Genomic DNA, 264,349 nt, shown 5'->3' with positions numbered 1-264,349 from the left:
AAGCCACACAGCACCAGGGATTCTGTTGCTTACCTTGTTTTTGTTCTACCCTTTGTACTATTCTTAAACCAATCTGCGTGTCTGGAACTGGGCTACAGTTAGACGGCTCCTTGGCTCCTTTTGCTTCTTCCCATAGCTTAAATGCTTCATATTTGGCTTTTCATCTTTTTCTTCGCTCTGCTTCTTTCTTCCTGCCCCTTCTTCACTAAGTAGATAATTGGCTCTGCAGTATATGACTGATGTACAGTTTGATGAGTGTAAAGTCATCGCGTTGTTAAGGCCATTTGGTAGATGTGTAGGTTTCTCTGGTGTTCTCTCTTTTGGCTGTTCTGCACCACTTGTGCTCTGGACCCAGAGCTATACTGGCCTTTTTTTACACTGGGTTGTATTTATTATCTTCATACAGAAATTACTGTAAATAACTCTTGCCTTCAGTTTTAGCAACCAACTAAAGGGAAAGTCTACTCTGCAAACAGTGCTGTGATGATGATTTCTTTCTTGAAGCCCAATTTGGAGACTGCAAGATTAGTGAATGTGAGATGTACCTTATATGCTTCAACTCGTAATCTGGGTTGGAAGTGGCCTCTGCACAGCAGCCCCAGCTCTCCCTATCTGGCACATTATTTTCCTGAATCTCAGTCTCATTTTGGAAAAAGTAGGACACTGGCTCTTAGGGTTGCAAATAAGCCTCTGAAACATCAACAAAATGTAGCTGTTGCAGAGATGTTTGTATTGGTGTGAGAGAAAGAGGCCATATTTCAGGGACATGGAGTTTTCGTGGGTTTTTTGAGTGGTAAACTAAGATGTGCAGTGATGATAATGTCAACTTTGCTCCTGTCTCTTTCTTCAGGAAATTTTACACAGTGGATAAAATGGTTCTTAGAGCTGTTGGTTTATCCTTTCAGCAGCTGCCTTGTCTTTGCCTTGGCACCTTAGGCACCCGTGAGTGGTGTATGTAGTGCAGCTGGCTCCCTGTCTCCCCATCTCCCCATGCCTGAGGCTTGTGACATGCTTGAGCAGACCCCTGGCAGCGGATCCCAAGGATGGGCACCATGGCCAGAGAGCACACAGGGAGATGTTTCCAGGTTTGGCTCCATGAACCCAGAAGTGAGAGGGCCAGGAGACGAAACCAAGAGAGTGCATACATGTCAGAGACTGAAAGGATTTACCTCCCTGCATTTCCAATTGCTTGTTTTCTATCTGGGGAAAATCCCTTTTGACAGCCCAGGCAGTGAGCTTCTAATTCCTGTCTCCGGCTCATTTTTCACTTCAATCCCTCAGCGAACGGATTTTAATGCTTGATGGATTCAAACAAAATTATTTCTGTTCCTGTGGCTTTGCAAAAGCCTCTAGGGTGTATGTGTGTGCATGCAGGGGAGGAGGATGGGGCTTGTTTTCCTTACACTCCAGTAAGCCTCCTCTCCAAGGGAAACGTATTTCATTTCTTCATTTAGGGCTTCCTTGCTGATGATTCCTCCCATGCTGTCCTCCTGCTCTTGGGTCACAGGAGAACCCGTAAAAGATTTGCTGTTCCAAGGGGTACAGGATGCAATGTTGCAGATCAGTGTTTCTGCTGCATGTGGGGATTCAAATAATAGGACCAGACTGTGCTTCCAGGAATAGCACTGGACTGGGGGGGGAATAACTGTGGGAAAACTTTCCTATTCTCCAGCTCTAGCTGGGAGTGAGACAACACTGCAGGCTGAGAGATGGGCGTAGTGACTGAAGTGTTGTCTGGGTAATCAGCAGTCTTTAACACTGACATCTTGTTTGAACATGTGTACAATTCACCATACTGTTATTGTAGTGGACAAGTATTGCTTTATATTACAATTTCGAGCCTCTGCTGCCAGCAGAAATCACTGTAGGGAACTGTGCAAGGGCTCTGCTTGCATAACATTCAGTAAGCAGTCAGGATTTCAGCTGCTCAGCCACCATGTGTTTCTGCTGGGCTTCTTCTACAGCGTTCCTGTGTCTGGGAGGCTGAACTATTTAAATGCTCAATACTTCACCCTTCTATCCAAGCCAAATCATCAGCAGCAGAAAACTGAACAAAGCAATCCTTCTATCATACATGGTTCTAATAACCAGCATGCTAAAGATCCTCCTTATTCTCTGAAGGATTTGGTGTAGCATGGAGTCGATGATGTCTCTCAATATATAAACCCACTGTTGTTAGGTGTGCTAAGCCCACTTGGTGATACTGTATCTAGATTAAGTTGTTTCAACTTATAACTGCTATCAAGCTGTCACTTGCTAAGGCAAGGAAAAAATATTGTTCCTGGAGCTGGAAATGTGTGTTCCCCTTCAGCACATGCCTGTCTTTTAGGACAACCTCCCATCCACAGCCTCCTGTGGATACTTGTGTAGAGCTATTGATTTTCATCATAAATGCCTCTAGTGTCATGCTTAGAAAGCTGGTGGATCCAGGGACTACAGGGTGTAGCTTGTGAGTTTGTTGTGTTTTGTCTCTCTCTTCACATTATTTCAACCCCCAGTTCCTCTGACTTCAGCTTTTAGTCAGTAAAAGTATTCTAATTCTCATTTTTTGTTTTGTTCCATACATTGTCTACAGGTGAGAAGCCCTATTTTATTAGTGTGGATTTCTAACGTGTTGCGTAAGACACTATTGGCTTACAGTATAAATACTCAAAATTATATATAAAGCATCCATGGAAATTTTAGTTGTAAATATAGTGATAGCATCTCAGGAATTAGTTACTTTATCTAGTTAATGTATTCTTGCTTGTAATTGTATCTTTATTTCAACCTTGTCAATAATCTCCAGGCTTTTGGGCCAGGGACAGTAAATTGAGGTGTTAATGAACTTTGGAACTTCATTAATAAAATCATGTATGTCTGTTAGGTAGAAGAGAACACTAATTTATGAACTATAGGTAGTAGATACAAGCCTGAAAGCTTCAGCTGATTGTTACAGCAATGGTGTCGACAAGTCTCCTTTTACATATCTTTAGATTGTAAAAAGTAAATAAATCTAATTGACATTTTCCAAAGAATCAATAAGAAATTGAATTACATGTGAGTAAAAAGGGCCTTTCTGCCAGAGAATATGGAGGTTTTACTGCAGAAGTAACTGATTCGTTAACCTTGTGCTTTGTCGCCACAGAAAGGAAGTAGTCGAATATGTGGGAAATGTGGTTTTTAAATACTCTCTTGTTTCAGCCAATGCTCTGGGTTGCTTGTGTGGCAGTAATAATGTTTAGTAATATTTTGGTTGAGCATTTTCCTAAGTCACCAGTGTTCCTTCTGCCAAAAGCACGAGTTGTGAATCCAGCTGGATACCCATTGGATTTACCTGCTGCAGATCTATCTATCTAATGTTAAGTGAATATTAGCATCTGACTGCACTGCTTTGATCAACAGCTTTTGCCAATAACTGATAACTTATTTACATACTGGTTTCCACCACTCACTGGAGTGAGGTTAATGGAGATTAGAACTTAATCTCTAGTGACAGAAGACAGTGCCAGTACCACTAAGAAAGCATCGTGTTGGGTTTTTTCTTTCACTTGTTGTCTCTTTTACTTAGTTGGCAGCTCTGAGACCAGGGAGGCTTTTCTGCACTGGAAAGTCTCAGAGATATGGCTGGTGTCTTTCAGCTGGAAAATCACTATCAAACTGTTCTTCGCATTCAGTTTTGTACCAGTATTGTACCGTGTGCTGCCATTTGCTCAAGCCTAGGGCTTGCTGTGCCTTTGGCACAGTAAGCAGTACTCTTAGCCACTACCCTTAAATGTGTTTCAGCCTCCTATTTACTCATATATCTAATCTCTATAATCCTTTAATGGTGACAGGCTTTTCAGTGTAATCTCTGAATTTTACCTTGACATCCCTTGCTCACTCTGTTGTTTTTTTATTGCACATAAGACAGCTTCTAGCATCATACTCACTTGTGTGCCATTGTCCAATTTAATAAATGTTTTATTTCCTTTCAAGCTGATAGCATATTCATTTATCACTGCAACACTGAGCTTCCCTCCGATGAACAGTTTCCCTGAGGTAGCAATGCAATGATCTTGTCCATGTTGTGCAAGCTCTGCTGCTGCTTGCAAAATCTGTGAAGCTGATCTATGACATTTCTTGTGTATTCTCCCATATGCCAGATAATTTCTCCGTCCATCCCAGTTGTCATAGTTCATGTGTGGTTCTACATGATTTTATCTTCGAGCTTAATATGCTTTTCTCTCTCAGATCTCTTGCATGGTGTATTTCATTGTGTTTCGATCTGACTTGCACTTAATTCTGGACTGGATGATTGCCATAGGTTGGTTCTTTGACCTTCTATCAGGCTTTCTGGTAGAAGTCTATCAGGCTTTCTGAAATTGTCGAGGGAAACCAAATTCCCTAGTAAGAGAACAGACCATAATTTGAAATTTCAGAATAAATCTCAGGAGAGACACCCCCAAGCGCTCTTTGAAAAGGTAAGAACCAGGCAGGCACATGCATTCCTTCAGTTCTACCTGCCTTTGTGATATTTGCCTAAACCAAACATCTTTACATATACTGAAATGCAGGATATGTGAGTTTAGGGGTTTTCACTGCCAGAATTGACTGGAACCTCTTAAACATTTCAAATGCATCAAAATTGAGTATTAAGAAAAATAAAACTTCTGATTGCTTCCTCTTTACTGGCATACATGGCTTTTAGATAAACATGGATTTCTAACACATATACATGCAATTTAATATTTTCCCAATTGCCTTCTGTATTTCCAGACTTTCGGCTCTTCTGGGCATCTTGGTAGCTTCTTCTTTTCCATTCAAGTTACACTCCTTGGCATCTTATTACTCCTCATACCATATGGCATTACTTAATCCCTCTGCACCCAAACTACTTTAAAAGTTATTCCTTATTAATGACACATTTCCAGCTGTCTCTACTTACAAAATGAAGGCTCTTGCCATGTCCCTGTTCCTGGGCAACTGAACTATTTCCAGTTTAGAGTTGCCAGGGCTATGGCTTGGACACTCCAGGCATGGTCCCTGAAGTAGAAGGCATGGTGTGGGAATGGGACAGTGGCAGAGGGGGTCAGTCCCCAGCTTTTTCCAAAGGAGGCTACCTCATAAGTAAGAAGTGTATTTAAAATGCAGTCAATACTTTTTGCCTGTTTACAGTGTTATTACAAAATGATAGTCTGTAGAACAGAATGATTCTATCAGTGTAATTGTTCCCATGAGAATCCCAGGGAAATGGTCTGGGCTCTTTAAAGGAAATACCCTTTAGGGCACTCCTTGAAGAGACTGGGTTTGAAAAACCAAAATCAATCTCCAGAAAATAAAGGTAATAAACCCCAGTTTGTTTATGTAGCATTGAGCCCTGTGAGCTTTGTGCTGTTTCCTCTTGGCCAGTGTACAGGTGTGAGGCACTGACATTGCCACTGAATGACATTGAGTGTGAATTCTGTTCCCAGGAAAGCCGGTACAGCCACAGGGGTGTAAATGGGCTGATGCTTGTGCCCTCTTGTAGGCATATCTGCTGTCAGAGGGCACATTGCTGAGTGAGAGAAGCTCCAGGCTGCACCCCTCATTTCTTGTCTTTTGCTGCTGTGGATTGCAGTCTCTGCACGAGTTGTTGCTGCTATTATTATCATTATCATTTATTATTATACGAGACTGCAGATCTATTCCCTTCCCTCCAAGATGGTGTTTCTGCCAGAGCCTTTTCTGCCTTTGATCACAGCCAAGAAGATGGCTTTGACATTGTATGTATTCCCTTAGCCCACTGCAAAATCTTAATCCTTCTAATAGCTGGAGGTTTTCAGTTTAAGTCTTTTATTAATATTCCATCTTAACTGTAAAGCACTTCAGTGATATCCAAAAGCCTGTCTTACATAACAGCCTTATCCACACTTGAGTCCTTCTGAGCTGGAGTGTCAGGAAAAACCTCTATTTGATCTGCCTCGTCTGTCATTAGTCCTCATGCTTTAATGGACAAACCCATTAGAAATTAACCATGTTTCAAATGTCTAAGCCCAGTCAATGTATGTTTTTAAATATTTGATATTATGAGAAAGAGTATGGCTTGCTGTTGTGTACAGATTTATGAGATGTAGTTAGCACAGCCTCTATAAATTCTTCTAGGAGCCTTGTTTGCAGCAATAAATCACCTGGAGAGTGAAAGAAGCTGTAGGAAATGGAGATAATTGAGACATTTCATGAAGTGCCAGTGTTGCAAAGATTCTACTACACATGAGGTTTTTCTCAGCTGGGTCAATAGGTGAGAGCACCTGGAAGCTGGGAACCACTTGTTTCCTTGCTGTGGATATCCAGAAAATCACTGAGCAGGAAGAAAGGAGATTTTTGCTAATTAACAACAAGCCTTTTTGAAGTATAGTCTTAAGATCTTAATTCATTGCAGATGATCATCCCCTTTCCTCTTACACTGCTTCAGCTATTTCAGGCAATTGCCAGCTTTCCCCAGTGTTTATATATTTTAGTAAAGATTAGAAGTGAGCCTTAAAACTAACAAACTGGCATGTTTGGAATATGAACCTTCATGTTTACTTGTCTTAAGAAGATTTTCTTCAGGAGCTTGATTCAACTCTGACAGATATTGTTCAGTCTGAATAAAGCCCAAAGAGTAAACAGTCTTCCTAGTAAACTAAAGCAGGAAACAAACAGTTTTAGTAGAGTTTGGTGTTATTAATAAACAGGTAAAGGAGAGATGTAAACATGAGCTTCAGACAGCAAATATGAACCTCTCCCTAACTCCCATTTTAAAAGAAAAAGAACATACCAGCATGTGTGTGCAATCTGCATTTTGAAATCACATCCAGCAGCAGCAGATTTCTGTTTTCTCCAGCTTACGTGCATGCTGCATTAAATGATTTTTAGAAGCCTGCAACACTTTCTACTTCTTATCTGAACAGAAATTCTTAAATCCAAAGACCTGCGAATACCTTTGGAAAACAGTTACTGTCTGTGCTTCACATGGAAAGAAACTGAGGCATAGTGCGATAAAGCTGAAGTTGCTGTAGGTACTCGGAGTGGGGGAGGAAGATGTCACGATTTAGCATTAAGGTAGTCTGAGTGGTCGTTAGCTCTCATTTTGACACCCAGCTCCCTGCTCATACACTAGTGTACACTGCCTGGCTGAAACCTGCAAAGCCACTGCACAAGATAAAACTACTTATTCTGTATGAGTTAATTTGATTCTTTAATAACTATGACATAGAAATGCTTCTGTAGATGTTTAACATGATTTGTTGGAAATTACAAAAAATCCCTACATTATTTAATATAGCTCAAATACTTGAATATAACTATATTAATGATACGTTGTTAGATCAACTACCAAAATGTATCAATCTTTGAAATGAGACAGGGAAAGCATTTTGCACCTAACTTATTTGTAAAGTTGACAAATGACTTCATCTGAAGTTGTAGGGTAATTTAGGCAGAATGTAACTCCCTGAGCTGTAATTTGTTCAGGACATCGAGTCTTTCATTAAATTCTTGGAAAAAAGATAAAATAGATCCCCAAGATTAAGAATCCTTAGTGCCTTTGTTTAGTTTCTTGTGCCAGTGACACTGGTAGCAGCATCTTGCCCCCTATCTCTCCCTCTCCAGCCTCCTGACTCAGCAGGGAGGTGAGCATGCTTGCAAAGGAGTTTTCAGCAGCTCTACTACTAAAACAAGGTGTCCTCCTTCTGCTGGCCACATGTTCCTGACCCTCTTCTCTTGTGCCAATACTAGGACTAGAATTTTTCATCTGGAACGGGCTACTGGCTGCTAATAGAAATCGGACCATATTTTGCACTCATACAGCTTCCTTTCTGGTTACAAGCCAGATGTGCCAAACCCTGTCTCTCCCTGGAGCTATCTTCTACCAGAACCGAGCTGGTTACGTACCAGTATCAGTGTTCATTAAATAAACTATTTGAGAGACAGCAGCTCTATGGAGAGAGAAGAGCTGCCCTGGAGATAATGAGTGATTCACTCCAGCTGATCCCAAATGAATTTCAGCTCACTGTAGTTATTTCATACTCTTGCCTATTTGTTGTATAATTGAGTTTATGTTGTATAACTGAATTACTCCATGGCGGTAGTTAGTATTTTACTTGGTGGTAGTGAAAGGGTCAAAGGATAAAAAGCAGCAGCTACATTTATTCTGATTTCCCAGGTGGCAGAATAAAATATGAGGACTGATGTATCACAATCTTGATACACCTTAATACCCTTCCCATTGGAAAGTAACCCTCTCCCAAAATAAACACAAGAGCTTTTCTTTGCCAAGAGACTGGCCAGAGATCAGGCTGCCAGGCAATGAGCAAGCAATAGCAATTTATTCAGCTTTGTCCCCAGCCTACTTTCAACCCAGAGCAGACTGCAAATATCTGGCTTTCAGTGCTGCTCTTTCCCTCCTGTTCCCTGAACTAATTCTTTAGGCAGTTGATAAATAACCTCCCCCCCTTTTTTTTTCCTTTGTTTTAAACTGGCAAAGATTAAATGTTCCTAAAAAAACCCCCCAAACCCAAAAGCAGGCTTTTTACCTTTTTAATGCAGCTGAAGAACCCACCTGTCTCTGAAAAGCAGCCATAATCCTGTGGTCCAGATCATAGTTCAGAGAGTACTCCATCATGTGTGTAGTTTATTGGGACTGTAAAACATCTGCACGGGCTCATAAAAAGCTCTGCTCTTATCTAGGAGAGCTCAGGTCATCTGAAAGTGGAAAATTATGAAGCGATTTGATTTTTTTCTTCCTATATTAATTGCTGCTCCCAATGTAAGCTGAAGATAAGCCAACCAATTGAGCAGTTCTTTCCTATTTACTATTTGGCACATTATTTTATGCCTTTAGACTGTGTCAAATAGAGAGGGACCACTGGCACTGTTAGAACCACAGCAGTTTTGCTTGAAGTGATTTTCAGAGGGTTTCTTTTTTTCCTGGAACCTGTGCTTCCTGCCTGCCCTGTGGTTCACTCACACAGCAGTGCCTTCTACATAGATGTGACTCTGAAGTTGGTTGTAGTTTGGCAGCAGAGATGTCCGATACTAAAGAGGTGACATGTGCCAGCCATGGGCACTAAAACTGCAAAGCTGAGCCAGCTATAGCAGCTTAATGAATTGCATTCCTAGCTGTGTGAACTGGAAGATTGAGTCTCAAAAAGGGCATGTGGGAAGGAGGGAGGGTGAGGAATAATTCCAGGAAACAAACTTCCTTTTGTTGCATGTCTGGAGTAGGGAAGGTTTGGTCTCTTCTCAGGTGTCTGCCTAAAGCTGGGCCACGCATGCTAGCTCAGGGATTTCAGCTGTATCTGTCCTGTTGAGCAGCAGAGTTTCTGTTGTATGTTATTTCCTGTTATTTGGTTTAACAAGCTAAGAAAGGGTTGGGGGATCATCTCTGTGTCAGGTGTGGTCTCCTGCTCAGGTTGGCCTCTCATGTGCCAACAACATGGAGCTTTAGAGTCAAGCCAAGATCTGTGCCCTCAGAAAACATTGGGGTGGAAATGTTTGTTGCTTCCTTTTGGAAACACTTCCTCTCTTCCCCACTAATGATGGCTCTTACCTGTTTTTCCCACTGCCAGCTCTGTGGGCACAGCCTGTGTATTTACATTATAATGTACAGGGAGCTTCACATGTGTCCCTAAGCATTTCTTCTGCCCCTTATCTCTCTGTCATCTTGCTTTCCTCCAACTGTGTTTTTCCTGTAGTTCATCCATTCCTCTTGTGGACGGTTATTTTTATTCCATTGCCCTTCATCCTACTTTCCCATTTCTGTAGGCTTATTACAGGATCACACTGCAGCCTTTCCCCCGCTTTGATGCTATTTGACTATAGAAAACAGTGACTTCCAATCTATCTGCCAGTCTCATCCTGACAAATGCAAAGGGAAGGTCTCCATTTGCAATCAGGATGCAAGGAACCAGGGTGGATTTGAGCACAGGGATTACAGCCGGAACAATAATGCCTTTGTAATGCTGTCGGGATTATTCCTCTCCTGTGGAGTAAAACTTGAAGAGCAATACCAAGTCTTCAAGCAAACAGAATCTCCAGCTGTCAGTGCTTTTGCTTCCTCTGGAGGCAGACACATGCCTGTCCAAATACAATATGCCAGAAGACTGATACTTGGCATCTTTGTGACTACTGAAACATGACATGTTTCTGAAAGCGTTTAAAAGCGATGAAGAGATAGTAAAGGGAAAGGAAAGGCCATAAATGAGGGCTAGAGAGTTCACCTTCTGTTACAGGACAGATTCCTCATCAATATCCTGATTCTCAGCCCAGTCCAGCTTAGATTTTACTGTGCTTTGGCAAATTGTGTGATATCATACTTACGCTAGATGATTATATTCTTGCAAATGCAGGTGAGAGAAATAATAAAGACTAAGAAACTAGTACCCAGAGAACTGCTGCAAAATATCACAAACATTTTGAGCTTTCTCATCACCAGCTTGCTGGAGACTTTTTTCCATGGGCAGTGCTCACTTATTTCACTCTCAAACTCTTTTTCTAGTCTGTGGTCTTTAACTGAAATTGCACTACACTCTCCTGAGTTCAGTATTCTGAGTGAAATAGAGAACAGTATTCTCTATTGTATCAAAAATTTTCTCTACACAAGTGAAGCCAAAAAGAATTGATCAAGCTCTTCCCCCCAAAACGCTCATGCATTTGCTCACGTGCATGCTTTTTGATAACACTTTTGAGGAAAGACAGGATTTTACACTTGCAGGTGGTGCTTCCCCCCCAACCCCAGGCTACTCACTGGCTCCAGAATGCCCCTAGTTTGGGAGGGAAGCGCAGCACCGCTCTGCCTTGGCCTCTGATTGACTCACACAGGGAGTTCTGACTTAGCTCCATCTCTGGAAGCAGTGAGCGTGCACATTACATAATATAATCTTCGTGTCTTGAGGATTCAGGCCTGTCCTCTTTTGTGCTGCCAGATGGAAGAGGAGCCACGCGCTCTCTGGAGAAGTGTCCCTGCGCATCTCGCCACTCAGCCATGCTGGAATTACGTGCTTTTCCCTGCAGCGGGCACCGATTCTCCCTGGCACTTGGCTCCAGAATAGCTAACTCTTTAGTATGCAGTGGATGCTATGCAGCCACTGTGATCCCAAGATTAATTTGTCTAGAAAAGGAGATACATGAAGAACCTCTAAAATGAGTTTGTGAGGAGGATGTACTACAGATTCTCTGAACAGCCAGGGTCTGTTCCCGGCTGAAACCCAAATGTAAGTGTTGTGGACAGCCAGGTATCTGGTCTGTGCTCTCCCTCTGGCCCATTTCATAGCTTTTCCAGGAGCTAGTGCTATTTTGTTGCTTGGTTCTGTAACATGGCCCCTGCCTGCATTGTTATTGCCTCTGTTAGTCAAGCAGTTTCATGCCCTGATCCCTGAAGCACTCTCCACTGTGATGAATCACACCTGCACTAGTGAGTCCCTTCTCACTAATGAGGCATCTGCTCCTAGTTCTGCAGTGCTCACTTGATTGGGGCAAGGAGCTGCAACCCACCTGTAGACAGAAGTGTCACTGCAGTCCTCGGGAATAGCTCAAAAGACTCCAAGGAGAGTGAGGGCAGTGTTAGGCTAGACGGGAATCTTTATCTGTGTGCGCTTCCTTACATCAATATCTCTTCACCACCAGCTGCAACTCCAGAAATGGCAGCTTCTCGAAAAGCAGTGTCACATCCTGATGGAATTAACTTTCCTGGGACAGAGAGGTATTGAGAAGTGTTTTGTTTCAGCCTCCTTCTACCTCCGAGCTTCCTGGCAGAAGGACCCCTGAAAGCAGCCACGGCTCCAATAATGCAGCTGCTGTAGGGAAAGCCAATGCTCATGTTCATCCAGCCATGAGCAGTGGTTCTGCCCTGCTGGTATCAAACAGGAGCAGCATATTCCGAAATAAAACCCCCAAAAAAATCAAACCAAAACACCACAAAACAAACAAACAAACAAACAAACAAAAAACCAAAACAAAAACACCAAAAACCCCCCCCAAACCAACAAACCCCAACACCAAAATCCAAAAAGGTACCTTGGCTATAATTAGGAGCTGAAATGGCAATTCAGGTTTGAATGGTAAATTGCTGCTTGACAAACGTCCCCACCACAAACCCCTTTGACAGCCCATTTAGCCACCGAGAGCTGCTGTCAGGCATCCAGAGCAGGATGGGGCAGAAGGATCAGTCTCTTCTCTCTGCTCTCCTGGGGATGAATGGAGGGCACCTTGTGCGGGAGTTGCTCATGGCTGCTGCACATCTGGTGCTGACAGCACAGCTGAGAGAATACATCACACTGAGCCAGGGCCACAGTGTAATTCTCCTTCCGTGGCAGCTTTGCCCTGACCAGCTTATCTGTTGAGGTGGGGGCACAGCAGAACAGGCCACAATGGGACCCCAGGCTGCAGAGAGAAGTTGCACTTGGGCTGTTGCAGAGAGTTCTGTGTCATCACATAGTAACTGCTGTGCATGTGCCAGCAAGAGCAGAGCTAGCATGAGTAAGCTTATTATTCGATAATCACACTTTCATCTTTCTGGATACATAAACTGCTGAGGTATCCAAGTCTTGCAGTGAGGCACAATCACTGTCTGAAGATGAGCAAGAAGGAACTGGGTCCTTTCCTCATTGGGAACATATGTCTGATTTGACACCATTATCTTTTACTATTTTTAAACAGTATATCATTATTGAAGCACCTGTTGCCACTTAATTACCTGTGTTTGATTACAAAGATGCTAAGTAATGTGCTTTTTAGGTACAAACTTCTTCATTTTTATATCCTTTTATGATGAGCCGTATCAAAGCCTCTGTGTCCATTTCCAAGGCTGGATCAAAACCTCGCGTGTGGGTCAGTGGCTGAGCACCCAGCCTTTTCTCCTGAACTTTGGGAAATCTGGAGTTCTAATCAACACCTTAAGTCCCCTCAGTTAGAACGATATGACCTAGAGGTGCTGACCTATGCAGCCGGTATCCACCGCGGTCCCGTTTCGGCAGGCTGAGGACCCAGGTGGGGGCCTCTGGTGGGCCCCGGCCCCCGGAAGGGGCTCCCATTGCCGGGCTGGCTCCCGGTGCTGAGGCAGAGGTGCTGGCCGAGGGGCACGCGTGCGGGCAGCCTGCAGGGCAGGGGCACCGAGCTCTTTCCTTCCCCGGGAGATGCGTCGGGGGTCAGTCCCCCGTCCCCCCCTCGCTGCCCCCGCTCTCCCCGCCGCCGGGAGCGATGCTCCCGAGGCTCCGGGCCGCCGCCGCCGCGCCGGGAGCGGGAGGGGGGGGCTGCGGCCCTGCGGTCCCCCCTCCCCGCTGTGCCCGGGGCCGCCGGGCCCTGCCCGCCCGCCGCGCTGCGGGAGCGCCGCCCGCCGCCGCCCGCACCCCTTCGGCGGCGCCGCTTCGCCTGGCTGCACGGCCCGGCCTGAGCCGGCCCCCGGCGGGGGGAGGCCCTGGCTCACCTGGACGAGCGGCGCGGGGGGGAGCCCCGGCGCGGGGAACGGTGCCCGCCAACCCCCACCGGAGCGCTCCTTCCGCGGCCTTTGTTTGCGCTGTCACATGGGCCGCGGTGCGGGATTTAAGCGGGTCTCCGCAGGACATGCCGTGAGCGGCGCGCCGCAGCCCTGCCCGCAGCGGCAGCGCTCCGCCCGGCCGGGGATGCGGCTCTAGCGGCCCCGCGATGAGCGGCTCCTCCATGGCGAAGAGCGAGTCCCGCACTTCGCTGCTGAAGGCGGCGGGGAGCCGGAGGGCGGCGGGCGCCCAGCCCCAGCCCCGCGGCAGCCGCGCCTGGGACGGCAGAGGACAAGGCGGGCAGGCGGGGAGAGAGCTGAGCCAGGAGCCGCTCCCCGGGGAGCCCAGTGCCCGCAGGCCGCTCTGCCACCCGGGCGCCCGGGAGGATGGAGCGAGGGGCGCGGGGAAGCTGTCACATGGACGGGGGGAGAGCCAGCCGGAGACGGCGGAAGGAGGTCCAAGGAGAGGCAGTGGCAAGGAACCGGTGCGGACATCCAGGCACCACCACCACCTCCCGCCGCACGCCAGCCACGGGCACCCCCAGGACCAGCATCAGCTCTCAGACAGGGATGGGGAGGAGGCAGAGGAGGACTTTTTCTTCAGTCACAGGCAGCGGTCCAGCAGAGAGTCCCTAAAGCTCTCGGAAGGCGCTTCACCTCTGTCCAAATCCAGCAGCAAGTACTCCACCAAGTCCAGCGGCAGCGACCGGTCGGTGGAAGCGGACCCCCTCTTCCAGCAGCTGCACCCCATGCTCAGCTCGGTCTTTGGCCAGGTAAGGGGCAGAGCGCCTCTCGCCCCCTCCTTCCTTCCCTGCCTGCCCCCCCCCGCGCCCCTTCCTCCCGCCCGCTTACGGACCTTAGGCTCCTCGTTCCGGAGCCCCCCGCGGCCCGGGGCGCAGCCCGCAGCGGTAAATGCACTGCTTCCTGGCCGCCCTGCCGAACTTCTCCCGGTGCTGCGGCACCGCCGGGGCGCTGCGGGGCCGGCACCGGGGAGGGGGCGCGGGTCGGAGCCGCCCGCAGCCCCCGGCCGCCTGCCCGCCCGCCCCGCCGGGCGCTGCGGAGGGCGCTCTCGGTGGTGCTGGCGGGGGAAGTGCCGGTGCTTTCCCTGCCGCCGGGGGAAGTTGTGGCTCTGCCTGCTGAGGGTGAGAGTCAGAGAAGCGGATATTTAAAATGTATTTACTTATTAGAATCTATCTCTCTGGCTCCCCGCCTTGCTTTGCTGATTTGTTTACATCCCCTTATGGTACATTTCTGTACAATCAGCAGATGAATCATTTCTGATGGCAGAAGCTGTCAGGAGAAGGTAGTGGGGAGAACGACAAAAAAAAAAAAAAGAAAAAAATCCTGACCCAATTCCAAAGCCTTCCCAGTCACTATGTTAGGATGAAACAGATGCTTTCGGTGTTTGCAAGCTCTTTTGGTACAAAGCTGTTGCTTTTAGCTGCTTCTGATAGTGAAATTACCCAACAGGGCTACCCTTTAAAAATGAAAAGGCAGAGGGAGACTGGTCTGAAATTTTCTTTTAGAGCCATTTAAAGGATGTTACTGGGAGATGTAATCTCCAGGAAGATTAATGGAACTGCAATCTCCCAGAAGCACAGTTTTAGGTATAAGCCAGCAGCCTGGGCGGCTAAATTCCAGCCCTGGAAGTGATCAATTAAACTGGAGTTATGATTGTGGGGTTTGTTGTCCTTGGGTTGGGTTTTTTTTAAGGGGGTTGGGAGGGGGCTTTGCAGGGTTCAAATTAAGATTATGGAGAGAAGGAGAAGAATTTTTGTAATGGGGTGGAAGGAGGTAATACACCTGTATCTGTTTAATCTGATGTCAGAAAGTGCGTTCTACTTCTGTTCATCTTGAGTTCTCCAGAGAAAAATCAAAGCACATCTGTTCCCCGAACAATTTGTCATCCTCCCTGACAGTCTGCTATTGATGAATGTTCTGGTTGTGTTTAACTCGGACTGAGTGCCACCCTCTGTGTACCAGAAGTCTAGGTTAACATTGTAGTGGCAATAAGGAAGGGCCTGGTGAGCGGCTTGGTGCTCAACCGGGTTACAGAAAGCCATATTCCTTCCAGCACCAGGCTTTGGAACCCATGGGCTCAGCTCTGGCTTTGTACTTGTAGTTCTGAGGAAAGTAAAGATGTGCCTGAGAGGAGATTGTAAGTCAGTGGAGCTGTATGTCCCCAAAGTGTCAGAAATAATACAAACTAACCCATGTCAGGGCTCCCAGCCACAGAAATCTCTCTGGTGTTGAACTCAGTCCTTACCTGCACAGCATCTTTGTTTTCCCTGGTCTGCTGTTTGCATCCCAGTGTCATGAGACAGTTCTTAAAGCCTCAAACTTAGGAAAATGTAATTGCAGTGCTAAGCAATGACCCTTAAGAAAAGAGGCAGATACAATTCTAGTTTTCATCTTTTCACTGGGTGCATTGCACCAGTGCTTATAAACAAACACCAACGTCTTTCCTTTAGAGCATAATATTATTTATTCCCATTTCTCTCTGTATTCATCTCTCACTTGCTTTGTTTGAAGTAACTACAAGAGAACAACCATCCAGTGGGGATTTAGGACTGGCTGTTAGGAGTGGGCTGTATTAGGGGTGTACAGCGGATTTGTGGATGCAAGAAGGGGAACTATGATGTAGGATACACAAATTGCTGCTTACAGGAAAAGAGAGATGTGAAGATTTTTGTAGTGATATCAAAATCCTAGGATGAATAAAGGCTCAAAGATAAGAACTGTGGGAATTCTGTCGTGGAACGGGATGATGGAAGCTTTATTTCTGTGAGTTAAGAAACAAATGCTAAGCATTGTGTCAAAATATGAGTTATGTTTTGTGATGGGCAAGGACTTCAGCCTTCAAGGAGCCCAAGTTGCAGCCTGGGCTGAGGCAGGGTCATAGATGCAGAAGTGTCCAGGATTGCAGTGTAAGGCTGCAGATGCTGTAGCACCAGTCTGCTCCACACTGCAATTAGAAGAGCACAAGAGCTCAACAGACAATTTATTTAATACAAGAACTTCTCTCCAGCCCACACAGCCCACTGTGAAACAGTTAAAACAGTAATTTTGCAGCACATAGCAGGAGAGGAGCACAGTGATGCATATCTGCAGCAGCAGAGCACTCTGGTCCAGCAGCACCAGTATATCTTGTCCCAGCTGAACAGCTGTGGAACATCCTCACCCTGTTGTTCCATGGTGGTGCAGTGATGTGGTCGCAGATGCAGACACTACAGTGGTACAATCAGAAACGCAGAAAAGATTGCAGGGATGACTTCACGGAGGATGTCATTATTGCAGTAACAGCAAAAAGGAGCAGCCCAGGACTACAGGGTTGTGTCTGAGGGAGACAGATTTGTAGCTGTGCAGAAAAAAAGACAGAGTGAAGGCAGAAGTGCCGTGTTTATATAACCAACACAGCAATATAGTGCACTGTGGGTATGCGCTCCAGGAGAATGCTAAGATACTGCCAGGATACGGGATGCAGGGATATTTTATTAATTAAGCTTATGCTATATTGGTGCAGTGATGTTCGAATATAATACAATAAAACAATAATATTCTTTTAGGGCATTTTACCATTCTGTAATTAAGCGGTACATGAATTAACAAACGTAGGGTAGTCAAACGATGTATTAGTATAAGCCAGGATGTCATCTTAGCCTAATGACATGTTTGCACACTGGATCGGTGAGACAGTTGCAGAGAGGCACTCTGCTGTGGAGTTTATACTGGGTTAGCACACAGTGCTGGAGAGCACAGCACTGACAATGCGGTGGTGTGGTAACGCAATCCTGTGGCAGAGCAGAGATGTGATACTGGTGCCATGCGGTAGGAGTTTGGCAGTGCATGGGTGTGATAATTGTGTAGTGTTGTAGCCTGACAGAAGAGTTTAGCAGTCTAATGATGTAGTAATACAATATTCCAGACGGGAGCTATTCTATGCAGCAGTGATTACTTCTGGTGTGATATTAGCAAAAGGCTGTGCTGATCTGACAGCACCATCCCGTTGTACCAGAAGGCAGCGAGTGAAGTGTTACCACCATGCTGCAGTTTTGGAAGCACGGCTGTGAGTTAGCACGAGGGCAACGCCACAGACCGACTTGGTGACAGAAGTGCCGTGTGAGTATGGGCTGGTTATCGGATGCATGCGGTAGTGGGACAGCAGTGCTTTGAAGTGGCCCTGCAGCGGTGGTGGCTCAGTGCAGTGTGAGAGCAGTGCAGTGACTCACGGGTGGTTGGCAAGGGATGTGCGTATGATAATGCAGCAAAGTGGGAAAGTGGCAAGAAAAGGGAGCGTGGGGAGAATGTTTCATATAATTTTGGCCTGCTAGCAGGATAGTGTTGGAATGGCCAAGTGGTAAAGGAGTGTCGTGGAGCAAAAAGGAGCATTCTATCACCCCTGCAGAGCAGAATAGCAGGACAGTCCTACAGTGCTTGCAGCGTGGCTACAGAACATTGCGGTATTGAGCAGTTGCATGTCCATGACAGCAGAAGAGCAGTGATCCCCCGCAGCTGGGATGGTGGTGAGGTGGCAGCCTGAGAGCAGGGCACAGTTTATTAGTGTGACAACAGCAGCACAGCGACTGGGACAGCAGTGTGGGGTAGCAGTTTTGTGGCAGCAGGATTCCCGGGGCAGCGGCGATGCAGCAGCAGCACCCACGGTGTGGCAGCAGCTTGGCACCGGACTCACAGCGCTGTACGGGCACTGCAGCACAGAAACCCACCAGTTCTTATCACTTCATTCCTCCTGTGCCGCAGCGCTGGCCTAGCCGGAACCTTTAAGAAGACCTTTTTCCGGGCCTTTGCTATGCAATATTAATTTGCAAGTGATCCTGCCATGTGAGACCTGACCACTTTCAGAGCCGTTTAGCTTTCACACCCTGCCTGACTCTTAAATTTTTCAGTGGAGTGATTCCCCAACAGTTTTCTGTCAATTGCCTCTGGTAGCATGGGGACCAGCAGGGTCAAACAATGGTGTAGGCAATCATTAAATATTTACAGGCTTCTGCTGTTAGCACTGTGGCCAAAGGGGCTTTTGTATTTCTATTTGTACAGGGAGTTAAAAGCCTCTCCTATCTGCACCCGTCTCTCATTCCTGCTTTAATGTCAGTGTTCACATTACCATTAAAATAGGGAAAGAATCTTTCTGCATTTCCTGTATAATTTTCCTTTTCTTGTCCTGCTCCATTTTCCTTTTCCCATGGGCTTAAGTTCTTCATAACATGTCTTAACAGGACCTTACAATAAATCAGGATGGCAGAAGTGGTCCCTGTTTTGGGGCAGGATGTGTCCCTGCTCTGCTTGTGTAGCAAGCGTCACGAACATTCTCCTCTAAACCAGCTGGGAGCGGGTAAGGAAAAAGTGCCTTGTCCAGCTTCTCACCCTTCTTGTCTCCTCATCTGCAGGGTGACATTGTTCCCTCCAGTGGCTTCGGCTGCAGCTGATTCTAACTCCAAGCTGATTCTTGGGAGTTTTGCCCAAGAGCAGTGCCTGCGTTAGGACACACTTGGAGCTCCACCTGCAGAGAGCCGGAGAGCTCTGGCCAAGGGTTCAGTAGTGGAAGTGATGAATGGCTCAGAAATGGGAGCTCTCAGCTGCCCCGTGTATTAGCAGGAGAGGCTGCGGTGCATTGGGCTGCACTGGAGCAGTAACACCAGCGATGGAAAATTTCGGGTGTTGCGCTGTGGGATGGCGAAGGTGAAGGGTCTGAGTTTGCAGGTGCTGCGTGTCGTGTTGTACCATGGTGTAAGGCAGATGAAGCAGCAGCATGTCAGGCCTTGTGGCAAAGCAGCTCCTCATTTACAGTGTTACATCGGCACAGTAATTGGGGGTGAGCAGACGACTTCTGGCTGACAGTGACCAACTGCTGTAGAGATGCTGATCCCATTGCGCAGTCCTGGTGCTGGTGCGGGCCATGGGTGCCCGGGTTAGGAGGCAGAAACACCAGAAGTGCCCCGACCTTTCCTCCTCTTTGAAGGCACCTCTGAAGGTTTAGTCCGGCCCCTATGGGTCCTCAGAGGGTGTGGAGGAAGAAAGGTGTCCTCAGGGGCCACCCTCCACCGCGGGGTGCCGGGACAGCGGGAGGCCCCTGCCCCGGCCGGCGGGACTGCATTAGCACGCACCCGGGCCGCCCCGGGCCCGCCGGGGCTTGGCCTCTGCCCGGTCAGTGTGTCAGACTGGGGAAAGCCCTGTGCTTGCCGTGATGTGGGCGAGCGCTGGTCCCGCTCATTGCCAAGCGTGTATTCACAGGGGTCCGGGTACCTGCATGGGGCTTGTACAGCCTCGGTGCTTCCATCCCTGTCTGTGTTGCCACAGCCATGCCCATGCATGTAGCCTGACACAAAGAGCGTCTGTATATGTGTCTTGTCTGTATGCACACAGCCTGTGTGCCTGCAGCCTCTGCTAAAGCTGCTGGGGGGCTGCGCACCCTCCTCTGTACATGTGTATATACTCACTCCTGTGCTTACAACGATCGTGCGTGTACATCCCTGCCTGCTGGCACCCACCATGCCTTCCAAGGTACGTCTTGTGTTTCCTATATGTAATGGACAGAAAAACATTGTTCCACTTGAGCACATCCACTCAGCTACTACCCCTTTGCTCAGCCTGGAGAAAAATGTATCACATTTATTGCTTATAAAGAGCTTGAGGGATGTGAGCCAGCCGTACAGAACCACTGAGGGGCAATGGATAAGCTTCCTGCTTGCACTGGCTCTGCCAGCAAACATTAATCTTTGCCAGTGATTTACTTTTTAAACAAATCTGTTTTAAAAGGACAGAGAAAGATATTAAAATAAAACTAAGCTAAAAGAACATTCATTAAATATTCCGTTCATGAAATATACAGCAGCATGATCTAATGCACTGAAATACGCAAACCACCTGGGTAGAGTCAGCTTATCTTCTGAGAGAAGAAAATATTTCAATAATAAATTAATCATCATTTAAATTACGCTATGCACTACATCTATATTCCATCCTAAACCACCTTGGTTTTTGTTTCATGCATATTGGGTTTGAACAAAGTGTCAGGGAAGACTTTTGCTTTAGAGACAGCGGCTGGGCTGCAGATTTGTCAGCTGAATTAGCTGTGGTTCTTTGTAGCATCCCAGCTTCAGTAACTGTTTTTCCCTGATGAGTCCATGAGTGGTATTGATTTCCAATAACAAGCAGCTATATGGTGTGCATCCAGTAAAAGATGCCTAGCTAACTTTGGGCTCCCTTTCAATAATCCCCTGACATTCCTGTGACCTTAGAGAGCAACAGCAGTGCCCATGAACTTGAGTAATCCTCCAATTTCAATCAAATGCCCTGCTTAGAAACAAAGACAAACAGCCGTTGTAGCTTGTATGGTCATATCCAGTTTTTCAGTAGCTTTCTGCACCAGCAGAAGAGCACGAATTCAATGCTATCTATGAATGAAGTCATTAGCAATATTCTAATATTTCTTCCACCCATTCCTCCCTGGAGTACCTTGCACCTTGCAAGCATCTTTGGAAAGAATATACAGCATTGCTTCATCCCACACAGACAAAATGCATTCTCTGCTCTTGGAAGAGAAGAGGCAACTGTGTGATGTTGTGAAGCATCATGTCACAATGGTTGAAGGCAGGAAGTAGAAAACTGCCAGCAACACCCCTATGTTCTGCTGAAATAATGCCAAAAGGGGTTAGGTAGTTTGTGACCAGCTGTGTTGAGATATAGCCAGAGATCTCGTACTGGGATACAGAGTTTGATCCTTCTAAAGGTGCAGGGTTGGTTTGGGGTATTTGTAGTATTAGTATTAGTATTGGTTCCCAAGCCTTTGCTCATTCATGCTTTCAGTAGCACCTCAGTGTGCCAGCCAAGTACCGACCCCTTTTGTTTGGGAAGAGGTGAGGGAGCCAGGGCACACTTGGCTGCTCTTGCAGTAGTCCCACATGGACAGAGAGTGATTCACAATTCTCATATTCCTGAGCAAAAAGAAGGGACCTTGTAAGGTTTGTTTTAAACAATCTTTGTACTGCGTGTACATGGCAAACTGTCACAGCAGTTCTGGGCTGTCAAGCTTGTACTTGTCTTTTTGTAGCCCATTGATGATCTTGAAAGCAGAAAATATCCATAGCACATTGCGCTCTGGCCAACACATTTCCTGCGCAGGGACTTGGAAGTCGGGCTAGTGCAAAATGCGTGGACCACATCTACATGGAAGGTGTCAGATGGCACATTCCCATCTCTTTTCATCTAACACAGAATAAAACTAGCTAATTACAGGCAAAGCTGTTCTAAACAGAAGTTAACAGTCCAGGCTGTGTTACCTTGAGAGGGATGGAAAATATCCTTGGTCTTTTTAATAACCTTTCTGTTTGTGATTGAATATGATCCAATTGCTCTAATGGAGGAGAATATTATGCACAGCATGAGTCAGCAACACTTTCTTCCTGGAACAGCTGACAGCAAAGAAAGTTCCCAAACTCTCTGCAGAAATATTCCTCCCCCCTAGACGAGGATCTGGACTGCATCTGCCAGTACCTGCTGGTGCCTCCCTATGAAACGGACCTGTACCTGTCTGACTGGAATATGGAACCATCCAAGGTTCATTCAAGGTTAGAAGACACAACTCGATGTACAGCAGCAGTAGGGGAAGCCAGTTGTAGAAGTTCTAAGTGCCAGTGCATGTTCCAGCAGTGGGGAGCTTGGAAATGAGGCCCTAGACAGCAGTGGCAATGGGAGGATGATAACTATTCCAAATGCTTAGGCTCAGCTGAGGTCATCCAGGAAACAAGACTAGGTTGTTTCTTGCAAAATACCAATCTATAGCCACCAGCTAAATGGTGGTTGGGAGCAGATTTGAAAGCTACTGATCAATAAATGCACTCTCCATTCTCTGATAGGAAAAAAATAGACCAAAAATTCTTGTCCTCTTAGGATAATTTAAATAAGGTGATGTATTTTCAAATACTAGATCTTTGAAGCATGCAATGGGCTCGTAGGTAAAAGGTCTTTTCCAGCCTAGTTGATTCTATGATGGACTTCAGCGCAAAGATGCTAGGAATGGGTTTTCCCTGCTTTAGGACATACTCCCCTCAGAGATTAACCCTCCTACCAAGTTTGCCCTGCTGCAGTTTGTGTTGGGTTGAGAACAACCATCTGATGCAATGTTCCAGCAAGTGAAAGACTGTGCACAGAAACAGGCCTGGCATGGCAACAGTCCCCCTGTACAAATCTGTGCTTCCACTGGAAAAATGTTTGCCAAGCAAAGCTACACTCTGATAAGCAATCCCAAGTTTTGGATTGACTTTTGTTCTTTCTGTTGTGGCTGTCGGATATTTGCTGCCATTGGATAAAGTTTCTGGCAGCTACCAAGTGATTAGCTATGGTGGGATCCAACATTTTCTTATGAAATGAGCATTTCTGCCAAAGGTGCCAGCCCAAAGCACAGCATTGCTGCTTTTTAAAGAATCCAGACATATTAAACCACCTAACTCACTCCTTGTTCAATGCCAAGTCACCCAGCCTCCGCCCTGCTCTATGCTCAGGTCAGTCCATGTGCCAAATGCTTCTTGCCTGTGAGCTGGGACCTCACTCTGTGCCGTACCACATCCACTGAGGTCTCTGCTCTCCACCTGGCACCTCAGGGGAGAGGAAGAGATGCGGGCGCATAGGCAAGAATTGCATTTCACAAAGTTCCTGCCAGTTCTTAGAAAGTTTACAAGAGAGCCCCAGACCTTAAAAGAACAGTGTGATTGCCACAAAGAACAGTGTGGGAAAACCAGTATACATGCATGTGCAGCCCTCCCACACACATACTGACTACCCCAGATATAGGCATGCCCACAGATCAGCACCTACACACAAATGTTTTTGACACACTTATTCTCAGCATCCTGTTCTCTCACAGCAGCCTCAGTTGGAGGGAGGGAGAAAATATGTTCTTTCTAACCTAATGTTCTAATGACCCTTCTGCCAACTCCACTTTCCTGCCTATCTCTAAGCTGCCTGTGGTGGTGATGGGAGCAAGATTCCAATGCAGACAGTGATTTTCCTTCTCAGAGGTCAGCAGGGTCTGTCTGCTGGATTGTGATGTGCTGCCCAATTGATCCAGGGTAAATAAGGAGGTAAGAAAATTGTTTACAGTCACATCCTTTGGGCCCCTTGCAGCCCTGCCAGAGTTCTTGTAGAGCTGAAGGACTGTGACTGTGCTGCAAACGTGACGCAAGCAGGCTTCCATCACCTCTTCCCTTCCTGGACTGCAAACTCCCTGCCAAGCCTGGCAGCAGGTCTCAGCCCTTTCACTCTGCCCTGCGCATTTTATACAGCTGCCTGCAACTGCGGGGAAGAAAAGCAGGAGAGCAGGCAAACACAGCAGCATGCCATGGTGGCTGGCTCTGAATGCTCTGGTGTGAGTAGTATTTAGAGGATGCCCATCTCAACTTTTGTTGAGAGGCTTTTAGAGCTTCTGTAAGACACGCTCAGTGGCCGTCTTCCAAAGCTGTCCCATGGCAGTCTGGGGGCTGTGATGGATTATCCCTGGCAGGAGACGCCTGATTCCCTTGCTCCTCTCCCTCTCTCCGGGAGGATGCAGGAGATGGGCACTTCTCAATTGCAGGGCATTCCTGTCTGTCAGGAATCTGACATCTCCACGCTGCCTGTCAGGGGGAGATTCATTAGCAGCAGGGAGGCGATTCTCTCTCCTCTCTGCTCTGGAATTGAGTCGTTTGTCTCAGGAAGGAGCCCAGGTGCCTCATTCTCTGTGTGGCAGCTTCTGCTCAATGGAGACAAGCACTTCGTCAATAAACAAGGAGCCTGGGGCATGGCTCCAGCTGACAGAGGACATTATTAACGACCAGCTCTTTGGCCAAGGGTAGATCAGCCTCCCACTAGCTGCTTTGAGAGGGGAAGGAGAAATAAAGCTAAAGATGGCAGTCTTGAGAAGAGCTGGGAGTTTCAGCATCCTCCTGCAATGTCCCCTGCTGAGAGGCCCAGGGCTGGCACAGCCCCCAGGGAGTGACTGTACATTTCCCCAGCGTCAGGGATCTTCAAACTATGACAGCAGGAGACAGGCCCAGCTCAGGAACAGCTTTGCTTTCCAGCCCACCATGGGTGGGCTCTGCTATAGAGGTCTTCCAGACCAGAGCTTCCCCATCCCTCTGTCCTGTTCTCAGTCTGCTGTGGTGCAAAGGGTGTCTTCCAGTATCTGCTACTTCAGCTTCTTTCTTTGGAGGGCCTGTGGATCTTTGTACAGGTCCTTTCCAGGCCATCCAGTGAAGAAGGCATTGAGGGGATCTGGCGGGAAGCTCTTCCACTGCCTTCACTCTTGGGAAGTGATTAGTACAAGGAAGAGCAAGAAACACCATCCTGCATGGCTGCGACTGGAGCTGGATAATTTGTTGACTCTTGTCATGGTTGGACTCCTAAACTCATCTCTTCAGGTGGAAGAAGCCTCTAAGCTCTAAAGAAACTGTTGATTCACCTTATGATCGTGCTTAATTTGCCACAGCACCATGAGGATGGAAGCAGAGAAATCCCTGCTTTGTTGTGACATTGACAGTTCATCCTTCTCTGTCCTACAGCTGCCAGGAGAGCGAGTCCTTGGCTCCTGCGCAAAAAAAGCCTGTGGTGCAAGTACTCAGTCCGTGGGTTAGGTCTTTGTAGAGCCTTTTGTTTGGAACCACACTCGCAAATAAAATTGTCAAGTCTTTCAGCTGAACGCCTGAGTCCAACCAGCCTGCTGCATAGACATGGTGTAGGATCAGTGTCACTTTGGTCTTCACAGTTCTTGCAGGAGGTAGCTCTTCATGCCATGGCTTCTTTTCACGCTGTAGCTGTAGCTGTTGTGGTTTCATAGCTAAGGGTGCATTCACCATCCTGTTCAAATCCTGTTGCCTGGGTGTGATGGTGAGTTTTTAGTACAATTTAAATCTCTTTTCAGACTGAATGCTTTTATGTTCAGCCTGAGATCAGAGGAAAATGTACTGGGGATTCATCCCTTTTCTTTCAGAGTTTATTCTATTACCACAGCAGGTCTAAATCCAGAGTTCGGAGCTGGCTCTAGCTTAAGGGGGCCTCTTAGCCTTGGTGTGCCTCCAGGACTTGGGTGCTTGGCAATGGAACAGATGGATATAACATCAAATTCTTTGCTTCACATTATCCAGCCTAAGGCTGCTCAGAATAGGATTCAGGTGTGAGCCCCTCATTGGCAGATTAGCGCAGGTAAACCACCAGCTGACTTGTACTTGCAGAGAGCTGGAAAAACTTTACCGCAAGACTGGCTCAAGGTCTCTCCCTTGTGGTTAAACGCTACTAGCCTGGGGCTGAGAGTGTTGTAGGGCCCCTGGACTGCTGCCGCCAGGCTCGCTTTCTCCGTGGCCGGAAAAGAATGAGAGACTTCTGCTATTTATAAGCTGAAACAGGTCCCACCCAGATAATGGTCCATTTCTGCTCCCAAACCAGCTCTGGACTCTGTTCCAAGCCCCTAAGTGGATTGCCTTCTGGCCAGCCACGCTCTCTAGTGATTGAAAAGCTGAGAGGAGTTAGAAGGGGGGTGGGTAGGGATGCGATGTTCAGAGGCTGTGTGCACCCAAACTAGCTGGATTCACTGAACTCATCACTGAAATCATTTCTTGCTGTGCGTCTCTCTTTTAATTCTCCCTGAATCAGCCCTCTCCCATGAGCGAAACAATCTTGCCTGCAGATTGAGGGGGGTGGGAGGGATTTGAACATTAATCTGATGTAGATTATACACCCGCCTCCCTCTCTCTCCCCTTCTCACTCTCTCTCTCTCCCTCTCTTTCTGTCTGTTTCTCTCCCCTCCCTCTCCTTCCTGCTTCATCTCTTCAAGAAAGTGAACATAAAGTAAAAACACAGAGAGAGGCAGAGAGAGAAAAAGCTCCCTGAAGAGGGAAGCCCCAGCAGCCAGTAGCTGTTTGGATTTGCCTGGCACTGCCTTTCTTGCTTTGCTCCCAAGGAATACCTTTAATGGGATCAATTGCTTCAGTTCCTTTATAACCAAGTCCACCGGAAAGGCAGACTCAACATATTATGGGCAACTGTGTGAAGTCTCCACTGAGAAACCTCTCTAAAAAGGTATGTTCCCTGAATCAAAGTGCGTTATGCGTTTCCAGCCCTGCTTCTTGGGACGGGTGATGTTGCGGGCAGAAGGGGATGGGAGGTGGGAGAAACACAGAGGTGTGTGTGAAGGGTTCAGCTCTTTTCACCAGACTTTTTTCGTAAGAGCTGCTCACGCAAGTGCAGCCATTAAATCCATAACATGTGTAAATCCATAAAGCCATAAATGTGTGTAAATCCATTAAAGCCATAAATGTGTGTTATGCATGCACAGGAGTAGGCTTGTCTCCTGCTGTGTGTGTGTACATAGCAGTCCTCTGGGTACGTGCAAGCTTGTGCTTGTCGATGTGCATAGTATGCCGGCACACATCTTCTGTATGTGTGTATGTGTGAGTTTGCGTGCATGTGCTTCAGTTGGGAGGTGTTTGCATGAGTCTAGTCACGTGTCGTTCCTGTAGGGACATCTCTTCATGTACATGGGTGTGTGTACGTATTCTGTTGGTGTGTAAGAATACACACACCTAGTGAGCCCACCTGAAGTACATGTGTGTCCTTAGTACTCTGTGTGTCTCTATGTACGCATCCTGAGATGCGTGAGCAGGCGCGCAGTGTTTGTTGTGAGTGTATAGGGTCATACACGGATCCCTGTTGTATGGCCCTCTGTGAGTGTGTACCTGCTGGTGGACATCCTTACCAAGGTCTCTGTGTAGACATGCATGTGTTTTATGTATAACCCATCCTTGCATACGCACACATCTGGTTTTGTTGGTATGTGTTTAGGTACAGAAGCATGTTTTTCTCTGTGATCTGTTTGTCCATGCCTCTGTTTGTGAGTGGGTACACTGGGCCCTGGCTGCGTGTTTGTGCATCATGTTGCACATCAGCACAGCCCATGTGTCCACATGCTTGGGCCCAGCTGGACTTCATCTGCGAGCTGCTATGTGTATCTGTTAGATTTCAACCCATGGTCTGGTCTGTGCTGAGGTTTTGCAGTGATCCCAGGACAAATTAGATTCAGGAACGATTCTGCTGTTAGGGAGTAGATTGAAATGGGAATGACGTGTCCCGGAAAAATTTCTTGTTTGACTGAGAAAGGTCTTGAAGCACTGTGTACCTGTCAGCCACGCTGTTCTCACTTAGTGTTGCTGCAAATCTAACAACTCAGCAAGAAGCTCTGCAATTCACTCCTTGTAAATGAAAAAGTTATGTTAAGCATCTTAAGTATTGCAATGAAGAGCACTGAAGAGGACTCTTGAGACCTTACTGACAATGAAGTGCCACTGCCATCAGGGAGACCTTGCCACCTGGGAAGGCCCCTCTGGGGGGGAACTCTTGGGTGGAGAACCTCCCTAGTAGAGAGTTTCTTTTGGTCAGAGATTTGCCTCTTCTGTGTAGAAACACAGTTTGCTTTTACCTTAGTTGCTGTGAACAAAACCTGTAATGGCACAGTGCTGCTGTGGGGGAGCTGGGACACATGGGATGGGGATTCATCACCAAGCAGTGAGGCAGTGCTGACACCATTCCCTAGGTCAGGGTGACCTTCAGGGAGAGGCAGAAGTAGCTGAGATTCACCCAAATGTTGCACATATGAAAAACCAATTTGGTTGCTTGTAGGATGCCTCCAACTCGCAATAAAAGGCGTTGGCTGCAGCTGTGCTCAACATGATTGAGGCGATTGCAATTAAAGTCTGACGTGTGGCCAGGCTGCTTGAATCTAAATGGATTCAAGAACGTATGAGCTCTGTGTCGTCAGTCTTTTAGGTAATTTATGCTTTCATTCCTAAAAGCTGCTTCGAATAACGCACTTTGTGCCTCATTAGAAGGCCTGGGATGGCAGGACTACAGAGAGAAAGTTGCAGAGCTGAATGAGAGTATTTCTCAGACATTGCTCCAGCTAGCCATGTATTAAGGCCTCAGGCACTCATCCCAACAGGTCCTGGGTCTCTGCCGTTCTTCTGATCACAACACACATGATTATAGTGGAGACTTTGCAGATCTGTCTTAACATTGCACAACTTCACTTGGCTGTTTTGTAATCCTGGTCTTTTTTCTCAGATTTTACCTTGGGCAAAATCATTTTGCTGAAATGGTAAAGAGGAGGGACTGTAGACACGTTTGTGAAAGCTGCTCTTGGGTTACAGACTCATCTCTTGAATACATGGTTTCAGCCCGAAGTATGGGAGTCACTTCCTGGCACTGGCTGGCTTGGTCTGGGACTGGCTGACATGGGGGTACCATGCTGGTTTGGGTGGCAGTGCTCAGTATCAGTGTCCCTGCAGTGATGCCAGCAGCCAGCCTGGCTGCCCTTCCCTCTGAGAGGCACTGCTGTCCCAATGGAGCCCCTCTGGGCTTGCTGCTCTGTGAAGTCCTTCTGACACACAGGCAGGAAAATGAAGAGAATCTTGTTGTGCAGAAAGGAAAAGCTTTGGCATCCAGGTCCCTCGCTTTGCCACCCTTCACCGCCACTGCAGCCATCTCTAAATCAGCCTGTTCTCTTCCCTCTCCGTAGTATGCTGGTCTGGCACAGCCAAGGGCTGGACTCTGCTAGGAAGGGTAGTGGCCCTTTGCTCAGGGAAAGGACAGGGAAAGCCTGAGCTTCCCAGTCCTGTCCTTGCATTTTCCTCGTCATGCATGCTGCTGCTTCCCCTGTAATAGGTGGCTGTTGTTGCTTTGCCCCGTGCCCATATTACAGCTCCCTTCCTGGCTCTGCCGGGATGTAGGAGGAACATGGTGGAGGGAACTTGTGGGGATACTTGCAGGAGAAACCAGGGGGTGCTGCTGGCAGAGGGAACATCAAATGCCATGAATTCTGCCTACAGCAGCTCCTACTGGTGTCTCGCTGAGCCGTACACTTGTCCTAGCGCTGCAGTGGGTTGTCTGGTCAGGATCCTTGGTGGCTTTTGGCAACTGCTTCATCAACTGGCAAACTCTTTCCACACAGGAAAATAATGGGATGACTGTTATGTGGTGCCGCTCTGTGGCTTGGTAAGAAACTCCATTGACTGAAAGGGTCAGCAAGCATCAGGGACTGTGGGGCCTTCGGTCTTTCGTGTGGCTTCACTGGAATTAAACGCAGAATCGATGTGGACTATTTTAAGTGATTCATATTATTTGGTGTATTAAAGTGAAAAATGTGCCAGGAAATAAAACTGATAATTTTGAAAATACATTGCACTGATAGCACAAAGCTGTGCAGTTCAACACAGATGTCTTGACATTTAGCTGAGCTGGTAACATGCCATTTGCGGACGGACGCTCATCTTTCAGGTTTTTAAGGACAAGTGTCCTATGTGTCAGGTTTAATCAGAGGCACGTTCCTTCCTCATCTGTGGCTGCAATGAAACTGCTCTCCTGCTTCATCGTTTTCTTTCTCCATGGCTTGCTTTTTGAGTTGTTTTTGTTTTGATGCTTGATATTCACATGACATTATACATGAGCAGATTGGTGTAAGATTGTACAAAAAGGCAAACTCCAAACCATGTGTGCAATGTAATAGCACATGGCAGATGCAGCAAGCAGATACAATAGACTCGGACAAGTGTGAATGGGGCATGTGTGTGTATCTGGTCTTTTAGCCTGAAAAGGCACCTCAGGCTCTAAGGAAAGGGTTAATAGAGACAATGACAATTGACAGAGCTTCTCTGATCACCCCTGGGAGCACCATCTGTAAAAGTAGAATCATTCCTGAAGAGGAATCTGATGTATGATTAATGTTTATTCTATAAAACCAAGGGTCCTGTGGGTTGTGCTGGCTTTTTATAGCTGCATGGGAATATCAGGATAAGAGTTTTCTTGCAGAGCCAGGGAAATGCATTTCTATAAAAGGAAAGCAGTGCCTCCTTATAAAATCCAGTGCTGTTCTGGAGCCCTAGCTTAGCAGGACGTGTGCAGATGCAAACAGACAAAAATGTGGTGCCCGTGCCTGGTCTCCACTTTGGGACTGTCAGTGATTAGAAGAGGCCAGTGCAGTAACTGCCTGAGACCCTGAGGATGTAACTAATTAGAAGTGACCCTGCAGTTGGCAGAGCCACCTGGTGCTGTAAATGGCCTTCTAATAACATTCTTCTAATAACAAAGTGTGTGACGCTGTGTGGCTGGAATGTGACGTGGAGCCTCATGCAGTGTCTTTGTGCAGGCTCTGCCTGGTCTCCTGGGGATGCCCTTGCTGACGTGGCTCTGCCAGCAGCTTCGCCCTAGGCACAGGCTGGCACACGTACTGTTAGGTTGGGCTGTGCTCGTCCTTTGCAGCTCATTCAAGGGATTGTTAACTCTGGGACTGATGGTGGGAGCACAGCTCTTTTGGCTGTGGCTGGGTAGATGTGAGCAGTGCTGAGAGTTTGATGTCATTTCAAAGCGAAATTCTCCTGGTTGCTTGTACTTCTATCAGCTTTTGAACGTGAACTCCTGGACTTACTGCTTCTGTACAAATCCTCATAGAGCGGTGGGGGGGACGCAGTGTGGACCATATGAAGGAAATTTAGCAATAATGTCTCTGCGAGGCGGTTCAGTAGAACTTCAGAGGAACGGCTGGGCGAGATGGGGAGGTAACATCCTCTGTTGTGTTGTTTGCTTGCTGCTGGTTGGCTGGGAAGATCCGCCATGAGGAGAAGACGTGCTATAAAGCTGTCCAGACGAGTGAAGAGGGGCCGTCGGCTTGCGAGTACCAGGGTCCGCTCATGGTGCTGGCCCAGAACTGCGCCGTCATGCACAACCTGCTGGGGCCGGCATGCATCTTCCTGAGGAAGGGCTTCGCAGAAAACAGGCAGCCTGTACGTAAGTTACACCTAGCCGGGCGAGACATGCACAAAGCCATGTGGATGTGAGCGGGGAATGCGGAGCTGCCCACATGCTCCATCTGTGTGGAGCTCTGTAACCCCCAGCCCTGGGTCTTGAGCATCCCGGCTCCAGCTCCAAGTGCAAATACAATCACAGGCAAATGTCTAAGTTGACGGATGTGCAGAGATACCCCCCGTGCCTAAACACCAAGGAAGGATTCTAAAAATGCAGCTATGGAAGTTAGATCCAAGCCTACACTCAAGTAGGCATAATCATATGGACTCAGGAGAAGGACTTAGGACTTCAGGACTTACGTAATCATATGGACTCAGGAGGAGTCCAGTGTTCAAAGCTGCTATTCCAGCAAGACATCCACATTTCATTCCAAGAGGCTCAGATTGGCATTTAAGGCCTAAATAGCCACTTAAATGCAAATCAGGGCATCCGTATTGGGAACAAGCTGTCCATATTTGATACTGTTCCTGCCAGCTCACAGTGAGCACACCAGTACCAGCAGGAATAAGCATGCATCTGCCTCCTCACAAATACCCAAATGCTTATCTCTTATACACTATCATATCCAGCCTGACACTGGAGCAACCCCAGCCAGATAAACCAAAGAACATCAGTCTGTCCTCATAGTTGCAGATAGTGCTAGACTAACAGGAGCTATTACCCTTATACACACACAGATAGCAAAACCACATCTGTCCATTCAGTCACACCTATTTGTAACTATGCGTTCATATGCAGCTAATGTATGCATTTATATCCAGACAATATAAGTATGTGTTTGTATGTAAATTCAGCTATATACACTTGGACATGTTGAATATACATAGATATGCACCCCAGTACTACATCTTTACAAGAAGTAAAACATATTTTTTACATAAACATTTGATTCCTACATTAGCATGAGTTTAAAGACATAGACAAACATATGATTAGCACAGTTTTTATGGATATGTGTGAATGAATATGTGCATTGTCAGACATTCACCTGGTGCATTACATGTTCTTATGGTGAAACAAAGCTCGCTCCAGTTCCCTGAGTGTCAGAGCTTTCTTGCCTCTGTAAAACATCTCTGTCTTACTTTTGCATTGATATGGTTATCTAGAGCTTTATAAGACATCTAGGGCTTTATTTCTGAAACACCTTCTTCAACCAGCAACACAAAAAATAGTCATTATTTGTCATTATTGAACGGCTTTCGTTCTTCCTAACCTTCAGCCACTGAGTGATCACATACTCCTTGTGCCACTTCACTAGAACACAAAACATAGCATTCTCACACAAGCACATCTGCTGACATGCACAGAGCTACTTGTCACAGGAGGTAGGTCCAGCTCTCTAGTGGGAGGCTCACAGCTGGACAGGTATCCATCCTGCTTAGGCTGTGGAAACTCACAGTGCCATGAGAAGCCTCCAAAATAGGATTAGTGATGTCTGTAACTACCCTGATGTAGAATAAGTGCATCTGATAAACAGCTTTACTTTTACTGACTCTCTAGACCAACAGGATTTATTGTGCATAGAAAAGAAATAAATGAAGGTAAAACCATTATGTATAATGGACTCTCTGAGGGTCACCTCTGCTCATATCTAGGATCTAAACTCTGAACAGTTTTATTCCTCTTTCCATATGTTCTCCAAAAGCTGTAGAGTGATTCAGCCCATTTCTTCCCAAGCAATTTTCCTCCTTTATCATTTTAGGGGCTCTTCTTTCAAATTTAAAACAGAAAATCTCTTCATGACGTTAGTTATCGCTTGAGTCAGATTTTTGGAGGGACGTAAGCCCTCCCCCTCCTTTTGCATTTGCAGTCTGTGGCTCTCTGATGCTACAATCTGCATGTGCAAAGATATGCTGAGAGCCCTGCAAACACGAATGCCTTGATGTGCAGAATTAGAGCTGGTGCTGAAGCCCCCACTTCCGGCATGTGTCAGTTGTGTCGGTTTCAGTGTGGTCTTCAGCGAGTGAGGAGGAGGAGGATGGTTTTGTGATGACTGTGCTAGCGGAAGGCCTGGGTCCTACCCCAGCCGCTCCCACAAGACCACAGGCCCTGCCGGTGCATCAGAGCGCCCTTTGCACTGTTGCAGTCATACCCTGCATCTGCTGCTGCACTGAGCTGTTGGCACACAGCAGGATCCCCAGGGATTAACGTCCACACGCTCTGGAATGAGGTGCACAAGGTGTTGGTACTGATCGTACGTGGTTTTCATCTGCTGTTTTATCTAAGGCAGGGGGGCAATAACGCGTCCTGCATCCGGTCTGAGGAGTTTGAATTGTTTTATTACTTGCTGTTGATGAAAGCAGAACAAATGGGATGACATGTTTGAAAATACCAGTTCTGTGAAGGATGAAATGGCAGAGCCAGCGCGCTCCGACAGTTCCATCCAGCACAGAGATGCCTCTGGGAAGGTTATGAGTGGCAAGCTGGTCGTTTCTCTGGCACAGCCCACTTCTGCACAGACGTAAACCAGTGTGTGTCCTAGTTTGCTATGCACTCTGAGCAGCTGCCATTAGAGTTTCCAGAGGAGCCTGTGGTTAAATAGCAAAGGATCACCCTCAAACTGATCAAAGGCACTGTTTCCAGGGACATGTGGTGAGGCTGGAGGACACCTGGAAGGCAAGGAGAAACTCCGAATGGTTAAGGGGAAAAGCCAAGAGTGAGACGACAAAAGAGAACGTATTTCTGTGTTTCCAAATTCTCAATTGTTTTGGATTTGCCTGGGAGCCATGAAAGGAATTAGAAACGGCATTTAAACCAGAAAGCAGTGCATTTCCATGCTCATCTCTTCTTCCTGGTGCAGTGTTGGAATTCTCCTATACTCTTTTATACCCTTCCCCTTCTTCCAAGAAATTCAAATTGGATGTTTGAAGTTGCAGTGTTTCCTGAACATGGTGAATCCTTGTCCTGTTTTGTTTGTAGATGACCTTGGTGATGTGTATGTCGTGTGTCTGCCTTCGTGCGCTTGTATATGGAGTTGAGGCTGGGGGGAAGGGAGAAGTTCCTACCTTTTTGTGGGGACTGACTGTAGGCAATGGCACTGGGACGTGGGCTGAAGAGAGCTTGTGGCTATTGCTGTCATGCCAGAAGGACAGGTATCAAGCAGTGATCCAAGCAGATGATTGTAGAGACCTGCTGGTTACAGGGACTGCTTCCAGCTGTTTTGATCTGGCTCTGTGAGCAGGAGCTGCAGTAAGAGATACAATCAGAGCTCTAGAAGAGATCATAACTGCTGCAGGGACAGTCTCTGCTCCAGGACTTGGTGCTGGGGAATGACGTAGGAGCTTCGTGAAGGTGCTCATAGTACCATCAGGTAGGGAGGCCACACGTATTCCTGTGCTGGCCCAGGTCTCTTCTGTTTTGGGGGAGCATCTGACATCCCCCTGTCAGCAGATGAGAGGGAGAGGGGCTTCCACAGGAAAGTGTGCAGGATAACGCCTCTACCTTTGGGGAGGAGAGCTGGGGAGCCTTGACGAGTAGATGGTATTAAACATGTCATCACCTTCTTGTTTCTTCTCTCACTTTCTGGCTTGTCCCAGAACTGTTTGCACCAATAAGTGCTGTTCTTAAACTATGTTTTTGGCAAGCAAACAGCTTTAACATAATATTTTCTTGTCTTGCAGGATAGAGAACTGCGTCCGGAAGAAATCGAAGGTAAAATTTGTCACTTCTTCTTTGTCACCTTTCTCCCTGCCCAGTGAAAACCTGCTCCTACTGGCAGGCCCTTCCAGCTTGGCCCCCATGGGTAAAATAATCTGGGGCAAATTGAGGGAGATGATTACTGGAATAATTCCTGGACACCCCAGCAAAAGAAAACTGTGAGAGTGCTGACTGTGGAGGAATTTGCATCCATTCCAGCCTCTTCAGGGTGGGAGGATAAGTAAAGTAGTGGGATATTGGCTGTCAGAGAACTGCTGACCACCCCAGCTCCCACAGAAAGTGTTGTAGAGTGTAATACAATAGTATATGACTCCAGGGAAGCTATTTTACCTACTAATCCCTAGAGTGAGGGCTATATAATATAGTGCAGGGGTAAAAGTTGGGAAAACTTACTAGTTTCAGTTTCTTTAGGGAGTGAAGTTTGGTAGTGATCAGTTTGTGACACTTGTAGTACAAGCAAGCTTTCCTGTAAGGAATGTGTCAGCAGTGCTGCTGATACAGGAGTTTAACATTGCTCCTGTCATTGGTCTTTACAGGGAGATCTGCAAAGGGACTTTATGGACTATCTGAGGGAGTCTGGCCTCATAAAGTGCTCTTGATTCTGGGGAGGTTTCTTGGAAAAGGTATTTCAGGCTGCCACTGACAATATTGTTCTTTCTGGATCTACTCCCACAGAATTAAGAGAAGCCTTTAAGGAGTTTGATAAAGACAAGGATGGGTTTATTAACTGCAGAGACCTGGGGAACTGCATGCGAACCATGGGCTACATGCCTACTGAAATGGAGCTAATAGAGCTCTCCCAGCAGATCAACATGAACTGTGAGTAGCATCCACCTAGCTGTGGCTCCCTGTCGCTGCTATGCCCTGCATCATTGCCTCAGGCTTTCTCAATCTCCTGCTCTCTTTTCCTTTGGGTTCCCTCCCTCAGACTCCCTCTTCTTTTGGTTCTCATTTTCACTCCCTTTCATCTCTCCTGTTTGTTTGTGGTCCTAGGAATTCATGTCTTTGTTTCTTGCTTAACAAAGGGACTGTGTGGACTGTGCTGTATGGGAACAGTGAATGGAAAGGTTGTCCTTCATGCTTGTGCTGTCAGGTATAAAACTGCTCTTGATGTGGACAGTTAGACATCAGTGCTCTGGCTGTGGGTGTTGTCATATTGAAGCTGTTGTCAGCTGATGTCAGACTGAAGAAGGAGCCTGGGAAGATGGAGAAGCTTTGGTCAGATGGGTGATGGATGGGCTGTTCACTCTGTGGTGGTTGTTTGTGGACCAGCTGCGTGCCTGGGGATGGGCTGTGAGCAAGCTGTGCTGGCAGTGTCAGATGGGGGCAGCTGCTGGAGTCGTGGAAGTATGTGACAGATGTGTCATAGTCACTGTGTTTGTGCTCCTTGTCTTTCCCCATCATCTTTTGTTGCCTCATGGCTGTGGCAGTGCAGGGTATTACTCTCAGCCAGGTGGGGAAAAGGGTGTTTAGTGCATGTCGTTTCTGACGCATGATGATGTAAAAAGGACAAATTACTTGGTCAGGGGAAGGAAAACTGTTGTTACATACGCAACCAGGCACACACAAAAGCTGCTGATAACCCTGGCACACAAGTGCTTAGGAATTTGAGAGTGTTACTGCCAGCTTTTAAATAGGGACAAACAAGAAAAAGGACTGATGCTATGAATGAGCAGTTGGACATACATTAGCACTGCTAATGGAGCAAGACTCCACCACTGCTGCAGGGCACTGCCCAGGCCATGCAGGAACATCATGCTGTGCCCATGCCATATCCTTTGGCTCAGGCGCAGCAGAGGGTTGCTGTAAGCACTAGAAATGATCAAGCCTCTAAATCCTAGGATGTGATGCCATAAGGATGTGACAGTCCATGGCAGCCTAGGATGGAATAGCTTGGGCTCATTCCACCTAGCCCACAATCCAGAAAATACAAAGACAGTGTAAAACTACCTCTGCTTTCCCTTCCACTGTCCTGCATCTTCTGTGCTTTGCTTCCTGGAGAACCAATGGGGCTCACAGAAGTGCAAAGTGAGTGCTAGGCTTGGCTAACATATGGAGTTCTTACGTACAATGTTTTGTCTTATCCCAAGTGGGTGGCCATGTGGATTTTGAAGATTTTGTTGAGCTGATGGGACCAAAGCTGCTAGCAGAAACTGCAGACATGATTGGCGTAAAAGAGCTCCGTGATGCCTTCAGAGAGGTAAGTGTTCCTTACTGTGTGCCTCCAGAGAGGTGAGCAACAGGAGGCAGGAAGGAGAGAAGACCCACTGGGGAAGAGAAGAGGAGGAGAAAGCAGCACAGTGCAAGACAGAGAAAGAGCCAAGCCAGGCATGAAACAAGGGAGGAGCAGAGAAAGTCACTAAGATAAGGGAACCCTTGAGGCAAGGAAGAGGAAAGCTGGTGCAGACACAGCAGTTACGAGGGGTTTCTGAGGAAAAAACAGACTGGATCCAAAAGACATGCAAAGGAGGAAAAGGAGGGACACAAAAGAAATGCAGGAAAACCAGGGCACTTGGGAGCAGGACAGTACAAAATCCAGCCCAGAGCAGGATCCATTTCCATTAACTGTATTTCCCCTGATGGTATGTTTCATGTACTCACAGTTTGACACCAATGGTGATGGGGAGATCAGCACCAGTGAGCTGCGAGAAGCCATGAAGAAGCTTCTAGGGCAGCAGGTGGGCCATCGGGATATTGAAGAGATCATCCGGGATGTGGATCTGAATGGAGATGGACGTGTTGATTTTGAAGGTGAGAAGGGATGAACACTCCCTGTCCACCTGCTCTGGTGTGAGTCAGAGTTTCAGCTCAGAGGCAGAAGCAGAAGGAAAGATTTGCATGCTCAGGGCCCAGGTATCTGAAGTATGGAAAAAAACCCCAAGACTTGTTTTTCCTAGTCATCTGAGGAAAATGGAGAACATTGGCCCCCACAGGAAATTCCTCAGCTGAAGTGTTCATTTGTGTATCATCTCTTGCTGCATCTCAGTTTCAATTTGGTCTTCATAATTCTAGCATGGTAAGAGAGATGCCCTGTCAGAGAGAAGGAGACTTGGGTGCACACATGCTATGCCAGCCTTCTTTTTATGGGACAATAAATCTATTGCAAAAGCTGTGAGGAGGCTGGATTGGTTTGGAGAATGCATTGCACCCTCCATTTCCTCTCACTCACCTTGTTATCTGGTTTTATAGAGAATTTGTTTCTGTGCCTTGGTGCCAGATATGCTCACTAGGACTGCAGATATCTGATCTGGAGGTGTCTTGTTAAATCCTAGAGATAACTCATTTCTTCTCCCACTTTTCATGCCAGAAGGACTTGGGAAAAACAGAGTGTTATTAGCCATGGCAGGAGCAGTATTAATAGAGCTCAGTGTTTCTGGCAAGGGAAGCAGTTGATACCAGGCAGCTAAGCGGATATAAGAGCTGGAAGGTGTGAGAGCGTGGCAGGCTGCTGTTTTCCTAGTGCAAATCCAGACATCCCTTTGCAGTAAGAGTGAAGAACTACAGAATTAAAATTAAATAGACTTTTTTTGTTTTTTTTTTTTTTTGGCTCAGAGCATTCCTGTGTCTCCCACATAACAAAGAGTCTCTGTCCTCAGGATTACTGAAGCTTCTGAGGGCTTCAAAAACTAGAAGTGTCTCCCTGGAAAGTATCTGGTAGCTGCAGTTGTTCTAATGCGCTGGCTGATTACATGACAGTAGCTCTCCTTGTTTCCCACAGCTAAATTATGTCAGACAGCTAAAATACATGGAATGCTATCCCAGTATCATTTTCTGTGTGAGTTACTGCTTTAGTTGTCAAAGGACAGCTCCATCAATGGAAAAGGAGAAGTCAAGGGTGTAATTTCCACTGCCCTCTTCTTTGCAGAGTTATTAGTTCCTTGGCAATTCAAGTGCAAAATGAAAACACATTTATCTCTGATGGCATTTACACTCAATTTGAACAATTGTAATTAACTTCACAGACTGCAGGGTGGTGAAGAAGTAGATCCAGGGTAGCGTTACAGTTAGCCTGTATCTTTAAAAACACGAAGCCCATCAAAGTAAACTTTTCTCTATAAAAATGCTGGTACCTACCAAAACACTAGTGCTTTCCCACGATGGTGTCTCTGTGAAGTGGCAAGCTTACTAAGAAACCATACTGTGTTCCCAAGACTATAAATCAAGGACCCCTGAAGTTACAGAGGAGACAACACTTGCCCTAGTGTCTCACAAGGAGTTGCTTGTGCATACAAGACTGTACACTAGCTGGGAAGGAGTCCAAGGCAATGAATTGACCTGCTAGTGAGATCCTATCACTATATGTAATGCAAGGATTCTGTGGGAGCTCTCCAGGGCCAGTCACGGAGCAGCACAGACCTGCTGGCAGTGTGTGGACTCTGGGTTTCTGCCTGGCGGCATGCTGTCTCCAGGGAATGAGAGCTGGGTTGGGGGCCATGGGTGCTGTCTGCTTCAGGGCTGTCTCTCTTTACTGGTTGCAGAGTTTGTTCGCATGATGTCCCGTTGAAGATTATTCTCAGCTAAAGAAGAATCAGCACCTTAGAGAGGGCAGAAGAGGACCTAGATGGAGCATCTAGCCCCGATGTTCCCACATGAAGGTTTATCGGCTGGCTGCAATTGGGACATTGCAAGATGACCTGCTGCTCCTCCCTCATGGTGGTCCCCATGCCCCTCCACCCTTTCACACTGTGAAAGACTTGCAACTTCCTACAACTGGAACCATTCCTTGGAAATGATTGCAGGAAACTGCAGAGCCAGGACTTGCCATGATGCTTTCATGGGATATTTGCAACTTTAGACTCCTCCTCCCCAGCTTTGTTCTCCCACCAGCTGCTGCAAAGCAAGAGCAGGAGAAATCCTCTTGGCTTGGTGGACGAGAGCAAAGCCATTGGGACTGGTGGCAGCCTCAGGGCGTGCTCTGCACTTCTTGGTTTCCCTTGGTGAACCGTGTCTGTGTTTGCTGTCTATGTGTGTGTGTCTATCTGTGTGGAGTTATTTATGCTTCCCCGGCACATATTTCGCATCTCCTGTGGTTATGTTTACCAAGAGTACCTTCAAATACATGTCTTGCGGGGAGAAAGCGATAAATATGCACGCTGAAATGATGTCTGGATGTCCCTGAGAGGTGGTGGCTGGGCTGGGGGAGAAGGGCTTCAGCACATGCACACCTCATCCGCACCAGCATCCAGAAGCGAGTCCTTGCCACAGGAAGGGGAGTCACTGCCAGCCACTAAGCCTGCAGCTGTGGGCCTTGAGATGCCTCGTGGTGAGGGCAGTGTGAGGGTCCCCAACCCCTGCACCCCCCTGCTTGCAAGGGGGCAGGTGGAAGCCCCCATGGTGCCATGGCAAGGAGCAATGGGAGAAAGGACACAGAGGGGAGCTGGGTGGGGTGGGGATAGGCAGCAGTAGCCACCATCACCCCTTTTCAGATGATTTCAAACACAACCGTGAATGAATGCACGCTGGCGGCTGTGCTGCGGGAGCTGAGCTGTTGCTGCCAGTGTTTGGCCTTGATCCTCCTTGTCTGGCAGTGCCCTGCTCTCCAGCTTGTTCACACTCCAGAACGCTGCACGTCTGCAGCAGTGACCATGACAGCAGCCTCCAGGCCCTATCAGGTGATCATCCCTCTTCTCCTTACCCCAAGATGCTTCCAACCTCCTGCTCCTTTCCCCTACCCTGCCTGACCCACGGTTGTCCTCTTTCTCTATGCAGAGGCTCAGTTATAAGTTGCCAGGACTAATTTCTGCTTGGCTTCAAAGGGCATCATCATTACTGTGCATTTCTCAGTGGGAATGGGAGCTGTTTTCCTCTCAGTTTTCCCTTTTCTCCAACTGGGAGGTTAAGGACCTATATCCTCCTGCTTCCTCCATCTCAAATCTTTCACTTCTCAGGTTTTCTTTCAAATTCTCAAGGTCCACAAATCCATGTCCCAAAGGAGGATTTCCTCTTATGCTTTCCTGTTGCTGTGCCAACCAGCATAACTGCAGCAATGGCTCACATCCCAGCAATGGAAAAGCTGTTTCTCCTTATATTTTGTGTGTGTGTGTACTCGTGTTTGTACAGGCTTGTGCACCGCGAAAGGATTGTGTGTGTGTGCACTGAAGCAGGGAATGCAGATAAGTACATGGGAGTGCAGCAGCAGAAGAGTTTGTTTGCAAGTGGGTGTATGCAAACTATATGTGTGTATCTATGGAGCTGGTCCGGTCTTGGAAATGTGGGTGTGAGCCAAGAAATGGGAAAATGGATATTTACAGATCTCCATATTTATTGGTACAGCAGTTGTATTGTGCTTAGGAGATGAGGGTGATAAACTGAACAGAGTCCAGAGTCCTGCTAAGTTATATATGTACTTAGGAAAATATTCACAGGGGGAGAGACCTGGGCAGGCTTGTGTGTGCCGTAGGGAGTGTTGGTACACAAATGTGCTTCACTTACGATGGAGCTCACTGAGGAAGATGCGTGTTCATGTGTGCAGAGCAAGAGGACAGCAGCACTGCGTGCCTGCGTGCAGCAGGGTGACAGTGCCTGCCTGTGGGGACCAGTGACACTCAGTGTCCCTTGGTGCCCCTGCATTTGTACCATGGCAGAGCTGTGTTTGTCTTCCCAAGAAACACAGGGACACCAGTGCCAGGGTAAGGGTGGTTGCAGGACACCTTTGTGTCATTGCAGAGGCAGTCCTGGAGCCACAGCTACTTCCAAGGAAAGCTGGAAGCTCTTCCAAATAATGTCAGATCTCACCATGATGCAGTGAAGGGGTCAGATAAGGCAGGTCTCCAGAGCATTCATTTTTTTCTCCGTCCAGCAGAAGCTCTTGCTGCAAGTGTGGTTTTAGTTGTACAACAAGCCCCAAATAATCCCAAGGAGTTTTACTATTTTCTTGCGCAGACAGGATCAGAGATTAAAGCTCCAATCTAAACCATCTAATTCCAGAGATAATCTTTTTGCTTTCATCTCCAATCTTGGGACAAGGGAGGCTTCCAAATAGCTCCACATGGCAGGGCAGGGCCGGTCCTCTCTGGGAACCTGGGCCCTCCAGCCCCATATTGTTCAGGAGCATGTGCTTCTGACCCATGCATCTCCGCTGCTCCTGTGGGACATCCCAAATCCCAATCCCTTTTTCCTGCAGGAAATGGCTAATACCCAAAACACATGCCCTGCACCGCTTGTGAAGGATCAAGGCTGTAGGTGGACCAGGCGGGGCTGCTTCAAGACTCAGTTATTTTGGCACAGACGGCAGGGAGAGATAAAGGACTGAGGAGACAACCCTGAGCCCTTCACTTGTAGGTTCCTGGTGTAAATGCAGAAACTCAGTGAATTAGTAACAGGATACAGAGCCTTTGACATCCCAGGCACAAGCTGGCATCAGGTTGCTGGTGATCACAAGTAACGATTCAGGGGCAGCAGTGTAGGACATCGCGGGCGCAGCCACTGGCATGTCCACCATCCTCTGCCAGCAGCCGCGGCCAGACATGAGCCAGAGCGAGTGCTCCTCCTGCGCCTGTGAGCGCAGCCACTATCCCTCCCCACATGCTGCTGCACAGTTAATCCCTCTTGCTTCATGATGGGCTGCTGATTCCTGGGAAATAAGCATCCTGCCTTGTTAGTAGAAGATGCTGTGACTGGGGAGGCAGAAGAGGTATTGCAACACTTGGTGACTTGCCCTCTAAAAAGGCAGAGTCCTCAGACAGAGGGGGAAGAGAGCAGGTTTCCATTCTGTTCAAGGAGGGGAACTCTTCCTTTTCGAGGAAATTCTTCTCTTTTCAAGGGAGTGTTGCTGATATTTTGCTATGAGATGTCCTCAACAGGGTCCCCAGGCTTGGCACAGCCACAGAAGCGCCAAGGCAGGGATGAGCTGGGTTAGCTCCCAGCAGCCCTTGTACACATCAGGAGCCAAAGAGGGTCCTTCAGCTGAGGGGTCATTGGTCACACCTAAATGTTAGCTAGTCAGTCCCTTCATGTCCAAATTCCTGCTCATGGGGATATTTGGACTTCACTGAGCAGTTTGATGCTGGGTTTGTAATGAAGCCCCTGTCACTGCCTGGATGGCCCTTGTGCCCACCAAGGCAGTTAAGGTCCCAGCATGAGCCTCCTGCTGCCCAGCTCACCGAGAGGCTCAGCCAGGCTCTGCCTAGACAACGCTTGAGCCCCCACTGCCATTCCATGTGTGTGTGTGTGCAACTCATGGCAGTAGCATGGTGACACACAAAGTGTTTACATGCTTTGAAGTTGTGCTCCTGACCCAAGCACATCGCAGTTTAAATTGAGAAATGTTGAGATTAAGGAGGATCATCTGTGATCAGTACAAATGAGCTCTAACAAGGCCTCCTTCAGCCTCACCAACTGGACAGCGTTGTTCTGGCCATGGCTGCTTGCACTCCTTTGCTAACTGAACTTGAGGGACCCCCAACAGATCACAAACACAGCAGGGATACAGGAGATTAGTCTGGATTTGATCAGATGCTGCCAGGGCTGAGGTCTGTAACACAGATGATTTGCCAGGAACCAGTGTGAGGTGGCTTTAATCTGGAGAGGTGCTGAGTGTGTCCATTTTACACTGCTTTACTGGATGTGGTTTCCTAAGGCAGGAACTGCAATGCTGGCGTGGGAGCACAGCAGTGCCCTGGCCCAGTTATACCACAAGCCCAAGAGCTGATGTGACAGCAGCAGGAACACGCTCTGGGGCTCACTCCAGCCTGGGTAGAGCAGGTTGGGGTACAGGGGGTGAGTGGTTATCCCATAACTGAGTTCACTTCTCCAAGGCTGTGTCCTGTTAAGAGACCTCGTAAGTGTGTTACAAAATCAACAATCCCTTTAACTCTCAACCTGCAGCGCTAAGTCTTTATTTCTAAAAGCAAAGCATTGCGGAAGACCCAAATTAATGTAATGTAATTGGGAATTAGCAGCTGCTGTTAACATGTTGGCGACTGGAGTGCAGACATTGGGTCTGGCTGGTGCCTGAGGCTTTGAGGAACACCAGGATCAGACAGAAGGGCAGACTCGGAGGCAAACATTCAGTTATTTGCTCCCCCACCACGAAGCGAGTTTCACCCATGTGTGGTGTCTCACTCCAGCCCTCCCCAATGCCCTCCAGAAAAAACCCCCACTGAATCTTACGTTCTCCTGTATAACGAATCACAGGGCAGCGGTGAGCTCCCCGCCTTCCTCCTTCACAGATGTTTCCCTTCCCAGGCAGACCATAGCAGTCCGAGTTGGCCTCCGTGCTTACGGCCTGGGCCGGTAGCTGCCTTTTCCCACGCTCCATGGCAGAGGCGGAGAGTATCGAGGCAGAGAACCGATGCTGGGAGCTGCTGCTCAGCGTGCAGCGGGCTCTAATGGGGAGCTCCCAGACCCGCAGCTCCGCTCCCAGCCGCTTCCCCAGGCGCCGCGGCCATGCCCGACCCCGAGGGCAGCTCCGCCCGACCCCGCGGGGACGCGCCGGTGCCGGGCCCGCTCCGCCGCGTCCCGCGGCAGCGCCGCCCGTTGCCTCGGCAACCCACCGGCTCCCCGCTTCCCGCCGCCGTCCCACAGCGCATTGCGCTCCGGCCGCGCTGGAGCTCTCTGATTGGAGGGGGCGGAGCTCCTCCCTCAGGCGTCCGGCGCTGAGCGGAGTTTGCCGGGCTCCGGAGGCACCGCTGGGAAGCGTTACCCCTCCCTGTCGCCCCCTCCTGAGGAGCCGGTTCTACCCTCGCTCCACTCCCCGAGCGGGCGGTACCGGCCCTGGGCACTACCGGCTCGCAGGGACCGGCTCCCCGCTCTGCTCCCGCCGCCGCAGCGCGCCGCCGTCCCCTCGCCTCTCAACCAAGCCTGCTCACCCGCTCCCGCCGCCCATTGGCCCGGCGGGTTATGAATATGCAAATGAAGGCCCTCAGCCATCCAATCGCAAACGGGCAGGAAATTAATATTCGCGTTGCGGCTCGTGGATTGGCTATTGCGCGCTCCGCCCCGGCAGCGGGTTAGGCTGCCCCCTGGTGGCGGCAGGAAGGGGCGGGCGCGGCGCCGGGAGCCCGAGATGGTGGGCGCCGGGGCGCGCGGGGCGCCGCTGCTGCCGCCCTTGCTGCTACTGCTGCTGCCGCCGGTGCTGCGGGGCGCGGCGGGCGGCCTCGCCGACAGCGTCGTCTGGGCCGTCAATGCGGGCGGCGATGCCCATGTGGACGTGAACGGCATCCACTTCCGCAAGGACCCGCTCGAGGGCCGCGTGGGCCGAGGTGAGGGCGGAGGGGGGGACGCCGGTGCTGCGCGGGCGGCCCTTGGCGGGGCTGTCGGTGCGGCCGCTCTCCGCGCCCGCTCAGCTCCACTCCGCTTGCCCCGGCGGGGGTCTGGGACCCCCGTCCCGCCGGCGCCGTCCCGCCTGCCCCGGCCCCGCCGCGGAGGGTCGGTGGGTCTCCACGCAAGGCTGTGGGATGGACCGCGGTCGGGGTCTCCCTCCGCCGCCCGGGCCCGACGTGTCGAAGGGGCTGCCGGGCGACAGCGAGGCCGAGACCCCCTGGCACGGCACTTGTCACCCGCCGGGACCGCGGCCACCCCGTCCCCTCGCCGGGCCCGGCTAGAGCGGGCCCAGGGCTGCGGTGGCGGCGGGATGGCCCCTACGGGCTTTGGGCTGGTTTTCCCGGCCTCGGGCTGCGAGTTGTGTAATGCCGGTGGGGAAGTGGCTCCTCGCGGGCTGGAGTGGAATTTCGGCTGGAAAAGGCGACGGGAGCGCTCAGGCTGCCAAACCGGCCGCGTGCAGCCGCTTGGCTCCTTTTTTTCTTCCCATTTTCCGCTGAAAGACCCCAGTTTCCACTGCAGGATCCGCAGCGCTCGGTAAAGTGCGAACACGCTTTGCCCGTTCTCCGCAGCCTGGCTCACGGTGCGGTTGATGCCCGCCACCAGCAGCCCGGTGCCAGCCGTGGGGAGCACGGCGCGGGCTGCTCCATGCAGCCCCGGTGCTGGGGCCGGGCAGGAAGATGGTGCAGCTGGTCGTGCTCCGGTCCTCGCAAGTGTTCAGGAACAGGGCAGGGACAGAAGGAGAAGTAGAGGCAGATGGGGTATGATCAGCTGCTCTAGCTACTGAATCAGTAAAATCTGATATCTACCAGTAAGGACAGGATGGAGAACTAATATTGCACTTGGGTTGCATTCTACTTCCCCGAAACTGCTCCGGTTGGATGAATTTTGTGTGTTTCTGATAAGTGGTGCATTGAAACTTAGTTGATTAACAAATTAATTGTAAAGTGAAGCTGTGCTGAGTGGCTCCTGCTTCCAGTTGTAGGTGGGTGGTGGAGTGCCGGGGATGTGAGCTGTTGACTTTTAAGTCTGACCTTCTCTGTTTCTGTGTGGGATGGTGAGATTGTGCTATACAGCTGGGACTGCCATTGATCACCCTGCAGGAGTGCCATCCTGAAAGGAGAGCTGTTTGGGCACAGTGGATACAGGGAAGGTCACATTTAAATATGAACACGGTTTGCACGGAGTTCTTTTACCCCCATGGAAGCAGGCGCCCCAGTCACACAAGGTACTCTGGTCCCTGTAGGTCAGCTTCCCTTTACAGACCTCTCACATGTGTGACTTGAATGTCATTGTGGACTTGAACAATTCAGGTTTTAGCTGAGGAGAAAAAAAGAGTCATCTTTTCAAGCACGCTGACATGCCCTTCCTCTGGGGACAGCCAGGCTGTTACAGGAATCCTGCTCCAGCCAGTGGTGCCAGGCACAGCAGAGGAGACTTTACCCCTTTGAGCTCTCAGCTGCTTTTCCCTCAATAGCTTTTTATTGCACCATTGTTCACATTACTCCAGGCTCCTCTCTGTATTGATAGGCATGTAATGGCTACAGCAGAAATACTGGCTGGGAGGAAGCGAGACCAGGGGATAGTGTTTCTGGGCAAATTAAACCCTGGGTTTCTTTTCAAGCCTCAGTTCAGATTCTGTGCCCTAGAGGACAAAATGTGCTGATGGCAATTACAGAACAGCCAGGTGCCAAACATAGTTGAGTCGCAGCTTAATGCTGAGCTACCTCAGCACATCCAGCACTGTAAAATCAAGCTCACTTCCACAGCTATGTCAACAGACCTGTGACGTGCAGGTGACAGGTCTTTCTCTCTAGTTACCTTCTAGTTACTTTCTTCCTATGCAGGCTTTCCTCAAATAGGAGCTGACTGCTGTGCACTCCTTGGTTTGCTATCACTGTAATCTGTAGCTGGCCGGAAATACCTGTGTAGGAGGATAGGTTAAACTTTTCACCTCTGTATTCCTGGTGATTAGAGTCTTCAGTCCTTGCGCCTGGCTTCAAGCGGTAAAGAGAAGCAGGAGATTGCCTGAGTGAAACAGGAGACCGAGAACTGGCATTAATTTCGTCTCATTTGCATTGGCTCCATCGTTGGCAACGTAGGCTGGGTTTGTAGTTCTTGCTTTGTCTTGGCCGATGCACTGTCTGTTCCCATGGAAATGGGGTGGAAGTGGCAAGTGTCAGCGGAGAACTTGGTGTGGATCAACTTTCCCTGCTTGAAGTGCCAGTGGGCTCATGGTGGCCGCAGTCTTCCCTCCTGCCCCTGCTTTGCTGAGGAATTACTTGATTTGGAGCTCTTGAGGCTTGCATCAGTTTGTACAGTAACTCTGACACAATAAAATGGCAAGTTGGCTTAAGGCCTTTTGAGGGCTGCTCTAGAGGTAGTGAAATAATGACTTGAGAAGAGCCAAATTTTATTATTTCTGTTATTTTCTCAGTTATTGTCCCATTTGGGAGTGTTGTTTTAACCCTTCTAAGGGGGCTGTGCAGATGCCTGCAGACAGTGCCCATTTGAGTTGATGGAGCTGCTGGTACGCTTGAAACCTTTGGTTATCTTTCTTGCTTCCTTCCTCTCTTCAAGCTGGCAGTTATTGCATAGATGTGGTGAGAAGAAGGGGTTTTGTAAGATGTCTAATGCTTTTCTTCCATGCATGGCAGAAAATTCCATTTCTTCTGCCATTCCCCAGGTTTTCGCACATCTAAAACCTGATGCCATCGACTTCTAACTTCAAATCTGTTGGATGAATGAGCCAAGTCAGTCCTACACTGGCTGTTTTGGTTTTGTACCCAGCTTGTGATTTGAAAATCTCGTAAAAATATTCTAGGTGGTTTTCCTCTTTGAAGCAGGAGTCAATGGCCAAGTCCTTTGGCTTGGTGCCTGTTTGTGAAACAGGCTCTTCTTTCTGAAACTGTGCAAGTACGTTTGCTGTGTCTTAGACTGCAGCAGGTCCAGACCTGTTTTTCTGCAGGACCTGGGTTCTGGGACTTTCGCTGCCTCTGCTTCTGCTCCAGTAGTGCCTCCTCCTGGTCAGAGCAAGGAGGGGAGACAGGTCTGATAGGGCCTAAGTGAGGACTGAGCACTTCAAGGGTGTCTACATAAAGTGTGTCTTCCATTTGCCTCAAATTAACCCTTCCTCTCACTGTTTTGTGCTTGAAACCCAGCTTCTGACTATGGTATGAAGCTGCCAATCTTGAGGTCCAATGCAGAAGATCAGATTCTGTACCAGACTGAGCGTTACAACGAGGAAACCTTTGGCTACGAAGTCCCCATCAAAGAAGAGGGTGACTATGTGCTGGTGTTGAAGTTTGCAGAGGTCTATTTTGCACAGTCTCAACAGAAGGTAAGCAATAGCTCCTTGCTTGTCTCTTTGATGTGAGTTCCTGGCTAAGGTCGTGCGTGCCCAGGTTGCCTCTGCTGCTTTGCATGCTGGAAAAAGGAGTGAAGGAAGGCACTACGGCACTAATGGTTAACTTACCTCCTCGAGCTTTCACGGGCTCTGAAACTTCGAGCTGTCTTCCACATTCCACGTGTACAGTTGGCCTGGAAAATGGCATTACAAAGCATTCAAATGTGGTCAACTAAACTAGCACTAGAGCTTTATGATCTGTTTAGGCTGTGGAGGCTTTGAGAAGAAGTGATTTTCCTTTTCCTGAGCACTTGTTCCCGACCTAAGAACAGGCTTGTGCTGGAGAGAGCATTGCACAGATTAAATCAGGGAAGTGATCTGGGTTAAATAACCTACTCAAAAGAGATTTTACAATTGTTGTAAGACTTGATACTGGTTCAAACTGATCCTGAAAACACAAGAGTTAAATTCAACCCTCTTTATTGCTCTTTAGAGAAGAATAATCCTTGTCACTTCTGAAATCCCTCATGTACAGATGTGGAAGCAGAAGCAGAAAGACCTCAAAGCCCTGTGATGAATTGGGAGAGAAGTGGTGTGTGTTTTAGTCTGGCTTTCCCCTGACTCCATCAGCTTCTTTAGAGCCCTGCTCCTTAAGCACTGTGCTGTCTTCCTGCCAGAGAAGTATTTCAGGGAGCAGAACTGGTGGGGCTGGCTTACAGAATGGATGCAAAAAGCAGCCTCACATTAAACTGAAGGGCTGAGGCATCTTTGATTCCTCTTCCTTCATGTGGCTGTGCTGGGATTCCCCAGGTGCTGCGTGAAGTTTGAGTCATCACAGCCCTGAGGAGGACTTTCACTCTGAATTCATAGATGTGGTTAGCAGTTCAGCATTTTACCTCCTTCAAACCATTTCCTTCACCAGCTTGTTTCCTCTTCTCTGCTCTGCTGCAGGCTGTTAGTTAGAAATGGCTTCACTCCCTAGGGTGTGGTGTGCCCCAGCACCCTGGGGTGGTAGGAGCAGGTCCTCAGCCAGTAGGTGGAAAGTAAGTTGTGAAAGAAAAATATGAACAAACGAGAAGAAAATCTTGCTGTCCTCCATTCTGAACAGCAGGTGTAGGGTTTATTTTAAAAGAAGGAGGCAGATTTCAGGGTATTTGAAAGCAATGTTAATGCTTCAGTGTCTTTACCTGGCTGCTTTTGGGCTCTGAATCCTTCTCAAGGAGTGGAGCATGTGTGGTGGGACAGTGCATGCTGCAATGCTTTCTGGTCCTGAGTGCATAACAAGCGAGACCTTTCCTGTTCCCATTTCAACTATCACGCCTGAATCCATCCTGACACTGTCATTTCTTCCACCCTGAAGGTATTTGATGTTCGCTTGAATGGCCACGTGGTGGTGAAGGACTTGGACATTTTTGACAGAGTTGGACACAGCACAGCTCACGATGAGATCATTCCCATGAGTATTAAAAAGGGGAAACTGAGTGTCCAGGGAGAGGTTTCCACATTCACAGGGAAGCTCCACATTGAGTTTGTAAAGGTAACAAGCTTTTTCTGTGCAGAGCTCTGGGCTTCCTTTTCCTCTTCTTCCCCAGCCATGTGATGCAGGCTGTGTGCTAAAGGAGGAGAGGTGATGGTAAAGGGGGAGAATATTTCTTGTCTCAAAGCTGCAGCAGTGACTTCCTTCTTTGCTTTATCTAGGGCTACTATGACAATCCAAAAATCTGTGCCCTATACATCCTGCAAGGAACAGTGGAAGGTAAGCACAGTTTCTGAGCCAGAAGGCTCTTTCCCCTTGGAGAGTCGCCTGTTGCTTCTCAGACCATGAGATCATAGCTCTTGCTAACCCACCTCTGCCAAAAATGTTTCCTCTCTCAGCAAGTTCCCACAGAGTGCAGTTCCAGAGTGAAATAGGTGCGTAGGGTCCTCCTACTCCTCCAAGTGCACAAAGCTGTGTCATTTTCGGGTTAAGAAACAATCAATTTAGTTTGAGACTCCCTGCGTATAGGGTAGAGAAGAAGGGAATGCTTCTGGTCAGTCTTAGCTTGTAGCTACAGATAAATTCCCTCTGGCCTTGGATGTCTGCAGCAGCCCTGCAGACAAGCAATTTACAGAGATCTTTTAGCTAGTAGTTAAGTGTTTCTTACCTGGATCTTTGTTTTGTCTCGTCAGCTCGAGGACAAGGCAGTGGTTTTTTTTTTCCCCACATATCAGTTCCTCTGAATAGCAGTGGGGAGTGCTAATAAAGTCCTTGCTCTTCCATCACCCTCTTTGTAAGCCTGTGTTGGAGCTCCTCTAGCTCTTAAACAGAGAAGGTTTAGGACCCTGCTCTGACCAAAGCATCAGTTTGCTTTACAATTGGTCAGGAGTTGCCAAGTGCTGCTGAAGATGTGGTGCATAACCTTGCAGCCAGGAGGAACCTTGCTGTGTGGGGACCTGCAGTTCAGGCTCCAGGCTCAGAGGGCTGGGTTTGAGTGGGGTTGCGCCGTGGTGCTGTGATAGGGCTGTGGTTTGGGGCATGCAGTGATGTGAGGTAGGACCATTTGTGAAAAGGGTTGTTCCCATTCCTGTTTGCACTTCCATCTGCTGGCACTGCAGGTAGCAAGTGCTTGTTCTTGACTAGATCTCACTGAGCAGCTGTGCTACCTGACTGTGTACGCTCCACGTGTGCTTTCATGCCATAACTTCTCCTATGTAACATATAGATGGGGTGGAGTGTTGTCGTTTTCTTTGCAGATTGGGTCTTTAGATGCTCTTGTGTCATGGAGGAAAGAAATAGTGATGTGAGCCTCTGTGAGGGGGGATGCTCTGGCTGTGGTGTTGATGTGGTGTCAGGTGCCCTGTTCTTGTTCATGTTGGGTCAGGGATGGGGGAAGGGAGTGACTCGAGTGACTTCCCATGTTCCATCCTGCCTTCTTGCAACCTTTTGTCTTGTCCAACAGATGTTCCAAAGCTGCAGCCGCACCCAGGTCTGGAGAAAAAAGAGGAAGATGATGATGAAGATGAATATGATGATGGCTCAAGTGTTAAAAAACAGGCAAATAAGAACCGGGTTCAGTCAGGCCCACGCACACCAAACCCCTATGCCTCGGACAACAGCAGCCTCATGTTTCCTATATTGATGGCCTTTGGTGTCTTCATTCCTACCCTCTTCTGCCTCTGCCGATTGTGAGAGCAAGCCCCACAGAGCATCAGCCAAGGGGCTGGGAGGGAAGGAGTTGGACCAAACACGGTTGCTTTCAATTTCTCCATATTGTTCATAATTTAAGGAAAAAAGAAAAAAAAAAAAAAGATTCATTTGGAATGAATAGCAGGTCCAGGTAAGAGGTTGCTTACCTTCCCCCTGCCAGCAAGCAGCGAGGCCCTCGCCTTCCCCTTCGCGCCACGTGCAGCCTCCAATCCTCCCTGGGACATCCAAGAGTAAACTGAGTCCTGGCCATCTGTACTGGGCTGTTGCAAGCTGATGCTACCAGTCCTGGGCCATGTCCCAGACTGAGAGAAAGCCATGTGCTGAAAGACCTCTGCCTTTGCTGGGTGGAATACGGTTCCTTAACCAGGCCTGAGTACGCGTTTTGTTCAGGAGCGTGGAAGTGGTGTGGTGCTGTGGGGTGACTAACAACTGTGGAGGACAGAGCCTGGCTCAACATCTCCCTGAATGTGTGCAACACGATGTATGGTACTCGCCTGCAGAAAGATGCCAAGACTCCGGCTAGCGGCTCAGCCTCTGTGGAGATGTTTCCCTCCTAAGACTGCAAGCTATGCCAGGAGCAGAGGGATTTATCTGGCCTGATTTGCTGCACCAGTTGGGAAAGACTTTCCTAGTTTGGCAATTGTAATGTTAGATCCATCGCAGAGGGATTCTGCTGTAGCCTGTGAGAGGCTGACGTTGTTAGCGTCTGATCAGATGCACTTGTATTGATTATGGCTTTTGTTTTCTTTATTATCCTTTTCAAAGGTTTCATTTTAAGCCCAGTTCCTTGTTTTGCCCTTTCTATCAAGTGACCTCTCCTTTGGAAGAAGCTGAGAAAGAGATGACCTAGAGAGGAGATTCTGGACTTGTTCCTTGACCTTCCTAACAGTTAGCTCCCTGCCCTGTAACTGTGAAGAACCTGTGCTGTAGGACAGAGTGGAGCAACCTCATGGCTGCTCCCTGTGAGCTCTCATTCCCTTGTAGGGACCAGGCCTAGCTGCAGTGGTGAGAAGAGCAGTGAGTTGGTTAGTGTCTTCCGATAGCTCAGCCTTTTGCCTATCATTGTGGTGAAGAGGCAGATGTCCAACATTTCAGTACTGTAGAGCAAGGTGGTTTGATGCCCTCCAGAGATCTGGAAGTGAGCAGAACATTGGAGACAAGATCACCGGCTTCCCCCAGGGATATTTCTGCAAGAGGCTTCTGTTTCCACATGCAGAGCCTGTGCCTGCCTGACAGAGGCTGAGCAGAGTGAAAGCCCTTCCTGTGCCTGCTGATCCAGAGGTCCAGGCCCCAAGGAGCTGCCTTCCCATGCTCTTGGCCTCTGATATGTTGTGCACTTCTGGCTGGCAGGAGGTACACATTCTGTGTGCTGGATCAGGATCTGTTCCAGGTGGGGTTGGATCTTTGCAGGTCAGCTTCGATGCTGGAGAGCTCTGGGCTCACAGAACACTTTGTGCTATCTCTTGTTCTCTGCTTTACCCAGAGGAGTTGCACTGAATGGTGTCCTCATTGCTGCTGCTCTTACCTGAGCCTGAGTTTTCCTTGCAGTTGTTGCCAGGTTTGACCCCTGCAGTGGCTCAGCCCTTTGAGCTGAGAAGGGTCAGCAGAATTTCCTAGTTTGCAGAAAGGAAACTGGAGGAGCAGCCTTCCTGCTCTGCTGGGCCCAAGCAGCTGAAGCCTTCGCTTCCTCCTAACCCTCAAGCTGTGACATAAGCTGTCAGCTCTTGGGCTCCAGAACAGGAGGTGTCTGAGCACTGCTCTCTGCAGCAGTGGCACTGAACCTTGCCTTTCTGATTCATACATCGCTGCCGTAGACTTGACCCTAATTCTGTGTCTCTGAGCTAAAAGGCAGGTGGTAGGACCTAAATTACCTTTCTCCAGTCGCACAAGTGGCAACAGCCAGTTTGGGAGAAGCAAGAGGGTTCCTGTCACAGTTGAAGGAGAAGACAGGCTTTAGAGAGAGCAGATCTTAAGAACAAACCTTAGGATGAAAAGGTGGTAAGCTTGAAGTTGCCTGCTTCATCTTCTAGCTGCTGTTAAAATCCTAGTACTTATAAAACTCTTACAAAATAGGAGCTTTGTTTTGTTTGGTGACAGTGCCTGCAGTGATTCTCCAGCGTTTTTGGGATTGCTGTAGCTGGAGCACAAGAGACATTTAGACCATTATCAATTTTGAGAAGCATGAACTGTGCTCATTTGTTAAGCAAAAAAACTGGGCTTGAAAGCAAGCTTCTCTGTAAGGAGCTGTTATCCTCCAGGCCTTTTAGGTTGCATCTTATTTGAGCATCTTTGAAGCAAAGTATCACCCAGCTTCTTGTGGCTCACCCCGTAATCTCTGCACCTTTCCTGGCGTGAGAAAAGGGGCATGCATTTAGGAGTGCAAAAGTCAGACACAAGTCTTCTAGGATAGTTTATCCCTGCCTCTCCTGGCAGCCAAGGCACCCATTTGGTGCCATCAGCTTCCCTAAAGCAAAGCTGTGCAGAGTGTGATCTGTTGTGTTCCAGTTGCTCAGTTCAAATGAATTTGTCTTATTTAAATAAGAATAGGGAGGAGGAAGAGTTCATCCTTCATGGCTTAAATGTAGTTGTTTTGGCTCTGGTTTTATGCATCTTTGTCACTACAAAGTTGGTGTCTGGGTGGTTGCAGGGTTCCTGACCCTATTATGGTGCTACGAGCTGTTTTCCTTGTTGGTCTATCCCCTCCCAATACATTTGCCTCAGAAGGAGCCCTCAAACAAAGCATGTGAAACGTGGGGGGATGGTAGGGGATAACTGGTCAGCACCTTGCTGGGAATGGCGTACTCTGGCTGGCTCCCCTTGCAATCTCTGTCTAGCATCTGCAAGCCAGGCAGATGGGTATAATGAGGTACCTGGTCCTGGTAAAGGAAAGAAAAGTTTTGGGTTGGACGTAGTTTTCCAGTACTTTGAGGGGATATCCAAGGGATGGTTTAACTGAGCCTGGGTAGAGACAAGCCTGTCTGTGCTTTGTTGCCTCCTGCCAGCAGCGAGAGGTAAAAGTGCGTGTCCCTGTGCAGCAGTGGGGAGCTGGGTCAGGACAGACCCTGGCTGGGTTCATGGAGCAGTTGTGTAGAGAGGGGCAGATAAGGCAATTTTAACCATCATGTTTTGGGCCTGGATACAGCTTCAGTGTAGTGGTTCCAAAGCCTGTTTTCATTACCCCCCATCAGCCCCTCCTTTTGTACCTTTAAGCCAGGCCATTTTCCCCTTCTGTGTGTGTGTGTGACTAAAACAAGATCTGTGACCCTTCTGAGTATCCCAGGTGGCAGTGAGCAAAAAGCCAAATGAATTCCCTTCTCTTTTTGGTGCCTTTTGTCTCAGGCTTTGAATAAAAGTCTGTTTGGAGAAGCTTCTTTTTTTTTTTTTTTTTTTTCTAAGGAGCTTCTGAGTTGTTTTTATTTTCTCCCTCAAGGGACAGGCATTCCCTGCCCTTGTGATCATCTGGGGACTGTCCCACTGTCCCTGGATGCCAGCTCTGGAGGTCACAGCTCAAGCAGAGAATGGTGAGTGAGTATCTTTGGTTCCAGCCTCTGAGATCAATGGGAAAAAAAACCTAGCAGGGAATGGAAGAACTGGAAGAGCTCCTTCAGGTCTGGTCTCCCCCAGAAATCTCCTGGAGGCAGGATGGAGAGCTCCCAGGCAGTCTGGTGCCTGCGTGTCTGTGCAGTTCAGAGCTGAGTGAGTCACGGCTAGGTCCTCGTATGGTGCTTACAGCTTCTGGCTGTAGAGTGTGGCCTGGGGGGTCCTGCCCCTCAAACTTGCTTGTTGAGGCCTTGCTCTGCACTACTTGGGTCTGAGCAAGGAGCAGAGATTCGTGCTTTGTCCCTTGGTCTTACTTTAAATTGAAATAGGACAGCAACAGGCAGGGAAATGTCTTGGTATTGGAAGTCTGGGCTGAACAGGCCTGTCTTTGATAGAAAACAGCAGGAAGAGGGAGAGGACCAGCAGAGCAGCTTCAGCCCTTGATGCGAGACAGATTCTGAGCAGCTGCGAGGTACCAAGTGTTTCAGGCTCTGTTTGGTGCTCAAATGTGGGAGAGATCCGTCTGCTTCTTGCACTTACATGCTGGGGAGGGAAATATCCTTGCTGAGAATCCAAGGGAAGTGGGAGCTGGGCCAGCACTGAGCTAATTTACCTACTGGCGCTTCTGCATCTCCACAACAAATGCCAAAGTCTAATACAATTCAAGGATGCTTTTTTTAACGTCAGCCTGGTTGCACCAGTCTGTCTTCACTGGCTAGTCCCAAGTAGGCTCAGACAAGTATTCTCAACACACACACCACCAGGCTGGAACTGTGAAGGCTCAGAAACATGATTACACAAATAGGCCTCTTGTGCTGCACCCAGCGGGTCTGGGGCACGTGTGTATCGCCTTGGATCTGAATGGATTTGTCCCAGGAGTTATAGTAGCAACCACATTGAAATGGTGCTGGGCTGGATGGGAGAGGTGAAAGCAGGTCCATGTCTTCCGGGACTCTGGCTTGCTCAGAGTTTATTGCTGTATATTAAATACTATTTTTGGAGATTGGGGGGAAGATATGGGAGGGGGAGGGATGTGACGGTGCTGTCCCCAGTCTGATCAGTGGGATGCTCCTGCAAGTTACTGATAGGTTTTGATTTTTCTTTCCCAAAAAGTGCTTTATTTAAAAAATTATAAAAATAAAAAGGGGGGGGGAATAATCAACGAAACAGAAGTGCTTTCCTCCCTCCTGAAACAGTGCTGGCTGATTAGAAAATGTGAATAATCTTTTGCAAACATCAAAGGTCTCTTCTGAAGAGTTTATGTGATGGAGATTTCAAGGGAAGGGGCAAAGTACAGCTTGAACCAGTTTAACTGAGGAGAGTGTGAATCTAGGAAACGCAGGAGCTCTGCCCTGGAGTTGCTCCCAGTCACACGTGGTGGGGATGTGGTTGCTTATGCCACCACAGCAGCTCTGTCACACTGTTCCAGAGCTAGGGCGCTGGAGTGAAGCCGTGCCTGGAACTTGCTGGCAAGTGGGGGCTTGAATTTCTCCTGGTTTCTGTGGGGGCTTTGTGTGTTCAGGGCTTTCCCGCTCGAGCCAGGTTGGTAAAACAGCCCCAGAGTCCATGGGAGCAGAAGCAGGTTTGTGCCTCATGCCAGGAGGCAGCACCGGGACTGTGCGATGCTGGGCAGGTGACAGGGATGTTTGGGTCCCATTGTCGTGGCAGCTTTTGGTGTTGGCAGATGGTCCCACCACTCCATGGTGCCCGACTGTAGGCTGGGACGCGTGGAACTGACCTGTGCTATTGGCATTAAGGACACACCACAAACTACTTGAAGCTGCAGGTCTGAGTTGCCTGTAAAGGCTAAAGCACTGTGGAGAGAGATCTCTGTCTGTACTGGTCACCAGTACAAAGGGGTTTTAAGGAGGATTTTTAATTTTACTGTCCATTGCTTTGTGTTCTCACAACTTGCAGTGACATTTTCTTTGTTTGCAGCAAGCTTGGGCCCTGGGTGAAAAGCACAGACGTCTATTTCTGATTGCATTGCCTATGCAGGGACTAGTTTGGGGGAAAAGGCAGGTGTGGGGGTGGGTTATTTTATTTTTGGTACATGGTAACAGTTTTATTTTTTTTAATTTCCCCAGGATGTTTGGTTGAGGGAATGTTCTGAAATCTACTGCCTGGCAGTTGGACCAGCAGTGCGGTAAAGGAAAATAAACAGAATTATATTGTCACTTGGATGAGATGGTTCCTCTTTTCCAGTGCTGGGGGCAGTGGGAGGCTGGTTGCACTGCAAAGTGAGATGCAGTTTAACATCCCATTGCTGCTGCCGCCCAGAGCCGCTGCCGGTGGTTTTGGGTGATTAAGTGCAAGCTGAGTGGTACAACATCCTCTTAAGAGCATCGATGTGGACCTTGTGCTTCCTGCGTAGGTCAGGAGATGTACCAGAGATGTAATCTACTTTCTGGGTTTTCTGCAAGATGCCCCAATTTCAGCTTGAAACTGCGTCAGGGGCAGTTAGAGGGGGCTGGAGCAGTTAGAATGCAGCACTTTCTTCCTCTAGGTGCCTGATCTCAGGGGACAAGGGACCCTGGCCCTCTGCAGAGCAGCTGCTCTGGGTCTGTGTCCTTCCTAGGGCACAGGATGGAGGCACAAAACCTGGTGCAGCGAGGAGGATTTGGGAACAGGCTTGTTTGAAATAGCATTTGGTTGGCAGTAGCAGGCAGGCGCTGCTTACAAGCAGCAGCAGCAAACGTCACTAACCACTGCTCTAAATCTGTTTCTAGTCATCTTGAGCGTGTCGGCTGGAGTCTGAAAAGAGGATGCAGATGTTTCTTGTTCTTGCCCCAGTTCCCTGAAGGGATGGAGATGACTCTTTGCAGCTCTTAAGCGCCTAGGGCAGCCTGGCTTCTCCTTTTTGGGGAAGAAAGGCATCCTTTCCTCAGTGTGATGCTCCTGTGAGTCATTCCAGGTGGGACATCCCCAGTCCCTCTGGTCGGGCATAGGAGACTCCTCCAACACCTTCCACTGTTCCTCAACATCTGCCACTGTCCCCTTAGGGGGTGCACAAGGTCGGGGTGGCAGTGGCACGGCTTGGGGCTGGCTGACCCAGGGAGGGCCTGGCGGGACACTGGCACTCCCTGGGTGACCTTCTTTGGGGCACACGGTCCTGTCCCTTCCCGGGTCTGGGTCCCAGCTCCCTGGGGACAGGCATTGGGGTGTCCCCAGGCCAGCAGTGGTGTGTGTGCTCCAGGACATCCCCTTGCTGCCACCGGTGCTTGTCGAAAAGTGCTTCCCACCGTTCCCTGGTAAGACCGGGGCTCTCTGGAGAATGCCCGCTCTCTGTAATTACCCGCTGCGGCATCCAGGCCGTGATTTAATTAACAGGGGAGCCGTGGTGGGGCTGTGCGGGGTCACCTCCCGGCTCCACGGCTGGCAAGCGGGATGGGCGCTGCTCGCCTCGGGGGGGTGTTTTTGGTTGTGTTTCCTTGGGTAACTCGCAGCTTCTCCACCCGGCCTGTCCCGCTGCCATCCCCTCGGCGGGAGCTGCCCTCGGGGCCGGGGCTCTGCGGGCAGCGGGTCGCGACGCGGCCCCTGGGTCCCCGCCTCGGGCCGCGCACCCGGCGGGCCCTGCTTAGCTTCGGGGGCCCGCTCTCGTTGCTAGGCAGCGCCCGTGCTCTCTGACCCGCCGCGGGCACGCCCCTCGCTCCCATAGCTACCGAGGGAGGCGGCGGCCATCTTGGCGGCGGCGGCGGCGCGATGAGCGGCTCGAAGGCGAGGGCGGCGGCGGCGGCGGCGGCGGCGGCGGCGGCGGCGGCGGGGCCGGAAAAGAAGCCGCCGCCGGGGTCCGCGGGTCCGCTCAGCCGCCTGCGGGGAAGGCGCGGCTCGGGAGACGTGGCGCCGCGGCCGCCGTGGACCGAGTCCGAGCTGCTGGCGCTGGAGACCGTCCGGCCCGAGCACGTCCTGGGGCTGTGCCGGGTGACGGAGAGTGAGTGCGGGGCCGGGCCCAGGGAGGGGGAGCTCGGGCCGGCAGCGCTCGGCCGGGCCCCGGCTGGCCCCGCGGTCCCGGGCGGACACCGCCCCGTCAGCCCCGCCTCGGCCGCGGCGGAGGGTGTCGCGGAGCCGGGCTGGGCCCCTGTGGCAGGGGAAAGGGGCCCGGGAGCGGCGGGGCTCGGCCGGCCCGGGGCGGTGCTGCCGGCCCGTGTGCTGGCGCGGGGAGCGGCGGGTGCTGCAGCAGCGCGGTGCGCTCCTGCCTCGGCTTTGTTGCAACTCCCAGAAAGTTCGGGGGTTGAGTTAGGGTTTTGGTTGGGGGGGGTTGGGGATGTTGTTTTCACTCTGGGCTGCTGATCTCTGCTTTTCCATCCGGATCCCTTCCCTTTTGCACTCCGCTACCTGGCACCTAACGTCCTTTCTTCTTGCCTCAATTTTGTCCCGCTTTCATGAAGCTTCTGCAAAACAACTTGCTGTACATATTTTAACAGGCTCGGCTAACAAATCCTTTTGGTAATTGCTCAGAGATCTTTTGAAATGTTACGACACGTTTTCTTTTTTTTCTAGATTATTTATGCAAACCTGAAGACAACATTTACAACATTGACTTCACCAGGTTTAAGATCCGGGACCTTGAAACTGGAACAGTGTTGTTTGAAATTGCAAAGCCATCTGCTTCAGGTATGTCATGCTACCACTGCAGGGAGGCTAGAGAGACTTGGAGAGCTGAGAGGTTGCAAGGCAGGACCCATGCAAACAAAGCAGAAAGTCCTTCAATATGTCCTGATGACTAAATTTCTTTTCTTTAAGCATAGCACTGAGTTTGCTACTCAGAGCATAGCAACTGAGTTTCCTTCTGCTTTAAGCGTGGCACTGAGTTTACTTCTGCAGCGTGAAGCATTTACGGTGAGATGGGGCAGTACTATCAACTGTAGATCTTCCCTTGTTGGCTGGTTATGGTACAGAGTTTATTTGATGTGCTTTCTCAGTTGCGAGGAGGGATATCCTGTGAGACGAAGGGTGGTTTCAGCTCCAAAGCCACCAAGGCTGCACCAGCTGTCACAGCAGAACTTTTCTTTATTACTTAGTGCCAGTATGAGTCTCACACCAGTTATTAAACGTGTCTACATTCAATGCCTCAGTAATAGCCAGCTTGCCCTGGTACACCCGCTAGTCAGTATCACCTCATGTGTCTGGTATTAGCGGAATAACTCTGAGCTGGTGCGTTTTCCAGAGCAAGATGAGGAGGATGAAGATGATGGCAGTGAACTGGACGCCAGCGCAGGCCGCTTTGTTCGCTACCAGTTCACCCCAGCGTTTCTTCGCCTTCGGACCGTTGGTGCAACGTGAGTATGAGTTCATAGTAAGAAGGGAGAATCGGGTGTTTACAGAGTGTCACTTGACAGTTTATAACAAAACTGAGTCAAAGGCTAGAGAGCACCCATCTAATACTACAAATGTCAAAGTCTCTCTGGAATGATCTGTTGGATCATTGTGTTGCCTTGGTCCAAGGCTCTGTTCTTCCCAATAGGAAGAGAAGTAAGTCATCTTGGCTGGTTTTTTCCTACTTTTTGTATACAGAGTGGAATTCACAGTGGGAGAAAAGCCAGTGTCAAACTTTCGAATGATTGAGAGACATTACTTCCGAGATCGCTTGCTGAAGAACTTTGACTTTGATTTTGGCTTCTGCATCCCCAGTAGCAGGAACACATGTGAACACATTTATGAATTCCCTCAGCTCTCAGAAGACCTTAGTAAGTATCTCCCACCCCCAGTTGTGTTTTGTGTGTGCATGCATATGCTTATTTTCTCCCTCTCTCTGTTTGTGAAAGAAATGACTGGGATGTGGGGGACAGGAATAGATACAGGTTCCTGGTTTAAGCTGTGCGTAAACTTGACTGGATTACAGATTTGTGCTGCAAAGTCTCCTTCTTTGAAAATGTAAGCCTAAGACAACGTCAGGTCACAGGCCACAAGAACTGATCAGAGTCAGAGGGTTGATGTGCCTGATGCATAACTGTAACCCAGAAGGTAAAACAATGAAAAAGGGTTGTCTTGGTAGCCACGCATCTGTTTTCAGTGCTTGAGTCTTCTGCTTTGGAACAGAGCTGGCTTTTCAGAGAGATGTGTTTTTGAGCCTACCAAGATCTCTGCAAATATACACTGTGCAGGGTATATTTGGCCTCGGGGGGGTGAATAGAGCAGGAGCGCGTGGGGCCTTGTGCGGCTGCCTCAGAGCACGAGGAGGCGCAGGGTTTGTACCTGCCTGTGTACACGTGGGGAGTGCCACCGCTCTTGTTGTGATTGCTACATCTGCTTTTCTGCTCTGCTCCACTGGTGGCACTGACAGTTTCTATAAGGTCGTCTTGTGTGACATTACTTGATCCCACTTTGTTTGCCTTTGACAGCACTTGTCCTGTGAATAGAAGAATAGAAAGGGGCAGACCAGAGCTTTTGAAGCGTGCTCAGCAGAGCAGTTTGCTTCTCTTATTTGGGTAGGGCAGAGCATCAGCCTGGTAAAGCCAGCAGAGTGGCAAGAGTCCTTTTTACTCTGGCTTTGTGCTGTCTGGTGGAGCGTGGCAGGCGTTTGAATGTAATGGAGCTTTCTCTTTCACAGTCCGGCTGATGGTTGAAAACCCGTACGAGACCCGCTCAGACAGCTTTTACTTTGTGGACAACAAGTTGATTATGCACAACAAGGCTGACTATGCTTACAATGGAGGACAGTAATTGTTCCATGTCCACAGGATGCTGTGATGCTGTTACCCGTTCCAGATGTCCAGGAGTGGACTGGAGTTGCTGTCTAGTGCAACAAGGCTTCTTGCCAAACCTTTTCTCCTTGCGTGAGGCTGAAAACATGAAACGAAGACAACAGCTCATGAAAGTAAAAGAAACCTCCCTGCAACATGTCTATATATCCGGCACTCAATGTATCCTGCCTCTCGATCTCTCTTTCTGGTTACCTTCTGGTACTTTGGTTAGGTAATGGATCAGAGGCACTGTTACAAAATTCTTGTTACAGTCTTTATAGTTAGGTTGCACTGTTAGTGCTTCTGATGTTTCACATGTTGGATGATTACCCTCTTTCAAGAGGTCAGATTGATTGGGTAAGCTATTTCTTAGGAGGAAAATTTTGCCCCTTCAAGTAGCCAGTGATGCCTGAAGAGCAGATCTTTTCTTCAGTTGGATAGATCATCTCCTTAGTGCACAATGGTTTAGTTTGTAGCATGGCTGACATTGCTTTTAAGTTGCATCCCAATTTCCAGTGGGAAAGATAAAATAAGAGACTAACTCAGCTTCTAAACAGTGCAGGAATCTTCCTTCTGCCTCCAGGGGCCTGAGCTGCTCATGAGAACGGATTAATCTGTGTCTTGCCAGAGATTTCACTAGAGATACGAAATAGGAGGGGAAAAGGGGACTCTATCCAGGTTGGTCAAGTCAGTCTAATAGCATTTCTGTCTGAACCCTTGTGTGCAAATTGTTGTGTTTTGGAGCTCAGGGATCAACCTTAGAGCTGAAGTTAATCTCACTATATTTACCAGTTCTCCTGCTTACCTTTGTGTAGGAATTTTGGCTCTTGCTACAGAACGTATTGCTTTTTAGATTGATGGCACGCTGTCAGTCTAGCTGAGGTGGAGGGGAGGTGTCAGTCCAGGGGGCTTAGAGGAAAAAGGGAGAATGTGGAAAATCACTTGAAAAATATGTAGGAAGCAGTGTTTCCTGAGCTTCAATCTCTATACTTTTAAACCTGAATGATCAGTCAGAGGTTGCTGGAAGGAGAGATGGTGGCATTACCAGCTCATTTGATTTGTTTTGATTGAGGTATTAGTAGCTAAAAGTTGCTTGGGTCAGATCTCTCAGTGTTGTGGAGTGGGATTCTTACCAAGTGAGAATTGACATGGTTCTCTTTTTAATTGTTTGAATTCCCATCGCTGCTTTGCCTACTTAGCTGCTGATTTGTGGTTTAGGAAGTTCTTCTGTCAAGGTAGTTACTGCCAGAGCAGAGGGTGTATTTCACAGCTGTGTTTGGGATCTGGCGATAGGGAGTAGCAGTGGGAAGAGGAGACCTGTGTCTTCCCAGCACCCATGCTGGGGCCCAACTCCTGACCATGCAAAATCTCAGCTAACAAGACCCTCTGCCTATTTTGCTGCTCTCTAGACTGGCGTTTTTCCTGTCCCCTCGCTGGGCTGGTCAGTTGTGTCTCTTGTACACGGGCGTTTGGTTTTGTCTAGACTAGAGGCATTTGCTAGTACTAGTTCCATTTGTTCCTTCAGAGAGTTGAAACCTAACTCCTGGGTGGATACAGTTGGTTACCTGTTGTGTTAAGTAAGATTCGGTGTAGTTTATGTTTTAGCAGGATTAAGTGGGGTGGACATCACAGCCTGGAGCCTGTTAGTGCATAGAAAGCAATAAGAAACTACTGCCTTTACCTTGCAGATGAATGATACTAACTTTGGTGTAGAAGATCAGCTGGCATCAGGGTAAGCAGTGAGAGTGTGTGGGGTGGCAGCCAGGAAAGAATCTCCAGCTCTTGGGAAGATACTTAATTATGATTAACCACAACAAATGACCTGTACTGGGTGGAGCACTAATCCTGAGCAACCACAACAAATGTCTTGGGAATGCAGAGGGACAAGGTCGGCATGGTGGAAAGATGAACAATTCTGCTACCATCAATCCCCTCCAGTATTTCCAAAGCCACTTAGGCAATCTCATTTAGTTATTCCGGAATTGGTTAAAGTTGCTTGTAAAGTGGAGCTTGAGATGCCTCTTACAGTGGTTGTCTTCAGAAGGCCTTGTGCTAGTGAGGTAGGGAATGTTTGCTGGAAGCTATTTGTGACAAGGCAGAACTGCCTGGAAGTGTGTTTTCCATCCTGAAGTGTTCTGAGATGCTCAGGATAGTGTCTGACGAGCCTGTGCTAGTTAGTCCCTGGGATATTTTATCACGTTGAGCTGAATTTGGATGTAGTATAAATCCAGGTGCCTTTAAATGTTACTTTTATCACACTTTCTGGATGAAGCAACCTCTTGCTTTTCTTGTGTGATGATTCCCATCTGTTTTCTGTGTCACTGCGTGAAGGTTCTTAAAAGGAAGATGACGGTTGCCAGAGTGAGCAGCAGAAGTTACTGTGCGGGCGAATCCCAACTTGTGTGAGCTGCCCACAGTGGTCGGGGCGCAGCGCCGCAGGGGCCCGGTGTTGGTCGGGCTGTGGGTGCCATCTAGCTGCTGCTAACAGAACGCCACTGGCAGCAGGAGAGCGCTCTGCCAAGTGTTTGATGCTTTTAGGAACGTGGATTCCTGTCTTTAGTCATTACCTCCCAGCAGTGAGGAGGAAAAAGCCTTGAAGCAGTTGCTTTTCCGTTGGTGAATGTATCAGCTATTCAGCAATAAGATAAGGAAAACTGGAGGAAAATGGGAAGATGTGCAGGCAGCAGTAGCACCCCTTAGTTTATAGCTGAATTTGCTTGCCAAATTAGAAGGTCTTTGCCCCAAAAGCATGCTGCAGAAAATAAAACGTCCCTACAAGAGGGTAACCCAGTACTGGAAAAGTTGATTGTAATCAAAAAAAGTCAGGGATTTCTAAATTCTTGTCCCTACTTTGGCCACTTCCCTAAGGTAACTTTTCTCTTGGATGCTTTCTATAAAGTGTCTTCTCTTTGTGGCAGGGATTGATGTCTTTGGAAAGCCCATTTAATGGAGCATCTTCCTTCTGGATTGTGTGCTCTGATGCCTTAATGGTGGGTCAAAGCTACTTACGTCAGTGAGCTAGGAAGAAATTCCAAAGGGATTTCATCCTTGTCATGTGGATGGTCTAGCCAGGTTCTGTAGGCAAAGGAGATGTTTTCAGTGTCAGTTGAAGTCTGAGCAAGGGAAAAGGTATCTGTGCAGACAGCTTCTCTCAGGTTGTGTGCCGAGTTGGAAAGAGAAGAGCTTTGGGATCATACTGTGTTCTGTAAGGGACCAAACCCACAAACTCATGCTAAATCTTTGCAGTATTTGTCCTTTTAGTATTGGACCTCTTTTTCGCATTTTTGAGGCGAGTGCTTTGGATCCATGCAAGCAAACTTCCTGGACAGCTATTTTCATGGTTGACTGAGGGGTACATACTGCACCTTGTGAAGGAAGGTCATCTCTGGTATGGACTGGATACTGCTGTCCTTGTCCTCTGTTTTTGGTAGGAAAAGTCTTCCTTTGTGTGTTCCTTGGGATTTTCAACGTCTCTTGCTGCAGAGAAGCAGCAGCCTCCTCTGTGGTGCTTGAGGATGTTTATTCTACTTCTCTGAGGGCTCAGGAAGAATAAACCAAGTGTTTAGAAGTCAGAGATGAATGAGGAAGATGGTAGTGGTGAGTTACCGTGTTTGGACCATTCTTCTACTTTTCAGCTCTGTGTTTCATTACATCCTCTCCTAGTGTTTGTCTTCAGCCCTGCTGTCCTCTCACATTGTGCTACCAAGCCTTGTGCTATCCCTCGGACTCAAACACTGCCATCTCCCTCTTGGCTTGATGTCAAGGACAAAGCCAAGGGATGCGCTGCCTGCTGGAACCATCACCTCTTCCTCTGCAGCAAAGGACGAAACGAACACCAGCAAACGCCGTCTCTGTCTGCCTGGATCTCAGTGCTGTTACAGGACACGTATTTGTATCTCACAGCGTGGCCTTTGGGCTGCTGGCACGTCGACCTCCTCCGTGCTGTCCCCCTCCTGTGGCCCTTCCTGGGCGGAGGCCGCGGTGTCGGGGCCGTGCTGGCCGTGCCCCTCAGGGTGACGATGTATTTGTATAAAGGTTATTTTGTCACGGTAATAAACAAACCTCCGTTTTCGCACCAAAGTGTCCGGCCTTGGCGGGGGGGGGGCGGAGCTGTAGGTGCTGCGCCGCCAGGGGGCGCTGCCCGGGGGGGGCTGGCGCGTGCGCGCTGCTCGCGCTGCCTCAGGCGAGGGGAGGCGGGCATGGCGGTGGCGGCGGCGGTGCTGGCCCGCGGTGGCGGCGCGCCCCGGGGTGAGGCCGCTGGGACCGGCATCGGGATCGGCATCGGCCCCGCTCCGCCGTGGCTGCTCGGGGAGCGGCGGGACACGCCACCGCGGTGGGGAGGGGGGCGCGGCCTGCGGGGGAGGAGACTCCCCGATGCCCTTCAGGGCCTGAGGCGGGTTCCCTCAGCCGCCCTTCAGCGGAGGCCCCCGGCCCGCTGTGCGCCGGCTGCGGGCCCGGATCGTGAGGCCCCGGTGCTGGCGGGGGGGGGGGAAGCGTCGCTCCGGGGAGGCCCCCGGCCACGTTGCGCGAGTCCCGCCTGGGGCCGGGCCCTTCTGGGTCGTGTTCATCCCCCTGCCCCGGGCGTGAGGGGAAACAACGGCCTCTAATGCCTCTCGTTCCTTCCAGCGCTGGCCTTGGGGTGCCTCCGCCGGCTGCACACGGTGTACCAGACAGTGGAGCTGCCGGAGACCCACCAGATGCTGCGTCAGACATGCCGGGACTTCGCAGAGAAGGAGCTGATGCCGGTCGCAGCACAGCTGGACAAAGAGCACCGCTTCCCGGCCGAGCAGGTGGGTGCCGGGATTAGGGCATGGGGAAGGCGGGCGGGCGCGGCCAGAGCCGGGCTTCCTCCGGCTGCTGGGGCAGCGCCGTCTGGGCCCCAAGCAAAGTGTACATCAGACTCTGCCTTAGTAGAAGTTTGAAGTTTAGACCAACCTGTGGGAGAATCTTTGAGTGTGGAGGTTGTAATGGCCACCGCTGAGCGTTTTGAGCTCTTCACCTTCACTCGTGTTTCTCTCTATCCAGCTCTAGTACCACTGAATTTTCAGTTCTCTTCCTGACTTACCCTTGGGCTGTAATACAACTGACTTTTATAAAATCAAATACCTTTACAGACTACACATAACCGTAGAAATGGTTCATAATGAGGAAGTGTAGAGGACTTGAGTGCATTTCAGATCGTGAAAAGAGGTGAGCAGGGGATAGTAGGCGCATGTTGGTCATGCTCTGGGGCTGTGAAGAAGTTGAGAGTCCAATCAAACCTGTGATTTCTTTTGTGAAAGCAGTACAGACAGAGCAGCATGTTCTGTGCCGTGTTGAGCAGATTGTCTCACCTGTTTTGTTGCAATGAAATACTAAGCTTCAGAAAAATAGCTACTTTAGCAAAAGGCTCCAAGCAAGCAGAGTCAGGCACGTGGAGTTTTGTCACACACCCCTCTTGCTGTTAAGGAATAAGGAGGGTAGCCAGCGAAGGCAAACTCACTCTAAAGGAGAAAATACTTTCCTCTTCGCTGTTCTTACCTGAGAATTTTGCATTAGATATTAAGTCATCCTTGAATGTGCAGTGGAGAATTCTAAATGTAAACAGTGTTTATTAAAATAAAGCAACATTCTAGTCCTCGTTGCTGTCTTTTGTTCATTCTCTGGATTTGGTGTGAGGGACTAGTGTTTTGGGTACCCATACAGGAGGGAAAATACTTGTTTAAAAATTCCCCTTGGTTCCTCTTCAAGCAAGCAAGCAAGGCTGGTAACACACACATTGCTGCGACACTAAAAGCTTGATATCAAACCAGAAGAATTATAAGAGGACATCTTATCAAGCATAAAAACAGAGGAAAGCTTGGGGTTTTTTTTTCTCTCGTGTGCTGCCAAATATTAACAAGAGACCTAGAGTGAGACAGTCAGTGCTCAGAAGAGCTTACAGTTGGGAAGTCAGGGGTCCAACTGAGGAACTTGAGGTGGAATAACTTGGAATGTAACCAACTACTCTCTGGGAAGCCAGCCCTGACTTTAATGGGAATGAAAAAATCACCTTCTTGCAAAATGTTCTGTGGGTCACTCATTCTGTAAAATTCTTTCCTTGTGCAGCCCTAGGCTGAAGCTCAGCAGAGTCACAGGTAAAGTTCTAATGATTTTTGTCAATCAGCTACATTTCCTATTGAGAGCTTCCCACTGACAGGACAGCATGCAAGGGGAAAAGTTTTGGTGGGATGCTGAGGAATACTCGTGGGGTTATATATCCTTTTTTCACCTTCAGAAGGCCCCCCCTTCCCAGTACTGAAGAGGGCTCTTCATATAAGCAAGAGCCTCATCGTAGGCCGCAGTGACTGTGTTATAGCTCGTTGAAATCACCAGGACGTGGGGACACTTACCAGTTTGTACAGTCAGATTCCCATTTCACCAGTTGTGTGCATCTTTTCCTCTGTGTGTAGCCCTGCTATGGCCTGTCTTTACCTCCATGTGTCTGTGTGTATTTGCTGGGACACTGGTGGTGCAGAGGATCTTACTTCTCCGTTCCTATGTGCAGGTGAAGAAGATGGGTGGCTTAGGGCTGCTGGCTATGGACGTGCCAGAGGAGTACAAAGGAGCAGGCCTCGACTACCTGGCCTATTCCATTGCCGTGGAGGAGATCAGCAGGGGCTGTGCCTCCACCGGTGTCATTGTCAGCGTCAATAATGTGAGTGTCTCGGGTTGTGTGTGAGGGACGGGTGAGGAACTGGGGGCTGGTGGCAGTGGTTTCTGGAGAGGGCTGTATAGGAGAAACGGGGTTAGTTCCTGTGGTTGGGGAGCACATGGACATTAGGGAGTTACTGGATTGTTTCTTTACCTTCTGGAGGCACTAACTCAACTCTCAATGCTTGAAGTCCCTATATTTAGGGCCGATACTCAAGTTTGGCACTGAAGAACAGAAGCACAAGTGGATTGCTCCCTTCACTGGAGGAGAGAAAATCGGATGTTTTGCCCTTAGTGAACCAGGTGATATGGTTGTTACTGTTCCTTTTGCAGAGAACATAAGGTAGCTGCTTTTCTCAGTCAGGTTTAGGATGGACTTTAGGTGTGTGAAATTGGAACAGTTTGCAGAAGGGTGGTTTATAGCAATTCTCTGTAAAGGAACTCTCGCTGCCCAGGGTATTAACTGCCATCCCCATGGTCCGTGCTGAAAATTTTCATCCCCTCTGTGTGAGCAGAGCTTTGGAGATGGACACATCTTAGGCATGTGGGCCTTTCCCCTTCTGGTGTGGGTCCTGGGGCGAGACAGTGGTGACACCACCAGTTACAAGAGGTGCTGTGAGCTGACAGGGTGCAGGCGGGGGGGTGAGTTTGCACCCCAGGGTGCCACTGATGGCCTCATTTGCTGGTGCCTTCCTCAGGGAACGGCAGCGATGCGGGTGCGGCATCCACGGTGGCGCATCTGGATGGGGACGAGTGGGTTCTGAATGGCACCAAGGCCTGGATCACCAACGCCTGGGATGCCTCGGCCACCGTGGTGTTTGCTACTACAGATAAATCCCTGAAGCACAAGGTGCGTGCATTTGGGTCAGCCAGGAAAAAGGGGTGGGAGGAAAGGAGTGGTATAGGAAAGGCACTTTGAAAAGGTTATGGGGACTCTATTCAGAGCTGTGCAGGCACTGGGCAGAGGAGGGGCTGACAGAGGGACTGACAGAACTGGCTTCGTTCTGTCTTAAGTCTCCCTCTCTTCTGGTTACTCAGATGTGGCTTCTATCAAAAATGTTTGGAGGAAGCCTGTTGACAGGTAAAGGGGAACTTGGCACCATTCCTAAGAGTTTGTGTCTTGTTTCAGGGCATTAGCGCGTTCCTGGTTCCCATGCCAACTGCTGGGCTGTCACTGGGGAAGAAAGAAGACAAGCTGGGAATCCGCGCCTCTTCCACTGCCAACCTGATCTTTGAAGACTGTCGGATACCCAAGGCCAACCTACTAGGACAGCTGGGAATGGGCTTCAAAATTGCCATGGTAAGAGATGGATCGGGGTCAGCTGTGGTTGTGCACAGCCGTAGTTCTAAAGCTTATAATTTTTAAAACCATTTTCAGGCTTAAGATGGCTTTGATGGGCACCACTGGCGTAAGCTGTTCTGTGTAACATTGAGCAGTTGACCCCTCTTGCCAACATGGGAGATCATTCACGGGGCTTGGTGAATTGTCAGTTTGCCATAGATCCTCGACATCACTTTTATTGTAGACTCAACGTGGCAGTTCTCAGATGAAGAAATGCTCGTACTGCTGAGCTGAGGCTCGTGTCAGCGGTGGTGATGTGTTTTAATTTTTCTCCTTTCCCACCCCCTCTGTTCCTCCAGTTTCTACCTGTAGGTAGAGGGAAAACATGGCATTTTCCCTAAATGCTGTGACAGAGGAAAAGCTGTCCTGGAGGGCCAGGACAAGCTCTGGATAGTGTGTAACAGTTGATGACGTGTGAGTTACAACGTGTGCTACTTCTGAGGAGTCAGGGCGCTGCAGGACAGGGTGTTCCCTACAGTGCTGCACTACCCCACAGAGGTGTGTGTTGCTTCTGTAGGGGAAAAACGCTGTTGGTTGGTCTAGCTTTTGCAAGAGCTGAGCTCCCTGGAGCACAGCCCGTTCATTCCCTTATGTCCAGACTAAGATTCCTGTGCAGGGAAGCAGTTAAAGTCTAGTGGGCCAGGTGTTTGAGACAAGTCATGTTATTTAAGCAGTGCTTCAGTGTGTGCACTAATGAGAAGAGCAGGTTTTTTTGATTTTTTAGTTATTGTGCCATCAGGTGTGCAGTGAGCCAGGGTCGGGCTGAAGGGCTCCTTAAAGCACATGTTCCTTGTTGTGCTCTCTTCCTTTTTTTTTACTCCCCCTTTCTCCCCACCCCCAGCTAATAAGAAGTAATACCTCTCCTTTGTGCTTTCTTTCCTGTACCGCTGGCTTCTCTCTGCAGTGCCCAGCATGTTTTATAGCTCTCTATTCCTGCACAACCAGGAATATTCTGCATCAAGGAGGTTTCTGACCGAAGGATACTAAAGCTTCCCAGCAAGATCAGAAATGCAAGTGTACTGGGTTTCGTAAAAGTATGACTTGACTTAACACATATATTTTGTGTCTTTCTCAGCAAACTCTGGATGGAGGAAGGATTGGGATCGCCTCACAGGCTCTTGGAATAGCACAGGCAGCTCTGGACTGTGCTGTGGATTATGCTGAAAAGAGAATGGCCTTTGGGTCGCCCATCACAAAGCTGCAGGCAGTGCAGGTATGAGCCAGGCAGACGGGGCAGTGCCAGACATTGCTGGTGCTGCTGCAAAGTTCATGTGGGCTCTCGAGTGTGGTTTCAGGCCTGCAGTACATTTTGCACTGTGGGGGATAAACAGGGCAGTAATTTTCTGTTTCAAACACCATTAAAACATGGTTGGGATGGAGGGGCTCCTGTTTGAGCAATACTGGCCTTGGTGGGGAGGGGGGAGACTTCTGCTGTGTGTCCTTGTGCAGGCAAAGGCTGCCCTCTGAGCACAGGCAGTGTTTGTCATTGCAGTTCAAGCTCGCAGATATGGCTATGGCGTTGGAGGGTGCGCGCTTGCTGACCTGGAGAGCCGCGATGCTGAAGGACAATGGGAAGCCCTTCACAAAGGTATTTTCAGCCTGGCATTTGTCTCACAGTGACATGGCAAGAAAGCCACCCTGTGCCCAGCACTGCTGTCAGGGTTTAACCCATCATCCTCTGCTGGCTGTCCCCTGGCAGCCTGCTGAGCACAGCCTGGTTTTAGCCAAGGGGAGAGGGGTCAGCACTGGTGCCAATGATCAGGCCTGGCTCTGTGCGGCGGGTCTGTGAGTGTGCAAGTGAGATGTTCCTCTCTGTGCTAGCTGTACCCTCAGTGATGTTTTCCTTCCCCCAAGGAAGCGGCGATGGCCAAACTGGCTGCATCAGAAGCTGCAACGGCCATCGCTCATCAGGTAACTACTTCAGTTGACATCTCTGATCTACAGCATGCTTAAAGGGAGTTTGTGTTATCACACAGCAGGTGTCTGAGGAAAATAGGATGGAATTTACGAATTTACTTAAAAAAAGCCACCAACCAACCAACCAAACCAACTGCTATGGCTGAAGCACAGCCATCTTCCTGGATTGGGGGGGGGAGGGAGTGATGGGGGGGTGGGCAGGGATTTATACTGGCCTGTGGCAGCTATATTACTGAAGTGTTCTTATACCTGCTGCTGTCCAGGGCAGTGTTAAAAGTTTGAGCACGATCAGCAATGTGGCAGAGCGTGGGTGCACCAGTCAGGACTACACTAGTATGTTTGCAACATAGCAAATGGAGTGGGACCTCTGGAGTCTGCATTTATTTAACCTTAACAAAAGTGCCTTAGGTGAACAAGGGTCACTAACAGATACCTCTGAAGCAATTAATTCTCTGCCTGGGACATCAGCACTGCTCTTACCCAGCTCAAATTCTGTTTATTCCTCCAACTGCACATGGGCTGCAGTCAACCCCATGTGTTCTCCCTCCTCCCCCCAGTTATGCTTGCAATGAGCTTAGCTGCTTTTGAGGTGTCTGTGTTGTGCAGCAAACAAATTCCGTGACTCTGCTTCTTTTCTAACCTGCTGCCTTTGTTTCAGGCCATCCAGATCTTGGGCGGGATGGGCTACGTGACAGAGATGCCAGCAGAACGTCATTACCGTGACGCTCGCATCACCGAGATCTACGAGGGGACCAGTGAGATCCAAAGGCTGGTGATAGCAGGTCAATTGCTGAAGGCCTACCGTGGCTGAAGAAGCCAACTAAAACAAGACACTTCCCCAGAGTGCCTCATCAAATAGTGCACAACAGTGATTGAGTTTTGACCCTCTTGACTGAGGCTCAGGATGGAAGTTCTCCTCACCAATGAGTAACTGACCCTCTTGTTAAAAATGTGCTGATTCTTTGGACAACGTGTGGTGCATGGAAGGCCGTATGTAGGCTTGTAAGTGATGGCTGTGAGTGCAGGAGAGAGGAGGCAGCCTGGCCCTGTAGGGGAGCGTAGGTCTTTTCCTAAACTGGAGCGTTGTTTTGGCTTGGTAGCGGCAAAACAACTTTACTGTTCAGTAAAGTCAGCAGCTCTCCTTGTGTGCTGCCCAGCTGTGGCCTGGGAAGCAAATTGGCAAAACCTGGTCATTATGTGGTAGTGGGTAACCAGTGCCAAAGTTAGAGGAAGTGAGAGACATGACCCTTGTGCCTGTTCCGGGCTGTGGGCCACACTGATCAGGCTTTGATGAGTATCATGTGTGAGGGGGGTTGTGCTGAGATAATGGTGGTGGCAGTGCTTTTCCCCACTTGCAGCAGGAGAGGAGCCAGACGGGAGGGCACAGGTCCTACCTCCCTCCAGGCTGTGGTTGCTGCCTGTGTATGTAAAACCAGACCAGTAAACCCCCTCCGTCTCAGCCAGCGGAGCTCAGCAGCCTGGTCCCTCAGCCGCTTACAGCTGGAGGTATAAAAGCTAAGGATAGAAAAGCTGCAATGGCCAGGACTGATTAAAAAAACATCAAACAGTAAAACGCCTCTGTTCCCAAAGCTGCTTCTACTATAACAGCAACTCCCAACAGGAAAGAAAGAGTGTGAAGTACAGTAACAGCTTTTAATCTCTACATGTGTTGGGCCATGAGGAGGAAATGAACAGATGACACACAAAACCTTACCAGGAAGCTTTAGCAGTAGCACATATCCTCAATCAGCTATCTTTGGCAAGAAATTAACTTTTAGAAGATTCAGCAGCCAAAAGAAAAGCTCTAAACTCAGGAAAAGATGGAAAGGATTAAGACAACAGCCTGTCCAGTCTGCCTCCTTGTCCAGACAACGAGCACAGGAGAGGTAAATGGTTATTTTCCTATGGTGCCTTTATTTAGATTTGTGTGGACAGAAAACCAGCAGGATTCTATTGCACATAAGAGAACAGAGAAGACGAATAAAACCCGTTTTTAAAGGACCACCAGTCCCCACCCTCTCTTTTCTTAATGCTAATGTGAATTCATTGATAGTATTTTCTTCCAGTCACAAGACGCAGGAGCATAAACCACCAGGACCTTCACGCACCAGCTCGATGATGCTTTGGGTGCAGCGGGTGTTTACGAGGGCAGACGTCCCAGCCACACAAATAATACCTTTGTGGGTCGCTAGAGGGCAACTGCATGTTAGGGCAGTCTTCAGGTCTTGCATTTCCCTTTGCTGCTCTCACAAACCTAAGGAGGAACAGGAACAGAGCCAGGCAGTGCATTCAACAGGAGTATTTCTGCTGGAAAACCATTCTAATGTCTCTGAATGTATGGGAAATCATGGTGGGCTTCTAGGAGTGAGATGTTTGCTATCCTGTTTCCAGCCCCTATCACCACTTTGATGATTGCCGACAGCTTGTTTCTGTGATTGTGTAGGAGGAAGTGATGTTGTTTTACCTCTCCTTGCAGCCACTCGGCAGGAACAGGAGCTGTAGGGGCTGCTTGCTGCAAGGAAGGGAGGACTTGAGGAACACAGAGTTACTGTTCAGTGCTTACCTGCAATGACCCCACATGCCGAGGTCCAGCTCCAATCCCCAGCAACCCAGTGCAGCGTCACACTTGGGCCCTGCCTGCTGCACTGCTTCCCCTCGCCTCATCTAGCTGCTTCCCTGAGCTCTGCTTTACCGCACCACCTCCACTCCGACTGCTCCCTCTCAATGTCACACCTTGAAATGATTGCAGCTTCTCTTCTCCAGAGCAGAGTGAAACTGCCCCTGTGCATGCACCGTGGTTGACCCGAGGGGAAGAATAGCACTGAGCACCTCAGCTGACAGAGGACACACCTGAAGAGCCTACGGCCTAGATTCACCAAATCCCTTGTGGACCTTCTGCAGGGAATATAGGGAACAGCACCATGTAATTGAGTGTTCCTCGGAGAGCCCTGCTGCTGCTGCTGTGAATGCTGGCTGTGATGCATGTGCTCCTCAGGGCTGCTCCAGAAGAGAACTGCTGAAAGTGCAAAACACAAACAAGTTTTGCAGCATTAAACAGGGAGCTCTTGCTGCGAGTCACCCCCAGACAGCACTAACCTGGTGGGGTGTGGGGAGGGTCGGGCTTCTCTCGGAGGAAAGGCTCTGGTTACAGGTGAAGCCAACACTGCAGAGCTGGGGCACCGAGATGGGAGGATCAGCTCATGTCTAAATGAGAAAGAGGAGGGGGAGGAGGTGAGTCACAGCCACCCTTTTCAAGGCCATTGTGGGGTTTGCCCCACAGCGCTCCACGTATACATGAAGCTGGTTACGAGGCAGACTCCTGGGAAGGAAGCAGGGGGATCCCTAACTGGAATTCTTTCTTAGGAAACACACAGCAGTGAGGAGTTACTCCTCTCACCTGCCTTAGATTTCATGTATTTTATATCACATATAAAGCTCACAGTCTCTTCATGCGAGTTCCCAACAGACTAAAGGAATAGAGCAGCTGTTCTGGGCTGTCACAATTAAATACACACAGGTGAGAAATGCAATACATGATTAAATACACACTCTTCCTGGGCAGCACAGATGTGAACCACATCCTTGGTCTGTCCCCCCACCAGGAACAAGGAGCTGCCTGGAGTCTGGATCCCCTTCTGAATCATCTACCTTCCTCAGAGACGGCAGGACAGGGCTCACGTCGCTATTTCAGGTAATTGGGGGCGAGGGAGGGAGGAAGAGAGGAGGAACCAAACAGAAGCACCGTCTCAGCCTTCCAAGTTTAAGCAGGGTACAAAATACAGATACAATGAGCAGCTTGAATTTCCAATACCCTTCACCCATACTGGTTGGCCAGACAACCCCGGGTCATATTTGCAAGATTGAACGTGACCTTAGGGAAATTTCAACATACAAACAGTAAAATTTCTAAGCTATTCCCAGAGATGTAGCAGAAAACCAGCTCCAGAACTGTAACAGGTTTGTACATTCCAGTTCTAGTCTGTGTCCTGGCACCTTCGCTATGAACACGCTGTAGTCTGTCACCTTCTTGCCAGTGTCCTTTTCCCTTCCTACAGGGCAGCTTACGTTAAATTAAACAATTATTAAACTATTTTCTCTGATAACTTTCCAGAGAAGGGCAGGTGCAGGCTCACTGCAGGACTGGGGCCAAGTAGTTTGTTACAGAGTTCAAAAGAATGTTAGACCAAGACAGCATGAACAACTGTACCCGAGCTGACAGGGAGCCCGTGGTCCCACGTGGCCTCCACAATCCAAAGGACCCAAAGCAGCCTCTGCAGTTCCATCCTCAAGCTGGGGACATGCAGCTTTGGCCAGGCTGGAGACACAAGGACAAAGGTGCACCTGTGCAGAGAGGTAGGAATCTCTGTGATTCTGAGGTGGTTCTAGACAAGAGAGCTGTGGGACAAAGCTCTGACTGAATGCTTTTCCCCGTGCAGATGTGTTTGTATTTAGAATAGTTACGCTTTGGTTAACCTCTGCAAAGCACCTCAGTTTCTTACCTTGGTGCATGTCGGAAGGTCACAGTGTGCAGGAGGACAATACAGCCTAAAAAGAAAGGCCAAGATTTTTCTGGTTAATTCTCATTAATTAATTTTTATTAAATATTTGTCAATTAGCACTTCCAGAACTTTTTCCAGAATGGTTTTTAAGTGCAGAAAATCTTTCATGGGCGTGTTTTCCTGGCAGGGACTAAAAAATGCCACTGCAGAATAGAGCAAGATCCTTTATGTTCATTCCAAAGGCAGGAGGGAACTGCCTTGAAGCTAAAAGCACCTGAGCTGTGCAGTACTATGGGATGGGTGGAAGGGCTGGGAAGATAAAGCAGTAGCAAACTGGATCTAAAGGTGTTACTCCACTGCTTGGAACCTTAGGGGAGGGTGAGGAGGGAAATCCAGAGAAGTGTTTTATTTATTTCTCTGAATATCCTCCTCAACATTTTATTCCCCTTAAAAGTTTGAGGTGTGTAGCTGAGAACTGATGCCTTTCTTTTCTCCCAGGCTGGCTGCAGGTCTGGTCCTAACACTTGCTATGAGCAGAAAAAGCAGATTTTTAATTAAAAGCTATTTGCTTCATTAAAAAGTGACAGTGACCTGACGATGAGCACTGCGGGCATGTGCTACAGGCCGTGCTTTCAGCTCAGTGAAAGGTATGAATTGGGGAAACACCGTCACTATAAATGAAGTCACCCCATCCTCCCTGCCCCCCCGTGTCTCCACCCTCTGCTACACCTCAGAGTCCCCCCAAAGAGCTGTGCTGCTGCTTTCTGTTCCTTTAGATGTTTCACCTGTCTCAGAGGTCCCTTCCGCCAGCTCCAAGCCCGTCGGCCCGTGCCTGAGAACAGAGGAACGTGTCCATTAACAGCAGTTCACACACATGGCTGGACACGGGTTTCTACTGTGCTGAACGTGCTCTTCGCACACCAGCTGGCAGAGCAGAAAGGAGCACGCGTCTCACTGAAGCTTCCTTACCTGAGGTAACAAAACCAGACCCCAGCTCACTGTTGGGTCACATTCACACTTAAACACTCCTGGTTTCCTTCCAGTCAACTCATGGTTACCAGCATCTATCAAACTAACAAGAGCTCTGAGCTTTCGGGAGAGCTCCCTAAATCCAAACTGGCAGAGTATTGTAAAGGAAAAAGGTTGTAGTTACCTGAGGGAAGGCCTTCAGTCTGAAACAGCAGAGCTGGAACGCCTGGTTAAAAAACATAATGAAAACCTCCACATTTGACCAGGCTACAGGTACAAAGCAGCCACCACACAAACTCCAACAGGCACAACAGTAAAGCACAGTTTGCTTTTTCTTTTTTTCCTTTTTTTTTGTTTGTTTCAGGGGCAGGGCAGGTACAGCACTACTGAAACAAAATGCAAAATACAAAAAAATAGAAAATAGAAAAAAATGTATTTACAAGTGATACATTACTATGATCAGAAAGCACAAAGACAATTGCTGCTATAATACATGCACTGGGTCAGGAGGGAACTACTAAAAACCTGCACGGGGGCTGGTGGTAGAAAAAGAAAATGAAAAAATAAAAGGAGAAAAGACCCCCCCCACCCCTTCCCCCCCCCCCCCAACAGGGCTGGGTTTGAAATTTTTGCTTCCCTAGTTTGCTACATTGATCAAAATCAAATATCCCCTAAAGTCCATGAGTACAACCAGTACAAATACTACACTTGGTTTTAAACTGCAGGTTCAGTTGGGGGGGGGGGGAGGGGGGGGGAGAGAACAGCAGCTCATTGTAGATCCATAGACAAGAAAGCCAGAGTAAACTGCTCTACATGCTAAAAATTACAGCAAGCCCCTGTCTGCTACATAGCATGATCTTAGCAGGTTTTCCTTTTTATTTATTCATATATATATCTATATGTGTGTATATATATATGTATAAAAATCGTGCCCTTTTTCACTGCAAACATGACATCTGGGTGGAAATGTAACTTGTTACAACAAATTTTTATATGTATACTGCAAGAAGTCACTCAATGTCTGTGGATTTAATAAGTAACCTCACACCACAGGAAATATTTAATAGATCAAAAAAACCCAATATGGTGACAGAAGAGCTTCTGTCTCAGTTCTTTTCAAACCCGAAGTCCAGCAGGAAACTGGTCCCAATGTCCACGAGGGGTTCTCTGAAGAAGCTTCAGTTGCTTAACCATGGTTTCTTTTAGTGTTCACAAGTTTTTGAACGACTTCAAGCCGTTTTCAGTTTCAAGTCTGTCTCTTCCTCTCTCACACAGGTAATAGTCTGGTACTAATCCATCCGAGTGAGGAAAAGAGGAAAGTGGCTGCAGTTGCACAAAGGGTCCCCAGTTCCACATCTGCAGGGAGACACGGAGCCACACAGAGCTCCAGGATCTTTGCTTTTTCCTTTTCCTCCTTTTAATACAAAGTCCTTTCATACAAGTCCCATAAGTGGTACCTTCCCACGCACCAGCCAGTCCAGCCTTAGGAGACTACAAAGCCACGAGTTAAAGTGAAAAGGACCAAGGCAGAAGTTCAGGTCACTTCCTATCTGTTCCATCATACTTCCAGGAAACGGGAGCTGCTGGACTTGGAGTGGAAAGGCTCAGACCACATGCGACGTAGATCGCCCTGGGCAGGAAAAGAGCAGGAAGACCATGCCCTCAGAAACACTGACATCCACTTAGAATTCGCATTTTAAAATGCGTATATAATTGCAGGCATGTCTTAAAGCAAATCTATTCTTCACCTGGTTTGCAAGTTACAACAAAGGCAGTAAAAAATCAACCCCCTTCCCTGTCAGGCCCAATTGTCTTTATTTTGGTGGCAGGTCTACCCAAAACGGGTTTCTGATGGGAAGGAAATATTTATGCAGCTGGAAAATTCTGCCCGCCCTTGTGCTCTGCAGAGCATTAGCTGTGTTTCAACAACTGCCCTGGGACAGGAAAGGCTACATCTTAAAATTCCAGTTCTGAACAAGCAACTGGAAAGAGGTAAACGAGGATCTGCCTCTGGTCTCTGCTGGACCTTTGTGCGTGTGTTCTTTCATGACAAGCCAGGCAAGGACAAATTCACTTATTTAAAACAGCATTTACTCCTTCAGAATACAGTCTATAATTACTGTTACTTTATCTACATAAATCATCTTCTAGTTCAGGAACTTGTCTCTCAGTTCCTCAGTCCTCCAAAACGAAGATTCACCCCAGCAGCAGTGGTACCTGAGGTCTGGGCCTGGGCTGTTAAGGACACGCATCATCCTCATGAGAGCTGCTGCCCCGTGCAAGAGCATGGAACCAGTTTCCAGCTGCCCCCAGAGCTTCCTGCTGCAAGTGCATAATCCTGTCTTACCTTTAAATAGGCCATGGTGAGGAGCGGCAATAAAGTGAAAGGTACCAAATAGAGGAGGGCAGGCTGGGCTGCCCGGTGAATACGAGAAGCTACTGTTGCCGTTAATAGACCTGTAAAAGAAAAAAGGGGCTGTGTTTTTACAGGTTGTATATGGATGTTCTCACCAGTTCATCCACACGTGGCTCCCTTCCTGCTATTTCCACAGAGAGCCTGTGGAAAAGTTGCTTCCCTGTGCTTCGTCTTCCCTAAATACAATTGAAACAAACCAGTCAGGTTACTCTGTTTTACTATTAGATTGTGTTGAGCCACTTGCTCCAGTTCTGAATTTCAAAGATTAAGCTAAGAATAACTTGAGCAAAATGCAACAAAAGGCAAAGGGGAGGAAGGTGACGGCACCACGCTACCTATGCTGGCACTTCTTGAGACTGTCAGTCTGAGGCCCCTAGCCTGAAAGGAAGGGCTGGATACACCAGGAATTATTTTCCTGGATACTCGCCAAAACGCAGAGAGAAAGATGAGGTGGGGGAGGAGGAAGGCTATTGGTAGGAAATAATCTTTCCTTTTCATCCTTGGAAGGACTGCAGGAGATCAGGATATGCACACACATGTCCTGACCATAGGGAAAAACCCACTTTATGTTAGGGAGGAGAGAGGTGGCTACAGCAAATTATAAACAGAATTCCAGTTGTGATTATTTACAGTTTTCTGTATGTACTAAACCATCACAGGATCACAAGCATTAGCACTAGAACACAAAAATGCAGGAATTACCTAGGTGAATTACCCAGATGTACTCTTGCACAGCATAATCCATCTAGAAACTCCTATATTGTTCCCATAGCCCAGGTATATGAGCTATGGCACCTTCTATGCTAGTAAAGCAAAGTATAAAAAGTTGCTATCAAAAATACGCTGATAATCTCTTTCACTCTCTAAATAAAATACAACAAACCCCTTAAGACTGTAGAAGGGTTTTTCTCCCTAGAGCATGCCAATCAAACACAAAGAGAGGAGGATTAGAAAAGAACACAGCCAAGTGTTCTCTCAAAGCCTCTTTACACTTGCTTTCATCACCTTTTAAACCTACTACGATAACCCTACTTCCTGCTCACTAAGCAGCTACCCATATTAAACCAAGTACTCACCTACAAAATAGCCAATAAGTGTGCAGTGGAAGTAAGAGACCTTCTGCATACGGCCAGAGATGTTCCCTGGTCCTGGGGCACCACAGGAATCACTGTTGGCTTGCTTTTTGTAGTTATCATAACGCAGGACAAAGCAGAGCAGAAGACCTGGCATCACAATATCTCCGATCCCCAGCATGGAGAAGTGGCTACCTGTGGAACTAGACAGCAACTGAAATTGGGTTCATGCCCAGAACACGAGGGGACAAGCTGTAGATGACTCCACTTTGGTTCGGAGCTTCATTTTGCACATCCCTTCTTTCTACTGGCAAACTTCTACATAGTAGAAGCTAAATGCTGGCTACTGAAGATCTTCTCCTTGGTGATGGTGCCACCACTTAAGCTCCTTTTTAATCATGCTCATTCTGACAGTAATGACGTGTTGCTCCAAACCAGTTTATTTCTACCAGTAATGCTTAAGCTGCTCTTAACTCCCTCAATGAAACAGATCCATCAAGTCAGTATTTCATTCATCTCCCAAGCGTTCCTGCCCATTTTATCACACTGTTTAATACCAACACACGCTGCACCTTCATTCCCGTGCACACAGATCACCTCTAATACAAGGCAATAAGTCAATTTATGGACTTCTCAGATCTTCAGCCTCATTCAGATAAAACACACAGAAGACTACAGTCTCACGAGATTCCCAGAAAAGGGCCAATTGTTAAGTAGATTAACAACTAAAATTGCCCATTTTTCATGAAAATGAAGTCAGATTAAGTTACCACAGAGTTGACAAAAAGAATAATTTTGGTTTTCTCATTGCAGAGAATCAACAACTGATGTCTGTAATTTCAGCACCCCAACATCTAAACGAACAGGAGTAAATTCACCAACGTAACCTATGTGTAACTGCTGGTGCATTGGAGCTTGCTTACTGCCCAGCGGGCCCAGACACGTCTGATTAAAAACCCCAGACAGCACAGAACCCCTGTGGAAGAGAGATGGGGAATGATCTCCCTCCAACACACACCTACCCTGTAAAGCTGTCTCTGCTTAGAACAGTTTCTAACTCCCTTCCTAATCACTTGCAGTTATGCAGTGATCAAGACCGTTCTGATATTGTAACAAACCTTGGGTCTGCAGAACTCACACATACATCAAAAGGTGTATCTTGTTCTGAACAGGCCACTTTCTAACTTAATTAGGATCATGTCTGCCTGCTGTGAGTCAGCACATGAAGGTGTCCAGTCCTCACTATTCATTCTATACCTTTTTATCATGAAAAGGGAGTGACTAAACAGGGAACTAAGCTGGTATTTTCCAATAGAGTCAGCACTAGTACAAAATACAGGGAGGGAAAAATTTTCTTACATAATATAGTAAAAGAACTGCTGATTTTACCTTGGAAATACAAGTTTACCAGGCAGGGACAGACGGGGAACATCTCTACCCACATTTGGTCCCAGGTGAAGTTTCCGGGATAAAACATCCAGGGGATTATCAGCTGGTTGTGTGGCCACTTTCACCATCACGTTGCTGTTAAAGATGTAGGCAGAAAAAAAGACCTATGGAGCAAGGAAATGGTTAGAAATTACACAGCACAATCACAGAGCAACTCAAAGCTGCATGTCTTTTTGCTTTGCTTATTCAAGAAAGACAGGATATTGTCCAGATTTTCAATATACATACACTGTATATTTGACGATAAAAGGCAAAATGTATTTAAAAAGCTCATAAAGGGGAGATTTTTTTACACCATTAATCCTCAACAATAACTGGAATATACTATCTGATATCAAGATACTGGTTAATATCTTGAGATCCTTTGGCAAAGGATCTATCCAGACTACGAGCAGGTAGTCCAGGACTACCAAGGCAGCAGGATACTGAAAATACAAGAAAGCTTGAAAGCAGAGAAGAGGTAAGTGCAGTCGGTGCTCCCTCAGACACAGAATGATGCAACACTTGTTTCAGACAGGCCCTTACTCCACAGCTCATCACACTGGGAAACTGACTGGCTACACACAAGCACTTCCCTGGGTCAGTGCTCGGTCTTAGGCAAAGGTAACACAAAATCCTTTCAGTATTACAAAATCTGTTCTGTCAGGTTTCTTGAAGAAGTGCAGTAGGATTTTCAGCCAACCTCCCCGGGTATGAATCAGCTGCATTCCTGTTCTGTGGATTTCCCTGCTGATCAGGAGTTGGCACGTTCACACTGTGCAAGTGTGGATAAGGCTTTGTGTTCACTTGGAAAGGCCCGTGCTGATCTTCAGCCAGGCTTTCATGACTTGAGGTCCAATTTATCTTTTTAAATCATAAACTGAATTGCCGAAGTTGAAATCTTCTAATCATGTTTCTGCTTCTGTCAATAATTAGTGAGGAAATGATTCTGCATCCTGCTGCAGGCTTGAACGTCTCAGAACGGAGCAAAGAAGCTGATCTTCTGGCTTTGCCAGATTTCATCAACTTCATACTAGTACAATTCATGTACAAGCGGCCCACAGCCAACTACAAATCCAAAGGATAAAAACAGTTTTAGCAAAACCAAACAAAACACTTACCCAAAAGACATCATAAATTAGTAACCCAGAGAGTAGCAAGCAGGAAACCTTCAGGCTGGGCAGCCGAACAAAGGCTATCATTGCAACACACAGGCCCATAGCCAGAGCTACAAATGCAAGCACAGAATTAGTTCATTAAAAATAGCAAAACAAACAAACAACATCCCCAAGCCAACACCTCCCTCACAAAAAATCCCCCAAAGCAGCCTCTGTTGCACCTGTGCAGCTCTGCATGCACAAGAGGACTGCCTACTACTTCCAAATAGTGAAATTCAGTTAGCAACAGTCAAAATACACTCCGTAGCCAACTGTGAGCCTGCCCCCATGGAAGCAGGAGTCCCTCTGCAGGCACAGCTGCCCACTCCACTCACCTTCTGCTACCCACCATTAAGAAACATTCTCATGCCTTGTGTCCTAGAGACTCCATCACTGGCTACCCCGTTAAAAACAGAAGCAACAAAGCAAGTTTTTGTTTTGGGTTTGATGTTTATGTGCCCCACACATAAACATCTACTTTTATGCTATTTGGAGGTTTTCTAGCAGATGCATACAATAAATAAAAGCCTTGATAAATAAAATCTTAATTCAGAAACAGCCCGGGTACATGATGTTAGAACATGGTGTGACAAAAGCCCACTCAAGCCAATCATAATCATAGAATTGTCAGTTGGGGTGGGAAGAACCTTAAAGATCACCACCCTCACAGGGAAGAACTTTGTCCTAATATCTAACCTAAATCTCCCTCTTTCATTTTTAAGCCACTCTCCCCTTGTCCTATCACTACATGCCCTTGTAAGAAGTCCCTCTCCAGCTTTCTTGTTGGCCCCTTTAGGCACTGGAAGCTGCTTGAAAGTCTCCCCAGTCTTCTCCAGGCTGAACCAGCCCAGCTCTCAGCCTGTCTCTCAGCTGCTCCAGCCCTCGCAGCATCTCTGTGGCCTCCTCTGCTTGTGCAAGATTGTGGGTGGCTGCCCAACACCAACTGTGAAATATTGTTGTTTGGATAGGCAGGGGTTTCCCAGTAACAAAAATCCATGTGGAAGCCTGCCTACCAATGGGGAAAAAATATGGGCAAGTCTTTTCCTAACCCCTCTCCCAAGGGTGAGTTTTCAGCCGGATCAACAAGCTGAACAGCATGCCGCAGCTCATGTTAGTTCTGTTCCAAGAGGAATTTTGTCAAGGGCAGAAAACTGACATTACACTAAAAAAAAAAGATAATCCCAGTCTTCACATTTGTGTGATTTTCTGCTGCTTTAGGCCTAGCCTTACACCTGCGCTGGGGCAATCCCAGGCACTGCTACAGGCTGGGCAGAGAAGAGATTCAGAGCAGCCCTGCAGAGAAGGACTTGGGGGTGTTGATTGACGAGAAGCTGAACATGAGCCGGCTGCAGTGTGCGCTTGCAGCCCAGAAAGCCAACCGTATCCTGGGCTGCATCAAAAGAAGCGTGACCAGCAGGTCGAAGGAGGTGATCCTGCCCCTCTACTCTGCTCTCGTGAGACCTCACTTGGAGTGTTGTGTACAGTTCTGGTTCCTCAACATAAAAAGGACATGGAGCTGTTGGAGCAAGTCCAGAGGAGGGCCACGAGGATGATAAGGGGGCTGGAGTACCTCCCGTATGAAGACAGGCTGAGAAAGCTGGGGCTGTTCAGCCTGGAGAAGAGAAGGCTGCGTGGAGACCTCAGAGCAGCTTCCAGTATCTGAAGGGGGCCTATGAGGATGCTGGGGAGGGACTCTTCCTTAGGGACTGTAGTGGTAGGACAAGGGGTGATGAGTTCAAGATTAAACAGGGGAAGTTTAGGTTAGATACAAGGAGAAGTTCTTTACAGTGAGGGTGGTGAGGCACTGGAATGGGTTGCCCAAGGAAGCTGTCAATGCTCCATCCCTGGTGGTGTCAAGGCCAGGCTGGACAGAGCCTTGGGCGACATGGTTTAGCATGAGGTGTCCCTGCCCATTGCAGGGGGGTTGGAACTAGATGATCTTAAGGTTCTTTCCAACCCTAACTGTTCTATGTATGATTGTATATGACATTCAAATGTATTTCAACTGGTTACAAGTGAATCCCTAAAGAGATATGTAAAAAGAAGTAAATCAGTCTACAGTATCAGGACATTTACAAGGAATAATGGAGCCCTGTTGGGACCAGAGTACACTTAAGTATGCGGACATTTGTAAACAGATGTGTTTGTCTAACATCACACAGGATTATAAACAGTCACAAACCTATTCCGATCAACTGAAACCAGTGAATCCAGGGAAAATAGATCATTCCATATGCGCCCACCAGCACGACAACGTGACCAGGCCAAGATGTACAAGTTAACCTTCGGACTCTCATGCTGTAATGATGCAGCTGTGAAACTACCTTACGCCTGCATTTCACCTGCAAGGCGTGCAGCTTTTCCACCAAAACACTAAGGAAACACATCCCTGTGGATTCAAGTGCCACCACAGGCCTGCCAGCGTGGCTGCTCGCAGTGCCCAGGGGCTGCAGCCCAGCACTGGCTCTGCCAAACCTGCCTCATCTTCTGGGAGATGACAAGCTCAGCACAACACCGAGCATCAAAGCTGCCAGTTCGAACACAGTAATGGGATTACTCTGATAAAAATGTACCTTAAATCATGCTGCACAACTGCAACTTGCTATAAAATGTAAGCAAATTATTGAGGTTTAAAGAATTTGACACAGCAAAGCAGCGAGAAAAAGAACTGCATTCAGTCATTCAATATAGCCTTCAGTTACTGACTTCCTCTGGCAGAAGAGCACATACAAGGGAACAGTCTGTCTTAAATCAAAGAAGTTTCTCTAAAGCCAATGTTAACAACAGCCCAAACAAGCCTATATTTAGGAGAGGATTTCCAGGTTATAATTAACTAGAAGTGGAAATATTTTAACCAGCATGAAGTTTTATCTGTTGGTCACACGATTGATTTCTCCATTACTGACAGGAACACAGGCACAAAAGCAAGGCACTTTCATCAAACCAAGCACAGACTGGGCAGAAACGGAGATGGAAAAAAGTCCTTTAGATGACAGTGAAATACACATGCTAATAATTATGCAATTTTGCAACTGCCTTAAGAAATATTGGTAAATTTAAAGAACAGAAGGGAAGCAAGGATGCCTTAGAGCAAGTACGAGTAAATCAGTCCGAAGCGCAGTCAAACCACTGAGAGGCTTCTCAAATGGAAGCCAGCTTACTTCTGCAATGAGAAACTCCAGAAATCACATGGAAACAAAGTCATCTGTACCCAAGCTCATGGATGGTGTTGACACACTGTATAAGGCAGATCTGCATTGAAATACGTTATGCAAATCATTAAAAATGAAAAAGAGAAAGAAAGAGAAGGGGAGGGAAGAGAAAGGAAAAGAGAGATGAGGAGAGAAAAGGGAGAAAGAAAGACCGAAGGTGGGGAGAGAGGGAGAAGGAGAGAAAAAGGGAGAGGGGAGAAATAAAGGAAGCAGGGGGAAGAGTGTGTGTGTAGTGAGGGGGTGTAAAATGGCCACACAAATGGCTCTGGGTAGAAAGTGCTGGGCAATGAAGCTGGATAATGAAGCTGAGCAACAAAGAACTAACTGAAAGAGTCAACCTTCAACTAACAGAAGAAATGAACTTCGGGGTCCCTGCAAGCACGCTCCTTGCAGAATAAGGATATTGTGAGGATTAAGAATATCCTCGCATACGTGCTCAGACTCTCTGGATACAGTCTATTTTTCAGCTTAACTGCACTACAGAACAGATGAAACCACCAGGATGCTTGTGCTGTGGTGCTGGTTTACAAAGCATTGTGCAAGCTGCCAAGGTTTAAACTTCCCCCACAGGCCACCAGATGACCTTTGATAGGAAGAGGTAGTGAAGTTCTGATCTAACCATGCTCCTCTAAAACTCTCAAAGTGTATTTTAAAGAGTGGGAATAAGAACACGTCAAGAAGCAGCCTCTGCCCAATGGCTGCAGCAGTGAAGGCCTGCAGCAGTTCCCAGGGTCTCCATGACTGTTCAGTTCACTTTGTAGCTATAGACAGACACTGTGCACATCTGCAGCATTCCCACTGTACATCTCTAGCTGTGCCCTCTGTTCAGGAAACCTGTTAACCAGCAGACAGTGACCATCCTTGATGACTGTCATCAATCTGCTCTGAGACATCAGCATTTCAAGACCTATAAATGTGCATCATCACATGCCAGAACAACCCCCTGGAGACAGTATCTGTTCATTCTGTCCTGTACAACGCCCCTGGCTTTAGAAACAGTTCAACCAACTACTGCACAGCCAGGGGAACTGTAGTATTTGAGCAGTGAAGGCAGTTCTGGCAGTAACTGCCATACCTCAATTTTGTAAGAACTAGAAATTACCATTAAGTACTTCCCCTCCTTTTTACTCAGCTCTAAAGTAGAAATATTCTCATAGAGAGAGAATGAGCTGCACACCAGCAAACCAGACACACAAAACTTGAGGTGCACTGTTAAGAGGAGATGCCTGCCCTGCTTCTCCCTCCCACCACTGGTCCAGGAGACATGAAGCCTGTTCACAACATCTGGTTCATTCTGAGACAGCCGATCATCCCCACGCAGCTCTGACTGCAGCACACCCTGCACTGGCCCGCATGGGCTGAGGGGCTCCCCTCGCATACGGTGTCGAGCAGCACTTACTGCCCGTGTTGCCCTCCAAACAAGATGAACTAGGGCCTCAAAGATGCAGTTACAGAGAAGCAAAGGGTAAAGGCAGAGATGACGTGGTCCCATTTGCAGCAGTATAGTATCAGGAGTAAAACTGCAGTCTGTTTCCTTGGTGAAGGCAAATAAATGCTGTTCCCTGTTCAGTGTCATTGACAAACATTGATTTAGCTGGATTTGAACAAATGACACGAGCCTTACCTATAGAGTTTAAACTCCCTTCATATAAGCTACGTAAAATGCACCGAAGCCAGACAGAATCACCACAGTTCAGTAAACTCTAAACAACCACCAAGAGGAGTAAAGCCCAGAAACCATTCAGCACCAGCAGCTCAGTGCTGTGCAGATTAACTACCGCCAAGCCCACTATTTCAGACTGAAGCACTTAAAAATAGCTATTTTTAAGGAAACACTTCTGTTAGTATCTCAGTGTAGACAAGTCTTTTCAGATTTTGCCAAAATCCATGCCTGACATTCCATTTAGCTTTGTAGCTCCTGCAGATCAAAAATCACTCTTGATTTCATGGTGGCCTACTCCGCTTCACACAAACCAAACTTGACCTGCATTTTTTCATTTAGTATCTGTGTCCTGTACAATGCATTCCCTCGAGCACAACAGGTGGAACTTTTAGAGCAGCAAAAAGCACAAATGAAACATAACACTTGTATACAAAAGAAATATTCAGGGTGCCATGGAAGGTTTCAGTGCTAAGGACTTGCTGGTGCTGCTGTCTCATTTAGGAGGAGCTGGAGAGCAGATGTGATGCATGTTTTCTATTGCAACAAACAATTTCAAGGGCAGGTAATGTTGTCCCAGCTATTTTTCCTCAAGCAATCACAACCTCAGGGTGCCATTTCACGAGATGTCCTCTGCCAATTTGGCTGCCTGACACTGCTGAGAAGCAGAGGTCCTGCTCCTGGCTTCCCCATCATCCCTTTGCAATCATATCCACTTCATCTTCTCAGATCCTATCACGCTGCCACTTACCTTTAGCCAAATTTAGCACATACCTGACTGCACAATAATCCAATTCATCTTACTGCAGCAGCAGCAAAATAGCCTGGCAAAAAAAGAGTACGCTGCCATTCTAGTGAGCTGAATCAGTTTACCATGTGATTAAGTGAGTGCCAGAGCTAGCACAAGAGCTCCGGGAGGCAGGAGGGGAGGAGGAAAGCTCCTTTTTGGCACAGTAAGCTGTGAATTCAGTTCAACCAGCATGACAAAAAAGAAATCACACCTCCAAGCCAACTGGACACCTGCCAGCTTCACCCACCTCCCCATCCATGGCAAGCATCAAAGAGATCAAAGACAACCAGCTACTGTGAACTGTCTCACAACAAATTATTTGATCATCTGAACCAACGAACAAGAAGATGCACAGCAAAAATTAACCAGATTGTAAAGATCAAGTTGTGACTCACAAACACCACTGCCTCCACACATCTTTAACTAAAACTGGCGATTCACCCTCGCCACACAGTGCGGAATATCTTTCATGAGTGTCCTGGCACCTCCTTGGAAGCTTTCACAAACCAGAAAAACAGGCGTCCCAAACACCACCCTGGCATGTTCCTGACAGTGGCTACTTCCAGGGACTCTACCACACCACAGTACAGCTCGGCAAGCCGGTATTACGTGCACATTTCAGCAGCCTTCACCAGGGGATGGGATGTATCAGAACAGGCACAAGCCAGCCCTAAAATCCCCTGATTCACATACTCACCATCCATAAGGAGCCAGTGGCCAGTCAGGACCCAGATAAGGACAAGCATCACAGACAGAGAAAATGAGAGCAGCTCAGCAGCAGTGAAACGCCCGCAGCAGCCAAAGGAAATCCTAGGAACAACATATAAACATTAGCTAGAAGATTTTATGTTTCCATTTAAAGAACAGAAAATGGACCCTGCTGGAACAAGGCTCAACTGCTGATGAAAGATGCCAAGAACAACTGAAGGGAAGTTCCTTTGCCACAAATAGGTACCAAAACAGCAACGAAATAAAAGCTTTCCTTACATTCAACTACTGCATGTAAAGCCTGAACTACAGAGATGGAAAACCCCCCTGTAAATCTTGGCACCTCTCTTGAAATTGTTACCATGAATGCTATTTCCTAGCACCATCTAAGATAGTGCTTTTTGCAACATGAACTCCAGCCACAAGGTTAAAAAAAGAAATCAGTTGCAAAACATGACATTAACAGCTGCAATTTTCACTGGTGTAACTCCAGTCTCTGAAAGACCAAGCATTAAAATCCATGGCCCAATGTTAATAAACATTAAAATCCAATACCAAATCCCAAACTCTGAAATCTCAGCCAAAATAAGCCAAACTTCTTAAAACCCACTGTTGGGAAATCTAGTCCCCTGCAATGGTAGCGCATTCCCCAGGCTGGCAAGCATGTGTGACTTGCAGAAATTGTGCTTCCGAGTTTCAAAGTGGAAACACGGTGTTCACACAAAAAATATGCACAAACATCAGCCCTGAAGCCCTGAGGTCAATGCTCAGAACCAAAGACTCCGCTCAAGAACTCTCATTAAAAGAAATAAATACAACATACAAGAAGAGGAGCAAAAGATTGTTCAAGTCCTTACTTGTTTTGAGGTGAACAAGGCCGTGTTAAGTACTGGCACATCGGGAGCAGAAGGAAAGCAAAAGCTATCGTTGCAAGGACTAGAAAAAGAAGAAAAGGTAATATTAGTACATTCAGACCTAACTTCTACAGTACACAAACAAGCTTCTCCAATCTGAAAAAGCTCTTGCAACAACGTCCTATTATCATATGCTGCAGTATCATTAAAGCAAGAGCAGCTAAAGGCTCCAAGGTTTTCTCCAGAGTTTCTGTTGTTAGTAGGCTTTCAAACTTCAGTCAAAATAAAAGCTCTCAAAGGAATGCAATGGCCAATCCCCAAGCCTTAAAAAAATAAAATATTCTTGAAGCTATTCATGATCAGCTCAGCAAGAAAAACAGTTCTCAAATATTCTGAGAGTTAAAAAGAAAAAGAACTTACTACAAACTGGTTGTGAGGTTCTTTTAAAATTCTTCAAGATATCATACAGACTAAGTCTGCAGAACTTATGGGGGTTTTCCACTTTTTAACTCATTTTCCCCCCCCATCTCACTCTAACCCCTTTATTCATTACCGAAACATGTAGAACTTCAAATAAATTACAGCCAGTAGCTGGACACTTCACTTTTTTAAAATACAAAATGCTTTAAGTTTTTGAAAGCAGGATGATACAAACCCATACGTATCCAAATAGACTATTCCCATAAACGTTTTCTTTTTAAGAAGCATACTTATCCCACCCACGCCTTTGTGAAAACCTTTAGTAACTGCTGGTATTTACAATCGTTTTTCCTTCCAGTTCTTTTAAATATCTTAGCACTGAATTTGCACTAAGGACTGCTTAAAAGGCTGCAGAGTGAGGGCCAGGAGACACATACAAGGCAGCAGGACATGTCCAAAACTGCTGTAGCAAGAACAGATGGAAATGACAGTGGAAGAGTTGCTCAACACGTTCTGCATGCTGCAAATAAAATCTTCGTGCTGCCCTCTACTCACTCCTTAAACTGGGGTGGCTGCTGTTGGGTTTTTAAAGGGATTTTTTGTTTTCCTCTTGTCAAACGAAGAGGATGGGAAGGAATCAAACACCCTCTTTAGTACACAGGCTAAGCTAATGGGAGAAAAGAAACTGGGTGTGGTCAAACCACGTTTCCACCCCTCAATCCTGCCCCTTCTGGTGGGAGAGAGAGAAAAAGAAATAAATACATAAATAAATAAATTTAAATGAATAAATAAATAAATAGATTCATTTTAAAAGAAAGTTTTTTAAAATGCCTGTAGGCAAAGAGCACTGTGCAAACTCCCAGTTCTCTCAGTATTTCAGAGAGGAGGGAAAAAAGCAGAACGGGTGGGAAAAGAACGAACAGTGTGAGCGAGGCGACTCTGCACATGCTGAACTAGGACCCTTTCCAGAGGCACCTGGCAAAGATCACTGGTGCCCTGCTGCCCAGGTCCTTGTGCCTTGCTACCCTGCTCCCTGTGCCACCACAGCCAGAATGACTCTTCCTCAGCCCAGACCAACCCTCTTTGCCCTTGGAATCTCTCCTTTCCCTCCCCTCCAGCTGCCCTCAGCAGGGAACCCTTCATCTCCTGTCCTGCTATCCTCAAATGCTGCCACTCCCAAGCTGGGCTCATTCGGAGCGTAAGAACTAAAATGTAATCACAGTAATACAAAGAGCCTGTGAGCACCCACTCTCAGCCTCATTCCTGACTGTCCAGGCTTCCAGTCATAAGTTTCTCTTCTCTCCGGTCTCAACACCTATTATTCAACGGGCAATCCTTTGGCTTAGCTCCTGCCTGCAGGCAACGCGCCAACTCTTCAGCTCTGCCCCCTGCTCAGCAGCTGGTCCTGGCCCTGGGCTGTCTGCTGTGCCTGCCCTTGCTCCTGGCTCTTCCCAAGAGACAAATCCTTGTCGGAGGAAGGGTTAAGAACCTGCCATCAGCTATAATGCAGAATTTCCCCACGTCATCCTCTATAATCTACAAAAAGAGGATGTAAAATAGCACTACTTCAGCTTCAGGGGACAGAGGGATTGAGTCCCACAGCTCCCACATTCCCAGCTCCAGCAGGGTATGCATCCTGCCGTTGTATTTCAGAGAGTCTGAGGCCTAAGTCTCCTGAGCTTAATGACACCCTCTGATGCAATGTCATGGAAAAGCACAAAAGTATTGTAAAACCAGGTTAAAGACTAAAGATATCCAAGTGCGCTGGTCCAAACAGACTCTACCCTCTTAAAGCTGCAACAAGCCCCAACTGACAGAAGATCATCTGATTACGCACCACAAATGCCACAAATAAAGTTATAAATGTCAAGGTCATTCTGGAAATAAACGGACCAATAAACGTGACAAATCGAAACTGGTCTTTTGTCATAAATCTTCCCTTATAACATCTTATGTATTTGTGTGTGTATATATTCCCCTAATATCTAGCATATAGTAGACTTTATCTGAAGTAATTATTTAATTTTAACAGGAAAGAATGTGCATGTCATAGGTCAAAGTTATAAAAGCACTATTCAGCAGACCTGTACAGCACTGTGCTTCCAGAACTGGACAGGAGCCTCCAGACTCACGTCAAGAGCAAGGATTTAGATTTCAGCCACCAACATCGGCCAGATCAAGAGGCTGAAGAGGATGCATAGCTGGGGAGTTAAACCACGAGGGCAAAGCCTGCACTGCATGTACATGAAGCAGGGGAGGATGAGAGGTATTAGGGGGTTAAGGATCTTAACAGACTCAGTATGAGGGCTGAGGAGTACAACTTTTAAAAGTTGCTGCATATCTGGAGCAGTGGGAAGAATCTTGCTGCCCTGAGCAGCAGCTTTAGGAACTGCAAAAAGATTAAAAGACAAATTTTACTTTTTTTTAAAATCTAAGTTCTGGTATTGACTTAAATGACAAAATGTAAATAATAATAAACAGGATCAGTGGGTCTGTAATTTATTTGCAGACAATAGTTTCATTTTTGTTCTAAATTCAAGCGGTGCAGAATTATAATTCTCAAAATACTAGTGAGACCAGAAGTACAAAGAAAAACTGTATCAAAGCAAACCCCAAAATTAAACTAGGAAAAGAAGTCTCTGGATGGGATCTCCAGAGTTATGCTGTGATCATGTAAAGTACCTGAATTATAAAATAACATGTACAGTTCTGAGCACTGATTTCTAAACAAGTGAACTTTACATAAAATAACACATCCAGCATCTTTCAGAACTCTGGCAATTTATAGTTCAGTAGGCTTAGCAAACCTCCAAGTGGAAAATACTTCTCAAATACTACTTGTCAGTTTATTAATAGCCTCAGAGACACGAAACTACAACTGTGAAACCCAATTTTTTTTTTTAATGTCCTATGTCATGTATTATAACCCTTATCAACAATATTTAACTAAATCAGTGCTTTCTGTTCTATTCTAATTCTTATAAAGAGAAGAAAACTTAGTCACCTGCTGTGCATATTGTAAAGACAACTTGAACTGAATCAAAGAAGAAGAACATAACTAGGAGAGACACAGACGCTCCGATGGGCAGGAACAATGCCTGGGTAGAATCAATGGTTTGAATACCTGCAGAAGAAAAGAGAGTGACATTTAACTTGGCTGTTCCTTAACCACACACACACTGACAGCCTGCCCTCACCACCACACCTGGGGACCCTGACAGTATATTCCATTTCAGCACTGGTGCAATAGAGATGTTCACTCTGAGATCCTTGCGCACTGTCGCAACTGAACCCAGCAGCCTGTGCAGAAACACTCCAGCTACCCCACATGGTCGCAGGGGCTGGGTGCACAGCAAAAGCTCTGCTCGGCAGGACTCAAAAACTAGAAGCTGAAAGAAAATGTATGAATTTTTTCTTGTTATTCATTCTATCTATGGTGCAAGTTACAAAAATTAACAGCATTTAGGGATTAGGAATAATATAGCAATTATATGCTTGCATCATTTTACACTGAGCAATATAAACATGTTGAACATGGCATATGAAAGTTTTGCTTAACCTCTCAGAACAAGGTAAAGAGCCTGACCCACAGCAGAGCTGCAGACAGCGTAAGGCTGACCCAGCTCATGCAAAGAGTGCCACAGCTTCAAATTCCTCTTGGGTGAAGGCCACCATGCACTTAAATTGCATCACTGATTGCAATCACTAGATAACATCAACCCTAACAATGAAGGGCAGTTTTCAAAGAATACCCAAGTCATTTCCCTGTTTTGGAAGCTACCAGCTCAGTTCACCATGTGCTGCCATCGCCTTGTATGCCATAACACGTGAGCATGATTTTTTGTTGGTTTATAGCTGGAAGCAATTTTAAACAGTGCAGAGATACTGAAGTGTTTTATTCTGATTACTTCCCCCACCTCACCCATGCAGTGTGACTACAAGGGAGATTAATTAGGGCACAGGAAATTTTTTACAATATTTTACCATGAGTTTTTAGAATTACTAACAAAACTGAGAAGATCAGTCTTTGAAAAGCCCACCCATCCCTGCAAATTCTCATAGTTAACCAGTCCCTGTAGCTGTATTTACCTTTGACCACGAAAGGGGGGAAGAAGCCATAAGTAGTAACGCAGTTAAAAATAAGGCATACTTGCAGAGCGTTAAAATAACAGGTTACATCTGAAGTAGACACTTGATGAGAAGCATCCGAAATGTCTCTAATGAAAAATTAATGCAAGACTCAGACCTACACGAGGTCTAAACCCCGCTGAACATCACCAGGTTATTCTAAAATAATTAAGACACTGCTGTATGAAGCAGAGTTTTACCAGTCCCAGGATTTTAAGGACAAACTTTTAGGTTATCAAGCAGAATATCTGCACATGTGTTATGTACACACATACACAGAGACATGCACATACAAGTAAATATGCACACATATTGTTTCTGTGTGTCAGAATGTGTCTAGTTTGGTTTTTCTGTGGAAGAGTGGCAAGTTGTCTAAATAATGGGTTGCCTACACAATTCGTACTTGCCAACCTATGTATGTCCAAAAATCTCAAACACGTGAAATACACTCACTACAACTTATTATCTGTCCTAAGTATTTAACCATTTTCATAAAGGAAAACCTAAACAATGAGCTCAGAGTTATGACACGTGCACTCCTACTCTTATACATAACTAGCACAATAAATTTGAAAAATAAAAAGCAGAACTCAGTCACTTGGGGTTTTAATGTTACTGAGGTCTGGTAGAAAAGGGTAAATAAAGTACAATATAGATAGTCCAGTGATGACAGTGCAAAATTCCTGTGTTCTAATCTGTGATGCAGATCTAGTTCCTCCTGCTTTAAGAACATCCTTTATTCTCATGCCCTTCAACTTCCCAAGGGAAAAAAACAAACAAAACAAAACCCCAGAAGTGACACACTACAAACCACCTTGGCATATGGGAATTAGTGCCTGCAGTGTTAAATGTCAAAGTGCTTCGTTTCATTTCTGATCATTTTGACAGCTAATCCCCTTAATGTGCTTATTCCCCAGCTCCAGCCTGTCTTCTCTTACTTCCCAGATGCCAAAAGCCTCAACAGCTCATTGCTAAATCATCAAGCACAGCAACCTATTTGCTCTGTGTTGCCAAGAAAAGCTGTGCTCCAGCAACTATATAAATTCCAAGAGCCTACATTAAAGAAAAAAGACCCCCCCCCCCCAAAAAAAAAGCGCAACATGTTATTTAATTTATACTCTTAAAGGTATATTTCTTTCTTTAAACAAAGTAACCTTAGCATTCAGGGTTTGATGCACAGGGCTGCCTACATATCTCACTCCTGCCTTCTAAACTTGCAGAAACCTTTTTAGAGCCTAAATTTATATGGCCAAGATATGGCCACGTAAGTTGCTCTAAGTTAAACTCATGTGTGAATTTACAGCCCATTGTGTACAATGCATTCCACTCTAACTGTTCACATACATATTTTTACCTGCAAAACAGTGCATCTCAAATGGCCAAGCTGCCTGGAATCTATTTATAGATTACAGAGGGGACAATCATCACATAGCAGTGGACATATTAAACCTCATTCTGAATAGACTGGGTTGTTGTCCATTATAAATGAGTTGCCAAAAGCCATGTGAACTCTATACTTTAATTTCTCTATTGACAAAGATGAATCATCTTTATGGACTTGTTAGCATAGGATGAAATCTCTCATTGCATATGGAGTGGCTAATACGTCATCATGAGAAACTCCAGACAAAAGGAAATTACATTCCCTTCTCATAACTGTGTAGTAGAGTTTTTTTGAAGTAAAGCCATTTCCATTTCCAGCAAAACCTGACCAATTGCGCAGCATGCAATTTTTATGCATTATGGACATGTTACATTGATGTTCTAAATTCATGGGCATGAACTAGACAGCAGTACTAGTGCATGGCAAGATGGCAAGTGCCCAGACAAAACAGCTCCATTCCATCAGGTGAATCTACAATGCACACAGGTGAAACACATGGACAGATGAAGCAGAAGAAGATGCAACACACTGAAGTGCAGAAGAAAGAGAAGGAGTAAAGCTAACCCTTACTGTTATTGGTGCTGTTGCCATTAAAAGACCCAGCTGTGCTGCTATTGTCCTTCTCTTTGTCTTGATTTTCAAAGTCCATGTTAAGAGACCTGCAGGAAACAAAGCAAAACTTAACAGACAAGTTTTGAACTCATCAGCTACCATCTCCTTACCATTCTACCACACCACTCTGAAAAAGCCCTTTAATGCTGGTTACTAGAAAAAACACCACATATAGCAGAGAATTAAAAAAATAAAAATAAAATAAATGAAATAAATGCTTACAGTTACAGATAAGGCACCAAGTTACACAGGTTCTAGCAGTGAGACCAGTCACCACAGGGTCTGAGCTGGTAAGTGTTAACAACAAACCGTAACGAAGATACTGATCTGTGTTACTGGGAAGTGTTGAACGTGATAGATATGCAATAAATGGTTCAATTCTCTGATGAATTTGAACTCTTTCCAAGTTCTTATTTTGATTCTTTTCATTCAAATTCAACTATCAGGTTTCATTTTTAAAATAAGATTATTTCCTTCCTCTAAATCTCGCTATAAATGATGACCAAAACTAGCTTATAAGTAATTGTCTGCCGAATAAAAGGCCTTACTTCATTGAATAAGTTTCAACAAAGGCTAGGAAGTAACTAGACACACATTTTACATACACATACAACAGATGACTAGAGGGAACTCTGAGTAAATAATACAAATTAATACAGTTTAATTAATCCACAGGAACTGAGGACATTCCCCTATGTACCCAGCTCAGCTGTAATTGATTCCTCTTCTCATTTTGATACACGCACTTAAAAAGTTCCAAAGTAGCACCGTATTCTACCCCCTTTGCCACAGTCCTTCATTTATATGCCAAAATTTGTTAGAATATAATTTAGAAGTTGCATCACTTTCTGAAATGGGGAAATTTCACTTAAGGTCTGTTTTGGCCAACAATTATTTCTATCATTACATTCTACGTTGTTTTCAGTAAAATACTAGCAATCAAATTTACCATGATAGTCCCTCATTCTGATACATGCATGTTATCCATGATTTAGCTGCATATTTATGCATTACAATAATCTATACAGAACCACCAGAAGCACTGTATGGTTCCCACCACACAGCTCCTGTCTTAAGTCTGCAGCAGCATACAAGTATTTCAGAATAACTTCAAGGTCAACAGGCATTAAACTCCGTTTCAAATTTAGCTGTGAGTAATTGCACTATGCAAAGTAACCAAATTCTATTTAATTTATCAGACAAGTAAAAAATACACCACAATCTTCTCTACAATTCTACAGGTATGAAAGTTATTTCATTTTAGTGTATATGTTAACTATGCAATGCACAGATGAGCAATTCTGTGCTGTAGTCATACAAGCTGAAATCAAGCACTCATAGGTCTATAGTAGCATGACCATTGTGGGATATTAAAGAAAGAGGGGTTCAGCAGTTTCACTGTATGAAACAAAAAATGAGAAAAAGGCTCTTCCAGTATAAACCTGGTTCATTTCTTCTGTTTCTGTTATGCAAGCGGTATGAAATTAAAGCAGCTTTTTGGCTCAGGCAAAATATGAGGAAGCTTCAACCTCAGACATACAGTACACAGATTATGGATCATCAGCTAAAAAGTTACCAAAAATGCAAAGAGGAAATGGAGAACACTAAAATTCTAACACATTAACCTGTTTTCTTAGCTTATTCTTCTAAAGATCTCTCTGCTCTGCATTTTGTTTGGGGTGCCTTTATCCTTCATTCACATTTCCTTTTTCCCCGTTAATGCATTGTAGCCTCATAACTTTCCTCTCAAGCTATATAAAAATCCGGGAGGAGGCTGACGACCCTCCAGGACTTGATCCAAGATTCAGCCAAACAAGACAATTCTTTTCTCAGTGCAGCATTTCATTCCTCCCTGAGTTAGTGCAGTTTAGCAAGAACTTCACACCATCCTTCTCTCCATGGCACTGGGCAACTCACAATTTAAGGGACTGCTATCAGCAAAGAAAACTGGAAATAAACTATTAGATCTACCGCTTGTGAACAGCTTCAGCCCCTCTGCTTTCATTGCAATAGTATCAGCAATTATTACCTACAAACATCCCTACGTCAAAAGTACACATAAATTAGGGAATTATTTTAATTTAGCAACACAGCTGCTGATCCAAGACTTCGGAATAATCTCCAACTGGTTTATGATGCGGCTCTTCCCTCTGCTACAAGTTATCACTAACACAACAAAAAAGTTGAGAAGTGATCACTAAAACATCTTCCAAGAAAATATCCTCCAAGAAAGTTAAAAATGATATTGTAGAACAAGATCTACTCAAAACTACTGGGCTGTAAAGAAATTGCAAGCGGAGAAACACTTGCTGTTTTGTTCCAGTTTCGGCTGGGCTTCCAAAGGCAGCATTCAGCCAGCACCTCCCATCAGGCAATAAACTACACAGTTGTTTCTCCTATGGGCCCTCACAGCTCAACTTGGTAGGATTTCTAGCACAATGTTTCAAAGCAAGCACAGCTCAGCCTCCCACAGGGAACCACTAAGTAGGGTTATACTACGGCCAAAGGAATGAGTAAGCTGCTGGCACATTACTACCATGAAAGTTCAGATTCAGCTATGGATCACTACCACTGCGGTAATGCTTCAGGGAAAACCTGCAGGAGAATATTCTTATGAAACAATGGAGGAAATATGAAAGCAAATATGTATCTATAGGGGTGCTTGCAGATGCAATATACTGAGAAGTTCCTTTTTGCTCTACTTCGGGAGGACAGTCACTAACCTTAACAACTCTGGGACTAAGAGAATTGTGGGTTGTCACAGAATTGCCAGATTTTGATTGCTCTAAGTAAAAAGTTACAATCAGAATCAGTCATTGACCTGAGACAAGTTAATTCAACCAACTCTTAATGCGTATTACAGAGAGCGAGCCTGAAATGTGTTGTGTGCTCTAACATGGCTAAAGTAATTTGTAAAATGGTCCTGTGAGATTAAAGGACAAGTTCCAATACCAGATCTGGAGTGGGAATAAGAATAGGGGAAACAACAGCAGAAAGCGCACATAAAAATGTCTTCGCTGCCTATATGAAGTAAGAGTGCCCGAGTCCCATGCCTCTGGTAAGAATATCTCACCTTCCACGGGTATTTTATGTGCACCCACTCATGCATGCACATGCAGACAACCGTTGTTGTACCATCTGGTGAGAAGGACTATCCAAACCCTGGTTCCAGCCTGCCAGCACTGTGGCTGTAGATGTTTATGAACTCCAAGCACAGCCTTTCTATTCTTTACTGTGAAATATGTATCCTGATTTCCATAAATGTCAAGTCATAAACCCAACCATAAGGACACCTTTTGAGCTACTTCCTATTTATGCATGTACTTTAGGTACCCAATGCCTAGAGACAGAAGACACCAGTTTCATTCCATGCTGCTTGGTTTGGTTTAAAAGCACATACTTGAACAGGTTAATTCTGGGTTAAATCTGGCTTTACATAAGCTGAGAGACCATGTCTGGGTATGTAACAAGATAAGAAGATGATTTAGCTGTTACCTGCCTGCAAAGTACCCCCAACATTTAAATGACAGTGAAGCACATGGATGAGAATAGGTGACTGTCTTGCAAGAACCCATAGGAAACAACCTGTTTCAAGCTGAGCTCACTTCTTTAAAACCCCGTAACTAACACATATACTTGCATGCTCCAGTTTACAGCTTGTAATGGTTTAAAGGCTTATACTTGCTCCTTTGGCAGTCGATAATAAAATACATCAGGAACTGAGAAACGATCGGAAGGGCTTGAAGCTGAAACTCCTGACCTAGTGGAAATGTAGGAAGGAAATGCTCACTCATTGACAACAAGAGAAACAGGAACTCATTTAAACTGTTCTGCATTCTGGATGTGGACTTTCCCCATGATCTATAAGGCATTCTTTTTAATATCTTGAGGGTTTAGGGGGTTTTTTGGTGTGTTTTGGTTTTGGACAAATGCTGCTTGTATGAATAAGGACAGTGGATCAAGCATTTCCTCTGTTCCCCTGAAACCTCTTGCATTAGATTAGATCCACCATGCACGTGGATTTTATCCTAATGACTCACCCACCCAATTCTTTCTTATCCTATTACTGCACTTGAGTTTAAGTCACTTGCCACAGCAATACCGCAATAATTCTATTTGCTGCTTTTCCAACTGAAAATCAGAAACCAAACCCACTTTCTGCAACATGAAAGTTAACTAAGAAGTGCTATTGTCCTTTTGTCTTATGACAGCTCCATTTGAGATGAAACACTCAAATCTGGATGAGGACACCACTGCTGTCATTTGAGAATGAGCACCTTAAGCCGTAACATTCCTCTTTCTGGCAAGTCACTTTTCTAAGAAAATTAAGAAAATCCACCCACTTTGCCAGAAGTTTTTATTTTACTACTTTAGGAATTTCCAAGACAAATGTAATTTTGCCATTTACTACCACACTTGATTTCTTAACACCACTGCACAATTTTCTGTAAAAAACTGCTTTTGTCCTCACTTGCTCACCAAACAGAACAGGAATTTGTCCAAGCCACCACCACCAGCTGCAGGTTTCAGCTCAGACATCTGCTAAGGAAACTACTTATAGGAAATTAAATGTAAAAGTATGGGACCCTATCTTGGTCTGTAAGAGTTTGCATCTTGGGGTCTTGAGGATATGTACAAAGGAAGTGGACTAGAACAGGGCATTTCCTCCACGGGTTTGTATCCATCGCCATTCCACTACTTCATCCAGTAAGTTAGACTGCTCTGAACTTTGCAGTCCTTGTTGCATGAGCAATTTTAAATGTAAAACATCGGACAAGATGGTAAAAGAGCATGTGTATATAAGAATAGGATGGCAAATAGCAGGGGGAGATTTTTAAGAGCAAGGAGCTCTGAGAAGGGCAGGCAGTTTAAGCTCAAGCACTCCTGCTAGTTTATATTGCATTATGTTTTCACAACTGAATTTTAATAAATGCTATGGCTTCTTGCTATGTTCTTTTTACAAAACTGCATAAATTCAAATAGTTGCAAACTGAATTAGTCCCTCAACTGACCCAAAACTTGACGAAAAATACCAAGCAAATACAATCTTTTATTTCTTTTTTATTTTCATCATCTCTAGATTTTGTTTTCCTATTCTATTTCCATCAGCAGTGCTGTTACCTCATACTTGTTAAGATAGCTCTTACCAAAAATTGGCTCTTTCATTATATGATCTTATTAACTTATGATGGCAATTTAAAACCTCTCATCTTAACAGCTGCAGCTTACATCATATGTATGACCATGGCTATCATCTATTTCAGGAACAGTCGTAGCAGTTCAGAGACTTCACAGTGAATGTATGGCCTTTTATCTTAGACTTGTTAAATGAAGGAATGCTCTTCAAGAAACAGAAAGAAAAACATGCTGTACTTTGAAAAAAATAATGCTTTCATGCTGTGATTAATTTTCGTTTTAATATGTCAGTACGAACTTCATTCCTTAGGGGCCACTACATTAAAACAAACTCTAATACAAAATGCGAGTCTAAAGGGACAACTGTGTTTTCTCTAAACTATAGTTAAGTCTCTTAAAATGGGGCAAATCTGATTTTTGAAGATTCAACTTCATCCTGCAGCAGTTCTCAGACACTTTGCTGGAATGCAACACTGATGGTGTTTTGGGAAATACCTGTATTTGGGAAACACCTTCTGTATTAAGGTGTTACACTCAGGTAAATAGCACTGGGACTTGGGAATCTTGTTTTACGAGACTTGTTTTACAAGCAATCATAAGGACCTGCTGAATCAACTAACACTGAAATATTACATATACCAATGACATTGCATCCTATCTCTTGACAAGCCTTTCAAACCCTCCAAAATCCAATTTTACAAAGCTGTCCTCAAGGACTAACTTCTAAGTTATCTTATATGTTCTTGTAACTTGACATACAATTATGTCTTTCAGAAATCTCAACTAGATATTTTTTTATTCCTTTTCCATTTCCTTTTCAGAAGCAAGAAATATTCGCCATCAGTCTGACAGAGATACAATGAAACAAAAGGCATAAATTCTATTCAGTCACTCATCGTATTTTTATTACAAAAAGAAAAATTCTTGAGAACCTTAAAGAAAAATCTTACCTGAAACTGCCGTAGACTATGAGGAGAATAGAAATCAGGAAGGTAGACACTTGACTGGAATCCACAAGGGAATATGCCCTGGAATTAGGAAAAAGAAGGCGTCACAAGTGTCCATTTCTCCAGTACCATTTACAATTCTTTTTCTTACTATAATACAAATAGAGGATGGATGACAAATCTTTATGGCAGCTCTCTCCAAGGTTCCCATATCATCTAGGAATGTAAAACCTGTAGCTTGTAAATTAACTTTTTATATTCAAGACCACAGCATGCAAAATCTGTGCAACAATCAAAGAACAATTTAAAAGCCTTGTGGTAATTTATTCTGAACCCATCACACTTGTTTGTCTCCTCAAACAAGTTAACATTTCTTCAATTGCAGCTACGGCAACCTTGCATGGAAATGACACTAACTTGGTTTCTGTAAGACTTCTTATGTCTTAACTGATGTAGTTAAGCTGCAATGTGGCAGTCAAGGTTCACTTAGTTCAGAAAAAAACCCAATAAAACCAGCAAAAACCCCCAAACCCCACCACACCCTGCAATAAGCATTTATTAAACCAAACACAATGACTTCCCTATTACATCTTGCAGACCACTCGATAAAGGACTACCAACAGACATTTCAGCAGGAGCTTAAAAACCAGCTTTTAGATAGATTTCCTGATACAACCTACCTGTATTTCAAAGCACAGAAATACAAATATTAATATTTGCTGATTTTTCCCCTATCCTTGACAGACCAAACCCTACTCTGTAGCTTACACTGACACTTCTTTTGACGCACACACAGGAACAGAAGGCAACCTCAACAAGTCCCCAGCTGACAGTCAGCTGGGGAGAGTGGGGCTGATATCCTAGAGGACAGAAAATACTCTAAGGGGGACTGTGAGGAATGGACCAACATGATGACAAGAGCTTGCAACCCAAGAGAAATTATCTCTCTGCTTGGCACTTGTGAAGCTGTATTTCTAGTGCTGCCTGCAGTTTTGGGAGGCCTAACAGAGAAAACCACTGGCACACTGGAGTAAGCCAAGCAGAGGGCCACCACACTGGCAGGGATATGATAGACATGGGGAAGCTCTGGATGTCACACTACAACTCCCAACAGTTTTTCCACAACTTGCACTGAACTAATGGAAAGGGAAGAGAATAATGCCCAATGTTAACTGCATTAGTTGTATCCTGCAAAAATGAGAACTAAACATTTCTGAAAACCAAACAAAAAGCCTAATTTCAGCAAGACTATGGATATGGAACAGAGATAATTGAATTACATGATAGTTCCAAATTAAATATCACTAAGCAAATAAAAACTAAAGATACAAGACAGTTAAAGAATCATTCGTCCCACTCCCAATTCAAAAGCAATTTAGAGAAAATTACCAAACAACCAGACACACACTTTAAAATACTTTCTTTAATACGCAAACACAACTGTGAACCTTCTACTATAGAAATTCAATATTAAAGATCACTGAAAAACAGACCGCCTCTTTTAGATGAAATTACGGACTTGTGGAACAAGCTTTTTCAGAAATGAGAAACTACGTAGGTTAATCACATAAATAACTTCAAAATAACCCTGCACTGAAAGTAAAATACAGATGTCTTATTCGCTCATGAAGTTGGCCAACACATAAAGATGATCTGAAGTTTTGGAGTTCAGTCATGTTTGACCTTTAGTTTCCAGGCTGGCGAACAGAGATCTTAAAAGCATCCATTAAGATCAATATATTGAACTGCAAATACATGCAATATGTAACTAAACACTTAGTATATACATAAATGCTGATTATAGACAATATAGTTCATGGCACGTTATTTTTAGCCAATGATTACAGCTAAGCACACACCAAGAAGAAACAGCTTAAGGATGAGCATCCTAGTTTTATGTCCTGTTACTAGCTTCAGAGAGAAGCATTCCTTCCCCAACCTTGAACAAAGGGAAAGGGAAACTTTGTATGCTGTGTAGATTTGGGAATCAATAGTGGAATTCATCTATTACAAGAACATTCAGGAACTCCAAATTTATAAGAAAAGCAAAATGATTAAATGGAATTTCAACTGGGATTAGATGCATGTAGGGTTACGCACTAAACTTTATTAACTGATGTTCATAAAATTCTATCTTCATAAATTGGCAAATACTTTTGAGATGAACAATGTTTTCTATATAATTCATCATTCAGTGGCAACTTTGGAAGCTACGATAATTAAAATGCCATTTCATCATAATTACTAAACATTAGTCAAAACAAGGCTGTAAATGTTAGAAAGATTTATAAAACAGATAAAATAAGGATGATACACAGATCATGGATCAGCCCTGAGCATAATCCATTAAGTTTGTATTAAAAACTGAAGGCCCTTTGGTACAATGAAAGAAATTGAATACATGTAAACCCATTCTAAACAATGATCTCATAGACCATAACCCTACTGATAGACTGCAGTGATGATGAGGACAGGTATCTGCTGATTCTGCGCAAGGGGGAAACGTGAATTAAAGTCTTCCCATCCTGCACAAGAACAGTGCAATAGTGTAATTATAAACTCATCACAGACCAGTGATGCTTCCTGATCCCTCCACACAGATCTTATAGCAGGGCATCCTAAAAACTCAATGCTGGTATCAGGAAAAATTCATGTTCCCTCATACTCCAGCAAACAGGGCCAGGAAGATACAGTCACACTTTCCTTCTTCCTGAGGCAGTTGGAAAAAGAGCAACACAAAACAGACACAGCACGACAGGTCTGAGAGTAATTGCACAGCAGGAATCAAGCAAGCAGCTCAGGCAGGTCCAGATTTCATTCAAAGTTTCCAACACAAGTAGCCCACAAGCAAACCTCAAGAATAATTTTACAATGCTGAAGGGAATCTCATCATAATAAACCCCTACATTTTTTAACATTCTATAAGGTACAGCACAAAACCTGAAAACAGAACTGTTTCCTAAAATCCTAATCACTGGAAAGTTCATTAAGAACCCTTAACCCCAAATAAACACTTTCTAATGCATTAATCTAGACTAGAGATAATAAGCAGATGACAGCATCGCATGAAAGAATCGAGAAGTAAGGCTGCTTCAAAGGTTTGAATGTTATTCAAAATGCCAGTGATCTGCAAATCCACTTGTATTTTTAACTGAAATTTAAATGACCTTCTATAAGTTCAACAGAGTCCACCTGCATATAACCGGGTTCTCCTATAAGCATATTACAAGTACGCAAGTTCACATACTCCCGCAGCCAAACACAGCATCACTGCTACGTTCTTCTCCAATGGGATCAGCCAAAACCAAATGAAAAACCTACACTAATGGCATTTTTCAGAAGCTGCAGTAGACTTTCTGCAGTCACATTTTACCAGCCTTCCACTGCACATATAAAACTGAAACCATCTTCCTTCTACAAGGTACTTGTGTAAAATTAAGTGTTTAACCTCAGAATAAGTAGCAGAAAACGTACAGAAAAATACCCGTAACAAACCCATGCATTGTTGCCCTTTGACTTTAAAACTGATTTCAGAAGCAATTCTTAGTACTTACTACATTACAATCCATGAAGACAAGATCGTTATTCCTCACTTTCATTCTGAAAGTTAATGCTGGATACGGCCATGCTAAAGACTGCTGTCTTGTGGGGGACTTACTTCAGTGCAGTTCGCCTGTGTGCTATGTTACAACTACCTACCAACCCATTTCTGTACTCTGGTATAGATGCAGAACACTGCTAAAAATACAGAAGACAACCAGTGGTTTTCCAAGGGAAATACCTCTTTTAGGATTCTTATGCTACAACACCTGAAATTCAACATCCTTATAAGGAAGCCTGATTAAATAACTTACTTCTAAACCAACTATCAGATTCTCACTCAGCCAAGTAATAAATAACTAAAACTAATTATTAGACCAAAGTATTTTATAAAATCAAACACGCTGACGGCTCACTTTTCTCTGCATGCTCCTTTTCTCAGCCAGCTAGTGAGAGATGACTTCCCAAATGCCTTCTCTACAACTCAAGATCTCACTCTCAACCTGTATCTTTACATGGCTGAGCTCAATTTTAGCAAATTCTCTGCCATTAGGCATCTATTTCTGGCAGCTTCATGTGCAAGTGCTTACAACAGAGCCTGCTAATGCATGCCAAGACAGAGACACAGCAAGCACTGTTCTATAACATATTCTGTGTGTCAGCCCTTCAGCTATACAGTGAAAGTATTGTCCAGACAACAATCCAAGCAGCGAGCTCTCCAGCCTGGCACAGACTGCTCCATGGACCTTTACCTACAGAACAATTCCAGGGATGCCCAGCCACTGTGACACACCACCACTTCCATGCATCCCAGAGAGTAACCACGCAAAATACACCACACCAGTTACAGCTGGCGTTCCAAGCAGCACTCTCCCTTCTTCTGGAAAAAAAAAAATGAATAACTTCTGTATTCCCAAGGGAACAGAGACCTGCTTCATTCCCAGCTAGAGAAGATGGTACCCAACTAATAAAAGTTGCAACAACAACAGTAATAGCATTAGAGACACACACTCTCTTTTCTGTGTGTCAGTAGCTGCAGGTCAAGCCCTCTTTTCCCCCCACTACCACAGGTCCAAACTTACCTGTCTTTGTGAACAATTCACCCTACAGGGTCTCTGCCATCTGCTTGCCTCGGAATTTCCTGTAAAATCCTCTCTTTTAGTCCTACTGTTTTCCTATTATGTACTTAATTTCTCTGTTCTCATTATTTCCTTTGCTCTTCCATGTTTTCATATGTCAGCTCTTCCTCACCATCAAGAGAAAAGCAGTTTCTTGCCAAGAGTCTCAGCAGACTTTCCAAACCAGCAGCAGGATTCCCTTAGGCAAAGCCTGGTATTTCTTTTTGCCCCCCGCATTGATCAAGAAGTATCTGCAACTTGCTTTGTTCAATGAAGACCCAGAGAAAAAACTAGAAACCAAACTTGTCTCCTGGTGACAGTGCAGTGTGTTACCCTCTACATAACCTACTTGTCATGGGCCAGTTTGAAATGATCACAGTCCAACGCTGCTGTTACAAAAGCTACTTCTCTCCTTTTGCCAGTCACCATTTCCCTTTCTTCATCCCATGCCAGCACAACTGTTTGCAAAACCACATGGAAAACTACATCAGGGGACCTGTCTCCTTGAATAATAACGAAGAATGAATGGGAAGGTTTCTCAAGTGATTCATATTCCTGATATGGCTTGTTTCGGGACATAAAATCAAAGAGGGAAGACTTTTCAATGGCATCATTGGCTTAAGTACCCCAAAACTATTGCCTAAGACACCAGAGAAGTTTTATGTGATTGAAATTACACACATACCCCTTTCTGCTTGCACAACATGCCTACCAAATGTTTGATAAAAGAAATCCAGCCCCTTAATATTTCAGTAGCAAATCTCACTTCCCTGACTTCCAGGTACAAGAGATACCATTGTGAAGAATTCTGCCAGGGGGGAATGAGGAGCCTGTGCACTGAAGTTTCCATAGCAATGCACGCTAAAGGCCTTGGACACAAATCATTCTCATACAAGAGCTGACAGAACAGCAGCAAGATAAACTTTCCCTGCGTTTACTGTATATATATGAGAATGCAAACAACAGAGCAACAAATAAATCACATCGACTAGTTAGTGCAGTGGATGAACTCCACCAAGGTTCACATGAAGAGAGGAGATTGCCTTTCATCACATATTTTTCTTTACCAGTGATCATAACATCTAAGTGCTTTCAAAATTGAGAAAAATAAAACTATTCAAGGAAGTATCTAGACAGTATCTAGAGCAAGGATTGGATTAAAATGGAAGAGCTTTTACTTTACTTAATAGGACCAAACCTACAACTTGCAGACATCTATCACAGGAATTCCCACTGACAGGAATGTAAGGAGATCATTTAACTCACTGAGTTATAATTTGATCTTGCTTTGGGGAAAGACAATCAATCAGTCATGACAGATGTTTACCTCATCTGTTGATTAAAACACCCAGTGGTGAAATTAGTGAAAGACTAATTCATTAACTATTAATTGGTGACAGACTTTTCTTGACTCTAGTGTAAGTCTTTCTGACTGCAGTTTTAGTCCATACTTTTTCTCTCACACAAAAAGCCCTTCAAAACTCATGGGGAGCTTCTCATACCAGACACAACCGGGGTAAACTGGATCCCAATGGGAATTCACTTGCATATTTCAGATTCTGAAAGATGATGTTGCTTGAGAAGTGCCCACACAACACTCCAAATACTCTTCTGCCCACATTAAAAGCCATGACTATTTATTCAATCAATATGGTAATCTTTACCTACACTTCAAATATCCCTTTTATTATCAAGCGTCCACTGTTGCCTCACAAGGTAAGTAACAAAAATCCATGGCCACCAAAATATGTATCCCACTTTCCCAATTTCTATTCTCTTCAGAAGAAAACTCCTCGTAGGTAGGTACCAGCATTGAAAGGGTGACAATGAAGCATCTCCTTCCCTGCCCTATTACTCATCACTCACTTTCAGAACTTACTGAATGCACGCATTCAGTTTGAGGGTCCCACCTCAGCAAACAGTCAATTCTTTCAAAGGGAAATGGAAAACAAACCACAATAAAAACCAACCAAAACCCAACAATCAACTTCTGCTGCAAATCTGGTCTTAAATGTCAGCACTAAGGCTGGTGCAAGTTCCCACCTCCTCCAAGGGTTTCATGTATTTCAAAAGCTATTTAGCGTGTTTATTACTTCAGTGATTGCTACAGCAATAGAAAAACAGTAAGTCAAGAAATACTAGTTGGTAAATTCGAGGCAAGTTGAAGAATATTTTGCAACTCACTTCCCCTGCTCCACCCTTGGCTTTTGGAGCTATCAACTGTAGGTAGAAAGGAATATTCACCTTCACTGTGCTGCAGTGACCCTACACATCTCTTTTCTTTTGATCATAAAGAGTATGCCACTTGTGAGGAAAATGTTTTTTCTGAATTTACTTGTCTCTTACATTTTCTGAATACTCTATTTTATTCCTTAAAAGAAGTGAAAAGAAGTGTTAGAGAATACTATGATCAAGATAATTTATTGCTAAGAGTAATAATATTTTGGTGCTACAGTGCAAGGCATGTGTGAGCTTTCACTGTAGCATCATTTATTAAGATGAGCAAATCAAACTCAAGGACTCCAGAGCACGGCCCTAGGGCACATAAAAGAAAAGCACCACCATGTACACAAAGATCAATTACAGCTAATTGCACAAATATTCCTTTTGGTGGGGAGGCAGCCTCACTCTGTAGGTAAAACCAATACTGCTTTTTTCCTTTACTGGATTCCAGGTCAAGGGTATAACTAAAAAGCCTCTTTCAACTGCCTTACATATGCGAGATACACATATATGTAAGAGTGTCCATTAGGCTTGCTGCCAAACCAAAGTTAAACCTGAGTGTAACAGTTAAAGGTATAATTTTAAGTGTGAAGTCATAGCACCCACAGCTGTAAACATATCTCAACACTATTCCATTCTTCAGCATGATTCATAGGAAAAACAAGCAAATTGCTATGGCTTCACTTACCTTAAAGGAATAGCTTGTTTTCTAAAGTAAGTTTACAACTTCATCTCAATTGTCACATGCAGGTAAGGTCTGCTTAGTCTAAGTAATCTATGGAAACATGGAGCATATCAGAAAAAAACCCTGAAGCAAGACTGAAGTGGAAAAAACAAAACAAACCAAAACAGAGTAATTTGAGATGTCCCACTAAGCCCAGATTTTCCTATGCAGATGTGGTTAGGGCTCACACAGGCATTTCAAGTTGTAACCAGAGACTAATTCTGCTGTTTATCAGACAGAGATCTCAGAACATTTTCATATTGTTAGATATCCTATGTATTTCTACACATCCAATTTAAAACTCCAATTCCCTCTTCTACGCTTTCCAGAAAGCTGCTTTGCTAAAACTCTCCCCCCAAACCCAAATTCTAAGCTCCCAACTCAGTTGCTAAGAGGAAACACTCCTCTGAGCTCACTTTGAGACGAAACTGAAACGTATGTCCAGTAAGGCATCAGGACATACAATCTTGCAAAACACACCCCCACAATATTTTCTGTTAAAAACATTATCTGAGCTACTCTTTCGGTTCAACCGTTTGCCAACAGAACAAAGAATTATATGTTTCACAGTGTTTAAGAATTACAGTAACTGGAAGCTTTCCAGATTTCACACTCAGCTTGGAGCACTCGCTTCCTCACAGGAACGGCAGCACAACTTCCAGCCCCTGCCTGGAAGCGTAAGAATACTTTTACTCGTTCAAAGGAGCGTTATTTCCCACCAACACAGAGCACATCCCTGCACCTCAAAAGCATTCTCAGCTCCTGAGCTCCCCACCGCTCTGGTGGAACTACACTAAACAGGAGACTTGGGAGCAAAATTTGCAATCAGTGGTTAATGGAGAAAAATTACATCTTCAAGTAAGTTGTAGTGGACACACATATCTGACTATTAAGTAGCCAGAACCAAAATAAACACCCAAAAATATATTGAATGTCTTTGACATTGCTGCAACAAAAAATACCAGCTTTTTTATTTCATACTATGCATTTGTAAACTGAATGGGAGTCTGGATTTTCACCTCTTACCCAGACACACAAATAAATTTACTTTTATGAGGTTCAGTGTTTTATTGAGGAGGTTGGTTGGTTGATCTGGCTTGGGCTTTTTTGCTCCAAAGCAAACAAACAACACAAGACCTGGGAACCTCCCCTTCTTTCTTTCTTAGAGAAAGAAAAAACAAGATGTCATGAAAAGCAGGGCATGTTTTTACTGCCAAATATATGTCACCAGCAGCCAAGGAATCCTCTCCAGAAGTAGGTTTTGAAACTGTACCACAAGTATCCCCAACTGCAAACATTTTGTGAAAATGTGAACAAAACATCCCCACAATGATGTCTGCAATAATGGAGCACCATGGAAGAAAAGTTAGTAGGTATCATTCCAATGCATTAAACTGAACAAAAACCTATGGAAAAACATTTGATATCAAAACCAGAGTTACTAGTGAATGCTTTACTCAATTTTGTATTTTAATTGAGTCATGTTTATTTCACTTGAGCTGCTGCAGATCAGCTAACTTGTTCCAGAACGCTGGCATCCTACTACAGGCCAGCCCCAGCAAACTGTTGAGCCAAGGCACAGCCCTGGTTTTATTTTTTAAGACAATTATAACTTTTATCCCTTCTTGACAAGTAAATCTAAAGGACTCCAGCTGAAGATAGGATTTGCTTATGTTGGTTTGAAAATGAAAAGTCTGAGGCAAGAGAGACCAACAGGCCAGCCCTAAACTGTAAATTTTAGCCACCTTAAGTTACCTCACCTCTGACTTCAGTGGCATTAATAGAGCTCTGCCAATAAAGCCTCCTTTTTCAAACAATTAGCTTGGGTTTTGCTAGTAAAACTTACTTTATTCATGGGCAGTAAGAGAAGAAAGAGGTGGGAAAATTACCCCAGCAAAGCAGCACGCTGCCCCAGCAAATTACCGCCTTTGTGCAGCGAGTTTTCATACAGGCCAGCAGTTGCACAATTGCTAGCTATGGCACAAAGACGAAAGGAGTCAACATGTGGCCAGGGACAAGGTGGGACTAAAACCCTTTCAGAAGCAGCTTACAGTTATGTCTGATTAAGCACACTGTAATACACACACCTGTAATCCAAGCTTTACTGCAGCTTATGTAAATTAAACAAAACTAACCTTGCTATTGCCTTCTAACTAACCTTCTATGCAGAAGTTAGCAATGGTTTAACAAAGTTAGTTTCAAAATAGACCACAGGTACTGTAGCTGCTGCATCTGTGATGACATTTTATAATATTTTGTGCTATTTCAGCCTTCCAGATTTGCTTTCATTAGTAAACTGTATGGTTGCAGCACGCGGTAGTATCCACCCCTTGGAAACTCTCACCAAGTTATCTGTCCTCACAAGCCCTTCAAACACCTGAACGCTTTTATAACCCCCGGCTCTCCAGATACCTTTGCCACAGCACAGCACCTTGAGGCACTGGCCATCCATTAATGAGACTGTCAAGTAAACCCCATCAGCATTAACACATAAGGGTATTCAGTGAGGTACAAGAAACAGCCATACTGCATTTGCAAGGGTCAAGCTACCAGTATGTTAAAAAACATGTTTCATGGGAATGACAAAAAGAATTAAGACTCATTTACTGAAGTAAAGCAACTGTCTGTGATTGTCTTCATAGTTTATCAATTTATAGAAGACTTCAGTGTACTGCAGAAGATAGTTTCAAGTTTTGCTGTAGACTCATATAAATTGCCAAACAAAAATGTGAATATAATGCTTTTGTGGAAGAATTAAATCAGCAAGTATCAGAATAAGATGTAAATATATAAATATGAAAATATACATAAATATATGTACAAGGCATCTGACAAAGCAAGAAGGTTGCAGCTTAGCTGCAAGAACGAACTGACCACATAGACTTTCCTCATCTGGAAAATTGTTTTCGCCTTCCGCAAATAATCAGAGGAAGGATCAGAAGGAGGGAGAAGAGAAGAGGTCAAATAAAGATCTGCTACACACAAGCATTTCTCGCCAGAGCCACAAGCATATTTCTTTATGTAAATTTTCAGATTGCAACAGACCAGTGAACTCTGCAGAGGTCAGCTCAATATTGAGCCTACCTCAAAGCTTTGCTGAAACAGCTCTTTTATCTAAACTACCACTTTCAACTGTATGAATTTTCCAAAAATAGCCCTTTTTACATCAAAAAAAAAGGCAAATCAAGGGTGTGGTTGCTATAATTTAAGTCTGCAGAGTACCACTGTGCAAGCTGTCTGCAGTTTTATGCTACTGAGCCTCATCATGATCCAAACAACATTATGCTTTCAGGAAGAGCAGTTTGGAAACATCAATGGTTATTCCTGGCACAGGGAAGTTTTCTGCAATTTTGGCAGCTAAGACCTTTTTGGGTCATAAAGGTATCAATTGATATCCCAGTCATATATGCAACCCAGAGTTCTCAATTGCTTGATAGCACAGTTCTGCTTTAGACGGAAGACTGCTTAGTGCAGGTTTCATTTTATGACATTCTAGTTACAGGAAGAGGATAAAAATTTCACCAAAGTCTTCACCTTCGTCTCCCATCTGTGTTTTGATCTCTGTAAGCCTTTTTCTACTTAACAGAAAAGCTCATTAAAAATGACTATAATCACCTAAAACATGAGGATGCTCCCTACTTTCAGTTCACAATAAAATACATTTACTGCTTGAAGAACAAGTACAAGCCTCTTCTGCACAAGAATCCCCTATTCAATAACAAAGCCCTGTCCAAGCTCTATAGCGAGATATCTACAATCTAACCGACACATTGCCAGCCACAGTACAATCAGCACACACTCAGTGTGGACTCAGTGTGGGTATTTTGCTCTTACGGGAGCAAGAAGACCTGTTCCGAGCAGGGTTAGAGGCTGCTGCAATGAAAATGCTGACAAGCAATTCATATCATGACTCAACATTACTACAGTACAAGTTATCAGTTTCAGCCAACAGCATCTCAGAGGACTTTAAGCCACAACTAAAAGTTGCCCAAGCTGATAAAACACGTGAGGTTTCATTATCTGGGATGAAATATTTGTCCCAGTCCTCACTGCTTCTCCATCTGGACCAGGAAGACAGCAGTGAGCAAATATCTCATCTCTGTCTCACAATTAAGAGATACAGTATCTACTTTGCAAGCTCTTGACAAACAATTAATGTACCAATTCTGACAACAGTATGTCCTGTGCCTTACATACATACACACACACAATTATGTTTTCACTAAAAACAAAACAAACCTCAGACCCAACCTTCTCTCCCACATATTCCCAGAGCACCAAAATAAGGTCATAAAATTAGTCATACTGGACTAACCTTCCTTTTGACTACTTCAGAACTGTGACACTCAGACTTTAAGTTTTTCTATATTTGGAAAAGTGGGGGATAGTAAAAGCAGCTCTACACTCGTCCATCTCAAGAACAAGTAAAAGCTTCTTGGGTCTGTAGTAGACTGAGAGCTCCACAACACTATCAGATTACTTTGCAAACACACACAACAAAAGCCAAACACCTAAGCTGAATCAATCTGTTCTCCAAACATATAAATATGATCAAAAGGCATGTTGAATCAAGCAGAAAGTATCATTGTTCCTGATAATACAAGAAAAAAGTGCTAGTGGGAGACAGATGAGCTTCAAGTGGGTCAAGGAACTATGAGCAGTTGAACCCAGAAAAATTAAGGTATGTTTAATTTCTCCATTGAAGCTGAAGCACTGACTGAAAGTAACACCTCTTCTATTCTCCAATGTAAGGGAAAAACAAGGAGTTTAAAATATTAAAAAATAAACAAACAAACAAACCTTACATGTAGTTAGAATGAAAAGCTTGAAGTAAAATCTCAGGTTTTCTGTAATATTGTAATGACAACATTTCATGGTTCCAGTACTTCCTTTGCAGAGGAATAATGCACTGCTGTTCACATAACCAGGAGTACAATTCTAAAATAACCAAACAGCAACATATTTTGCTTTCTGAAAAGCAAAAAACAGGCAAAAAAAAAAAAAGGGGCAAAAAAAAAAAAAAGCCAACAACATTAGGATCTACATCTCCAGTATGTCAAACAGCAGCCTTTTGCTGCTGAATGGATCCCACCTAGAGAATGCTGAAAGCCGTATTTGAACACACAACTCCCATGATCAGTTCAGTTATGACTGAGGCAGTGGAGGAGGGAAATTAAGCTTAAGCCAGGGATTTTTCTCCTGTTCTGATGCAAGTCATTGACTCCCTATTAACTTGAGTTAAAATTTCACACCCACAAGCACAGGACACTCTCTGCAGAGTCTCTTAGTCAAAGGGAAAAGAATGGCTATTTTACTTAGAAAGAAAACAACAGTGAATCAGAGCGCTACGTGTATTTATTACAGGAAGAAAATTTGAGTATAAAGCACCAAAATAACACACTACAAAGAAATACAGACAATCAACGCAGCATGTTTCCAAGGTATCTGTGCCAAAGGCTTGGTGACTCAGGCTAGCATGAAACTAGGAAGCAAAACTTCAGCTTAAATTGTAGTATGACATTAAATGTATATCAACCGACTCTAATGCAATTAACATTTCAGAATGCATATGATTTACTACAGAAGTCAATTAAGGTTTTACATTATGAGCACTATGATCTTCCCAGACTACTGAGCCTACTAATACTAGTATTTTGGATAGACGCATTCTTCCTGAGGTGTTCTCTCCTGTTCATTTCTTTTTCATCCCATTTTCTAAGAGCATAAAATAAATACGAGAAGGAGCGATGACTATTAAGGGGAAGGCAGGTACTGGTATTTAAACGTGATTTTAGCTTTAGTGTAAGCAAAAGGAAACACCAAATGGGGGAACTATGAGATTAAAACAACCTAAAATTGTGTTACTAGCAAAAGGGGAATTTGCAACACCAAACAGTAAACTGATTCAGTTGAACAATTGCCCTCCCCCCTCCCCTCAAATCCAACTTCATTTTCAGATCAGCATCTCCATAGTCACAGGAACACAAGAGATGGCAGTTGTTCCACTTTCATGTATTGTGCTTTTGGGGGTGGGGAAACCAAAACCCAACAACACAAAAAACAAATGTTCCTGTTCCAAAAGTATTATCCAGTATGCTCTTTCCAGGCCTGAGAAACAAGAAAAAGGAGGAGAACGTGTCCTACTGCTCTTTTGTACTCACTCATTCTAAACAGTAGAGGTTTAATGAAACGATAATGTTCAGACAGATTATTAGAGGCACCTCATATACTGAGCCTTGCCACGCTTATTAAGAGGTAACTTCCGTAAGAGCAGCACTCAAGTCTTCAATACATCACCACGTAAACCTTTTGGACAAATTCATGCTTATAAGGCTTCATGTATGGGACCAAGTGAAATTTCTATTTCACCAGCACCAAATGACATCTACTTGAAATTTCACTGGTTTTATCAGAAAGATATTATCATTTCATTAGGTATTATTATTCTTCTACAAACACAAAATGGAAACGTGTCTGAATCCTGTGTCAGTCAACACTGTGTGTCCAACCTCTGCAAGTCCAGAGGTAACTAGGTTCAAATGAAAGCAAAAAGATATTTTTACTGAACAAAATGTTTGCCTTTAGGGAAACAAACTTATATATAAAGGCATCAAGTTCACATTAGAGGAAACTAAGTTCTCTCCTGTTCACAGGTTATACATTAATTTGCAGTGGTCATCCTAAAGATACAATTGACATTCATAGCAAAAGGACCCGAGATGATAACTTCCTGTTCACATCTCCCTCTTAGTGTAACATCCATTTTATTCCATGAATTCAAGCTGTGCTCATTTAATGAGTGTTGTATGCTAGACAAACTGGAACACATCAGAGCAGTGAGCCACTTCTAAAAACATGTTTTTACTTAGACATTCATTAAACGTTACAACAGAGTCAGATTAAATCTTCGACACTAACTCTAACCCAGACAAAAGTTGAATCCAGCACTGCCAAGAGCAGCTGCACCAGATTTTTCAGGTGTTACTAAAAGTCATGACAATTCCAACCACATGGATAGAAAGGAAAACTCGTATCAAGTCAGGTTAACTTCTATTTTTCCCATCTTCAACAGAATTGCTTTGAAACATGCAAAACTGACACTTCTGTGTGAATCCACTGAAACAACAGTCTCTAATTTCTACATGAACTTAAAATAATTTCCCTAAGGATCAGGGAATTAATGGCTTGATACTTTTAGGAAAAACAGAGAACTGCTGGGCTTCATAGGGATGTCCATGTACCAGCAGCAGGCTCAGAATGACTTAATATATGCCTGGCATCTAGGAGCTACTATAAAACAAACACTATGTGGTTTTGAAGACATGCTGCTGCTGCTATAGTAGAGGATTCAGCTTTCCAGGAAATTTTACATGCTCAAACCCTAAGTGCTAATCCTTCGGCATCTATATCCATTCACATTTTCATGTAATGTACGTAGTAAATAACAAAATACAAATTACCAGTGAGTGACCAGATTTAAGCATTTCAAATAAATGAAATAGTCTTTTCAACTCAGCAACAGTCTCATGCTATCACAATGTATACAATTAAAACCAAATAGCATTTGTGGAGAGAAGCAACCTCTTATTAGACTAATATAAACTAATATACAAGCTAATACACAACTGGAGAGACCTAAGCTTCTCAATACATAAACATGAGAAGTTTCAAAATCCTCAAGAGGTACATAAAACACCTACAAATCTGTTAAAAAAAAATTGCCTCCCACCACAAATATATTTACCGTCATATCAACAGTATCAGAAAATTGGTACAGGAGCTAACTAGAATCTTCAGTTTTCCTGCTTGAGGAAAGTGCAGAGTTAATGATGCTCAAAATGTATTAAGAAAATACAGAGAGAATGTCAGAGTTCTCTCTGCAGCACCTGGAAACTGGTAAAGGGGAAACCCACCCCCCAGCTGCAAATGCAATTTATTAGCAAACAGTGCTGCTGAAATTTGGATTTCAAAATACTTCAGCATCTTTGCACAAGACTTTTGTTCCAGCCAGTCAAGTTTTGAGCTATGGAGCCAGCATACATTTTTAAAGGAGTATTCTATATAATCAAGGGTGTAAGACAGCTCATATAAAACAAAAGTCCAGCTCTCTACAAAGATACTTCACTTAAATGCATTTCACTCGTTTAGCTTTGACAATTTTCTTGAGGTGTTTCCCCATACACATGCAATGTATAGTGAAATGCCTTAAAACCATTACAGACAACCTAAGTTTTCTTCCCCAAATCCTATACTTTACATATAACATTTTTGCATTTTCTGAATTCAGAAAACTCTTTAACACTGATAGAGAACAATTTTCTACTAATCAACCTACCTCAATCAAAAATGTACTCTTTCAGCCAGAATGCAGACACTTGGAGTCTTAGAAACATTACAAATGTATTTCTTAAGTCCCCCATAACCATTCCTTCCTTTCTAATTCGGTACCTCTGTTCTGGATTCCCATGTCTCAAAGCCACCTACAAAAGAGGTAAATCCTCCCAATATCCTTCTGTAATCCTCAGAGTTGCTTTAAGCAACAGACCAGTCTGAAAATACCAGAGTCCCTTGGGAAGCCAGAGATTACATGCTGTTGTGCTGCATTTATATTTCTGCTGATATTTCTTGCTCAGGAACAAAATGCTTTCCTGGAAAAGGTTTTGTAGTGAACATCCAGATGTTTAACCTTCCTAAAAATAACTGAGTTCACCCTTGGAACACTCTTTTAATCCCAGAGCACCCTACATGCAGAAGCACTCACATTGGAACTAGAAGATAAACTCAACTCCAGCAAAAGCTAAAACTCAGGAAAACATAGTAGCAAGATGACCAAGCTCACTCAAACAGATTAGCATTTTTTGTTGATTGTTAGTTTAAGCAGCGCACATAAGCCACCTACTAAATTTAGACATAATTAATATTCAGTTTGCCTCTTTGCTCTGATTCCTGTGACTAAAAACTATAGGTTATTTCGAGCCATAATATTAAAATGCTATTTCACTTTCAAAACTTTATTCAGACTTGAACTTACAGAGTGATGTACAAAGTAAACCCCATAATTTAAAAATATTGCTCAATCATCCTTAGTATTTTATTTGAAAACTACTTTTGCATAAGAAGTAAAGCACAGTGAGGGTGTAGCTATCAAAAATTATAAGCTGTTTCTAAAACACTATTTAATTAGTGCTTGGTGTTTGGGGGACATTATAAGTTTTTACGTATGAGCAACTGCATCTTCTGTTTTTGAAATACAAAAAGAGAAAATTATCTTAATCAATGTGTAAGTGATTAACTTTCGACAGCCATGCATAAAGTTGCAAATCAAATACTACAATCAGAGACAGGAAAGTAAATTACAGACATTTCATTCATAGGCATCAATTCCCAAAGTCTACAGAAACAAAGGCACAGACTGCAGAAGAAATGTGCTGCTGCTTCTGGACGTTCAAAAAGTAATTTAGATATTTGGTTTTAAGTAAATCTAGCTGGAACAAAGCTAGGAAAAAAACCCACAAGGCTCTGGAAAGTGTGAGTTCCGTCTACACACAAATACTAATATCTGCTACACAGCCATTTAACTGTCAGTTTTGCATAGCTGGTTGTGTGTGAAAATATCAAGTGCCTGGATGAGAAACAGGAAGGAGCTTTGGAATTTCTCTCTCTTAAATATTCTTCTTCCCCAGATTCCAACAGTGAAGATCCAAGTGGCTGCTTGAGACTTGTATCAGAAATCCCAGGTAATCCAGACCAGGTTTTTTCCAAGCCCAGCAAATGAAGGCTAGAACAAGGCTGTTCCAGGGATGGACTGAAGCTTGGCTAGAGAGGCCGCCCCAAGTGCAGGCACAAGCCATAGTCAAAGCCCCATGTCAGTTTATCTGGAAAGAAGCACACACACACACACACACACACACAAGCACGCAAAAGACTTTCCCTTCAGGCTTCTCTGTCTGCCACTCTGGAAACAAGCAGAGGCTGCTGACAAGGCATAAGCTGCTCTAACACTTCACAGGAAGCAAAGCACAGGATTAGGCAGTTTAAAATCAAAACAGCACAGAGTTTAAGACATTTATCCTGCCTGTTTCATTTCTTATATTTTAAGAGTGTTCTAAATCAAGATACCTGAAATGCAAGAAAAGGCAAATAATTACGTTTAATGAACAAAGTTGGGTGACATCTTAATGTGATAAAGTGACAAAAAAGGTGACAGATGTAATTTCTGGATGAAACAGTGAAGAGAACTTTTCATAAATACTGGTTTGTCCAAACATTTTCCTCTAATCCAACTCTTGGAGAGCACATTTTCAACCTCAAACTAGTTCTAAAAATACTAAACATATACAGAGCCACACTCCCAGCACACATCTTATGACAAGGGTTCACATTTATTTGTGATACTGCAAGAGATGCTATGGGCACTGCATTTGTGCAAGTTAGAATGAAGTTTTCAGACAGCAACTGCTGTCAGTCCTTGCTGACAGCTCAGTAGATGAATGGGAACGCTTCCCCTTTCTCCAACTGTCATGCTCTACAAATTTGAGATATTCAGTCCAATGGTGGTGTAGCAAATGCAGACAGAGGTTATTTGAGTCCTCCCTACCTAGGGCACATGAAGCACCTCATTTACAAGACCATGCTCCCTACACAGTCAGCGGAGAGAGGCATGTTTCTACCTAGGGTTTGCAATTATCCTCTGGTCTCTCCATTCAGATCTGTTCTGAGTAACAATTCAATTAACCTATATAAATTTTGTTTAATAGTTGGTATTTTCTTTCTCTGATGAATAACTTACTGCGGAGGTGAGAAACATGGATTGACACTAATCTGATTTTGGAAAACTACATATAAACCACATATACAACCCAAAATAGTTTTCAACAGACGTAGCTCATGATGAAGCCAATCTTCATTCTCTCTCACTTCTTATGTTCACCTAAGCAACCTCGTGGGAAACCACAGACATTGCTAAATATTAGCAACTCTGTGGAAGGCAATTCTGGATTTGACCAGCAATGTGATGACAAAGAGTTTGCTCTAGGCTTCTTTCATGTTTTAGAAAGCCAATTTGCTTATCAATTCCTCTTAGGAGTAGAATGACACAGATTCCAGAGACGTAATCATCTGTATGAAATCCTGTTTCACAAACCAGAAAGTATGAACTGCAAAGTCCACTCTCCAGGGAACAAAGGTAGATAAATATCCAATCACACAGGTCCTTGACAAAGGAAAACAGTATCTTTCATTAAGAAGAAAGACTAGAAAAGCACTTTCTCTTTTAACATTAGGGATCTTATTTTCTCCTGCAGTAGGTGTGCAATGGCAGCGCCACCCAGTACCGACATGGTGCAGGATGAACTGCCACAACAGAGACATCCTTTGCTCTTACGTCATCAGCAATGTTGATGATTTTCATCTTTTCATATTAAACAAGAATTACTAATAACTTTTTCTGAAGAGAGGAAAGAGTATACAAATTATCTACCACAATGCAGACAAGACAGAATTGAATTCATATTACTTATAATAGGAGGAAAAGAGAAGAGGCAGAAGTAGCATTATCTGGTTTGTGATATGCAGTCACAACGTACCACAAAGTCATCATTAGTTTTGGAGTCTCACTATTATACATATTATATATGTATATTATATACTATTTTATATATATATATGGACAATGAAGACATAAACATCAGTTTTCTTCAGTGTTGATATTTCCCAAGTGTTTAACACATACCTCACTTAGGTGTCCTAACTTCTCTTTGAACTCCAACCAACACTATAATAGTCTTCTGGATTTATTACGTACTTCTCCAACTCTGCAATGGTTTCCTTTTCATTTCACAATACAAAAGATGCATCCTTTTGGCTTCCGAGATCTGCATAAGAAACTCTGCTGCTGGTTATCAGTTATTTAGGGAACTCACAGCCTTCCCAGTTTCAGGCCCTTAGTACTAAACAGAGAGGTCTCTCTGAACCTGTTTCTCTCCAGTGGTACATAAATCTGGTTTGGGCACAATATTTCTCCTAACCCCATCACTCCACATGCACCTGACAAAACAAGGCTCTGAAAAACACGGCTGTTTTGTTCTACCTTCAGTAGATAAATACCATGAATCAGAAGGTCACATATCTTCATTCGTAGACTGCAAGCTACCTTAGCAATAACTGTTCTATGAATTTATAAGATAGATAAACTGTAAGCATAAGCAGGCTGTATTCTTTCCCTGCACCTCTCCCTGTGCAATTCTAACAGCATCTTAATTAGCAGCATGAATTATTTGCAATTGTAATAGGGAAATAATCAAAGCACAGAATGATGATTTCCTTGGAAGTTCAAACAGAAGACTGGCTAGAGATATACCACCTGAGACAGTATTAGCAAAAGACAAACAAAAATATAAGCATCTCTACCACATCATTGAGCCCAGACTATTGCACAAGTGAAAAATTCCTTTAAAAGCCCAATACAGCTGTATGAATGCCGTGATGCTCCTCATGGTGAGCTACAAGACTTGTTAGCAACTGAGCCTGGGAATCTCCACACATTTCTGTGACAGCCACTTAACTTCATGTTCAGACAATTGTCCCAGGCAAGTTGTAGCAGAACAGTAGTGTCTGAAGCATTTGATTACAGACTTCCGATGCCATAGCATAAGCCATTCAATAGAAATCATGTTCTTTCAGGAAGTTAAACAATTATGAATTCCTAAAACAAACCAACCAACCCAGCCCAAATGAATGCCTCACAGTATAGAAGCTCTTCCTAAAGTTTGTGTATACAGGTTGTTTACTGAGATCAAACTTCAGTTTAGTGCTTCCAGAGTCAATCGTTCTTTCTACAGAACAGTTTGGAATAGTTGAGTGACACTACAAAAGACAGCTCAAGTTTCTGGCATCTTAAAACAGAGAATGCTCTAGAACAGCAGATATACTTCTCTATCTAACTAGCAAATAACTCAAACAAGCTGAAGTGTCAGAACGAACAAATAACCCAGAAAAAGCACCATAGAATTGCCCAGAGCTAACTGTCCATACAGACAAGTTTAGTGACTAGATACATGGAATTTCTTTTTAAGGAGAGTCCTTTAACAGTTAATATTGGGGAGTCTGTTTTGCTAATGCTAATACTAATGCATCTGTAACACTGCTTGTATTGTCTAAGAGACAAGCACTTTACAGAAACAAGAAGTGATATAACAGAAATATTTTCAACTCCAGCACAAAATGCAAAGCTGCTATTTGGACAAAATGCTGGACTAATGGCTAGACCTCAAATTGAACAGAAGACCTCTAGATGCAGGAGCACGTACCAGCTCCTAACTCCTCTTTCACCTGTAGAGATGCAATATGTCTTAGTGTGAAAATTATACTTGGTACAGAGCACAATGGCTTGCTAATAAGCAAAGCAGGTAACTGCTGACCTTGCCATAAAACTCTACAGAGTCACTGTCCTTAGGTGCCCACAACCTTAAAAACAATCTAAATACTGGCTTGATTTTAGTGCTGAATAGCCTGCATGGAAAAATATGAGACATCACTCCCCTGATAAGGCACCACACTTTCCAAGAGAATTCACGCAATTCCTACAACTACTTCTAAATTATTTCCTTTGTTCCCCTCTCTTACACGAAGTGCCACCAAAAGAATTCATAAGCCAGAAAAATGGAGCATAAATTGTATCTCTCCAGATGACAGGCGGCATTATTCAGAGTCTGGAGGGGTCAGGAGATTCTGTTATCTCACTTCAACACAGGTCTAAATTTTGAAAGACTATGGCACTGCAGCCTTTCCAAGTTAGTCATATAGATCCTATTAATAAATTGCCATGGAGTTCTGGAATCCTGTTCATCCAAAGGTATCCATTTTCTATGTAGTACTAAGATACAGGATACTCAACAGCATATTTCCTAGTAGCACAAAAAAATTCCATTACAAAAATTGCCAACAGTTGAACTATAAACAATAAAGAGAAGGCCACTATTAGTAACAAGGGATAACAAATTTTTACACTTTACCATAACGAAGGGAAACTTTCCAAAGCCAAAGCAATAAGTTATTTGAACAAGGTTACAGACAATTGAGTCTTAAACATAAGAAAACACAGCTTGTCTTCTAGTAATGCAATTCAGCCTTGTCCCATACACTGTCAGTCATCCAAGACCAGAAATGGTATTTTTCTGAATAAGGTTGTTCAAGATAAGTACTCTATGCAACTAATAGCTCAACTTCATCTTTCTCCTCTTGCTCTTCTTACAGCCATATTACCCAAGTATCACACACGCACTGAAGATCCAGGGCTAAGTTCATCTAATCTGCAACTGAGCCCAGACACATCATCCCAGCCATATTTCCATATTTACCAACATCCAATCATATGCGGAATATTATGACTGTCATGGTGCCAGTGAGCAGTTTAGAAAGGGCAATGACAAAAGAAAACACATTAATCACGGGGCAGAAAGAAAGGACTCTCAGGATATGCAGGGCAATCCCTGAGCATCTGTTAGTCTGCAATATTCTGCATGAGAAATCCCAGCATGAAGGGCAGAGCCCGACAGCAACAGTGTGCACTGAGTGTGACCTTCAGCCCTTCAGGCAAGTGCAGGCTTTGCACAGGTCAGAGGCCTGCCAAGGTGTGGTGACTGTGAGCTGAGTGACTGCTCAGTTTGCCACCCTAAAAGCTCACCAGGCAGCCTGCAGCTGAGAAGCATGAATAACCCAGGACTAGCAACAGGACAAGCGCTATTGCCTCCGAGAGCCTATCACAGAATGGTCAAGGCTGGAAGGGACCATTGGAGGTCATCTAGTCCAACCTCCCTGCTCAAGCATGGTCACCCTGAGCACATTACTCAGGGTTGTGTCCAGGCAGCTCTTGAGCATCTCCAGGGAAGGAGACTCCACAACCTCTAATAAACAACTTCACCTTGAAAAATCTTACTGTAAAGCACTGTAAGACAAATACATAATCATGTTGGCAGCTTTGCTGGGACAGGAAACAACACACTGAGCAACAAGAATACTTAAATATTTAAGACAATAAGTATTAACATATTCATAACCTGACTTCTTATGGGATGCAGAGGCAGTTGGGAGACTAAACCAAAAGAGTTCAGGCTAAAGGAGGTGTCTCTATCTGAAGCCACACAGAAAAGAACACAGAGAAAACATACAGCAGGTTTCCTAACAAGCACACAAAGGACTCAATGCTATATTAGCAGTCTGCCAACAGATCTCATCCAGAAGCCAAAACCAGAAGATTAAGTCAATCCTCTTCTACATGTACAGTTTCACTCAAGACTCATACATTATCCTGGAGAGTCCATCTTGAGTGGCTTGACTTGCTCTCAAAGTATTACCCAAAAACATGCTGTGCATATTCCTGTTTAACTACTTTCCTTGTGGCCAGCTCCATCCCTTATCACTGGGCTCTCACTCTAGCCCTGCTCCTCATCCTGCACAGGCATCCAGAAGTTCTAACCAAACTTCACTCCAGGGGAGCAGACTGCCCCCGGCCACTGTAAAGTCTGTGCCCAGTGCTGGACTTTGTAACTGTCAACACAGGCAGATCCAGCAGTATAGATATTCTTCCACTTCCCTTGTTCTAACTATCTGGAGTATAATACTCCCTGGAGTCAAGGTCTAATAAAAAAGATGTTTATTCACATTCATAAGGTTTCTTTCTGTAAGCGATATAACTGATCATGCAAAGCAGAACATGCTGCAAATCCCACCTCTTTGGTAAGTCACTGCCTCCTCATAAAGGAAATGCAAGAATTGAAGCTCTGCAATGGTTCAGAGACCAAGAAAGTGCAAGAACACTAGTATTAGAATCATGTAACAGGTTTACCTGTGAGATATGGATGTTTTGGCAATTAGTACTACAGAAAAGGTTAACATGTACATATACAGGTGCTACTGGTAAGAATTAATGACATTAAATCCTAAAACAGGTCCCAGGAAAATACCCGAGCAGAGCCCCCAGGGTGTCTTATCTTTTCCAACACTAGGTATCATCACAGATTCAAAAATGCAGCTGGCCAAACTGATGGAAGAACACTTACCTAAGACTTACTGTACAAAGACATTATGAAGTCCTCTCAGGTATGGAGGATATTGATCTGAGTGCTGCACTGCTTCCTAGACAAAACACATCTTTCCAATGTAAAAAATATTTTTTCTTATGTTGAGGTTTCACTTCCACAGCAATTCCTCTACGTAAGTTACAAATATGCAGATTACCTTGATTCTCACTAATATTTTCAGCAAAATGTAGTAGGCTTTCTAAGCAGAAAAAAGGTTGTTTGTCTTTATCACTAAAGTCAGAAAAGAGGATGTTATCTCATCTGTATTGACTCTACTGTTGACTTAAAAAACCAAACCAAAACCGCACCTCATACCTCTATCACTTAGGCCAGTATTGATTATGTGCTTAGAAATCCAAACTCTTTTAGCAATGTATTCAGAAGTCAGATCAAAAATAAACCTAACAACTAATACTTTAATCAAAGTGTTTAACAATCAGGCCTTACAATCAACGAGCCAACACCAAAGTCAAATTGATCAATATGACCTTGTCATACAGAAAGAGCAGCTCTGAGTGCTATTGATGAGTTGACTTACCCGCACAGTACAGGATTATGATATATACTTCGTCATGACATGCCTGGCTAGAATTAAATATTATTTTCTTTAATAATTTACAAAACCCCCCAAGTTAACACCATCAGCACCAAACTATGACTCTTTAGTGACAAGGTCAAAACTACATTCCTGTATGAGCCCAAGCTAGAGTCACCAGTCTGTCTAGCCAGACGTAAGCAGCTTTCACCATGCCAGGTCTGTGTAAAGACAGATTAATATTGTCAGATGATGGCTGCTGAGATTCTGAAGTGAACATGACTATTCACAACTGCACAAAGTCAAGAGAGGGGATTCAGCTGGCATGAAAATACCAAGACAGCCCATTAAAACAGGCAGCCTAGTTTTGCTACCTCCAATTAACAGAGAGGCAAACTCAAAAAAGGTCTTGACAGTAATAAATGTGGCCACCTTACAGGTAAACACATCACATACATGAGAGAAGTTGTACAGTGGAAGACTGGACTGGGCTTAATCTCTGTGTTATAACCTGCATGCAAGAAAAGCACAGTACCTTCATACACTTGAGTGCCAGCCAGGGGCAAAAACCAGGCAGAACATTGTTTTCAACAAATTCTAGCCACTTGTGACAACAATAAAAAGTAGGAACATTCTTTAGAGAGGGTACTTTGGGAATCTTATGGAACTTCTTCCAGTAAAGCACCCTGCAGAGAAGTATTTCTTTTTTATGGTAGACTTTTTTAATCTTTTGATTTAGCTTTAAGGTAGCTCGGTTTTATGGTCCATCTGCAAAAACGTATTAAAAAAAAAAAGAGAGAGAGAAAAAAGAGAAAGATAACTGGCTGGGAAACTAACATTGGGGTTCTTGTAAGGCACTTAAGTATGATAAAGAGGTTCTTTCTGTTCTGTACCATCTGTAACTGCTTACAGCTGCATCTGCTTTAGAAGTAGTCAAGTTAGCAGAAAAAAAAAAAATCCAGCTCTTCACTATTTAAAGTTTCTTTTTTTAAGAGGAAAAAAAAACCTCTCTTTAAACTATTTTCAACAGAAAGCTTAATTAGGTTCTACTCTTCATCTTCAAAACCCTGCAGAGATCACAACATTCCCCATGAGAGCTTTTAGCCCTTTGTGATAACTTCTCAGAGCAGCTATTCAAGTGAAGGTATAGGATCAGCCACCTCAAGAAAGAGTTTAGAGCAGATAATCTTTCCACCAGCAAACAGACCACCAATCGGAACTTTTAACAAGGACAAGTATGACCTTGTGCCAAACCTAGAAAGCAAGACACAGACATACCTCACCTCAGAAGTCTGCAATAGAGGCTACAGAACTCCCTATAATCCAGCTCTGTTTGCTGCCTCCTGTGTCACCAACCTCACCTTTAGCTAACAGTCACCTGGAGAAGGGACTTCTCATTGACTAAATAAGACAGTCATGCTATACCTAATTTATCTTACCAATTGGGTCTGACAGATGATGGGGAGATAAATCACAATTGTAGCCTCAAAGGTAGTAAATTTATGCTAGCAGAAACAGTCCTTTGTATAGCAACATACCATTAAGCTTAGGTCTCACACGCACAACATATCTGTCCCAACAGCTGACTGATCCTGATTACAATGATTATTCAGAATTCATTGGTGAATTTCTACCCACCGCCAAAGTTTTCAAATTTAAATCAAGTTTTAAGCAGGAGCAGCAGGAGAAGGGATGGCAGACTGCTAAGTGCCACAGACACCAGAATACACACTGCAGCAGAGCAAGCCACAACCTGGCAGCTGTGCTCACCTCTGTCCTGATCGCACTGCACAGAAATCAGTCATCTTGTAAAGCGAGTTCTCATCCAAGCTACACCATCTCAAGTGGAGTTAAGCTGAACTTAGTAATCCAAGCAGCTTCTTCAAGTTAAATAAAACCTGAGGTTACACGCTTGGTACTGGCTTACCTGTGTGGAGAAAACCCCTGCAAAACTGTGCAGCACTGCTGTCAAGACAGGTGCTCCAAATTTACATGCTGAGATCACTTGATTTTTAGCACCTGAAGCTAAGCTGCACCATGAATCCATTTGTACAGTGCTTTTGCTGTTCTAGTATGAAGTTATTTGCCATACAACTGACATGAGAACATGGTATAAGCAGAGTTCCCAAACTTCTGTGATTCAGAGGAACACTATCAAGTCTTAACATTTCTACTGATCTCTGTAAACTTCTGACAAACTTCTAAAGTTATTTAAAATTATGTACCATTGCAAATTTACTAGAAGTTATCTTCTGGTTAGGTATCAGATGGAACAAAAGGACTTCTAAGACACCTCTGTCCAGAAACAGCAGAGTCCATGGGAATGAAGTAGTAAATTTGGGCTTCCGAGACAAAGTGGCAAGTAGAAAAGCACTGACCAAGTAGAACTGATGGATAACACCAGAGCACTGGAGGGTGCTTGGCTTTAAGAGCCAGTGGTTCATGCTGCACAGCACAGTTTCTGTCTTTTAGCAGCTGGACTAAAAAATATCCCAGATCCAAGCCTATTCCTGCAGGTAAGCTTGCCAACTCATGCCTAAAGTTAAAGATTGTGTGTGTGAACAGAGGGTGGAACCCCCTGGGTCTCCTCCTGCTTCCCGCACACCACCTCTGCCATGCAGACGCCTATAGGAATGCGGCTGAGGCGTAGAAATGGAAAAGAATCATTTCAGTCTCCAGCTACATAACCGTGCTGCGTGAGAAAATACTTGCTTAGGTCAAAAGCCTAAGAACTAGGTACAGGAAGTAAAGGAAGAACATCCAAACCTGACAGACAGAAGAAAATACTGTTTTCAAATGGAAGAAGAAAAGAAATGAGAGTCAAACACTATAATTTTCCTTTCAGATTCTACTGGTTAGGGAAAATGCTACCATATGTAAACTGTAAGATATGATTACATCTCTCCAGCTTCTACATGGGCAACTTCAATAATAAGGGAGGAATCTTAAGCACAAGATTGTGCAATAGAGAATAATTTTCTTGGTGCATTCTCCTCGCTTCAGGATATCAGCTGTGATGATTTTAAAGAACCTCTGTTGTGACATCCTGGGAAAAAAGGTCACTCCATCCTTAAACCCCGTCCCTATACAAGAAAAGTATAAGGATAGTCTCATCTAATATATTATTTTGAATCCTTGTTGTCATAGGATGTTAAAAATGTTGTGGTTTAACCGATTAGTTATCAGTTACAGAATATTTTTGGGAAACCGAAAGCCAGCAGAACATTCTGACTTTCTGACATCCCCCAGATATACCATGCCACTTAATGTGACATTCAGCTATGGAAGCTACCCAAGGGAACTTGGGACCTGAGGCTTAGACCTGGCCCTAAAAATAAATACTCAACAGAATCTAATAATGAAGATGACAGCACAACAGCTACGCAATTAATCAGTTCCAGGATAATGTCATCATGGTAGTTCTGGTGAACAGAGAGATAATGTATCAGGAGAGCTGAGTTTCTATAGGGATGGCACATGAGAGGGGAACCACGGTCTGGCAGATCAGAGTATTTCAAGCACAGACATCACCTGTGAAAGATGTAAGAGAAAAGACATCAATGTTGGCATCTTTGGAAGAATTAAAGATGGAGAAAGGGGATCAGCAAGCGTTGCAATGACACATATGCTCCATTAATCTTATTAAATCATCCCTTTTCCAAGTCAGGATGCTTGCCCGGATCCAGTTCAGCTAGCACACACTGGCTTGTGTTTCACTCCACTCAAGCCATGTAATTGGCTGAATCGTTGCAAATTTTAATCTTCACCAATTATACTCAAGCAACGTGGCACCAGAAAGACAATGTGCACACTTGTTTTCTTCTACCAAGTTCTGCTTTGGTTCTTCCTGGAAACTTTACTCAGATGTCACCAGACATCTGTGTCATGTTTGACTAAATGGCTTGTGGCAATTATTTACTTTTAGAGTGTATTATAATGCTTAGAGTCATCATAAAATGACAAAGGGCTATAATAAAGATGGTGGCAGTTGGGCCAAAGATGTTGATACATCACATTACCAAAATAAGGAAATAAAATAGCCAAGATACTAAAAAAGACCAGAAGACATTCTTCTTCCAAATTTTAGGAAATTGAAATCACTGCATTTTAAAAAGCATTACATGTATTTCAGAGTATTTCCTGTAGAAAGTACACATTTTTTGCCACTGTGTTTCAGTGACAATTATTGACTGAGATTTCAGCAGCTGAATCCTAGTATTCAGAACTGTGGTATTCACCCAAATAGAGCTAATCTCAGAAGAACTTAATATCCTCAATTAATTTGACCTGTCTGGTGGCCCTCACACAATTCCTCAAATTCCAACAGCATCAGGTTGCTCAACTCATACCAAAATCCCAAAGTGCACAAAATAAGCAATTAATTTATTGGATCACACCCTTCAACAGAAGAAGGAGACGCTCTCACATTCACTAAATCTGACACAAACCACGAGAAAAGGTAGTGGTAGATCCACGCCCAACAGCTCTCTTACCTATGACACAGGAAATCATACTAGGACCATCTTTTGTTTGTAGGAATTTCATCTCTAGAATGTTTCATTTCTAGAAAAGCAGCCTCAACTACCCCCACAGCTCCTTCAGTCTTCCAAACTACACTTTTATAAAGGCGTGAAGTAGAAGCCAGGTCCCCACCAATCCCAAGTTAGTATTGAGATCATTAGGGCAGAAAGTCATGCCTGCTTCCTGACCCAGCAGTGAAACAGATTTAAATTAACACACAACGCTCAACCTCTGAATAACACATAGTTTGGTGATGAGAGCACTCCCCTGGAAGGTAAAAGATGCAAGGGCAGAAACCCTGGGGGATGGAACTGATCTCCTATATCCTGGCCAAGTTCTCTAATCACCGAGTAAAAAGCAAGGAACCATTAACTGCTGCTGCCACAATATCCTGAAAAGGCTAATGGCAGAATTGACAGACATCTTAATTAAAATAGGTACTGCACACCAGCACTAAGAAAACACTGATTTGTGTTCTACACTTGAATTTTTTTCTTGCAGAATTATTAATATATCAGTCAATAGAGCTTTTGCATTGGAGCAGGAATTCTTTTTCCCTAATCAGAGTCATGATAGATATGTACATTCAAGTAACTGTGAACTTCAACTAATCCCCTGTTCTTCGCCTTGTCTTTCAGTACAGTGCTGTAGGCAGAGTTCCTGCCTACATGACATGCAGTCTGAGACAGCAAAACCTAGAGGGAGGATAACAAGTGAAGTGAGACTGGTACTGAAAAATGAACATATTAACTATAAACTTGATATTCTCAAATTTACTAAGGTTTAAGTCACTTTTCTGATGCCAGATACTCACGCACATTCATACAATGACATCCTTGTCCTCAGGAGGCTTCTAATAAGCCTTAAAATGGAATGTGGTAAGTAATTTCAGTTCCTGAAAAATGTTAAGATTAAAAGGCCAGACTTCATGTTTGTATGCCAAGCCTTCACAACAGATTTGAGACAGCAGCATGACAGAATTTCATCTATATGCTTTGCAATCTGTGGCCTAAAAAGTGCAATACTTTAAAAATTCAGGTGACTATCGGTTTGTTTGTGTTGGAAACTGCCTCCCATCCTCAGAACACCTTAAGCAGTCAGTGAAGGTCTCTCAACCTAAGCTGAGCAAAGCAAGTAAGAAATCTTGAATGCAAAAAATTATTTTACTAGTACTTGACAAGTTCTGTCAACAAGCTGTAGCTCCTCTTACTCCCTACCCTCCCACATACACATCTAAATCCAGCCAACTAAGACTTGAAAGCACTACCTCAGTCTTCTGGAAGAGACTGTATTTTAATTCATGGCAGCAGCATGTTAAATGCTTAAATGCCATGAAAGCAAATTCTCAGACCTCTGAATCTAGAAAGACTTCTAACACCAACTGATTTGCATTCTCCCAGGAGCAAAGATGGCATTGTACATTTACACTTACTCCAAAACCCAGTAGCTTTATTGATTACTCTGACACATCACTAGACTTAATTTCCATGCCCTGTGCATCACGTACAGAAGTTTCTAAATATATCACTATTTCACTCATCAAACGTTTGATGGCTAATACAAGAATCATAGCACTGATTAAAACGTTTAAGAGGGAGTTCGGTTGTTTTTAAGATTAGTAACTCAGTACAGCAGCTTCTTTTTTTTGTTCTTAGCTTACCCTTCCAGTCTGTCTCCTAATCATCACCCTGACAGGACATGCATGCATTGCAACCCATATTACTCTTATACAACACTCTGGGAAAGGAAAAACTAAAAATATATTGGATTTTGGTGTAGAAATCGCCTTCTCTCTTCACATATGAAGGAAGCTGAGAAAATCTTTTGTGCATTCAAAAGGCAAAAAAAGAACAAAGCAATCTCTATTACCAGACTGGGCAACAATCAAAAGGGAGGGGGTGTTACATCAGGCCTTGAAAAACACTGAACACCTACTAACTGAAGTAAACAAGACATGCTACACAAAAACCTCACCACAAGGTGCTAGAAATTAAGGAAAGACCAAGCATTTCACAAAGTAATGATCTAGGTCCTGCTGCTTCCATACTCATCTATTCTAATGCTTACCACAGCTTGGTGCCTGAAGATAAAATCCTTGGCATTTACTAACCTCTTACTCACACATGTATACACTGGTGATGGGCAAACAGCTCTTCCCATATTTGTTCCCTCCTCTGTTTTAGCAGGAACTTTTGTCGCTACCCAGTCCCATTTCCTTACTGGAATACACACAGCAAGCAAAGGGAAAATAGGTATTTCACAACCTCTTTCCCTTCCCAATCCATTCCACTTGCAGGAAATTCTTTTCAGCTCTCATTTAATCTAGAAAATCACGAGCAACTTTGCGATGCACCAGTTGTGTTCCTCTGTGGCTTGCAGATTTCACTAACACAGCATCATACATAGCTCTCAACTTCCTTCTATTATTGCAAGTACTTGACACAGAAAGTTTCTCTCCTCACCACTGACAAGCATCACACTCAAACACCCTTTTTTTTTTTTAAGAAAGTGCATATCCTTTGAAAGAGCATTTCCACCAGGCACCAATCCCAAATTTCACATTAAAATTAGGTTTTCCAGAATTACAGTACATTAGAAAAGAGCTAAATCAAAGGACAGATGGTTATAGGTGTGGGCATCACTGAAGGAAAAAAAAAAAGAGAAGTGGTTGTTGCAAAAAATAACTCTCAAGAATAGTGACAAAAGACAACTTACATATTTAACATTACAAAGGGGATGAAGGAAAAGCACAAGTACTTCCTTCTAATATCTTAATAAAAGAAAGTAATTGCAATCAATTTAATTTGGTAATTAGAAGAAAAATACAAAACCACCTTAAAATCTCAGATTTATATTTACAAAGCAGTAAATAACAGCAAAATGAGAATTAGTTCTCATCTCTTCAAAACATCATCATTAACAGAGACATCAGTCACTGAAAAAAGCCCTGCTCTGCATACGTGTTTGTGAGTGCTGATGTCCAGTCTTCCTGGTTTGCCAGGTACCTCCAATGCATCCCAGACAATTTATTACAAAATCAAACCCAAAATAAGCCTTTATCGTATCTTACGAAGCTACAGCGATTCTATGATGCATGTTGATAGCTATGCACAAAAAAAGGCGTGATCAAGCCTCACACTCTTGGAAGCGCTACTGCGGCCAGGAGCCAATTCACATCTCGACAAAGACAGGTACATGAAAGGATTTTTCTCAATGTCAGATGAGGCATTTCCAGATGTGAAATAAGGTTCTGCACAGCAGCAAGACACTACACCCAGGAACACAGACAGCACTCGTTCTGAAAGAGCAGCCTCTGCAACACAGAAAAAGGACCAGGTCCAACAGATGGACAGGATGCCAGCTGCCAACTTCCCTGCACGAATTCCTGGACACAATTCTGTACAACTCTTCTGTAGAGAAGTGCTGGTTTCCTCAGCAGACAGAATGCACTTTTTCCCCAGAAGCACTAAAGCAGTAGCCAGTTTTATGCTGAGCTGCATTACCATCATTAAAAATAAACAAATGCAAGATCGTTGCTAGAATTAAACATGCACCCACAGAGAAGAGGGCACACGTCATACAACAGGACTCCTTAGTCTGAAACTGGATTTTTGTTCTTTCCATAGCTCCCAGACAACGTTGATTGCAGGTCAAAATGCAAAGTAACACGAATCTCAAAAACACGAAGACACATTAGTGAATATAGACACAAAATCAGTGTTTTGAGACGTAAGCCTCATATCCTCACTCCGTTGCAACCTCAATACTGTATGAAAGAACTTCCATTCTTGCGATCCACTAGCAAGCAGTGAAGAATAACTTAAATCCCAACTTCATTCCCCTAAAACAGGCAATCTAAAGAAGAGTTAATCCTCCTCCCAGTCTCTGTGAAAAACCTTCCCTTTGGAACGTTACTATGGCAAAGACACTCATTCAAAAAGGGGAGTTAAAGATCAAAATAATGTACAACTGACATTTTGTTTCATTTAGTATTTTTAAAGAAAGCTGACAAATCCTGGAGTAATTTAGAAATGTGTAATTCCATTCTGCAATTAAAACACACCAAGACAACAGTTCACTAGACACATCTAAATGAACTTCATTAAACTGCCCAAATCTGTAGCAACATCCATTTACTGTAAGAATATGTAGTTAGTCCTTTAAGCCAAAGAAGTTGTCTTTTTGCTGTTGTTTCAAAGCAGAGCAGACCACTGCCTGAAGTGAGCTTGTGAAACAAAATAAGAACATCTAAAAAGCAAAAGAGCAACACGTATATTGGTTCTTGACAGAGAAGCGACAGAAGATGGGAGAAGAGACTGCCAAAGTCTCAACATGTGGCAGAACAGAAATCTCCATTGGGTTCCAAGTTTTGAAAAAGTGATGGGAAAGATTTCCAGAACCATTCAGAATAGGAATATTCCTTGCACATTCAGACCTTTCTCCACCTCCAGCACACACCAAGGTCAAAAGCTGAGATTCAATTCCTTTTTTAATAAGGGTATTGTAAGATTTGTCCCCTCCCCAAAAAAAAAAATCTAAGAAACAACTCTGGATGATATCACCGGAATAGCTTTAAAATGCAATAAGAGTATCACAACTGAATTGCTGCAGTGGTCAGGTCCATAGAGCTGATGCACAGGTAAATTATTTGAGATATTTTGGTTGTGATCTGTGACAATACAAAACCCCAGAATTATATGATGAAACCAAACCCTGTCTCTTTGATCCACTGCCAGCTAGGCCCGAGACAGTGTCGGGACACAGAAAAAAATGCCCTCTCATTTGCTATACTTCATGTCTTCCCACAGGAACTCGTCTCTTCCTCCTCATTCTATTTCCTGTACACAGAACAAGCCCATTGTCACTAGGTGAAAACACACACACATGCCACTGACTTACCAGCCAGCCTACACTGACATAAATCTCCCTTTCGGCAGAGAGATCACCTGCGGCCTCGCAGTGTCAGCAGCACTGTCCGTGCTCCCGGCCCAGCGGATGGCTGTGCACCAGCTCCGGCCAGGCAGAGATGAAGCTCACCTAAGGAGACCTCCGGGACGGAGCAGGATGACAGCCACGCTAATGCTCACAGCCATCCTCTCCCCCTCCCGGCTGTCAGCGGGGGGGATCCTCGTAGCCCAACCACCCCATCCCCTCGCCCGCGCCGCGTCCCTCCTCCCTTCCCCCTAATCCCTCCTACTCAGCCGCACTTCAGCCTCAGGCCACAGCCCCTCCGCCAGCAGCTCCCTTTATGCCCCAGCCCCCACCGCAGCCGGCAGTCCCGCGGCGAGAGGCCCGGCCCGGCGCCGACACCCTCCCTGCTCGGGACCCCCTTCCAGCGGCGGGGCCCCGCTTCACACGGCACGGCCCGGCCCGGCCAGAAGGAGGCCGGCTCGAAGCACCCCCTGCGGCCGGCCTGGCCCGGCCCTCGCCGGGGCCGGCCGGCCGGCCCCCCCCTCCACGGCCGCGGCCCGCAGCGCCCGCGCCCGGCCTCAGCCCCGCGGCTCACCAGGAGTAGGTCTGCTCCGCCATGGCTGCGGCTGGGCGGCCGGCCGGCTGGGCTGTGCGAGGCGGCCGGGCCCCGGGCTCCTCCTCCGCCTCCTCCTCCGCCTCCTCCTCCGCCTCGCAGGCTCCGGGGCTCAGTGGCGGCCCCGCTGCGGCTCCCGGCCCAACATGGCGGCGGCTGTGAGGAGGGAGGGGAGCGAAGGGGGGGTCCCCGCCCGGGCGGGGAGGGGATGGCGGAGAGGGCGATGGTGGTGGTGGCGGGGGAGGGCGGAGGCTCAGCAGCCGCGACGCAGGGCCGCGCTGGGGCGCCGGCGGGGCCTCATGGCCGGCGAGGCGGCGGCGGCGGCGGCGAGGGGCGGGGCGGGGGCGGGCAGGCGGCGGGCACCGGGCGGCCTGGGCAGGCCGCGCCGCGCTCGCGCACGGCGGAGGCGGGGCCGCGCCGAGGGGCGGGGCCGGGCGGTGCGAGGGGGTCACGTGCCCACAACACCCTCACGTGCCGCCGGCCGCGCGCAGGCGCCGTGGGTGAGGAGGGAGGAGGAGGAGGCGGGAGGGGGTATGTTGGTTGTCGGGCCCGGCCGCGCTTTCGCGCCGCTGCTCGGGCGGGTTCTTCCCCCCGCCCCCCCCCCGCCGTGCTCCGCGCCTAAGCCGTGCGCGGTGTCCGGAGGAGGGGGCGGGCGGGACAGCCGGGGCTTCCCCTGCTGGAGGAACGGAGCGCCAGCGGCGGGCGGCTTCGGGTGGGGGGTGCGGCCGCAGCCCACCCGCAGCGTCGAGCTCCCGGGGCCGGGGCGGTGTTTTGTTCCAACGAGGCCGCACGTGTGAGCGGGTGTGGATCCCGGGAGCCGGGTGCTGCGGGCACGGCCGCCCCGGGCTGGCGAGGTGCCGAGGAGGGCGAGCGGGGCTGCGGGACCCGGCTGCTCTCCCCGCGGCGCTGGCGCCTCGCAGGGGAGCGGCACCCCGAGGGCTCTGGGCCGCTGTTGCGGCGGGTTTCCCCCTCGCAGAGGGGTAGGTGGTAGGTGCAGAGTTCAGGTAAGAGAATTCATGGATTAGAGTGTTTGAATTCACAGTGTGTTTCTGGAGACTGATACAGGTTTGGATTTGTTATCTTTTAAAGCAAGCAAATAGGATCAAACGCTAAAAATATTTTTTAAAGGAAGGAAAATAACACTCAAGATACTTGGACCAAATAAAATTAATGTGCTTCATGTTATCACCAGCCCTGTGTGAAACCCATGCAAGTCCCAGGCAGAGGAACCATCAGCGCTTGATACGGGCCTTTTCTCTCTCCCTGTTTTCTTTGGTGCTGCTGCCAAACCTTCAGTCCTTGATTATGTTTCTGCCAAATGCAGAACTAGTGGCTTGTCTTAGGCTTGCTCACTTGAGGACTTCTCACCTCCTGTTATTTCACTTGCAGTGATTTGTGTGAGTGGGGCTTTGGGGAGTTCAGAGCAATTGTTCCAGTCCAGCTGTGCAGTCTCATTCATTGTTCCTTCCAGTGTGGGAGGGAGAAGAGCCAGTTTTAACTTACAGCTGGAGGTGAGGTAACAGTATTAAAAATAGAGGAGAACAATGCCCAGGTCTGGTAAAAATAGGTATTTGTTGGGGGAAAAAAAAAAAAAAAAATTCTATGCCTTAATAGAATTTTGCTAAATTAATGGGACATTCTTATTGCATCTACAGAGATGCCACATGCCTCTAAAATGGCATTTGGAGCACACTGGAGTTTATTGCTATTAGTTAATTGAATAAATTATTTCCATTTTGTCCATCTTGTTTATGCTTTTAAATGGATAAAACCTTAGGCTGGTGAGTAGTCATGACACAGGATTAAAAGTAAGGAACATCTCGTTTCTTTTCAGTTCTGTTACCAGCTGCCTGTGTAATCTTAGGCACTCCCTTCATCTGTGCTCAGGCCCTTCATCAATAGAGGGGAAACTGCACCATGTCACAGCCACCTGAAGTTCTGGGGCGCTGCCAAAGGAAGATGCTGCACATGTGACACAGACTTACTTGGTCTTGGTGGAAGGAATGCCTGGGATGCTTGTGCTTCAGCTAAGCAGCGCTGTTGGTAAGATGGTGCTGGACTTGGAAGGCTTCTCCCCCTGTATGCCTGTATCTTCAGGCGTTGAGAACAGGCGATGTAGGTTGTTGTCACCTCAGCATTCAAACCCTCTGTGATTTTCACAGCCCTCTGGCCTTGTGGACAGGAATGACCTTAGAGCTCCTGACACTATCAACTCTTCACCCACTTACAGAAATCTGCTTGAGAATAAGATTTATCAACTATAAGGCAGCAATACTCAAAGTACCATGACCGAGTAGCTTTCTGGGATCCCTGCTGCAGTCTGGCAGCTAGGTGTGCTAGAAGGAGTTGATGGTGAGGAATGCTAACATGTCCTCTCATCCAGCTCAGGTTGGGCTACTTTGAGAAACTTCCTCCCCTATTTGAACTCCCCTGTTTGCTTTTTCATCTTTCAGCTTCCACCCCATTGGCAGCACTTGTGCCTGTCTCAGTAGACATAGGAAGCTTTGGTGGGTGTGATACAAGGAGAGAGGAGTGAGTCGTGCAGAATCCTGAGCTGTGGGTACGCAGCCTAGGCATTTGGGTTTTGGTGGGAATTCTGGTGTTTCCATGTACACACATCTCCTGTTAAAAAAGTGCTCAGGCTCTGTGTAGCACTTGCATAAATGAAGAAGTTCCCTGCCTTTATTCTCTATCAACGTAGCAGGAAAATCTACAGTAACAATTAGAAAATGGACAAATAATGTGGAATCTCCACTGTGGTGCATCCCTAGTGTCTCTGGGATGCCTGTTCATCCTACCCTTTTCACTGACTCTGACAGAGCAAATGCAAGAGCTAAAAAGAACTTCTCCATCCTTTTAAATTGATGCAGGGAAAGATAAATCAGTGCTTCAGCCTTGTCTTGATACTACAGAGCCTTTCTTATTTTTTTTCCTGAGATTAGGATGTAAAACTGATATTTATCTATGAAATTATATCCCTGCTTCATGTCCATATTGAAACAGATTCTCATTTTTCAGTCTTGCAAGATTTCCAGCACATTAATTCAGCACAAATGATTTATAGTTGATGAACAATTAAAGTGTATTTTTTTTCATCATCTCAGGCTCTATGACTGGACTACTAAATGATACTGCAAGCTTGCTCTATCGTTACAGGATAATGGTGGGATGAATTCACAGGAGAAATTTATTCCTTCTTGCAGACCCAGCACCTGCTCTTACTGCAGATTGGAGCATGACTTGAACTCCCAGATAATTTTCTCAGCATAGCTTTTGTACAGTATTTCTTTGGACCTACAAGAAAGCTTTACTCTGAATTTCAGTGATAGTTTACTCTGACATTACAAAGTCCTTCCACAATACCTGTTCTGTCTGGAACATTCGATGTAGACAGATGCATCACTTGGACCTGTCAGGGTATTTCAAAACTAGCAACAAACAAAATTTCTTTTTTCTTCTGTTCGGAAGAGTACTCTTCTTAAGAGTAAGTTCACAGGGGTGTGGTGGAGAAAAATCAGATTAAGGTACTGGTTACAAAGAGTCCTCGCCTCCAAATTGCTTAAATGTCATTAGGTGACATTTAGCTAACATGTCTTGATTCTGCTATGCTGGAGGTGGAAAGAGAACCAGAGTAGCTTCATGTAGACAGTTCATCTTTCAGGAAAGGACATGACAGATATAGCTGTCAACACTGCTTGGTTTTGGGAGGAACAAATAGCATGGAAATGAGCAGAAAGGGAAGGCAAAATAAACCAGACCAAAAGATGCAGTTTTGGCAGTATAGCTGAGAGCTACACTAGGCTATTCTGCTTGTAATGTCCTTGTGGGATTCCCCTTCATAAAAAGACTTGAAACGTGCACTGACCAGTACGTGTGACATGATTCTCTTCACTACCACCTAGTGGGAAACTCCTTCACTAACTGAACTCCAGAGTTGTTCCTGCTCTCCAGTCTCATCCTCACCCTGATGGTAGAAACAGTGAGTAAGTGAAGGGGGAACAGATGGATGACTGGGAAGATGCATGCAGGCATCTTTTTTTCCCATGCAGGAAAATGAATGTGGGGAGAGAGCTTGTAATTTAAACCCATTGTGCCCTATGGCATTATCACACCATGCTTTGTAGCTCTGCAGCCAGGCCAGTTCTTCATGGTTGTTACATCTCAGTCTCACTGAGACTCCCAAAGTTTAACAAATGTTGTCTTTGGAGATGTGCTGCTTCTGGATGCAACTGCGTCCTGCAAACAGTGGTAAGGAGAAACTTGGGCAGTTACTCCAGTGTCTCAGTAAAAAGGTAGCCTTGCCCCCTTCTTGGCTCTGAAAGTTGTGGTGATTCTGCTTCTGATTGTACTACTAAAATATGGAAGGAGGCACCAATGAAAAAAACAGCTTCCTTCTCTGTAAAATCGCATTTTCAATTCTAATCACACATTTACAGCAAAACCTACCAAATTAAAACGTAAATGAGTATATATTTGAAACATTAAACCCATGTATTCAAGTGAGACCTTTCCCACTGAGAGACTCAGGGGGTTGCACAAATAGCTGAAATCCAACCCTGTGAAAACAACATGTAAACGACAATTATCTCAGATTTTTCACACTCCTGTGTGCCATTTGGGACTAAGTTCCCAATGCACAAATAATAATCAGTTTTGGGACTTGTGTAGCTTTCTTTGCCCCAATGACAGAAATAAGGGTGAACATTACCATAATAGCTCCCACATTTCAAGGAGGGGAAGATGTTAATGTCCTTCAGGCCAATAAAGCATTTAGCAGTCTCAGCAGGAAGAACAGTAAAATGGTAAAGAATTATTAGAAGAACCATATTTCTGTGTTTCTTTTGCCAAAGGCAATTTTGCCACCGTATTCAGGGATCTATACAGGCTCCCTCTGCTAGCACTTTCATCATAAATATATTTAGGCTTTTTCCCTTCTCTGTATGCTCCTTGAAGCCATATTACACTGGCTTTTCCCAGCAAATTGCTGTTTTTTCATTGTGTACACTTAATGGATATAATTCAGTAAATTGAAACATCAAAAGGTAAAAATGGTGTTGATACAAGAAGTCAGGGCTTCTATTATGTTTACAGGACTCTGCTGTCCATTACTTTGGTTTTGCCCTAGTGTAATAAGCACAATACAAACCAGTAAGTCTAAAATAAGAATAATGTTCCTATTAGATACCCATTTATACTTTCATGCAGCTGTTCTCAGTGTAAGTAATCCACTTGATTAGTAATTCAGCTACTTTATTACATGTAGGGAGAAGGGATTACATTGGAAGTTAATCAAGGCAGACTATTATTTACCAATAAAATAGAATTCCATTAGATGAACCCTGTAACGATATTGGGAATGCCAGGAACCCAGTTTTATATGACAGCTGTCACACAGTGTTACCAGTCTGCTGCCTCAGGAGAAGAAAACAATTTTAAAAACACAATGCATAGAAGTTGTATTTAAGTGTGTGCAGGAGAATGCAAAGTAGTTGAAAATGTTTAAATAATCTTTATTAAACTTGCCATTAAAATAAAAATGAAATCAGACTTCTTGTGATTACTGATTGATATATTTCTCCAATCTGCATCCAAACTGTTTTGTTAATGTAACTTTGTTAGTGAGCTTGCTATTAAGCTGACCAGTTTATAGTGTTGTAAAGCTGCTTAAGTCTTGTCAATGAAGCACTGAATTTGAGGGGCCTCAACCACCATGTTAATTACACCTAAGGAAAACCAAGTAGTTTTGCAGGGTGAAAAAACACAAAACCAGATACTGCAAACGTGGGGAAAACAAGCAGGTATCACTCAGTGTCTTCAAACATTTCCCCTATTGCAATCACAGTTATCACATTAGTGATAACTTGAGAATCAAGTCATGGCCAAGCAAATTGTTGCAATTAAGGAAATCAACATATACTGAGCACTGGTAATAGGTGAAAATGGGTATAGCAAAAGCAAAACCTCTTCTTTCTAATAGTCATCCTCAAGGCAAAATCCCTGAGTACAATTCAGTTACAGGAGAACGTTGTCTGGATTATGGCACTCTACAGTTTAGCTCTTGCTCCACTACTAGAACTATAGTCTATCTTGTTAAAACTTTGCAGCTTCCACCCTTGGCCTCTGCTATTCTTATTTACTCACAACTGCATATCATAGCACTTGTAATAATCTGAGAAATATGATATTGAAATCCTTAGTGCCAGAGTATAAAATAGGGATGCTGGCTAATTCACGACAGCATCCTCCTTCAGTCTGACCACTAGCAATTTATAACATTTAAGAAACACTGAAAAGCTCACTGGTTTTCCTGCACTGAGGAATCTGAAATACTTAATGGAGTGCTGAACCATTCACTAGCATGGGCTGGCAGGTTACAGTGAATGTAAAGATGGAAGTGTGGCAGTTTGCTTGTTTGGTTAATTGTCCAGGCTCCTCCAGTTTAAAATGGACAATTCTAATAGACCAAAAAGCCCATCAGGATAAAGCGATAGAGAACATTTACCTCCTCCTCAGTATTTGAAAGGCTTCCATATTCAGCTAAGGATTCTCCACATGGCATCCAGTTGTAGCATTCAGTGAGGTCCTGACATACAAACAGATGTTCGTTTCTGGTTTTATAGACTTCAAAGTTCACTGGTTTCAAGACAGGCTGTTCTAAAAGCCTCCACAGCTGAAGGTCTTCAAGGCAATCAGAAGCAACAGCACCAGGACTTCTGGGAACATAGGGAATCCTTGAAACCACACAATATAGACAGATCATTTGTTGCTATGTTTTCTTCTCTTTACAGTTTCCATTAGCAAATATCACTGTTCTTTGTCTAAACTTAATGGTCTGTGTCCACACCCCCTCAAGCATTCAACAGGTATATTATATATAATTACAGAACATAGATTTGGCAATCTTTTGAACGAGACCAATGGTAATATTTTCCATCTTAGTTTAGGTAAAAAAAACCCAGCATGTCAAAGACAGGCAGAAATAAGTAACAGAGTATGACAGAATCTCCTCTGTCACATATTGCAGGAGCCCCACAATCTGTTCTCTGTTTGCAAAGTCCTTGAATTATAAGGACATACCATGCAGAAACTCTATGTCATGGCTGGAAACTGTAATTACAACTGACAATTAGTGTTACCAGCCAGTAATGTTGGTGTGTCTACCTGGGTGGAGAGATGAGAAAAACCGTAATAAAAAAGTAAAATGCATGGAAATGGAATCAAAACACTGATAGGAATGCCAAAAAAAAGCTCACCGTTCTTTAAATACTCAAAAAACATCTTTAGAAGCTAAATTAACGTTCACATGAAAATTTCTTACATTAAACGTTTTTACATGGACTCCAAATTGTTCCTTCTTTTTAGCCACACAAAGTCTTCTGTATCCATCTGAGCCTTTTTGAACTCACTGTAGGGAGGTGAGCTGGTACTTGGATGCCATCTGAAATGAAAGCTAACAGTTAACAACAGCCCTGCTTGGAGGGGTCAGCTTGCTGTGCCTGGAGGGAGGAGGGGGTCCAATCTGCAAAGAAGCTTTGTCCTCCAGCTGCTGACTTAGCATGTTGTCACAGGAGCCTGGAGCATGGCTAGTGGTGCTCACAAAGGGAAAACGGGGGCCAAGGTCACTCTGCAGCATTGTCTTGAGACATTACCCAGCTTGGGGACAGTCCTACTAGGGTCTTAGCTTAGGCTTGATGGATGTGTATCGAGAAGGATGGGAAACCTTCACTGAGACAACAGCTTTAAAAGAAAAGCAATCATTTGCATGAGATGCTTGTGTGCCAAGTCCACGTGTGCACATCAAGTTTTCCCTAATGTAGCCACGCAAAGTAGATAAATTCATTCATATATTTTCAGACAGACAGAAAGAAAATTCAGAAAAGACAATTTAGTCATAAGGACTCCCCGAGAACTGCACTAAACAATTCCAGCTGAGCTAGCAAGAATGTGTTAAGAAGTCATCCAAAGGTGGGCACAGAACCTTAGAGCAGGGCTGGTATCAAGAAGGGATGGAGGTAGATAATAAATGGGAACCACAAGCCAGAGCACTCCTCAAAAGAAGGAGGGCAATTGATAGGGCAGGGACTTTCAGCATGAACCGACACCCAGGGCTATTCCTTATCAAATGCTTGAATCACAAGCTCAGTGGGGCAAGCCCCGTAATCCCCCAAATTATGTGGGTACACTGCTTCTGCTCATCAATTGAGCAATAAACACAGCAGGTTATAATCGAGGTACTTGTATTTGCATATCAAGATACCCAGCAAGCCATAGCCAGAAGTGAAAAAGTCATTTAACACTTGATGTTCTGCCACAGAATTCAGGTCTCTGCAGCATCCTGTCAGTCTTGGGAATATTCATATAAACACAGTGGTCACACTTCTGTGCTGGGGGGATGCACAAAGGCCAATGAAGCTGCCAGCTTGGCTTTCTCTCAGCACAAAGCCCTTGGCAGGGGCTGAGACTGGCTGAACCTCACCCTTGCTAGAGCTTTGAGTGGGCTCTACCATCTTCCAATGGCAGCACCTTCTCCTGAACCACAGGCAGCCAAAAGCGCCTATTCCTTTTGGGTACACCACCTCCTTCCTTCCCTAAAACTTATGGGGCCACAAACAGGTCACATTTCTCCAGCCTCATTTTCCTAGTTTTCTTTCCATAGCTTACTTTTCCATGCTGCCAACCTTCTATCCCTTCATTTTACTCTCCTCTCTTCTGCTTCCCTCCCTTTCCCCCTCCCCCTTTCTCTCTCTCTCTGTACTTTGAAAACTGCTGCGGCAGTGCTGAAGTCCAAAGTTCAGTAACTTGCTAAGTACACAGATAAATATGAACCTTGGAGAATTTACATTGCTCCAATGTAAACAGATAGCCAAGGGTCCCTTTATCAGCACTGGCTCAGGACAGTCGTGGGGGGTCTGAAGTGGCTCCATTTTGTATTTTGGGGTTTTTTGGGGGGTGTAGAGGTGGGAGGCTGCGCTGTGCCCACTCTCCTGACAGCCAGGCGCGTTACCTCAGGAACATGGTGTAGGGAAGCTGGAAGCAGGATAACCTGAAATTCAAATCCAAGGGACACCAGCCTGAAGACCATGGTCTCGAAGCTGAGTCATCTTCAAGTGGAGCTGCTGGGAGCACTGCTGGAGTCAGGACTAACCAAGGAGACCCTGATCAAGGCGCTGAGCGAAGTGGAACCCTACATGCTCCAGAGTGAAAGTCAGCGCGCTATCAATGCCCTCCAGACAGAGAAAGGGGAACTCTGTCCCGACATCCCCAATGGAATGGGGGAGTCCAGGTTATCCGAAGATGAAACCTCTGATGACGGGGAGGAATTTACCCCTCCAATAATGAAGGAGCTGGAAAACTTGAGCCCTGAGGAGGCTGCTCACCAGAAGGCTGTGGTGGAAAGACTATTACAGTAAGGACAGATTTGCTGCTCCTCTTTGCCGCTTTCTTACGCTCTCCCTCTAAATCTCTTTTCCTTTCCCCTTGCGCTTAATGTCCCTGGTATTCACAGTTGATCTAGCTGCATGGAGGCAGTCTTCATCCCTGCCAGGACTAGCAGCCTCGCAACACCCCCACATTCTTTATAAATACTCAAACTTTCCTTTCATCTTACTTTAAATGCATGAAAGGAGCCACAGAGCCTGAATATGTATTTGATGTGCTTATATCATCAGGCTTCAGAATAGTCTGAGGCCTGAATAACTTGCATCTCTCTGACTGAATGGTAGGTTTTAGGATTTAAATTTTTAAGAGGATTCACAATGTCAGTCATCAGGAAACTCTTAACTGTCATGGTCACTCTTAACTGGAGCTAGATTTGCCGGAGTATGTACAGTAAAGTAAAGCAGTGATGTTTCCCTGCTCTATTTAATGAAATTAATATTGTTCGTTTCACTAGGTTTTGCAATAGATTATTGGCCAAAGACAAACCAAGAGAACTTGTTCTTGTCATTGTTGTGAGTGCAAAGTTCTCCTGACTTCAGCGGACTTTTCTTGTAGAAAGAGCACACACCAAATACATGCAGAGGTTAAAACTCGAGCAGAATACTCTGCTTCTACCATCCACAGCCTGTCACAACTACAAAGTACATCCACAGCATCAATGACAGGTCTTACTGCCACGCAAATTTTCCTTTGCATACAAGCATTTCTGAGATCAAAATACAATAAGCCTGGACCGATAAGCCTCACAATAGACTCTGAAAAACATTCACCAGGATTCCCATTTGGGATTCCTGCTAAGATCCAATTCCCATGGATGACCTAAGAGGTTTGTCCAAGCAAGGATCAGGTCCATCCAACCCATCTATCACAACAGAACCAGATTCTTGCCCATCTGTTTCGTGGGTATTTTGAAATGACGAGCTGAAGACAACAATAAGCAGTAACGTCCTGCACTTAGAATCTGCACTAAAACTAAAACCCATCTAGAGAGTTTCTCAGGCTTTCTGACCACTCCCTTTCACATGTAAAGGAACTTAACAGAAAATGCAACAACAAGAAGCAAACATCAAGTCCCACCACAAAAAGCCAGAAGAGTTAGCATTCACTGTAAATACTTAGGAGAAGAAAGCGCCCTGGCAGACTGGGAGTTGATGACTCTGCAGTAGTACCCAAGAGAGGAAAATCCACTGGATCAGCTCTTACCTGGGTGGGGAAAACATTGCCAAATTTTCCATCTTCTTTCTGGCCCAGTACATGTCTCATCTCTTCCCCACTTCCAGCTGTGTCACATCTTTTCATTTCCTCTGTTCTCTTTACCTCTTTACCATTCTTTTTACGTGTTTCCCTTCTCTCTTCACCTTTGTCTCTGCTGCTATTCCTCCCATTTTGTTTTCTTCTTGGCTAATTCTCTCTCTCCCTTCCCCTCTTTTTCTTCCTCTCATTCTTGTCTCCTTCTCATCTTCCTGAGTCTGCGTACAGGTCTTGGGGTAGTTTGAGCCCAGTGGCACCGGGCGGGCCCTGGCTAGTTACTAATTATCCAATGGCTTTATTATTTCTCTTTTGTCTTATAAATTTATAGATGAAAAGACCCTGATAAGCTTTTTGATCATTAACTTCTGATGGTTTATCAGGTATCTCTCCATTAAGGAAGCCATGGAAGGTGAAGAGCAGCACCTGGCTTTGTAATGAATGGGTGAAGCAGGACTGAAGTGCCATCCGCTGTGGTCTAAGAACAGACACGCGAATGGAGGGAATTCCTTCCTGCCACCCTCACCAGCATGAATCCTGGTTTCTGATCCTCCCTGCCTCTTTAGGAGCTTGCTGCCAGTCTTTCCTGTGCTTATTACCAGCCTCACCACATCAGTCTTACCTCTCTTGCAAATCTGTGCTAGTAATGCTTTCCGATGAACAGTCTCACACCTCTCTCCATACAGTCACTTGAGCGGCATTGCCATTTTACAAATGGGAACTGAGGTACAGAGAGATTCTATGACCTATCTAAAACCCTAAGGTGGCACGGAGAGGACTGGGCAAGAACAAGGATCTCCAAAGCGTCATACTGGGTGTTAATTGCAAAGCTTTAGACTGAAACATCAGAGTTGTCTTTCCTCAGTCCCCTGTATCACAGGATAGAGCAATTCACTTCTGCAGTTGAGGACAGTATGAAGGGACTAGAAGCCTCAGTTTCAGAAAAAAAATATGAGTATACTTATGGAATAACATAACAGACCAAAATTAGTCAAGGTAAAATGAAAACAGTAGGAAGTCTGTATTGACAGGATTAAAATTTCTAGTCAAATATTAAAACAAAGCAACTGCATGTCTGAGAATCTGTTCAAAGCATCTGAACCACTATCAGGGTTCGACAACTTGTAAGCAGTTGTTACCTACTAATAAACTTTCTTTATTTCTTAAGAACAAACCTTTCCATTAATAGATGCCTAAAGGTAATGTCCTTAAAACAGTACTGTAAGCATTGTAAGACAGGCAGAACAGTCTACATTAGATAAAAGGCAGGCAGGCAAAAATCTCCATGCGCAGGAATTCCCAGTAAAAATTCAATGCTTATAAAGCTATTTCAGCATCTACACAAGGATTTAAAATCCAGAAACCAGATGGAAGCACTTCTACCCTCAGGCAGAAGCCTCTTTGGGCATTATTAACAATTCCTGGTTTAATGCTGTAGACCACGTTTTAACACAGAGATTGATTTGTGGGCAGCTATTAGCGATACAAGAAAGACTTTGTGGTAACTGCAGCCATTGCTTATAAAGTAGAAGTGTCCATTGATGGGCTTTCCAGGAGCTGGAAAGTCAAAAAATGACAACACCAAGAGACCACGTATGTCCTTACAGACAGGACCACTAAAGTTAAAACCACAGTTTGGAAAGCAGTAGTCAAAGCTGTGTAAAACAGGATGTAGAGAAGATACATCCACATGACTGAGTGAACTTGTGGGGATTGATCAGATTTTGTCCCTACAGGACAAAAAAATGCTAAAGGTAGTTCAGACAAAGGTTTTTCTAGTGAGGAATTAACAACATTTCATTCTGTCCTTCAATCTGTCTTGCTGATCTTCCATAGATTTACAGTTTGAATAAAAACATTCTTTCCATATCACTCCACACAGAAAACAAACTGCATCTATGATAAAGAATAAATAACTCAGTAGGGAGATAGAGCTGCGTGGAGTAATCCCCAGATATTCCCCAGAGAGAGGCTACCCTGGGGGAAGGGACAGATCATACTATCACAGGTACAGCAAATGGAGAGAGGTAGAGCAATAATCCACCTGTAGGGCAAGGGGTGAAATTCCATTAGGAAAGAGAGAAATTGAGATAAGCAATAGACTTCCCCTGGAGGCAGGGATAAAAGCATGTTTTCCATGAGGAAAAAAAAGAAAACAAAAGATAAAATGATAAAGGTTCAGTCTTTTCCTGCCCTTAGAATGGCTCTAGTTGGGGAATCCAGAGATGAAGCTGCCACACCCCTTTCATTTCCACATATAAACCAAGATGAGGCAAACCAGGCCAAGTTCAATAGAAAGGAACCCTGATGGGATGGTCTTACCTTCCCTGCTCTCTGCGTAGCCCGGCTCCAGGCTGTGCACTGCCATCAGTGAGGGTTGTCTAGCAGGCTCCACAGGAAAGGGCCAGAGGATGGTCCTGAGTACTTCTCTGAACCTCTGTTTAAGCAAGGTCTGGTCCAAAGCAGCAATTCAGAACCCACCTCAGGGAAATGAAGGCTTCTCTTGTCTGAGAATATGACAAGAGGGAAGAAGAAAAGGAGAAACAGAGAGAATGATGAAGAGGAGAGAAAAGAAAGGAACAAAAGAAAAAGAAAGAGAAAAGTTAGGAAGAGTGAAGGAGGGAGAAGGTCCCCTGAATGTTACATCTCCAGCCCTCTGGAATGGGTTTTCTTTAATGCTAACAACTTGATATTTACTTTCCATTTAAATTTGAGATGTTGCTATAAATTATCAACCAGCCTCTTGTTCCCTTTGAGTTTATAACTAACTACCTGGGTTACTTATTGTTCAGGTAACAAAAGGGAGGTGAAAACGCCCTTAAAAAGTGACCTCAGAACTAAGAAGCTGGTCTGGAGAGAGGACCCAGGCCCCTATGGTTGAGATGAGCCAGGGAGAGGGGCTACACTCAGATGGCAATAGGCAACTGACAGCAGGAGACCAAGACTTAGGAAGCATTTAAAACTAACTGTGTGAGAAGAATTTGGAGACAAGGATTAGACCTTGGAGAACAAGAAAGGAATGGGGAGACAGCTTGCATGTGGGGGGAAAAGGAAGCCAGCAGGTAGAGAACTGGCTTAGAGATGGAGGAGAGTTTTCGCAAGACAGACCCACTTCTGCAGTTCTGACTCATTGAACCAATTGAGATTTTAGTGCAACTACACACAGGGAAACTAGGGTTAGGGTGAAATCCTGCCCTCTGACAGCCAGTCAGTCTCACCGCCAGTGGAAGAGCAAAGGTTTCAACTTGTGACGTCTTAGTCAATGGTGAAAGCTCTGCAGGTGGAACTAGTATGTGGGCAATGGTTCAGGCAAGGGTTCAGCTGACCAACTGCCATCACCTGTACTACGATGTAGCCTTGGGCCTAAAGGAATTGCCACATTGATATTGCAGCCTTTGACAATGTACAGAGTAGCTAGGATTTCATATACCTTATTTCAACTGTCTTATGAAATCATGCTGTACTAAGGTTCCCCTGCACTGTTTTGCCTCACAAAGCTTCCTGCTTTGTCTCAAAAGAAGACAGAAAAAACACAGGGCTTTAACCATTGTGAGAACAGACTCATAAATACTTCCTGCCACAAAGAAGTGAGGACCTCAATAGGGGAGATGAAAGTAACTCATGATTGGGGTGCAGGAAGGAAATCAACATGCAACAGAGGTTTCCATCAGTGGCAACACAGTCCTTCCTCTTCCCATCTGAGCCAGAACTCAAATCTAAGAGACCTCAGGTTCCAAGTTGGAGCCTTTTCTCCTTTGTATAGGGACTTGTATGATGAATTCAGGATGCAGGTGCTGGCTAGGCTGTCACAAATACAAAGTGGGTAGATTGGTCCTTGGTTTGGATAGCAGGAGAAGAAAAAAGAACACCATGACTGCTAGGAAAGATAAGCTTTTTTAAGTTCAGCCTAATTCGAGGCTTTTGAAAGACAAAGATGGTTAAGGGAAGAAGCTAGAAGCCTTTATAACAAGCATCCCACCATAAAAGAGGAACAAATGTTCCTATTTTAAGCAAGCAGGTTCTTCAGAAGGCTGTAACTGACACTGTTTCTGTCACACTTTAACTGCAGCAGAGTTTGCTCCTTGGACTATCCAGCCACTGGGAGACAGGCAGCAGGGGAACAGAGATAAGGGTGTTTGTACTAAGAGAACAGGTGTGGACTTTGTCCTCTTTATCACTTTGCAGCCTCTGCTAACCTCCTGAGTCAACAAAGCAATGAGCAGTACAGTTGTTGCCTGTACAGTTGTTGCCTGTTGCTCACACCTATGTGTTCTTGTGACAGTTTCTGCACAATCCTATCTTTTTTTGCCCCGTTGCTCCTTTGATGCTGGTGTTGGATGTGTGTATTTCTACAGCATGCAAATCACTTCCACCAGACATTTCACGCACAAAGCACAAAAGGATGCTCTTTGTTAAAAATGAACCAGAGGCTTTTATGTAGAGATGCTCCTGCACTGTTTGGATCTAGACTGCCAGGTTTCACATCTTTAGTTTTACTGTGATTTTCAGCTCTGGCAAAATTAATACACACAAATAAAGTCACAGTCATGTTTTCTCTGTATTCCTTAGGAACCTTTATGGATATTCTAATTAGAGATCCTAAAAACCAGAGATTCATATTTACTATGAAATCCCAAATCAGATTAGATCCTCAAGTTTTATGAGCAGGTCTCAAATGGGTCTACTCCCTAAGCTGTTACCTCAAAGGAGGGTGGCAATTGTAGGAATTAATGGTTTGCCTCTTGTTCTTTATTGCATTTATAAGCTAGGAGTGGTTCTAGATGCGAATCAGTGTGTTTGAGTAACATAACAGATGTGCAAGAACATAATCCTGGATGGCTTGGTGTGAATATATGAATACATAGCTGTCACGTCACAGTATAATGAGAACCTGCTTTCTTTTCCTGAATCACTGCAAGGCAACCCAACCTGGACCAGAATCAGGGCATGAGCTGGGTTCAGCCTAATATCACAATGAATCTGTTCTGGAAAATTAAGTACACCTGCCTAAAGCACCTATGCTTTAAAGAAAGGGGGATAAGAGAAGAAAAGTCATGTAGGGCAATGAAAGAATGTGGTCAATTCTGGAAGAGATCTGTAGTCAGAAAACATCCAACTGAATACTGAAATGCAACATCACTTCCCTCCTCATACCATTTCTCACTAGCAGCAAAAGTGCTTTATATTCACATTACTTTCCAGCAGAGAGCTCCATTCAGTGCTCATGTCACTGGTCAGCACTTTCTGTCATTTACAGATGACAACTGACTAGACAGAACTGGGAAATTTCCTTGATAACCAAAGAGTCCCCTTCTAAGGTGAGATCCAAGTACCTACAGAGACAGTTTAAAGGAACCTAGTGCTACATCTTTTGCACTTCATCTCTAATACCATGCAGTTTTTACCCTGAATGCAGAGTCAAAACTGAACAAAGTACCACACTGAGGAACAGCTTTCCCTTATGCAGCCAGTTAACACTCTGGCCTCACCAAATGCAATGGTGACAACTGACATGCGAGGCACATCTCAGGAAGTAACAGTGCACTTCCTTGGAATCCAGGTTTGCCAAGTGCAGGCATTAGATCTCTCTCCTGAGAATTGTTTTCCGCTCCTTCCAGAGAGGATCCGTGGCGAGTAGCAAAGATGGTGAAATCCTACCTGCAGCAGCACAACATCCCTCAGCGTGAGGTGGTGGACACCACTGGCCTGAACCAGTCCCACCTCTCACAACACCTCAACAAGGGCACTCCCATGAAGACCCAAAAAAGGGCAGCCCTGTACACCTGGTATGTCCGCAAGCAGCGAGAGGTGGCCCAGCGTAAGTATGGCAACAACTGCTCTCCTGTCTCAGCTTCATAAAGGCCTCTGCTTTCCCTTGCTAATCCTTACTCCCTGTTTTTATCAAGGGAAAATGGGAAGAAAAGCCACTTTTAGCAGGAAGCTTAGAGAAGCCTACGTCAGCGTTCAGTGGTGAGGTGAACCAAAAGCACTCCCTCATGAAGCAGCCTGCAGTCACCCACCCCAGCCACTGTTTGGCTAAAGAGAAGCAAACTAATACTCTCCATTTGCCATTAGAGTTCTACACCCATCCTCAGGCTAAAGCGGTGTAATGGACAAATGAGAGAGGATTTCCGCCCAAGAGCTAAGCTTCTGCAATTTCAGCTAAAGCAACAGTTGCTCTAGCTGCAGAAAGCAGCAGGCTGCTATATTCACTGTGAAAAACTACTGTGGGCCATCACCTCAGGCCTTCTAAGCCCCTTCATTATAGGCACCCACTGGGGCCCATCACTGCAGTATGCATTTCTATATTCGCGAGCCTGTCTGGAATATGTCTGTCTTAATTTTGTATTGGTGGGTTGCAAGTAAAATTGAGACATTTGGCCTTTGGATGGTTTTGGAAGCAGGACTCCAGTCATGGGTCACAACAACCCGATGCAACACTACATAGAGGTAGGGAAGAGTGGCTGGAAAGCTGCCAGGAGGAAAAGGACCTGGGGGTGTTGGTCAACAGCCATCTGAATGTGAGCCAGCTTGTGCCCAGGTGGCCAAGAAGGCCAACAGCATCCTGGCTTGTATCAGAAATAGTGTGGCCAGTAGGACCAGGGAGGTGATCATCGCCGGGTACTCGGAACTGGTGATGCTGCACCTCGAACACTGTGTTCAGTTTTGGGCCCCTCACTACAAGGCCATTGAGCTGCTGGAGTGTGTCCAAAGAAGGGCAGCAAAGCTGGTGAAGGGTCTAGAGAACAAGTCCTCTTACGAGGACTGGCTGAGGGAACTGGGGTTATTTAGCCTGGAGAAAAGGACATGTAGATGTGGCACTTAGGGACATGGTTTAGTGGTGGACTTAGCAGTGCTGCGTTAATGGTTGGACTTGATCTTAAAGGTCTTCGCCAACCTAAACAATTCTACGACTATGCTTACTCTAAACTCAGCTGCACTTGCCTTCACTACTCCAAGGTGTGAGCAGAAGCACAATGCATGCAAGAGAAAGGACGGGTAAATGTCCTGCCAGGAACATCTTATCAGTTTTAGCAGATTATGGAACTTTATTTCCACCCCATTTCAATTTAACCCTCCGTCTTGAAGGAGATATTCTTCAAGCGTAAGCTTCGTTGGGCCTGACAGGCACCCAAATAGATGGAACTATTGGAAATGCTTCCAGAAAGCAAATTCCCTTGTCCCTTTGTGCCTGCAGAATTCACACATGCTGGGCAGGGTATCCTGACAGAGGAGCCCATGGGAGATGACCTGCCCACCAAGAAGGGAAGAAGAAACCGCTTTAAGTGGGGTCCTGCTTCACAACAGATCCTGTTCCAAGCTTATGAGAGGCAGAAAAACCCCAGCAAAGAAGAGAGAGAGGCACTGGTGGAAGAATGCAACAGGTAAAGATGGGCGTCTGGCTTTGAGAAAGAGAGGCAGAGCAGGCCCTTTCTCATCTTGATGTTTGGTAGTGCCTACGAGAGGCAGGCTAACGGTACAGCAGTGGATTTCACCACTGACACCAGCCACATCTGAATGAAATGCCACAACTGAGCATTCATTGTCCACAAAGGATCAGTAATGCCTCATTGTCTTGCTATACCTGGCAGGCTCCTTCCATGCAGTGTGCCAGACCACAGCCACTTTGGGGCTGTGCACTTACTCTGTCTCTCTGACTAAGCTTGGCTCAGCAAGGCTCTTCTTGTGCTTTTCCCCAACAGAGCAGAGTGTATTCAGAGAGGTGTTTCCCCTTCTCAGGCCCAGGGACTGGGCTCGAACCTGGTGACAGAGGTCAGAGTTTACAACTGGTTTGCCAATCGCAGGAAGGAGGAGGCTTTCCGGCACAAGCTGGCCATGGACACCTTCAGTGGACCACAGCCCACCTCTGCTCCCCCTCTAACTCCTCACAACTCTTCCTCCCTCCAGCCACCATCTGCTCTCTCACCCAGTAAAGTTCATGGTAAGAAACAACCAGAAGGAGATGTAAAAGAGGAATGGGTGAACCTCCCCAAACTCAAGTCATCAAAGCTATCTCCCAAGTCCACTCCTTCAGGAGGCAAATCTACAGATAATAAAACCAGACTTGCTACAAGGGAAGAGCACTGGTGACAGAGAGACCATGTCTCTGAGTGAGGAGAGCAGCTAGATTAGCAAGGCTGATGAAGTTTACTAACAAAACTCAACCAAATCTCCTCACTTACTCTGTGCCATGCTGCACTCCCTCCCAACTGGCAGGCAGTAATCCCCTTTCAAGGGGTCATCCACTGGCTGCAGTCTCAAGCCAGCTTTGTATCCTTTCACTCATATGTGGACCCCCTATTCTTTCCCATACATACCAAGCACCATCAGACTCTGAGTTTTCAGGCATCAGGAAAGATTGTTCTCCATCCAAGATGATCAGAGCTTTTTCAGCTTCTTAGGCCAGAGCTGGTAATTGCTCTCAGTCTGGGAAGAGATATCTCACTGAGACTCTCCTCTCTACGCCCACATCCAGAAGGGTGTTTTTTAGTTAACCTTGCTTGTTTCCTGCAGCACACACAGCCATACCTTAAAGTCAGTATTTGAGGAAGCAGTTGCGCCAAGTTAAAGAGAAAAGCCAGGGCATGGTGGCAAGAATGCCTGTTCTCCTGGTTCCCCTATTACCCACCTTGTCTCTGCCTCAAGCATCTACAGGCAAGAGCCTGCAAAGGAAACTGAATTTAGCACTTGTTAAATTGCCATTTGTGACAACCACTTTCCCTCCTGTTGTATGCAGGAGTGAGGTACAACCAGCAGCCAGCCAGCGAGGCAGAGTCCTCCAGCAGCAACCACCACGGGAACAGCTCCATGGTGACCACCCAAACCATCTTACATCAGGTTTCTCCCCCTGGACTGGAGCCCAGCCAGAACCTACTGAGCACAGACACTAAGCTGGTAAGTGATGTGTACTTAAGTTCTGTTGACTGGAGGACCTAAGGTCCTCCGCCTGTGGTCACAATATGGACTATTCAGAAGTAGTTTTTCCTAGAATACTATTAAAACCACCTTTTTATAGAGAATATTACATAGCCACTTTGCACTGACCATGTAACACAAGCAGTCCTGAGATACATGTGCCCTCTAGACTGCTGGTGAGAGCAGGTATTGCAGCATAAAACAAATATAGCCATCTCATTATGATCAGTCAAAACAGTCTATTCTGAAAAAACAGAGCTCAAGGTAGGACATAATTTCCTTCCTCCCAGGAAACCCTGTTCTCCTTTCCCAAATGAGATTCTCATCTCATCTCCAACTCCCATTTGAACTCTACACATCTCAAGACAGCTGACCAGACACCAATGGGATGAACAAAACAGAGACCTGTACTTACATCTATCTTACATGCAAACATTAAGCCAAACAGCCTGTACACAGCACATGTACTGGATATCTAGACTGTAGCAATCTGCCTTCCCAAGGCAAATCTCCTTTTGAGATTTGACTACACCTTTTCCCACATAAGTAGCAATGAAGTGCTAGAACTACCTGAGTGATCATTTTCAGTTTGCACATGTTCCCTTGCTTACAGGGAAATGGTAGAAGTTAGCATTAGTGCATACTGGCCTGAGGTAAAGTTAAGTTCACTATAAATGAGTATGATTTAAATCTCATCAGTCACTCACTTTGATGGCTTTCTGGCCTCCTCCTGAAGAAAACAAACGTCTTTCATGAGATGCTGAAAATCTTCTACAGCTGTCTTCCAAAACTGATATCAAGGTGACTTGTTCCACTGTTTAACCTGTTGGTCCTTACTCTTACTAAAGATTCCTTACAGCTTTTTATCTGAGAGGAGGAAAAAAAAAAAAGTATAATATAAAGCACTGAACTTTCTCTATCAACCAAATTATCAGAATGTTTTATTGCTGTTCCACAGAACTTCAACGACAGGTCTCTCAAAGGCCTTGCAAACTCAAAATCCCATTAAAGCACAGACATGGGGTACATGGTTCATTTTAGAGGCTGAGAAAACAATCAAGTTATTAAATTACTCAGTGACTCAAGGACAGACTGAATCAGCAAAACACACAAGCACAGAACAGTCCTGTTGTATCTAACAGGTACTCTTCCTCTCTAACAGCAGGGAACTGCCAGGTAATGTGGCCTGAAGAACTTCACGCATAAGAAAAAAGTCCAAGGAAATTTTTCAGCAACTCCTTTAAAATCTCAATCTGAAAACTCACTGCCCACTAAAACACTTGCTGGGAGAAAGGAAAATTACAGGCATTTCTCAGAGGAAAAGGTGAACAAGAAAAGAACTCCTGGATTCTGTGCTGAACTCTGCACAGAATTACAAATTACTGTGGAAAATTACCTGAGTCTTAATTTCTTTGAGCATCATCCTCTACCTTTAATTATAAAACAGAAGATAAACTTGCCCCATAGAGAATGCAGGGGGACTAATCTAGTTCTTGTTTGTAAAACCGTTCCCATTTCTTAAACGTGAAAGAACTAAACCAGCAAGGACTTACTCTTGGTTTTCCAACAGCTGACCTTTGCTAGTTAACTGATGAGCACAGGGAAACTGCAGGCAAGCAAATGTGAATGTGCAGTCTTTCTAACTCACAAGGGGTCAGGGCAGGCAGGCAGAGGGAGAAGGACGTTTACCCCAGCTTTGGGACTCAACCTGCTGAGATGGCATTTCCATGTTCCCCTTTCACGCAGGTCTCAGCTTCCGGAGGAACTCTCCCTCCTGTCAGCACCCTGACTGCCCTGCACAGCCTAGAGCAAAATCCACATCCTCTGAGCCAGCAAACTCAGAACCTGATCATGGCATCGCTGCCGGGTGTTATGGCAATTGGAGCTGGCGAGACCTCATCCCTAGCCCCAGCGTTCACCAACACAGGTGCCTCAACCCTGGTGATAGGTGAGTAGTGATCTGTAATGACTCTGGTTATCAGGATTCAAATAAAGAGCTATCCGTAATTTACAGAATTACCTGCCTCATTTTCAGAGACAAAGCCACAAAGCTGGCAGTGATACGCACCTGGGGAAACTGTCATGAACACTAAGGCTCTTCAGCAGCAGATGTTCCTTATTCATGTTAGAATTAAGTTACACACAAACCCACATCTTAAGAACAAAGGACTTTTGCAATCTATCCCTATGTCAATGTTTTGTTTTGCTGCTCTGCATCTTCCCAAATATAAATGTAATACTTCCCTAGAACTACGAAAATTGAAGTATGTTCATGGTGCTTGAACATCATGCTACAACATCCTGTTGTACTTCCCACAAAGAACAGCATATGCCTTTGGAATCCACAGCACTAATTACTCTTTTTTTTTTTAATTCTATTTTTCACTATGACAGCTTTTCTGGACCTGTAGGAGATTTCATTCCAAGACTAGTTTACTGCCAAAGCACATCTCATTAGATAAAGCAAAATAAAATGTATACTCTCCTCTTACACTTTCTTCCCAGGAAGAGGCCTTACTTTATTCCATGGTGGCAGCTGTGAACTAATTTCCATTTCCTCGTTTATACCCAAAATTATGATATAGATTCTAATTCTGTACAAGAAAAGAAAAACTGGAGATTCCCACAGAGTGGAAATGTCTCAGTGCTGGAGAGATTTGCTGATTTAGAGGAACAGGGTCTGGACAGTTGTGGGAAATGAGCAGTAATGTGTGAAACCTTCTACCTCTTTCTCACTGGTCCAAATTCCATAATTGGGCAGCCCAAGCAATATGAGCTTAAATTCCATTCCATGTGTCAGGACAGCTACAGCATAGTGTTCTCATAGCTTCATAAAGAGAACAAAATGAACTGGACATTGAGATGATGCTATGAGTTTACTTCTGAGCAAGGTCTTCCCAATGGAACTCCCTATCAGGTTATTGCTAAACTGGTAAAAGTGATCTATACTGGTACACAAGGATGTAGAAAGGAACAAACACTGGAAATCAGAGGTGGTTTTATGGTACCTGTCTGCATTGTACATTTTGCACACTTGCGCTTTGTTTTCAGATGCATGAAATCTATTCTGAATCACAGATAACAAACGGAACACCTGAAAAGCAGGATCTGAAATCATCCTGTGACAATAGGCCTGCAACAATGACTACTTCAGATTACCCTACTGCAGAGCTGCCACATTCCTCCCACAGTGTGTGATGCTACTGTCATCAGTGCTTGTTTTTCAGGCCTGGCCTCGACCCAGCCCCAGAGCGTACCCGTAATAAACAGCATGGGGAGCAGCCTCACTACCCTGCAGCCCGTCCAGTTCTCCCAGCAACTGCACCCATCCTACCAGCAGCCCCTCATGCAGCAAGTCCAGAGCCACATCAACCAGAGCCCCTTCATGGCTACCATGGCCCAGATACAGAACCCTCACGGTAGGAATGTGAGCTCATCTGCTCAAGCAAACAAGATAATACTCTGTTGTGGAGCACTTGCTGGGTCCTTGGGCTTGCAGCACTCTACTTTCCTCTTCTATTACTGTTGCTCTAATGATGACATTATTTTTCTATTGCATTCATCTCCCTGTTCCTCCACTCCCACTGTTTCACAGACAAAAGAGCAGGTCCAAATGCATGAGGAGAACTCAGCCAAACTAGTCTCATGCAAAGCTCCAGCATCCACATGATCTTGTTTTCTTTCATGCACAGCTCTCTACGGCCCCAAGTCTGAAGTGGCCCAATACACACATACAGGCCTCTTACCACAAACCATGGTGATAACAGATACAGCCAATCTCAGCGCCCTGACTAACCTGACACCAACCAAACAGGTAACAGCCTTTAGCACATGCCTTTGTTCTCCCACTTTAGAACTGTACCAGTCTGCAGGTAGCTCCTTGCTTGTCAGAGATGTTTTGCGTGTGTGGCCTATGTGATGCCAGTGGGATGATCTTTCTTATCTCCTCATCTTGCTGGTACCAGCAGCGATACTGGAGAAATTAGAGTAAGCCCTTCACTGCATCACCAAGAAGGATTTAATCTCCTTGGAAACAGCACCTGCTCACTCTCCTCTCCTGCTTGTTAGAACAGATGTAGAAACCAGGCACTTAACTTTCTTTTCTCTAGGCATTCACACCTGACTCGGAGACCCACACAGAGTCTGGGATGCACACACCAGTGTCCCAGGCCCCAACGATACATTTACAGAACCAAGACACAACCATCCAGCACCTTCAGCCAGGCCCTCGCCTCACCTCAAGCCCTGCTGGTAAGAGCGGCAGCCACTATCTTAAACCATGTGGTTTAAGTGTTCTTTTGCCAACACTGTAAAAGTCCAGTTAGAAAAAGGTAACTGGGGCTCATGGTTCTCTTAGAGGGCTCTAACAGTGTCTTGGGGGTGTGTGAATGCTGGTACAAGGAAAAAATTCAGAGTGCAGTCTGTGAAAGGCCAGACTGGAAATGGGACCCTTCTTCAGAATCTAGAGAGGAAACTAACCTCAAAAATACTGACAAAATCAGTGTCCATGAATATCCAGTCTTGTGGGCAGTTTTTAGGACTGAAAAGCCCAAGAACCCCTCATGAAGAGACTCCAGTTGGAGCTTCCCAGTTCTAAGGGAAGAACTAGGACATGAACAATTAACTAGAACCCTCAAAACTGAACTCCCTGAAGGCTGTCACTCTCAGTATTTTCAGGCTAGCTGTGGACCAAAGCTAGGTACGTAACAGCACACAAAGGAGGAGTTATGCCCCTATGCCAGGAGAGTTCAGTCATGTTGGAAATGTAAGTGTGCACACATAAGGGGACTGCAGTGAGAATCTGTCCTTAACTTTTGCCTGTGCCTTTGACAGTGTCCTCCAGCAGCTTGGTGCTGTACCAAAGCTCTGACTCCGCCAACAGCCACAGTCAGCTACTGCCATCCACTCACAATGTCATCGAGACCTTCATCTCCACGCAGATGGCATCCTCCACTCAGTAATCATGACAACTAGCTCAAGGGTTACTGCCATGACCAACCTGTCAGGTCCAACTCCAACTGTGTTTGCCATCACTGCCTTCCACGGGAAAGAAAGGCTGCTGCACTCAGCAGACCTCCAGCCCCCACTGCCTCACTCAAATCACTTACTCAGCTGCCTCCATAAGAGAAGATGTCTCAGGCTTAAGACAGAAGCCATGGGAAGATGATGCTGGCACTAAAATCCACTGCCTCCCAAAAAACCAAGCAAACCCAAACCCCAACAGCCAACCTAAAATGACCAGACATCCTGCCCCAGAAGGATTCAAGACAGGGATCTGAACGCAATATGGCAAAAATGCCAGGGCATGGATGGGACTTTCGCTATGATCAGCCTTCACCAAGCTGGGTATGTACAAACCTGCCAAGACCGGACTAAGCCATGTGGGAAACAGCAAAGCTGAGCTGCCAAAGAAGGGATGCTCTAAGGAAGCACCAATGGGAACTATGAGAAATAATAGTATCTCAGAGGCAAGAGTGAGAGAACCTGGTTCCTGACATTGCAGTGAAAATCATCATGAAACAGGTTCAGGAATGGCTTGACACAAACCTGTCAGTACGGGATCACTGACTACAAGCTACAAATCCTTTAATTAACTACAAAAATACCAAACATTCTCAGTTAAAAATGACCTGCTCTAAAATCATGCTATCCTAGTGGAAATGGCTTGGTTATTTTTGATATAGCTCTGCTTTGTTTTAAATGCAGAAATTAAAGTTTAACAGCAGCAAGGAGATTCCAGTTCTCTGCATTACCCGTGTGGATTCTCGTGTGTCTTGCTGAATGAGCTGAGGGTGGCATTCTCCACTGGTCCCTGACACTGCACACATGTCCCCATGCTCCACAAAGAGCAGTGGTTCCTTCAGTTGTTCTCTATAGAGATGTCAGCTTTGCTTTAAAGAACACAGTTCATTCTTAGCTTCTCTGTAGGCTAAATTCTGTAGTTCTTGATATGCAAATAATTACTATGGGGTCTAAGCGTCTTACTCGCACTAAGTTAAGGTTTTTAGCCCTGTAGATCTACTTGTATAATTCCTCTTCTAATTATTCTTCTCTATTTACTCTCAATGTTCACATCACTAATATGTTACTAGCCAGACATGAAAAAAAGCCTCAATTAATGTTTCTGTGTTTGTGACGAAAACAAAGCTATTCTTTCAACTGTGAGATGGATGAAACCCCTCAAGACTAGAATGTGCTCAAGACTCTTAAAGTTAAGAGAATTTCTAAAGAAAAAGCCCAACAGTGAAATCCTCAGTTATCATATCTGGAAATCTCAAAACTGAAGCTGTCAATTACAGTTTTTATTGATAAGAGCCCTTTCTAGATATCATCAGCCACCAAATACTAATTTCAGTAACTAGAGGAATTTTAGCCTAGAATTATTTCCTAATCTCCCACACGTGTCAGTTGCAAATACATAAAACTTCCAGTTAGCTTAAAAATAATCATGATAAAACAAGTCAAAAGTAATGTTTAGACCACTATGCATTTGAAACCCCAGGTGGTAGCTTCAGTATACTTAAGTTTTAACAAGTGACTTCTGCTGGCACATTCAGGCAGATTACAAGCCAATTTTCTACTTAGCTTTGCCATTTGTGTTTTCTTGACTAAGAAAACAGCAAGAAGCTTACAGTAGGAAAGAAAACATCTTGGGTTTTCCTATGCTCAAACAACAACTTCTATTTCGATTTCTCTAATCTGGCTTTCTGGTCTCCTGAATAGGGCCAGTAAATTATAGCTTCTGAAAACCAACAATCTCAAAAGCAGAAGTGTATTTATCCAATAAGAGGTCATTTCCTGAAATACCAGAACTGAAGTATAAACAGACTAAGAGCCATACTCAAAACTACCAAATCCCACTGTATTTCAGACAGACAGAACTCATAATCAGCTAAAATAAAGACTGAAACACAATGACTTTTAACTTAGGCTAAGTCCTTCCTATAGCAATTTCATAGCATTGATCACCAAGCAACTAAAGAGCCACCTTCAGCCACCTTTATCTCCACTGGGGGAGCCATTTGAATACAGCAAGAAAGCCACTGCTGAACAAAACCTGCCAGATTAAGTAACAGCGTATTAGAATTTAATAACAACAAATGCCATGAAAAAGCTATACATGAAATGAAATTTCGACAGACACAACTTGAACACAACTACTCCTATAGGTGAAATAAATTCACCGCACACTCTGCTTATAGGCAGGGCACCCTGGAGAGGTGCAGATGACAGAAGGATTAGTAACGTGGCAGGTTTCAACAACAGATTGTTACGATGATCACAGGGAAAAGAATAAGGGGGCCCTGATATGTGACAGGATGTTTTTGATAAATGAGTCTCCCACAGGCTGGAGCTATTCTTAGTAGGCATCTAGGAGGAGGCAAAGAGAAAAAGCAGTTGATCACCTGTTGCCATGTAAACCAAATTCAATTCATCATTTGATTTCTCCAGGACACAAGGTTTGATTTCATAATGTGAAGGAACAGACCAGGAGGGATGCAGCTATGATTATGGCTCTCTGTCACACAATTGAGAACAATGTTCCCTTTCCTAAGAGACACCAACCACATAGGAAGTCACTCAATTAGACTCTCAGACCACTGAGCTTTTAGAACAGAAGCTTTGCCAATTCATTTTCCCTCATCTGCAGCAATTCTTGTTGTCAGGGTTTTTTCCCCAGCATCTTTCATATTCACCTGCTGTTTCCAGAGCAAAAACCTCACTCTTTTTTTCTCTTCTTCTTTTTCTTCTTCAAAGCTCCTGGCAACACCGAGTTCTCTGCATGACTGCAGTCCTGTCTCTCATGCTGTCCATTTGCAGACACCAACTGTGGCAAATCTTTGCAGATCTGATCACGCTCTGCTGGGTCTATTATTTTCTCCTGAATATTGTTCTCTCCCCTAATTTTAATTTTCTTCTTCTTCTTCTTTTTTTTCTGGCTGTGCTCTACATAACCCCAACTCTGATCCTGGCTGGAATCCTGGCACACTGCAGGAAAAGCACTTTGCTTCATAATGTCTGTGGCTGACACAGCAGCCTCTTGGTACCTTTGCCACTCTTGGTCACTGTCCGTCTCACTGGAAAGGCAGCAAAATGAAAGGAAGTTATGTTAAACTTTTGCCTTGAATTCAACCAAAGCACAGACAGAACAATCTGAGAACACCAGATAAACACCCAGTGGCTCTGGGACTCCAATAGCTACAGTTAGCATTGAACCAGTTTGAAGGCTGACATGTTCTTTACACATACTAGGAGGTGAAAGAACATTCCCCACAAACACTTCTAGTTCCCCAGCACTAAAAAAACCAAAAAGAATCCGCTCTAGTCAGATGGAGGAGTCAAATACACACTTCTCAAGCTTTTCAGCTTCCTATTCCCTTGAGAGAGTCCCAGCTGCCTCTGAAATGTGGGATGCAATTGCACTTCAGGAGCAAAGAGCTAACACCACCTCACCTGGAGCTAGATGCCTGCCTTCTCCTTGCTGCAGGGCAAGGCTCCGATTTCCCGCAGTCTCCTGGGACAGAGGAGGAGAAGAGGCGAAACCCTAGAACATGTAAGGGGGAATTTTAGCCATGACATAAAACAGAAGTGAAAGCAATCAACAGCAATCTCCCTGGGAAGCCTCACTGCTGTTATTGTAATGCTGTAGTGTTTGACAGCAATTATTTGGGACTATCTGGGAGGACTTAGGGCACAGAGATCACAGCTTCAAAGTAATACAAACATCAATGGAATTCTTCTATTGTAAATGCTTATTAGGCAGTTGAGTGTAAAACCACCAATGGACAGGATCTGTCTCACTTATTTAACTAACAACGTCACAAAACAGCCACAATGGCTGTGACTAAACTCACCATCATCTGCAGAGTCAGACTGTTGTCCCGAAGTTCGTGAGGGTCCTGACGAGTCCTTCAGGACAGTGATGAAACTAAACAGAAAACCCCAGTCAGGCCTTGGACAGGTTTGTGCAAACTGAGCAAAAGTTGGGTATTTCCAGGAAACAGGCCTATAGGGAGATGTTACACAGCATCTCACTTTTCAATTAGTGAAGCTGTCTCACCTTTCTGCTTTCAGGGCAGACCATTCCTTCTCTCCTGAGGAACACATGCCACAGGAATAACTTAAAAGCAGTGCTTCTAAAGCCAACGTTAAACACCAGGAATTCTGGTTCTCCAGGCCCATGCAGACACAATAAAGACAGTGGCAGCCCAGTTGGAGGCATACTGCCAGCACAACCCTGACTGAGGTACTGGTTTAGGTCATAAGAATAAATTGAAGATTCTCACACCAGCCTTTACATGACACAAATGCTAAGACACCCAAATTCTGCCTCTTCCTCCCCACAACACACTCACTGCAGAGGCAAATAGAGAGAGGCAGTGGGAGTCTTTTACAGGGGAGCACAGCACACGGGCCAGGTTAGTGCATAGAATATTGGAAATTTGCATTAAATACAAGAATTAAGAAGAAAATAAGAGAAACAGTTTCTCCTCAATATCCAGGTTGCGCTCAGATGTTTAATTTCCTGGGTTTAGCACACAAAAGCATTAGTGTAGTTGGCCCATGGATCATGGTCATTCAGTGTCACATGCCAACACCTGTCTAGCATTGCTCCCAGTTTCTTCGCTACATGTGCTCTGAACTCTGGTGTTGTGTGTAGCTCATTTCCATCCTCTTCATGACCGTTCAACTCATGCCTGTTTAAAATAAGAATAATGGTTATCTCTTTCAAGGCTAGTAACATCTGGTGGTCTCACCTAAGCAGGAGAGAACGGATGTAAAATTTCCTACCCTCTAGTAATTAATTCATACTTGATAGGGAAGACTGCTAAGAAAGATGGGAAATAGCTCAGTAGTAACAGTTCAGTTTCCAAGAGAACTAAACATTATTTACCATCTCTGTCATAGTTGGATGACTTTTCTCATTGAAACAGCCAACAAAAGCAAATAAATCATGTCAGGACATCCCTTCTCTTGCATGTAGCTCCTGTGTACGTTGCCATAATTTATACAAATCCTGTCCCAGGAGAGGGTTTTATTAAGCTGCCTGGCTGACAGCCTTTGAAATTGAGCTTACAGAAATGCTGCAGACTTAGATAGGACAGCACCATCTCTGTTCCAAGGCTCCTGGTTCAATGGTTACTTTCCAGCCGGTGAGTGCTTGCCTTTGCAATTGCACTGGTTTTCAAAGAAAAACTTTTTTGTTATATATGTAACTGTACTAATTCCTTCATGGGACACTTGGAGAACTGGGAGGTTTCTCACAGTTGGAACTAATGGTGACAGCAGTAGGAAGTTCTCAATTTCTATATTCCCCTGCTGCTAGAGGGATGAGAAATGCACTTTAAAAGAAACTATTAACGACTATTAGATTCAAGCATAATTTCAGATTCTGGTTGGACTAATTCCCAAAATAGTAGGAAGTATCCTGAGGTGTTAACTGTAAGTAGCACAAATACAACACAGATTAACTTTTTTCTGCAGTGAAACATAAGCCTGAAAACAGCAGTAAAAATACCTTAGGCTAGGCTGAGCAGGCTGTGGCTGTAACCGATCCTTTTTAAAGCCACCTGGCAAAGGAAGAAGTAAAGGCAAGTTTAAAAAAACCCCTTTCTGGCACATGTGATTTTATAGCACAAAGAATCACTGTGGTAAAATATTGTGGTAAAACAGTTACGAGGGAAAGGGAAACTTCCCACCGGCCAGGCTGCACCAGACATCTGCCCGGGAAGGGGCTGGGGCTCTGCCCCGGCAGGAGGCCGCGCATCGCAGGGCCGGGCCGAGGCCTCCTTTCAGCGCCCCTCTCGGCTCCCTTGGGCGCTGGCGGCTCCGGCACCGCAGCGGAGGTGCCCCCGCCTGACCACCGCTCCCCCGGGACAACCCCGGGGCAGGAGGAGCTGCGGAGGGGCCCGGCCCCGACCAGCGGGAAGGAAAGGAAGGCAGGACACGCCGGCACTCCGGCGGGACAGCAGAGCCCGGCGGGACAGCAGAGCCCCGCTGGCCGCCGAGCCTCACCACCGCGCGGCTCCGCCTGCACGGCGCAGTCCCAGGCGGCCTCCCGGAACCGCGCCGCCGCCTCGCCGCTGCTGTCCGAGTCTGAATCCGTGTCCAGACCCTCGCTACCCTTGGGCGCCGCCATCTTGAAGGCGCGGCGGCCGCGGGGCACGCTGGGTGCCGTAGTCCGGCCGCGGGGCGCGCTGGGGGCTGTAGTCCACCGGGGCAGCCTCCGACAAGATGTCTGCGGCCGCCGGGCACCTCCCGGTCCTGCCGAGCGGCTTCTGCGCTGCTTCGTGAGACAGGCCGCGGGAAGGCTGCAGACCAGGTCTTCCCAAACCCCCGGGAAGCCTGGGAATGAGCGTATGAATGGAAGGAGCCGCCAGCAACTGGGTGTCGTACGCGGGAGTGTGAGATTCCGTGAACAAGTAGGATGTACACTCAATGTTTGTACCACCTCCAGGGCAGACGGTGCTGAGAAACCCCAGGAGGGCAGCGAGGAGAGCCGGGTGGCCCGACCGCTGTTTCCCATTGCCCGTTCTCTGGGCTTTGCTACCGGGAAGAGCGGTGCCGCCGGTGGGGAAGTGCTGGAAGGAACCACGGCTTGTTGACACATCCATCTGCTGCTGAGCAGCCTCCTTCCACGTGTGCCGTACAGGAAAACAGCTTCGTGTTTCTCAGATGTAACAGCTCACACAAAGAAAAAGTGAAAAACACACCAATGATACCAGAAAGCCTGACCTGGTTTTGTATGCGTAGAGAAAGAGAGAAGACTTGGCAGTAAAGACTAAGGATGTAGAAGGATTGAGTGACTAATGAAATTCTCAGCGCTTTTTGTGACATCCCTGAAATTTCACTGCTCCAGAAATACTGGCAGCCCTCAAATGGACATTCTGATCTTGTGGACAGCACACAGATCTTCTACCATGGAAGCGTAAGATAGGATCGGACCCACTTGCTGTAGCAAGTGAGAAAAGATACTAGACACCCAAGATTCATTAAATATGTAAAATGTATGAGACAAAAAGCATCCAATTCCCCTTTCCCAATGGCAGGGGAAAGAAAATGTGCATCTCCTTTGTCTGTGCCTTTTGCAACTGCTTCATCCGTACATATGGAATGACAAGTTCCGAGGGTAACAAACTGGCATTATCCAATCCAAAAAGGCATTAGATCTTTAAAACCTGAAGATTGCATGGAGGATGTTCTCTTCAGCGCTCTTACCCAGCTTGCCTTGGTGGATCTTTCATCTTGGCTTGACTCTTCCAGCCATTTCCTTCTAACTGGCTGTCAGAGGCAGGGGGGTTTCCGTAGCAGACTGTGACCATGTTTCAGTTTGACTATTTGCCTTCACAGATGTCAAGCACCAGATGCTTCAAAGCTTGTTCTACTCGAGCAGATCAGGCAAAGTTCAGTGTGGGCCTGCTCTGAAGTATAGCAGCTTCCAGAAATAGGATCCAGAAAGGAACAGATGAATGCATGTCACCTACCAGAAATAGCTGTATGGTCTCCCACCTTTCTGGAGTGGTACTGAAAACAGAAACGGGAAATGAGCAGAAGCTGTTGGAAACGGCTCTTGCTGAACAAAGGCAAAAGGCCAGATAGGAACTCTGTCATGTGGAAATTTCAAGGGTTTTCCCAAATGTAATTGAATACTGAATTAAGATACCATTGGATTAAAAATACAAGTAAATCCAGGAGAATTGATGAGAAAAATACTGATAAGAGGATCAAGGACTTGGATTCCTGATATATGTATGACTTTTGTAATTAAGAATTTTAGGAGGGGGGTTGTGTGTACCATAAATATCAACATTATGTTTGACAATCTTATGACTTAGATCATGAGAAAGTGAATAAATCAAAGTGATTTATTCTCATGCACACCATGAGAAGGAACGGGCAACCAGGGCACCAGGTTTTTCTAACTCTAAGCAGTTACCATCTACACAGAAGAAATAAATGTTAAAATTGTTACCGGGCAGTGACAATATTCCCTGGCTATGTCGTCATGACAGTAACCGTATCTCTCTTCAGATTGCTTTAGTTACCTATGACACCCAAACAATAGTGTTCTGAGCAGTTCTTATTCCATTATAATACCAAAAATCAACAACTTTTTTTACTTTTTATACCGAAATTCTTTTGACTCCAGACATACATGGTGACTCACCCAAGCCAGTTCAAATTTCACAAGCTCATCGTTGTTTTAATCAGCATCTAGAGGATACCATTTATACCTTTGGGGCCTTGTTAACTTCTGATTAATCGGATACTACACTGAGATGCCAAATTTTTGCTTGAATGCTGAAGCTGTGCCAAACTGTGCTGCTTTCCTGCCTTGTGGCACATGAGAGAGCAAATATACTGCCTGTGCGGGTAGGACAGCTTTACACCGTGTGTCCTAATGCCATAAGCACTATCATTTTCAGACACTATCTTCATCTTCACCTCAACTACAAATTTTCCAGTGTGATAACATCAACATGGATGGCAATTCCAGCTGGGCTGGCAGATGACCACTTCGAGATGGGTTCCACCAAGCCTATGTGCTATTGAAAGCAGTATAAAGGCTCAGAATAGCTGATTTTATACTGCTGATCATTTCCTGGCACATGTTCCAATCTTCACATTAGAACTCTGGAGTCTCAGGCCACCTGTGAGCAGACAGGCCTGAGACCTTGGTCTCTTTCTGATAGGCACTAACCTCCCCCTACTGCTTACCTTAACTATTCACTTGTAAGGCTCACCTTTAGTGGGAGACCTTGGTTTAGGATACACCAATTCTCTACTGTGTAAAACAACAAGCAATTTTCTGCTGGTTTTGCCTTGGTGTCCAGGACTGGTGGGGTGCCCTCAGAGCAGGGACAAAACCCCCCAGAGGTGCCTTCTCCATCACCTCTCTCAGCTCTGACCCACTCCTTCAGACACCAAGTCCCCTCCTCTCCCTCCCTTTTGTCTCTCTCCCTATCTCTGGGGTTTCTGACAGCTGTGTAAATACCTTTATCAAGCTCTCTCCCTTCCTGGGAATGCTCCTCTGCTCAGATCCTAGCGCTCTGCACACACATTTGAATAATTTATTTCCCTCAAAGCTGCCGCCTTCCCTCCTTCCTTCCCTGCTTGGGTCGAGCACTTCTTGTTGACAATACGAAGCTTCTGCGTCTTCCAGAGGCAGCCGTTCGGACACGGCCCCCACCAGACCTCACGATGAGCAGAACAAAACTGTAACAGAAACAAAGCGAGTGGGGGTTACGGTGGTGGGGACTGCGCCTGGCCCGAACGCATCGCGCTTCGCACCGCACCACTTCTCTCGGTGAGGTCACAACGGGCCGGAGGCTCCGGTCGCGGGGCTCGGGGACAGGGCGGGCAGCCCGGCAGCGCTGACCGGACCTTGCCCGGGAGCCGCGCTGCCACCTGGGGCACCCCGCGCCCAGCCCAGCCGCCACCGCCCCGTTTCCAAAGCACCGCCTCGCTTCCCGTTTCCAAGGCACCGCCCCGCGGGGCAGCCCCGGGGGCGCGGCGGAGCCCCGGGCAGGCGGAACGCGGCCCTACGGCCCGGCGGCGGCGGCGGGGAGGCCGGTCCCTTCCGTCAGGGCCGGGCTTCCGGGTGATCAGGTGACGGCGGCCGCTGGCAGGGGAGCGGCTCCGCGGCTCGGGGCTGCTGCGGGGGAGCAGCGAGACCCGCCGGTGAGCCCAGCCCAGCCGAGCCGAGCGGATCCGGCTGGTGGGGAGGGTGCGGGGAGCCGAGGCCGGGCGGCGGTGTAAGACGTGACGGGAGCGGGCCGGGGCCGAGCCGTGCCAGGGGGCCGCTGGAAGGCCGGAGCCGCCTGCGCTCGATCGAGACGGGAGCGGTCGGAGCGGCGCGGGGGCGCCGCGGGAGCCCCATTCTCGGCCAGCCCGGTTCCGGTCCCGCGGCCCCAGCCGCGCAGCGCCCCGGCAGGCCCCGTGTGCGCAGCCTCGCTGCCGGAGCTCCGGCCGGGGCTGGCCGCGACAAGCAGGGCCCGGGGCCGCCTGCGAGGGGTTTCCCCCCGAAATCCCGCGTTCAGCGGCCTGCAGGCGCCGGAGCCCCGGCCCGGGGCAGCGCCCGGCTGGGTCAGGGACGCGTCGGGCTCTAGGTGTGGCCGCAAAGCGAGAGCTTCGGGTACGTGCCATTATTGTTCTTTTTTCCTTCTTAAACCATATCGTAACTGCTTTATTTTTGCATTTTGCTGCTAACCGGGTTAGCCCACTGGAGGGGCGTTTAATGTTTTACATAACGCCCAAACCAGGAAAACGCTCCGGCAGTATTACCCAACTGGTTCTATCAGTTTGGTTTGGGTTTTTTTTTTTTTTCTTTCCTTTGGACTTTATGAGGTAAGAGGATAAAATCTTTGTCTAAAGATTTGTGCAGCATTTTCTTGGAGTCTGTATTATACTTGTAGGGAATGGCTAAACCAAAGAATTCCTTTAATCAGTTCGGGTTTTTTGGTAGTTTGTAACAATGTCTCGCATCGGTGAGGTCTATTGGATCCTCTGAGTTGCCAGAAGGGCCTTTCAGCAGGGATCTTATCCTGGAAGCAGCAACTGTAACACACGTAGGTTGCAGAATCCCAGTTAATGAAATGAGGCCAAGCAAAGGCACGCTGGTCTGTAGGGCAAATGGCTGGTTTGGCAAGACCCAGTGATCACACAAACGTGTACACTGGGACCACTTGATGGCAATACTGAAAAGTGGGTAGGTGCAGAGGCACAGGTTACAGGAGGTGGAAAGATGGACTCAGAAACTGCTTCTGGGGTGTTAAAATGTAACATGGTTGGGGGGCAGAATAGAGTGAAAAGGTAGTGAGAGATAAATGTGTATTTAATGATTAACAGGAGGGCTTCAGTCCTGTATTTGCTAAGAATGTTAAAAAACGACTGTCAAGGAGTAAATGTAATTTCTTCTAGGCACTGTCAACAACTATTAGCAAAGGTTACCTGTTCATTTTACTTGAAGTCCAGGTAATTGTAATAGGTTAAGAATCAGATTGTTGTTAAACTTATGAGTGGGTGTATTTATATAAACTCTTGAGTAATATTTTTAGATTTTGATAGGATTTCTGATGTTAATATTCCTTGGATAAAATCTCTCATTTGTCTGAAAATGACACTGGTACGGTAGCAATAAGAAAAATAACCCAATAAATTTTACTTTTGATTTAAATGGCAAAAGTTCAGAAACTAAATCAGGCCTTGATTCAGAAACAAAGTAGATTTGGATTAGTTCAGTTTCAGTAATCCTAGATATAGTAAGATTCATTAGGAAAGAAATATGGAAAAGTGTCTTTCTAGTGGAATTTTACATCCAGTAATGCTCTTTTTTATTTCATTTTTATGTATTATATACCACAAAGAGGAATAAACTTTGGGTTTTATTAATAAATTATCCAGAGCCCTATAACCTCACCAGAAATTTCTCTTATTGCTCATGAAAGAAGATGAAATACTCAAACATCCTAATGCTGTAGTGCTGTGAACACGTATCCTACAACTGCTTCATAAATTAGAAGTTAATGTCATCTGTATATTCCCTCTCTGTCTTTCTCGGATTGAATTATTGTTCACCTGCTTTGTTTCCAGTGTTCTTTTTGTATGCTTTAACCATGGTGGAAACTCTCCCATTGTGTCTTGAAATGTTTCTCTTGTGTTTTTAGTCAGGTCAAATGTACTAATTTCTCATTTGCCAAGTTCAGGAATGTGATATTTTACAGGAGCCATTCAGCTCACATTTTCCTGGTGTGCAGTTTCTCCCACTAGATCAATAGATTTAGTTTTTAAAGTATTTGAGTAAAATTTCTTTCTTACTGCCTGTTATTTATACAGAGCACTTAGACTTTCCTGCACTTACTTCTTTCATGGACCTCCTGTGCTCTCGGTTGTGAAACTTTCGGGTCCCAGTGTGCCATCTGCTTCTCAGAGCTCCAGTTTCACGACCTCTTTCATCCATGCTTATTCTTTACGCAACTCGGGGGGATTTGCGCTGGATCCCTAAATGTGTATCTTCACTTCCATGTCTTCTTCACGCTCCACAAGGCTTTTTTTATTTAGGAAGACTACTTGAAAATGAGTTCTTTGTTGTTTAACTATTCATCTATTGCCACTCTTGGGTTCTTGGATGCAGTAAATGTCAGTGATTCAGTCATTTTCAGAACAGCCTGTTGGGATATCATAGAGGTCATGATTTAAAGGAAATAAATAGCAAATATAGATGGATTTTAAATAACAAAGATACTGTTTTCCTATAAATATCTAGAGAGCAAAGCAGCAGGAAATAAAAAAAGAGAAGATCTTTGCATGCTTGCAGTTAGATCACAGCTGATTTTTATATCCTTTCTCTTGTTTTGTTTGCTACTCATCACGTGTCTAGGGTTGATTTGGAGACCTGATGTAAAGGATGGAGGTTTACAAACCTCCACTGACACCTCTAAATTCTGTTTACTTAACCCCAAAATTTATGATATATCCCGGTGTACTCACAGTCTTCCTTCTGAATTCTAATTCAGAATGAAAATGTGGTTAGTTTGGCCTGTTGTGTTGGTTGTTGGTTTTCTTTTTAGTTTGTAGTTTGTTGGGGGGAGAGGGGGAGTGTTCCTCCTCCAAAAGGTTTTGTCTTAGAGTCTAAGTGTAGTTCAAGTGACATTTCAACAATTTTGAGCTTGTTCTACACTCAGAACAAGTTGAATTTGAAGTTGAACTTGTACTTCAGGATTCACAGACTATGCTCACGAGTGACACAAAATATGATTACCAAGTGTAAGTTTAGTCATTGGATGCTGTTTCATGCTTGCTGCTTTGTGTATGTGCAGCGTGATTTGCAGCTGAGCAGACCCCAGCAGCACATGTTATGTTAAACAGTATTCCACGGACAAGAGCTAATGTTGGAGAAATTTCAGAAGTTTCAGAATAAGATTATTTTTATTGTTCTGGTTTGATACATTTTTGTTATTATAAATTGCTTATATCCTAATAGGTCATTGGCCCAGTCAGCCTATGGAGAAATAATTAGGAGAGGATCCCAGTACAGCCTAAGGAATGGCCTTCTTCTGGGAGAGTAGATTCAGTGCCTATTATGATTCTTCTGTCTCAGCCATCTGTATTCCGTTACATTACTATATTCCTATGGATTTCTCTAACATCTCTCTTCAAAACTTAATGATTTATTAATTTTTTTAAAGTTACTAAAAGACAAGGAATTTTTAAGTAGAAGTTTGTGAAGGTACAGATTTTCTCTTTATTGATGAGTCCCCACATTTCTGGTTTTAGATACATGGAATTTGATTGGGAAAAAAGACCTTTTTTCCATGTTGGTTTTAAGGACAGAAATTCATTCATTTGCCTCTTCTACATGCTTCTCTTGTGTTACATGTCAAGATATAAAAGCCAGACATTTCTTGTGCCCATTCTATAAGAAGATGCTAGGGGTTTTTTTTTTACAATGTGTTGAACTCCTGAGTTTTAATTTCAATATTAATTCCCAGCAAATAATTATAGGTCCAAGTTGGTAAATTTTCAAGCATTAAACTACTGAGCAAGACAGACTGAAGATTCTGGTAGTAAGGATGTGTGAAAAATCCAAGTCTCTTTAGCTTAAAGTTTATGAGCTGGCAGCATTTCCATCTGCCTTGAACTAACACGAATTTTAATTTTATACAATGAACTGCTACTGGGTGTAAAAGAAGTCACAGTTTGAAATGCTAAGAGCAATGTGTGTTAAAGTACAGCATCTGTGAATACAAAGCTGCCCTTCTGGGACACTGTGCAAAATGATGTAACTGAGTGAAAAAGCTCTGCAAAAATACATTTCACTTGTTGTAATTGAGCATCTCTGCTGCAATACCTTAATGAGGCTTGAGTATGATGCTTTCCTGACCACACAGTGGGATTGTATCGTAGGAAAAAAGCTGTTGACACTAACAGCTAGAGCTGCTGAGGTTTTATTTTGCTGCTCTGCACCTGTGCTTCAGCACTGCTGCAAAGAGGGGACACTAAGGAAAGCCTTTAATGCTTCTGGGGTAAGTTTGCCAAGAAATTAGCTTCTGAAAAACCCTTTTAAAATGCTTAACTGTTTGTGTACTTGCAAAAAGTTGAGATAATCACCTGTTTCTTTCTTACAACCTTATCTAAGTATTCATATCCCTGCAGCAGCAACGTGATGTCAGTTTAATGAAATGCACAGTGGAGTATTTTAAACTGTTTTGGTGAATTAACTTCTGAAACTACTGAAACCTCTTAGTTCTTAGATTAAAAATCTTGTACTGGTAAAAGTATTTGTTTCTGGAAATGAAAATGCCTTGGGCTGAGCCTCAAGAGTTTTAGGTACTGTGGAATTTGCATTTCAAGGAATTAGAGTGTAGAGGTTGTTCTTTGATAAAGATGATGATGTTAATGAGAAGTGAAAGCATGTAAGTAAAATTAAAGCACACTGAAGTAAATTTTTATTACTTCTGCATTACTACCAGATTAGAAATGTCTGATAGTTTACAAGTACTAGAAATGTTTGATAGTCATATCAACATACTGCTGTGATAGCAGCAATATACTGCTGATGAGACAAATCATGTACTAGGCCACCTTTGCTTGCCATTATCACTGTTATTCCAGACTAATGAACATTGAACTTAAAGCTGCATGAAGTCAGTCTGTCCAGACTGTGAATGGCTTTGTGATTAAATCCTGTGTCAGACTGCATTCTCCGTTATTACTTGCATTGAATTTTTGGAGGAGTATGACCATGTGAGCTCATTTATGAGAAAATACGGTGGTTTTGTTTTGGCTGTGGATCTCAGTTGCTTGTCAGTAACTTTAAAATACAGGTCACATATCAGCCAGGTCATACTACAGGACTTTAAAGTAGCTTAGTTTCTAAAAAAAGATCCCTCTTGGCTATGTTAAACTAAAACCATCAACAACAAGATTCAAGTGCTTCTTAGATAAATCACTACCAGTTTGGAACAGGATGAGAATGCAATGTTATAATGCCAAGAAGTTGTTTGGTTGTTGGTTTTTTTTCAGCTCCTTCTCACTGCTTGGATTCCAGCAGGAGAATTTTCTTGACCTTGTGTCTGGGTAGTTCTTGAAGATGGCCAGCAAAGGAACCACGACTTCCACATCAACAAAGAGCTCCAGTACTGGAGGGACCAGTGGCAGCAGTAGCAGTAATGGTGCTGGGGACAATACTAATCAGGACAACACTTTCGAATGTAACATCTGTTTAGACACTGCCAAGGATGCAGTTATCAGCTTGTGTGGACATCTCTTCTGGTACGTACTCAACCCCCCCCCAGATAAACCAGAACACCATCTGATCATGGAAAAGCCTATGATTTTTGTAAATCTAAGATGTCAAATAAAATGTCTTGTATAAAATTAGTAAGGACCATGGTTTTGGTTTAGGAGGGGCTTGGTTTTGCTTCTCAACTGTTTTTCTTTGCTCATGTTCCAGGGAGTGGGTTTCTTGCATCTTAAACTTCCTCAACTTCCTGTACTTCTGGATTATTTTGTAAAACAAACAAACAAGCCCCACATAAGACAGTCAGTGTTCACTGACACTGCTTGGCTATGCATGTTATTTTGTGCTGTCTTGTCTAGCATGGATATCTTGTTCAGACCTAAATTCCTTTCTAACCTGTGCATACCTAAACCTGCATCTGCAATTAGGTTGTGGAGGCCAAATTGTAGTTCTCATGCTTCCTACAAGCTTGCTCTTTTTTCCTTTGAAACCATAAAAAAAGATAACAAGCTTTTTACATGTGGGTTTCTCTTTTCCCATGATCTTGCAGTTGTAACACTACCTTTTCAGTTCTTTGGTCTGACATGGGAATGTATCACACAAATACAAGAAGTGCGCAGCATTTCTTACATGGATAACTTGGTCTAGAACATACTCTTTCTTAAATGTTAAGAAGTTATTAAGGATTGACATGGCCAAATGGGGTTTTGGGGGGTTTATTTTACACAGTAGGCTAAATTGTGCTCTTTTTTATACAAGAGGCTTAAAAGAGCGTTTCTGTGTAAATGTATGTAACATCTCAAAATTCAGGTTCTTACTCTAGAAGGAGATGGAAAATCACTTGCTGATGGTATGTTAAGATAAAATTAAATTATTGTACAAAAGGATTTGAAAAAATGGAACTTTGAAAATCAGCATGTATCTTGTCTGAATAGTAGTGTCAAAACCGCTTTGAAAGCAGATGGCTGTTCAGCAGTTTTATCTTGTAGCTTGCTTGTTTGACCTTTTTGCAGTTGCCATATTAATTTAATCTTAAGAGTCGTTCTGTATAATGGGAATTTCTCTGTCCTGAGCCACTGGGTCTGATCTCAATACTTGACCCTGCTCTGAGCATCAGGTTGGACTGAAGGCCACCTGAGGTACCGTCCACTTGGAGTTATTCCATGATTTTGTGAACATGGCTGATGTTTTAGCTAAATCTTTCTTGTTTAATTTCTTTTAAGATCCTGAAGGCTCTTTACTGACTTCTTCCTCATTTGCATCTTAGCTCAGGGATGTCTTTTCATGGTATTAGAAAATTGTATAGTAAACACTAAGATTAATTAAGCCTCTGTATGGGCCTTTGGTATGGATGAGGGCCCAGGAATAAAAGGTGATATATAGAAAATCACATTAGCAACTTAGATTGCATAACCTGAAAAGACCAGTGGAGATCCGTCTTGGGCTGTGCTTTCAATTATTTTAATGGGAGGTTATGGAACTAGCCCAGCTGGATTCCAGGATTCTGTTGTCTCCAAGCTGTGCTATCTGTGGTACACTATACATTTGTCGGATCGACTTGTCAGTAACTAATTCTATTTTCCCCTCTCTTTCTGCTCTGTGAACAAATTGTCCTGGGAATGCTCACAGTTGGCCTTGTTTACACCAGGTAAGACGGGTTTCCTTTTACTTTGTCTTTCATCAGCTCCTGTTACTCAGCGAAGCCCTTGGTTCTCTGGAGTATCCCCCTCTTTTCAAATGCTTCTTTCTCTCCAGGGCAATCACAACCTGCTAATGCAACTTCATACACAACACCTTGCAATCTGCTCTTTTAGCATTGCATCCCACTTTTGAGTTTCTTAAATACTGGGTATTCCCAATTTTGGTAGGAGAATTACTGTAGGCAGTTCACAGGGGTTTAGTTTGCAGACTTAAGTGCTGAATGTGTTTCTCTTGGAATACGTAGTGTTTTATATTGTGGCATTATTACAGAAAAGACAGATGAAAGGAGGGTATCTACACTTGGCCTATGCAGGATTGTTGGTTCTGTTTATTTCTTCATACTTTACTTCAGTGCAGTTCTGAATGTGTACGCATCAGCAAGTGGTTTGTACCAGAACAAGAGCCAAAATGCAAACTCCACTTTGGAGAGTACTTGGCATTTAATAAAATGTTTTGCTCCATGGCTTTCTGAGAAATTGCTAAAGTCTCTCTGCCTGGCTGCAGATGAGGTTTGCATGTTGTTTATGTGGTCTTTTACTAGTTTTCTTATAATTTACTTTCTTTTAGTGGCTAGAGACCAGGCCAAACAGACAAGTGTGTCCTGTATGCAAAGCAGGAATCAGTCGAGATAAAGTTATTCCTCTGTATGGAAGGGGTAGCACTGGGCAACAGGACCCCAGGTAAGAAACCTAAATACAACTGGTTTTGTGTGAAAACTAAAGATGAAACTTTAGTTTAAGGTCTTAAGATGAGATTGTCAAAATTGTGGATTCACAATGTGAAATACTTTGTTAAAAGACATATAGAACTGCCATTTCTGCCAGATATTTCTGGCCTGGGTTTGCACACCTTATTTCTTACTCAGCTGGCAACTTATTTTCATTTTAATTGGGTGTTAATTATCAGTTACAAGTGGCAGGTTGCAATGAATGTTATCTGACTGGACAAGCTTACCTAAAATGTTCACGTCCTCAGTTTCTAGCCTTTGCAATGGGACTTTGTTATTCAAAATGCAGTATCTTGATTCAGTGATGTGATGCTAAAGGTTCATAAGCTGGGTGGTCTACTCACTCGTACATTGCCTCCAGCTCTGCTGCAGCACGGTCGGGTGAGACTGTGCCCTATGTTTGTTCTATTAGCCAGGCTAGTGCAGATACTCTTGGCACATATTAGCACTTGATCTAATTTCACAACTTCCTGCAGAGAGAAAACTCCGCCACGACCCCAAGGGCAGAGACCGGAACCAGAGAACAGAGGGGTATGTGAAAAAACAAGCTCGAGCAGATAAGTTATTTTTATTGGTGGTGGGATTTATTCATCTTGGAGGATTTAGTCATCCTGTGTGAGGATCCGAAGGCTTACAGTTCTTGCTCATCCCTAATAGCTTGTTCACGAATAATTGATAGCTGCAGTGCGGCAGAAAATTCCATTCCTATAGTACTCTAGCATCCCAAAGAATGGGCTAACTTGAATTGTGCTTCATGAAAACAGACCTGTGTGGCATCACTGGAAATGCTCTTCATCCCTGATCGTTCTTCATATACAAATACAAGGAACACTTTGCTTTGAAAATTCTTTGTGGAAGTGTATTTCCATCAGACTATACCTGCCATGGAAATACGTAATCTATGCGTGAACTTAGGTTTTTGGCACTGACACCTGCTTCTAGCATTTCTATGGGATGTTACTGTACCATGGCATTACAAGCATAAGAATGCAGCTATTTGTTGGATACATGTTAATACAAAGAGGGACCTGTGGTTTTGTTGAGGAGATGACATAGAGTGAATGTAAACAGCAGCTGGCGTAGGTTGAACAGACATGGGAGTAGCCAGTAGGACAGACCACGGTGTTCTTCAGCACGATGGCAGTGAGCATGACCTGATGAAACAATTGCATATTTCCGTGTAACTCAGCCTAGGGTCCTTGGGGAGCATTTGTATACCTCGTGCTTCAAGCAAACAACTGCTGGGAGTGATTAAAGAACATTTCTATATTGAATGTATTGGGAGCTCTGTTGTTATTTCTCACTAGAGAGTTGCCTTCTTATTAAATCAGCTGCTATACTTTGAACCTTTTAGCTGCTGCTGCCGTAAGTCAGAGTAATCTGGTATGAAGACATAGCAGTAATGATGCTGCCCTCCTGTTTTCTGTAGGCACAGCACCTGCCACGCAGAGTGCTTTGCTGTCCCTGGCAAAATGCTTGAGGAGAGTCATAGTCAAAAGACTAACTCCTCAAGCCAAGGATCAACCCAGAAATGTCTGGCTTTTATTATGCTCTTAAAGGTCTTTTCCAACCTAGCTGATTCTGTGATTCTATATGAGTGAAATCACATTTGTCCTCCCACTGTTTGGAGGTGATAGACCAGAGGGTTTTCAGAATTGCTATCGCTGTTTTAATTCTGAGAGGAGAGGACAGTGTGCTGGGTTACAGAACATGGCAAACTGAGCTCTGCACAGTTTTCAAACATGACATGACTGCTTAGACTGTTAAACAGTTTGCTCTCAAATAGTACACTGCTTGTATACAGTAGGATTCATCTTGATTCAGAAGACTTATCTTTTGTCTTGATGTGGTATTTTAGTCTGGATCCCATAGGGGTCAATGTTGTTGCATTGTAACTCTTCCTTTTTTCCTCCTTTCCTTATGTCTGGCATTCCTGCCCCAGATGACTTTATCTGCCACCCTAATTAGAGTGCCCCCGGTAATTTTTTTTTATGGTTACTGTTCCTCTCTATAATGCTCTTTGCATCCCGCTGGCATTTATCACCTCACTGAATGTTTAAATTATGCACATGTATTGTGAAAATCAATGCAGAATATTTTTTTTTACAATGCCTTTCTTACAGATTTATGGCTAATAGCTATTAATAGAGATTAATATATTGTTAAGACATTCTAAATAGAATTGTTAATGTTGATTTTGATATATTGTTGGATATCTGCTATTTTAAGTTGAGAAACACTAGAGAAATGCTTTTGTTAATTTGTGGCCTTCAAGAAAGAACAGTGGTTCCTGGTTTTCTTTTTCTCAAACTTTTGTGTTGCTCTGGCAAGTTTGATACTGTGTGAAACATTTTAAACCCAGGAGAACTAAGGAGGTATCTAACAATAGTGTGGCAGACTGGTTGCCAGCCAGCATGATACTGCCTCAGCCACAGGAAAGCCAGTGAGAGGGAATGTCTGCACTTCTACAAAACGCTCTGAAATAGGCTTTAAATGATTGGTACCTTTTTTCTCTCTGTTGCTTTGTTCTCTGCAGGGATTCCAGGGCTTTGGGTTTGGCGATGGTGGCTTCCAAATGTCATTCGGAATTGGGGCGTTTCCCTTTGGTATATTTGCAACAGCATTCAACATAAACGATGGGCGACCTCCTCCAGGTACCACGCACCCATCTTCTCCCAGAGTCCTGTCACAAATAGGTGTTTGTTACAAACTCCTTTGTAACTTTTAAACAAATAGCTTGCTAAATGACAAAACTTTCTGAACAGTAAAGTAAATCAGTGTTGTAAATAGAAACACAAAATGGTTTGCTGAAAGCCCTCCTGAGAGGACAGTAGAACTGGAGAGGGACAGCGGCACTGGAGACTTCTCCCCTTTAATTCAAATGTCTCCTATGGTACTCCAGCAGATTCCCTCTGAAAAATGAGATAAATTGGACTAGGGTTTCTAATAATAATACTAAAAATGAGTCAGTAGGCGTGAATGAAAACAGCAGGAAAGGACCATTTCCTGAAAGATGAGAAGGAAAAATTTAAACTGTTTTAAACCCCTCTGTACCACAAAATAATGACAGCAAAGTGTGTTCCTTTTCCAGGAATTTATCTCTGAGTCACCTGTATTCCACAAGAAGTAATTTTTCTGGTGAAATGATTTCACTGATTTTAATCAAGAAAAAATAGTTGGGTTATTCCAAGTAGTGGCCTTGCTCTCTAAAAATGAAGCAATCCCCAGAAAACCTCCTCCCCATCTGCACTGTAGACAAACTAAGTCTGCCTGTTATGAACAAGAACCTACTGCCCAGGATTTTCTTCTCCTCTGAAGATTTTCTTCCTCTGGCAAATTTTCTTCACCATGTCATATGGTATCAGAACTATGAGAACATTCGTGTCACACCTGTGTTGCCAAGGACCTGTGCTGTACTAGGCTCAAATTAACTTGCCTATTAACTATACTTGAGTGTCCACTGAAAATGTGTGCGGAGGTGTGACTGAGCTAAGGAGTATGTAAATATATGCTGTTGTAACAGCCATCATTTAACCAACTCCTTTATCTGCTTTTCAGATGGGGATTCCATACAGCACTTCCAGAAACACACAGCTTGAGCTTTAGAGCTCGTGTGCTTTACATTAGTTCTCTTTGTCAAGGCGCCATACACAGCTTTGACCATTTTACCATTCCCTTATGCAGAGATGTTTCACATTGATGGGGAGGAGTGCTCAAGTAGAGGTGGTAAAGTTCCTTAGGCTGCAAACAGTGGACTTGGCTAGCTGTGAGCAGTGAATCTGGCTCAGCACTGTGCCCAGAAGTACTCTGAGCAGAGCTGCATGTACTGGAGCACTGGAGCTGCCTGCTGCTGTTAGTCATGAGCAGGTTTACCACAAGTCCTGCTTCAGGGAGCTGATGTTTGTCTTCCTTCTGATCTTCCAGTATGGCTGGCCAGTCTGAAATAGCAATGGTTTCTCACCAAGTAGATTCCTTGCATATCTTTCAGTTTATGAATATACTATGTTCAGAATATACACAGAGAGGAGGAAGGAGCTGAACTGTTCTTTTTTCCTTTGTTTTCCAGCTGTTCCAGGGACTCCTCAATATGTGGATGAGCAGTTCCTATCCCGCCTCTTCCTGTTTGTGGCTCTGGTGATAATGTTCTGGCTGTTGATTGCGTAATTTTTTTCCATTATTCTATATATTCATGGCCGACAAGGCACCTGAAACAGTTACAAACTGCATCCCCATCCCATTTTAAATCTCTTGGTGTCTGGTTCCGTAGCTAACTATGGGCTTCAGGAATTGGTGGTACTACAGGACAATGAGGAATCTCGCATTTTGCGCCAGAGTTGGAAATTAAACATTGGTTAAAAAGCATATTTCAGCTCAGCTGTCGTGTACAACAGGTTACTGCCACAAACCACGGGCCTAGCTTTGAGCTCCACTCCTAAAAGGAGTGCTGCCTTGAAATCCTGTGCCAATCAGTGACACCAGGTTTATGTGAAAGACAGTTGCCCCAAGGCAGACTGGGCAGGTAAGGAAACCTCTGCAGTGTGACCAGTATCTCATGCTTGGATCTGCCTGAGCTGTGGATGTTATTTAATGTCTTCACATCAACATCCAGCCTTCTTCAGGAAATCATCTGCAGCACTGCCAAGACTCTTTGGGCACAGCACGTGATGCAAACGGAACCAGGCTTGGAACCTGGTTTGTTTTCTTGCTGTTATTTCCCAGTGCGATGGGAAACCCCTCCTGAAGAGGTTCTGATGGCTGTTAGAAGAAGGGATACAAATTTATGCTGCAATTTCTTAAAGCCTGAATTTGCTGGAGCCAGACACTGGAAGATTCTCTCATCGTGGAGCCGGGTGGGGTTGCCGAACAGTCCGAGGAACCTGTCTGCCTCACCCAGCCCCGTTCCTCTCTGACAAAACAGTGTTGTCTTCCTTGGTTCTGCGCAGCAGCCTGTGGCTGCACTCCTGGATAATCCCCTCACAACCCTGTCACTGTAGCTACGTTTATTCTTCCCAAGGCTTTGAGACTTTCTACTCAAGGTTGTGTACTCCAAATAAAATCCTATTACAGATCTGAGATCAGCGTGTTTGGGGAGAGGAACAAAAGGCATCTTTATGTGAGTTTTCAGGTTAAACTTGTCATACTGTAAAATCAGACAGGAGGAAGAATGAGATCCTGCCTTTGCTAGCACATGCCACAGTAGGGAACATTTGGAAGAGCTTTTCTCTACAGGTGTGTACAGCTACTCCATGCCACAGCAGAATGGCTGTAGTGCATGAGTCTCTGCAGTATCTACCAAAGAAATTAACCTGAAGTGCTGGAGGAGACCACAACTATTTATGTGCTGAGGGGAAAATACTTCAGAAGGTGAGCACTTGGTAGCTGTTTTGGAATCCTGTTGGGTACACAGCTTTAGGGAGTACTCCTGATGTATTTGTGTAGATTCTTTCAGAACAGCAGATAGGAGAGATTCCCTGGCAAGACGAACAGTTTTCATACTTCTCTGAAAAATTTCAATTTTTTTCTCTTACTTTTAGGATATTTTGATTCAGATCGCTCATAGACATAATTATTTCCTGCAAGATGAATATTGTGACATTCCTGGCAATAGACAACTGACAGAACAAATCAACTCATAAAAACTTTGTTTCAATCGCTAGGGTTTTTCTAGTGGATGAATGAGGTACCTGGGCAGGACACCTTAATTAATTGTTGTAGAAGCTTATTTATGTCATTATAAACTGTTCACTTTTAGTATTGAGACAGAGGATGTCTGCAGTTTAACTTGCCTACCTCCAAAATTCCATCTGGCAAGTGGAATGTTGCAAAGCTTCAGCCGGTGTTTTGCCACATCTTGTCAAATTCATACCTGACTCGATCGTCTGGCAGAATATGTTGCTCAACTATAAATAGTTGAAGCAGCGCCTCAACCTCGGTGGTGCGGCACTTTTGAGAAGTTTAACTACTCGTGCACATGCTGCTTCTCGAGTGCGTAACTTGGTAACTGGGACCCTTTCTAGGAGACAGGCTGGGTTTTGCTGGCGGTAGAACAGCACGGCGGCTTTGACCTCCTCTCCTGAGCAGGCAGCACCCCCTGCTGATGAGAAGGGGAAGTTCATGTGACAGTAAAAGGGATGGTTTCCTTTTTGCATTGAGAAACGATGCTAACAGCAGAGGTTACCAGGGAGGAGCAGCCTCTTTAAAGCCTTTCTCCGAGAAAGTGGATAGAAAAGCGACTGTAATAGGTTCAAGAGGTATTGAAACTGATATTAACTAACACTTATGTTTAATAATAGAGAATTTTAATGGTTTGGGGGTTTTTTTCCATCTATTGGTGAGAGACAGAATGGATTTTGACAGAGGTGGCTACAGAAATGTGACTGAGAGTCCTTATTTTCTGGCAATCCAATAATGAAATAGTCTGAAAGTGTTAACGCTTTTGTTCCTACCTTTTCCCTGGTGTGCTTTTTGTATCGTACCACTTCCCCCTCGTACTCAGACTGCACACAGCCCAGAATGGCTCGTCTAGTGCATTACCATTGCTGTTCACTAATTTTCACTGTTGTGAAAGTGATTTAGAATTAAAAAATGGTTTTACATTGACCGGACTGCGCCGCCCTTCCTTTGTGCTTTGCGGACGGACTGAGGCGAGGCGCCGGCCCGAGCCCTACCTCGCGGACGGGGAGTGGCGGAGCCCCTTGCTGGTCCTTGCCTCAGGAAGCGGGAGGGCTGGGGTCTCACTTCTCCCTCAGCGGGAGCAACGGGGACGGTTCCCCCGGCGGCAGCAGTACCGAGGGGACCGCGAGCGGCGGCCGGTGCGGCCGGGCCGGGCCCGGCGCGGGTGTAGGCCCCGCGGGGCGGCCCAGCCACGGGAGCGGCCGCGCCCGCCCGCCCGCCCCGGCACGAGGTGGGAGGGGGCGGGATGTGCGGCCGCGCTGTCATTGGTCCTCACCGCGGATGGGGTGGGACGGTTACCGCCGGAGCAGCGCGGGGATTGGCCTGTGGCCGTGAGGGGGGCGGAGTGCCGATTGGCCCGCGGTGAGGAAAGGGGCGGGGCGATCAGCTGCCTGCGGGGCGGGGTACGGCGCGGAGGTAGCGGAGAGGGGAAGAGAGGTGGGGGGCGCGCGCGCGGGAGCGCGTTGCCGGTCAAGGTGCGGAGTGACGTGACCTGCGGCGCGCTCCCTAGAGGCTGACGTCAGGCGCGGTCTAGCCCCGGGGCGCGGCGGGGCCGGCGCGGGATGGAGGCGCCAGGTGAGCCGGGCCGGGCCGGGCCGGGCCGGGCCGGGCCGGGCCGTGACGTGACGGCGGGAGCGGCTGCCGCGTCCGCCGGCCGTGTGGTGGGTCGGCAGGTGCGGGGCTCAGGGGGTCTCGCCCGGGCTCCGGTGCTGCTGGTGGCGGCGGGTGACTGCTCGGCACCGGCCCGTTAGCGTGGGAGCCTGCTGGGGCGGGGCGGTCGCGCTGGCCCCGTCCCCGTTGTTGTCCCGCGTTCCCCGCCGGGGCTCGGTGGCTCTCCCGGGCCGGTGCCTGCCGGGGCTGCGGCTCCTGCTGCTCCCGGCGGGTGCGCTGCAGCTCCCCGCTGGCCGCCCTGCGACATTCCTGCTGTCCTGGGGGACCTCCAGACCTGTTACATTGATCGTGTCCGTTTGCCTTTCCCTCGCTCTGTTTCCTGCTCTGCTTTTTTCATTTCCGTCACTCCTCCTGGATACTCCAGCGATTTCGTGGATACAGCGCTGTTCATTTCCGTTTGGGAGCTAATCGGCCTCTCCGGGCACAGCTGAACAGATGCTGCACCGCAGCTGGAAGTAAGGCGACTGCTACCTGGAGTTCAGAAGCTAATGGGTGAAGCTCTGAATGATCCTTGTGGAGAAAGAGCCGTTGCTTATAGTCAGCTGTGGTGTAGTCATTAGTCTTTAAATTCCTTTAAATAGGATCCGCTGCCTGTATTCACATTTGCATCTGGTGCTCGTGGCACAGAGCCGAAGGAGATGGAGCTGCAGGAGATGGTGTCTGGCTTTCCCAAAGTCCAGCTGGCTTCCAGGGTTTGCACTGTTCCCAGAGGAGCATGTTGGATGCCTGCACATTGAGGTGCAGGCACACGTGGCTTTGCCTTTTATTTCCAAGCCTGTTTGGTGTGCTGAAGAGCAGTTTACTTTAGAGAAGAGCATGGGTAGTGACAGCTTCTTCCAAGTTTCTCCTAACCCTTGTTCGGCTGTGCAGATCTGAGCTCGGGGCAGTTCTCGGTGTTCCAGGTAGCGGGAGGGCACAGGCACATTCCCAGGTGTGGAGCTATGAACTGAAGTAGCTGCTTACACTGACTGTCCAGTTTGACTCCTGTCCAGCTATAGAGTCTTGCAAGGAGGTCCCCGTTGGGTACAGCTGATCTGCTGGCGAGGGCAGTGTTTGCTGCTGCCTGAGCAACAAGTGTTTTCTCTAACATAGCTATTTGTGCAAAGCATTACAAGGAGATCTTCACCTTGGCTGGTTTTAAACGTTGTCGTTGACCTACACAGTGAGGTAAAAGTGCATGGAAGGCTGGTGGCTTCTGTTTTGTGTAACTTTAAGTGATTTAACATTGGTATCAGCTTGCCCGAACAACTACTGAGTTTTAACGTCCTTTGGGAATTGGAAGTCCGTGGTTAGTGGTTTTTCTTCTCCAAATACACTCTTTCCTTATGCAGGCTTACTGCAAGTAACCTTTTGGTAGCAGGAAGAAACAGGTTTGAGAAATGCCCAGCTGTGTGCTGTGTTCCTTGTGCCATCCCGCTCTCATCCAGGTCCTTGACTCTTTCTTTAACATGCCCATACAGCTGTTTGGATTTTGGATAGTATTTATGTGTGTGCCAGATGCTCTTTGTGAGCAAGTTTTCATACCATTTTTCCTAGCTTGCATGCATCTAAATAACTTATAAATAACTAAATAATAATAAACTAAATAAATAATAAACTCTGGGGTTTTATGGCAGTTCTAGCAGAAACTATTACTGCATTATAACAAGTATTTTCTGAAAGGGCAGTAGGCCAGTGGCATCAACCCCTCTTCCTGAGTGTGGTGCTAGTGTGGTGTTGGCTGCATAGTCTCTACAGGAATATTCATTCAAGTGTGTAATTCCTTCCTGGTAGTCAAGTTGTCTCTATGAATAAAGCTCGCCTTTCCTTTCTTTCAGTTCTGGGAAATCCAGTTAATTACACAAATGAGTGCAAACGTTATGTGCTGAGTCAGTAGCATGGGGGAAATAGTAGCATGGCTTCCTGCCCTAGTGTTGTGGATGTAGACCAACCTGCCTTCCCAAATTCTCCACTCTGAATACAGCATAGCTGTAACTCACCTGTTTTCTGTGAACAGTCATATTGCTTTCTTCTGCAGAATGTGAAGGAGCAGATGGTGATGTTATGTCTGGAGGGAAAAAAATATATATATAAGATGTCAAAGTTCAGTTTGGGAACATTCTGGGGTTACAGACTGCCTGGTATTGACTTAACTTTCTGTGTGGAGGCTTTCCTGTCAGTTATAGAGTTTAAGGCTGTTCTTCATCAGGGGTGCAGCAGTCCTTGTTTTCTCTGATGTAAACTAGTTGCTGTATGTTACTTTATATCCAGGTGAAGAAGTCTGGAGGTGTTTAGGATGTGGGGACAGCATTGCTGCTGGTCAGCGCCTCTACAAGACTGTCAGCGGAGCTTGGCACGTTTCCTGTTTCCGGTACGTAAAACTTTAGCCCATTAAACTCTCCTTGTGTTGTTCAGCTGGCTTGGGACCCGCTGGTACAGCACCAGCATTAACCAGGAGTTCTTGCTGTCACCTCTGTCACCTGTTCCAAAGCTCTTGCTGAGCGATAGCGTGCTCTTGTTTGCTGTCCTTCAGTGCTCGCAGGAGTGCTCTGGAGCTGACTTTCAGTCCCAGTAAGAGTCTGACACTGCCTGGCAAAGTGCTGCCATGCTGACGCAAACAGGAATACAGATAAAGTACAAATGAAAGCTCTGATTTACTGGTGGTGGCAGAAGCCGTGGGTTGCATATTTGTCTTCACCTGCATTCCAAAGTAGTGCCCAGGCAATTTGGATAGCCTGTTGCCATTTCCATATGTGGTAGGTACAAGGAAGATATCCCGGTGTTGGGGGAAAACTGATATGGAGGATTGCAATCTTGTTTTGCTTCCTCTCCCTTTCAGACTCTTAAGACATAGAAACTTATGAAACCTGTTGGATAATGTTGCTTTCAGCAAGGATAAAAAGGGATCTCTGAGGTGCCTTTCCTCCCGGTGGTAGGAGTAATGCCTCTCATTGGTGTTTCATGAATACTCAATCCTGTTTTCATGCTCCAGAATCACATTTCTGAAGAGGCCTATCTTATTGAGAGGGTTTGAGTACCTGCAGGTTCTACTGTTTTCTGTGTTGGCCTGAATCTGAAGAGGCTAATATTTTGGCTACTGTCAAAGGAAATGGGGAAAGAAGCAGCCCAAGTGTGGCTTGGAGGAATGTCTGCTGTGCCAAGATAGACATCTACTGTCCTGGTTTAAAGAGCTAAAAATCCCCAACAAAATACCCCAACTTTGTCGAGTGAAGAGTATGATTATTGGTGTATTAAAGAAAAAAGGCATGACACACTGCCAAAGCAGTGCTAACTCTGTTGACTTGCAGAATGTTGTTAATTACATGTTGATAATCACAATTACAGCTTTATATCAATACAAACCACAGTCTCTTGGGTTTCTATTGGTTTGAGTATTCATGTTTAGCTATGTTGAGCCAGCTTGCCTTAATCCTGTTTTTCTCTTCTCCCTAAAGAACTAGTATCCTATTGTGCTTCCCTAGATTGTGTCAGTAGCCAAACCCAAAACCGTGTGTCCTTGTAAGTCTGTCTTGCCTTTGAATGTATTTCTGTTGTAGGTCTTGATTTGCAAATGTCTTGATGCATCTTGCTTTGGGGGCTGTTGAGGTAAATAACAGCAGATCTGGAGGCAAATCCTTATGACACTTGACAGGGGATTTGATATCGTGGTTTATATCATATAATGGAAGTTTGTGGGTTGGTTGGTTGGTTGGTTGTTCTGTGGTTGGTTGTTTGTTCTGTACAAGTGAAGACACCAACTTTTCCCCTGAGATATGTAATGACTTTGCATTTGCTGATGTGCTTCTCTTGTGCTCTGTGGTTTTGGCCAGCTCTAGCACCCAGCTAAGCTGCCATGCTGAATGAGCAATTGGAGCTTGCAGTAAAGGAAGCTGCCCTTCCCTTTTTCCTAGTTCCAGAGTAGGGCTGTACATGAAAACAAATTTCCAGTTTGCACTCTGTTCTGTTTTCTTCTATTATGCCTAAACCATGCTGAGCAGCAGTCTTGTGCTTGATATCCCAAAGCCAAACTTTAAAAAGCCTTAAAGGGTAGGAGCCTTTGGCAGCTGGTAGCTGTGAGTTCCGGCAGCTCTTGTGGAGTGTTTTTTACAGTCTTCCTGTGGATTAGCTGACTCCCTGGCCTGGCACACATAATTTCTCTAATGCTGGTTGGCACTGCTCCAGGCTTGTTAGCTCTGTTTATTCTTGGTCAGGCTAGGCTGCTGATCATGCTTGGCTCTGGCAGTAGCTGACGTACATGCATGTCCCTGAGGATTTAGGTTTTTTGTCACTTCCCTCCTTCCTCAAATTGCATGTACAGGAGCTTTGTCTCTGAAACCTGTGAATTTTCTTTGCTGTGGCTGGAGGGACAAGCAAATCCCTATTCGTGTGTCTTGGATGTTTTAAGCAGTTCTTTGGCCAGCTGGTCCTTAGGCTCGAATCCGATGGGTTGGATCTGGCTGAGGAAGTTTCTTAGATATTTCTGTTGCAATGTCTGTTGTGAATTAACTCTGAATGTACTTTTGTGCCTCGGAATTCTGTTGAGACAGCATACGCTTTCAAGGGTCGTTACTTTTCACTGATACACAGTTCCACTGGCTTTGGGACTTATTGCACAGAACTTCAAACACTACTCCAAGAAAGGGAAAGAGAGAAGTGGCATGATATCTTTTTCCTAGGTCTGGATCACTTTTACCTAAGGGGATTATTGGAAGAGGTTTTTTTTTACATAGAGCATACTGTTCTTACTGATTTCAGCCCAACTTTTTTCCATATTACAAAATAGAAGATACTGCCTTGAATTATACCTTTGAATAAAGTATTGATACCTGGTATTTTGATGTCCATTGTTGGCATTTTGTGTTGTTTGATTTGTTTTGTGCCCCCCCCCAAAGACAGATGAAATTAAAGACAATTCTCTCTTTCTGTAGGGATAATCCATATTTGAATTGGAGTAGGATGGGTTGAGAGGACCCAGATACAGTTGCATGGTTTAATCTTAAGGACACAGTATTTGTTAAAAATCCAATTTTGATTATTTGAAACCATGAATTCAGATCAAGCCTGTTGAATATGTCCAGGTGGAAAATGCTTTTGGATCCAGATGAAGAAAATTATTGGAAATGGTGGCAGGAATTCCTACTGTAGCGGGGTGCTTAAAAACTTTTTAGGAAGGAAGAAAGCTAAGGTTCAGTTCCTTCCTAACCATGAAACAACAGAGGATGTATATTACTATGGTCTATAAAATAAATCTAACTTAAGTGGCCAAGTAACACAGGCTTGCTGCAGAAATCTCAAACAAAAGCCAAACCCACCACATCAGAGAGAAACTGTTCACGGTAAATCTCCAACAAAAGTTACTGAAGGTGGTGGATTACTGATGATTTTACAGTTACAGATTTAAAAATATACTCTTATTTTATACCAAAATCAACCAATTAAAAGCTGAAAAATCACCAGGAGTTCGAAGCGCAGGAAAGCTCATCTTCGTTTTTCTGGAAGAGGAAAGGAAAGCAGAGAAATTTTGTATGAATCCAGGATTTTTCATTAGTGGGTCTAAAGGACTGGAGATGATGGTGACCAGAAGCAATTAATTCAGTTGGGACAAATATTTCCTTTTGCTTCATACATCACATTTTTATGCTTATGCAATGCTGCTTGACCTCAGGAAATATTCTCATGGCTTTCTGTATTTTTTATTATATTATGAAATAGTTTGATGCTAACTTAATAATCTAAACAACTGTATGACTGAAAACATAAGCTTTTGATATCTGTTGATATTAAATATATATATTTATATATAAGTATATAATGAATAACAGAAAAATATAAATATATATATATTGAATCTTTTTATACTGATCAGGGATTACATTATTATATTTAAGTAATTGTAAGAAGTAAATTGGCTTTCCAGAAGATGATATTGGCTAAAATTAAATACAGTCTTGAAATAGTTAAGAAACTGTTTTCACTTGTAAAGAAACTCCTGAAGTAATAAACCAAAATTGATTTGTTTAAATCACAATAAAAATTGCCTTATTACCTAGAGTTAAATCAGTCCACCTGACAGATTGCTAAGGGTTCAGATATTTGCACTCTTTTTGAATGTATTACTCCATTTCCATTTCTGTTAACCTTTACTGGAGCTAGAAGCTAAATCACGAGGAGTGTTGTAACCACCAGAAGGCTGTTTTCTGTAAATGAATACTTTGAAAACTGGAAGGGTTTTGGCAGAGCGCAGGAGAGCTCCTGGCTCTGTCCCATTCCAGTGTTCTGAAGTGAATTTGAAATAAATCCTCCTTCTGACTGTTTCTCAGGAGTGGAACAAGGTTAAAAGTAGATTCTTCCCAGAATCCCTCATCGCCCGCCTGCTGTGTGCTCTCTGCAGCGGGACAATTGCCTGTGAACAGAAAATAGAACTGGATTAGCTACCCGTGCATCGAGGGGATGCCTCAGCTCCAGCCTCCTGAACAGAAAGAGAACCACTATTAATTTGCCAAGTCTAGTGATTTGATTGTCGTACAAAGCCATGATTTTTCTATACTGAATGGCATAGTTTGTGTACTATAGAAGTATTTTTTGCTCAGCAAAACTTACTGAATCACTTTGATTCTTTTTCCATTTGGGGGCAGGGGAAGGCAAGCAGGCAAACTTGTAGTAAGAATGTATATACCTATTCCTGTTTTGGGGGTTGCAGGGTAAACTCGATGACTTCTGAGGGTACCTTCTAAATCTATTTTCTATGGTTCTTAGGATATCTACTGAACTTCAACTTTCGTTTGAACTTCTATGGCTTAGCAATGATCAAAGAATTGATCGTTCCTAACAATCTCCCATCAGTGTAGGTTTTTGGTCTCCCAGACTATGTCGACTACCACTTAATTATCCTTAGTATTAGAAACTTCTGTCTACTGTCTTTGGAAATCCCTTGTTGCAATTTAAATTAATTTATTCTAATCATGTTCACAGTGGGCATGGAAAACAAGCTTTTTTCCCCTTCTGTTATTGCAATAACCTTTTCCTGTTTGAAAGCAGCAATCTCCCATCAGTCTGTCCTAGACTGAAGAAGCCCTGGACCAAGCTTTTTCTTATAGACTGTATTTTCTAGGCTTTGGATCACTTCTGTTGGTTCAGCACGTTCGGCACAGGCCTTTGTTTTCCAAACACTGCTTCCTCCCCACAGCCAACAGGACAAATAGATCTACAGTGACAGGGTGGGAAGCTCAAATGTACAAATGTCGATAACTAAAGGTGTGTATTAAGATGAATTTGAAATGTGGGGATGTTTGATGCTTTGAATCTTCTTTTAGCTTTTCAGCTGTGAACACAGTCAGGTTTGTACACACAGCAGCTGAATTTGGAGTGGGGGGGGAGGAGATCAGTAACAAAAGGCAGTTTCACCATGGTAGAAGCAGGAAGAGAAGAATCTCGTCTTCTTCTCTGTCTTCTCCAGTTTCTGGCAGCTACAGAAAGCTAATGATAGGGCCTCAAAGGTGAGAACCCTTTTCCACTAATCCTACCGACTCCTGGGAATGTCTCTTTGATGGTGTCTCCATCAGCATTGAAATTCAGCAGCTCACTATCAGATTTAAGGAAAGTAGTTGCCAACTGCCTGTTTGTACACAAATCACCCTGTCTGTTCAAGAGCTTAAAAATCCACAGGAACAATGAAGCATTTTGCAGGTGAAAGCAGCCACATTCCTCAGGGGAATATATCAGCTACAGGACACCAAGGAGGAGCCTTTATATTTAAGGAGGAGTTGAACATTCCAGTCTGGACTGTTTTTAGTTGACTTGTGCGGCTTGTCCTTTAGGGCACTGTTATCGGATCATTATTGTATCAGGGTAATTGGAATTACTCACACAGCCCAGTATGTGGTAGGCTTTCCACATGAGTGAGACAGGATCCTTCCCCGAGGAGTATAGTGGTCTGCACAGACAAAAGTAGCAGTGTATTACCAGATCAGAAGTCACTGATTCCAAAACCATATATAATCTATGAAGTTTAGGTTGAATTTCTTTGGTTTGCTTCTCAGCCTACACACATTCAGGAGGTCTGCAGCCATTGAGGAAGTATGGTGGAGATTAAAATTCTGTCTCCATCCTAACGTTGTGCTTGGTGATGTTGGGTACCCAGAAGTTGTCACTGTGTTGGTATGAAGTTCTGCTGCTGCTTGTAAGATGCAGTGACGGAGATGAGCTTCACTTCACTGTTCATTTTAGTTTACTCAAGAGCTGTGTGCAAGAGCTTTCACTCGGAGCTACGTGCATATCAAACAGTATTAGTTTCAAAGCTCAAGTCAGGAGGTGACTCTTTCAACAGCAGCAAAGCACGTGTTATGTTTAAGTGCCTTGGAAGTACAATGAGGTGTTGGGATTCTACTAAAGTATTTGGAATGCCTCCAAACTGCGCCCATGCTGAAACAAAGACTTGCTGCAGACTTCAGGCATCAAGCAGATGCCTCTTCCCCAGCTTATACCAGTCCCACACATACCGAAGTGCCTGTCTGTGCCAGGATAAATTTGTCTGTCTTAGGGCTGGTAGGTATGCTGAGCAATACATCTGTCTGTAGACATGCATGAACCGTGTGGTAAAGAGAGTGTCTGGATGTGCAGCCTAACCCCAGCTGGTTTAAGAGATTAATCACTGGAATATCACAATAGCTGTGGTGCATTTCTGTGGGGATAAAACTCTAACGGCTGCAATCTCAGTTTGCAATAAATTTTACATTAAGTCATTGTCGAGGGTTTTCATTTGCTGTTTTTTATTTGCTAGTTACATTTTCCAGGCTTCTTACTGGCAAAAAACCCAAAAAAACCTGTCCAGTTCTGAACCGTAGCAAGGAAACATCAGAACTCCCCGGTGATGGCTGCACGTTTGTAATGGAAATGCTGTCAGCATTTGCGAGAGAGAAGATGCTGATATCTGACTTTAGATGGTGTTAAATTTGCTTCAGTGCATTTTGGCCCCCAGAGACGGTATCAGTAAAATTACATAGAAAAGGTTCCCCTCCACACACCTGTTTATCAGCATATTTGAAGTACAGTCATCCTGGCAGGAATTCAGATCTAGAATGTATGAACACATTAACAGCTTTTCCAGAGCACTATTACCAGAGCTATTGTGTTCTCACACAATAAAAATACAGAAAAAAAGGCAAGAAGTAACAAGAGATTCAGTATAGGAAAAAGTAACTTACTGGCTGCTGCTGGGGCTTGCTGCAAAAGTAAAATCATTTTGATAAGATGTTTCCTGTTTAAATAGACATTTGACTGTGTGTCCTTCGGCTTTAAGGAAGTCTCAAACAAAATCCCTTCCCAGTTGCTTAGCTGTCTGGGTGGTTTTTATTACTTTGAAGTTAGGCTTTATCTGCTGGCTTCATTCACAGACTAGCTGGCTGCTTATCACATCTGTGGATCAAATCTTCAAAGGTTTTGTCTGAAGAATTGGGATTTATGAGGTCACGTGGAATCCCCCTTGGAGGGAGTTCAGCCCATGGCAGCACAATTGTGGGGAAGAGCCTTTGTCTGTAGGTGATAGTGGGCAGGGGAGGGGCTCTGCAATGCATGGGAGGTATGTGTGTGCTGTGGGGTGGTGCTGATAGCCAGGGGAGTGCTGGATTGTGAGCGCTGGCGCGTTTTCAGCACGCAACATATAGAGAATGTGGGAGACCAGAGCGCATTCCTAGACACAGACTCACCGTGTTGCTGCTTCCAGTAGAGCTGTGTGAAATGTCAGAAGGAATTAGACCCGTGCTGGAACTGACAACCACATCGGGCTCTGCAGCACTAGGCTTCACTGCACGTTTACAGGCAGGCTTAGAAACTGCACTGAATGGGTGGAAATGGTGGTGGTTTGTTCGGGTTTTTTTGTTTTGCTGTGGTGTGGGGTCGAATTTTGTTTTCGGGAAAGGTGACTGCCTGTTAAAAGTCAAAAACCAAGGAGAACCAACCCGAAAGGCTGCCTGGCTTTCTGCTTACTTCACCAGAGAGCAGCAGCTGTCAAATCTGCAGCCGAAACTGCCTCGTCCCAGCCCCAAGCGTCCCTTGAACAATATGCCAGCTGAACGAGCATCTCCAGTAAAAGCACACTGGAGTATTCTTGCCTCTGGAACACAGCATTACTTTCAGGCTGTGTTCAGGCATGCCAGGCTTTGCTGACTGTACAGAAATGGGAGGGCTCAGTGTAGCAGCATGTGTTTGTTGCATTTCTGAGTGTCTTGCAAACAGCTTTAGCTCTTGGCTTCAGAGCAAGCAAAACGATGTAACTACATGTGCTGCAAGCAGGAGAGAGGTCTTGTCTGTGCTGATTTATATCTCTCAGCTTCCATTCAGATTAGGTTAAATGACTGCAAGGATCTCTGTTAAAAGAGTACTGGAAAGAAAGTGATTTTTCTTTGGATGAAGCACACTGAGAGTGTGCTGCAAGAGGGTGAACATACTGTAGGTACTGTGAAGGTAGTCTAAGCCTGCTTACTGTGAGGGATTTAGGAAGGTATGTAGTAAACATTAATGTGGTGTGGTTGGAGATGTGGCTAGTTGTCTTCGTCAGACTCTGCCTTCCTTGGCATTCTCCATCAGAATGTGCCCCTGCTGCAAAGAGCAGTTTCCCGTTTATGCACTTGGCTCTTCCTTTGGCAAAAGCTGCTATCTTTCAGCACTTACTAACACAGCCCCTCTTTGGATCAAAGCTCCACCCCTGGTGAAAAAGTGGAGCTTATTCGGCCTCTGTAGCCACGGGCTGTCCTCCTGCCATGGCTCCTCCTCCCCTCCCACCCTTGGGTGGAACCAGAGAAGGGAAAACTTGACAATAGTTAGCAGGCAGCAAAGCTTGCAAGAACTATTGCAGAAGCATGTCCAACTAGCCCGGTTAGCAGCTATTGTATCCTTCCCAAGGGTGCTGCTGCCACTGAGTGCAGGAGAAGATGGTTATAGGCATGGGAGCCAGGAAAAGTCTGAAAAGGAATGAGCAGCCGAGAGACCTGGCATTCCTTGGGCAGCTTCAAAGAGAGGTGAAGTATCTGAATCAGCGCAAGATTAAATGAGCACAGGCTGCTGCCATGTTGGCAGAACAGAGCTGTTCAGAGGCAGTTGGACAAGTTTGTGGTTGAGCCGGTTTATCCACTGTTGAAGATGGGAAGTTACTTGTCTGCCCCAGCTTACTTCGCTCCCAAGGATCCCTTTCGGTAAGTCTTGTGCAGGATTAGCAGTCGACCTTCCAAGTGTCGTTTTCCCCCCTGTAATGCTATGCTATCCTATCCTAAGCAGTTAGCATGCAAGGGGTGAAGAATATGGGACAGTGCTTGTGTGCAGGGAACAGCCAGCCCCAAACTGGGATCCTGTCTTGCTTGGAGGAGGTGATGGGAAAGATCCTTATTACCAGCCTCTTCGCAGCTCTCTGGTACAAGGGTATGGCACCTGTTTTGTGAGATGGTGTCTGTGCAGCCCAGCAAGCAGGCTCCCTTGCAGAGCAACACTGTATAATGCCACTGTACCCTGTGCCCCTGTGCTTTGCTCTGCCACCAGAGGAATTAGATTGCTATGGCTGCTGCTGCGTATGTCTCTTCCAAAGCTACTTGTGCTTGGGCATAGCACAGGCTGAGGTGAGGTGCCGCTGTTGGGAGTTCAAGGAGGTGATGTAATCTGCTGTGAGGCAGTGCATAATCTTGTTGAGAAAAGAAATAAGTACTTTGCAGATAACTAGGGACAAGCAGCACACTTATGTGGAAAAGATTCTTCTCCTGTGATACTCTGGTTTATATTAACAACCATGCTTGGTCCAATTGAACAAATGAGGCTTGAGAAAGGTGACAGCTACAGAATAAGGCTTTGATTGCATTACATATAGTGAAAACTGTTAGTGGGGCTGAACACAGTCAGGATGGTGACTGACGCTGATGTGCTGATAAGGTGAATGGATGGGGAAAGGCACAGCTTGCAGTTTCATTGTCTCCCTGCTATCCCCTCCACTCGGATTTGCTCATTATTGATCCTGTTCCTGCAAACACTTTTGTACTGCTTTTGGAGTAAGGAGCCTTTTGTTAAAACAGTCTAGGATAGGAGTAAATACTGCTGTGCAATTGCTAAGCTTCTTTAGGCAACTTTCTGAAACAGCATCAGCTTTCAGAAGAAGGAAAGTGAGAAGACTTATTATTTGTAATATGTGTAGGGCATCATGCTAGGCCATAGATACACCTCCTCAGTGTCTCAAAATGGGTTTCCATAGCCAGAGCTTAAATGCTCTGTCTTCTAGTACTGAATCTGTTTTCTAGCATCCATTCTTCCTTGCTAGTGTCTCTTATGTAGCCAGTGCACACACTTCTGCTAAACGTTTGGGTTAGCTACAGGCTGGGGTTACGTGTTACTCTGCAGCTTTCTGTCTGTGTGACTGTCCTCTCCCCTGCTCTGCTGCAAAATTGGCACCACAGCTCTTCTGAGCCTGTCTAGCGTTAACTGATCCAGCCTGACAGTATGTGTGAGGGGTGCATTTTGTTAATGAGCCCTTCTCAAAGGGATCTGTCTATTCAGCGCCAGCGATGTCTTTGCTTCCATGAGGGTATTAGCTTTCATTTTAGATGTAAAAGAGATGCCACATCAATTGAATCTCCCATCTCACTGAAAACCAGGCTGGATACCTGTTGTGACCTGATCCTCCTACCAACCCCCACAAAAACAAGGAGCCATCAAGGAGCTATTTGTGAACTCTTTCTGCACCTGCTGTGCTACAGAGCATCAGGGCTGAACTCTGCACTTGGATGCTGTCTGGGGTTCCTGGAGGATGGCTATGGGATGCAGATTAAATTAATCTTTATAGCCACGGCTGGGAAGTGAAGAATTATAATGTATGGGACTGTATAATCAGAGCAGGGCTCTGCAGCTCTGAAAATGGAGGCTGGGCAGCAAAAGGAAACACGTCAGGTATGGCTGTTACCAGTCCTCCAAGAAACTTGATTACCATGCTTTGTTAACTCTGTAATAAGAATAAGACATGATCTAGGAGAAGATAGTGGTTTCTAATAAAAGACAGAGGAGCAAGAAATCTTCCTCTTCCTTTCTTTTGGTTGTGGTGACTGGCAAAGATTTGCTGCTTAATACCTGTGGAAGTGACTGTATTTCTGTCTCAGCTGATGCGAGCCCTGGCAATGGCAGTGCTGTAGTGCCACGCACACTAAGTGAGGAGGGAAATGAAGCAGCGATAACTCTCATATCTTCTGTGATAAAATTCTGACATATCTCTTCATCAGAATCATGTGGAACAGTCATGTGATGCCTTTATCATTTGGGTGAAGGCACTGAAATAGTTGAAACAGGTCTTGAAGCTGTACCTGTGTGCTGTCAGCCAGTTCTCCACACCTGGCAAATCTAAAGCCTCTTCTCCATTGCAGAATACATGGCAAGTAGCAACAGAAGGTGCTGCTTGGCAATACCGGCCATAGCCATGTCCTTTTGCTGCAGCCACTTAGCCCCATTACCACCATCTACCCTCTCTGGGGCTGGTTGCTTTGTTCCTATTGCCTCATTGCCCTGGGTGGGGTTCTGAGCCTTAAGCTGCAAACTTGTCCTGCCCAGATTTGTTTAATTGCATAGCAAAGAGCTGACTGCTTGCTGGCTCCACCTCTTTACCTTCATTTTGCTATGGGTGTGTTGCAAATTAGATACCAGTGCTTATTTCTGGATGGAAGCAAACTAATCAAAGTGCTGTAAGGTTGGAATCAAACCATGAAGAAGTAGGGGAAAGATAAAGGGAAGATGAGTGTATGTGACCCTCGGGAACCCATCTAAACAGAACTGCAGGTGTGTTGCTTTTGCAGCAATTTTAGATTTTCTTAGGGAGAAAAAGGAGTGGTTGAAGGTGAAATTGAAGAGGGGCGAGGAAGGGAAGGTGGTGTGCTTAAAACCAACTGAATAAATAACCCACCTGCTTGGAGAGAACTTGGACAGAGAGCGAAGTCTTGAAGTCCTGGTGGAGCAGTCTCCAGTGTTGCTGTCTGCATCCCAAGCGCAGGTCTGGTCACAGCTCCATTTGAAGATGTAATCACCCTCGAAGCACGCACTGGTACAGGCATGTACGGAGGAGGTGGATAAGTCTGAGGGATCCGATTTGCCCATGCTGAGCCAGATGTTCCTGCCACAAGGCGATAGAAATCTTTGCTGTTAGTCTCCACTTGCTCTTTTCTCCCTCCCACTCACCTACTTGATCACTCAGCGTGGGGTATTTACTGCAAATGAAAGCCAAAGGCTAGTGAGTTAAGGCAAAATGCATTGCAATGCCTTCTAGGTCTCTTGCATACCATGAGCAGGATGTAACTATGACAGTGCCCCAAGGCTGAGGCTGTAATGATGCTTGTACCATGTATAGTATAGCAGCGTTAAGTTACTGCTCCCCCTGCCTCAGACAAAATTGGCAGGGCCTGTTGCACGTGCTGGAGTTCCTTCCCATCACTGACGAAAGGGGGGCTGAGAGGGAACAGGGTTTGGAGCTCCTCAGCTGGGAGAATAAACACTATAAGAGCCAAATACGTTAGAAGGAGCAACTTTCCTGAGGGTAGGGTACGGCACTGAATACCTCATGAGGTGTGTTTTCCCCTAAAACCATAGGCTGATTACAAGCAGCTTCACCTTGTTGCTGTACAGTCTCTTGAGATGGAGCAAATAACTCTCTCCATGTCGGAGCACGACCGCTTCGCATATTGTAAGCTGGTGGAGTTTACAAGGACTGTCTCTGGCACAAATAAGCTTTCAGGAAGCTTGTGAAAGGTGAAGTCTACAACATGGTAGACCTGACAGCACGTAGAATGTGCGCCTCCACTGCCACTAGCTGACCTCAGTGCATTTGGTGCTGTCCAGGGGGGCATACACCCACTGAAACCCACACCCTGGTGCCAGGGGTTCCCCTCCAACATAGTACCTGAGACAGCTGTTGGGGTAAGGTGCAGAAGCAGCTCTTCCTTCCACATTTGGGAAAGCATCTTGCTGACAACAGTGTTGGTCCTGGAGGTGTTTCTTTGAACCAGTTACTGGTGACTCACCCTGCTTGGATTCTGCGCTCAGAAATTGAGATACCAGATTAATAATACCAGATACCAATACTGCATTAATTTCCCTTTTAAAGTCTGAGAACATGCTGCCCAGGGCTAATGGAATAATCTTTAGTGATGCAACTGCTGTCTGTACCTTATCTCTCCATTAAGTCACACCTCCACGCTGCAGATGTTAAACTCCCTTGCCCAGTGCATCCTGCTGAGGCAGGATTATTTTGTGTTCAGGAAGCCTGAAGATCTGGATTCTGCTTGTGATTTGCTAAAATGACATCTGTAGTAGAATTGCTGCATCTTTTTCCTTGGTTTTTTTTGGGGGGGAGGGAGGGTAGATAGAGGGTTAATAATGGCTGTTTGTTGAACGGGAGCTACCACTGGTATCTGAAGGATTTTGAGACTCCCTTCGTGAAATTAGACAAATAGTTTTGTTTTGGGGTTTGTGGGTTTTTTGGTTGGTTGGTTATATTTGGTTTTGTCTCATGCACTGTCAACAGCAGAAGGAAAGGGAAAGCAATTGGTGAGGAGAGGTGGAGGACTTTCATCACTGTTAACTGGTGGATGCAGTAAGTATGTGGAGTTCAAAGGATGAACTGCTTTGAAAACTCTCCTTCAAATGGATAGTGCTGCAGTTTACCTTCTGGAAGAGGCCTACCTACAGAAGAATAGAAAAGCTTTCCACAAGGCAAAACTGGCTTTGCTTTGCATAGGAAAGTGGATCCTGCCTCTGTCCCCCTTCCTAAACTGGCTGAGGAGATGGGTGCTCTGGCACAAGAACAGTGTGATGCTGTAGAAACACATCAGACCTTTCTGTGTACTGGGTAGCCCTGCAGCTGGAAGCTTGCTTCCAGGAAGAGGGAGAAAGCACAGGAGCAGAATCTATAATGCAGAATTTATAAACCTACTGATGTGGTTTAATAAATGGATGGGATTTGCTTTAAACTTTGGAAGCTTGTCTTTTCCTTTGTATTGGGTGATACCACCTCTCCTTACAAACCTTGTGTCTAGTTCAGTTGAAAAACTATTGGGAAATGGAGGGGTTTAGTACATCCATAACTGGAAGAGCTGATGGTGAGCTGCTGCTCCATGCAGTACAGGCCCTTTTTCATTGTTTTCTGACTTGTTGCCGACTGGAACTTTGTCTTTTTGTTTCTTTCAAGGTGCTCTGAATGTCAGGATCCCCTCACTAACTTGTACCATGAGAAAGATGGGAAGCTGTACTGTCACAAAGACTACTGGGGGAAGTTTGGGGAATTTTGCCACGGCTGCTCTCTGCTGATGACTGGACCTGTGATGGTAAGGACTCTGAAGGACTCTTGCCTGGAGGCAGAGCATGCCTGCTTCCAACTCCTCCAACTTGGCTGGGAGTCATCCTAGCTGTTCAGATAACCAAATAAACTGAAGGTAATAGTCTCCTTACTATGCTAATCTCTAATCAGAGATTAAAAATGAGGCTTGTATGTGCATCTTCTAGATAAAGATTACTTTTGAACAAGGGTAGCTCTTAAAGGAGGGGGCGTTATGAGGATCCGAAGCATCAAAGACAGTAAGGTGCTGAAATGCACAAGCATGAGAAGTAGAAAAGTGATTCAGGGGATATCTGTTCAGTTTCCTTAGCACAGTGCTTTTAGTGTCTCCATGGGGTGATTTTCCACTGCACTGCAGAGTCAAACCTCTCAGCCCAGGATAAGCAGCAGGTTCTGGCTTTGGGAAAGGTTGCCATCCATGTCCCACCTATGCTGTGGCCAGAGTGGGTTTCTTGAAGTGTCCTGAAATAGTGCTAGCCCCAGTTGCTTTGAAGCATTGAACTCTGCCTGCGCAATATGGGGCTCACCTAAATGTTCCCATCCTTGCCACAACCTTGCAAATAATTAACTTTTAAAACTGTCAAGAATGAAATATAGCCACCATTTTTCTGAGGCCTAAATAAAAGCGGCATGGTACTCGGTAATGATTGCTACCTCAAAGGGAAGTACTGAAAAAAGCACAGACGATTTCTCATTGCCTGCAGAAGTCTTTGCAAAATACTGTCAATAAGAGAAGTTCTTATAAGGAAAAGAAAAACAGATCAATGAATAAAAATATTCTTTAAAGGTATTTTGTTGTCTCAGTCTCAACTCACCTTTTTTTTCCTGTCAGCTGGCTGGTAAAGTATCTGAATTTGTGCATTGCAGGTCTGCCAAGAAAAAACCAGCCCTTTCAGCCGTATGAATTCAGGCGTAACATTAGTTATCTTGCCAAGAGCAACTGAACAGGAAGGTTTAATAGGTTTAATAGCTTGTTTACTAGTCTGCAGCAGACTATCAACTGTTTTTGATAGTTGAGCAGCTGCCAAATATAGCAGAGGTTCCTGCACAAGCTTTACTTTGCATGTTGACATGTTTGTTTCAGAGAAGATTTGCAAACAGGGTGCCAAGGATGGTGTTCAGGAAAGGTAGAGTGGACTCATAAAACTCTCCAGTGAAAAGCTGCCGCTTGATTTGAGATCTGAATGAACATATTAAGGAGAGGAAAGCCATAGCTGCATCTTCTGATGGGTTTTGGCCCTGCTAAGCTACTCCCTTTTCTGTCTGTAGGTGGCTGGCGAATACAAGTATCACCCTGAGTGCTTTGCTTGTATGAGCTGCAAAGTGATCATTGAAGATGGGGACACTTACGCACTCGTGCAACATTCCACTCTCTACTGGTAAGACTGGCTGCACGCTTTGCCACAGAGCTGCTCCCTGCTGGATGTGTAAGCCATGTTTAGCTGGCTCAGTGTGGGCCAGCTCAATGCTACACTAAGGAATGCCAGGAAGCTGCCTTTTGGGGGAGGGAGGAATGGTGTAAGCACTAACAACTATAAGTTACGGTCGATGAAAGAACTTAGAAGTGCGAGTTTGGCAGGGGGGATGGGACGCTGCTATAATGACTTTCTTCACTTCTTTTAGTGGAAAATGCCATAACCAGATTGTGCTGACACCGATGATAGAAAAACACTCTATTGAGTCTCTGCGTGAGCAGCTGCCTCATACGCTGACCCTCATCTCCATGCCAGCAGCTACTGACGGCAAGAGGGGGTTCTCTGTGTCTGTTGAAGGTGGCTGCTCCAGCTATGCCACTGGTGTCCAGGTGAAAAAGTGAGTATGACCAGGTCGTGTGTAATGTCTGTGCTGAGGGAGCTGGTAAAAATCCTGCAGCACTGCTGTCCTGCCAGCTGCTTTAACTGATGAGGGGACCTGTCTCAGCACAACAGGGACAGCTAACGGCTGTTTGTGTTTGATCTCCATTTCACTCTCCATTTCACTCATGTCCTTAAGTGATAACTTTATTTCTCAGAGCTATTCTTCACCAAAAACATTTGGAGAATGTTTTTCTTCATACATATATTCTTCACACAAAACATTTGGAGAATTGTGATGGACTAACAATTTTTGCCATTGGGCAAATGAAGAGCTCTCCCCAGATCAGCTCAGACCTAAGCACTTGGTCTAACAGTAGCTCCCTGTGTTGGTAGATTAGTGTTGTTTTATTTCAGAATACCAATATGAAGGGAAGCATCAGAGATCAATTGTTTTCTATAATTTTGGCTAAGCTGACTTCACACACATGCTGTAATTCCCATGTTTAGAGTGAACAGGATGCACATCAGCCCAGATGTCCGGAACGCCATCCACCCTGCAGATCGTATCCTGGAGATTAATGGAGCTCCTATTCGTACGTTACAAGTGGAGGAGGTGGGTAGAGTTCTGTTCTGAAGCCTCCTTCTCTTCTGCCTTCCTACAGCTTTTCTGTTTCTTGGCACTGTTCTCCCACCCTATATACAGTGTGTGTACACCCATAGTACTCATGCTGGAAGTAGGAATAAGCATGAAGACATGCTTTGCTACCCCTTGCAGCTGAAGAGGAAAATGTAACAGATGGAAATGCGATTAGGATGCAGGTCTGATTTTGTGGCATTCAAACATGAAGGGAGGTAATAGAAGTGTAGGGCTGTGACATCTCAGAGGACAGAGAGGCTGTGAAGAGTCTTCATGCTAGTGAAGTCTACTGTTCTGATCATTTTAGAGGCAACTGCTAAGAGACAAAGCCTCAGCTAATCCTAGGGATGAGTTTCCCATTGCAATAAAAAAAGTATTTGATGTCTGTATTTACAAGTAAAAGTGTTTGATGTCTGTATTTCTATCGGGTGATGCTGAGTCTAGTGAGAATACCATTGCCTTCACTATGCAAGAGTTTTATTTACTGTCAGTGCTAAAGAGGAGCGCAATAGACATCTCTCAGACAAATCTCCATGTAGCTTTTGCAAAGCAGGTTTTTGCAGCACTGTTCAGGATAGAAGCTTGTGTTGTTTATCAGCACTTCTGAGTTGATAGTTGATATTCTGAGAAGTGTTGGAAAAAAAAAGTGTTTCATAGAACCACAGAATACCAGGTTGGAAGGGACCTGCAGGATCAACTGCTCCAACCTTTCTTGGCAAAAGCATGGTCTAGACAAGACGGCCCAGCACCTGGTCCAGCCAAATCTGGAAAGTGTCCAGCGTTGGGGAATCCACCATTTCCCTGGGGAGAGTATCTTAATGGCTGATTGTTCTTAATTGTCCTCTTGAGTCCAATCTGAATCTCCCCAGGGTTAACTTGTACCCATTACCCCTCATCTTTTCCTTGTGACTCCTTGTAAAAAGGGAGTCTCCATCTTGTAGCCACCCTTTAAATACTGGAATATGGTCATAAGGTCTCCCCTAAACCTTCTTTTCTCCAGGCTGAACAAACTCCCCTCTCTCAGCCTTTCCTCATATAGCAGGATGCCCAGTCCTTGGATCATCTTTGTGACCCTTTTCTGGACCTTCTCTACCCTGTCTGCAGCTTTTTTTATGTAGGTCATTTGTAGGTGACCAGAAAGAAGAGGATTTGAATAGTGTAACAACTTCTGTATTACTACCTTGATCTGCCTGCGTGCAACTAAACCACAGCTGTGGAGTGCGGTCACTGAACTCTGTACTCTGATTGCTGAGGAGCATTCTGCTGCGTCTCCTCTATCTCCTGTCATTGTGTTGCTCCTTTGTGCTATCATCCTGTGCTTTGGTTTGATTTCAGGTGGAGGAGCTGATCCGCAAGACAAGCCAGACGCTTCAGCTGCTGATCGAGCACGACCCTGTCTCGCAGCACTTGGACAGGCTTCGTCTGGACTCCCTTCTTCCCACCCACGTAAAGCCGCCCGTTTCCCCGCGCTCCCTTTCACCACTGGACATCAAGGAGAATCTGGAAGGAACGCTCCGACGGCGCTCCCTCAGGTGAAGACCTGGAAGTGCTGCCTCTGACCTTGCTTGCCTTTGCCCTTTGCTACCTGGCTGGGCTGCTCTGTGCCTTATGATTGCACTTGCCTGCAGAGACATGACTCATCTCTAATATAAGCCTTGGTGTAAACCATTGGCGAAGCAGCGGAGAGCTTTAGATTGAGCTATTGACATATATTCTCTCCATTCCCTTTCAGATGGCAAACTTTCCTTAATAAAAAATATGGAGCTCTACTTTTAACACAGAAAAGCTACTAAGTTTTGCAGTTAGCAAATGGAAAGGTCTGATTTTTACCAGCCTTAAACAGCTGAGGAAGAATGTGTCCTTAAAGGGAAATATGGCTGAGACATGGGACTTGGGGAAAATATTGTCTTCTTAGTATGAGGCACTCAGTTGCTCATTTAATCATTTACCAGTATTTTAATCTTTGTTTAGAGATAGCAAGTGCTGTGTTTCACAGCTTCCTCCTCCTCCTGTTCACAGAGCTCCACCTCTGACAGTCCAGGAGATGTGTTGCTGTTAGGCAGCCCTGACCTGGAAGCTGCTCTAGGTTTGTAAAGAGCTTCCACAGTGCTGAGAGAGCATCTGGCTTTTGAGGTACAGAGAGCACCGAAACGCATCTAGAAACTGGACCTTTAGGAGCTGAGGATGGGATATGTTGGACAAAAGGTTTCCTAGCAGCTTCCCTGATCTTTCTGTCTCCTTTGTTTTCTAGGCGAAGTAACAGCATTTCTAAGTCTCCTGGTCCCAGTTCTCCAAAGGAACCGCTCCTCCTGAGCCGTGACATCAGTCGTTCAGAATCCCTACGATCCTCTTCTAGCTGCACCCAGAAAATCTTCCGGCCCTGTGAACTGATTCATGGAGAAGTGCTAGGAAAAGGATTTTTTGGACAAGTAATCAAGGTGAGGGAGGTCCCCAAGCATTCATCATTTACTTTGATTACAGCAGTATCTGCCTATCTCAGGATCCTTCACCACTGTCTCAGTAGCCTTTGCCTTGCCGTAGTGATTGGTGATAAAACTCACCTGGTTTGCTCAGTGAGATCCATTTCTCTTTCATGCCCTGACCATGAGTGTCTCTGGCTGCAGGCAATTTTGACTTTGTCCCCTTTGAATGCCAACCTTGGGCATACATACTCATCTCTTAAGTTAGATTTAGAGCTCCAGAGTGCCTGTGTCACAGCAACCATCTGGGTGAGGTGGGAGAATGGGGAACAAACTACGCTTTCTCTTACGAGCATCTTTCCTATGAAGAGGTGCATTCAACTTCCCAGTACAGCATTTCTCACTCTCCCTTGGTGTGCCATGCTGAGAGATTTGCCAGGCTGATGTAGTGACCATCTCTGAATCCCCAGCAGAGCCTAAATGGCTTGTCAGTGTGCTGTTAGTGGTCAGGTCTTGCATGATTCTCACAGTTAAAATCTCCATTAATAGCAGTTCTCTTGTATTTAAGCCCCAGTCTTGACTGAGGGTGCTTCAGCAGCTATTCACCATGTTATGGGACTTCTCTCCTCACACCTGTATAAACTTCAGGTGTCCAGCCACCATATTCATCTCATGCTTCCATGGGAGGTGGTGAGCCAGTACTACAGACCCAATGCTTTTGATCCATACTAATGAGCATTTCTCTTCTCCTCTGCTCATAGAGAAATAACAGGTCCAGGTAAGCAGAACCTTTCCTCTGTCGCATGCTTTTGTCATCTGTGTCCCCACAGTTAATGGCACAAAGACTCTTTTTTTTTCTGCTCAAGTTACCCAATAGCCATCCTGTTCTGGTGCATGCTCTGGGAGTTAAAATTGCCCTCTTGGAGGTTCATGGTGACACTTGTTTCAGTTTTGCTGGTATGTCAGCTTAAGAATGGCACATAGCCTTGTCTTGTCTTTGTCTCTTCACTTATCTTTATCTTTGGGTATTAGATGTCCCTGGCTTTCATGTCCCTGGCTGAAATGTGTAGTGTTCCCTGGCTCGCTACTTGTTTATGGATGCTTGATTTCAGATGGGAGCAGAAGAATACTGTACTCTTGCTTTTGTTGTGTTATTCCATGCATTTGTATTCCACCTATATCAGCCGTGTTATGTCCCACGGTTCTAAACAGAACTAGTGTGCCACAGTGTTTGCAAGAGCTTATAAACTTCCTAAATACTATAACTGGGTCTTGTGTTCTGGATTGCAGTTCTAGAGGTTTTCTGAAAGGCTTTTTGTTTTAAAGGGTCTGAGGCCTTTCTTGAGCTGCAGATTGACTGCTTCTGGTGCAACAAGTACTGTATCATCTGGTCACAACAGTTCCTTTTTGTTCCTAGAGAGAAGGTGGTAGTTTAGTTAGGTGGAGATCTTAGGGAGACTAAGCTGTCCGAATTAAGCAACTGAAGGGGAGAGGATTTCCAGGAAAACCTGTTTATCAGAATTTGGACCCTTTCTGCTCACTCATGCACCTGGTGCAAGCAAGGCAGAGCTAGTCAAAAGAAACCTCTAGAATACAGCAAAATGACAGGAACTAGTTGGATACAGGCAAACAGCTCTTGAGTAACTGGAAAGGCCTTCCATGTCCAGAGACAGAAAATTTATTACCTGATGTTTATAGCAGATTTCTGTGTGTTTGCCACCGTCGTGGGACATTTCCTTGCAGGTAGCAATACACCGCTCCCAAGGAGCATGGTGAAATAACTGCTTTCTGCCTTAACTGAACAGCCTGTACATCCCAGTTCGCATGAGTAACTTCGATAAGCTCATCAGAAACCACCAGGCTTCAGAGTTCCTACAAAACCAAAGCATGTAGTAATGTAGAGTGAGGTGGTTTGGTTTGGTTTCTGATACAAGTGAACGTGGGTTCCTTTGCTGATTCAGAATGTAGTTGTTAGGGTCTGTGTACAAAACATGAGCATCGTGCTGGGCAAATACTTTCTGGAACGGAACCTAAGGCGTGCACCAGTACAGAGCTGATGCCTTCAGTGGCTTTGACAGCCTGTATGCATGCTCAGCCCTATGCTGCCTAATGTGGAGACTTCAGCTCTGGCTCTTGGGATGCTGTTGATCTCCTGGTATGATCCTCTGTCAGCGTTAGGTAGTTTCTGTTTTACATACAGGATCTTTGCTGAATTCTGCAAGAAGCAATTTTATGCTGTTTTTTGCAGATCCCCAGGCTCTGAATTTTCTCCCATCTATTTCCCGCTCTGTATGGAAGGGAATGTTACCCTCTCTTTCAGAAGAGTTGCAAGAGCATTGGAGCTATGTATTCTTGAACCTTGCCTGTAGTTGTGGTTTCTGTTTCCACCAGGTGACTCACAAAGCAACAGGAAAGGTGATGGTGATGAAGGAGGTGATTCGCTATGATGAGGAAACACAGAAGACTTTCTTGACAGAGGTAGGAGTCTTGCAAATATTGCGAAAAGATTTTGAGCCAGCAGTGTGTGGAACTCTCTTCCGTCTTATCCATAGAGTGATCATGCCAGCATCCTGGCAGGAATCAAGGCACTGAGGAGGGAGACAGCACACAGGGAAAAGCTGACATGAGCTGGATGTTTGCTGCAACAAAGTGTGACTCACACCGAGCACTAGACATGGCTTCAGTTCCCAGTTCATTAATTTTTCAGTGATAAAAAGCAGCCTGAGCCTGAGGCAAGTGGAGCTGTGCACTACATAAAGGATTTATCCTTTGAGCCTTGTGCATAAATACAAATGATGAGGGCCAGTATCTGTAAGATATTTAAGACTCCTTCTGTATTTAAACTATTTTCTTGTTGGCTGTCTACCATGCTTTTTAAAGTCAGATTTAGCTTAAAGGCAGCTCCCTAAACACCTAATGCTGCTATTCCAGCCCTGACACATACCGCACGGACCCCATAGCTGCCCTGGAGAGCTCCTGTCTCTTAAAAGCTAGCCGAACTTAAGAGCACTCTCCTTAAAGACTAAGATCAGGTTAATTGCACAGCATGAAAATGAAGAGGCAACATTTAATTGATTGCTTAAGATTAGGGTTTGAGTGTACTCTGTGATTCCTAGGGGGTACCTCTAGCATTGTCACCACAGAGCAGATCTGTCAGGACTTGTTTCATTATCTTCATTGGGGTGGGATGTCTCTGCTTCCCAGGTGAAAGTGATGCACAGCCTGGACCACCCCAATGTGCTGAAGTTCATTGGTGTACTGTACAAGGACAAGAAGCTGAATCTCCTCACTGAGTACATCGAGGGAGGCACCCTGAAGGACTTCCTTCGCAATGCAGTGAGTATGGAAGCCTGGTAGACCTCTGCTCAATGAGGCTGACTGTGGTGTTGGTTGTACCAGCCTTATGGTACTTTCGTTAGTCTTCTCTGGAGTTGTGTGGAAAAGCTTCTTCATACCTATGGGTAGCCTGAGGCAGAAATCGCTTTCTTCCTGGGGCTGTATCATCTTTCTCTGACTGCTGCAAGAGTCCCTGTTGCAGGAGAATTGCTGTCACGAGCTGGCTGGTAAGACAGGCTCTGACCATTGAGGACTTATCTTTCAGGACCCGTTTCCCTGGGAGCAGAAGGTCAGCTTTGCCAAAGGAATTGCCTCTGGAATGGTGAGTTAGACTGTCCCTTTGTCACAGAGCAAACTTCCAGGGTCAGGGTTAGCTGCTTCAGCAGGGTGGTGTATGAGGGGTTTTGGATGCTGCCTGACTGCTAGTATCTGGCTGTTGAGGTCTTTTAAATGTGAAGGGGCACATTCCCCTGGGAACCCCTAACGCCAAGTTTTCTTCCTCTGTTTCAGGCTTACTTGCACTCCATGTGCATCATTCACAGAGACCTGAATTCACACAATTGCCTAATCAAGTTGGTGAGCTACACCTCTGTTCCCCACAGCATGCTGCTCCCGTGCTTGTCATTTTCCTCCTTTGGTTTTCTCCATGTGATCTTTCCTCTTTTGTCAGAATGGAACTGATTTCAGAGAGGCTTTTAGTGCCCTAAACAAGGGAGCTTCATCTTCACACAGGATTTTCCAGACTGATCTAGCTCTCCCTGTTTCTTCATTCTGTTCTCTCATCCCCTTTCCTGTGGTAGCATCTCCTGTTAACAGCCACGTTACGAGAGCTAGTACAGTTCTGTTTCTTATCTCAACTATGAAATGTTCTTTGCAGCTGCTTCTGTTCTTTCAACCACTTGATGACTTTTTTGTTGGCACTCAGGATTCAGACAAGTGCGCAGGTGTGTGCACATGTGTGTGCTCTCTCTTTTTGAAATGTTAGGAGGCCACAAGATTTTTGTGTAGTTTCATTCCCTCAAGCCTTACCTTTGTTCACTGGCTGAAATATGAGATTAGCATGTGGGCTTCAAATGACCCAGGATGAAAGTCTAAACTAATTCCCGGCCAGGTAGAATAGGAAGGTCTGAAAAGAAAGGTCCAGGTTTGCCCTGGCAAAAGTAGCCACATCGATGGGATTAGTGTTAGTGACTGCACAGAAAATAAGACAATGATGAGAAGAAATGCTAGGTGGGGATTGTGAATTGGGTGTCTAGGCAGCTTGCTGTGCTCATCTGGCTGCAGGAAACCTTGTTAGTTTCCCTTACAGTGTAGTTGACAGCAAAGAGGAATTGCAGGCTCTTTGCTCTTGAAAGGAGCTGAGCATAATCGGTGGCTTGTACTAAATCCCTTGTGCAGGATAAGACAGTGGTGGTGGCTGACTTCGGTCTGTCTCGGCTGATTGTGGAGGAGAGGAAAAAGCCCACTTTGGAGAAGCCATCGGCCAAGAAACGAACCCTACGCAAGAGTGACAGGAAGAAGCGCTACACGGTGGTTGGCAACCCGTACTGGATGGCCCCAGAGATGCTCAATGGTAAGACACTGATACCAAGGTGCAGGTGAGGTGGCAGCCTGTGACAAGGTACAGGGATGATAAGATTACTGAAAGCTTCTGAGCCCTAGTAACAACCAAACCTATTAGGGTCTATGGTTTTAGACCTGCTGATATACAAGCTTATTTATACACACAGGTATCCTAGCTGCACTGCTTTTGCAGTACCTGACCTGATAAGCCTTTGTACCAGCTGAGGTAATGTTTCTGGCTTGACAGGAGGATTCTTCAGGAGGGCAGCAGGCCTAAACTGCTCTGATCCGGATAACAGGCAAGACAAAAGAGGCCTGAAATAAGACTGAACCTGAGATCATTTTCTGTTATAGCCTCATGCTTTGGAACTGCCCCTTGAGACAGGGAATCACTAAACTCCAGGATGAGGCTTACATGTGCTGTTGTGTAGATCCAGGGAGAAACCATCTGCTGCCAGGTTTCCTGAAGCCTCAGGATTGGGGTGGGAGTTGTCCAAGTGCAGGGCAATCTGGTTTTGGCATGCAGCCCTCCATTGCATTAAGGATGAGCTATATATCCCTTAGGAGAAAAAACTGCCCCTGCAAGAGTCAAGGTAAGGGTGAAATGCAGTGGAGACAATTTCCTCCTAATAAGCAGGTCTGTCTGGCCAGGTTGGGCAGTTTGGCTAGCTACGACATCAGGTGTCTCCACCAGGGAAGGGAGGACTGGGCTCCTCTCCTCAGCACAACTCTTCTCCATGTTGCTTTCTTGTGTGCTGTTCTGTTTTCCTTCTCTCAAGGCCTACAGGTCCTATAGGAGCCTGAGGCTGCTTTTCAGAGCCTGTCTCAGACCTGGCATTTGTCAAAGAGACCAGCAAGAGCATAGTCTGACATCACCTCTGAAAGCAGGGTTGTTTACCAGATACTGGCTGGGGAGCGGCGTGTCTGTAAGCAGAGAATGGCCTGCTGGAGCCAGCCTGCTCTCCCAGGTTCAAAGTGGTTCCAGTGTGTCATTTGTTATCTCTGCAGTCACTGCAGCAGGGACTGGCCCCTCGCTGGCTGTTGGGGAAGCTGAACAATGACTCGGTGCGCTGTAGAGATGCACTAGAACAGCAATCAGTGGGAATGGGCAGAAGCTTTCCACAGTTAGCATTAGGATTTGCTCAGACCTCTGATACACACAGCTTCCCCGTGTTCTCCACTAGAAGAAAGAAGAGGGGTTAAAACAAGCGGTGGCAGTGTGTAGGAAGATGCAGTTGGTATACATATCTTGGGGCAGCTGACCCTACTCGGATTTAAACCCTGCTTTGTCTCCTGTTTTAGGGCCTTCCAGGGAATAGGCGTAGTAGCTTTGGGCTGGCAGCTCCTGAAATAGCTGGGTGGGGAGCTGTCTCTCCCAGAGCTGAATGTCTTATGTTTCCTGCAGGGCAGAGCTACGATGAGACAGTGGACATCTTTTCATTTGGGATTGTTCTCTGTGAGGTAAGGCCAGGACATTACATGGCATCTTTAATAGACTTCTTCCCCACTGCCACCTACTCGCACACTTTGTATCAGCTATTTCTCTGAGTGTTCAATCTCTGACCTAACAGCACAGGGAATTAGGCTGGGACTACACACTCACCCTGCCTCTGTTTTCTCAAGGAAGATAACTGCCTTGTGACTTTTTGGTTCCAAAGAGTTTCTTCCCGGACTGAGAGTAACTGTTAAAAAGTCCATCAAGTTCTGATGGAGCCCTTGTATCCATTTGAAAGTAGATATATTCCCTAAAACTGTGATACTTTTTTCCTTTCCTACTGCCTCATTAAAAGACCAGTCAGCTGTACCTCAGCAAATTCAGGGCCTCCGCTGGGGATGGCACTTCACTTCAAAGAAGGTGAAACACAAACCTCTTTGCAGGTCGATTAATGAAGCTTGCACCCTAAAGTCTGTTGGCTTAGTTTGTCTCTGGGCCAATGCACAGTCTTAACATTGTATCAGGCTTTTCTGTCTCCAGAGCAAAGAGCACAACTCAAAAGCTGCAAGGTATTTTCAGTTTAAAAGGTAAGACAGTGGAAATACACACGAAAGGCAGAGTGTTACAGGTACTGTTAACACAGCAGTTACAGGGACACTAGGGAAGACCAGCACAGTTTCATCTTCAGTGTTTGGATGAAGAGGGCAAAGAAAATATCTGTGCATAAATCTCTGTGGCCTCATCTGGAGCTCTGTTTACACTGGGCCCTCCTCTCAGAGAATGTTGTGGTTGTGAGTGATAAATTTAGGAACTTGAAAAATTTGTTTGTGGAATTACAACAATTGTTTCATCTAGAAAAAAGACAAATAGTAGCAAAGAAAACAGACAAATAGGGGTAGTATCATAGGAACATTTTGCTTGTCACCCAGATGAAGATGCTAAAAAAAGATGTTCTACACACTCAAACAGATAAGGAAATAACCCTGCCAAAACACATAATGGGCGTTCCACTGTCTAGTTACAGGATGTGGTTGTCCTGCTGAGCTGTTGGCGTAGGAAAGCTTGGGTGGTTATAAATAACACCCTTTTTTTGATACCCAATGAGGCTTTAAACCCAATATTCTTCCCCGTGTGAGCATTTGTACTGACACTGACCTTGACTGCTCTCTGCTGTGGGTCCCTTCTCTCCTATTACACTTTTGAGTCCTCTAGTGCTGGAGGTGGTGAGCACACTGCAGCAGGGTAGATGGTGAGCACTGGGACTTCTGAGTGCTGGGGCACGGCTTCCCTCTGTTCCACCCAGCCCTTTCCTCCAGCAGCTCTGCCTGCAACCTCCTGAGCTTTGGTTCTGGTTGTTCTCTCCACCCCTCACTTCTGGCCGTGGAGTTGAATCTGCCAGTAACAGAGGAAATCAGAATATGTGGTGCTGTTGACTTCACAGCATCCTTTAGGCTCCATAGAAAGGAGTTTTTCTGGTGGTGTGGTAAGATTGTGTGAGGGGAGAGATGGATGGTGATGCAGGTTGTGTCGATTACCTGCGGTCAGGAGAGGCTGCATCACCCTCAGCAGCATACAGCACCGTTGCTGACCCAGGAGGAAGACAGGGTTGAGCTCTCTGGGAGGTGCACATCATCCTGCATCTTTTAGCAGAGACTCTGGGGAGAAAGAGAAGGCATCTGGGCCTTCCTTCACAACAGCAGCCACATCACCAGGTCTTGAAAAGGCTTCACATGAAGTTTGTCTGCATGCAGTGCAGTGTGCAACTGGCCCCACTGGAAAGCAGGAACAGTGTTTCTGCTCTTTCCCTTTCACCCTAATCTTTTGATGGGGCCCCTGCCTGGTGCTGATGTTCTCTGTTAACACCCTGGAACTGTTGCTGTACGTAAGCTCTTCTCTCATTTTTCCCTAGATCATAGGCCAGGTTTATGCTGACCCGGACTGTCTCCCACGCACACTGGATTTTGGCCTTAATGTCAAGCTGTTCTGGGAGAAGTTTATTCCTGCTGACTGTCCTCCAGCCTTCTTCCCTCTGGCTGCTATTTGCTGCAGACTGGAACCAGAGAGCAGGTAGGGTTGGGATTTGGAGGACTCTTCTTTGTAAGCTTGGAGGTTGTGTCTTTATCCCCTTAGTGAAAGGACTGCTGTGCAAGAGGGTGGAAGAGGGCTGTGTTCCAGCCTTCTGTGGGAATGCTCAAAGGCTTCCACGTGAGGAGAGACTAAAGACTTACCAGCTTGGGAGAGAGACTGCTGTATATGGTGGAGGTGTCTGAAACAGTTTCTGAGACAGAGGGTAGAGGAGGAGTGGTTGTTCAGGGTTTCTCATGTACTAAAAGTAGGGGCAGACCTTGGCACTGGCTCTGAAAGGTAAATGCTTTGCTTTATTTGTCATGAAACTTGTAGCTTCACAACAGTGTTGATGCCAAGTGGGTTCCAAAAGAGCCAGACCTCCCTGGTCATCAGCTGTAAAAACAGGTAGCCCGGGCAGATGGGATCTTTGCAATCTTGGAAGCTGAATGGGGAGGGATCATGTCCGTGCATGGGATCATGCCTCTGTGCATGGGACAGTGGCCTGGATCGACAAGTGCATCAGCCTTTTCAGATGCTGTTGTGCTTCCTCTTTCCCACTCACATTTCCTCACTGCTGCTTCTAGGCCCCCTTTTTCCAAGCTGGAAGACTCATTTGAAGCTCTCTCCCTCTACCTGGGAGAATTTGCCATCCCCCTTCCGTCTGAGCTGGAGGAGCTGGACCACAACGTGAGTGTGCAGTATGGACTGAACCGTGACAAGCTACCTGACAACACAACCTAGTCAGCTCATCCTGCTGCCTGCCCCGCTTCACTGGAGCTGAGTGACAGGGAGGGAGATGCACTTCAGCCACTTCCAGGGCATTAATGGAGCACCACACTGTGCGTTTGCTGCATTGCCTCTCTCTCCCCACCCAACACCCCTCCTCTTGGACATCTGATTCACTGTGGATTTTTGACATGTTTCAGAAGCAAAATGGGCTGTTTCCTGCCAACTGCACCTAGGAAAGCTGCTCAATACTATTTTTATGGCTTGAGAAATGTTTCTCTGGCCTTTTCAGGCTTCTTTACTGTGGTGCCTTAGAACTTGGCTGCAAGCTGTGAAGCCACCCTGGCTTGTCTGCCAGGGAGGGATTTGCTATAGGAGACTCTCCTGGGTAAGGACCAGCACTTCTGGAACTGCTTCTCCCACTGACTACCCTGCACGGAAAGCAGGGGAAATTGGACATCCAGCAAAAGGCCCCACCAGGACAGTGTGTGTGTGTATGTTTGTGCATGTGCTTTCCAAAACAACCCACTGAGATTTTGGCCTCCAAGTGCATCACAGGGGAGGAAGTGAAAAGCCCCAGGAATTAGGCAGCTCTCCTGAAATACCTTGTCTGTGGCGAAGCGTGTATGAATTCTTGTTTTAATTTGGTTTTGTGGGCGTTTTCCCCTCCTCTGTCTCTGAATACCTCCAAAAGCCTGCCTAGAAACACTAAGACTGAGCCCTGCTTGGCCCTCCTAATGATGATCAAGGCAGGCGAGCTGCTTGAGCATCTTCAGACCCTGAGCCTGCACAGTGAGTCTGCCTGCCCAAGAACCCTAACCTAGGTGGAAGTATTTGAACCCGAATGTGTAGAACTGCACTAGGCACTGGCTGTGGACATCCCTGGAGTGCTGAAGCTGCTTGAGCTCTCGGCCTGCAGACGTGAGGTGACAGAAAGGGTGGCAGAAGGTGCTCTTCAGAAAGCCAAAGGTCTGAAGTCGCTCAGACTTTGTGCATGGACAATGGCAAAGGGGGATAACCCCAAAGTTACTTAAAAGGATGGACTTGTCATGAACAGAAAAGTGCTGGAGAATGTCCCATCCTCCCAGGAGTGGCAGCTGGAGAACTAATAATTCAGTTGCCATTACCTCATCCTTTCCTGCAGTTGCTCCCTTTGAAGGTCCTTCTTGCAGTTGCTGCTGCAGCACCTAAGCTGATTCTCCAAGCAGAAACTTTCCTCAGGGTCATTCCCTGCTTTGGGGGAGAAAATAGGGCTTGGAATCATTGGGAGGTGGTGGCGCGGGGGGTTGTATTCTCTTCCAGCACTTCTCTTCTTCCTCCCTTGGAGGGAGAAGGAAGAAAGCTACTGCTGCAGTAGCTCACATGGTTGGCAGAACAGGACAAAATCTGGCTCAAGTCCTGCTCTGAAGTTTCACAGACATCTTGGTTTAACTGGATTTTTAGTGTGCTCCTTTCTCTCCCCGCTCCCTTCAGTATTGAATGGTGGGGAATGGGTGTTCGTCTTTCTTTGCCGTTACTTTGATTTCCTCCCCTACCCATGAGTTTAAAGTATTATGTAAAATAACATGGGACCAGCCATCACCTGACAAAAGGTGTGAGTGTGGGGGGGTGGCTTTAGTCTGTGTAGTGGTGTTTTAGAAACACTGGGGGACTCCCTGTGCTGTGAGTCAGTGGAGGAGCCTCTAAACTGGGTCCAGTGGATTCAGGATTGTTAATAGGATTTGCCCTTTCTTTCCCCCTTCCAGGCTGGTTTGTGAGGGGACCCCTGAAGGGGAGAGTCCTGGGTGATGTGCGGGTGGGGGTTATGAACTGTGATTTGCACAGCTCCATGTTCTAACTAAATTAAATAGCAGTAAACGTATGCTATGAAAACAAGATTGTGTTGTCTCTGTTACATCAAGCGGGAAGCTGTAACTTGCTTGGGTTTCTATTGTTGTCACAAAATGGGAACAGCAAAACTGCAGAGATCAGGTATCATCCAGAACACCCTTTCTTGAGCCCGAGGGCTCTGCCACATCTACAGAATTCTAGAGATGCAGTGCAAGTACGCTGTAGCACTACTTACCTGGAATGATGGAAAAGGAAGAAGTTGCCAAGTTTGGTTGGTTGGTGGTGGCTGGCTTTTTTTAAGGCTGGACAGGAATCACCAGAAAATGAAGCCTCTCTCCATTTTCCTTTTCTGATCCAGGCATAAAAATACAGCCTGTTCTTGGAAACATCTTATTCTGAAATATGTAGTTCAAGGGGCATTTGTTAAGGCAACAACTGAACAAGAATGCTAGCTATGTCAGTGCCTCCCCTAACCTGCTGTGCTCTGTCTCTGTCACGCTTTCCACTGCAAGGCCCCGGGGGATGGAGCTGCTGCTGAGCAGCACCAGAGCAGAACTGACCTGTGTCAGGGCAGGAAGGGGCTGTAACTGAGAGCATCTTCCCAGGGGCCAGCCCATTCAGTCAGCACAGCTCACAGACCCACAGCTGCTTTTCAGGAACAGTGTCCCAGTCCAAGACCAGCTGCTGGCAGCAAGGACATGAGCTCCATGCCCCTTGTCGGTGCTGGTGAGTGGAGGCACTGCTTGTAGGGATTTACCTGGGGCCTGGCAAACTGACATGGCCTCTTCCCTTCTCCTCAATTCGAAGTCTGCAACAAGCAAAAGATGCTGCTTTGGCAGGAGGAATGTACAGATGAGCCGCAGTCCACACAGGTCCACTGCACAGTGTTTTTCTTTTAAGCTTTAATACAAGGTAGCACAATCTGCACCTTCTCATAATGAGGTATTTAAAACATTTTACAAAGAAATGGTATTCAAAGGCATTTAAAAATAAAACATTTCCCTTTTCTGAATCAAACACTAAAACCCCTGCTGACAAGTGCTGCTCCCTGTTAGGCCCACAGCTATAGAGCAGATGGCTAGAAAACTTACTTGAATGGCTTGAATCCCCTGAGGTGGGGATGGATGTTTCCCTGAACTGGCCTTGCCTTGGTGCCTTTTGGGAGACAGTGCAGCAACCATCCCTTCCAAACCCCCTGAAATGCTAATAAAAGTTGTAAGGAAATGCCAGGCTCTGTAAGCAAGTGGTCTCTCTGCACAAGCTGAGTGTGTGTGAAGGAAGCTGAGCCAGGAGCCACGCTCTAACTTCAGGATCTTGCAAGAGCAGCTGCTGTATCCTGCCCTTAGAGCAAGAGCTGCTGTGTCATGGTCAGGGTGACCTCCACAGCTGCTTGGCCACCCTGTCCAGAGCTGGCTCTGTGGAAAGCCAGGGGAATTCGGAAGAGGATGTTATCTATCCACAGTGCTCCACCTGCTGTAGGTAACTGAAGGGCAGTTTGTTTTCTTCACAACTATCTACTGCTGGCCTTTGGTCTCCTGCTCTGTCTGTGAGCAGGAGGCACAGACCACCTGGATACCTGCAACTGTGGCTGTGCATGTAGCACCACAGGGGAATGGAGATGTGGCCTCAGCCCTGGAAGACCTGGATTTATCAATAGCTTTAGAAGAGCTTTTCCAAACTGACGCTAGGGCTAAACATACTGCTCCTGGCCAAAGTCAACCCTCAAATAAACTCTTTCTTGGAAAAAGAAACTGATCCAGTAGCAGGATTCTGGACAGTCTCTCCAGCTCTCAGCCACTAAAGCAAAAAGGCAGGAACTATAATCAGTGTAATTACCAAGCTAAGCCTGACATGAAGCTCCCCTCAGTCCCTGTAGTACTGCTCCCTCCTGGGGTTCCAGGCTGAAACTTAAGTAACAGTGCACACCATTAAATAGGAAAGGAACAGAAAAAGCCAAGACCACGCTCCAGGCTATGAGATCTGCAACCACATGAGAGCTTGGCCCGTCATCCCCCCCAGCTCCCTGGCACACCATGGAGATAGGTGGGAGGAAGCAGCAGGGTCCACCACACCAGTCCCCAGCTGGTCATGCACTGAGTGGTGCCCCTCAAACAGATCGTGATGAATAGCCCATTGTTCTCTCTCTCTGCATCACCTTCATCTGGCTTTCATCAAAAAGAAAACAAAATAGAAATGAACACACGCACCCCCCGCACTCACAGTGGGAAGCTGGAGGCTTTGCTCAGCCTGTATCGCTCCAGCCCGAGCTGCTCAGGCACCAGGAGTACCCGCCTGCCCCATGAGTGGGCCACCACCATCCTGTGTGTCCTCCACAGGTGTCTGGTTAGTGTGCACCACGATTGTGTTCTCATCCACAAGCTCGCAGGCAGGATTGCTGAACGCGGACAGCGGCAGTGTGATACGCTGCATTTCACGCTCGTAAACTTTCTGTTCATGCTTTTCCTTCAGGTCTTTCCCCCTAGATTAAAAACAAAACAAAACAGATGTGCATGGGTGCCACTGCTTGGAGTCAGAGTCTCAGTAAACATAATACTATGGAAAAGAAGGGACTCTGCTCTTTAAAGAACATTTTCAGCTACATACAAAGGGCCAGAAACATTCCCTACTGGAAGCAGAGGACCCCATCGGACCCCATTCAACTAGCGGCCAGGTGAAGTTTGTCCCTCCCTCAAACTGTCATATTCACTGACATTGCTACTGCTAAATGGTGATGGTAAAGCCAGGCTTCTTCAAACCATGGAGCTGACAAGTGTTTCCTTATACCTTTATAGTCCTGCCCAGTGCAGGCCCAGGGGAGCAGTGAGACAGCACAGAACCCACTGCTGTGGAACAGAGCTTCCATAACCTGCTTCATCTGATAGAAACAGATACCAGAGGTGGTGACAGATTCTGCTTTTTGTTGCAGCAAACAAACCTGTGTAACAAAATGAAGCTATTCCTGAAAGTAGTAAAGCGAACTTCAGAGCTGGCCCTGCCTTCTGCCACTGCAGCTCGCAGCTTAATACCACAACCAGTTCCTCAAACCTGCCTCAGTCTTCAGCCTGTTGCTAAGGGAGGCAACATCTCTGTAATTTGTACTGAGGAAGAACTGTCTTGCTTTAAAAACGGATGGCATTAATAGCATGTTGTCTCCAGAAAAGCTATGTATACCAGAAGCTACTAAACCCATTAAAGGTTTCTCACCACACCTACCCAAACCTGCCAGCTTGCACATGCAATTTTTAGAGCAGGGCAAGAAGAAAGACAGTAAACCTGCACTGCAGCGCTGCTGTGAGCTCTCTGGGATTGAGGAAGCAAAGCTGCATTTGGACAAAGTCCAACACTGGTCTATTGCTTCTTCTCACCAAAGATAGCAGTGAGATGGGACAGAACTGCTCACTCCTCCTGGGGCTTGTGATCCCAACCAGGCAGAGCTGCCGGGGTTTCCTGTCAGCACATGAGCAGTTTGGCTGCTTCTCAAAGCTGCCTACGAGCGTGCAGCAGCGGCTGCGTTCCTGCCAGCATACGAGACAGCGTTCTCTGAAGTGACACCTCACATCAGATTCCTCGACAAGCAGCGCTCTGTGTTTTGCCCCTTATGTAACACTCCTCCCTCTGTTTTTTTTCTGTCAGCATTTATTATAAACACTTACATAAGGACATGTCCCAGCTTGGGAAAGAGCTCCTTCTGCTTGGCTGTGTCAGACTGCTGTCAAGCAGCCAAAATACAGAGCAAACCCTCCCAGAGGAGGCAGCCTGGCCCTTCACTTGCGGCAGCAACATTCACTGCTATTTGTTAATCCCGTCCTGTCTCTTACAACTAAGCTGCTTGCTATTGCCACTAACCTCAAACTGCTGAGCTACAGAAGCATTTCTGTCCAACACAGCGAACTGGCTGAACAAATAATAACTTAAGCATTAATCAAAACTGACCTTAAATTATATGAGAGCTTCAGTAAAATGAACTTGGACCAAAAAAAAGTGCTACCTGATATTTGGCTTCATAGGATACAACGCATGAGTGGCAAGCAATTTGCCAATTGTTTTTCTCCTAAAGCTAGCTAGACTAGAGAAAACAGGGGAACAGGTGGCCTGCTAAAAGGACTATTCTTTTTCTGCTCACAAAAGAAACTTCCTGTGAGGGCACGTGGGATCTGCTCTCTGCAACTCTTACGTAATACTCAGCTCCTCTGGATGCATCTGAGAAAGCCACATCAAAGCACAAATGCACACATACACACGCAAAGCCAAAAAATAAGAGGGCAGAGTTTGAAACTTTAAATGGGACAGAACAGCACGCTGATGGGTGAAATGGAGAAGAATGGGATTAACTCTTAAATAGTTCTTTCCTCAGCGCAACAAGCGAAACTCTTGCACAATGTGCCATATCAGAATATATGCTTCTATCTGCCTTTTCAACTGGGATCTGGTGATCTGCAGGTGCTCAGATATTTCTGCTCTACATTGCTTCATGCTTCCAGCTTTTGAGTAAAGGACTAGCTACTGACCTCTTATAGATGTATCCCAGGACAATACCAGCTCCGATGGCAATGATTATCACCATCATGATCAGCCCCAGCACATACCCTGTAAAGAGAGAAAGAGACAAAATTAGATCCAGCTATAGCATTGCCTCAAAACAAATCTGTCCTGCCAGAATTAGAGGAATGGATCTATCACATGATCCTGGGTTTGTACCTAGTGTCCCTAAATCCTTCTTTTCTTTGGAGTTCATCTGCACCCTCTGGCTGATCCCAATGACGGGCTGCACAGCCGCTGCCTCGCTCCGGGAGGGCAAGGTATCAGCCGGTTCAAACACCTGATCCACCTCCTGGGAAGTACCAACTTCTTCTGGAGAGACTGGGGCTGTGGCAGCTGTAGCATCTGTTGAGAGGAAAAGGAGCTATACAAAATAACCAAGAATTGATGAGTACTTCAAAACAACACGTGCCTTGTGAGTGGGACAGTCTAGACTGGTATTACTGAACTGCCTTCAAAGTACACTGACAAACTCTTGTTCCCTCTTAAGTTCTTGCCAGAAATCCTACCAAAGCAGAGCAGAAATGTCCACCTCCCTCCACTTTGCTTTGACACAAACCTATTTAGCTAAGAGTGCAAAGCACCACCAGAGATGAGACAGAAATCAGACACAGCATAACAAACCCTGGATTCAGGGCATGAGTCCAGGGGATGCACAATGACTTCATTTAGTGTATAATCAATATACAGGCTGCAGCTTCAATCATGCTGAACAGACGTGAACAAGATTATGAGAATCTCCATCCCGAATCTCCCAGGAGCCTATTTATCTCTCTTCTGCCTCAATCTTCCTGACACGGGAAGGTTTGACAGGAGACTCCAGCTGGGAGTCTCTCTCCCCTGTAAGAAGACATTCTTCTTATCCAGCCCCTCTTTGCAGCCTTGTAGCAAACTCCTTCAGCAAGATGGACAGGCTAAACCAGAGCAGCACAGCCACTGACTAGTGTTAAGTACATCAAGTTCCTCCTCAGCCAGAGCCCAGACAAAGGTGCAGAAGGATGGATGCTCATAGCACAGACTCCTTCCAAGTCCTGTGGATTTTTATCTACAGCATTGACAGATTTTCAAGGTAGTTCCTTCTTTCATGACATAGTTAAAATGGAAGCTATAGCACAGTAAAAGCTACGACAGTGGAAAGTAGGTATCTAGTACCTTCCCTAAACAAAAATCCCTACTTTTGGGAAATGCCATGCACAGTATGCATGCACACCTGAAAACTCTCTCCACCTGAATCTCACCCCACAGCTGGCAATAACTCCATGTGGATTTTCTATCTGCAGCCATTTTGAGTCCTCAGTGGAATGTGAAATGGAAGTACAGAAGGGGAGTTAGGAAACCAGGGTCTCCTGCATGCACAGCCACAGAAGCTGAACTAAGGGGAGCTGCAGGACATGACTACAATAAAAAGGTGCCCACTCCTGATAAAAACAGTCAAACCCCTTCAACATGCAAATGCTGTATTGGCTGAAAGGTCAGGTAACTCCCGATCCCAAAGCTGCAGGACTGTTTTGTGTAAAGGTCTTGGCAGCAGAACATTTGTTTTGCTTCATTTTTAGGGAAAAGCAGGCAAAAACGGAGTAAAGTGAAGAAAAGGGTGTATGTGTGGGGGGAAGTGTTTATATGCAAATGATAGCAATCCCAAGACAGTGGAGCGTGTAAATCTTGAGAAGTTCAGAAATAAGTAAACAGTTAAAAAACCACAAGTGGTTACTTTGGCCTCAATCAGTACTGACATCTCCTCTCCACGAAACAGGCTTCAACTACAGCTCTTCTCATGCCAGACTGTTTCCCATCCTGACTATCCATGAGGAATCCAGCATCAGGGGGTTTGTTTCTTACTGTCCTCCTTTCAATTCGCATTTTCTCTGAGTTGTGTGTGTCCCCCCTATTCCTCTTATCCAAATTCACCCTGGGATCCGTTTAGCAGCAAGACACTTGTTTAGACAGCAATAACATGCCCCACAGTAACAGTCTACCAACGTCTCTGCAGTTCCCAAATGCCCAGAGCTCAGCTTTCTCAAGACAGCTAAAGAGCCCTACAGTGACCAGTGACAACGGAAGGCGGGGGGGGGACAAAGCTTTGCACAGACCTTTTCTGGCACCAACGGAAAAGCTCTGGGGGCGGAGCGAGGCACGGCCGGGAGGCAGATGTGCACGCACAGGCGACAGCTGGAAGGCGATCCTCGGGTACACTCCGTTCCCGGGGAGGGCCATGGGTGCTGCCATAGCCCGGGGTTGTTTATGCGCAGGGGGGCCCCCCACCCTAGTGACAAAGGCAGTGCCCAGCGGCAGGAGACGGGGGGGGAGGGCAGTGCCCTGGGGATGGCCGGAGGGGAAGGGGGCCGGCGGGGGCCGCTCCTACCTGAGCACGGGGCGATGTCGCAGGGTCGCCGCTCGGGGACCCCGGCAGCGCCTCGGACATAGCACCAGGGCGCGGCGTCGCCGTCCGGGTTCCTGCAGCTGCTGTGGTCCTCGGCGGCTGCTGGAGGGCGGCGGGTGGTCAGCGCGGGGTTCCCGCGGCCCCGGCACCCCGCTGCCCGACATCCCCCCCCACCGCCGGGCCCCCGCCCCGCTGCCTGGACCCACCTGCGGGGAGCGCGGCGCCGGGGCCGCCCCGCACGGTCAGCCAGTTGAGGCACGGGGCACCACCGGAGGCCACTCGCTGGCTTCCTCGGTAGGACGCGCCGTTGCCGCGGAGGCACTCTGCGGAGAGACGAGGCCAAGCCATGCGGGCGGGCCGGGCAGCCCCCGCCGCCCCAGGCCGCTAGCCGCACACACCCCCTCCCGAGACCGGCCTTTTGTCCCCCACACAAAGCCAGGCCGGTTCCCCCGGGCCGCACTCACCCTCGGCGCCGCGGGCCGCCAGCAGCAGCGAGCCCAGCAGCACAACGCCCAGCGCCGCCGCCCGCCGCGGACCCCCGCGCAGCATCCTCGGCGCGGCGGAGGAGGCAAGGAGCCACCGCCAGCCCGGGCGCGCAGCTCGGCTCCGCGGCGAGACCTGCCCCGGCGCTCCCCTCCCCGGTAAACAACCGCCGGGCTGCGCTTCACCCCCCCGCCCCGCAGCCGCCGCCGGGTCCTAACGCTGCCGCCGCCCGCCCCCGGGCGGCTCCCGGCCCCGTCGGGGAAGCCCCGGGAGGGGAAAGGGGTGGCCGCGAACGCGCTGCTGTTCCTCCACGTCCGCAGGGGCTCCCCCGTCCCGCCGGGACCGGGCGCAGCGATGGGTGCTCGGTACCGCGGGGCCATTTGGCTCGGAGGGAAACACGGGGAAGCGCTCCCGAAGCCCTGTCCCTAACAGCCACAGGAGGTTCTTGGGCCAGGAGACGAGACTCCCGACCCAGAGCTGTGCTTGAACCCCCGACTGTGGCAGGGCAAGTGTTTGTCTTCAGGGACCTAAAGTCGCTGTCTTGTCTCCCCTAGAGAGGCGCCCCGAAGGACCAAATCCTCCTGCCCCGATTCTCCCTTTTGGTTTCCTCAGCTTTATAGAGGCCCTGAGTGGGGGGTACACGCTGCCACAGAAGCCATGCACCTCCACATTAAAGGTTCGCAGCCTTACCTCTCTGATCGATTGCTTTTCTTTGACTCCACATACTCTTAAGAGCTGTGCCTGCTTATAAAAAAACAAAGTAAACAGCTCCAAAATGCTTTAGAGTGATTATATTGCAGGCATCCAGCTACCGTGATAAAGCCTCTCTGCAGACATTTCAAATGGGTCACGACAGATAGTTTTGTCTCCAAACAGGCAGACATGTTCAGAAGTGGCTGTACACACATCTGGAGTCACCAGCAATGTTTCTGGTTTACACCAGTGAAAAACAAGCCGCTGAATGCTTGGTCCTGTTGGACCACGAGCTCTCAAAGGTGGCCTGGACCAGCTAATAGGTTTGTAGCCAAGTCACAGGCCGGCAGCATGAGGTGCTATTTCTGGCTTTCCCACAGAACTCCTGCTGACCTTGGCCAATCTGCCGGCCTCCCTTCTTTGCACTTTCCCTTCCTTTCTGTTTCATAAGGTACAAGCAAACCTTCTTCCTCAGAAGAAGACAGGGCAGTCCCCTTCTTCTAAAGTGCTTTGAAATCACATGGAAACTGAAACACATGAAAAGAGTTTCAGTGCCAGAAAGCTGCATGTTGTAGTCAGTGCCTGATGAACTGCTTTGCAGGGCAGGAGCAGCAGTCCTTCCCTTCCACTCCCAGATGTTTCCATGCTGGCAGTGCTCTCTGTCAGGCTGCTACAAGTGTGACAAGCAGGCTCAAGATGCTGATCCAACCCAACTTTTTCCCCTTTTCTTACCAGGTCACATTTACTTTAACCCTGCTGCATCCAGTCCACAAGAAAGCCACAAAACCCCAGGTGTACCAGCATGACAGAGGGGGAACGAGGAAAACAGGTCAATTAAGCAGTACTACCTCTGAGCATGAAACCATAAGCCTTCACCCTTCTGTGTGGTTCATGCTTTAACAGTATTATTTACTACTACAGTAAATTTAGCTTAATAATGTCAGATTTAAGAAACCTCCAGCCAGGTTGTAGAACAAAACCACAGACAAACAAAAACACAGAACTGTGTGTGTCAGTCCTGACTGACATCCCCAGCTAAGATGTCTGCTTTATGGCGTCATGCTCATTGTCTGCACAGACACTGAGCTACTACATTCCTTGTGCTCTCCAGTTACTCCCTGTGAAAGCAAGGCTAGCTGGAGTAAGCAAGAATTTTTAATAAGGGCTATTGAATCAGGCCTTCTGTTTATAATAGCTCTTCATAAGAGATTTTATGGGACAAATTCCTTTCAGTCAGAAACTGCAGGGCCACAAATGCATTCAGAGGCACAGCCTGTCCAAAACAACCGTTTGCAGAGGGCTGCCAACCTGTACAATTAATTTCTTTTAGCTCATTTCATGAGACTCACCAATGCTTCCATGCCATCTTGCACAGAAGGCACCTCCTCCCGTACATATTGATCCAAGAACTGCAGGCTGGGCAGTAATCTCTGTGGAAACAAATCTCAGACCTTCCCAGCTCTCTCTCCTGCTATGTAACAAGCAAAATTTGCACTTCTCATTACACCCAGCCAAGTTCCAGCAAACAATTTGAGTTTCTAGAGCACAGAAGGACAATGGGGAATCTGGGTGAAATGCAAAAACCTCCATATTCATGCTAAAGATAAAAGCCTTTTCCACCACTGACTTCTAAGCAAAATTATTTATCTTTCATCTCTGGCTTTCTCCAGGATGAGGGAAGATTCATGCCTGGCAGTTTCACAGGGTTAAGTTTAATAGGATGCCAGGTGGCAGCTGTCAAAGGCAGACTCGATTGCTCTTTCTGCTGTTTGGGAAAGGGTTTGCTCTTCCTGCTACACTTTTAGAGGTTAAACCTGACATTACTTCCTAGGACTTGATTTTAAAATAACTACCCAAACTGCGACTACAACCTCAGATAGTTTACATGTAAAATTCTCTAGGTATATACATATACATGTACCACAACACATCCACAAACACTTTGGGGGGGAATATATATGCTATTTTTAAGAACAAAAAACATTAAGCATCCCCCCTAAACTCAGTGTGAACCAGTTTCAGCTGTGCGCTGGTACCTTTGTGCTGTTTACTTTATACAGGGTCCGTAATGAACAATACCTGCTTTTTCTCTCTCCTGTCTGCCAACTGCTCTTTCTTGTTTGTTTGTTCTACTTTTTCACCTGTGGAAAAATTCAAAGTGTATTGAGAGTTTTCTTAAAGAAGGAGGGAGCTAACATACAGCACAGCATGCTGTGCAAGGGGAGGCAACCACAGACGTGCAGCTTTAGAAGGGCTCGAAGCATCAAACCCACCCTCCTGTGGCCACAACAAAGTACATTTAGATCTTCCAGGGCAAAAGTTCATCTATCTTCCTATGAAAGAATTATAACACTTTGTTACTTAATCTTACTAAATAAGATACTGGGAAGAGTAAGCAAAATAAATTTTCTAATCTAAGTATTCTGTCCTAGCCAAATTAACATGGATTGCTTAAAATGGAAAAACTTGACCATTGCCCTCTTTGTAATAGGGCATATGTCATGTTCCCATAACTTCCTCTTTCTTCTTTCTAGGCAAATCAAAACAATTCTTCCAATTTCCCCTCCAAACTAGTTTTTCTGAACCATTTTCTGCTTCCTTCATAAATCGTGGTGCCTGAGAATAAAGATGGTACACTCTGAGACTGTGAACAGAATATTAGAGCAATTTGTGCTTAAAGCTTAAAAAACTATAAGCATCAACTATTACTAAGCACAATTAAGTACTTGCATCTCCCAAAAAAGCAGGTTTTTTTACTCCTTTGTTGCCTCTGGATCTTGAAAATAACTGTGGGTCTCACCTGTAAAAAGCTTTCTGTAAGCAATGATGTAGGAGTTGGGGAGAAATACACTTTTTTCCTAACCTAGAAACAATCTGAATAGAAGAAAAAAACCCCATCAAGGCTGCAACAAAAGGCTCAGATGTTTGGTTTATGAAACTCAGCCGAGCGGAACCAAAAATCAAGACAGAGACAGTCACTACAAAGGAGTCTGTGGAGCGATAGAGAAATCTCTGATTGCACTGTTGCATCCCCCTGCTGACATGTTCAAGGAAGGGCTTTCCCCTCCCCCTTCAATCTGACAGCATGAGCTATTGCTAAGTAAATGCCAGCCACAGCCTCCAAGGACTAACAAGGAAGTCTGCAGAAGCAAAACAACCATATGTGATATTTGAACTGGTTCAGACTGGTTCAGAGAGTTTGCTCTGCTCACTCAAAGTGCCTTCTCAGATGAGCTTTCTGTGTGGGCTGTAAGAAAAGGACAGAGGCCTCAGGAGGGCAATCGGGGCTCTATTGTTTACCGGGGGAGCAGCACTGCAGCTATGCTTTCCTCCCATTAAGAGATTAGCACTAAATACTCTTGGCAATCACTGATTTGAGAAATTTCACACGCTGAGGTCTCTCTAACAGCAACGCTTCTGCGTTCTTTTGGTCACAAACTGCCCAGTGCCTTTCCACCATTCCCTGTAGGAAGGGGCTCAGCTTGGATCCCGGCCCTTAGCTCTCTCCCCTGCCTTCTGAACTTGGTATCTGGATCGGACACTGCTTTTCCCTGCTATCCAGGGAGTGTGTCTCCTAGCAAGGTACCATAAAACTGTAGCAATAATGTTAGGAATGAGGTACAAAGATGGGTCAGCCCCACTTGCCTTGTTGATGTATTTTTCCTACAGATGCAGGCTGCTCTTGACAAAAACCAGGGTGCATTTTTACCTGTGGAGGAAGGGAAGCTATTGTGAAAGATACACAGGTCTCTGCATCAAGAACAGGAGCCTCACTCTTAAATTGTTTTACTGATTTGTTGCTTGACCTTAAGTAAGCTTCTGCCTCGGTTTTCCGTGTTAATATTAGTTATGTCACAGAGACAGGATTAAATGTCTGCAAAGTGCTTTGTAAGCTTCAGACATGCAATACATACCTTATGAAATATAGTATTCAAGGGGAAGGAATCATGCATGGAAGGTCTCAAGTTCTACACGTGTAGTGCTGACTTAGATGAAAAGTACAAATAAGCATCAATCCAGGAAGAAAACTAGGAGAATGTGTCGCTTGGGGTTTTTTTAAGGTAGAAAAGTACATTTGTAGCTTTCTTGTTCCTTACTTCACTGTTGTGCACAGCAGTAGCTAACAAAGCTGAGCACTCAGATAAACCAACGTGTTCTTGTTAGGAAATGCTGATCTAAAAATAATGGTTTATCTGCACACAAAAAACATGAAAAAGGCAGCACCAAAACATCTGGAGATTTAAGTCACAGGAAATAAAGTTTCTCTTCTGATATCTGTTCAAAATTAACTTCCAGTGAGTTGGATGGGATTATTAAATATCCTTCTACCACTCTCTCACTCACCATGGAAGCTGATTTCACAACCAAAAGGGATAGCCCAAAACTCTGCTGTTTAAACTTCAATAATCAGGGAGTACTATCAAAGTAAGAGTTAGATTGTGTTGTGGAAAGCATAAGCTTAGATTTGCACTTAAATATGCAAAATGTCCAGTCCCTGATGAAAATGCACCACGTTTGAATAGTAGAACCATTCATTATAAGCAAGTGAACCATATCCCATGCCAACAGAAAGGCAGTGAGGTTGTAAACATTAAAAAAAAATAAAAATCTTTTTCTTATCTATCTAGGGGTTTGGGACTAGGCCTGGAATCATCAACATAAGAGCAGAGCCCCATTTTGCAATGGGTCTCTTTGTAACTCAGCATGTGAGCAGAGAAGCAGAGACCAGACCTTTTCAGTAGAGCTACTAGTGCTTCCTCACAAAGGCGCTGGATTCATGGACATTCACAATGCAGAGCTCTCCTCTCTGGATTTTATTTTCTTAGCTGACCTGAAAGCAGATAAAACCATTGGCACATGGGTCCTGTGAAAGACCTCTCTCCACAGGTGTTTGCCTGAAGGCTATGGGAGGAGCTGTTTATTTTGGGAAGCTGCCTTTTCTTTCCTGTGTAGAAAGGCTTTTTGGTTGTACATATGCCATAGGCATGCAGAGAGAGCCCCTTTCATGGCTCCTATATATGCACATAGACTTTTTTTACATCTATTTACAAATTAAAAGACTCTGTTCCTTAAGTATGTTTACAGAATAGGGCAAATCTCTGTTGTTATTTTAGTCTTGAGTTTGCCATTCTTTCAGAAGGTCAGGGCTCAAACTGGTACCACCACTAGGAAGCAAAAAGACCAGGAAGGAACAAAGGTTTAATAAAGGTTTGCCCCATTACTTCACTTATTTCTTTAGGATATAATGGTGTTGAGTTAGAACACAGTGCATTTAACTAATGACCTAGCAGCTGACGTAGGCAGGCCAGAAGCAGAAATACATATTTATATGTACTCATTTTTATTTTCACTGCCTTCCAGGTATTCAGGGAAGACAGTATCAAATTTCACATAAATCCTTGCTACTCCATCTACTTATGTTAGAAGAATGTTAAGAGATCTTATAGCACAGCAGCAGAGAAAGGATCTTCTAGCCCAAATAAGGCCATCGTGATACACAGTGTTGCAACCTGCCCATCGCACTATGGGTTTTCATAGAACTGAGTGAAGCTGGGCAAAGGCAGGAACTGTATCTGAAAGGAGGAAGAGTTTGAGAGATGAGAAAATCAAGCTGTCTCTCTGTGCACTCATGGCCTCAACTCTCCGTCTCCAGGAAATGAATGCATGCAGCCTGCAGAGTTTAATTCTCTTTTGGTTTATTACTATTTAAAAATCAGTTTTTGTATCCCCTTCTACAGAGGCTTCACCTTCCAACAGAACATACAAAAAATACACACAATAGAAAAAAAAAAGATAGGTAGGTAAGTTGCTTTATACAAACAGGTCCCTAAGAACCCAAAAAGGCTAAAACAGGCTCGGTTTCAATAGAAGCAGGCCCATAAATAAGCAAGAGACTTCATTCAAGTAGGGAAAGAGTCATCCATCCTCACCTAAGATCCTTTCTTGCTCACACTGAAGATAATGGGAGGATTCCCAACAACTTCAGTAGAAGCAGGATTGGGATTCATCAGAGCCAATGGCAAACTTTCCTGCTCCTTCCCTTCCAAGGCACTGTCTCTTCCATACAGCGTGCAGCCAGGGCAAAACACCATTTTCCTGGCTCATCCCAAACTCAGTTTCAGTTGTTCACTCTACAGAACATCTGAGAACAGCCTTTTATTTTCTCTCTTACACTGTGTATTTGTACTAATTGCAGCAAACTTTCAGATGACAACAGTACTGAAGAGGAATTCTGAGCCCAAGAGCAAGGCTTGGTTGATTCTTTCAGGAGCCAGCAGTCAGTCTGACAACTTTGCAGAGGGCATGTAAAAATCGCCTGGAGAAGGCACCAGTTTGTGGACACAGCAGCCAAAAAGCTATTAGCAAGCATGAGACTGATTTATTATGAAAACACTTACCCAAGCTCACTATGTGACTACAGGAAGCTCAAGAGCATTTATGGCTGCCAGTGGCTGTATGAAGTGCCCCATGGTCCACATAGAACCCAGGAGCTGGGAGGGGGTCACTGGAACATCAGCGAGACACCAGTTACCTCCTTCCTTCAGTACAGCTCAGTTCAGAGCACCTCCAGGTCTCCAAATTGCAGTACAATTAGAGAGGCCACCCAGGAAAAGCTTTGTTCACATAAACCCTGAGAGGGGATCAACAGTGCCAGGCAGTCTTTAAATCAAGTATTTCACTTTTCAGGAAAAATGTGGCCAAATGTTTGTTCAACTTTGCATTATGCTTGAAGTCAGTGAGGCCAAACACTTGCAGCAGAGCTCACAGCACAACTGTGTAGCACAGTTTGGCACATCAATCAAGTCTTGAAACAGTCTTACCCAAGGGTTATCATCATCTCATTTTATAGACGGGAACAAAACACAGAAGAGGCTAGAGATGACACAAGGTGTTAATTCTTTACAAACAGGCCGCGTTACTGCTACCACAGAGCAAACAACTGTGGTTTTTCACTAACATGCTTTAAACATTCCAGCTATCACCACAACCCCTTACAGACAGGGTTCCTGCTCCTGTTCTGCATCTCTTTGCAGTTACATCATTTAACTATTTTTAAGGTTGGTGGTTTGGTTTTTTTCCCCTTTTTTTATCTTTTTTAGGCAAAGTTCTCTGCTTTGTTTTACAGCTAACACAGGTTTTTGCAGAGCTGTACACATCTGAATAGGTACCACACTGACACAGGAATGTGTGAAGAGTGAAGGTGGCACGGAAGCAGGCAGGAAGACATTATGCCAGTGCTTTTGCTGCTGAGTCTGCCACAGTAGATGTGGTGTCAGGGAGCACTGCCTCCCTCCGGGTCCCAGGCTCAGTGCTCCAGAACATGCTGCCTTCTGACAGGGACAAGGAGCAGCAGTTTGGGCTGAAAGCCAAGTCTGTTCCCAAAGGCTCATTCACAACAGCTGAAGGATCTTGTTTTGAAAAGGATGTTCAGGATAAAAAACCAGGACTCTCTCAGGAGACATGGGAATCTTCCAGAAACTGTTCTGCCTTTTAAATTTTCCTACTGGGTTTTTTTCCCCTCTTTGCTCATTTGTTTTGTCTCTCGGGGTTGGACTGAGAGCATAAGCTCAGAGATTCACTGTGAGCTTATGTTCTGTTCAATTAAAACTCAGATACTGTGCCCAGGCAAAAGGTGAACGGTACAAAGCTGGCTTAATATACATTAAAATATTCATAATGCTGTTAAGGTATGTTCATAATGCTGAAAAAGCCAACACATTCCATGGTTTTGTTTGGCACTTGCTCTCAGAGTTTCTGCCATGCTGAACAATTGAAAATATCTGGTTATTTCTGTGGTGATAAAGAAAAGCCTTTCCCGTTTCATTACTGAAAATTTTAGTAGCTGGTTTTTTTACTTTGTCCATTTATCTCTCATGAAACCCAAAGAGAGCTCTTGCTCTCCATTCATTCTTCCAACACTGAAGTCTGGAATTCCTTTGAAGTTTACTTTGGCATCTACTTCCTCAAGCAAGCACCTTAAAAAAAATTAAAGCTGAAAGTGGTACCCCACTCCAGACTCAAGACATAAGTTCAGATATTGATTTCTAGGAACAAAGATTTAGTGAAAAAACAAGACACTAAAGTTACAACAGAGCCTACAAAATCTAGGTTAGCTTTCATACTATCGATTCAGTTAGTTGAGTTAGATAGACATTCAGTTACACAGCTCTTCTATTCAAGTCATTCCTTACTGCTGACAGCAGTTGAGGGAGGAACAATAACTTCAGGGAATACACGGGAAATAACAAATATTCCCTAAGTCACTGGCACTCAAACAGGTCTAAAATTGTGACTGGGCATTTGCAATTATGCAAAAGATTGGTAGGAAGACCAACTCCACACCATCTTAGACTTCTAGGCTTTAAAACCCAAACAAATCAATCACACACCCCCCCTAACATATAATACTTTGCCCTACTATAGTTAAGGCACTGGATTGAGAGAAGGAAAAATCTGTGTTCAATTTCTGGTTCTGCTATCAATTTCCCATGTTATCATGGGCAAATCACTTCACATTGAGAGCTCACACGCACCACATTACCATGCATCAGGTGAGCCACACTAGGAAGTCTGTTTGCACACATTTAACACATGACAAATGCAAGGCCATTTAACTCAGTATGGAATAAATTCACATTAAATCACTTTACCTTGCATTTGTTGTTGATTAACAGTACATAAAGATAAAATCAGGCAATGAAAGAAGCCCAATGATAAGTCTGTGTCCCTACATTCAACACAACACTTAAGCATGCATGCAAGCGGTTTTTAGTCCTTCGGTTTTATTTCACTCATTCACCTATAAGCATCTACTCTTTTCTCATCTACCTTTAATGTTTAGATTATAAATGGTTGAAGATTTTTTCATCATACCTAATACACAAGGGTCTAATCCTCAGTTGAGGGGTTTAGGGACTCCTATAATACAAAGAAATACTACAACTCTGATTATCTGAATTTGTATGAACTGAAGTTCCCTTCTTGGCAGAAAAGTACACTGACTCCAACATCGGACTGCAGTCCCACCAAAGATGATGATAAGAAAAGGAGGGCTGGCCCAAAATGAGAACTATCATCTGTACACTGATGAACCAATTAAAAATGTAATATAAACAAGTGAGGTTACAGCTCAGGGCATGTTAAGTACTTCCATTTGAATTCTGAACTTCTGAGGACGAGTTTCTGTTTAGATCTGTCTTCTGTTCTCTGAGAAGCAGGCATTTCCCAAAGCACACAATATAAAGAATTTGCATATAAATTATTAACCAGAATGGAACAATATGCCCCCAAAGAAGCAAAAAGCTCTGAAAACATACCACTGCCAAAGATCTGCCCAAACTAGTGCTGGCACTGGTCTGCATCAGTCTCTTGTGTCGGTGCAAATCCCTCCCGTTTACACTAGGATGATCCAGAATTGTCATTTCAGGATTGTTCACTTCCTGCCCAATTGTTTCCCTGTCCACTAGACTGAGAAGTAAGTAGCTTTCAATCGATGGATTCATGACAACTTAGTAAGCATTTTCTTTGACAAGCAAAATGCACGGTTAGTGTTTTACAAGGCTTCCTATTTAGTTCAAGGCTTTTCATTTGTTTCATCAGGTCAAATTCTGTAGCATTCAAAATTAAATTCTGATACACATGGCTAAATTCAACCCACTAGTAACACTGGAGTCAGTGGAGCCATATGTAGGATGAAAACACCCTATATTCTAGAGTTGGCTTTTGGAGTTGAATTTTATGACTACTGCACCCTCTTTGAGTACACACAGGAACACAAACTCCTTAAATATTTCAGAATACAACCTTAATTCAACAGAAATTTTCCTGGTGGCTTAAACACGAGCTATTACTAAATCAGAGTGGCTGCAGTTGCATTTCCTAACCCCAACGAATTGTTATGCTGACTGGAAAGCCTGCTCTATCTCCCCTTGCTTGGCAGTTTACAAGCTTGTCTCAGTATGGTCTACATTAGTAAGGTATTTGAAAATGTTATGTTACCTTCCTGAAATGTCCATTTTCTACTTGCCATCTAAGCTTACCAGTACAGCAACAGCAATTCCATGAAGCTTTAGTTTTAAGGTGGGTTGGTTTGGTTTTATCTTTGTTTTTTTCCCTTCAAATGAGACTCATACCTATTCCAGGGATTCTGGGAGAAGATAAATGGAGAGGAACATGTCCTTCAGTCTCCCAACACAGATTAGTAGCAAAACCTCAAGTCTGCTGCAACATGCTCTCAATTTAGAAAGTGCTGGTGCTATAAAGAGAAAGCCATTGATTATTAATCCTTGGCTTGTAACACTCAAGAGCAAGTACAAAAAATGTAGCTTCTTAGAAAAGAGAAGCTAGGGCTTCTAAGTCTGTAGAATTTAGAACATCATTTCAAAATCCATATACTTATACAAAAGGCTCTATAATTCCAACATTAAAAAAAAATCAGGAATGTATCTTATTTCAGTTATGCATTAGCTGCAAGGTTTGGATTAGGAGCACCTGGGCAATGCAAGTTGTGGTGCAACAGCAGTTTGTGGCTATGTTCACATTTAATATAGATATGTCTCCTGCAGAGGATGTAGGTCCTGGTCTGAGGTGGTCTACCCTGCTCCAGCACTGTATTAATGATGGAGAAAGCTATTGCTTCATAGAATGCATGGCTGGTATGGGACTTGGGCTTTTCAGAGTGGCCTTTCTAGACCAAATCACTGCTTAAACCTTCGCTTATTAATCCTCACAACTGTGATGTAGAGGAAACTCTTCACAGATGGGAAATTAAACAATTCAGGGAGCTTTCCTATGTGACCTTGAGCATCAACAGCAGAACCATAATTATAACTCAGAGTATTCCTAACTCCTAACCCTGTGTTAAACAACATTTATACCTGGATTTGGTACATAAAACCTTGACAAGTTACATGGGAGGAAAGGGAGGGTCAAGAAAGGACATTATTTCTGCACAAGTGCTATTTTCAGATTAAATGGAACCTCCAACAGCCTAGAGCCCAGCTTCTTTGCATTTTGTAATCAATTCTTTTTGAGAGATATGCTGTTTGCAATTCCCATCTCTTTCAGTAGAAACCCTTCTTATTTGGAAAGAAAGGATTAAGACTGGCTTTTGCAAACCTGACTAGAGACAGATCAGGAGAGCACGAGTGTAGCCAAAAAGCCCAGCTCACTGAGAATACAGTACAGTGCAGAGTGGGATTAATGTCTTATTTACTGGCTCTCATTTGCACACCTTTTGGACAGGTGGCTAAACTGCTCAAAAACCAGACAAAACGAGGGGATGCAAAGTAACATACTAACTTCTTTAATAGAGTCCAATCCAATTAAAGCAAAAATCACTCTGTGAACCCCTGGGTTTATTCACACTAAACAAGTCAGTGGTACATAGTGTTAACCCGATAGCTCATTGTGTTTATACCCTAGGTCCCCACATGAAAAATGAGCACCAGTCAACCAGACTGCAATGGTATTTTTCCTTTTTTTTCTTTTTCATAAAACTATTTCTTTCATAGACTTAAAACAACCAACTAGCCAAGTTATTAATTATGGTACATCTAAAAAAAGAATTAATACTAACCCTAATGTGACTGCTGCTTTAAGAGTGCTCTGTGTATCGCCTTAGACTGGCTTTTCAGTAGCAATTCACTACAACAGGTCCTAAAATAATAATAATAGAGAATTAAAAAAACTGACAGCAAGTTTAATGGTCAAAAGTAACAAAAACAACCTGTTCTGAATGGTGATTTTTCTCAGCAGTTCAGTTCTGCTACAGCACTCACAGCCTCACAAATGGCAGAAGGGGTTCAAATTCTTGCACCTTCTTTTAAGATTTTGTTTTTTAAAAGGACAACTGCATTGTACCCTGGTAGGTACCATGGGGCATTTTACTTACTGTTATAGTCAATAATGGGGCAATAATGGGTCTGGTTTTAAAACTTACTGTTTTTCTGGGGTAGGTTAGGGAAGGTGGGGAATAGAGAGAGAACAAAAGCATAGCTCCCTGTAGCTGTAGCTCCCCAGGTGCCTTGGTCACTAGGACTGTCTAATTCTCAGATCAGTGCTGGTAACATTTATTCTAGAAGATCACAACTAAACACCAGCAGCAGCCTCTAAAGCTCCATTTGGTGTTTTAGGTCATGTCTTCTGTTCAAGGTCACCATCTTCTGTATTTTATCAGCTAAGAAGCATTTTCTTCCTCTCCCCAGTGAAGGTTTAAAGGTGGGGTAGGGCATGAGATAAAAGGGGAAGCTAAAATGAATAAAAAATTCTCAGCTATAGAACCAAATTTCATTATTTCCTCTTTCATTCACAGCATCTTATCATTATAGCCAGACTGCTGCTTTGCTTTAAGATCAAACTGATCTCATTTCCCCTCTGGCCCCATTGGTTGCTGGTCGACCTCTGGATCCACTAGGGATGATGCAAATGCTGACTGGACGATCTGAAACCCAAATGACTCCAGGAGAGACATGTTCTGTTGGGGTGAAAAGGGGGATCCTAGAGCAGGACCGAGGTCCCCCAGTGGGCCACCGAGGGCCCTGACGTGAACTTTCTGTATGTGTTTGTTCAGATAAGACTTTGATCTGAAAAAGCTGCCACACTCAGGGCAAGGGTACTTCTTCTCTCCTTCCGTCTCCATTTTGTTTTTGCTGACTGCCATGTCACACGAGAAGGACCCATTGGTGCTCTGTTTCTCAGGAGTCTTGAGGTCACTGGTGTCAGAAAGGTCTCCGTATGAATCAGAACTCTCAATCGGGTCCGAATGTGAACATTTCTGGCCTTCTACGGGAAAAAAAAAAGAGAAGTTTTCAGAATCTTATCTCCCAAAAGAAGTATTTAACATGCATTAAAATAGATCATACTGGTTACCACCTGATTTCATTAATGCCTGTCATGACAGAATGATACATACTTAACATTGCAATCTCTCATATTCAAGAGCCCTTGACCACAGGTCTTCTTTACAAACCACAGCTGCTATCAGAGCAACATCCAGGTTTTTAGTATGGACTTTTCATGATATTGAATGGGACCATAATGGGACTCTGATTTATATAACACTTTTTTGAATCCCATAGATGTCTCACCAACATTTATACCTCAGGCACTACAAAAGGATGGACCTAATGATGAGTTTTTAACTCTGCAATTCAATCCTACACTTCTGAAATATTGTTGTTACTTTGGGGGAGAGCCTAGAAACCTCATGAAGAACAGGCTGCAGCAAGATGTGAAGAAACCTGGAAACACTCAACAAAACAGCAGTGAGCTACTGCAATTTAAGGCATGAAATTCCACTTAGTCTTGAGGAACTTTTTTATTTTTACAAATCAAGTGCAATGCTGTTAGAAGTGAACTTCATAATCTAAAATGGTTCCATCTTAAAATACTGTAGTGTGAAACAGGAGGGAGGTCAGAGACACTATTTTAAGTCATTTGGATACATATCCTGGCAAAGCCATTGGTATGTTTGGAGTGCTCCCCATTCTCCTCTCACATTATGCCAAGAAAGTTTGTCCACACTTTTTGCTCAGCGCATGTGAATGAGCGTGGGAAACCCAGAAATACTCCTCAACAAGTCTCTGAATACAAATAAGCTGGAACTACTATTAACTCTAAAAGACCAAAGAACCACTTGGCACAACCCAAAAGACAGATTTGCTCTGGACTCAGCATTACAAACCAAACAGGATATGCATGAAATCAATACACCACTGAGCTGGAGTAAATCTCTTGTTAAGTCAGCACACCACCCAAACCCAAAGGGCTTCTGTAGTAACTCTATCAGGACTTCAACAGAAAGAAAAAAATCACACAACTAGCTTTCTGCTGGCACAGACTTTGTTTAACCCAGCCTGCTGTGTTCCCCTGGGCCAAAAAAAAAACCCAACTTTTTGGGACAACCATGGTTTTGAAGAATTTTCTGATGTTTCAGCTTCCCCAAGAATACTTACAGCTCAAACCAAGAAGCAGAAAGCAAGCTATTCTACAGAAATTTTACAGCCTCACATATTCAGAAGTTAAATATTCTTCAGCTATTCCTACAATTGTTTTTTCTATAAGCTAAAACCAGGTTAAACGAACAAACAAAAAAGCAACAGTACTATCACCCTCTATCTGTCCTCCCCAACAACAGCATTAATAAGTGTAACTACAGGTAGCTGCACAGCTCCTCATCAAACTGAGAATGCATACTTCTTCCACCTCTCAAGAATCTCTATGAACTGCATTCTGCAGGCCCCCCTTCCTTCACCAGAAGTTAGATATGTGGTTTGACTGACACGAGACTCAAGCAGAATGGTACTAAGGAACTATGAAGAATCTGCACCCCCCAGGCAACATTCAAATACTGACTGCTCCTAGGAAGATGGTCAAGATGAACTAATATGGCTTTTTCAATCTCTAAAATCAAAGAAGCTGCCAAAAATTCATGTACCCTTACATGTCCATCTCCTTCCCCCAGACTTGTGAAATCAGCTATCCAAGGACAGGTATTAAATACTATGTGATGCTCTGCAATTTCTCTGCATCTCCCTAAGCTTCTCTCCAGTGTTTTTGCTGTCTTTCCTCCCTCCCCTTGCTCACACCCAGCCCAGCATCCCACAACACAAAGTTCTGCACAGAGCAGCAAGGTGCAGAGCAGCGAGTCTCTTGCCTTTGATGCCATAGGTCCTGACGCAGTGGAACGCTGCTCCCCCATTCGGGATGGACTCCTGGTGCCTGGAGACCTGGGGAAGGGGAACACCGTGGTGGGTTTTAACATGGACCTTTAAGTAGGAGGCAGAGGAGAAACCTAAACAAGATAAAAGGAGATGAGATCCTGCCACCAGCAAAGACACACATCTGCCTTCCCCATTCCTTTAATCTTTGTCTTGCTCCTACTCCCTATTACAAAGTTGCTGTTATACTAACTTGATTTCTGGTTACCTATAACATGCTCAAGTAGGATTTCTAGACATAATCAGGCAATGAATACATTTCATTAGACTTCATTTGCTGTTTGGAAGTCATGATGAAAGAACAGCCTCCTTGAGAAACAAACCCAATGCAAGCAAACCTAGCAGGTAACATGAAACTCTCGGGAAAAACAAAGGCAGAGGAGACATGATACAAAAAGGAAAGGCACCCATGTCCCTTCACCATTTTTGTGCTGCTTTATTTTAATTAAATAGATGTTCATAATTTGATAATACTTTGGACGACAGTTCAAATTAGTTTATTTTATGCTGTTCAGATTTGAAGGGATGCCATTTAGTAACACCCCTCTTTGGTATTTAGTGTGCTTGTCCCCTTAGTGAACCCTAGAAGGCAGAAAGCTAAAGCTACTGAGGTTTTAAGGCATACAGTTTTGTTCTATAGCAATTTTTGAAAACACTTTCACCCTTCAGCTCATCCTGAATTTCAAAAAACAATAAAACTCATATTTTGTCTGCAGTTAAAAACCCCCAATAAAACTAAAATGAAATGTCAATATTTCTATTAGTTCTGCTCTGTCAGCCCAAACCACTGAACTTAAAAATGTAGATTTCAAACAGCTAATTTCTGAACAAAACAGTGTTTTACATTTGTGCATGTGCTTTTCTGAATTGTTTTGGAAGTCTCACAAATGCAACCTTTTCCTTTCATGCAATAAATTATCTCAAATGTACTTTGGGATGTTTTAAAATTCAATTTTTATAAGATTTGCAGTTAGTACTCATGCATTTGGAGTACATATATGAGGCACAAAGACTTCCTACACAGGGTACCCCTATCAACAGCCGCCTTAGTTTTCTATTATGTTTTGAACGGAATATTATGGTACTTTCACATTAGAAACATTTTTATTGAACACCTTAGAACACAACACAAGTTTCACCATAACAGACAGAGTTTCAGATTTGTCTATTCCTTTCCATATAGAGAAAGCCCAGGATCTAGATATTTTTAAACTCATACAGCATTTACAGCACAAGCAAGAGAAGCTTCACACCAATGCTTCATTTTAAATACAGATAGATATACTACTGTAAAGCCATTTTTCTACTGATAAAACTGCATTTATGTTTGATGCTATATATATTTATGTTTGATGCTATATAAGAACATCTTAGGAAGGATGCAGAACCAATACTGGCACAGCTCTCTGGTGGATTTTCTGATAGCAGCTGTTAGGTGAACTTAACAATGAACGTGGCTTTACACTAGAATTCCCTATGCCAACCCAACAGAATATCTCTCTACCCAGACTTTTCTTAGAAGCCAGGATCAAAGAGTGTTCAGGGGTTATTAAGAACTATTTCTGCAGGACCTGCAGAGCAAGATAGAACTCCACAGCAACCTGCTGAAGGGCAAAAGGGCAGACTACCGAGAATGAGCAAGAGTTACTGTAGACTCCTGAGTTGAAGATAAATGCACAGAATAGCAGATACATCACAAGTGAAGAAACCAAGAACACACGACTCAAAATACAATACAGCAGAATCACTTTGGCCACGTGTCATCCAGGGAATCAATGTAAGGGTATTATCCTCTGAGATAATGCAAGACCTATCCTCAGACACAAAATGCTGCACTGAAAATCTCTCTGGCCCACAAGAGAATGTATTTTTCCAAATACCAAAAATTCACTCTGGAGATGGAAAGAACCAGTGTTTGACCAGATATAGAGAAAAGGACACAATATAGAGCTATAATGGTGATACTTCCAACTACAACGTACTCCCCTTATTTCAGACGTGTCTAATAACCACATGCATGCTGAGATGAGCCTCTACATAGCAATGCACTAAAATCCTACTGCCAACCGTTAAAAAAGGACTACATACAGCTATTCAGTGTCCTTCTATACTACAGTTGCCACAGAAAGATCTGAAGTTGTAATCTCTGCTATGTGGTATTTTTTCTGAACTCAGAACTATTTGTAGAGCACATTGTTTTCTATAATGAAAACTGCCTGCAAAGTGTGTTTGCTCCCCTTTATGCACTTGGCAGATGAACATGTGAGTCATCAACTTCCATCAAAGCAGTAAGAATGCCAACAGGAAACTTTAAAGTGAGATTTTTTTGTTCTGTTTTTATCCTATCTTTTTTTTCTGAAGCACTTAGCACTGGCATCCCCGTCCCGTCCCCCCCCAACCTTAATTATGAATGCCTGTCCTGGAAGGACAGGGAATTCAGAGATAATAATCCTTTAGTTTTTAAAAGCTCTTTAAAAACAAAGTCAGGCTAATGCAGAGAATCAAGTGGCAGTGATTTTCAAAGAAGAAATGTATTATTGTTTTACCCATGCACATCTCTCAGCTTTGCAGAACAGATTATTTCTTCATACCAGAGGAACCAACATTAAAAACATGCAGAGAGAAGAAATGATTTGCTTTATATAAATGGGACCTATCCCTTGATCTCTTAGATACATCTATAAGGAGACAGACTACAGAAATAACTGCAGGATGCTCCTTTTTCAAAAATTCCAATTTGGATTTAGCTGGAACATGTGCAGAATATATCTCACTTTAACCAACTCTCTATCCACCAGGAAATACACAAGAATTCATCTTACTGTAAACAAGAATTCCATCTAACTTGCCATTGGAATATTTACCCTTCTCCTAAGTCATTTCTGTGAAATAAACAATGTTTGTGCATCAGGAGAAAAACAGAAAAGGAATCTCTGGAGTTGCACCTGTGATTATGAAGTACCAGTTCTAGACTCGCCAAAGTCATTCATCTCTGAAGCTCTTTGAAAAAGCCCACACAAGCAAATACAGTTCCTAAGAATGGTTATAGAAGATTATGTAACAACAAAGCAGGAGCAGGTCTTTTTTATTTCAACTGATTAAAGAGAATTTGTCTTAAAAAGTGAGGATTGGGGATTAGTTTTCGTAAGCACATTTTAGATGAATTCTTAAAAGAAAACCCCAACAAACCCAACAGAAAATCCCAGGGGAAAAAAACCCCACAAAACAAAACCAAAACTAAAACCAACCAAACCAACCAACAACATTGTCCAGCTTCCCTGATTTAACAGGATTTAATTGCTTCCATAATTATTCTAAGCATAAAGAACCTACGTGAGAAAATAACCTGGAAAAAGCACCAAATCACGATGGTGATTTTTGGACATTATACTGCCATTTCGTAAAAGAAATGAATAAATGGAATCAGCAAATGGGGACACACACGACATGACAAACCAGTGGCTACTGCTGTCAGCCACGTACTGAGCTCTCCATCTCCTAAATCCACTAAACCTTTAAAAGAACATGAGACACTTGATTAAGAAAAGCCTTAAGTCTTCTGGTGGGATATACTGTTCCTGTGGGGTTCTAAGCTCTGTCTTTAACACCAGGATATGTTAATCTGGGTAATAATCACCTTTTCATTCACTTTTTTGGTTTTTTTGTGGGCCAACATCCAAAATTCTCTCTACAAGCAGCTTGAGCATCTTGCTCAACAATATTATATTCAGAACTAGCTAAGATCCAAATAATACAAAATATACCAGCATGTTAGCCGAGGGAAGAATCAAACAAAATTCTATTGCACAAGCACCACAGTCATGGCACAACTGCAGGGCGGGGGGGACGGTGAGTACCTTCTGACTGCACAAATACCTATCAGATAGATGCTTCTACCCGAGAAATTTTCCACTACACTTCATCTTGCCAGGCTCTACAATGTAAAAGGTACCTATTTAAAACAATCAACATTATCATTTGATTCTAGAACACTGTGTATTAAAAATTGTCCTGTTTTGGTTCATAAATCTATAATCAAACTTCATAGCATAAAACAATGAGTTCATAACATAGTTGTTTGACAAATCCAGTCTGTATTTTCCCTTTCCTATGAATTTTAACACGTAGATATTTTAACAATAATTCACCAGATGAATTATATTTTCTGAGTGCTGCTGGAAACTGAAATTCACAGCAGACTAGATTCTGACAAGACACATAGACTGTAAGCAAAAAAGTAGATGCTCCAAGTTTGCTGTACAACAGGTCCCCTATCCTTCTACACAGAAGTATACATTCTATTTATATCTCCACTGTACATTTAAACCTGTAAAATATGAATAAACCATTTAGTCATTTCATTGTTTGCATGCCAGAGCTGTCTTTTGTCATTCTGGCTGAATTTCAAAAGAGCTGCAGTGACATCCAGTGGTAGTTCAGTTGAAACTCAATCTTAAAAATCTTGGAAACAAGACAATTCCTCCCAACCCGTTTGGAGTTTCTGTTTGGCACCATGTTCAACTAAAGGAGAGCACGATAGCAACCGGATCTTGGATAGCCTCTTTTCCATGTTGTTACCACAAAAAGAATCAGGATAAGCTTAAGCAGTTTTTCAGAAGATAGACCTTCAGCTGGAAAGCAAGCCAAGCTTCATTTCATACCAGCTATCCGGAGCTTCCAAATCCGAAGATTTTTAACCAAGGTGCCTTTGTCCCTCAAACTTAACAATGCTATCAGGACCTAAAAGACTGTTGAACTACTGGAAATGCCTCTCTTGCAATTTAATGTCTCTCATTACTCATCAACTGACTCCTAGTCATCCAAAAGCTCCCTGTACAGTTCTCACATTAAATACAGAACAGCTTTATTCTCTCAAAAGATTTCACTTCTCTTAAATTAGAAAAGGGAACACACATCATAAATAATGGACTCATCAGAAAAAATAAGATCCCAAAACACAACAGCAGCCTCTTCCTACTAGGTATGAATGCCTGTGTGAGCCAACAATGTATTCTGAAGTTGTGTATTAATCATTCAAAAAAAAAAAAAAAAGACGACAATAATGAGTCAAAATTCTTTTTCCAGCTTGCCTCACAGCCCACAAAGCCTAAATTTACAACGCTCTCCAATTGAAGAGTACCACAAACAGACGGAAAAGCTTCAAAAGCTCTTAGCCATATGGTTTAGTCGAGCAGGGAGTTGGACTCGATGATATTTATGGTCCCTTCCAACTCAAGACATTCTATGATTCTGTGAAAAGCTGTATCTGTACAAACAAAGGTAAAGCACATACCTAGTGCTCTTTACAAAATTTGCTTTAGAAATGTACACTAACACAAAGCAATTTCTTGGGTTAAGAGGGAGAAGCAGCTTGAATCTACTGCTGCACCAGGAGGTTAAGCAAGACTGATAATATAGATTTTTTTAAGGTACAGTATATTGGTGTGTATTTTACAGATTCTTCTTCCTAACTGATTGCAAGGACTCAAGTCTAGCCAGGCGTAGGAAAAAAAAGTGTATGGTGAATAGCAGCAAGGCAACATATCATGGTTATTGCACAGCTTATTGTATTTAGCAAATAAAACTCTTAAAACTGTCTAGAAACAATTTGCTTCAGATTTAAACTGAATTTCTTCAGGAACTATCAGCCATGTAAAAAGGCCAGAGGCCAGACCTATAGCTCCATCAGTTTCAAGGTTAACTATTCAATAAGAAAAACAGAGACTACGTACACATCTACGGCATAACCTCCTCCTGCTGCAGGCAGACTCACGCAGCCTTACAGCTTCCCTCAAGCGCTGTCCCATCCCACTGAAATAAAACAATAGTTTCTTCATTACCTCGGTTACAGATAGTGCAGAAATTGCTTGGTCCTTCACTATGTTTCTTCAAATGATCTGCCATATATGCTGCTCTCAAGTACTTCCCACACACCTGGCATGGAACTTTGTCTTCATGACATGCTAGGTGTGAGCGCAGTCGGTCACGAGTGGCAAAGGAAGCATTACAAGTCTGCAGGTATAATGAGAACTATGTGACTCATCAACTCTGCTAAAAGCACTGATATTGAACATATTTAGTATGCCTTAGAGTAAATACCTTAGATCCTGTGCATACACACAAATGACATGATGTGCAAGGCATTTTCCCACAATAAAAAATTCAGATAACCAACACACTGCACAAGATGTAATGTTTCTACTTCAGAGAATTAAGAAAGCAAGAAAACAGCTCTAACATACTACAGACAGCAAAACTTAAATCAACTTAGAGTTGTAAGGCCTTAGCTCCTCTCTGAGGCTGAAGATACTAAAACTTCAAGTAGTATTTAACAAAAGAAACAGCAGAAACCTCTTCATTCCATTTACAGTAAGTTCTGCCATTTCACCGAGCCATTACAAACACTTCAGACCACTCAAAATGTCCTTTCTGTCAGCTTCCTAAATTTTTTTCTTTGATCTGATCAATCTAACTTCAGTACATAGAATCCCTCTGGAGTATGAAGACGTACAAAGCAAGCATCAGAAAACTGGCTGGGATGAGATTATGATGAAAGACAGTAAAAGAGCCATCCTGGTATCCACCGTAGCAGTGCAGACAAATTGTGGAAGTGAAGCTTCAGAACTGAGCAGGTATCAAAATAACTGCATGACCCTGTAATCTGTTTATAACTTACCCCTGATCAAGGTATCATATTCCACTCACTACTGTGAAACAAGCTTGATTTGGCATTAAAATAATATTGATTTTACTTGCCCACTTCCCAGGCGTAATCCATATGGTAAGATGAGTGAAGGCTTCCTCCCAGTTTTATGATCACAGCAATTGGCAGGCATGCAGACTACATATATAGCCCATTACAACAGCCTGCCAGCTCTGAAAGGCTTGCTCTATCTCTAACACATGAAGGAAAATAAATCACCAGCAATACACTGTACAAGTTATTAAAGATACAGTCTGAAACCATTGCTCACAAGTGTGAGAGGAAGAACAAAAGCAAACATACATTAGAATGACCAGAGTAAGCGGGCAACATTACACTTACGGAGTAAGTGTAACATTCAAGAGCGTAGAGTGTTTCATTTATATCACTTTTATATAAAACAACACGGTTTTAAGATGTATAACCAGAACCCTTTCAGAGGTAATATGAGGCTATTAAGTGACTTGGGAACTGGATATATTCTGTCTTTTCAAGTATCAGTGTGTAATTAAACAACTGTTTCTCGATACACTTTAATGTAACAATCCTAGCAAAATTCCAGAATTATAACTTTAAATAAGTGAAATTGATAATACAGAAGACCATAACCCACATAATTTTATATAATTTAGTTTATCAAGAGCTTAATAAAAAAAAACAACATTGAAGACAGCTGAAAAGTACCTATCAATTTCAGGAGGCTTTACACTCATTTGATCCTGTGAGATGCCTAAGTATGGTAAACTCCCATAGAGCTGAGACTATTCTGCAGCAAGCACAAGGCTTAGCACCTCAGAGGATCAGGACTTACTGAACTTAAAAAGACAACAGTAAAATTAACTGGATTTCTGCAATATACACAGTTTAACTAAGCTCACCAGACAAAGATTCGTAAATCACAAGTAGTGAAGAGGCAAATTCTGGAACGTGAAAGATTTCTCTTCATTTGAAATCTCAGTACACAGCGCTGAGCAAAACAGGTGCAGCTTTCACTTACTAAAATGTCCTCAGAGGTAAACACTCATTTCAGGCAGGATTCCAGCACTGATACTAATCAATCTGTTGGATATCAACTAAAGATATGTAACTAGACAATCAAAAATGACAGCCAAGAGATCCATCATCAGTAAGTGTAAAAATATTGAGCCACAGGAAGCGTCCATACAAAAGCATTGGGAATGCATTAGTTGATGAAGCAGGCCAGAGACAAATCACAGGGATGCCAGAAGTAAAACCAGATCTGTCCCATATTGAACTTATCAAGTTGAAAGTTTAGGGAAAGACAATATAATAATTTCTGTGTTTGATCTCTTTGCTGCTGAGTTGTGCACAGTTCACCTTTGGATAAGCTACATAATAAACCAGATCTGTGAAGAAGCTTAAAAAAAAGTAAAAATTAAGTCCAGTGGAGAAAGCAAGAACCAGAGTAGCTGAACCATAACAATGGGAGACAGGACCAGGTTTAAAGAAGACCCCAAAGTTAATATTCAAATAGTTAATATTTATAAAAGGTATAGAGAAAAAAAAAAAAAGTTTTATCTTACAAAAGATGTGAAGTGCTAAATAAGTGCTAAGAATTTATCATTAATTGTTAATCATAGAAGAAAACTCTCCAGTGCTTTCCTATCAAACATTGCACAGCTATATAAATAGATTAAAAAAGAATATATATATATATATATAAAGTTTAAAAAACATTGTTTAAGAAATACCTCTTGAAGGTTCAACTTTTCTATGGATGTGGATGTCTCTGAGCTTATTCCATGGTGGCTGCCATTTTCCTGCTAATAGGCAGGAAGTAAGAGAAATTAGGACAGGAAGAAACTCATTCTGCATTGAAATCAATGGGAAAAGCACTGGATTTGGGATGCCAATTTTAGGGTTACTTAAATAAATAGATTCTTTTCTTTGTCAAAAGTTGTGCTTTAATTTAACCTGCATTTTTCTCTTTCTAAATTGCCAGAATAACAACCTGTCTCTTATCCCTGAGAAGAGGCAAACTTCTGTTTTCTCCCCTTGTTCTTTTGCATCCACAGATTTTGAGATCGCTGTTTCCTCCCAAACTGCAGCCTAACTTTCATACCATTCACACTCAAAAGCCAACACCCCAGCTTCACCCCTTCCCATGGTGAGTCAGCAAACTGAGCTACCCCATCATGGCCAGAAAACTGACTTACCCCTTCTCCTACATCCAGAACTCTGCTGTCAGATTAAAAAAAAAAAAATTTAAAAATAAATGAACAATTAAAAAAATCACCAGTGCAACAATCCAGGGGAAAACATCCAGAGTGGCATTTGGTGTCTTGTCTGGACACCAAAGCAACTTCTTGGATTTTTCAGCTGCCTTGGTTCTTTGGAGGCCTTCCCTATTCTGAGTCTGTTTTACCAGTAATGAAAAAGCTGGAATCAGGTCTTTGTCTGGCATCAGGTGCTGCAACTTCGGATAGTTTTTCAAAGATCTGTGAAGCACAGCTGCTATTTTAGGGGGATGAGTGTAGGATTACATGCTGAGCACTAAAAACTAGAGCTGTTGTGGTGATGTTCAGCTCACAATTGTCCTGCTTCTCATAGTTTCATTCTGAAGTTGGGTAGACACCTTCACACTTTGGCTTTGGTAGCGTAAAATGCACCAGGATGCTACATCAACAAAACATTAGGTATCCACTGGTCTGCAAAGATAAATGAGGGCTCAGGTAAATGGCCAGTGGATTTTGTTTAAATCATAATAGAGCACAACTTCCAGGAATGCCATTGCCATAGAGGATTCTGGAAAGCTTTCCTGTTTACTGAGCACTTCTCTTTTGCAGTAAACATAAACAAAGCATGACAATAACATTTCCAACAGGAACTCATTCAAAAAGGATGCTCAATGCTGTTCAGGTTGCTCTCAAGGGGAGCTAGTTTGCCAAACAAAATCAATGGAAAAAAAAAAAAGAGAATGGAAAATGGGGAAACATTACAGTATTAAGCTGTTTTCCTTCTTAGTGGCCAGATTCTGTGTTTAGATACACATCATGGAACAGAAGCATTACTGGTTATGAGATGACCACAAGGAGAACTTTATCAATTTATACATCAGCTTTTGGATTTGAAGCCAATTTTCTGTGTGATGGCATCCCTTCTGTGGTTTGTACCGTGTAAAGCAGATCTGTGCATGTTTAAGAAGACTTTCTAAATCTGACAGGATACTATAAAGTATTGGTTTTGCAAGGACACACAACAGCTCCTTAACAAATTTTCTACACCTTAAGATTCATGAAAAATTAACTTTGCATGGTTAAGCAGCCAAAAATCAAAATCAAACCAAGCCTGAATGAGCACCTCAACTCTGTCTTGATGCTGGTAACCTACAGCCTGTACCTTTGAACTGAATGAATGACCAGTGCATGCACAATTATGGTGCTTTAGACAACACACAACAAGAAAGGCTGATGTTAGAAACTGCTATCATAAAATACATGTGTGCCAGGAGACAGAGTTGAGCTTGGCTGTACTATCTTAGCTTCTGTATTTCTTTACGTTCTAGCTCTTAGTGTATCCTCTGATTCACGCTTCTAGAGTTTATATTTAATATTCTTAAATCAATCAGAAAACTATTCAAAAATTATCAGGCATTCAGCTGGCAAAGGACATGTTTATTAATGCTACTCATAAACTCTGTTCATTCAGTAACCTTGATGTCAACTGGCAAGAGACTGGTGAGTTTCTGTTTGTGTTGGGACCTAAACATTCACTTTCATACTTGCACACAAATACATGTTCATGGAAAAAACTGTAGTCATCTTCAGTTCATCCACCCGGACCCCTTGCTATCCCCAAATTATGAAGTCTTTTTATGAGTGGAATTTTCCAATTTATGTAAATCTCTAACTCCTAAGTCATCTTAAGAAGCTTAAACCAGTCTAAGGTTTTATATAGGATATGCAGTTAAATCAATGTGAAGTCCCTACGGCCTGATTTTTGAAGGTGTTGCGCTTCCACAGATCATATGGAGGTCAACAGAAACCTTCAGATTGCTCTATATGCCTGAAAAAAATGTTCATTGGATTATTAAAATTGCAAAATGTTTCAAAACTTTCATAATTTGGAGGAAACGTGGGAGAGATGTGTCAAGATACAGGGGAAAAAAACCGCAGCTCAGGAGGCAGCAGTGATGTAGGACTGACGGACTGGGTTCAGACAGGGTGGTTAAAAATTTTAGAAGACAAAAAATCCTCTGAGCTTCACTGTCTTCAAAGAAAATGAAAATTACCTTGCTCCAACTTTCTTTAAATAAATCAATCAATCTTTCTTCAGAGACCAAGCATGGAAACTGTTAGCCCAGCAAATGTTTTAGAAGTTTGCCCGACAACTATGTGAAGGCAGTGAATGACAGTGGAAGCCGATTCTCAACTTTGGTTTTAGTTACCACTTCCAGGCACCTTTTACAACTCTCTACAAGTGAATTACAAAATATGTTTCTTAATTTGATCTTTTAAACCCTAATGAATAATTTATTAACTGGAAAAAACTATATACAACATTATAACATTGTATTACAAAGGATACTGTGATGCCATTATGTATATTCTCCCTGGGATAAAACCAAAAAGCTTCCAATTTTGCTCAGTGCAATGTTCTGAAGGCTATGTGATTAAAAAATCAAAGTATCTTGGCAAGTTATGATATTCACCAATTTTATTTGAAAGTATTCTAAAAAAAAAAAAAACCCAAAATGAAGTCAGCATTGGAGCCTCCTGTTGGCAACAACTGCAATAAATAAAAAAAGGAGGAAGGGGCATGGAGGCCATCAACAGTGACACTGACTCTAAGCCCAGGGACAAGGTGGCTGGGTAAGAGATCCAGGGTGAGACTTGGGATAGAGCAGCAGGGAAGAGCATCTGGTAGGAGGGGAGGGAGGCAGGAGGACCAAAGCTGTAGATGACACAAGGGGCTGGGGGATGGGAGGGATGGAAAGCAGCTGTCACTGTTGAACACTGTTATTTACCCATATTTATCCCAATTCACACATACGTGGTATTTTTACTGATACTTCGTAATTGTCTGCACACCTAAACGCAATGCCAAAGATTACCCATACATCAGTCTAAACCCCTCCAGCTCCTACCTGACACTTGTGAGGTCTCTCTGAGGTATGCACCTGTTTGATGTGTCCATTCAAGTGGTCTGGCCTTGAAAGAAAATACACATAAGCACACTTAAAACAAATACTAAAAGTAAACTTACAATTTTAATGAAAAAATAAGATCCCAGTGGTGGATTATTACAAATGTATTATAAATGTGGTGATATTTAACTCTCCAAGAACCAGATGACCAGTAACTGGGACTCTACCTTGACAAGTACCCTCTCCAACTTGCTAAAAAGGCAGCATTTTCTCAGGGAGAAATGATGACTGATCAGAGAAAACAGGAAATACAAGCTACTATTTTCAAGCCTGCATGTTCCCTTCCAAAATCCTATTTAGATCTTGACAATCAGGGCACCCTGATTTACAGTTGCTGAGTATTTGAAAATCAGATCCTTTTGGTTTCTGTCCCAACCACGGATGTACGAAGCCAACTTTAAGCACCTCCGTGCAAAAAGGCTGACAGTAAACTGTTGCTGTGACACATTTTCCACCAGCAACATGAAAACCTATTGTCCTAACTTACAACTTGGTGGGGAAACTGCATTAATAAAGTGCTCTGAAGGTCCCAACTAGAAGGTGCAATGGAAGAGCAAATTATTACTGAAATAAAAAGATAGACCATTCTCCACAATCGGTAAAGCCTACTTTGAAGAAGAGAGGACTGAATAGCTGCAGATTTTCCTGGTGGGAGTTTCTCCTAGTGGGAAGAAAGCTTTTCATTGTATGAGGCCAAAATTGCTTGGAAACAAGTTCTCCACCCTCTCCTCCCCCAACTTCCCAGCTGCGCCAATGGGAGGGCTCGGGATGGAATTCACACACTGCAGACAGAAAATAGGCTGAACTTTGCAGGGAGGCTGTTAAACCTGATGCTCCAGCAAGCGGGCTGGAGCCGTGCAACCGGAAAGACTGGTTGGGGTCCTTGTAGGTACCTGAAGCCTAGCAACCTCACGTGCTGCGCCATGGAGCGAAGGAAAGGCTACTAAAATTAGACATTCCACTTCCAACTGCCGTTGGCTGAATATTGAAACTTAAAAGAGACTCTTCTTTTCATTCATACTTGGATTTTAGAAACAGAGACATTTTTGTTCCTTCGCTTCCTTTTAGGACAGCATTCCTGCCTGTTCACATTAACTCACTGGGAAAAATGAGAACTCAACATGTAGCTTCCACTCTCCCCTGTGGACAAAACCCCCTTATACAGCAACAGTGGAAATCTTCCAGTGTGAATAAAACCAGTAAAAATTGGCAGATGATCCCAGGTAGCACTATGATAAGAAAAATACTCTCACTACTAGCCACAGGTGAAATTTTCATGTTAGAACTTCCCATCCCTAAATCTGCAGTCCCTGTGCAGATGCATCCCTAATTATTGCTGATTTTAAAAATAAAGAAAAAAAGAGTCTACATTGTCTTAACTTATTTCAGTAACAGCAAGTCCTGCTATCAAAAAGAGAGCTAGCAGGGGCATAATTCCTGCACTGAGAGCATAGTAGCCTTCTGATTTGTTTTCGGATTCCGATTCCTTCCCTCCTGGTTAGAGCAGAAAAGCCGCGGCTGCTACAAAAGCAACACAGAGTGTACGCATCCCCCTCCCCCCACTGCTTCTACTCTCCAAGCGAGCAGCAAACTTCCAAAGAAGTTTCAAATTCATTAACTCAGACTATAAGATACCACTAACACGACTACGTGTATCAAACTACTTATTAAATTAACTCCCACAAACAGTGACAACAAAAAAATCAGCAACATTAAATGCACAGATCTTACGTATGTTGCAGGGCAGAAACAGGATCCCCTTCAGAAGGATGTAAACCCAAAGGACACAAAGATCATGTAATAAAAGATACTTGATGCTGCAGCCTTTGAAATCTCACCTCTTCCTTCACATTTGGGTGATAAAAAACATTACGAACTAAGAGAAATGAAGGGAAGTTAAGAAAAAGAAAATTTAAAATGGATACGAGAAAAATAATAATCTTGAGATGTATTAATATTTGCACTTCAACAGCACCTTCCAACTACCTACAAATCAGTAGTCTCAAGACACTTATGTGAGGGAGGTAATTACTTCAATACCCATTTCACAGAAGAGTCATTCGAGGGAGAGACTAACTGATTTGCCCAAGGACACGCATACACCAAGCCTGGGACAAAGCTGGGAATGTTACCCAGAAGCCACACTGACTCCCAGTTCTATGTCTTAATTACTTTTAAACCCTTTCAAGAGATTGTGGAATAGCGTCCCAGCGGAAATGCGGGAAGTCTCATTTCTTGAGACGTTTTAAAGTGGAACAGTCAAAACTATCCTAAGTACAAACTGTTCTTGCTTCCCAAAGAATAAAGATGACAACTTCCTAGGTCTCCGTTCGTGTGTATGGTCCTTATAAGTACTCTCTTACCTGGAAAAGCCTTTTCCACAGCTCTGGCAGATGTAGGGCTTTCCCACAGAGCCATCATGAGATCGAACATGATAGGACATCCTGTCTTTCCGCTTGAACCGTAAGCCACACACCGGACAAGAGTAAGGCTTCTCGCCAGAGTGAGACAGCTTGTGCCGATTCAGATGGTACACGTCCCGAAAAATCTTGCCACAGATCTCACAGGCCACCTGTTTCCTCGTCCTGCTTCTTTTTCGGGGAGCATCAGGGTCATCCTGACCAGGGACACCATTTTCACCCAGTCTTGGGGGTGGGATGTCTATGTAGCCCAGCTGTAAGCTTGTCACCCCATGTTGAGCCTCATGCTGACGAAGACGATTAGCATCCGTAAATACTTTCCCACAGAGACCGCAAGGCAGGATACCAGCCTCTCGCAGCCCCCCTGGGGTACCAAACATCATGGAGTCCAAGAGATTGGCTTTACGGGGACGCCCTCTGCCCCTCTTGGTGCTTAAAGTAGGGGCACTAGCAGCAACATTCTGGAAGGGTGAGGCCAGCAGCGGTGGGGACAGAGGTCCTGCCACCATGGGCAGGCGGTCCACGCCCTGCAGAACAGGTAGGGAGGACTGCGCAGCAGTGAGCGCAGCACGTGTGGCCTCGTCTTCGGGCATGCCAGCAATGCCATTGCCATTGGGTGCCAAAGTGGCACCGTTGGTCATGTCAAGAGGGAAGCCAAGGTCAGCAGCCCCTGGACGGAAGAGCATGATGTCGGGGCGTGCAGGGGGCACGAGGAGCTGCACATTGGACTGCTTGATGACCTCCTGGCAGATGTCGATCACAGAGCGCATCAGCAGGAACTTGGCGGCCGTCATGAGCTCCGGGAAGCTCTCCAACCGCACCACGATGCGCGACGTGTAGGCGAAGTCCAGGATGTCTCCGAATACCTTGGAGCTGATGGTGTGCATCTCCAGCTCCCGCCCGCCCCCGGGGGTCCCGCCGGCCGCCGCACCGCCGGCCGCCGCCGCCTCCGTCGCGCCCCCCTCCGCGCTGCCGCCACCTGCCCCGTCGCCCAGCTGCGCGCTGAACACCGACTCGAAGTACTCGCTGCAAGCGGCCAGCACCGCCCGGTGCGCCGGGAAGCTCTCGTCGCCCACTCGCAGGAGCACGTCGCAGAAGCGGCCGCCGTTCTTGCGCTGCTGGTTGAGGCTGTGCAGCATGTCGGCGCTGTGCCGGCTCACCTGGTACGTGTAGCAGCCCGACGAGGGGCCGCAGGCGGCGGCCTCGCTCACCCGCTCCATGGGGGCTGCGCCGCCCCGCTGGCGCCCGCAGGGGGCGCGCGCTCTCAGGCCGCCCGGCGGCGCGCGCCGCCTCCTCCTCCCCGCCCCTGTCCGGGCCGACGGCGGCGGCGCGCGCTGCGCTCCCTGCACAGCGCGAGGGGATTGCGGGAGGGGGGGGTGGGGGGGGCGAGACAAAAGGCTCGGGCGGCCGAGGGGCGCGCGCCGCGCGGGGCCGCCGCGGCCGCGCGAGCTCCGCCCGGTCCCGGCCGCCACGAGGCGCTGCGGCCGCGGAGGCCGCCGCGGGAAGGGGCGTGCGCGGCGCGGCTGCAGCGAAGCCGGGAGGGAGGGGGAAGCTCCGGCGGCTGCGGCTCCGGGCTGCCGGCTCCGTCCGTCCCTGTGTGTTTGGAGCGGAGGAAAGATGGCAGCGGCTGCACTTCCTCTTGCACTTTCACCCCTGGGGGGAGGAGAAGGAGGGGGCGATACCACCCCCCCTACAAAAATCCAGCGGGGGCCCCCCGGCTGCTGCTCCCCGACCAAGCGCCGCCGCCGCCGGCTCCGGTCCGGGCCCCGCCCGCTTCGCTGCACCCGCACCACCGGCGCCGCAAACTTTCCTCTCTTCTTTGGCCGAGAAGACCCCCACCCTATTCATAAAGACCCCCCCTCCAGCCACTCGGGCTCCCCCCTGCCCCCCCGCTTCCTGCCCCCCTCCCTCCCCGCATCCGCCAATGCAAGAGCAGCCAGAGCCAGCAGGCCGGCCCCCACCCCGCCCGCCCGCGGGGCTGGGGGCTGCAGTCTCCCCCTTCCCCAGCACCGATCCTCCAATACCGAGCCGGCAGCGAGGCCCCCGCCCGCGGCACACGGGGGGCGGCGGAGCTGCGCTCGCCCCCTCCCCCAAATATCCGGGCTGCAGCTCGCCCCCCCAGGCCCCCCTCCCGCCGGAGAGAGGAGGAGGGGCCGCCGGGGGGGGCTGCAGGCAGCCTCCCCCCCTCCCCAGGCTCAAATCGTCCAATGCAAACCCTCCCGGAGCTGCAGAGGCGCAGAGCGGCCCCCACCTCCTCGCCGCGCCTGAGAAGAGCCGATCCCAAAGGGGCCAGGGGCTGCGGAGCAGACCGGCTTCCCCCCGGTCTTTCATTGCATTTCTCACCCGCACTCCCCCCTTACTAGGATCAACTCTCAGTCTGACTAAAAGAGCCAGGCGCCGGCATTGTGGGGGAGGGCAGGGGTACAGCGGGAATTCTTCCAGTGCGAAAATGCCCTCCCCTCGGGAGCAGTTTGGGGAATGGTACCCGCGGGCTGGGGGCTGCGGGAGGCACGGGCAACCGCACAACCGCGGGCGTCTCCCTCCATGTTGGGGAAACTGCTGCCCCGCCGAACCCCGCGCTGCCCCCCGGTACCCCGCGCTGCGGGGCTGCCTCCCGCTCCCCCGAGTTCGCCTGCCCCGGGCCTGGGCTGAGTTCTGCGAGCCGCGCCGCTGTAATCGACGGGCGGGGGTTGCCTGGACTGTCCTAGTGCTGAATGTTCCTCGTGCACGCCGGGTCTCTATGAACAGCTTCTATTTCAACATCATCATCACACATTTTCAGCTGAAATTTGCTTTCTGTCTCGCAGAAGAACTCTACTTTAGAAGAAATATCGCCCCCCTGCCCTAATACACACACACACACTCCCAAAACAGTGTTTTGTTAAAGATAACACTTTCTAAAATGATCAAGGGCACTTTTTTGCATTTGTAAGATCAAGCCCAATTAAGAATCCTTGGATGACCTGTTCACGATCTAGTATCATCACCTAAACTGTTCTGTGGAAAATACTGAACTCGGCACACGCGAGGACATCACAAACTACAGAGGCTTCCAAGAGCTCGAACCCAGCTCTTGAGTTAAATAGTGGTGGAACTGAACAAGCATTCTGGGTACTGATGTGCAAATGAGCGCACCAAGCTCCCAACTCCCAAAATACCGTATTACATTAACGCTTAAGGCCATGCAGTGCCCTCAGCCCCTGTGCCAGGTTTCTCCTGCTTTTGGTAGGAAGCATTTGTCTATAGTGAAGGCAGAATATTACCAGTAGCTTTTTATTACCGTGTTATGTATGCACACACATGGATACAACCATATATTTTTAGAAATTTGAGGTTGTTTGAGTGGTAGCAGTGCTGACAAACCCGGCTCGAATACACCGTGTTATATAGATAATACAGTGCTTGCATTCTGCAAGTCTGTCTGGGTGCCACAGCCACTAGGATTGTACTTGCTACAGAGAGGAAAATGATTATATTTAAACACACTAGCCAGGCTGCATGCACACACACACACACACACGGAGCCATTAAAGAATCTGGAATTGCTTATCTTTCCTAGTGGCTTTGGTCAGTTGTGTGCCTTTCCCCCCAGTGGTTTATTAATTTGCTTTCTTTTAGTCCCCAGCCTCCTGACATGGTTCCTGCTTCCTATTTCAGTTCCCTCCTTGCCTGTTCTTTGTCTCTCTTCTAGGCAGGGGGAGGAGGGGTCCTGCCGCTCTCACTGCACTTTCCTCAGAACTTTCTCCATGGAAGGTTCTGGTTTCAGCTTCCAGCCCTCTTGTTTAAAAGGCACCATCCAACACACCCTGCCTGCTTCTTTAGGTAAAAGCTGAGTATTCACCCCAAAGCATGGCTGTTTCTTGGCAATTGACCCCTTCACGCTTGCCTTGGGGCTGCCAGATCAGCATGCTGGGAGCTTGCGTCCTGAGCAGTCCCTGGAAGCTGTTTAAAGATGACTGCCAGCACCTTGCATCCCAAGGAAATCACAAGGAGACCAGCACAGCCATTCGCCTTAGTTCCTCAGCACTCTGGCACGATAACGGCTGGACCTTTCCTGTTAGCACTTCCAGCCTTACTATACTGGCTTCCCCCACCTCAGGGCTTCACCAACACATTTCAAGAAGGACCACTTCTTGTAGCTTTTAACTTTCTCTGGTCCCAAACTTGCCCTGTCTCAGGATATGAGACTACCAAAGTAGTCATTCAACTTGTGTTTGTTACATGTAGCCAAATTTCTTCCATTTGCAAATAAGCAGTTTGTGCCATACTGAGACAAATTTTGGCTCATCAGTATAAACAGACTTGGAAGATGAAGTTCCCAAATTTAGTGTGATGACTAAATGTCATTTCCCCGTACTTAACTACATAAGCGCACAGGTATGGTTACCTTTGAACTCATTTATCATCATAACTAGCCAGTTCCTGTCTTGAAGACAAAGTTCCAGATGATGTGAGAGTTTTAAAGTTGAATTTAAAAATTTACATTTTCAGTACACAGATTTTCCTCTCCTTTTCAGATGATTCCTAATCTATTTTCCCTGACATCTTTTGCACTGGGATCTGCTGAACTCCTTTTGAATTCTAGTCTCTTAAATAAAGGCATTTTCCTCAGCTACTTTATTCAGCTCCTCGCTATTTCCTGCCTCACTCCTGCTCATGGGAATTCCTGAGCTGTCCCTAAATGTTTTGCAGCTGACTGGTGTCTGCTGAAGCACTTTGATTGGTATTTCAGTAGTATTAAAAAAATCCTCCTTTGCTCTGAACATGTGTGGACCATTTGGGACTGTACACTGTACTTTGCTCGCTTCACTGCAGAATGATTGCTACTGGCCTTACTCAGAAGTGGAGACCTTAAATTGAACTGCAAATACAGAAGGTAACAAAAGGCTGCGGTGGAGTCGAATCTATTCAAACATATTTGGGTATACATTAATTAGACTTGAGTCATACCTATTTGTTGAACATTCTCAACTCTGGAATCGTAGGTCTTGAGGCTATTGAAATTTTTCAGAATAGTCTCCATTATTATACTCTTTAAGGTGAGTTAGTCACTAGTTCACATAGATTACAATAATAGCAGAGACATTTCTGCATAGCACTTGTGCCAGCTAATTTAGTCATATGAACCATTTCCTTTCCATGTGTGTTCCACAGAAATATAGAACATTGCACATTTCATGGCACGCTTGCAGTTTCAGAGAGTAGCTGTCAGTTTTTCTGAGCTTTCACTGGAATTTTAATTAACTGTGACTGATCTAGCAAGCAATTAATTCAGCATTCATTACTTATTAGGTTGATTATTACTTAAATCTAGTTTTAAAAATTGCTCAATTTTTTATTGGGAATCATCCCATGAGAATGCTAACCCTAGCAGCAAGGATTCTCAGACTTTGAGATAGCAGTTTCCCCTGTAATCCAAACATGGGGTAGCGATTTGTCAGCTTTCTCCTCTAGAAGCAGACAAACATCTCTCTTGTTTAAAAATACTGAGCATTCTCACAAAAACGACAGCAACTGCTAATAAGGAGGTAGATGATGCTATGAAAAGTATGCAGAAAGAGTTACTTTTAAAAGGGAAAACTGCACTATTTGCTTTTCTTCTTTTTGATCACCCTCCTCGCTGTGTGTTGTGAAGTCCATCTGTTGCATGACAGTCCACAACAAAGTCTGAGGAGCTGATGCTAAACTACAGAACTTTTTATTGTTGAGCTAATTTAACAGTCTTGGAAGCCAACCTTTGATACTTAATCTCCCTTTTGTTCCCCTCATTTCTTCACTCTGCCCAGTTTAACTTACTCTAGACTTCCTGGAACCAAAGCAACCTGAGCTATTCCAAACAAGATTGCCACTTTAAGGGTCTGATCAAAACAGGAATACAACCTAGGATTCCATCTAATCGACCCCTCATGAATCAAGCATCCATGCCTAGCTAAGCAAACCTGACAGACAACTTTCTCATGTAAAACATACGTTACAAAACAACCTCAAATATGCAGTGCAAGTAGGGAATGTTTGGTATTTACAGATTAACGCCTAAACTGTGCTGTCCTGACTCCAACTGCTCCATAAATACCAAGTGAACTGGCATAAAAAAGTCAATCCAGGAAGACAACTAAGAATGGGAACATCTGTATTTCTTACAACATTCAAAAGACACAACTTTCTGTCTCTTGCCTCGAGTCAATTTAGATGCGAATTCCGTCAAATTCCTGAGTCACTTCACCTCAGGCAATCAGTATTATGGTTCCACCGAAGATTCTCTACTACAGATCTCAAAAATCTTACCTTTTGATAGCGAGTTCTCAAAATTTCTTTCCTCCAAGCAGGTAGAAGGCTGGACCTTCATCAGCTCGTTATGACCACCTTAAGACGGTTTGTCTCCTCTTCAGCATGAGCACTTCTTCCCTGAAGTACAATAAGGTTAATTAGTAGCCAGTTCCCAAATCAAAGTACAATTCAGGGTAAGTGTGTGTATAAATGTACAAAATTGTAAAAATTGCAAAAGAAAAACAACAAACAAACAAAAACACAACAGAAAAATCCCCTTAAAATGAACAGATTCACTATATGCCATAACTTGCAGTTGCCCTTTTTTCATGAGGGAACCCTGGCAGGTTGGGTACAGTGTCCTACCCATTGTTCTTAAAATCATAAGTACTCAGGTCGAGGTTATCATTTAATACAGATTATTTTTCACTGGGCTAGTGATAATTTCTGAGAGGATATGAAATTTCAAGAGCCTCGTTTCACCTGCAATCATGATTTCATTTTCTCCCTGTCACCTCCTTCCTACTTTTCTTAAATCCTGCAGAAGTCCCCACCACTAAGCTAGAAATGTAGTCCCTTAGCAAGTGGACACACACGTAGCACTAGCGCAGCTGTTTGCCAGTATGTTCTAGAGCTTCTGTCATAAGGTGAATTACCAAAACCACAAGTACTGTGCCACCAGAGTGGCTCTTAAGATAAAACAACCTTCTCAGTGCACTGTGAATAGACTTGATATCCACAAGTACTGGAGTTATATATTAGGATAAAAAGGAGGAACAGAAAAAAAGAATAAAAAAATACCTAACTAGGCGAGCATGCACTGCTTATTTTTAAGAAGGGTCTTTATGTGATTGTAGTGAAGCATACACTACACAAGTTATCACAATTAATGTCATACTCTGACTTTTTACCATATATTTTACAATAGTAAATTTTACATGGTTATCCAAAAGACTTGCAAGCCTCTTCTCAACTTAATTTGCATCTCATGTAAGTAAAACTCTTAAGCTAAAACAATAGCTGCTTCAGAAAGAATTTCAGAATTTTCCCCTAATGAAGCATCTTATTTAAAATTGGTAGGTTGACAGAAAACACACTAGATGCATGAACTACTCAGCTCTCCTACTGAAGTGATCCACATTTATCCTACTCACAGGGCACTACTATGGAAACATTAAAGTTTCAATCATTCTGCGGCAACTGCACATTCCTGTTGTGCAAAAATAAAACTGAGGCGCAAGTAAAGAAAATGAGTTGCTCAAAATCAATGAGTCAGCAGGACTGGAGCGTGTGGAATATGAATTTCTGAAATCCATTTTTGCTACAGCCCTTCATCATTCAGCTCCTGCTAATGAGATACGTGCCATTTCAGTCACATTCCTGTCACTGGAGCTTGATGAAACAAAGGCCATTGTTTTTTTCCCACTTGCTGTGTCATGTTTCTTAATTGTTTGAGCAGACAACCTTTATTTCAGACACAGTCCTTCATTTTCTGAACACCCTATAGTATATTGCTTTCCTTATCTTACTAAAAGTATTATTGGAAAAGTGCTTATGTCATATAATTTCAGTTTATCACTTAGTAATTCATATGACTCCTTGATCATTTGGGGTTTTTTTATTCCATATCTGAATCTTTATTCTGTGTTGTCTGACATAGTAGCTGCCACCTGAGAGA

The 264,349-nt window shown here is 45.0% G+C and overlaps 11 protein-coding genes and 2 long non-coding RNA genes across 37 annotated transcripts; 8 read left to right on the top strand and 5 right to left on the bottom strand.

The window, feature by feature from the left end:
- Positions 1-11,988: 11,988 nt before the first annotated feature.
- Positions 11,989-40,026, top strand: CABP1 (calcium binding protein 1). Of its 4 annotated transcripts, none has more exons than XM_030502217.1 (7): positions 11,989-14,223; positions 31,090-31,266; positions 34,909-34,939; positions 35,621-35,764; positions 37,036-37,145; positions 37,549-37,696; positions 39,424-40,026. In XM_030502217.1, exons 1-7 carry the CDS (start codon positions 13,621-13,623, stop codon positions 39,447-39,449), a joined length of 1,239 nt encoding a protein of 412 aa, XP_030358077.1. In that variant the 5' UTR covers positions 11,989-13,620; the 3' UTR covers positions 39,450-40,026. The 4 variants fall into 4 exon arrangements, with proteins under 4 accessions (XP_030358077.1, XP_030358078.1, XP_030358080.1 ...); XM_030502219.1 differs by lacking the exon at positions 11,989-14,223 and adding an exon at positions 26,271-26,515; XM_030502218.1 differs by lacking the exon at positions 31,090-31,266 and having other exon boundaries at positions 13,271-14,223.
- Positions 40,027-44,903: 4,877 nt separating this feature from the next.
- Positions 44,904-57,455, top strand: MLEC (malectin). The gene is made up of 5 exons (XM_030502214.1): positions 44,904-45,147; positions 48,367-48,545; positions 49,912-50,088; positions 50,250-50,307; positions 51,491-57,455. The coding sequence occupies exons 1-5, from the start codon at positions 44,952-44,954 to the stop codon at positions 51,718-51,720; spliced, it is 840 nt and encodes a 279-aa protein (XP_030358074.1). The 5' UTR covers positions 44,904-44,951; the 3' UTR covers positions 51,721-57,455.
- A 1,477-nt stretch (positions 57,456-58,932) lies between these two features.
- On the top strand, positions 58,933-66,036 carry UNC119B (unc-119 lipid binding chaperone B). Its single transcript, XM_030502215.1, has 5 exons — positions 58,933-59,209; positions 59,779-59,892; positions 60,446-60,557; positions 60,793-60,965; positions 61,829-66,036. Exons 1-5 carry the CDS (start codon positions 58,981-58,983, stop codon positions 61,939-61,941), a joined length of 741 nt encoding a protein of 246 aa, XP_030358075.1. The 5' UTR covers positions 58,933-58,980; the 3' UTR covers positions 61,942-66,036.
- A 61-nt stretch (positions 66,037-66,097) lies between these two features.
- ACADS (acyl-CoA dehydrogenase short chain) lies at positions 66,098-73,893 on the top strand. Of its 3 annotated transcripts, XM_030502210.1 has the most exons (11): positions 66,098-66,209; positions 66,588-66,751; positions 68,049-68,077; positions 68,488-68,637; positions 68,825-68,936; positions 69,332-69,483; positions 69,763-69,933; positions 71,051-71,188; positions 71,468-71,563; positions 71,830-71,886; positions 72,551-73,893. In XM_030502210.1, the coding sequence occupies exons 4-11, from the start codon at positions 68,497-68,499 to the stop codon at positions 72,701-72,703; spliced, it is 1,020 nt and encodes a 339-aa protein (XP_030358070.1). In that variant the 5' UTR covers positions 66,098-66,209; positions 66,588-66,751; positions 68,049-68,077; positions 68,488-68,496; the 3' UTR covers positions 72,704-73,893. The 3 variants fall into 3 exon arrangements, with proteins under 3 accessions (XP_030358070.1, XP_030358068.1, XP_030358069.1); XM_030502208.1 differs by lacking the exon at positions 68,049-68,077 and having other exon boundaries at positions 66,125-66,209; XM_030502209.1 differs by lacking the exons at positions 66,098-66,209; positions 68,049-68,077 and adding an exon at positions 66,341-66,433.
- On the bottom strand, positions 73,787-77,053 carry LOC115614831. The gene is made up of 2 exons (XR_003993871.1): positions 76,392-77,053; positions 73,787-76,233 (listed from the first exon to the last, which is right to left on the bottom strand). It is a non-coding gene; the product is annotated as an uncharacterized LOC115614831 (long non-coding RNA).
- LOC115614832 lies at positions 77,046-79,154 on the top strand. The gene is made up of 2 exons (XR_003993872.1): positions 77,046-77,365; positions 78,636-79,154. It is a non-coding gene; the product is annotated as an uncharacterized LOC115614832 (long non-coding RNA).
- Positions 77,775-138,036, bottom strand: SPPL3 (signal peptide peptidase like 3). Of its 3 annotated transcripts, none has more exons than XM_030502212.1 (11): positions 137,532-138,036; positions 103,289-103,366; positions 97,161-97,249; positions 94,083-94,202; positions 90,662-90,740; positions 89,794-89,906; positions 83,399-83,505; positions 82,239-82,402; positions 80,853-81,052; positions 79,708-79,817; positions 77,775-78,990 (listed from the first exon to the last, which is right to left on the bottom strand). In XM_030502212.1, the coding sequence occupies exons 1-11, from the start codon at positions 137,552-137,554 to the stop codon at positions 78,919-78,921; spliced, it is 1,155 nt and encodes a 384-aa protein (XP_030358072.1). In that variant the 5' UTR covers positions 137,555-138,036; the 3' UTR covers positions 77,775-78,918. The 3 variants fall into 3 exon arrangements, with proteins under 3 accessions (XP_030358072.1, XP_030358071.1, XP_030358073.1); XM_030502211.1 differs by lacking the exon at positions 137,532-138,036 and adding an exon at positions 129,275-134,130; XM_030502213.1 differs by lacking the exon at positions 137,532-138,036 and adding an exon at positions 106,607-106,632.
- Positions 138,037-138,711: 675 nt separating this feature from the next.
- Positions 138,712-171,391, bottom strand: C11H12orf43 (chromosome 11 C12orf43 homolog). Of its 5 annotated transcripts, XR_003993622.1 has the most exons (10): positions 171,148-171,391; positions 168,168-169,676; positions 167,671-167,722; positions 166,751-166,849; positions 166,007-166,080; positions 165,606-165,696; positions 164,849-165,229; positions 157,859-158,018; positions 144,868-144,987; positions 138,712-144,280 (listed from the first exon to the last, which is right to left on the bottom strand). XR_003993622.1 is itself a non-coding variant. In XM_030500411.1 (7 exons), exons 2-7 carry the CDS (start codon positions 168,760-168,762, stop codon positions 164,872-164,874), a joined length of 1,269 nt encoding a protein of 422 aa, XP_030356271.1. In that variant the 5' UTR covers positions 168,763-169,676; positions 171,148-171,391; the 3' UTR covers positions 164,212-164,871. The 5 variants fall into 5 exon arrangements, 1 of the variants encoding a protein (XP_030356271.1); XM_030500411.1 differs by lacking the exons at positions 138,712-144,280; positions 144,868-144,987; positions 157,859-158,018 and having other exon boundaries at positions 164,212-165,229; XR_003993625.1 differs by lacking the exons at positions 138,712-144,280; positions 144,868-144,987; positions 157,859-158,018; positions 168,168-169,676 and having other exon boundaries at positions 164,898-165,229; positions 166,007-167,722; positions 171,148-171,319.
- On the top strand, positions 146,341-162,885 carry HNF1A (HNF1 homeobox A). Its single transcript, XM_030500410.1, has 10 exons — positions 146,341-146,955; positions 153,854-154,053; positions 155,434-155,620; positions 155,939-156,177; positions 156,973-157,130; positions 158,898-159,099; positions 160,379-160,570; positions 160,844-160,965; positions 161,261-161,402; positions 161,985-162,885. Exons 1-10 carry the CDS (start codon positions 146,630-146,632, stop codon positions 162,110-162,112), a joined length of 1,896 nt encoding a protein of 631 aa, XP_030356270.1. The 5' UTR covers positions 146,341-146,629; the 3' UTR covers positions 162,113-162,885.
- Positions 171,377-186,421, top strand: RNF185 (ring finger protein 185). 5 transcript variants are annotated; one of them, XM_030500414.1, is made up of 9 exons: positions 171,890-171,997; positions 172,087-172,287; positions 177,177-177,425; positions 179,023-179,041; positions 179,662-179,774; positions 180,298-180,352; positions 181,764-181,799; positions 182,358-182,475; positions 183,888-186,421. In XM_030500414.1, the coding sequence occupies exons 3-9, from the start codon at positions 177,244-177,246 to the stop codon at positions 183,983-183,985; spliced, it is 621 nt and encodes a 206-aa protein (XP_030356274.1). In that variant the 5' UTR covers positions 171,890-171,997; positions 172,087-172,287; positions 177,177-177,243; the 3' UTR covers positions 183,986-186,421. The 5 variants fall into 5 exon arrangements, with proteins under 5 accessions (XP_030356275.1, XP_030356276.1, XP_030356273.1 ...); XM_030500415.1 differs by lacking the exons at positions 171,890-171,997; positions 172,087-172,287 and adding an exon at positions 171,377-171,459; XM_030500413.1 differs by lacking the exons at positions 171,890-171,997; positions 172,087-172,287 and adding an exon at positions 171,641-171,833.
- Positions 186,422-186,958: 537 nt separating this feature from the next.
- LIMK2 (LIM domain kinase 2) lies at positions 186,959-219,383 on the top strand. 5 transcript variants are annotated; one of them, XM_030500405.1, is made up of 17 exons: positions 186,959-187,069; positions 189,416-189,515; positions 203,343-203,478; positions 204,759-204,868; positions 205,113-205,301; positions 205,793-205,898; positions 207,258-207,454; positions 208,174-208,360; positions 209,104-209,120; positions 210,712-210,820; positions 211,547-211,678; positions 211,944-212,000; positions 212,189-212,254; positions 213,077-213,251; positions 214,647-214,702; positions 216,586-216,743; positions 217,328-219,383. In XM_030500405.1, exons 1-17 carry the CDS (start codon positions 187,057-187,059, stop codon positions 217,482-217,484), a joined length of 1,965 nt encoding a protein of 654 aa, XP_030356265.1. In that variant the 5' UTR covers positions 186,959-187,056; the 3' UTR covers positions 217,485-219,383. The 5 variants fall into 5 exon arrangements, with proteins under 5 accessions (XP_030356265.1, XP_030356266.1, XP_030356269.1 ...); XM_030500406.1 differs by lacking the exon at positions 209,104-209,120 and having other exon boundaries at positions 210,734-210,820; XM_030500409.1 differs by lacking the exons at positions 186,959-187,069; positions 209,104-209,120 and adding an exon at positions 187,275-187,620 and having other exon boundaries at positions 210,734-210,820.
- Positions 219,384-220,172: 789 nt separating this feature from the next.
- PIK3IP1 (phosphoinositide-3-kinase interacting protein 1) lies at positions 220,173-227,385 on the bottom strand. 2 transcript variants are annotated; one of them, XM_030501789.2, is made up of 6 exons: positions 226,683-227,385; positions 226,425-226,541; positions 226,201-226,320; positions 223,998-224,183; positions 223,808-223,886; positions 220,173-221,778 (listed from the first exon to the last, which is right to left on the bottom strand). In XM_030501789.2, the coding sequence occupies exons 1-6, from the start codon at positions 226,765-226,767 to the stop codon at positions 221,571-221,573; spliced, it is 795 nt and encodes a 264-aa protein (XP_030357649.1). In that variant the 5' UTR covers positions 226,768-227,385; the 3' UTR covers positions 220,173-221,570. The 2 variants fall into 2 exon arrangements, with proteins under 2 accessions (XP_030357649.1, XP_030357650.1); XM_030501790.2 differs by having other exon boundaries at positions 226,201-226,317.
- Positions 227,386-233,068: 5,683 nt separating this feature from the next.
- PATZ1 (POZ/BTB and AT hook containing zinc finger 1) lies at positions 233,069-258,096 on the bottom strand. Of its 5 annotated transcripts, XM_030501775.1 has the most exons (6): positions 256,348-258,096; positions 253,925-253,988; positions 250,530-250,601; positions 247,955-248,126; positions 242,051-242,188; positions 233,069-240,177 (listed from the first exon to the last, which is right to left on the bottom strand). In XM_030501775.1, exons 1-6 carry the CDS (start codon positions 257,622-257,624, stop codon positions 239,759-239,761), a joined length of 2,142 nt encoding a protein of 713 aa, XP_030357635.1. In that variant the 5' UTR covers positions 257,625-258,096; the 3' UTR covers positions 233,069-239,758. The 5 variants fall into 5 exon arrangements, with proteins under 5 accessions (XP_030357635.1, XP_030357636.1, XP_030357637.1 ...); XM_030501776.1 differs by lacking the exon at positions 250,530-250,601 and having other exon boundaries at positions 256,348-258,095; XM_030501777.1 differs by lacking the exon at positions 242,051-242,188 and having other exon boundaries at positions 256,348-257,634.
- Between the last annotated feature and the right edge of the window lie 6,253 nt (positions 258,097-264,349).

The sequence above is a fragment of the Strigops habroptila genome, chromosome 11 (genome assembly GCF_004027225.2).
Source record: "Strigops habroptila isolate Jane chromosome 11, bStrHab1.2.pri, whole genome shotgun sequence".
Taxonomy (NCBI): domain Eukaryota; kingdom Metazoa; phylum Chordata; class Aves; order Psittaciformes; family Psittacidae; genus Strigops; species Strigops habroptila.
Note: the sequence above shows the minus strand (reverse complement) of the source record. Positions and strands in the feature narration are given on the sequence as shown.

What these genes read in the sequence shown, in the direction of transcription:
- CABP1 (XM_030502217.1), top strand. Translation starts at nt 13,621, where the DNA reads ATGAGCGGCTCCTCCATGGCGAAGAGCGAGTCCCGCACTTCGCTGCTG. An exon ending in TCCGTGATGCCTTCAGAGAG is followed by an intron (nt 37,146 to 37,548) that starts GTAAGTGTTCCT and finishes ATGTACTCACAG; the next exon opens with TTTGACACCAATGGTGATGG. An exon ending in TGGACGTGTTGATTTTGAAG is followed by an intron (nt 37,697 to 39,423) that starts GTGAGAAGGGAT and finishes TACTGGTTGCAG; the next exon opens with AGTTTGTTCGCATGATGTCC.
- MLEC (XM_030502214.1), top strand. Translation starts at nt 44,952, where the DNA reads ATGGTGGGCGCCGGGGCGCGCGGGGCGCCGCTGCTGCCGCCCTTGCTG. An exon ending in TTGCACAGTCTCAACAGAAG is followed by an intron (nt 48,546 to 49,911) that starts GTAAGCAATAGC and finishes TCCACCCTGAAG; the next exon opens with GTATTTGATGTTCGCTTGAA. An exon ending in CCTGCAAGGAACAGTGGAAG is followed by an intron (nt 50,308 to 51,490) that starts GTAAGCACAGTT and finishes CTTGTCCAACAG; the next exon opens with ATGTTCCAAAGCTGCAGCCG.
- UNC119B (XM_030502215.1), top strand. Translation starts at nt 58,981, where the DNA reads ATGAGCGGCTCGAAGGCGAGGGCGGCGGCGGCGGCGGCGGCGGCGGCG. An exon ending in GCTGTGCCGGGTGACGGAGA is followed by an intron (nt 59,210 to 59,778) that starts GTGAGTGCGGGG and finishes TTTTTTTTCTAG; the next exon opens with ATTATTTATGCAAACCTGAA. An exon ending in TCAGCTCTCAGAAGACCTTA is followed by an intron (nt 60,966 to 61,828) that starts GTAAGTATCTCC and finishes TCTCTTTCACAG; the next exon opens with TCCGGCTGATGGTTGAAAAC.
- ACADS (XM_030502208.1), top strand. Translation starts at nt 66,161, where the DNA reads ATGGCGGTGGCGGCGGCGGTGCTGGCCCGCGGTGGCGGCGCGCCCCGG. An exon ending in CGGTGGCGGCGCGCCCCGGG is followed by an intron (nt 66,210 to 66,587) that starts GTGAGGCCGCTG and finishes CGTTCCTTCCAG; the next exon opens with CGCTGGCCTTGGGGTGCCTC. An exon ending in ATAAATCCCTGAAGCACAAG is followed by an intron (nt 69,484 to 69,762) that starts GTGCGTGCATTT and finishes GTCTTGTTTCAG; the next exon opens with GGCATTAGCGCGTTCCTGGT.
- SPPL3 (XM_030502211.1), bottom strand. Translation starts at nt 129,309, where the DNA reads ATGACTGATTTCTGTGCAGTGCGATCAGGACAGAG. An exon ending in TGGCAACAGCACCAATAACA is followed by an intron (nt 94,203 to 97,160) that starts GTAAGGGTTAGC and finishes TTTCTTCTGCAG; the next exon opens with GTATTCAAACCATTGATTCT. An exon ending in CCTTGTTCACCTCAAAACAA is followed by an intron (nt 89,907 to 90,661) that starts GTAAGGACTTGA and finishes TGTTGTTCCTAG; the next exon opens with GATTTCCTTTGGCTGCTGCG.
- HNF1A (XM_030500410.1), top strand. Translation starts at nt 146,630, where the DNA reads ATGGTCTCGAAGCTGAGTCATCTTCAAGTGGAGCTGCTGGGAGCACTG. An exon ending in CTCACCCAGTAAAGTTCATG is followed by an intron (nt 156,178 to 156,972) that starts GTAAGAAACAAC and finishes TGTTGTATGCAG; the next exon opens with GAGTGAGGTACAACCAGCAG. An exon ending in TGAGCACAGACACTAAGCTG is followed by an intron (nt 157,131 to 158,897) that starts GTAAGTGATGTG and finishes CCTTTCACGCAG; the next exon opens with GTCTCAGCTTCCGGAGGAAC.
- C11H12orf43 (XM_030500411.1), bottom strand. Translation starts at nt 168,762, where the DNA reads ATGTGTCAACAAGCCGTGGTTCCTTCCAGCACTTCCCCACCGGCGGCA. An exon ending in GCAGGCGGAGCCGCGCGGTG is followed by an intron (nt 167,723 to 168,167) that starts GTGAGGCTCGGC and finishes TTCCTTTGCCAG; the next exon opens with GTGGCTTTAAAAAGGATCGG. An exon ending in AGGCAGGCATCTAGCTCCAG is followed by an intron (nt 165,230 to 165,605) that starts GTGAGGTGGTGT and finishes CTGCCTTTCCAG; the next exon opens with TGAGACGGACAGTGACCAAG.
- RNF185 (XM_030500415.1), top strand. Translation starts at nt 177,244, where the DNA reads ATGGCCAGCAAAGGAACCACGACTTCCACATCAACAAAGAGCTCCAGT. An exon ending in ACTGGGCAACAGGACCCCAG is followed by an intron (nt 179,775 to 180,297) that starts GTAAGAAACCTA and finishes AACTTCCTGCAG; the next exon opens with AGAGAAAACTCCGCCACGAC. An exon ending in CGATGGGCGACCTCCTCCAG is followed by an intron (nt 182,476 to 183,887) that starts GTACCACGCACC and finishes TTTGTTTTCCAG; the next exon opens with CTGTTCCAGGGACTCCTCAA.
- LIMK2 (XM_030500405.1), top strand. An exon ending in CAACATTCCACTCTCTACTG is followed by an intron (nt 204,869 to 205,112) that starts GTAAGACTGGCT and finishes CACTTCTTTTAG; the next exon opens with TGGAAAATGCCATAACCAGA. An exon ending in ACTGGTGTCCAGGTGAAAAA is followed by an intron (nt 205,302 to 205,792) that starts GTGAGTATGACC and finishes TCCCATGTTTAG; the next exon opens with AGTGAACAGGATGCACATCA.
- PIK3IP1 (XM_030501789.2), bottom strand. Translation starts at nt 226,767, where the DNA reads ATGCTGCGCGGGGGTCCGCGGCGGGCGGCGGCGCTGGGCGTTGTGCTG. An exon ending in CGGCGCCGCGCTCCCCGCAG is followed by an intron (nt 226,321 to 226,424) that starts GTGGGTCCAGGC and finishes GCCGCCCTCCAG; the next exon opens with CAGCCGCCGAGGACCACAGC. An exon ending in CGACATCGCCCCGTGCTCAG is followed by an intron (nt 224,184 to 226,200) that starts GTAGGAGCGGCC and finishes TCCTCTCAACAG; the next exon opens with ATGCTACAGCTGCCACAGCC.
- PATZ1 (XM_030501775.1), bottom strand. Translation starts at nt 257,624, where the DNA reads ATGGAGCGGGTGAGCGAGGCCGCCGCCTGCGGCCCCTCGTCGGGCTGC. An exon ending in AGAGACCTCACAAGTGTCAG is followed by an intron (nt 250,602 to 253,924) that starts GTAGGAGCTGGA and finishes CCTGCCTATTAG; the next exon opens with CAGGAAAATGGCAGCCACCA. An exon ending in CTGCACTATCTGTAACCGAG is followed by an intron (nt 242,189 to 247,954) that starts GTAATGAAGAAA and finishes TATCTTGTTTAG; the next exon opens with GTTTCTCCTCTGCCTCCTAC.